The 288,358-nt window shown below is 39.5% G+C and overlaps 4 protein-coding genes across 9 annotated transcripts; 1 reads left to right on the top strand and 3 right to left on the bottom strand.

Moving 5' to 3' along the window:
* Positions 1 to 25,999: 25,999 nt before the first annotated feature.
* spry4 (sprouty homolog 4 (Drosophila)) lies at positions 26,000 to 32,908 on the bottom strand. The gene is made up of 2 exons (XM_028595181.1): positions 32,693 to 32,908; positions 26,000 to 30,146 (listed from the first exon to the last, which is right to left on the bottom strand). The coding sequence occupies exon 2, from the start codon at positions 30,093 to 30,095 to the stop codon at positions 28,944 to 28,946; it is 1,152 nt and encodes a 383-aa protein (XP_028450982.1). The 5' UTR covers positions 30,096 to 30,146; positions 32,693 to 32,908; the 3' UTR covers positions 26,000 to 28,943.
* Positions 32,909 to 81,011: 48,103 nt separating this feature from the next.
* LOC114566759 (putative fibroblast growth factor 1) lies at positions 81,012 to 85,842 on the bottom strand. Of its 6 annotated transcripts, none has more exons than XM_028595468.1 (4): positions 85,730 to 85,842; positions 83,893 to 84,164; positions 83,337 to 83,440; positions 81,012 to 82,965 (listed from the first exon to the last, which is right to left on the bottom strand). In XM_028595468.1, the coding sequence occupies exons 2-4, from the start codon at positions 84,146 to 84,148 to the stop codon at positions 82,780 to 82,782; spliced, it is 546 nt and encodes a 181-aa protein (XP_028451269.1). In that variant the 5' UTR covers positions 84,149 to 84,164; positions 85,730 to 85,842; the 3' UTR covers positions 81,012 to 82,779. The 6 variants fall into 6 exon arrangements, with proteins under 6 accessions (XP_028451269.1, XP_028451267.1, XP_028451271.1 ...); XM_028595466.1 differs by having other exon boundaries at positions 83,893 to 84,109; XM_028595470.1 differs by lacking the exon at positions 85,730 to 85,842 and adding an exon at positions 85,189 to 85,301 and having other exon boundaries at positions 83,893 to 84,109.
* A 5,099-nt stretch (positions 85,843 to 90,941) lies between these two features.
* On the top strand, positions 90,942 to 188,290 carry LOC114566590 (rho GTPase-activating protein 26). The gene is made up of 24 exons (XM_028595162.1): positions 90,942 to 91,672; positions 139,663 to 139,758; positions 142,912 to 142,973; positions 143,241 to 143,312; positions 147,065 to 147,166; positions 147,284 to 147,394; positions 148,217 to 148,321; positions 148,865 to 148,994; positions 150,135 to 150,235; positions 151,500 to 151,594; positions 153,359 to 153,437; positions 154,621 to 154,657; positions 154,900 to 154,965; positions 159,259 to 159,333; positions 159,436 to 159,520; positions 161,398 to 161,456; positions 167,046 to 167,151; positions 168,476 to 168,635; positions 170,110 to 170,269; positions 171,269 to 171,452; positions 181,512 to 181,547; positions 181,664 to 181,774; positions 183,179 to 183,270; positions 186,276 to 188,290. Exons 1-24 carry the CDS (start codon positions 91,519 to 91,521, stop codon positions 186,362 to 186,364), a joined length of 2,367 nt encoding a protein of 788 aa, XP_028450963.1. The 5' UTR covers positions 90,942 to 91,518; the 3' UTR covers positions 186,365 to 188,290.
* Positions 188,291 to 193,833: 5,543 nt separating this feature from the next.
* On the bottom strand, positions 193,834 to 266,900 carry LOC114567389 (glucocorticoid receptor). Its single transcript, XM_028596491.1, is given in 13 exon segments — positions 193,834 to 198,539; positions 199,024 to 199,181; positions 201,479 to 201,609; positions 203,623 to 203,767; positions 205,511 to 205,729; positions 210,533 to 210,649; positions 217,814 to 217,840; positions 219,014 to 219,183; positions 263,407 to 263,920; positions 263,923 to 263,940; positions 263,943 to 263,990; positions 263,993 to 264,647; positions 266,868 to 266,900. Coding segments are annotated over 12 exon segments (2,346 nt in total). The 5' UTR covers positions 264,639 to 264,647; positions 266,868 to 266,900; the 3' UTR covers positions 193,834 to 198,386.
* Between the last annotated feature and the right edge of the window lie 21,458 nt (positions 266,901 to 288,358).

Here is a 288,358-nt window from a genome sequence, read left to right as displayed (position 1 = left end):
TGGATGCATTTTGTTTACTAAAACTACAACAATCAAAGATCAGTAATCTTTGATTAATTGCAAGTCATTTAACAAGCAAAACAGACATTCTCTGGTTCCATCTTCTACAATATTAAATCTGCTGATTTTTCTCTTTTTATATTATTTCAATATGAATTTTGGTTTTTGGACTTTTGCTCGAACAAAACAATGAGACGTCTCCTTTTGAGGAGTTTTTTCTTTTTTCATTTCATAGACATAAGTAAACATTTCCAGAATTAAATGAGAAGATTGATACTACTTCCATGTCTGTTCGATAATTTAGGTATAAGCCAAAGCCAAAACACAAATTTGCCTACAAACACCCTAAAACTCACTGACATATCATCATATATTGTTTGTTTAATATGTACAAAGAGTTAAAATGACAGGTTGTGGTTTAATGAGGAGTTAAGTGCCAAACTAGTTTTTTGGCTGGGCAGAGTGACCTCCTAAAATCTTTACGTTTTTATGCTATGCTATGCTAAGCTAACGTCTCCTGGCTGGCTTCAGAAATGTTCTTCTTTATTGTTCTGTAGATCAATCCAATAGGTTTCTGTAAAACCACATTTGAGTGTTCTGCAGTATAAATGGCAGTGTAATAGCTGATATATAGGCAGTCAACGTACACACCTTAGCTTAACATGTCAGCAGATTCAAAAAACCCTGTCAACCTCTGACATAGCTGGATAGGAGAGGTTGGCTGAGATTTCTGGAACAGTTTCACTAGTTGCTCATTTGCTTGTTTGTATAGTGATTTGCCAGGAAAGGGTCACATGCCAACAGTTTCTGAAATGAAGTTCTTTCAAGGATATATCTCAAAGGAAATCTAAATGTGCCAGAATTTGTTGAGTTTGTTGCAAATATTAGGTCAACTTATCCCAGGACAGAGGGTTATCAGCATGAGTTTGCCACATTATTGCAGAGGTTAACTGGGGTAGACTTTTATGCCCTGTAGACAAATCAATACACATTCTGCATTATAGTAGATCTGCCCCAAATCAATTCTGTAGGTCAGATGCAAACAAATATGCACTCTGAATTTGTCATCAATTATCATATATATAAACCCAAACTTGCCAGTAGACGTCAACTTGATCATAATCCCAAAATCTCACTATTAGACAATATTACCTCCTTTTATTTATAATTTTCTGTTTCATGGGCAGTCACCTCCTTTTTCCACTCACCTCTCTTGGTCTGTCCTCGTCTCCCTTTCTAACCCCCTTCCTTCCTTCCTTCCTTTCTCTCTGTCCCCATCCTCCATGCTAAATGAGAACCAGACGTTCAGCAGACCTAATCAAGATGTCCTCAGCTGAATGAGCCTTATTATGGGATGGGTAAACATTGAGTTCCGATGTTGCCGGGGGATAGAGTCCCGGGACAAACCGGGGTTGCTTGAGAGGAACGATACTGACATGGCACAGTGAACACTAGATTTTTCAGGATTACCAAAAAAAAGATTGTAAAAGGTTGAGTATTAGTAAACACTGGTTAGCACAATGGTTGGCATAGCATCAGGGCACAGCTGTTTTACAGAACTTATTAGCATAATATGATCAAAGTTAAGTTTCATTGTATTATATACCTTGAAATGAAATAGTGCTTTTTGTTGTTACACTCTTGAACTCTCTTAGGGAGTCCACGAGGAGTTTTGTGCAGTTTCCTGTGGATCGCTGACTTGAGTGGTCCTGCCATAAACTCTGAGCTGTGCTTGTTTTGTCCTTAATGATGAGAGGCCATTCAGACTAACAACCTGTACATAAAGCATGGCCGCAAAAAACTGCGTGTTGAGGCTGCTCTTGAGTGTTAACTGTGGATCAAATTCCTTGTGGCAGATGTCTAATCCCAAACATTCACAGGGAGAGTTTATTTCCAAAATGTCTTTGCCTGAAGATACATTTTTGACATCAGTAAAACATTAGAAGTTCAGTGTCAGCAAGCAGATAAGCTACAAACTGTTGTTCAACTACATCAAATAGTCGTCATAATCAATTAGTAGTGTGTGTGATTTAAAATGCATAGGCTACAGACAGGTGAAGTTAAAGGTCCTAAAACTTTCTGTAATTTGTTGTGCAATGCTGCACTGCAAACTCCACACCCATCTTGCACCAAAGTACGATAAAACAAACCACAGAAAGCATTCTCCCATCCTGTTCAGCCCGTCTAGAGTGAACTGTACCAGCCCGACTCGAATCACCAAGAGCAGCAATTAGGTTTTTATAAAAACTACGTTCCCCACTGTGGCCTCTCTGTTGACTGCAGCTTAACTGGTAGTCAAACAGAAAGCCCTTATCATAGGTAAACACTAAGTGGCCACTCAGCCATCCGGCTACAGAGATAGGCAGAGAGGGATAAACATCTCTGTATCGCCACGCAGAGCTGCGTTCAAATTGAATTTCCGCTCTCCAATTTGGAGGCTTGTTTATATCCAAAAGCATCTGGAATATTAACATGCCCTTGAAAGAATTTCCTGGCATGCCTCATGCAGTGACCAAATGCATCTTTGAGTGCCATATTAATGCAAGTGTGCACACATGTAGCAAGCCGTATTTTCTGTTTGTGAGTGTGTGCAAATTGGTGAACATGTGTGTTTTGTGTGTGTACCTGTATGTGTTCCACTATTAGTCTTCATTACTGTTAAGCCCTCAAATACCAGGAATGTTCAACTACTACTTTCAGATTTGTCCTTTTTGACCGCTTTTTTTTACTTTTTCTTCCCAATTGTTTTTAGTTGTTTCCCTTTCAAGAATAAGGATATTCTCCTCTTTTGTTTGTCTTACTGTCAACAAATCTCAATACTTTTTGACTTCTCTGCCATGTCTGTGACCTCAAGGCTATTTGTTTCTACTAAAGACCAAAATCTTTTATAAAAAATATAATTTAATTTTGAAAAGGGCTCAGTAATTCCTTGAAACAGATGGCCACTAGTCACTCAAACAGGAGTAAATTTGTATTTATTTATTATTTTTACCTGCCGATCAATACACATTTGGTACGCTAGCGGATATTTACGGCACCAGAATGATGCATGTGTGATTGACTGCAAATAAATTACACTGCCCACTGTTTTTTATAATGTAGTGTTTTTTAATAGTTTTTGGACACAATGGAAGTCTTTGGCACAGAAGAAAATGCTATATCAAACTTTGGCTATACAGGCAATGCTTGTTAACAGGATAAATTAATTGCTGGTATTGAGGTTTTCTTGAGATTTGTTGACAATAAGAAACATATAGAACAAAGCCAGCCTTGTCCTTCATTGTAAAGCATTTTCTTGTCTGAACAACACCTGTTCTCATTTAGCACTGGCATACAGAATGAACAACATGCTACTATGCCCTCAAAATTATAAACTATAAACAATGTAAACTTTAAGCATAACTCAAATGAACTTAATTAAAATAAAGCTTAATATGCACATGTTACACATAAAGCTGTCTATGTATTAATTTTGGACTTTATCGGTTACATACGTTGCCACACAATGCCTGTTCCTTACAATGGACATGACACCGGAATGAGTGGAGAGAGCGACATTGTAAAAAATCTAAAAACAACTCCCTGCATGCTTATTTTTCTCTTGTTTTCCTGCAGCACACCAGTTTTTCATTTTTAAGGAGGGATGGAGCAAGGAGAGGAAGGCGGGAGTGCTTAGCGCTGACAGTATTTATAGCCCGGTTTTCTGACCAAAATTATCAGTGTACCACAAAATAACTTCCTCTGTCCTCAACGCCAAATAACAGGAAGCCTTCAATTGTGCGTATTTATTAATTCTAACGCACACGCATGCACTCACACAGATGCACATAGCCGTGCACACGCTGAAATGTACTCACACATACTGCAAATGAAAATATGCTCTTGTGTACATACACACGTGCACTCGCATGTAGTGAGGGTTTGCTGTCTTTATAAATAGAGCAGGTCCTGGAGCTCTGCAAAGTCGGCTGTGTAAACTTCCTCCACTTTCTGGAGTTGGTTTTTCTTTGTACTCCCAAACTCTCTTTCTTTTAGGTCTGTCTCTTTTCTGTCTGTCGCTCTCATGCACACACAGATGAACATATGCAACCAACTATGAGCGCATGTGGAAATGCACACTAACATGCACACACTCTTAATGTCTGGCCTCCATTAGAGGGCCATTCAGTGGAGTTTGGGCGAGGGGGGAGGGGGGGTCAAAGGTGAAAGTGTGTTAATGGGTGACGTGGGGAGTCTTTTCTGCTTGACTGACCATCACTGCCGTGTGCACACACAAACAGACACACATAAAATCACATTTATATGTAAATTATACGTAAGTCCTACTCTCCTTTCCTTTTCACTTAGGTCTGTCTCTTTCTGTCCTTCTGTGTTTTGCCTTTGGGTCTGTAAATCAGTTTGGATGTTTCTACGCAGCACAAAATACAATCACAGATGCTGCACCTGGTAGACATGTTATTGACTATGTGCACATGTCCAGCTCTGTGTGTGTACATATGAGAATGTAAGAGTGCATGCCTGCCTGCCTGCCTGTGATTGTGTAATGGCAACTGTGCTTGCATTTCTTAAAAAAAATTGCTGTGTACAGAATGTAACTGAATTGAGTAATTTAAAATTGTTGGTGTCATCTTGGTGGGTTTTATATAAATAAGCCTAGTTAGGCTTGTTGAAACTAATACATGCAAACATATTGGTGTTAAATAAATTGTAATGATAGACGTCAAAGTCAAGATTTACTGAAGAAACACATGGTCTGCAGGACATTGGAACGGTGTAAATCCAAACTGAAAGTTTCTACCTCGTTTGTGTGTGTGTATTAAATTACAAGTGTGTGTGCTGTCAACTGGTAAAGCAGCATAATTTCTTTCCTGTAATCAGTAACAAACACAATCCTCTGTTTCTTTTTGAATCTGTCGCCAAACTTACTCAAAAGCAGCCGTATGTAAGCTGCTTTGCTTGTGCAGAAAAATAGATTGGATTAGGTAAAACATTTGTTCCTCATCTCCAGCAGAATTGGTAGTGCAATATTCATATGTTGAAATGTTGATGATCTCACAAATTGCAAGACTACCGCTCTTGGAACATTGTCTGAGCTACTGTTGGCTTCTAATCTAACCACCTGGCTCCTTGACCCCCCTACCAGCTAAACCTTTTATTTATGACCTATAATGCCGAATATTGTTAATTTATCACGACTGGAACTGTGCCTACTATAGACTTCTGTAGTTGAACCTCTACTTAAGCAACCACACCTTGGCCCAGGGTCTCTGAATAATTATCTATCCATCTCTAACCTTCCAATCTTTTCAATTCCTAAAAAGAGTTGTATACCAGCAACTTTCGGCCCTCATTTTTAAACCTTTTCACTTTGCTTTCAGGGCCTGCCACTCCACTGAAACTGCACTACTGTAATACTTACAGTACTCTGGATCTCAGTGCGGCCGTATGCCATAGATCATTGGATACTGGACCGACTGGAAATTTAATTTGGCTCTTGTGTGGTTAAAAGTCTTGCTTAGCTGAAAGAAGAGTGTATTTCCTATAATACTCCATCTACATTTTCTGATGTGAATAATGGACTATTTCAGGACTCTGTTCTTGGCCCTCTGCACTTCTCTCATATTTTACCTCTTAGCCAAATTATATCAGTTTATTTCCTCTGCTACCCTGATGATCATCACCTGTTTGTCCGTAAACCAGATTATTTAGGGAATGCAATAAAAACACAATTTGGATAGATTGACTGTGATCTATTGTTGCGATGACAATTGTTGTACCAAATCTTTGTCTAAGTGCTAAATCAATTCATACACATGAGACTTCTAGAGCAGGACCACGTCATAATGTCAACAGCTGTTGAGCTGTTCTCTACTTTTTGTGTTTCGTGACAGAAGCCTTTATAGTGACAATCCAAGTCAGGCAGAGTAAACGATTAGTTTTGTTGTTATGCAAGTATGTGCAGAGTCACTATCCCATTAATCTGGTCTACGAGCCCTCGAATGTGCCTGCATAGTTGTGAGTGTCTGTTTTCTCACCCAGGTGAGTGCATTATGTATGCGTGTGTGTGTGAGAGAGAGAGAGGAGTTGGCTGGGGTTGCGTAACCACTGGGTGCCTGGAGCCGGCAGCTCGTTAACCTGCCTTCCTTCCTGCTGTCACCTCAAACTAAATAAACAGAGGCTATCTGGTGTGCATGCACATGTGTACACATGTACACGCACACGCACACGCACACGCACACGCACACGCACACTCACACATACGTTCATGCATGTGGACATTTGTTTCTGTGTTCCTCTCTTGCCTGAACACATGAGCTGTGCATGTACGTCACCGGAGGCTCTTTCCTTGAGTAGGACCAATCATATATCTCTTTCTGAACACACACACACTCTTACTAACTTTCAGCTTTTATTTACCCTGTGGGCAGGATGTTAGTTAGGATGGGATACAACATGTCATTAAGGAATCCCGCCTCCCTGACAGTTGAAAACAAGCTGCCTGGTCTCCGCGGACTTTAACCTCTGCTTAGTGTTTTTCAGCGGGTGGCTTATTGGCACCCCACTGAGGACTGCAGATGTTGTGACAGGGCAACCGAGATGTTATGAAAATAAGACATGCGGCATTAGGCCAGGTTTAATGTGGATGGTGGTGCAGAATCATAGCCTTCGAGCAAATGCTCGTTAGGCTACTTGATCTAGACTTACTGAAATAACGATCAAAGATTTTAATCAGGAGTTTTTATATTACATTTTACGTTGTGCAAACATGGCTGTAAATACTCAAAAGTAAACAAGAGAAAGGCTTACCTCATTGTTTTCCCAATCTACATTAAACTGTGAGGTTGGCTTATTCATATTTATCTGTTTTTGGGTGTGAAGATGAGAAAATAATGCATTTTCAGATTCAGCCAACTTGGTCTGGATGCAGTCAAAATACAATATAATACAAACGTGACAACATGGGGACAATTGGGATAGCATGAGTTGGGAGAAGAGTTGATGTATACAAGGTAAAATGTGTTTCCATTTGATATCCTAAATGATTGCAAGACGCTTGTTGGCAAAGTTTGATATTATCAGATTTCAACTTTTCACTTTCTTTGTCCTGAGGCCTTTAAATCTGTTTAATGCCCACTTTGAAACTTCAGCTTTTCATTCCACAAACACAAAATATATCAAACCACATGAAACAAACCCACATCAAGGGGTTGTGTTTGTTTCATAAAAAAATTATATTAACATACCATACCCATACTTTTAATCTTGGACCAAATGTTTCAACATTAAACTTTGAGAGTGGGGTTTTGTATTAGTTTTTTTCTTTACTGTAAAAAAACAACACAGGAACATGGGGGAGGAGTAGAGGAAGCATTATTAACAAAGAAATAAATAATGTTTATTGCGAGCCAGACATCACAGTGGGTTTATGGCTGGACTGTAAACTAGAAGACCCGGCTTAGAATTTACGTAATTACTTCCTGGTGTAAATTACTCACCCCCCTCTCTCTCCCACTCTTCATTCTCTCTCTCTCTCTCTCTCTCTCTCTCTTGGGTTATGTCTTTACTCTAAATCATAACAGTACTCTGCATGTTTTTCAGTTTAAGTCTTTCTGTATATTTCTGCAAGTTAGCATGCAACAATAGCATTATTTCAGCTTTCCAGTAATAAACGCTGTTCAATTTTACATATAAGAAATATTTATTTTGGTGTTGATGGAAGAACAACAAACAGTAATTTGCTAATTGCTATTTCTGAAGTTTTATATTCGTCACCTCCTCTCTAGCTCCCTATTGCTACACTCCAGCCTGTCTGTGTCAGGCCTTGGTGTCTCGCATTGCCAGACCTAATTATCGCGAGAGCAAACAAGGAAGTTAGGTGACAAAGTATAAGAGCATTCATTTCCACATACGGAGGAGTGAAGTTGGGGTGGTGGATGGTTCAACCAAACAAGTCAACCAAGTTTTACAGACATTATACCGTGACGCAATGACGTCCATCCTGTTAGGTCCTCATTTTAGCATCTTTTTACGTGACTCAAGTATTTTTGTTTCCTAAACCTTAACTAGTTCCGTTTCAAAATGTTTACTACATGTTTAAAATTGCGCCCGTAACGTTAAATAGAACGGTCCCATGATTACGACCAATGATTAAATTGACCAAATATGTAATTAAGGTATGAGGATGTGTTGGAGACAAGATGCCTGGGCCTCCACAATAAGAGGTTTTGTAGTGTTACAACAAATATAGATAACTGCAAGAGGTCGCTTCACAGGAAAATGCAAGCCATTTTTATTTATAATAGAAATAGATAATATGGCAATTATACCAATGAGGGCATTCTTTTTTTGTTGCCATTTTGTGCATCTTTTACTAACGGGGACACGCTGATGTATTCTTAATAGAGCTTTGACCAAGAAGTTGCATCACAGTTGCAACAAGAAACTTATTACATAACTTACAGCTAATTATTTAACCGGTCTTTGGACTTGATCAAATGTCTGGAAAGTTTATATGATGAGAAATGTACAGTATGAATGGATCTTTTCTTGTTTTTTGCATTTACACAATGAAACTACACACTTCAGCTGTGAGCTGCGGGGAGTGTTTTCTGTCTCTGGTCCAGCATGGAATTGTAAAGCCCAGGGTTAGGTTAGTGGAGGTCAGGGAACACAAGGACAAATTGCTAAATGAAATGTTTCTTCTTCTTTAGGTTAGACTCTTTGCCTGTCTGGTGTTTATGTCCTGGGCTCGAAGAGAGGGAGGAAGTGGGGACGACCTGCAAGGAAGAATGAAGGCCTTCACTTTCTCTGCCTTGTTTGCTCGGAGCACAAATGTCCATCACTGTGGTCATTTCAGTCTTTTCCTCTCTCCTAAAACTTTCTTCATCTCTTTCTCCCCTCTTTTTCACTCTTTCCACCACCGTCTGCCTCTCTTGTTTTCTGTCCTTTCCCACTGGGACGACAGCCATGTGCTTTAGAGGCCCTCCGAGATGAAACCACATTGGAGCTGTAGCAGGGGGTAGAAGAAGGCTCCAGAAAAAGCTCTGCCGGCGCTCCCAGCCAAGACACCAACTGGATGTGGTGAAACTGTCAAATTACTTAAGGAAACTGCAGCAAAACCTCAGGAGGCGAAAAAGAGGGAGGGAGAGGAGTTATATATATATATATATATATATATATATATATATATATATATATATATATATATATTCATTGCGTTGCAACACAAGCAAAGCAAAATGGTATTTGTAAAATAATTTATGATTTAAAAAAAATGGGGGAGGCCTGGCTGGCTGAGAACATATTTTGTCAGAATCTTACAGTATTCATTTTCCGTGTCTTTCAAATGTACTTTTATTAGATAACAATGGCCTTCTTCATCCTCTCTCTTTACAAAAAATGCCCTGAAATACCAATAAAAAAACTGTATATGTAAAAAATGTCAAGACTTGGGTCACACTAGAAATGCATTAATTGTTGGTCATTCTTGTGGCCACACTAAGCATTTTTGACCTCTGAAAACAAACTAACTTTAAAAAAAAGATGCACTCAGAAGTTGAGAGTTTTTATCTATGTACCTTGACAATCAACATAACCAACAACATAAGCTTTAAATTTTATTGTAAAATTTGTCGATGCTTCAAACCTGTCTAATTTGAATAGCATACCATTTATTTAGTGAGCTCAACCAACAAGACCACATCCATTTGCAACTCTGTCCCTAGAAATTATGTTTATATTTGTTTTGCTAGTTACGTTTTGGTGGAAACGTAATTAATACCTTGAGTATATCAAGTGGCACCATTTCTTTTAGTGAACAGTAGGAAGTGCTATGTCTTTGTACCACATGCAAGTCGTAGGGAGTTTCCTGGTGTAGATTAAGGGCATGCAAAGACTTTTGTGGCACCAAATGTACTTTGGTTAAGATCTGAGTATGCATTACTGGTTGTTAAACTAAACACGTGTTTTTCAGCTTTTTGACCTTTTCACTTTTTCAGTAGTTAACAAAGAATTAAATGTTTCTCTAACCAGAGCCAATGCTGTCAATATCTAAAAATAACCATAAACAAATGTAATCATGCTTTTTTTGCAGATATTATTGAAAAACAAATAAAATACATTGTCGGTGAACGTGTTTTATGTTCCGCATGGTATGAACGTGACTTATTTTCAAATTTGCTGTGAAATTTAGTATATATGTAATTTCTAGGAGACTGGGTTTCCAAAATAAAGGTTGCCTGATGCTGTGGATTTGTATTAATGCATTAATAGTGATCATTGGTTCATGTGCACCTCCACAAAAAGTGAAAACATTTAATTCCCTTTACTGCTCCACTTAGCACCGAAGAGTACTATGCAAAGCTTTCATTATCGTTTGGAATGTGCAAAGTGACAGTAATGACAAAACAAGTGCTCAGTAGCATCAGTTTACTCTGACTTTGCGGCTTGACATTACAGGATGTCCCATAACTTCAGAACACGCTCTTACTCTGGAGGTACAGCTTCTATGGGATCTTTTTTCCTCTGTACATTTTAATTTGTTGAAAGTTTACAAAAACAAAATGTGGACTGGTTTATGCACCCTTATGTTGGTGCAAAGTTTTCCAGTTGTAGGAGTTGACATAAGGGATGAATCGGCTCAAGGCCTGAGTGGATGATTAGGTTGCTATAAATCGTGCGTGTGTGCGTGTGTGTCCCCTTGCACCATGCTCTGGCTCCACTGAGACTATATGCCCAGCAGTTATAGACAGCAGACATGGCTTTAACTTCCACTGCCTCTTCTGTCTCTCTCACACACCTCCATAACAAACAGCAAGGGTCTGGGCCCCCAAGGCTTCCTGTATCCTACAAACAGCCAGCAAATAAACAATCACATTCATTTACACACAAGCATTCATTCGTGCACAGCCGTGGTGCAAACACACAAGCATTCAGGCATGTGAAGACACACACATGCGCGCACACTCTGCGACTGAAAGAGGACTCGGACCAAATGGGTAACCACTGCTATTTCTTCCCTCATTAAGCAGCAACATTACGAGCTGACACTCTGAGAGGCCTGAGGGCTTGGACTCAGTGTCCCGAGGTTTCCACAGTTAAAGGGGGAAACGTCTCCTTCTGTTACAGGAAGAGGGAAGAAAGGAATCAGAGGAGATAACCAGCGATGGCGCAAATATCTAATACCCATATTTAAGAGGTTAAATCAAGGAAACTGCATCCACAGGCTGATTAAGGTCATAGAAGTGGATGAGTTTTCTTTTGGCATTCTCAGACTCTGTTTCTGACAAGTGTTGAAATTGCCTGATTCCTTCTCCATTCTCTGCAAGTTCTCCAGTCAGAATAGAAGCATTTTTTATCACTATCATTATGAATTTGGCGTGATTTCTTGTGAATAGGTGCACAACTTCGGCTTTAAAGTACAAATGATAATTTTAACATATTTGTATTTGCACCAGCAAGCGGATACCAGGTGTTAATTAGTGAGCTTTAAAGATGTTGATAGTTAGATTTTAAAGCTCAGCTTGCTGTTGTTGCTTCCAGTCTTTATGCTAAGCTGTTTTATTGCATCATATTGAGCATACATGAGAGTGGTATTGGTCTGCTCATTAAAGTCTTGGCAAGAAAATAAATGAACACATTTTTAAAAATGTTTTTGCTTTGACTTGTGCAATTACCTTTTGCCAACATTAAATCGAGGGACAGTGTGTTAAAGTGCACTAAAATGTCTGCATTATACATCTAATGTGGATGTAAACATCAAATTAAAGCTGAAAATAATCACTTAAACAATGTTGCTTTTTCATTTAAAATTCAATGTTCAGGAGTGCAGAACTGACGCAAAAAATATGTCATTGTCAAACTACCTATGGGCTGCACTCTATGTACAATGTATAAATATTAGGAGGTTTACAAAAACATTTATTGTGAAATAATTCACCTCTGGGCCAAAGAACAATTTTGATTGGTCTATGTTGACTGAGCATTTGTGAGTTGGGATGGAAAGAAGTGGTTTCTGGGAAACCATAGCTCGCCAACAAAACCAACATGCAATCCTCCAAAATTTAAAATATTTGTTGTGCAAATCTGTGGTTCTTAGTGTCAAATAAATTTTGATTAGCCAAACAGGAAAGGAGATTGTGTGGTATCACTGGGATTACGCCAACACCCAACATGAGACTATAACATGTTTTACTACTACTACTTCTTAACATTGAAGTTTGATCAATTTGACACAGCCCCTGTGTATACATATGACATCTCTGCATAAGGTATGTTTGCAGGCTTTACTGAGGAGAACTTTATAAAAGTATATACAATAACAAAAGTTACTTCTTCCACTTAGTGAGCAGCATTATTGCATGACAACCCAAGACCATTTCATCATAAAGAGGCACCACTTTCTATAAGAAACCCTTTATAAAGGTTCATATGTTGTAAGTAATTGCTGTATTATAGGTTGAACAATTAACTAATGCCGTTTTAAATACTTTATAAGCCATTAAGAACAACATTTGGCTTGTTGGCTTATAATTGATCTATAAGGTAACCTTATTAGAAAGTGGTACAAATTAAGGTCTGTTGTCAATTTTTATATTCCCTGTAGTTTCTTTAGTGATCAAGCAGTTAACTTACATATTTGGAAGTATGAACACCTTTGTTTACAGCGGCTCTGAATGTGCCTCAAGGTGTTAAATGAAATTGATTTTTTTGTACTTTATAGCAAGAATTTTTGCTGTGGATTAACACGTATCACTAAATATTGAATGGAGCTGCATGTTTAGTGTGTAGCCAACGTGTTTTAGCAAAGAAAGAAAGGAGGGACATCTAAAAACCAAACTTTAAATTCATCAAGTGCAAGAGAATAAAATCACACTTAAAATCTATTACAGTACCGCTTCACAAAACTGTTGCTACTATTTTGTAAAACTTATGTAAAGTCCCAATTTTTAGCCCACCAATGATATATTTTTGGCTTCAAATGCAACATTTGTTTATAATATCCTTTCCTCTCCCCTTGTCCTCCTCTTCTCGGGCGTGTGAAAGGAAGATACACGGGTAGCAACAGAGGAAACATAGCAACCACATAATTGGTGGCCAGGATCAAACTCCAATCACATCGTCCTATCGGCGAGGCGTAGTACCCAGTTCTTTTCCCATATATCTTGTGCCATAATGACTGTGACACAGCTCTGCTACTACAGGGTTTGGTTGAGTCGGAATGTATGTAATTGGTTTACAGAAGTTGTATTTAAGGAAAAAAAAATCTGCAAAGTTGCAAGTCACTGACATGTACTCACTGTTGTGGTGAAAACATCTGTAGGCAAGACTCAGTTTACTCGCCTTTTAGAGTAACATGATTTTTTTTTGTAACATAAATCATCAGGATGCATATAGTGTATATTAAGTTTTAAGTTACATAGAATAATTGTCTGATATCAGACATAATTGTCAACTAGCTACACTCTGTTTCTGTTGAGTTGGCAGATTCAACGGTCTTGACCCATTCAGTAGACTATTTTAAGTGGAAATAGATTGTTTTCTGCAGTCACAGTGGCCTAGTTGTATCTGCATTTACTATAAACAATTACTTTATAAACTAAAGGTTTACTTTTTGGCTTGTATGAAGGGAAGAGCATTAATGAACTTGGGAATCCTTTTTTTGCATGTCAAAAAGCAGTTTCTTGTGGTTAAACATCAATTACAGCCTAAAATAAGGAATACATCTGCTGTTTTGATTTAAAATTGTAAGCAGCTAACCAGTAAGTTCTAAAGGTTTTTGTACTTTGAATGTAAGGGATTTAAAGCTACAGCTGCTGCAGTTACAAAAACAGTTAAAATATATTATAGATTCTAAGTTGGTAAGCAGGAAAAGAGGTCAGGATTTGTATGCCTTGATTTCCTTGAACTGTACGGCTATAAAAATCCAAGGACGGGTGTGTTGATTTTAAAAGGTTGAGTCTCCTTCCTGTTATCAAAGACAGACGTTGAGGTGGTGGACAATTATGTAACACTGAGTATCATGGACCTGTTGCTCAGCTGAGTTCTGAGGCCAAAGAAAAGATAAGGAAAGAAGGACAAAAAAGTCCTTTGATGTAAGCTTTAATGTAACGTTTCCATTTTCAAAAAGCTTTTCCCTTTCTCTTTTGTATTGACCTCCTATTGGTAACTACAGTATTTGAGCAATGTTACCTACATTTCTTCTATGGTTGTTGAGCTGTTTCCATGGCGATGGTAGTCTCAAGTTTAGCATCCAGTTCAGCCCTGAAGGGAGAGGGCAGCCAACTTTTGTGGATTGTGATTCTAATTCCTTTTTTTTTTTTTTTTTTGCACCAGACTCCTGTCTTCTCTTCTGCGTTTTAAATCTCTCAGACAAAACAATTTTTTAATTAAATATATTAAATATATTGATTAAAATGAATTCAAACCTGCAAGGAAATGTTAGAAAAAGCATACTGATCATCTTAATCAGACTCCAAACTCCACCAGGAAACAATATGTTTCATCTGAGGCAGTTTAAAATTAAGGACCAGTTTCTCTGAAATTAATTAAAGAATAAAATTCACTTTTCTACTAACTAAAACTTGTTCAGAGGTGTGTGTGTGTGTGTGTGTGTGTGTGTGTTCAGCCTGCACAAACAGCTAGCTTGCTGTGCTGTGTGGTCGTCCCACCAGTCACAGGAAGTTAGTGTCCCAGGCATCATTGTACTGTGGGACAGAGGTGTCTTTGTTTGGGCCCCGAGGTCGTCGAGCAGGTGCTTTGTCTCCGCCGCTCTCTCTTTTCTCTCCCTCTGTCTCTATCTTTTTCTCACTCTTTATCCAGATCTCTAGCTGTGTTTTCCCATGTATCATGCACATTAAATGCATGGAATTACAAATAATTATGGATATCTTCCTGATATGAATGCCACAAAAGTGTGAATTTCAGAGCTAGAAAATGGAGCATCTATTGTAGTGTCAAGTTTGTTAACATTCATTTCATTATTAAGCTTTCATTTATAGTGAAACTGACAATCTTTCTTTGGACTGGTTTCCAGTTGGAAAAAAAGAACATTATTCAATATTTGCAGAGAATGGACGTATCTCCCACCAGATGGTTATGATAACAATTTCACAACAATTTAATTAAAAACACTGTTTAAACGTTTTTATAACTTGGGTTATTTGCTCATTTCTGGGATTGCTGCAACATGCTGAAAAGAAGTAAAATGACAAGCCCCCAGATGTTAGGCTAACTTGATTGCTCCATGCTCTGGATTCATTCTCTGATCACACTTGAGCTTGTACTTGTACTTTAAGATATATGTGCTATTTTGTTTCTGATGTCATAATAGTGCATGGGGTATGGCACTTGGACACTGGCTATGGCAACTGCCACTATTGGATCCATTATCCAACAGATTTGTTCAACCAACTATCCAGTAATCTATATTGGTAATACATGTGTTTGCCTTATGTTTATCTTGACTCTGATGAAGACACGGTGTTGAAAAGATGGTCTGTTTGCACTATTATAGACTGTAAACCATTTAGTATGCTCCAGTCCCGGTCTAGGAAGTCAGCCAAACTTAATTTAACCTATTAAGAAGAGAATACGAAGACGAAGAGTAAAATTACCACTCAAACTGTCTGTTGTTGAAATCCATCACAGATTACCGACTGACCTCAAGGTTCAACTTTGACATACCATACTTACTAAAGTTCTACACGCACAGAAAGCTACATTATTTGATCTGTAAGACTTCATTTTAGTGATGACATTGTAATAAATATTAAAGCTCCTTTTGCAAAGTCTTCATAAAAATCATCCTACAATCCAAATGTCCCTAATTTCAATATTTGATGTATGAAAATTATAAACCCTGATTTGAGAGCGCAGATTTCACTAAAACCTTCTTAATATTGTAATACAGAAATTTGGGGATAAAGCTGCACTTAAAACCAGCTGATGGAAATGGATCTGACATTTATTTTATACTCTTTCATAGTTGGATAGAAACATAGCTCTTTATTTGTCTCTCTGTCTCGTTATTGAGCATTAATCATAGCTTATGTCTGACTTCAGCAGCCTGGACAAACATGGCATGCTGTTTACAGCATCGTAGGCCATCGGCAGGAAAGGAAAGGATGAATCGGGACTGTGAGGAAGTATTGAAGAAGGCAAGTGTACGCAACCACACAAAAACACGAGCACACACACAGGCCCAGGAAAGAGGAACGTGAGAAAAGAACGAGAGGGAGATTAACGCACTAATCCAATATCCGATGCTCCTGGACGGAGCGGCTGTTGAATGATGCCTCGCTTTCTTTCTCACACACACACACACACACACACACACACACACACACACACACACACACACACACACACGCAAGATACTGTAGAGGGGTGGGGGTCTGAAGGATCCATCTCGTAAGCATTTCAATGAGACAACCACTTCCTTGGCTAAACCACACGCACACACACACACACACACACACACACACACACACACACACACACACACACACACACACACACACACACACACACACACACACACACACACACACACACACATATATTCTAGTTGCTGCTAATATACATTTGGCTGCATTTGTATGTCTGTACACAAGCGTGTGTGTGTGTGTGTGTGTGTATGTGTGTGTGTGTGCACAAGTACGTGGTTCAGCTCAACTAGTTCCTATAGGTTCCCTTTCTTGGAAACCATTACCTAAATCACTTTTCACAATGGCTGGCAGGAAGTGAATTCAGAGGTTTATAATTAGAACCTCTGAAAACATGGAGAGAGGGGATTCTCTATTGAGACATATTGATTGGCAGCTGGGTACAGAGCTTTTTTGAATAAGATTAAAAGCCAACCAGTTTATCTAATATTGCACATCCCTAAAGTCAAGGCAGTCTCAATGCACACACTTTAAAAAATGAGAAAGAATCATTAAAATTAATGCAGTACAACTATCCTCACCTATCACCTCATGTGATGCTTCTTTCTCTTAAAATAATGTTTTTTTATGATAATTGGATATTGCATGGTGCCCACTCAAACAATAGTTGCTCACCCAGGACATACGCTTGCTGGTTTGCTTTCAACTTGCCTTCTTACCACTTCCCATGTGCATTACTGTCACACAAAATAAGCTTTTTGTCTTTCCCTAAGCCCTTCCCAAATGGCTAGCTAAACTGTAGTCTATATCCACAAACTTCCACTTCCGGGATTGCTCTGTTGGGCACCGAGGCCCATGACGATTGTGATTGGTTTAAAGAAATGTCAATAGACCAGAGCATGTTTTTCTCCCATTCCGGAATGCTGTGTAGACTAGCCAGACCCTCCTCCGCAGCGCTGTAGAGGAAGGTCTGGTAAACAGAGACTAGTTTAACTGTTCTCCTCATACCCACTTGTTATGAAAGCTAAAACGGCTGGAATAACACTTGTACGTAACTAGTTGATTTTACTTGATGTACAGTGCTAGTCCTCTTCTTTGCTATCTCCACTATCTATTTTGCAAGTGCACCGTTGCTGCATCTGGGGCTTTGCTGCCCCAAGACAATTCATTTAAAGAAATACATACAAACCCAGAGCTTTTTTCCCCCTATCGCAAACGTAAACTTGTGCAACCAGACAATACTGATGGGATTACATTTCACTGGAATTGTACCTTGTACGATTTCATAATGTAATCAAAGGTTCATCAAACTTTTTGTGCTAAACATTTCACTTCTATTTCTGTGATAATGTACCTCTTTCTAAACTTTCATGCAGTACAACTGGCTTCGGCTAAGAGATCTGTGAAGTTGGAGAACAGAGAATGCATGACAGGAACTTCACAGGAAGAGAAAAGGTCAGCCAACAGGAACATGAGAGTGCCAACTAAGCTAAAAGGAAACATTGAACCGTAGTGAGACATGCCGAGATACCCCACCCTTAGGTCCTAAACATGCAAACACATATACACGCACACACAAATGCACACAACTCTCACATATCTGAGAAAACATGACTTGACCTCTCTTTTTGCCCATTGGTGCATTACCGTGCGAGGTGGTGAGTTGTTTCTGATAGGTTGCTGTGGTGATTTACCTTGTTGCTCATGATATTGACTGAACAGATGTATGTTAACAGGAAGGAGAGAGGGCATTTCAAAGTAGAGCTATGTTAGTGATCGGCTGTTAAAGAAGATGTGACCATGTGGAATTTACAAGAGCAACGTTTCACGAGAGTAGGGTCTCTCCTCTCCTGAGCTGGAGAGTGAGTTGGCAGATTCAGTAGAGTAACATATGTGTGTGTGTGTGTGTGTCACATCATTATTTCAGTCACTGGCACAACCACTGCTGGATTTGTAATACAAAGTTGCTGTAAGTTTATCGCAACACATCCAGCCTTCACAACTAAACTCTACAAGACCCCCAGGGTGTGTGAGAGTGAGTCCATATTAATTTTGTGAATGTTTGTATGCATCCATAGTTTGTTTATAGCATGATAAAGCGAAGTCTATATGCTGGCATGTTGCATACCCACAGGATAAAGTTCACATAAGCTGCCTGTCTCTAGTCTGATGTGTAACCTGGATTTGTTTCTTCTGGCTCTCGCCACAGTGACAGTTACAGTCAGTGAGTCTCTGGAAGTTCATTCATTTCCTATGAAGACAATGACTTAATGATTTCATGCACACCAACTGTCTTTATTTGTGCTGATGACTTTGTCAGATTTTTTGACAGCATTTTACCACACAAATTTAAGAAAAAACCCTCAGGACAGCAGTGAAATGTCCCACCATTTTTCAGTAAACGTCATGTCCAACACCAATATACAGTATAATAACCTCAACCTAAAAATCAAACAAAACCATCTCCATCTTATACATTATGCATTTAGTGCTGTAAATGGGACTTAAAATATGACAATATGTCTGTTGTCCAATCAGTGTACCGGCTCACACAGGGAACTGAAAATCAAGAGTCTAACAGGACATTGATTCAACCTCCTGAGTCCAACAACAAAGCCTCATTGTTGACAACAAAGCTGGCAGATACAAACGCACTGTTATGACACACATACATGAAAGCACGTGCACGCACGCACGCATGCACACGAGCACACACACACACACACACACACACACACACACACACACACACACAATGGCGATGACTTCCTGTGAAGTCATACCTGTTACATAAGTCTCTCTCTCTCCTTGTTTCTCTCTCTTTCTCTGTGTGTGTTTGGCTCCTTTTGTGTTTGTACTGACAGAATAGAAACTGGAGCAAGGACAGACAAGCAGACTTGTGAATGAAGCGGATTTAACCTTTGAGAACCTCTGCAGGAATTACATCCAGCCAAATATAGGAAAGACTAATAAGCAATTTGAAAATATCATGTTGGGGTTTGGAAAATTATAGCAGGCACCTTTTCTGACATGAATAATTAGTATGAATTATTAACATACACCAACTCTAAATGACTTTATAGCTCACAAATTCCCTTTTCCTCCTCTGGCAAACGGGTGATATACGTGTTTCTTGTATAGTATCTTCATTAATTACCATACATGTGAAGCCACAAATAAACCAACCTAAATCTCAGTTTTCATTGTGAGAATATCTTAAAAAAAACATCCGCTGAAAATCATAAGAGTTCGGCAGCTGGAAGATGGACCAATCAGCTATATCAACTACAGGGCGTGGTTTCGATATTAACTAAGAAGCAGCCTTTTCTTTTTACATGATTTTTGTCTCTCGAAAAACGTAATTTTGTGGACACTTTTATCTTGGACGTAGTACATTTCTGAAACTGGCAATGGAGGATAGGATATCAGTTGTATACTGTAACAAGTGGAGGTCATAATGAAGGTGATGTTATTTGCAATCTAGTGAAATTTTGGGAGGGAAAGAAGACAGTGCAACAGCTTCGCTTTTGAAAAGAGAAAACAAGATTAGAGAAAGAACATGGATAGGAAGACTTGGACAGAGAGGAGGAGAGCAAAGACAGGAATCAAACCAGCAATACTTGTCTTTGTACGTGCATGCACACGTGTGTCTATTCTCTGTTTGTGTCAGTACTGAGTGTAAGAGACACAAGAGATAAATGTATGAAATGTTATTGTGGCGGGGCTGGCACTGTGCCAGAGGAAGTGCTTGGCTTTGACAATGCTCTCACCAGGAATGCACTGCAGGCTGCCGCCAAGTGGGCGTGTCGCTACTCCGGGGTCGGAAGCCAAGTTTGGTCGGTTCAGTTTTGGCCCCTCCGACGCTTCGGGGGACCATTCTGCTCCGCTGTTGTTCAGAAAGAGAGAGAACGAGAGGGAAAAGAGAGAGAAAGAGGGGAGAGAGGGTGTAGGTTTGTGTGTTCTTGTAAGCTTACTTTGTATAGATTTGAAAGAGTGTGTTTGTGTGTGTGTGTGTGTGTGTGTGTGTGTGTGTGTGTGTGTGTTTTCCCTTTTGAGAGGAGGATCTGAAAGGAATGCAACTGTTCCTTTACACATGTCCACCCCCCCTCAGGCATCCACAGGGCCTGAAAACAGACACACACACACACACACACACACACACACACACACACACACACACACACACACACACACAGAGGTTGTGGCATGGAAGGAAGTATCAAACTACACCGGCAGAATACTTATCAAGACGGAGAAGCAAAGCTGCCCATTAAGATTCCTGAGTTTCACTGCTTATCTTTTTGCAATAACAAAATAATAGAATCCCAATTCAACATAATATAATAATATGTAGAATATCACATTTCTAGGCTTCAAATGTTAAATGTTTCTCCCTCAGTTGGAAATCTAAGACACAAGACTGCACTCTTAAAGCAGAAGTCCACTGACAAGAAGCGAAAAACTGAACCAACGTTGTTTGTCTTAACTTTTAACACATACTGTATGAACATAAAGTAACATCACTTGGTACTGGAAAACTACAAGTTCTTTATATTGGGAGGTCAGATGCAATTCGATTAAAATGCTGTTTGATGGGTTTAATTAGTTTTTCTTGTTACGTACTGCCCCTCTTGTTGACACTCTTGAAAGCTGAAATAAAACCCTCTTTCTGGGTACAGGGATTGTGTAATGGTGGTATAATGGGAGAAGACTGTAACAGAAAGTAGTAAAGAGGTTGGTGTGGTGGTGTGGTGGAGGCCTCGGTGTGCTGCAGACTGGCAGTGCCTGGTGATAAGAGGCTGCGGCCTCGATGGCCTCTCTGAGGGGAAGTGATGCAAGACAGTAGCTCTTTGTTTCGTGGCATTACTTGGTCCCATGCCAGTGGCCCCACTGAATGAAATGGACCGGTTGGCTTGCTTGCTGGCTGGGTGACTGGCTTCATGGTAGACAGGCTGACTGCCTGGCTGACTTGCTGGTAGGCAGGCAACTGCAGCACTAAAAATCGTGGCTAATCTCTCTTTTCTCTTCTTCTTTCTGTCTTTCTTCCTCTTTTGCCTCCTTGGGCTCAAAGGAACACTTAAGCTGTGGACTGGGATATATTCTGTTCCATAAAAAAAATGTGCCAGCACCACCGCCTCAGATTTTTGAAATACTGCAAGTGAAAACTATTTGGATGTTTCACAATAGCTGTGAAAGCAGAAATTTTTCATGAAAAACTTTAAGATGTTTTATATTAATACCTACAGTTGTAGTTCAAGCACACTGAGGCTCTCATTGACCATTTAAGGACGGATGCACATTAAATCAGACAAGACAAGCTTCTCAGAATCCCAAACTACCGCTCCTCCTTTGCTCCCTGTTCTCCTCCGACTGTCCCAGCAGCTCCTGCTCCTCTCCTCTCTCCCCGCCACTTCCCAAGTGTTGAAATGTGTGTTTTTCCTGCAGCTCAAGCTGTCCTGTCACACTTGGGTTCATTTTACTTTTGAATTCCACAGAGGATGGAGAGGAGTGAAAAGGAGGAGGGCAGAGGAGGAGATAGAGTGTGTGTGTGTGTGTGTGTGTGTGTGTGTGTGGGGCTACATGATCTATCTAATGTCTAAATGTCAGGGGTTCCATTTCTAAAAAGGGTGCACTTGCTATGTCTGCCCCATATAAGAGTGCACATTCCTGCAGCCTGCGCAGGATCTTATGTGCATACGAGCGTTACGAACCTCTCCCCAACTCACCTATAAGCACTTATACGCAGACATGAACTCCTCCTCACTCGCCATCATCACCCTGCTCCTGATTCAGGGCACCCAAGTCTCTAAGTGATTCCATGCACCTGTTTTTAAGAGCTTTTCAATTTGCACATAAGAAACACAGGAAATTCAGAAAAAAAATTTAAATATTGCAAAAATGTTTTTATGTCATAAAAGTCATGTGTCATATTGTGCCCTATTTCCATCATGTCTCCACGTTGTTTTTGTTCATTTGAAATTTGACTGGCGCTCTTTTTATTATGTCACCTCATTGCAGTGTCTTCTTCAGCAGTGGTTTAATGGCAACTGGAGAATTAGTGCCATCAGCTGTTTATCTCAATGCGGAAAACTCTTAATATTTACATGGACATACCAGTAATGGATGGAAACATGCATTCATTTGGATTTTGTTTTGCCAATTTACTGGAAATTTGGTTAAAATTTGCGCTGCATGTGGATGGAAACTTGATTTCTGTCTACAGGTTTATGAAGAGATTGTTTTTCCCAACTGCTATATTTTTCATGTGTGGCTTAGACACTATAAAAACCAAACCTTGAAAAAAAACAGCTAATAGTGTTAGGTTTTCCAGATGGTCACTGTGTCCAATTAGCTGAGCATGTTGCTGCTGTAACTTGGATGAGAGACAAATCATAGCTTGCAGTCTTGCACGACCTGCAGGTACAGACCGAGTTGTTTTCCATTATGAAACAAAACGCCGGATAAAATAACAAATCATTGTCTGGTCCCAATTCCACACATCTGTGCGTTTGGGCCATTTTAGGGCCAACATTCTGTAGTCTGATCCTGACTTTAGCAACAAATTAGTCTGACAAGGACGACATATCATGCTTGTTTTGTGCATATTAATTTTGCCCCTGCAACTCCAAAGGCAAAGGCATATCGTCAAATTATAACTTTTTTAATAAAAAAAATCTATTTGCATTTATAGACTGAGTTCTGTAAACGGAGAGAGAGAGAGAGAGAGAGAGATAGAGAGGGGGATGAAAGAAAAAAACAAACAAAGCGTAAAGTGTGTGTGTGTGTGTGTGTGTGTGTGTGTGTGTGTGTGTGTGTGTGTGTGTGTGTGTGTGTGTTTGGGGGTTGTCGGTGTTTGGTTGAGCTCTACAGCAGATGTGAAAATGACTTTTGCAATATGTCATCTAAACAGCAAACTGCGGGGGATTTACTTGAGCTAACTTGGAGCACATAAGTGCTGGAAAGTCAAAATTACAGTTAGCGTCTTGAAAATCTCAAACGAATTCAGACCAGCTGAGGGGAAACATCATTCATTGCAGGAAACTGGCATGCGGTTTTCCCATTGGCCTTAGCGCACTGGTCTAACACATGTTAACCAAATGCAGATTCCCACTGGAAAGAGGCAGTTTGCCCCTTTAGGTGGTATCTCGGGTCATCGATGTACGGCGATACAGTGACCTAGCAGGATGAGTTATGCGAGTTGTGAAACACAGCAGATAAGAAGACAAACATGAGATGGGTCAAGTCAGACTATGTCGCTTGGAGGTTACACCTGGTGATCCTTTTTGTCCTGCGTTATCGCAACACAACCTTTTCAGTGGGACTCAAATGTAATACTGGTGCAACACGCACACACACACACACACACACACACACACACACACACACACACACACACACACACACACACACACACACACACACACACACAGCCACTGACTCTTAACATTGTACTAGCTCAAAATTACATATATTTGTCCTAAAAAACATAAAGAACACTGTAATGTATTTAAATGTCCTGTTCTAAGTTGCTAATTTAAATAGTCATGTTTCTCTTAGACATTCACAACACTGTCCTACTTAGAATTGAGAATGTCTACATGTGTGAGAAATTACCAGCACAACAAAAATACTTTGCCATAACATAACAGCTGATGTGTCTACGTGTGTGCTGGGTGTAACTACCTTATTCTTCACACTGTACAATAACGCTCCAAACGAAGCAGAGCACAAACATGCAGCAGCAGTCTGACATACTCGCTTGTAGCCCCCCCCACACACACACACACACACACACACACACACACACACACACACACAGACACTCACACACAATGCTTAGAGAATTTAAAAAAGCACAGTAAACGTGCAGAATCAGTTTTTAAAAGCATTCAAATATTAGTTTAACTGTTTTCTGGCTGGTGTTCATTGCATTGTCTCCTGTGGTAAACCCAACCCTTTAGTAGCGCAGCAGGCCAAACCACAGCACAGAAAAATATTTGCATAGTGTTTCTGACCCAGGACTGGTTCCTCAGTGAATCCAGCCTTCCATAATACTAGCCGATAATAAATGGTTTCTTCTTCACCTGCTTGTGCCGAAGCTTCCTGTGTTGATGATAATATGCCACCCCGTGTGTTTGTTGTGTGTGTGTGTGTGTGTGTGTGTGTGTGTGTTGTCCCAGGTGGGTGCTGACAGACCGGCAGGTTGGTCTCTGATCTCACCTGTTGGAGCAGACGCTGCAGCGCCTGCAGGGCTTCTGCAGCGGAAACATGTTCTTTATGTGATGCTGGAAGGCCTGCTTTGCTCTCTTTATGTCTTCTTTTTCCTTCCTTGCTGTCTCTTCTCTACCTTTCTCACACACTCTGTGTCGTTCATTTGTTCCACTCTCCTCTCCCAGGTGCATTTGGGTAAACACCCAGGAAACAAGCGTGTAAAGGGGAAGGAGGGGAGGAAGAACGCCTCGGGGTAACAGCAGCGCAGGTGGGCTGGGGGGGAGGGGGGTGATGTGTGTGTGTCAGACAGGAAGATTTTGTGTGCTCCTGCTTCTTAAGGAGGTGCTTTGGAGAGAAAGGAATGTTACACATCCAGATTATAACAGACCACCCCTATAAACTAGAAGGAAGTCAGTTTAACCTGTGATACAAACACACACACACACACACATGAATAAAGCAGCCATCAAGCATTAAGCTCTGATATGAAGTGGCCATCTGTGTCATGTTACATCGTCTAGAGGAAGTCGCTGAATTTTTTTCCTGTTACTTATGGAACGTTTTCTTTCAGTTTAAGGTCAAGCTGCTTTATTTGGCCTTCAGTGACCTACCAGTGTTTTATAGAGAGCGATCTATTCAGACACAGGAAGCGGGGGACCTCAGGAAGTTGAAGTGTTGATGTAAAACAACTAAAGCCGTAAATGTTCTCTTACAGAATGATTAATTGTTAATAATCAGCATCTAGTCACTAAAGTGTCTTCATAAGAAGCTTATAAGTGGTTACAGAGATGTTAAAAGCTGTTTAAAAAGGGATTTTCTGTGCTATAATGTACTGTACATGACTGCAGGCTGCAGCAGTTATGGTTTCAATCAGCATGTTGGTCCTTTTTCATCATATCAAGTTTTAATAGTAGAAAATGTTGATATATATATTTGGCATTACATTAAGCTAAGGTGTGTGTGTGTGTGTGTGTGTGTGTGTGTGTGTGTGTGTGTGTGTGTGTGTGTGAGTGAGATATCCGAGTGAAAACTACTCAAAAGTAACGACACAACAGCCTGGTATATTTAACAATATATATTTCCATTGTCAATGTACATTCCATTTCAACATAAGCTTTCTTCACAAACAACAAGTTGGCATCTAAATAAATACTATATAAAATAGAACTTCGAAATAAATATATCTATAAAGGGAACCTTTTATATGAGAGATTTTTTTTCTTTTTGTTATATCTAAACAAAACAAAGCACAGATCTCATTCTTAATCCCCAACATTGACATTGCAAAGGCATAAAGGAATGGAGTAGCATCACCCAGCTGTATGAGACGTTTCCCCTTGTTTGGGTTAAAAAAAAACTCAGTGCCCGCAATTGAGCAACACAGGGGTATGGGTGTGTATAGCATTGTTGCAAAGGGGGAAAAAAAGGTATTAATCATTGAGTTGTCGTTGTTGGATGATTATTCCACACCTTAAATAAGGCTAGCGAGCACATGTAAAAGTATATAGCTAAATGAGAAGTAAAGAGCATTGCTCTTGCAGTGACAGTGCTGAGGAATAAGAGAAAAGAAAGGCAGCGACAGTTGAAAAAAGAGGTCCACTGGTTAAAAAGTAAATGGCACAGAACTACAAATTGAGAGGAAAAACAAAAATGGGGGGGCGGGGGGCACTGACGAAAAAGAGAGACACACTTGTCTTTCCGTCCCGTCTCTGTGGTATGACAAGTTTATGCACAGCAGCTGTGTTTGTCAATCAAGGCCAGGGGTGTTTGTTGGACTATTTCTCAGGGAGGAAGGAGTGAAGAAGAGGGAAGAGAGGAAGGAGGGGGAAAAAAGCAAGAAAGAGAAATAGAGGGGAGAGAGCTGAGAAACTGAGCAGTAACAGCAGGAAATGGGTTGATCCGTATAGGGGTAGATTGTGTTCCCTGTGTGGATTCAATGAGTCCACAGTCTTTAGGACTCAGAGAGGAACCAGGGAATTAGCTTAGCCTCTCGACTGCTAATTAGCCATGGATAGCATAAACAGCAGGAGTTTTTTTCTTCTTTTTTTTTTATTGCTGGGCACACTTTTCTAAATCAAGTGCTAGTGATAGAAAGACCTGTCATTTTTGTTACCCCTTCCCAGACCTTCCTCTCACCACCCTCCCTTTCTTTTTTCTCCTCACAACCTTGAAAACATCTTAATCTTACCCTCAAAATATATATTTAATATATTCTCTATATATTTTGTACTGAATTGTAGTTATAACGTACCATGCAATCTTTCAAGGACATTTAAAAGTCTCTTCTAAAGGACACAAATGTTGTGAAACTATTTACAGCAAATAACATTTCACCTGCATAGCTCTATTACTAAATATATTGTCAAAACATTTTTGATTTTTGCCACCCATCTACATGTATTAGGTCTTTGCCCAGTCACACAATCATTCTCAGTTTTGGCACCTTACTCTCGGACTTGGAATTGCTATGTTTTCAAAATATTGCCTCATACATTCAAGACTAAGGACAGCATGTTTTTTTCTTTCCTATTTTCCTGTGTGATTATCAGCTTTGTGCAACAAGACAAACACAGGTATCGGTAAAGTTAGGCACCCTAATGGAAGTTAAGGGTCCAACATGAAAGAGAGGTGTGTGTTAATGAGCAACAAAGACAGTATGCCTTTATGCCAAACAGAAAAGGCCATCTGTATTAAAGGGCAGCATGCCTTTAAGAACCAACTGCCATCAACCTCATTTGGCAAGAGTGCATAACAACTGTGATCACTCAGACAGCGAAAACAAGCTATTCTATGCTAGCTTCCTTTGGCAAAGTCCTAAGAACATCATGCTAGCCACAAAAATAGACTTTAAGAATAAAAGACAGACTATCTGATTAACGCAGCTATGCAGCATTAATGATTAGAATTTAATGAAGACACTGTGTAAAGGAGGTGTGGACTAAATGTCGTGCACGCAAACTTAATGTGCGATAGCTGAGGTGGTTTATACTGTGCTTTAGTACATCCTTTAAGGGTTTTGCGTCTTCCTAAAAAGGTTGTGCAAGTGGCAGGTTTGATTTTGGCAAAGGCTGACTAGATACAAACACAACAACTTTGCTATGTCTTCCCTCCCTCCTTTTCACTCTCTATCACTTGCATCTCCGCTTCTCTGGAAACATTATTTTCTGGCCAGTTTGTCTCTCACTTAGCTTACTTTATTTAAATTATTCACTATTGCCTTTTTGCCCCTAAATGTTTCTTTGCCTTCTTGTGCAAAGAGGAAGTAGACCAGGCTCTTCGGCAGTTTAGAAATCAACATGCTGTAGGCCAAGTTCTAGAGAGGATTACTGAAACAGTCCCTGAGAAGGTTGGGTGTACTTTTTTTTACACATTTCTCTACGACACATCGACTTCTAGCACGGTGGGTAACCATTAGACTAGAGCATGCAGGTCATGACATGCATTACCTCTGAGGTGATTGGTGAACAGCATTCAAAATCTTTTAGAATCTCCGGGCTTCACCCCCCAAAAAATAGGAAACACACTGTAAAGTGATTACTCTCTCTCACTTGCTGTACAGCTGCTTATGCACAATACAGACTTTTATTAGGCTATGGGAAATTACTATTATTTTCTCCAAAAAAAACGTATGTTTTTACAGCTCCTCCATGGAGATTAGAGATACAATGTTAGCATTACCAAGCTAGCATCTTTAAGCTAAGAGAGGAAAAATGGTGATACTAAAAGATGGTGATCATCATAATAGTGGAGAGAGTGAGTAAGTGGTGGTTTTACTCTTGCAGTGGCCTATCATAAAAGCACAGTACAGGTAATCACTTGTTCTTGAGGGACACTGGGCTGTGTTTTTGGGGGGTGGGAGCGGGACGTACAGATATTTATCTTTATCAAATGACTTTTACGCTAACCGAGGATCAGCAAACCAGCTTCTGGTTAGTTACCGTTACAAAATTATCTGAGAAATACAGAGCAGCAGAGAGGTACAATGACTTTGTGCCTTCAGCCTTCAAAACAACACAAACACCAGTCCCACAATCTAGTCTCTTCTTCTTCTTCTTCTTCTTTTTCTTCTTCAGTCACTCTTACAAACAAAAAAACATCTCAGTGGACCTGGTAACTATTCATACTAGCCAACTCTCTCAGATCAGGCCCCTTTTGATCATCCATCCTATCAAACATAAGTCAAGAAGCCATTTAAGTACCTTTGTTTTACATAAGTCACCTTCCAGCAGATTAATGGGGTAGTTTAAGGGGTTGGTGTTGGATTGTCCTATCCATAGAGAGCAAGCAAGTACTGTGTGGTCCTTTCCATTTTTTAGCGAGGCCACTGTTAGCCAGTTTGGGCCACTATCATGACTCTTGCTGCTCCTGCTTCTCTAATGTCCCAACTTTTGCTTCCACGGCACCGTTTTTACACACGGGGGCGCTCACACCACCCTGCGAGTTCTTGCAGCGGCAGCCGGGCCTGCTAACATTGTCGTAACACTTCTGTCCCAGTTTGGCCAGGCCTGTAGCTGGCAGATAGCAGACCAGGCAAGGCAGGACAACTGAAAGGGCAGCCATGAAGGACCAGCGTGCGCAACAGTTGGCCTGGGAGCACGAGCAGGGCTTGTCGGCGCAGGAGCCCTCATCGTCCTCATCCTCGGTGCAGTGGTAGAAGATCCCTTTGACCAGGCACATGCAGGTGGCTGTATCCACCAGGCTCTGAGCAGAGCACAGGCACTCCTGGTTGCAGACCCAGCAAGAGGGTAGGGTTCGGGGGAGCGTACACTCCGTGCATCGGCACTTCCCGCAGTGCTCGCAGAGAATGAGATGCTTCTTCTCGGCCGGGGAGGAGGGGATCAGCGCCAACCCCTGCTGGCCTCCAGTGGTGCACACGCCTCCCGCAGGCATCTTTGCAGACTTGAGGTCCAGCGATTTAGAGGAGGAGGAGCAGGAAGAAGCAGAGGAAGAGGAGGTGAGGACTTTTGATTCAGCGGAAGTGAAGCAGCCTGGAGTTCGGGTAGTGATTGTGTTGAGTGGGCCCTGGTGGGGGTGCAGGTTTGGGTGGTGGTCCACTGTTGGGGTGGGCGCAGCGTGGTCCAGCAGCCTCTGATCAGACGAGGTGCTGCTGCTGCTGCTGATAGAGCTGGGCCTCCCACTGAAGGAAATCCAAGGGTGAGTAGTGTTGTCCTGGTGAGGGTGGGGCTCGCACCTGCCCTGCTGAGGGTGCTGGTGTTGGTGATTGTGATGATGGTTGTGGTTTGCCCCCAGGAAGGTCTCCTGATTCTGACCAAGCCAGGTGATTCTTCGGTTCACGGACTTCTGGCTCGGAGGCTGCTGGGAGACGATGGCCGGGCTGTCGATGTAGTCATTCTCCACATGCGAGGACTTTATCTGGTCGATGGGGTAGATGGTGAGAGGGTGCTGCAGTCGGCCGTAGGGCACTCGACTGTCCAGCAGGGGCTGAGATATGAGGGAGGAGGACACTCCGGGGATGTGGTGGGGAACCCTGGACTCCATGTGTAGGCTGGTGCCTTGCACGTCTTCACTCTAAAGCAGCATTTAGCAAAACTGCAAAGACAGATACAAAAGAGAGAGTTATGACCGGCTGCATCTGCTATTGTTCAAGTTCTTGCTCTTTAACCCTTTTGATCCTCCTTTTTCCCCCCAAACACCATATCTTAAACCACAAAGACAGCAAAGTATATTATGAATAAAAGGGTGACAGGGGGAAAATAACATTGTGATCATTTTACATTATCACAAAACGGTCCAAAGACTGACAGCCAGGTTAGCCATAATGAACAGATTGTGAATACGTGCCTTCCTTAATTTGTCTTTAACCTAACCAGGGGAGGTTGAGGTCAAAACCGTAAGTTTATTTGACATGGTATGAGAAAAAAACATGTTTGCATGTGTTCAACCTTGTATTTATTCACGCGTTATATTGGAGGGTCAGGATGTAAAGTGTCATTTTTACCTTCTGTGGTATAATTTCAATTTCCTGCTGCTTTTTCATTGCTTCTGCTGATGACTACTTTGACCACATGGTTGAGACTTTTCGGTGTGACTGTAATAAATCATACAATGACTAAACGGGTTTACTAGATTTCAAATCAACACACCAAAGAGCATGTCAAACTGACATATATTACAAGTAGTTTACTTCACCAATAACAACTATTAAATCTTTACAACCAGAGTGTTTCAATCTCTCAACAGAAATCTTTTTCAAGGCCGGATCTCTGCAATCATCTGAATGTAGAGTTTCCAACCGATCTTGATCTTTAGACTGAATACCAACAGGGTTTCAAACCTCCTCTATTCTAACTTTGACATTAGAACAATAGAAGTTGGGCTCTCACCGCCTCCCCCCTAAAGAGCAGGGAGCACCAGAGAGCAGGGCTTGCATGCAAAAGACTTAAAGATGCAAAACAAGACAGAGCAAAGAGAGGAGAGGTTGCCAGAAAAGGAACTTTAACAAAGCCAAAATGAATACAAGAGGTTAAGGAAATTAGGTGTTTGTATCAAATCACACATTATTATGACAGTAATATAATTGTATCTATAATTGGTGTACTGTAATTGTGTCATTCTCAGTGAATGTAGGCCTACAGTACTGTATAGGCAACAAGCAAATTTTGAATCGGAAAAAACGGACCTATCTGGCAATTTGTGAATGGATCTGATTTTGTGAACTGCAGTTTTTTTTCTGAATGAAAGCTGCTGGCTGCATTCGGTGTTGCAAGCATGAATCAATGCGCTCCAGTCATGATGAACCTGAATGAAATCGGTTTCATCATTCATTTCATCGATGAACGCTCGACCTGACCTACTTTACAGAAACAAAAGGATGATTGAAGACAAACGACTCACCACAACCGAGATTTCCACTGACCAACATCTGCGGTGCTTAGCTAATTGCAAAATACCACAAAACCCAGCTCCTGTCCATAAGATGCATTTTGGTTTTGAAGATTCTTTCAAGGCAACCTGCAATTTCCAAGGACCTAAAAACGGTCGTGTTGTGCTTTATTACTGCTGATTGATAATCTATTTTCTGTAAAAATAAAATAAAAAATAAAAAGTCAGTAGTTTACACAGCTCTACTGGACCGTCGGCTCATGTTGTTCTCCTTTTACTCTGATTTGCAAAAGCCTGGTTGAGAAACCTGTTGCGACATTGCTGGCACGTCAAATCTAGACCATAATGAGCTCTAAGTCGGAACAGTGCGTGTGTGTGCGCGCGCGCGTACGTCCTCCCTTTGAATGGACTGAGTCATAAACCGGACGCGACCGCTCGGCATACTCAAATAGCATTTTTATATAGGCATTGTTACCACGTATGCAACACCTTACTCATAATATCTGTAAATTGACACAAATATGACATTGATAAAGAAAATGGTACACTGTGTGCCACCAAACGGTGAGGGGTAGTTTGAATCGACGGCGGTTAAATGCGTAGTTAGATTCGTGAATTTGGACGTTATTGCATTTGGCAGTTTGGAAGCTTAAACCACATTTTCATAGTTAGCCGGATAAGATTTAAAAAAAATAGCTTATGGGAAAAACACCTGACACAACAGACACGGTGCGCCAACCAGGCGGTCTCTGCAGCGAGAACGAGACACGCAACCGAACCGCCCGAGATAGGCTACAACATGAACTAGGCTTCAGAGTGGACGGAGATTTAGACAGAGGTGGAAATATGGATCTTTCCCGCTGCCTTTTATCGTGACAACGGTTTTAGCAGAAGCCACAAATAGTGACACTATATATGTTGAAATACGTAGCCTACCTGCTGTCAAATAAAGCGGCATTTCTAACAAGTAGCCTAGGCTTTACAACGCGACAGTGTTTCTCCTCTCACCACTCCACTCAACCTTGCTTTTGGTACCAAATCGGTGGTTAAATATTGACTCAAAGTGCAAAGCCAGCTCGGCGAAACGCCTTGCTGCAAAATAGAGTTTGCAAGAGCGTTTTCATGCCTGTGATCCGGCGGATTGAGAGGGACGGTCAAGCGAAGGCATTTAATGGGCTAGAAGGTTCGTGCAGCCACAAGCTCACAAGTTACACACGTTTAACGACGAGGAAACACCAGAGGTGATCACTTACTGTGGTTTCAGGATAAAATTATCATATCTTCGTTGCGCACGACGTTTGCACGCAGACTATAGTCCAGTCCAAGCGAGTGAGTAGCTCCACAAAATCTTGAGTAAAGATAAGTCCCAATGTTAGGAAATAATGTGAGCAAGGTAATGCGAAAGGAGAGCGGTTCTCCTGCACGATTCTCCACTCGCTGGTGCGTAAAGGCGATTGCCGTTGTGGACGCAGGGCTTTGGATATGATGTTGCAACCACCGAGGGGGAGGGAAGTGAGTTTTTATGAATGGGAGGGTAGAGGAAATGAAAGGGACGGCACTGCGCAGATGCCTCGACTTTTTTTTCCTCTTTTTTGTGAATGGGAGGGCAGAGCGACTCGGGAGGGCTGAAATTCGGAGGTTACATTTTTATGAATGGGGAGGACTCCGAATGGCATTGCGCAGGCGCGATGCCGAGATTTTTATGAATGGGACGAAATAGCGAATGTGTGTGAGAGAGAGGGAAGCGGGGTGAGGGAACGGGGAGGTGTTTTTTTTTTTTTTTTGGTCACAAGGGCAATGTCAGGCCGGATTTACATGAAGAGTCGGCTCATCGGCTGTGGTGCCACTCTCGCTTTATTTTAGCCTGTTAATTTATTTATCTATGCAGCTCGCGCTTCCTGCAACATGTTAGAGGAGACGTGATTGTGGTGGTTTTTTGTAATAGATGAGAGGGAGATGTGAGGGGGCTGAATCTGCAATGAATTAATTTATTTTTTCATTGCTGGCAAATCTGATCTCTAATGATTTGGATAAATGGGTGCCAAAGTGTCTAATGAAAAACACGGGAAGGAAACAAAACATCTCCGCAAAGTCATACATCTGTGGGAATATGAGTCGAATGGTTTTGATGAATAACATATTATAGTATGAAGGCTATTTTCTGTTTTAGTCAGGATGCCAGAGACCCTTTCAGATCACATGCCTCAGCTCGATATGAGGCTAAATAATGTCTGCTCCCTTGTGTCCCTGTTCTATCTAAAGCCGTTTATTGCGAACAAGGACGTGCCCTTCCATTCTCTCCAACAATGTGAGGTGGTAGTGTAAAAAAAAAAAAAAAAAAAAAAAAAAAAAAAACAGGAGAAGAGGGGGTGGAGAGGAGAAGGGTGGGGGGTTATAACGCCTACTCTGAAACGCAAACCAGCATGAGGGCAGGCAGGATTCACAAAAGGACAGGATGTTGTTGATTTGTACCGAAACCACACGGAGGAAATGAGTGTGAATTTCCTTTCTCTCTGACATCCCTGTGTGTGTGTGTGTGTGTGTGTGTGTGCGCGCGCGTGTGTGCGCGTTTTTCCCCTGCAACCCCCCGCCACCACCCTCTCCCCCCTCCCTCAGCTTGGGGCTTTTAACCAGTCAAAGGTTAACAGTTGTCCCATTATCCGTTGGCACACATCACCATGGCAACCACTACACCTCCAAATTGGGATTATTGTTTTGGAAAAAAGCTAGAGACAAAGAGAAAAAGAAAGGGAAGGAAAGAATTTAATGTCATTGTATTTGGATGAATCAGCAATACAGGTAACTGTCAATATATCATCCCTGTCAGTAAAACATACCGGAAACAAAAAACGAACTGAATCCTCTGAATTTGACTTAATCACTATGGCATTTTCTATTTCTTATAATATTCTTTTTTTATTATAGGCCTATTACCTATTTTATTATATGCCTGTAATGATATATAGATATTTAAAGTGTGAATGGGCTGCTCAAAAGTACATTTCTAACCTTATAATGCAGGGGGCATATTTTTATTTTTTTTTAATTTTTTTTAACTTTACTAGCTTATTGTTATATTATTAATACTATTTATTAATAAAGTAAATAAATAACCAGTAACTAAGGCTTAAGGGTGTTGTATGTGATGATTGTAATCCAGTGTTTTAGGAAAATTTTGTGATTTTGGGCTATAGGCTATAAATAAAATATACTTTTTTTATTTATAGCCTATAAAAGAAAAAATATATATACTTTTTTTTATTTATAGCCTATAAAAGAAAAAATCAGCACTTGTACATTGTACATATGAAAAAATATGATTGACTATATTAGGGGCGAGATTATAGTGATCATATTGCATGCCTACATCATGGTTTCTGTCTGATCTGTCTATCTGATGTATATTCTACTGCATAGTGTCTTGTGTGAAATATTTTAACTTATAACTGCAGGCTGCTAGTTTTAAATCGCATCACTAATATCTACAGTACAGTATTGCAAAACAGCTCTAGGTAAAAACAAGATGATGCAATGCAGACCTTCATTAGTTAATAAGCTGTATGGTTTTACTTTCTGTCTAGAGGGATCTTTCTAATAAAAAGTTAGCACTGCAATTTAAAGATGTATCATAAAAAAATGGAAGCTTTCAAAACAGACCAACAAATATGCAAATCTCACATGGCAGACTCTCTTTCCTTTACCTAACATTTTTATTATCTCCCTCTCTTTCTCACACACGCATAGGTAGATGTACAAAGACACATACTGTAGATATACTTGCAGATTTCTGTGCACAGCTGTGTGGCTTGCAGGCACGGCCCACATGAAGTGCTTGTTGAATTGTAGATTTGTTGTCAGTGTGATCATCCAGGCATAAATGCACGGAAGGGAAGGCCTAGATTTCCCTCCAGAGTCTTCCCTCCCAGCCTTCCTTCCTGCCGCATATGCTGGCTACTGCTGTGAGCTTGAGTTTTCTAATGGACAACCCCATCTGCTTCCACAGCAGACAAATTTAATGTTAAGAATGTTTTATCATTCCACTGTGCAAACCTAAGAAAACCTTAATTATTTGTATTTTTTTTTAAAAGACTTTCTACTAAAAATGTCCAGTTGAACTGTTATCCCCAGGTCAGACTAACCCTCAAATGTTTCTGTCTAAATCAAATTACAATGTCAATAGCATTGTTGTCTATCACCGAAGTCTATCACTTGATGTTTTTCACTAATCTATTGGTGTTTGTCAATCTTGTATTTCCTGACTGCTCACAAGACACAACTTAAGAAAAGCTGGTAATTGTTCAATGCGTGTGTCTTTGTGTGTGTGTGTGTGTGTGTGTGAGTGCTTAAATGCAAATCTCAACAATAGCCCTAGAGTGCTCACAGGTTACATCAAAAGCTTCCTGTTGCAGGTAAGCCACCATTTACTTCCTCGCCCCCACCCCCTTTACACTTCACAATAAGCATTTCTCACCAATTAACAGTTGTGTGGGGCTGTAGTTGTGCTGCGACAGCCTGAAGATTTTTCAAAGCCTTCAAAGTGTATTTCCCACCAGGTCACCATGTCTGCACAGCTTTCCTCACAAACATAAATCAAATTCCTGAAGAGAAAATTTAAAAATGATAACACAAAAAATGGCTCATAAATGACTCATAAAAGAGGAATTAATAGACATATATAACATAAAGTAAACAGTATCTCATTGCCCAATTTTGAATCATGTTTCTGGAACAGATGTGGAGCAGTGTCATTTGTTAACATACTATGAAAAAGTTATTTAAAAGTTAATAGCTTCAACTTCAGTTCTTAAATATATATATATATATATATATATATATATATATATATATATATATATATATATATGTATATATATGTATCTGTATGTATATATATGTGTATATATGTATGTATATATGTATGTATATATGTGTGTGTGTGTGTGTGTGTGTGTATATATATATGTGTGTGTGTATATATATATACTGTATATATATATATATATATATATATATATATATATATATATATATACTGTATATACTGTAAATATAGGTATCTAACTCAATAGTAGTAGTAAAAATGGCCACGTTTGAGATTAAATACAGACGTTTGAAAAACAGCTGCAACCCCACAGCAAAAACTCTGTCTCTAGTCAGAGTTCTGTCTCTGAGTTGGCAAGTCTGCTTTGCTTGCTTCATGTAAATATTTGTGTTAAGGACCATTGAGCAATCCTATTCTACCTTGTAGCTGTGAGCATTAGTCCTCTGGTGCATTCAGATGGGCATCTCTTCCTACATATCACAACAACTCTGCTTGGCTATGATTATATTCTTTCCGGTGGAGCAGAATGTTTGTTACTCAAATTTACTAAAGGATGTTAATGCAAATACGGATTAAAGGGAAACTGTGAGGTACCCCTCCATATTACTTTTCATCATGTGAGATTTGTTTATATTGAAACAGAGCATTGATTCCCAACCAGGGGTATGTCTGTAGCTGCTAGGGAATACGGAAAACTCAACTGAATTAGATTTTTAAATATATATCTGCATCTTTATGCAGGGGAGGTAACCTTGCTCCTGGAGCAAGATTCCACATCGGCCCATCTGAGCTTTCATTTTCTCAAAGGCAGAGCAGGATACCCAGGGCTCGGTTCACACCTATCGCCATTTCTAGCCACTGGGGGACCATAGGCAGGCTGGGAGAACTCACATTAATGTTAAAAAAACTCATAAAGTGAAATGTTCATGCCATGGGACCTTTAACTATAAATAAACAGTTATAGTTAGCGAACTAAACAGTAGAAATAGCTAAAAGTATTGAGTAAATGGTTGGACTAGCTTAACATAGCATAAATGTTGAAATAGTTAGCTATAAATAAACAGTTGGAATAGTTACCTAAAAGTATTGGATACGTGGTTGAAATAGTTAATAGCAATTGAAATACTAAGCTATAATCAAACAGTTTAAATACCCGTAGTTGTAGTTGTATACACCGCTGAAATAGCTAAAAGTAATGGATAACTTGTACCTCCAGTTTCTGCCACTCCAAGTTGTATCAGAACAAATGCAAACTTTACCAAAGCATCCAAACACTGACAATTCAATTGTATGAAAATTACATTTCTTTACATTTCATTTAGCTGATGCTTTTATCCAAAGCGACTTCCAGTAATTACATTCAACCATGAAGTTACAAACTCAGAAAAGCAAGAATCACATAGAAGTACGTCAGCTTCAAATAAGCCAAAGAGCCACATGTAAGTGCAACATGCAAGAGCAACATGTAAGTGCACTGTTTATAATCGATCCATAAGGACATATTTGGAACATGATGGGTGATGAAGATGAAGGGTAGGCTACTTGAGCTCATCTGAAATGGCTGTGGGGGTTGTGAACCACTGCAGTAGAGTACATCAACAGTACTTGTGTTTCTGTGAAGTGTTACCGTAAGGGTGGTTATCTTTTAAACTGTAGGGTAGGCTTAGGGCCAAGAGTAACAGAATTAGAAAAGGCAGTGTCGTGTTTTAACCTACAACATTTAAACTGAGAAAGCTGAGAGCTGCATTTTTGAAAACTACATAGTTTGCCTACAGTAAGAGGCGTATCTCGACCAGCTTCAACTCCTCAAATATTGACTTCCTTCCTCACTGCCTGCCTGGTCAGGAGGTGTGTTTGTGTGCTTTTGGAGTCAGGAGAGGTGTGTGGTGAGAGAGGTAGGAAAGGGGGGTGGGGATGTATGTACGTGTGGTTGTATGAGTCTGTGTGTCCACATCCATCAAAATAAAGAGTTTGATGACTTTGGCCTGCCCTCATTGCAACATAATAGGATACATTAGACCTAATTCACTTAGAGAGCTTTAACATTCCTGTAAAGGAATAACAGCACAGAGGCCAAATGAGCTACACTGGCTCTGCTGCCTGAGGAGTAACAATATCCTAGCTATTTATTACTTTTAATCAAATATATATTTGTAGACTTTGGAAAATCTAATTTCTTTGTACAACATCATTATCTATTACTAATCTACTACAAGTTACTTTAAATCCACTTTAAAGTCAAGTTACAGTGAACAAAACGTTGGTGAAACAATTTGTTCTACAGATATAGCAAAACAAAGGGTTATACTTTACTTGAAGGTATCGTGGTGGAAGTTTTCCTTGAAGCAGCAACGTTAGTGATATTCATGATAAAATCAAAACGAATAACGACCGTTTGAGAATTAAGCCAAAGTTTGGTCTTTGAGTATTTATTTACATTTGCAAATGGAGAAAACACAGTTTCAAAGGTACACGCAGCACAACTGAAAATGTCTTTCTAACCTAAAGTCTACACATCCAAACATCATATAGTGAAGAAACTCCGTTAAGCCACCCCTCTAAATGTATCTTTTAGTATGGCCATAGTTGAAAAGAGACATCATTAACAGTCACACCATTGTCTCACCTTCCCCTCTGCTCTCTGTTCTTAACATTAGCCTAAACAACACTTTTATCTCAGGAGACAGAAACCTACGTAGTTCTCACTGTTGTAAACAGTCATCGGCCTTCTCCACTTCTCTCTAAGCAAAAAGACAACAATGTGAGAAGGTTCAGGCTAGTAGAACTAAATAACTCTACTGGGCTATAGTTCATGGTTGCCAACTATTTCACTTGGAGCCTTTTGAATCTACACATGAAGAAGCTAAATCTTGTGGCGTTATAAAACCATCAAACCAATGGTTAATATCATTAAACAAATGGTTAAAATAAAATTTGCCACCACAGTATCTACATAAGAGTGACATGACACTGTCATAAACGTGTCATAAATATAAACAAGTCATAAAGGTTTATGACATAACGCTTCTTTTAGTAAGTGTCATTTGGTTTTTGTCATGACAAGTTATTGTTAGGGTTATGGTTAGGGTTCATGTGTGTCATGTCACTCTTTTGTTTTTTTAAGATTCTTTTTTTGGGGCTTTTCCCTTTATTTATACAGTGACAGTGGATAGACATGAAAGGGGGAGAGAGATGGGGGACGACACGCTGCAAAGGGATGCAGGTTGGATTCAAACCCGCGCCGCTGCAGGACTCTGCCAACATGGGGCGAACGCTCTTACTGGGTGAGCTAGAGGCCGCCCCGTCATGTCACTCTTATGAAGATACCTTCAAGTAAAGCGTTACCAAACAAAGATGCAAAATCCTTCACCATGTGCAAAACCTCATGATTCTTCATTGAAATGTATTTTCTTCTACTTTTTAATTATTAATTTATAGGGTTGGGTATCATTTTGATCTTTACGATTCCGATGCCGAACCGGTACTTTTAAAATGATTCCGATTCCTAAACCGATTCTTGGAAAACTGAAAAATGACATCATAGAAAGGCTCTTTTATAGATGTGGTAGCCGTAATATGCTTTTACGTCCGTTTTGGTGAGCCCAGAGGGAAAATATGGCATTTTGAAAGTAGCCTACATTTAAGGTAGCTAGCTAATGGTAGACTACAGAGAAAGTGTGATATTTTTATGTCCGTCGACACATTAAGTGGAACCGAAATGAGAAACCAAAATTTGCGTTCTAATCCAGTCCGATTCCTACCAGTTGGGTTCCATAGTGGAACCGGGTTTCGGTATCCAACCCTATTAATTTATCATCTTTAATAAGTGTGTACACAAGAAACACATTCAAACAAATCCATCACCAGAATTCAAGTATTTCTACTTTAACACCAAACCAAGCAACACTTTTGCCAAGTTTATTCCACATAAGTCTATGACATTTTGAAAGGAAATCTTCTGACCAGTAATTTGACATGGTTACGCAGGAGGAAATGGGTTCTGTGGCTCCAGATAGTCACACCCATTGTTAGAAAAGCCCTGGTCCCTCAGCAGCAGTCTGTCTAAATCAGCAGTAAGCCCATAGAATGTTGTTTTTCTTCTTCTGGGCAGCCATCCCTGGAAATGTGGCCTCACCTGGTCTGGGTTGGTCATACTTCAGACAATTTCAAGTAGCATATGCCATTTAGCAGAAGCTTTTCTCCATGTTATTACAGGCAAGACTGTACATTGAGCATCGGTCCTCAAAATAGTGACCTCAAAATAACTGCAAAAAGACTACAGGGCCCTATTAAAGAGATCTTGTCTCAGAGAGTCCTGCTGAAAGGATTATTATTGACAAGTGGGGAGGAAAAAATATGTTTCTATTAATTATGTTAATTTATGTATACAGTACATGAAAAATGTTTGGATATGAAATAGGCTAAATGTGACATTAAACTCCGACAGCTTCATTTTGCTGGTGACTCTCAGGAGCACATGAGGATCCTTAGTTTGGAAACCCCTGACCTCGAGGTCAGACTATATTTTCACTGGATGACCCAGACACAAGATGTCCATGTTGACAAGCATCTGCCCTGCTGAAATGCTCTCGAGCAAGACCCTGAATCCATGTCAGCTGCAGGGGCGCTGCTCTGTCGCTGACCCTGACCTCTGAACTTCCTGGGTTGGTGAAAAAGCGATGAAAAGAATTTCCCTGTAGGGATCAATACATCCATCTCATTAAAACACTGTGATACATTTTTGGCATGGGTGGTCCTATGGAAATCGTACGCTGATTTAGTAGTCCTGAACGCTTGATTTCTTCTATATAATTATTTATATGCTCTGATGAACTCCGGGAGTCACGGCAGTATAGGAAATCAGCAGTATATTTATGGATGAAAAACAGGAAGACATACTTCCGTTGTTATGTAAACTATAGATGTCTTTTTGAAAAGCACCTTACCTCTGTTTATTATAACAGCATTAACCTATAGCATTATATTGCAGATCATTCCTTCTCTGTGCCACAGTTTTGGCATTATTCTATTGTGTGTAATTTTGACCCTCTATCATACCATGTGAACATGATTTTGAGAAACTAAATCTATTTGAATGGAATTCTTTTTAATACAACCATGTATTATTATTATTTATTGAATTTACATTGCTTAGCTGTCTGCTTCTCCAAACATGGGGCCTTGCTGACCGCCATCCAAATTACTGTATTGTACCGTACTGTGATGTACTGAAGCAACGTCATAATGCATAAACCTACGTCAGGTCACTTGGGGAAAGGTTTTTAAAAGGGCTTGTGAAAAGCTCATTTTGACTGTAAAACATAGGCCTACTTACTTTGACCAAAATGTGATTGTTTGGATTTGAATACCAAAGGAGCCCTACTGGGATGCTATAGAATGATATAAAAATATAAAAAAATATAAAATAATGGACTCACCCTCTAATGAAGTCTTGGTACATTTTGGTTAAAAACTCACTGGTTAAAAATTTTACTTTCAGTTGATCTTTGTCTAGAACCTTTTACACTATCATTACCCCCACATGCATGGTTTATTTTGTTCAGCACAAACTCTGCTGACTTATCATTTTGTCAATCTGACAAAGCATAGACCTGCCAGGACCCCAAAATACAAGAAAAATGACAGAGGTGGCAATATAAATTTACCACTCACTACAAGTGATAATATCTCTTATTACTATAGAACAGTTCATGGTTGAAAACATATTTTCCCTGCTTTTTCTGCAGACAAATATAAGAAATAAAATTATAATACAGTCTATTTACATAAACTAATCATTACAAAATTTATCTCAATTCATTTTCATGCCTTTTTCATTTAAAGTCTATGAATGCCTTTCTTAATCACATATAAATATTAACAATTCAAAGATTTGATGGTGTACAGACACATATGAAAGTTATCTTACTAATATATAAATTTATGTTACTATAAGTAAAACATGCTCAGCCGATGTTTAAAAAAATAAATATTTGTTCACTTTTCAACAACAGTTCAGCAACAATTTCACAGATGCACAGTGTCTCTTGCCTTAAAACTGCATTTGAACTTGAGTGTTTCAATCATTGTGGGATGCTGTCCTACAATAGGACACTGTATAGGCAAAACATGGGCGAAAGCACTTTGCATCTTTGCAACTAAGCATCATTAAAACACTGTTTATTAGCAGAGTTTATATTGTAGCACCAAAGATGAACTTGTCTGTCGAGGCTGAAAATGTTATGTACTTCACTTTTTGATTTTCTCCCTTTGTCTGACTTCATATTTGACATACAGTACATGCAGAAATTACACACACATCCCTAACTTGGCCTTCCATCCCTGTTTCCATAACCGGCTGGTTGATATTATGTCTAATTCCAGGCATGTAATTAGTGTGTAGCCTGGTCGCGTTCTGTCTGGGTCAGTGTCGAGACTGTGTGTGTGTGTGTATGTGTGTTGAGTGTAATGTTAGCCAGCACCACAGGACGGGATGCGGACTGCACCGCTCTAAGCTGAACCACACATGGAGGGCACATAAAGAAACACGTTACTGTCGCACGCACGCACGCACGCACGCATGCATGCACGCACGCACGCACGCACGCATGCACACACGCAAGCATGCACGCACGCAGTGGGTCAATCTTTGGTACACTTGCCAAGGATACGCAATTAGTCATATTCCCAAATGCACAAATGGCAAAGACCAACCAATATGGGGCGAATACTTTTAACCAGGTAGCCGCAAAACATACACATCACTCATATTAAAACTCAAGAATGTGCCAAACTAAGCAGACAGACAGCAGAGTTTTGACTTTCAGATTTAGTTGAAATGTTAATGATGCCTGGCCCAGCGAGTAGTAATAAAAAATAGGATATAAATAAAAGAAAACAGCATGTATGGGCATGTGGGACATGGGGAACTAATTCTGAAACTCATGTTAATTGCATAGGGGGAAAAGATTTTCAAAGTCCCAATAGAAAAAATATTAATTTGCCATTGGCGTGTTTTGGTGTATATGGTGCAGAGCAGGTTTTGTGATCAAGGTTTATATGTTTGATTTTGTTTACATATGAGTTATTGGTGGTATATTGTAATTTCACTAAAAACACTCTTTGTTGCATACTGTAGTTCACTGTATTTGTAGTATTTTGTTTTCCCCGTTCGTAATAAAGTTTTAAAGCTTTTCCTTATCTGAATCAAAAGATTCTAAGGAGGTAAGATGTGGTACAGATTGTAAAGCCCTAAGAAATGACTGTAGAAAAGTATAAAGTATAAAATCTTTCTTGGAAATTTAGGCTAGCAGAAGTATACGGGGGCACTAAAGTACGTCCTAAAGAATACTTTAATACATGTATTTTTTGATTACATTTCACCACTGAATCTGTGTGTGGTATGTGGTATGTGGTGTGTGCGTGAGTGTTTGTCCGTTCGTTTGTCCATTCATTCCTGGGTTGCCTGGATGATATGTGCTCACAGCGACACTTGGAATGCCCAGAATGTGAGAGTTGCGAGGAAAAGTTAGGGCCTTTGTAGCCACGCCCCTGATGGCTGGTTACGCCATAGTGATTGGTTGGTCCCTGGAGGTCAGAGTGCAGTCGGGTTCCTGTCACTCTTCTGAAGAAAGTTCGTAGGTCAACTTCCACCGGAGCGCTCCTTTCCTCCCCTCGCCCTGCGGGGTTCTTCCAGTTTAGACGAGAGCCACGAAGTCCAAACTAAACTGTTTTTTCAGGAATTTTTCAACTGAACTGAAATGAACAGAAAGCCTTACTGCTAAAATCCATTGATTTATCTCAACTTAATATTTTTGACTACATGTCCTATACAAACATACAGAATCTAAGAGCCAACAAGTATAAATGTCACACTGTGGTTTGAGTTTAAAGCATCAAAAGTATAATCTTAATGTTTTATCTTTATTATTATACAGATATTATCTTCGCAATGATGTCCGTCATGTTACGTCCTTATTTTAGTAGTTTTACGAGTATCATTTTAGGCCAATCCCTGATGTTTTACTAACCCTAAGTGTTTTCGTTTCCTAAACTTAACTTGTTCCAGTTTACAACGTTTATTAGATGTTTAAAATGGCGCTTGTTACATTAAACAGAATGGTCACATGATTAAACGGCCACCGTGCAGTAAAAAAACCAGTCGTATGTGTCTTTGGAAATTGACCTATAATGTCGTTTAGGTATGAGGATGTATTGTGAAAAAGGACTTGAACTCTGAAGCAGCTTAATCACAAGCAGTTATAATGGACTATGGGCTAATTTCTGATAAGACCACCTTTTCTTTAGCCTACGTATCGTTCAACCTCTGCACAGCTAGTTTCAGTCTCCTAATGTCATGATAATAGGAAAAGCCACATCAACTTTGTAAGAGCTGGTGACACATACACTCCAGAAGTATACAAATTAAGCAGTAAAATGTTTATGTACAACTGTACATAACCATTTTACAGCGTTTTTTCCTTCTAAAGGCTGAACTTGTGTTGTCAAATTGGGGAAAATGTTTCCTTTATGTCACTGTGTTTTGTTCGTTTGAATGTATTTTCTTAAGCTGCAGTGTTATGAAATGCCATGGCCACTGTATGAACTGTCATTCATTGAAATAAATATGGAATGAAATGATAGGAAATGAGGTACATTTAGCACCAATGCTGTTTTTAAAGTCAAATTTAGAAGCCAGCCTGATAACATCAACATCAAATCCACAACGTGTTCCCTATTTTTAGATTGTCTGTGAACTGAATCATTTTGGCCTATTTTTCTCTGCTTTTAACATATTTGAGTTGAAAAAAAATAAAAAAAATAATATTTTGTCATGTGAAACATATAGAGACAAGCAGTACTGCATGCGACTTATCTGCACCCCAGAAGTTGTGATGGCTGCTGCATCAGCAGTATCCAACTTCAGCTCACAGACACTCTGATGACAAGCCTAAATTAAGCCTTCAGAGGAGGGACAGTGTACAAGAGGAGAGGAAAAGGAGTAGAGAAGAGGAGGAAAGACAAGAGGATCAGGTGAGTGGAAAAAAGGAGGTAAATGAGAGGCGAGGGCAGGAGGACAGAAGAGGGAGAAGAAAAGAGGGTAGATGAGAGGGGTGAGGGGATCAAAGGACAGGAGGAAGGAGGTGAGAGGCTGACGAGGAGATGAGGGGAGTATGAAATGATCGGAGGGAGAAGAAGAAAAGAGGAGCAGAGGAAGGAGACGTGACACTAGAAAGGACAGGAGGAGACGGCGAGGGTTGAGCATGAGACAGCTACAGCAACTTCCTGTTAACCATCAGTCTGGAGAACAACACACAGAGCATGTGGAAGTGGGTGGCCGACAAAGGAAATCAGTTTCATCTTGGGAACAAACCCGTGATGATTTCCAAATGTGGTCAGCTGTGAACTGGTCATACAAAAGAGCAGGCTGAGAATGTCTGGGAACAGCATTATACTTTTATTAAACATCTGATGTCAGCCGTTGGATGCTGACATAATACAGATTGCTTACTGTTACCTGTAAGAGTGTGTAAACCTGCAATTAAGTTTTATTTTCTTAACAAATTTATTACATGTAAATGTGTCCCTGAGTTCCATCATGAAGGTTGTCAGTGCTAAGGCTGAGTGTCCTACATTGTTTTAAAGGAATTCTTCAACATTTGGGAAGTAAACTGTGCAGAGAGACACTTTATTGAGCTAATTAGCTTAGCTTAGCATAAAGACTGGAAGCAGGGGAAATAGCTAGCCTGGTTTTCTCCAAACCAACACCTCTTAAGGCTCTGACACACCAACCCGACGGCCGACCTTCGGCAGAAAAGGCAGTCGGATTGACTGTCTCCCCGAGTTGGTCAAAAAAGTGCCTCGGAACACACCAAAGCCGACTGACAGACACGTGGGTCTGGCTGCTCCCGGATTTTACAACCGGGCATAATGGTGGCTTCGTTCGGAATACGATTTCTTATTTTACGAAGATAGTTCACCGAAACGTGTTTCTGAAAACCTTTTAAGCGAGAAATAGGCCATGCAGTCTTCATTTCAGATCGACAAAGGTCAGATAAAAGATTTTCATCAGATTTTGAGAGGCGTTAGTCAGGCTCATCCCGCTCGTCATTTCCGGGTTAGCACTCCACCAATCAGAATGGTCATTGAGTCCGACTGCCCGCCTTCCGATTCAACATGTCAAATCGGCCCAAAGAAAAAAGAGAAAACCGGAGCTGACAACGCCAGTATCTTCTTATTACTAGCCATCCTACAGCGTGCTCTGTGTTTACTAGGTCTAGAGAGATGTTCCGTCATTTCTGGTTTTAATTTTTTGGGCGACAATACAGATTAGCGCGGCCTGCTGTTATGGAGACGTATTACGTCTTGCGCACGCGCAGAACATGCGCTCAAGTCGGCACCGCTTCGGTGTGTTCCGAGGCACTTTTTTGACCTCGGGGAGCCGACTGATCAGTCCGACTGCCTTTTCTTCCGACCGTCGGGCCGTCGGGTTGGTGTGTCAGAGCCTTAAAGCTCATTCAAGGAAGTCACTGCACCCGAACAAGAAATATTTACAGCACGTGCCTCCAAAAAAAACACAACTTGTCGTTTTTGCTTTACTGGGCAAAAAAAACCTGGAAAGGCAGCGCTTTACCAGTTATAAAGTAGAAATAGTTATATATAAAAATGTACCAGTCTGTAAAGGTGTATGTAAATCAGATGTAGCCCTTTAGAGTCAATGTGTGTTTGTGTGCATTTGTGTCCAAATGTGAGTGAGTGTGCTTCACAAGCCTCTGATTAATATAACTAGATCTCCTGAGCTGAGAGGATGTGGCTAAAGAGGGATGCTTTGACTCACAGGCTCTTTTATTGTGATGGATGATGAGGTGGTCAATTTTCGAACTAATGCTAAGTCAATACAGGATATGAATCAGGATCCGATTCAACATGAACAGAAAATAAACAGCGGCCCTTCACTATACGGTCTTTTTTATTTTTTACATGATATGATTCTCACTAAAATGAATCATCTCAGCTTCAGAAGCTGAGTCATGGTATTGGCTGATTGACTTTGCTTTGCTTTATAAGAACTATTTTAAACTGATGTGCTTTACACAGATATATTGGAAATAGAACATGAAATGTACGCCTTATAAATTGATTTTCTGAGGCTACCATGACACCAATACTCTCACCACCAAGCAACAGAATATTTGCCCAAAGAGCTTATTTGTTGTTGTTTTTTTAGCCAAAACGTCTGCACGGTAAAGCATATGCATAATTGACCCAGCAATGTGACAATCTGGACCTCACCTCTCCTTTTCTCCCATTCTCCACCCCTCCCTTTATCACCACACCTTCATTTCCTAAATTGATCCCTACATCCTGCATATTGGCAGATTAGCCTCGGATTAGCCTGGTAAACACAGCAAAGTGTGTGTGTGTGTGTGTGTCTGTGTGTGTGTGTTAAACCAGAGGGGGAAGAGGAGTCTTTGATCAGGCTAATGAGCTGCCAGTCCTCCCCCCAGGGCCTGCTGGTTGGCTGGGGGTGTATGGACACCTGAAACAACATGGAGACCACGCATAGCCTCCAGAGGCACGCACACACACACACCCTCGTCAATGCAGCACACCCGCATCCTGCCACCATTATTCTCTGCCTACCACCCCCTGCTAGTCGTCACTACTATGTGTCAGTCACACCCTCACTTCTCCTCCAATCTCCTCTGCAGCTCCCACCCGACTTAACAGTAGCCTATCCTTTCACAATGGTCACACCAACCACCTACCGCCTTGCCCCCTACCTATCCTCTATTCTGTCACTCACACACACTTCCACCTTCACTCACCATCCCCCGTTCACCTTCATCTACTGTTCTTTCTTTAATAAAGCTCAAGTGTCCAAATGCCTTTTGAGGGCATTTTACTCCATTCTTTCCTTTTAGCTTGTTGCTACACATACATATATATCACATATATATATATAAACACATACAGTGGCACACAACTTCTAAGACTACTTTGCTTTCTGCCCTAAAATGTGGCTAAGTGTCCCTTCGAATGTTACCCATTCAGTTCTTCCTGTCCATTTAGTCACAGGCATCAAACTGAAACTTTTGCCCTGCTTTCGCTCAGGTTTGTTTGTTTTTCTTTCACTTTTGCCACAATGTTTTAATTTTGGCATTTAAATTCTACTTTAATTACTTTGGGTAACGTTTAGGTGATTTTGACTTTACCATCACCTGCGATTACATTTGTCACCACAATGTACATAAGAAATTGTTTTACTTGTTATACTTACACTATATGAGCGTCATTTTTAGGAGTTAGGATTTGGGTCCTGGGCCCTCATTTCTACTCCCTCAAAAGTCCCTGCTGCTGGGCTAGTACTTTTTTATTGGCCAGGAAGTAACGAGATGAATTTGCTTGAAGCTTTGAGTGATCAAACACGAACTAGAGAAACCATTGGCAATCAAGCACTGGTTAACACTACTATCAATATTAAGATTTTTAGATGGAAATGTTGCTTATTGTCACAGATTTTTAATCTTTTTAATGAGATAAAGAAGACTTGACTACTTCCTGGGGATACTTCCTGAGACTTTGTTCAGCTCAAAATCTGTCCTGCAATCACGGCTTTTATTGTTCCTCTCAAAGGAAGTTTACAGCTCCTCACACACACAGACGCACACACACCCAGATACATCACACTTCCTCACCCCTGCTGACCCCTCAACCCCGATGTGTGTCACTCAAGGTGGTGACAGTCAGAGATGGCGCTGCCGACACGAGGGCACTCAAGCGATAAGCATTTGTCTTTGCTTTTTCTCTTCTGTGTGTGTCACTCTCTCTCTTCCTCTGTGGCCTTTGCAGCCTGTTGCTATGTGACCCATTGACCCATGACTTGATTGGTCTCTGACAGCCATCAAAGTATGTTCTTATTTCACAATGACAGCTACAGGACAATATATGACTTGGATATTTAACAAGGACATACGTTAAAAACAAAGAGCAGCTGGGTGTTCTGATTTCATATGGCACTGCTGTTTAAAGGTATAACCTAGAATTTATTTGACCATCTAAAATTGGTTTCTACTGACATTATACTCCTTTCCATGCGTTTGTTGTGTTATACAACTGAGGAACGTTCTCAGCCCATTTTAACTCAAATTACAGGTCTATAATGATAAGGAGGAGAAAGTTAATATTAAGGTTCAAAAGTCTTGAACCTTCAGTCCAGTGCATCACATAGCTTCTTCAAATAAAGCGACATTTCCTGAATTTACTTAACCATACTCACCATACCGTCTGGAGGCCATCTTACAATAACTAGGAAGTTCACATTTTCACAGCCCACATCTCTACAAAACGCTTATCTGCATGATTTCAAAACCTCCTTACCACAGATGTCTCTGTGTTATATTTAGCTCTCTGGTGTAGCAACACTTTCAGCCGTCTGCAACTGACACAGGAAACCGAAAAATAAGTTTCCGAGGTGAGGGAAATGGAAACAAAACATTGGCCCACTATGTTCGTGGGCCAGATTTTTTCATGTAATGTGGTGTCACTACGTGTTCAGATGCTCTAAGATTAAAGTCTTTAAAAAGTTCTTGCGGTCGGAACTTTAGGGTTATCTGTAAATGATTTTGTTGGATGTGGTTTGTCAATGTGTCTTTTGCACAAAACGGAAAGGTGCCATTTGACTCATCTCCCCTCCCCCCCAATGACTGTGATGCATAGATTTACATTTTAAAGACGTAATATTATCTTCCTAGAAAAGCACCTCTGTTATTTTTTATTGAATTTTTTTTATTGAATTTTAATTCTTATAGTTTTCACTTCACTCCACCAGCTGAATTATTACTCATCTCACACGGACAAGTCTAGTGTGTGTGTGTGTGTGTGTGTGTGTGTGTGTGTGTGTGTGTGTGTGTGTGTGTGTGTGTGTGTGTGTGGGTGTATGTGTGTGTGTGATGTCTCAGTGTGCACTCAGGATGTTTTCACAGCCCTCACTTTTGACGGGGTGATTTACATCCTCTTAGACCTTCTAAGGAGACACGCACACAAAAGCCACACCAACACACACTCCACAGACCAAAGAGCGGAAGACATGCTCAGCAAGAAAACAGGTTGATGATCAAACCGGTTTAACAGAGGCCTTATGATGTTTGTATAGAGATCTTGTCCTAAAAATCTGTTTCACATACTCAACCCTGACAGCACTTCCGCTGAACTCTGAATGTGAGGGTGATGGATATTTCAGAAGTTAGTGGGTCCTGTCACACAAACATACTGCGTATTTAAAAACTGGCTTCCTGGCACAGGAATATTTTGCTTTGATAGCACAACAATACATTTAGAAAGCTCACCCTGACATATCATGTGCAGTAAACGTCTGAGTTTTGTTGTTTCGCAGCTGCAAAGGTTAATGCTTAAAGTGTTAACCACTGATGAAGTTTGATACACTTTCATTTCCTCCTCCAATTTCATAATTTCTGTTAGGAAACAGTGGGCATAAATTATACAGATAGTAAATAGTTAGTAGGTGTTTTTCAACCTTCTCTGGCCTGTCATCTCATTTTCCTGTTTAAACAATTAGCCAGTTGTCAAGTGGTGATGTGAATTTGAGCCAAACTGCTATTCCGTTTTCAAGAGCATGTGGGGAGCTCTACATGTTTTTATTTAATTTTTAATTTTTTTATAGAATTGATGATGACTGTGTTTAAAACCCTTTTGATTAATTTTGACTCAAAGTATATCAAAGCGCCATCAAGTTGAGAATCTCTGAATGACAGAATTGAACAATTTTTAAAATGTGTCCAAAATCAGAGATGTATATTTTATTAGTAAGGAGGTGAGAATGTATGCGTGGTCTGAACTTCTCTCTCAAGCTCTCTTTATCCATGCTTCACACAACTATTTGTAGCAATTTTAATGTGTGCAAATGAGTGCAACACTATGAATGCCTCCAAGAAGAAACTGTCAACCAACTGGTTTGCTTTAAAGGAACACTTACCGACTTATTGGGACTTTAGCTTATTCACCGTAACCCCCAGAGTTAGACAAGTTGCAGTAGGCTAGTTGGAACCAGTTACCTGCAGGATCTTTGCTAGGCTAAGCTAATGCTGGGGGCGTCAGACAGCGTTACAGCACACACGGAGATGAGAAGGGTATGTATCGTCTAACTCTGGGGGTTACAGTGAATAAGCTAAAGTCCCAATAAGTCTGCGTGTTCCTTTAAACCTACTCCAGCTTTTACAGTAAGTAGCTCATTTGGGGTCATCCATCAGTACGCTCACCTAGCAATGCCGTGCCCAGATTCTGGGGTCTGGACCATGCTTCTCTGCCTGCATGTTAGCAAACGTGCACAGGTGTCATTCAGAGATGTTTGCATGGCACAAGCATTTTAGAATATAATAGAATACACATACTAGTTATACTACTACATATTTTGGATATTTGGTTGGACCAAACGATCACCTCATTTGATGTCCAGAAATATTTAGGAGATGTGGCTTATTGGTTGCAATTTGGAAGATCTGCATGCCACCTGTTTTGCAAGCCTCTGTGACTTACGGTTACCCTTTATACATCTCTCTGCATTGATCCACACATACATTAACATGCATCTTTAGAGATCTTTGAGATTTCCGGGGGTTCATCTTGGGTGCCACTTGGATTGTGACTTCAGGCCAAAAATGGACGCATTAATTGTGTCCCGTTGCTGACTAGAAATGTATAAAGGGCACTTTGCTACTCTGTGCACACCTCTGACCGTATGAATGGAAGTTGAGTGTTTGTACAGTTGAGCTGTGGTGCTCATTCGGCTAAAGGACTAAGACTAATATTGCTATACAAAACTGCAAACTAACCAAACCTAATAATAAAATTTCTAAGGTGGAGTAGGTTTCTTAAGTTAAACATATCAGGCAGAAATACAAAATAGTCAGGAAACTGCACTACATTACCCCACAAAGACTTTCTCCAACTATTGCAAGAAATTGTTCTGTAATGACCAACATTTGCACCAAATTCTAGTGTAACACTGTCCGATGCTGCTTTGTTAGAAGTGTCTCGGAGGAAGAATGTTCATTGCATGTGTATGTGTGTGGGTGCATGTGTGTCCATATTCTTGTGTGACTGTGTGCGTCTGAATGCATGTTTGTATTCACATTACTCCGGCACTCCAACAGCCGCTCTCTGTATTACCCCTTTCTCTCCCTGTTGTTCTCCTGCCCAGGTGAAAGGGATCCTGGGAACAGCCAGGTTCCAGCTTCCCAAAAGTCTCTCAGTGCTCGGGGCTCACAATGGAACAAAGATTGTCTTAGTGTTGGGATGCTTATGGGAAACCCAACCCAGACTGTAATGGTCACAGTTTGACAATTGGGGACCAACAGGAGAATGGAGGTCAGGATACATCTACTGTATAAGTCTGGGAGATTAGGTTTTTACACCCTTGTATTTTAATATCCTACAGAAATAGTGTGTCTGTCACAGTTTTTGTCATAATCATTGATAACCCAAAGGTGCTATCTGTCTAAATTAGGTATACAGTGAGTTAGGGTGTCCCATGCTCCTCTACAGAAGCATCTTGACCAATCAGTTGGAGCCACTAGAATTCAAAATGAGTCTGTGCAGTGGTTGGCATGATTACCTTTTGTCTTGAATTTTTCCTCAAGGACACTGAGGGTCAGGGTCAGCTTGAACACCTGTTGGTGGGGATTCAATGTCTTCCTAAAGGACACTTCGGGACATCACAGAGTGCTAAATTCAGGCGTTTACTGATTACTTTTAGTAAAGAAGTATGTATGTAAGTATGTAAGAGCCTTGTTAAGTTACTGCTGATGTCAACTGATCATTGTTTGCTGCTTTCACATACGTTTTCCACCAATGAACAAATGTGAAGCAGCTGTAAGCAGAAACAAACACAAAAGCGGGGACAGTGATTAGCTGCTATTCATTGTGAATTGGACCTGGTGTTGCAGCATGGTACAGCCCGCTACAGAGCTTGAATGGTGGCATGAGTATCAGCAACAGTAATAGCATACCATAGCATACCATACCATACTATGATGTGTGTATATATATATATATATATATATATATATATGTTACACCATACTATTCTATAGATGGGATGGTATACCAATGCCATACCATACAATACTGTAATATACCATCAAATAGTTTTGTAAATGGTTCCCTGACGTCCAGTTCTGAATTCTGCTACTTGACAGTCGGTCAAACGCCAAGAGAGAAGAGAAGAATCTGTCGAGTCTACCAGACTTAAAAACATATTTTAAAGAAAGCCACAGTGTTGAACCTTTGTACTATTTTAATGGAAACCTCCATTATCAAAGACCTAGTAAATCAAGAAAAAACACTGGGTAAGAGAGAACAGGAGCCATAGGTGAAAAAAAAACAGGTGACGAAAGACAGAATGTGTATTATTCACAGGGTGTGACACCACAACAGAGGCTCCAATGGTAAACATGTGTGGTGGGGCCTATTGGCTGCCCAAACTCCCAAACAGGCTGTCAGGTATTGGGTTAGAAGCTTGACTTGTCCAGTATCTCTGCACTCTGTAATTGACATGTTAAAGGATTTTAACATTTTAGCCAATTAACTACAAATCATGTACTTAATAACCCAAAGTAGTTCCAGCGTATGCCATACTTCTTTAGATTTTATACCTTTCAGGCAGTCGTGGATTCTACAGTTTATTGTGAAAATCTACTTGCAGAGACTCAAAATTATTTAGCTATTTAATCCATCACAGTGGATATTTGTCAGGCTTTTTATTTATTTTTGTCACAGTTAGGCTACATAATTAGTAATGTTGTAATGCAGCTGCAAACATGACCTGTTTTGATTACTCTTCTTCAGTAGTGCAGATACAGAAACTTTGACATCCGATATTCGATGTCCGAACATTCTTTTATATCCCTGATCTAAATACTGTATTTTAAGATGTTTGGAGAGGAACAAGTTGGATGACAATAGCTTTAAAAGCAAGTCAGTGGGCAGTAGCAACCTTTTACACAAACTGAATTGAATTAAAAGAAACATTTAAAGTTTATCAGTCTACCATTGGATAGATGGAATTAACGTTAGATGGATGGCTGGCTGGTTAATTTACGCAAGGGAACTAAACTAGCTGGCATTGTGATGGATGGCGACTGTTTAACGTAGCCACACAGGAACAATTCGTCAGATGATGTCTGGGGATGAATGAACTATAAGAAGTCCACCAGTAATATGATTCAGTTACCTGCAGGGTGCGATTTGCCGAGGGGCTGAGTGTGATTTCTCCCTTTCTGGTCTACATATCCCTGCCTCTGCTGAATTATTTTTAATTCCTAGTGTGGACAAAATGTATCCCCCCCCAAAGTGATCAATGCTACTTCACCAATAGACCATTATATACCTAAAAAAGTATTTTAAACTAAGTAAAGTGCTGTAACGTTTATAGTGCGATAGAACTATAAAATCCGAGCGCCGGTTGCTGGTTGTATTTAGCCACTACAGAGCTCGGGGACGCTGGCTACAAGCGGCAGTTGTTTAGCCGCTAATAGGTGACTGTGAGGTGGGTACAGGCACCGCTAGATGACGGTCCCTTCAGGGGCCATGTTTAGCTAGAAAAAGTTAACATCATGCAGCGATGACACGTAAGTTTAGGCACCAAAATGACTAGTTAAGTTTAGGAAAAAAATTGTGGTTTGGACTAAGAGATTCCTGAGGAATGAACAAACATTTCCTGGGTGAAAGTATTTTGTTTTCGCTGCGAAGTGAACTCTGTTCTCCGGCTTGAAAGCACTTTATTTTCCATTGAATATTGAAGTGCATATTTAAGTGCATATATCCCCGGTATTGTAAGGGGGATTTACTTATTGCATGTTTTGCTTTGTTGTCCATGATCAAAAAACTTTTTTCACAAATCACACCCTGGTTACCTGTATAACACTTCGCATGGATTTAGCTGCCTGTCCGGTTTCCTCAAGTTGTTGACATAATCAATAGAACCACCATGTTAAGTTTTTATAGTAACGACAAGATCATCCGCTTCACCACCCACCCACAAGCAATGACAGTAAACAGATGAGCAAGTTGGTAATCTTGGCGTTGTACAATAGCTTAACAACGTAAAGTTATTTCCAATTATTTCACAACTTTTCTCATATACACCTAGGAAAAAATATTGAAGTCCGGACCTTGGTAACCCTTAATGGTGGGTGCAGCCATGCTTGTCAGCGCCCTTTTCCTAATTCCTGAATGTCTTTAGCCAGAATCTCAATTTTCTGGCTTCAACCCTAATTAATTCCAAAATAATGCACCAAATCTGACAGTCTCCCTGTCATTCATGGGGTCTATCTAACTGTCCGTCCGTCCATCTGTGTGGGTGTGGCCATGTCTGTCTGAAGTTTCTGAGGCTAGCGGAGCATTGTACAAAGTGACAACCCCATCAAAGAGACCGGGCCTGCATAAAAAGACATTTTATGACTCTGCCCTTCAAAAGAACAGTTTGAGGAGTTCAAAGCACACACAGGGAGAGGCAGGCTGTGTATGGAAAGTTCAGCGCAAAACCAAGAGTGAGACAGAGAGGATGGAAGAGAGAGAGAGAGAGAGAGAGAGGAACATGAAAGGCAAAGAGAGGAAAACCCTCAAAAGCCATTTGATATCTTTCATCAAAGAGCGATGCTAACCTGCCTCACTTTGCACTTAAATCTTCAACATGAGGTTGTCATTCTCTCCACGGCAGACACACATCAAGCTCAGCCGTGGTGTTTGATCGATCCCACCAGTTTGCACGTGTGCTTTTAGGGCACACACCTTACAACCACATGCTGGGGATTTTCTTCAGAAGACAGGAAATGTCATTTTGTGATTTAGTATTGATGGATGGTTAAAATAGGAACAATGGTCACTGCTGATGTACTGCCCTTTTGTACACCTATCCGCTGTAGTGCAAAGATTTAAAGCCTCAGCTGGATGTTCTGTCACCAAGGCAGACACCTTCTGTGGTTTTACAGTTTTTTCCGATTGCTAAACAACAGTAGCCTTGTGAGCCCGTCCTGATCTCGGAGCTCCAGTTTTCCACTCGCAGATCAGTCTGGCATCTTGAGGCAGAGAAAATTTGGAGCCGTTAGCCAAACGACCGGGCCAATCAGCGTTGGTTTTGAGGTGGGTTAGGTGGTGATAGACCGATGGTATATCCAATCAGCTAACCAGTATTATCAGCCAGCGGTAGCCCTAATTCTGTTGGAGTCACATGTCACAACTGGAGTCACATATGCAAAACTCAAACTACAGTCTGCACTACCAACAGTCACCTGAGCAAAACAGTTCACATCACCTGCAAAACAGGCTCAGTGCAGCCAAACACTAAGCACAAGCCTCACTGAGATAACACACACTGTCACTCAGAACACACTCAGAGTAAAAACACTAGCATCAAACACCAATACACAAATTACAAACTTTCTCATCTTTACAGTTTGAACAATTTGAGTGACTTGACACTACTCAATAGTTTATTTAAGGAAAAGATATAGATTGTATAATATACCAATTTAAGGTAAACAAGAATAATGAAAATCAGCAGTTTTCTTCAATATAGAATTTTATCTCTAGTAATTTATGGAATTACTGGGAAAAAAACTAAAGGTACATATGTAACAGTACCAGAGAATAGTGTGACTAATTCTGCCTCTCTCCAGCATCATGTGGCAAGTTTTCTTCATCACATTAGATGTCTGCATCATCTCTAAATACTAACAAATGTGGTGTTTCTATTGCTTTCACCTCCATTACTTTCTGAAAAACAGTAAGAACGCAGTTTTACTATTGTAAAGATATAGTGTTTTTCACTTTTTTTTATAGCTGTGTACATAACCTCAGACATCTTACCTGGACATATTGGTGTCTTTGCTCTTTTACCTGTTTCTCTCAAACGGTACAGTGTATAATTGTTTCATTCTTATTTGGTGTTTGTATACAAAAAAGGCTTTCTGAGCTTTCTCTATATAAATACCATATATGTTCACTAACTAATCTAAAACAAGACACCTTCTTAGGCTTTCAGCTAAAATTGCAATCAGCAGTGTTTGATAGGCACCAGACTGAAATCTATTCTGTTTTGAATGTGTGATTAACAGTTTTGACAGCAGTGTGTTAGCATTTGAACAAAGTGCTGTAAATCTACACTGTTGTGCACGTTGTGGTTAAAGTCATGGGATAAGTGTGTAGAGTTTTGAAAACTGTGTTCAAGCAATGAAAAATGAACTAGAGTTTGGTCCACATGAACTGCTGCTGTGTAGACTGTAGTTAGAGTTTTGCACATGTGACTCCAGTTGTGCCCACTGTCGTTTAGCAATTGAAAAAAACTGTAATTGATGGCTGCAAATGAAAGCTGTCCAGCTGCAATTTCTTTCCAAAATTCTTTCAATCCACCAAAAATCCCCAATATGGTCCATGCTCAGAAATGTAAAGATGACAACGTGATTCTTTTGTAACATCAGACATGAAACATTTCTTCAAATATCTTCAATGTTGAGTTGTATTTCCATGCCAGGCAGCAGCTAGTAATGCAGGAGCAGTTGCATTATTATCTCATTTTAGGACTAAAGTCTTCATATTCTTCTCATATATGCAGTTAACAGATAAAACATACAAGAAATTTTGTATGTTAATGGTAAGCCTTTGATAAAAATCTGTCAAATGTCTTGTATGTTCCCACAAGAAGTAACCCTGATTTAATTTCAGCACATCACAAACGTTTAGCTTCTCTGCACACAAAACATCCAAGCTTTTTTTTTTTTACATCAAGCTTTGTACATCTTCCATTTGTTTTTGAGTCCAACCCTCTGGCTACAATCATGTCCACCTTTAACCACAGCTGTGGTGTTTGTTCTCTTCTCTTAAAAACTTGTTGAATTATGTTTGTTTCAGCAAGCTGTTGTTTACTCATGGTGGTGAACAACATGTAGTATTACACAGTTCTAATGACAGAATCCATCGAGAAGGAGCTGTAGAAAGCGAAACAAATCAACACAATGAAACAAAGATAGAGAGAGAGATTGGAGACAGACGGCAGATAACAGCTCATTCATTATTCATTATGGAGAAAAACATTACCTTCCTTATTGAATCACAATGTTAAACGCAGATGGTCATTTTCTCCAGATGATTGTAACAGTAACAGTGACCACAGGGCCGTAATGGAATAACTTATACAGATTTGTACATATTAGGTCAAACATCCAAGTAAACATCTATGAATGTGAAGTGAAAGTGCTCTTACTAAGATCATATTTTAGGTTTTAAGTCCCAGAAAGCATCTAAAACTTCAACATGACACATCTATGCAGGCAGTGGATATTTTCCTAATTGTGTGTGTGTGTGTGTGTGTGTGTGTGTGTGTGTGTGTGTGTGTGTGTGTGTGTGTGTGTGTGTGTGTGTGTGTGTGTGACGGGGTGTGTTGTACTAGGGATGGTGATTAAAGGTGGAGGTGTGGGGGTATGGTGATGGAGGTTGCAACCCTACCCTCACCTCCCTAACTAATCCCTCAGTAACAAAAGCCTGCTTCTCTGCTCTGCTGGACTCTGAGCCCTGCCGGACTCTGCCTCGGCCTCCAGGCCCAAAGACCTGCTGTTAACAATTTCCCTATTTCTGCTTTCTCTAAATGTTGCTTCGCTCTGAGAGAGAAAAAAAGGGTGGGGTGGTGGGGGTTAGAGAGATGGAGAGAGAGGCACAGAGGCCACAAAGGTACTGTTTTGTCAGACAGGGACAAGGGAGCTATTACACGAGAGATGGAGGGAGGGAGGGAGGGATGGAGGGAGGAAGGAAGGAAGGAAGGAAGGAAGAGAGAGAGATTCAGGGGGGGGGGTGGACAGGTGGAAGAGGAGGAGAAAGAGGAGGAGAAGAGGGTCCCATGGGGATTAGCTGGCCAGCTGCTCCCTCAGGGACAAGACATAAGAGACAGGAAGAGGGACTCCAGAGAGCAGTGAAGAAGAGGCAGGAAGAGTAACTGCAGAAGGACAAACTTTCAAAAAAGCAGAGGAGGAATAACAGAAGGACAAATGCAAAAAAAGAAGGAATAAAGGAACTACAGTAAAAAAAAGAAGGGATGTCATTTAAGGTGTCTATTATATTAGTAGGTACAGTAAACCACCTTACCTGTACAAAAGTTATGATTCTATATTCAGATTTTTAAAGAAACCAGAAGCATGACACTGAGGTAGGAAATGCAACAATAAAGTTCAGTTTACTTGGTCAGGCAGGTAACAGTCAGTTACCAGGAAATCAGTCAATCAAGCAAATAAATCCAAGGGGCAGGTGGTAGAGGCAAAGTTCGTGAATCAGGTAAACGAGATCAAACACTGGTAAAATGGGCGTGAAGGACCAGGTGAGGAGAATGAGATGAAGGCGTGACAAGAGAGTGAATTCATGACAAAATGGAAGCTCGTCTGGGATCGCAGCCAAGGAGGTGCTTCTGACCCACGTTCACCACCAGTCTACAATTAATACAGGTGAATCCCCTAAACAGGATTTCGCCACTTTGCCTAACAGGGGAAAACTCCTTTAAACATTGACTATTCACACCCGGCTTATACAATAGTAAATTAGGAAAATATTTATTCTACAAAGAGGTGAGTCAAACCAGCAGGGACAACTAATGCTCTCTACACAAATCACCAAAACATGTGTGAATCTCCCAAACAATTGTACCAGTCACAACTCAAAGATGCTGATGAGTACTCACTACTCTGAACAGAGAAAAGCTCAATGCAAACTAGCAAAAACATATTGGTACAATACTCATTAGACTTACAACTACCAAAAGCCTAATTCAAAAGCAAAATATGATGAGCCCCCATTTTGTCATAAACCAGCTCAAATTCACAACAAAAGAAGGGAGATCACACATAGTTAAAGGACAAATTCGGCGCAAAATGAACCTAGGGGTTAATAACACGTGTACTGAGTCTACCGTTCTCTGGGATATGTTTTAATGCTAATCGAATGTGACCAGTTTTATCACAAACTGCTAATTACCTTATAAAGCTAGTTGTCAGGGCACGGATAAAATAAAAAGAAATCTCTATTTTTTCACGTATACAGGCAGGCGCCATCTTGGGAAAACAGTCACAACCAGTCGAACGACGAACGCCGAGCAACCAGTAACCAGTAACATAGCTCAAGCACAGCGTTCGTCGTTCGACTGGCCGTGACTGTTGTCCCAAGATGGCGCCCGTCTGTGTACGTGAACGCTGCAGTCTTTATAAACTATTTTTTTAATAAACTGTCTGTACACTTACCAAGTTTATCAATGCTTCGGTTTACATGTAGGGACCCTCATTATGCTACCGTGGAAGTGTGGTGCTATTTTGAGCCTTGTTAGTGGTATAAAAAAAGTATTTCTTTTTACGTTATCCCTGCCCCGATGACTAGCTTTATAAGGTAATTAGCGGTTTGTGATAAAACTGGTCACATTCGATTAGCATGAAAACATATCCCAGAGAACGGTTGACTTGGTACACATGTGTTATTAACCTCTAGGTTCAATTTGCACCGGATTTGTCCTTTCAGGGCTGAATTAAAACCAATTTATTTAACACAAATTAAATATTACTATAGGATAAAACATGTATTACAGTAGTATCAATAATGTGGTGAGTGCACACGTGAAAGTGAGCTTGTGGAAAACAAAACAGAACCCAAAAGACTAACCCAACCAAAAACAAACCCTGCTGGCTTCGTGGACAGAGAGATCGTGTGAACTGCGACTCCAGCCCTTAAGTAGGACGAGCAATCAGGAAGAGTGGACTCAGGTGTGGCTCATCTTCCTGCCACACCTCTGACACTCTTGTACCCCGTTTACACGTACATGGTTATTTTGAAAAACGGAGACATTTCCCTTCGTTTGTGCCCTTCGTTTACACGCAAACGGAGAATTTGCCTCTGAACGATTCTTTCTTAAACCTCCGGCCAGAGTGGAGATCTTAGAAAACTTTGTTTGCACGTTTGCATGTAAACTGAGACAAACTAAGGTTTAGGCAGCCGAGAGAGAGAAAGAGAAAGTGATTCGTTTCTGTTGTTGCTATTTTCGGGATTCTGATTGGCTAACGTGGGCTTGAGCTTCTCGTTACACTGCCACCTACAGGTTTGGCCTGCTCTTGACGGCATTGACGGCATATGTACACGGGTACATGTAAACAGACACTTTTCTGAAAACTGACAGCTGTGCACAATGTTATTTTTGAAAACGGAGAGGTTGAAATGTCCGTTTATGAAAATAGCCAGCCACGTGTAAACATAGCACCAAACAGCTCACAGGGAAAATAGCAAGAGCCACACACAGAGTGGGGGGGTCATCACACTTTCTACAATAGGGTTCTAACTATAATGCTACATTATCTCAAACAATCTGAACTATCCCTTTAAACTGTATTTGTGCAAATCATTGTGCTAAAGGCTTCACATGTACATGGCAGAGAAATGTGTCCCTGTGGACCACAGAAACGGTGTGAGTGCAGTCGTGGTTTACAGCCCACAGAAGCTGTACATCACTTTACAATGAGACAGGATTGATATCTCCATCAGCTCAATGAGGCAGCAGGCAGCTCAGACGTACCTACTGCCACTCGTGTGGCCCAAGACATGAAGCCATCCGACAGTAAATATTAACACAGTCCACGAAGCGTCGTCAAAAACTGATCGGAATTTCAAAACCCCTGTAGAGGAGCTTGCATGGCCAGAGAGAGAAAGAGGACACAGAGAGATTTTCCTTTGTGCTTTCTCCTCTGCTTTCTTTCTCCATATGGCAGCCATTTGTCTGGAGGAGGTCTGTCAGACATAAATAATAGGTTATGAAAAAACAGTAGGAGGGAGGGGGACGCTTTTTTTTCTTCCTGAGGGACGGGATCTCTAGAGGCCTGGTGTCCTTCATGGCAAAACGGGGAGAAGACGAGACGGAGGAAGAGAGAGATGGATTGAAGGAGAGATGAAGGAGAGAGAGAGAGAGATAGAGAGAGAGAGAGAGAGGGAGGAAATACAGACCCCTAGCAAGTGAAGTGGTCAGTGTGTTGTCTGGAGAACCAGAGAGAACTCTGCTTTTCATGTGCTATCCAAACTAATTTAAAAAATGGTATGGTTTTCCCTTTAATGCAACTGTCTTGAGCGATGGCCTCCATGACACTGCAATTGTTTCATTAAAAAAAGAGGAAGTTTGATGAATTGCCTGGTCAAGACTGGAAGACGACAGGACAGGAGGAAGAGAAAGTGAAGGAAAGAGAGAGAGGTGAAGGGTGTTTTAGGAAAGGGAGATGGAGTGCAAGGCAAAGAACATTAAGGCCTTCTCGAGTTTGTGTGCGCTGATTTTCATCTGAAACCAATTAGTTCCAAACCACGAAGACAACACCAAGCCTAGTTTTTGAAAACATCATCTCTCTCTCCCCATCTTCACCCCTCCCTCTCCCCCATCCATTCATGTGTCAAGCTCTGCAGCTTTCTGCTCGGTCTAGACTCCTGTATGTGCATGCATGCAAGCGTGAGTGTGTGTGTGTGTGTGTGTGTGTGTGTGTGTGTGTGTGCGCGCGCGCACGTGCGCACGCATGTACTTAAAGGCATCGTGATTAACATTCGCCCCAATTCGCTGAGGGACGCGCATTCTAAGCCCTTCCTTCCTGCTCCGAGTGGAATTCTCATTAGCTGATAACTACTTTTCAAGAGACTGCTGCATTCCTCTGCTGGATACCAGGGGCCTTATAGGACTCATGAACACACACACACACACACACACACGCATGCACGCACGCACGCACGCACGCACGTACGCACAAGCAAGAATTGGCACCCTAACATGCAGATACACAAATCTATACACTTGTTTAAGTAAGTAAGTAAGTAAGTAAGTAAGTAAGTAAAGTTTATTTGTATAGCACTTTTCACAGATTAAAATCAAAAGTGCTTCACAATAAATTGCAATACAACACAAGAAGTCACAATACAAGCAAATTGAAATACAAATAGAAAACATAACAAACAACCATAAAACCCACTTGACTAAGTAAAAGCCTGCTTGAACAGCAGAGTCTTCAGCTGTCTTCAGTTTAGCCTTTAAACCCGATTTTGGACCTTTTCCTGGTTTTCATTCAAAGAGTTTCATGGCTGTATTGCATGCTAACAGCCCTCATAACTTCAGTCGTAACCCAAAAGTTTTCCACAAACACAGACAGATACACAGGCGATAATAATTTCTGATATGTTCCTGTATAATTCTGCCTTCCTGAGCTACAGGAAGAGAACACTTTTTCTTATTAGATTCTCACCAGACGTTTATGGTATCTGTTAGCATTGAAACCAAAGAGACCAGAGAGAGAGAGAGAGAGAGAGAGAGAGAGAGAGAGAGAGAGAGAGAGGTGAGTGTATCTGTTTTTAAGTGGGGGCAGACAGAGGAGAGACAGGGACACCTGGTGCTCAGTTTTCTCATCATCATCACACCTCATTTGGTTTCATCTGATTTTGAACTTTGGGGAGAGCTGTATAAGATATCGACTACATTCAGAGGAACCTGACATTTAGAATGCCCTTGGGGGCATGAAACCTGTTGATGCCGTGAAGAAATATGGTCATGTGTGGTGACAAAAAAAACGTATCAATGCAAAAAAGAGGAAGAAAGAAAAGTGAGTTGGGTCTTAAGCCAGCCATGTCTGGCCAAAGTGTAAATGTACAAAAGGTGCTCAGTGAGAGATTAGTCAACAAATGACCATCTGTCTCATATTCTTCTGGCACTGCATATGTAAACTCACCTTCTTTGCTCTACCATCTGCCTTTTTGCTTACAGTCTGTATGGGCAGTTTTGTTTTACAACATTCAATTCTCCAACAAACCCTGGGGTTTACCTCACGCTCAAAATGCCCCACACACTCAATACTTCATGTCAACACATGGGGCTATTAATTTATAATGTGTAATGCAGAGTGGGCAAGTTATCACAGAGACTGAAGAAGGAATGTGTGAATATGTGATAATGGAGAAACAGAGACTTAAGGGAAAGAGGATGACAGTGGAGGTTTTGTTTCTTCAGACAAATAACTTTCTAACTAAAAAAAATTAAAAGCAGAAGCAGTAGTAGGTCAGTTAGTCAAGCCACCACTTTGGTTAAGACTGAAATATCTCAACAACTATTGGATGGATTGCCATGAACTTTTGTACAGACATTCATATGCCCCTCTTCCCACTGAATGTTTTCCTAATATCATGTCAAAACAGTTTGCAAAGCTTGAAAACAAATACTGTATGAAATGAGATATTGTTGAAAATGTGTGCATGTTTTACATGATATGTAACTGCACACCCTTATCTCTCTCCCCTCTCTTCAACTTGGAAGGTAGGTGAAAAGTAAATCTATTCTGTTATATTACTGTTTGTATCTTGCATGTAAAGTTACAGTTTGCCTCTGTGATACTTGTTGTCTACCTGTAGGACTGATGAAGGCCAGTTCTGTTACAGGCCAGTTGCCACCCACTTAGCTCTCATTCAGTCATTTGTCTGGCTCCATCCCCTCTGCAGGAACACTTCCCCTCAGCCTGTAAAATGATCACCGGATGGCTACTTGATTTCCCTCTCTTTTTCTCTGTCGACTCGCTTTTCCTCCCTTCCTCTCATCTCCTCTTATTTTCACTTTCTCGACCCCTTTACTTCTCTCCAGCTCACCCACCCTGACATATAACCTTAATTCTTTCAGTCCTCCCCTTTTCCTTTCTCCTCCTCCATCATTTTGCCTTTCTTCTGTTGCTCTTTTCCTCCCTAAAATGGATGCTGTTCCCCTGGGAGTGGTCAGCAGAGAGCAGGGGAAGGAGGAGGCATTTACTGTAGAGCCAGTGCCGGTGCCTAAACGCTGATGCTCCTGTAAAAGAAGGCTGTTAATTAATGGAGGTATTAGGTGTTAGCAGTTAATGATGATGAGGGAGGAACTGTTAATTAGAACTGATTAACACCGTTTTGTTGTAATCAACTGAATAACATCATCAGTCATAATACTTTTTTAAATTTATTTTGTCATTATTTTTGTTATTTTCATTTTTACCTTTTTATCACTTTGACTTTCCTGTGACCCCTTTTTGATTAAGTATTTGGTCTGTTTATTCTAATGCCTTACTATTTATTGTCAGTCATGATGGCAATGACATTTGACCATTTACAGTTTAGATTTCCATGAGCTCAGTGTTTGGCCGAGGGGCACTTCATAAAAGTCCTAAAACCAATAACCCAAGCATTCATCTTGTGGTGGTTTATCGGGACTGGAACCTATCCCAGCATACCTGAGTGCCTAATAAAACTACCAAGTGATACCTAAAAAAGCCACAGGCCTGCATCTTTGATAGGACCAGTTGTAAAGAGTGCAGGAATTTTGGCATTTGCTCTCATCAGGTAAATCTTTAATGGAAGCCGGTTTGTGGTTTTTGCCAGCACTCAGGCAGTGATTTATTAAAGAAAGTGCACCTTACATAATTTATGTTCTAAATTTACTATAAAAATTTCTTTCTAATTATTACACTTGTGGGCTTTTTTATTCAAAATTGAAATCTACCTTCTGTTAATTGTAGAATTTGCATGTTTTGCACAGTTTTCTCTCCAGAGTGGATACAATTTTTTTTAATCACTAGTCACTCATGTCAATTGAAGTGTCTTACAAGAGAAACAGAAAAAAATGTATGTATGTCAATTAGAAAAACAGCTACATTCAAATACAATACAAGTGATGATGGAAAAAAGGAGGCAACAGAATGGAGGTTTAACCTGCAGAGGTAATACATTTAGTGATCAATTTAGCTGAAAATAGAGAAAGAAGATTTCCATTTGAAAGTCAATAGCCTGTTACTCAAAGCACAACGTGTCTTGTGCTTGCGTTACATTCTGGTCTATTCAGGCCTCTGATAGTGGAGAAAGTGTTTGCCAGTCAAGAATGAAGCTCTTGCTCTTTGATTCGGTGTTTTGTTTTTTTTATTTGCATTTTTCTTGTTAATAAAGCTTCAAGGAGACTTTTTGCCCCCAAACTCCATGCTGATCCTCAGAACATCCAACCGGCCAACTCTGCACCAATCCTGGGGCCTGGTGCCCCTGTTGTTGCGTGATCAGACAGGCTCAGGGGCCCCCGGTCGCACTGGCTGACTCCACTCCTTTTCAATGGGGTCTTCCGCTGTCACAGTCACAGCCATGGCCCTGAATCCCACACACACACACACACACACACACACACACACACACACACACACACAGTCCTTACCCATCCACATGGTCACACTCACAGACATCAAGGGTGGTAGAGGCTGGAGCCCGGGGGGACGGGGAGGTTGGGGATAGCCCCGACCGGAGGCACGCTTCTAGAGCTTCTTCAGCTGCTAAGCTGCACACAAAAGCGTCAGGCAGAAGCTAAAATAATGGATCTCCTTTCCACACACCCCCTCCAGAGCGTATCTGACTGTGATCACAAATGCATGTTGGGAGGTGGAGGTGTGTGTGTGTGTGTGTGTGTGTGTGTGTGTGTGTGTGTGTGTTTGTGTGTTAATGAGTGTATTTATGTGTATGACTGTTGTTGAGTGTGTGAAAAAGAAAGCGACCACGAGAGAATCAACAACAACAGCAGAGAGCAGAAACCAGCAGGCAAGTGTTATTTACATAAACTTCTGGTGTACTTACAAACTTTCCAATCCATCGTTTTATGAGTGCATAACCTATTTGTACTACTGTAGACGTTTGGTATCATTTCGGGCATTATTAGTGGGGTAATGTTAAGAGACACTTCAGATCCATTAGCCCCAGCGCTAAGCTATTCAGCTGATAACGCTACTTTACGCTAACTCTCCCAATGTTCGACCCAGGTGAAAAAAGCTTCTGGGGGGGTGTTTGGCTCGAGGTCATGGTGCAAAGGACCCTAGGGGGACATTACTCCGAACCATCACTTTAATCAAAGTTGATTGGAACATTTGGCTGCCTAAAAATGTCTTGTTCAGCATTCTGCCAACTAAGCTAGCTAGCTACCGCTAGCGTTAGCTGGTAATTTAAGGGAAAGTTCAGAAGGGTTGAAAAGGCTTGCACTTGCATCCTCCCCAGCTCCACCCTCTTGTCAAAAGTTGTCACATCTGGTTGCAACAAACAAGATGGCGACGCCTGTATCACCAAACTCAAGGCTTCAAAACAGCACAATGCAATTTGTGATGTCACGGATGCTAGATCCACTATTTTTACAGTCTATGGTGATATCACCAAATCTGTTAGCAAGTCGTTTATCTTTTTGTTGACATACTGTCTATCTATTTTCTCAATTTAAAGCTTTTATTTTTCATCATCACTGTCTCAAGAAGCTTTTTAAAAGATCTACTTGGAGGTTCACAGCAATGAGAAAATGCTTGAAGAAAGTTATTTTCAACAAAACAAAATGCAGTTTCTCAGCTTTGAGAAAATTTGACCTGTTTGCTGAAAGAAGTCATTTTCAGTTTCAAGGCAAAGGGAAGTGCTAGCAATTTGTCTTTTCAGGCCTTAGAGTTGGAGTCATAAGACAGAGTCAAGGCAGTTCTTGGTGTAGTGCAGCAATGGGAAATGTAATGCAGTATTTGTTGATGTCGAGCAATGTCATACCATGTTGATGCATCGGATACTTCTAATGGAACAGTCCTATGATGTGTTGTGCTTTATCCCAACCTCACACAGACCGCTTAGGAATGCTTCATCATTTTCATTTTTGTCTGCTTTACAGACTTCAGAGGAAGGAACAAAAAAAACTAGGTTTGCTTTATGTATGAAAAAAGACAAATTATTAAATATTACATTTTTCCAGATCGTGAGGCAGCCGCATCTGGTGGATGTTTTCAAGTGTGGAATGGAGTTATTGTTGCCCCTTGTGGCCGTGAGGGGGAAAAATATCCACAACAACTGCAGTTATCACCAATCATCAGTAGTCTATATCTAAGACGTTCCACTGCCGGGATTGCTACATTGCCGTCGGAAATTCTGCTGGATTTCACTCTTGTCAGCCGGATGTCCATTACCTTCCGTTTTGTTTGTGTTGTAATTTTAAACTCTGGTTAAATGCTAAACTGGTAAATTGGGACAGCTAACTAGACTATATGTCCAATCCGAGTTTTCTGTTGCACGACGAAAACAACTTTTGAACGTACACATTCCACCAAAACGAAACAAAAGTTCCTTCCCGAGGCCTTTTGCAGCGGCACCGCGGCTTTTCCAGGTGTTTAGCACCGCCCATGACGATTGTGATCGGTTTAAAGAAATACCAATAAACCACAGCCCATTTTTCTCCCATCCCGGAATGCTGTGTGGACTAGTCAGACCCTCCTCCGCAGTGCTGTGGAGGAAGGTCTGGCAAAGCGAGACTAACCGCCAAGTAAAAAGTGGTGTTTATGGACCTCTGGCCTTAGGGGGCAGTAATGGCTAATTACAGCTTGGTGCACCACAATGAGGCAAGACGGCACACTCGAAAATGAAAGCAACACAAAGGTGAGAGTTATGCTTTCTATCAGAAGTGCTTTCAAACTGTAATTTTCGTTTTTACAAGAGAAAAGACTTCCAGGATTGATTTGGCAAGTGCACGTCTGGTTAATTTCCCCACTTCTGATAAAGACCAGCGCACATTTACTTCCCTCAGTTTTTCTATGGTAACCGTCCAAGTGCTAGCCGCTTATACTCTCCCAAAGACAACAGCAGTGGAGTTAGCACCACTATTGTATGGTTAGCGCTGAAGGACTGCAGTATTAAGGAATTGGCCATTCCAAATTAGGGAGACAAAAGGGGGCTAAACAAACAAAGTATATGTAGGTCCTACTGTATGTTGCCAAGTAACATTATATTAAATGCTTTGTCTTTGGTATATTCATTCCATGAAATGTCTTTGCGCTTTGTCTACAAGTTGAAATATAAAGAAAAACTGTTTTGTGGTTCAATACTATACCAATGAACTGATGGATAAATAACATTTTCTACAGTATAATAGCAAAAATACTCAAGATAATGTATCCCAACATAAGTAACATTTCTTATCCAAGAGGCAAGCACTGGATCCCAGTGCAATGTCAGTTCTGATAATGAGTGATTCTTGGTCATGTGTGAGTAATAAAACCCAGCACACTGTTTAATTCCTCAACCTGACCTCTTTTCAGAGACGCATAACCAGGATTATTGTACTGACCTCAGTGATTGTTTTCAGAGGTCTCTGTTTTTAATGCATGCCATATAAAGTATGTGTTGTGTATTTGCGTCTGTTAGTTGTTTGAGAGTATCAGCTTAAATGCAACAATTGTGTAAGAGGAAAAAACAGTTCATTTATCAAATTTTGATGTGATGTCAGAATCTCATTCTCAAACACCTCTTTTTGCCTTATTCTACCTTTTTCTCATCTTCTTTCCTGTTATCTCCCTCACCCTCTTTTTATCTTTCTTTCTTGAGCTCCGTTATGTTGTCTCTTCCTCTCCCTCCCTCTCTCTCAGTCTCTCCCCCCTCCAGTCTTCCCATGGGTCCGCAGGAGATGATAAGGTGATGTCATACCTCCGCTTCCTGGGGATGTGAGTAACTGTACACTGTGTGCCCTTGGCCATGGCAGGGAGTGTGTTTGTGTGAGTGTGTGTGAGGAGCAAGTAGTTTGTGTTTCTGAATGAGGGAGACATAAATGGAGAGGAGGAGAAGAGGAGGAGAGAGTCAGTGGGGAACTGCAAAAGCTGCTTGGACAAAATGTTTTTAAATGATTGCTTTAAGCCTTCTTTCCAATCTCTGTAACACACGCACACACACACACACACACACACACACACACACACACACACACACACACACACACACACACACACACACACACACACACAAACACACACACACACACACACACTAATAAAGTACTAATAAATTCACATAATCACAATTCTGATTATGTTTTTGTGACTACATGCACATTCAGTATGTGTGTGTACTGTGTAACCAAGACTCATTCAGTCATTTGATTCGGGTTAGGGAAGGAATCGTGGTCAACGTTTACTTAAAGCAAAAGATCGGATCAAAAACCACAATCTTTTCCTTATGTTAAAGCTACTGTAATAAATAATTTTATTTTAACAATGAATGAATTTTTTACGGTTTTGGTTCAGTCTCATCAGGATTATTTTCAGACACAGCAGGCAGCTGTTTTCACCAAAGCAAGCTCTAAAAAACCGATTGTACTCGCTAAGTGCCAAGTAACAAACCACACACAAAATGACACAAAGATGCAGCCCGGTCTGGTGACTAGCTGGTGGTCAGTGGAGCATGCAGCAGCTAAAGAACCAGATTTCCCTCTGGGTTTGTAAAGAGCTAAAAGGTGAGTTAATTGGATTTACGTCGATTAATCAGCTCAAAATAGTATTTTCTTTGGATTGGACATTTTCAATTTCATAAATAATGCCCAGACATTTGGAGACCACTGCCATCATTCTTTTACAAACTCCTGAACGGAGTGGTCTTCCCTTTTAAACAGAAACCTGTGTTAACTAGATTAAACATTTGAAGGCTGTCTCTTATCTGTGTGTTTTTGTGTGTGCTCTGAGTACTTTCATTTGTGAAAGGTGTATTCAGTCCATCAGAATAAACTTAAGTTACCTATTGATCTCAGAACTGAGTAAATGCTAAACACCTAAAATCAACATTACGCTGAAATCCTATGTGAGCTTTACTGAGGTTGGAACTTGTATAGTCTCATTTCATTTGGAGTCTCCGTTTAGTTTGGATACTTTGGTATATCTTACATAAGCAAATTGATGGCTATTTACACACATTGCTTGTCACCATGTCTAAAACTGGCTCCATTTGTCTTGTTTTTTTCCTGTTAACCAAACTTTGTCTTTTCATGATAATGGCAAGTAAACCTCATGGATGATGACATGCTTATTTTTGAAATCAAAGTTATGTAGCTGAGCTTGATATCAAGTAGGCACTGATTAAGAGCCACCTATTAAAAATAGTATTATATAAGTTGCTGTTTAGTGGCTGACTCTCAATTATTGTAAGCCCATACAGTAGTTTCCCATAAGGAGTTTGTCTCTAAAAAAAAGCAAGGACAACTAAAAATGTTTACTGTGATGGATTACACATATTGTGTGCCATTAATTGATTTTATGGAAACCATTATAATGAAAGAATACCTCACATTTGAGACTATTTTAGACTTATGAAATTATGTTATGAAATCAATATAGAAACAATGTACTGTCACTTTTGAAAATAATACATAAGCACGTGTGTTCTTAAATGCTTTAAATGAAATACAACTCAGTTCTCTTTACTCCTTGTTGTTGGACAGCTGACTAAGCCACCCACTGTTATGTTACAGTAACAGACGCACTGTTTTGAGCGAGAAGCTCTTGGCATTCATTTTTTAGCAAAATCATACAGATGAAATCTTTGGGAGGGGAGCTAAGAGAACAGGCCAAAACAGAGGGAGTCTGAAAATAACTAAAGGACTGAAAAAAAACATTTCCCACCTCCTGTTGTCCCTTTAAGACCTGCCTGTGCCCTGAGCCTGGGGGCAGGTAGCATTGAGCTGTAAAACAATGTTGAGGGTGTGCTCGAAGCAGTTCCCTTATAAATCAAACATAAAACCATGCTGGCGCTGTAGTCCATCTGGGCCTAGAGCAGCACTTTGATGAACCATGATCACATGAAGCTTTCACTTCAAACGAGAGCAGAGTTGCGTTCAGCTTCGTGGTGCACTTAAAAGGATAAACCCAATGTTGTTTTAAGCTGGTATACCATACTTCTATATTGCTCTTACATGTTCAGCATAGTTGAGGAAGCTATTTGCTGTCTTTTATTAAAAGCTTTCATTTATTTGAAAATTGCCCAAAAGGTCCTAATATTTTCCATGTGTAATTGTGTCTCATTCAATTGCTTTATTTGTGGCTACTTGTTAGTGAACTTTATCTTTAACTTTTAAGGTTTTTGATTGGTTGAGTAAAGTAATCAGACAGTTGAATAAATTACAGCTTTTTGTAAATCAGCTGACAAACAAAAACAGCGAAAACAAGATTTAGTCCACATTAATGCTAATACTAATAATAAATATATTTTTAACACTTTTTCCAAAGCCTTTTGCAATCGCTAATGTATATGTACATATATGATAGTCATGTGAGGTCCAACCCGGTCAAAATACGTTCATATACTAAACATTTGCAACAGCAAACATGTTTCAAAAGAAAACTCCCCAGACGCACTGGAACATGAACCCCAGCCTCTGTAGTCCAAATGTTGGGCTTTGTACGCCCACCATCCATTCCGACCACCACCCTGTGATTTTTCCGCAGTACGTTGCACTTCCTGGATGGGTAAAGCAGTCGCCAGTTAACCCAATCCATGGAGCAATTACGTTTCCTACTCAAAATGTTAGGCTAACCCATTAGTAGGATATAAACTGAATTCTTAGAAGACAGGGTTGTACAAACATTTGTTTTGGCATTACAATGTATGCACTGAACTGGAGGTCAATCGGAAAATGCTGGTGTAGAAAGACAACTTTGGACCCGTAAACAACACTTTGATCTTCATCAGCGAGTGCCCTAGTCTTAATCGGCAATGTGGCCGTAGGATTTCTTTTCTTTTCTCACAGAATTTTCTTTCGTCTATTGTCATTTCTCTCTGCTTCCCCTCCTCTCTTGTTGTATTTGCTCACCTTTCCATTAGTCTCTGCTTTCCACCCCTCCCTTTCTTCCCCCTCCACCACCTCACCTTCTGAGGTCAGCAGACAATGGGCCACTTCAAAAGGCCGGTTTGGTTTAGACATTCTTTCTGGAGAAGGAGAGAACAATTATAGCTGGTCTGGGCAAACACAAAAAAAGGATGTTGCCTAAAAACAGAATGGAAAGGAAGCGGGGACAGAATAAAATGGGGGAGTGAGTAAGACAGAAAGAAAGAGAGAGGAAGCCACAGTTTTCAGCAATGACATGGCCACAGCCACAACCAAACAGTATGAGATATCTGGGATGTGTGGAATGTAAAGTATTTGCCTTAAATAGACCTCAACGTTTGTTTAAGGTTCTATTTTCCCCCAGTTGGACTTCTTTGTATTTTCATGTTCTGAATGACAGGAAGGGGAAAGGGAAGAGGAAGAGATAAGAGGTTAAACTTGAACGTTTCTTTCCCAGAGGGAGACTGGGCAGCGACGCCGAGAGGAGTGGGTGTAATAGCTTTGCTTACGCATTCACTGCCAGAATAAGAATAATTCCATGACGACTTCCAGGGAAATGAAAAGAGGATACAATAATGTCCTTTTTGCATCATGTCCTTGACACAAGTGCAGTCACGCCTTTATTTTTTTTTAAAGAGGAGTTGGCTTTTTGCTGTTTTTAACACCACTTGTTTTGAGATTGATTTATTCAAAGAAGTGGTAGTGTAAGACTTAATGTAAAAATGAATGATAATGAGATTCAAGAGAGATTTATTGTGATTTCCTTTAATGACAAAATTGCAGTTGCAACTCAAAAAACATCATGAAGACATATAAAGATATCACATATCAACAAAAATGAAAGCCAATTCATAAAATAGGGCTCCATATTTGTGATATATTTGTGTTAAATTTACAGGAATATTAATTCCACCCACCAAAGCGTAAATTAAAATTTCCAAATGTTTTACTGAAATCCTGATCCCATGCAACTGAGATTTTAGTTCTGTACATCATCATCATCAGCAGCATCATTTACTTCATTGCCTGGAAAATCATGAACTTCCTAACCGTGGACGTCATGATTTTGCGCCTGACGTTATAATGATGTTATAATGGGATTAAAGTGAATAATACTTTTGAACAATACGGTGCAATTGAACAGTGAGCCCTTTCCTTCGTTCTGAACGTCATCAGGAAGCCTAAAACGTCACAGATACTTTGAAAGACGCACTAATAAAAGGTATTTTCAGCAGCCGGTATCCCATGGGATGCTGAGTAATATGGGAGATGTCAAGACAATCAGCTGCCACAGTGTCAACAAAGGGTCGTACAAACTAACATCCCGACTTTAATACATCTGTGAATGAGTGTGTGTTAAAATAATCTCTGCTGTCAGGCTGCAACATTAGTGTCGGCAGTGTAAATTCCCAGGATGTTGAAAGGATAAAAGGAACAGAAAGAGGTATGATTTCACTGCTAAATATTCCATTCAGGATATTTTTGACCATTACAGGCGTCATCGCTGCAGTTGGTCTGTGTGTGAGAGTGTATTTGTGTATGTGCGATATCACAGCTGAGAAGACAAGCCAGCTTCCGGCGGTGTTGACAAGGTGTGTGTGTGTGTGTGTGTGTGTCTGTGCCTACTCAATTAGAACAATGGATGACAGTTCTCCCATATTTGCGGAAGCACAAGCAGTGATTTAGAGAGTCAAAACATGTGAGACACTGGGGTGATGACTGGGTGTGTGAGATAGTGTGTGTGGTACTGAGTGGAGGTGTGGCAGGGGAAACAATAACCCCATCTATTATCCTCCATCTCTCACAGTTTTTTAGGACATTTGTAGGACATTTGTAGGATCCTTTCAAAATGTTTGAAGTGCAGAGTCTGACGATGGAGACGATGGAGATCCATCTGGGGACGCTTTCCTCTCTGTCGCATTCTACAACCCCACATTATATATATAATAAAAACAAATTTTTTCCCATCTATTTTTTTTTTACAATATTTATGCCTACTAGGCTATGGTAAATAGTTACTTTATACATGTACCTTACTACATTATTGGCACACTACTTCCTGCGTTGGCACTGGGCATAAATCCTGAGGTACAGAATCGGGTGATATGGAAGGTATACTGGTCCGCTTCACAAGAATTACCTAATTTTCCAGCCTTATGCGCTCCATATAGTGTCCACGGTGAGAAATAGATAAGTTTGATAGAAGCAATGTGTCACAAATACAGTAGGTTCAGATCATTTGAGCAAGAAAGGTAACAACGAATCAAAGCAATGCGCATCTGTGGCCTTTACTTAATCAATGGAGGTTTTTAGAGAGAAACAACAATAATGATCTATCTATCAATAATATGCATTTTGTCAAGTGATCAATAAGTGTGGTTTTGAACATCTGACGTATTGAAGCACTGAAAGCTTCCAGTAAAATTTCATATACAGCCAGACTTGTTATCATGTGATTGATGTTCGGTGAAACTGAGCAAGTTCCTGTCACTGAGAAGGTCTGTGTGATACAGTCAAAAGCTCAGAGAAAGAGCCAGTAAGTGAACCTATTTTCATTCATATGATTATGATAAAGGAATAGTTTATCAATTAGTTTAATACGCTCATTCTCTTTCACGTTAAGAGTTTGATGGGAAGATTGAAACCACTCTCATGTTTGGTTTATGAATATAATGTTAGAGCCAGCACCCCATTAGCATAGCTTAGCATAAAGACCAGCTGGTCTGGCTCTGACCAAACCCACAGATCCACCTACCAGCACCTCTAAAGCTCACTTATTACCATCCTTTATCTTGTTTGTTTAAATGTCAAACTATACTATTAAAGGAGCCTACCTACTACCAGTAGTAGTGAAAGTAGTTGTTGTTGATAAATACACCTTGTATTGTGTTGGCTCCTTTATATTCATCCTCCAACTTCTGCAGCCCCTGCCTGCACATACTCTAATCAAAACATGCAGGGCTAAAATACTGAGAGAAAAAAAATGGCCGTAACCACGCCACTGGCACATCCATTATTACGGTTATAAGCACACCGCTGCCTGTCAGTAAGTGGATAAAACATCTAATGTGGCAGCTTTGATTAACTCAATCCTTAAGCACATTGGAGATTTAAAGCTGCACTCAACAAGCGTTCAGTCGCTTTTGGCTCATTGTTTTGTTTTGCTTTGTTTCACCAAAGCAGTGCAGCAACTCTCAGCTTACATACTTGCAAACCGGTCATACGCCACCGTGAAATAGCAGAGAGATGACCTAAATGAATGCCATGTGAAGAAGGTCAAATATGTAGCACACTCTTCTTCTTCTTCTTCTTCTTCTTCTTCTTCTTCTTCTTCTTCTTCTTCTTCTTCTTCTTCTTCTATCAGAACAGGAACAACTTTTCCTTTGCTGTATTCTGCAGCTTTATCCTAAAGGGTCTATTGGTTGACAAATGCCATTCGCTCCCACTCTGAGGGAAAGCTGCATGTTTAGAGCCCCCGCAGAATGTGTCTATCCAGCACATATCGTCTATTAGGAAAACAGTTGCTCTAAGTCCAACCGCAAGCATCCGGGCAATTCTCTGGGTTGTCAAAATGCTCCCTCTCACTTTCTCTGTCCCCCCATTTTCCCCCCTCTCTCTCTTTCTCCCCTCTTGTCTCAGAGAGCACAAGCAGATGGGGAGACCAGTGTCAGCATTTCCAGTTGGATCAGCTGACGGAAATGCATCCCCTGTATCCTTTCCTATCGATGTGTGTGTGTGTGTGTGTGTGTGTGTGTGTGTGTGTGTGTGTGTGTGTGTGTGTGTGTGTGTGTGTGTGTGTGTGTGTATATACAGTAATGTTGACAAAGCATCTCTGTTTTTATGATGAGGCCACAAGAAATGCAAGAGCAAAGGAGGAGGGCAGAGGTGCAGAGTAGTGCAATCACAGGGGTTCAGTTACTTTTCTCATCCAAAGAAATAGGTTATTAATTGGTAAGATTTTGCCCAGTGGATCTCCTATTGGATAAGATTTATTTAAATGAAGCATGTAAATACGGTATATCCTAATGCCTTGTTTGCTGGGGTAGAAAATGTAGACTATGATTAGGTAAATAATCTGTTTCTGTATAATCGTGCATTTAAAAAAAAAACTTTCTTAATTTGAGTTCCCCAGCAGTGGTCCAGCATCTTTTGGAGACCTCAAATTAGGGAACCTTTTTTAATGAAATGATTAAAAGAAATAGAAAGAAAATAGGTTAGAAAAATATGAAAGTAAGGTTGATCTGGTGAGATACAGTACAGGCCAAAAGTTTGGACACACCTTCTTATTCAATGTGTTTCTTTATTTTCATGACTATTTACATTGTAGATTCTCACTGAAGGCATCAAAACTATGAATGAACACATATGGAATTATGTACTTCACAAAAAAGTGTGAAATAACTGAAAACATGTCTTATATTTTAGATTCTTCAAAGTAGCCACCCTTTGCTTTTTTTGATAATTCTGCAAACCCTTGGTGTTCTCTCAGGCCATGTCCACACGAACACGGGTATTTTTATAACCGTGACTTTTTTTACGCGGTTCGGCCTTCCGTCCACACGAAAACGCAGTTTGAGGGCCCTGTAACCGAACATTTTTGAAAACTCCGGCCAGGGTGAGCATTTTCAGGAACGCCGGTTACAGTGTTGTCGTGTGGACAGTATAACCGGGTTTTTTGCCTTGCGACCTCAGAGTGTGCGCCGTTATCCGCTGTGTTTGACGTCATATTGTGCGCCGCTAACTGCTTTGTTGATGTTTGTTGACTATTCTTTGCAATGGCGGATGAGTAGGATGTAACTTTTTTTCTAGGCTTCTGATTGGCCAAGGTGACTTTATGTTTTGGGTTATATCACCGCCTGCTGGTGTGGCATGCTCTTGACAGCGCTTGACAGCGTGTTTTTGCGTTTTCATGTGGACGGAGATTTATTTTAAACCGAGCATGTGTGGACGTTTTTTTTTTTTTAAACGGAGGAGAAAAAACTCCGGTTATAAAAATACCCGTGTCCGTGTGGACTAGGCCTTAATGAGCTTCATGAGGTAGTCACCTGAAATGGTTTTCACTTCACAGGTGTGCCTTGTCAGGGTTAATTAGTGGAATGTTTTCCCTTATTAATAAAATAAGCAAAGGGTGGCTACTTTGAAGAATCTAAAATATAAGACATGTTTTCAGTAATTTCACACTTTTTTGTTAAGTACATAATTCCATATGTGTTCATTCATAGTTTTGATGTCTTCAGTGAGAATCTACAATGTAATTAGTCATGAAAATAAAAAGGAAACGCATTGAATGAGAAGGTGTGTCCAAACTTTTGGCCTGTACTGTATATATATATATATATATATATATATACTGTATATGGTGAAAATTAGAAAGAATACTAGCAGAGAGGTAAAAAGAGAGAGAAGAAACGCTGTGAGAAAATGATGAGGAGAAAGCAATAAGACAGAAATGGGGGTCAGAGGAGGCTGGAAATCAAGAGACAGGCAGGAAGGGAGCATAAAGAAAAAAGAAATTGAGGAAAGAGAGAGGAGTAACAGATGACAGAATGTGTCCCAGATCCTGGGTGTGTATGTGTTCATTTGTGTGTGTGTGTGTGTGTGTGTGTGTGTGTGTGTGTGTGTGTGTGTGTGTGTGTGTGTGTGTGTGTGTGTGTGTGTGTGTGTGTGTGTGTGTGTGTGTGTGTGTGTGTGTGTGTGTGTTGCTAGAGTGGTTTGTGTTGCAGGGATCTTGGCTGCTGTCAGGCTAGGGGACTCCCAGAGGAAGCCAGTCCTTGTTCAGTTTACAGTGAATGATTCCCTTCCTGCCCTGCACAGCCCTGCAGGCCAATGGCCAACCTGGTTTGTGTGTGTGTGTGTGTGTGTGTGTGTGTGTGTGTGTGTGTGTGTGTGATTGTGAGTGTGTGCATGCGTGCATGCTTGCGTGTGTGCGTGCATGTGTGTGTGTGTATGTGTGTGTGTGTGCATGCGCTGTGTTGTTTCATAGAATGGCCTGGAAGAAGGAGAGACTGTCCTGTAAATAAGAGGTCACAGGTTGCCTAATACTTATGTCCACCAACATTCATTTGTCCGGTCAATGTCCTAAAGACGGAAAAAAACTTAGGCTACCTTTCTTGTTTGTTTTTTTGCAGATCACATATTACTTTTTGGCTCATTTTGTATTTTTATCACTCATTGGTTGCTTCTGAAACTTGAATGAATTGTATTACTTTTTTTCTTCCAGTGGGTTAGAATTGTTGATTTGTAACATTTGAAGAGAGAATACAATTACAAGTCTTGCATTTAAATATTTACCTGAGTATAGTGAAAAAAGAATGATCAGAAAAATATACAAAAACTATCAAAAATGAAAGTAGTCACTGGATTGTACATTATTATTGTATTACATAACTTACAAAGTAACTAGTTGCTATAGCTGTCAAATAAAAAGTACAATATTTCCCCCAGAAATTACATACTAATAGACATGATAGACAAAATATATAGAATAGACATACTGTAATACTTTAGCTGCAGGTCAAGCAGTCAAGTAGTGCTGATACTTCACTGACAACTGACAATGTAAAATGTAGATCTTCAGCAGAGAAGTCAACGAAATATTATGAAATAAAACAAATCAGGGGATGGAGAGGAGGATAATCCAATCTCTGATCTGATATTTACAAAGGGTCATCAGAAAGTAATTTCTTAAATTAGAAAATGTAGAACTATTGCTCAATTTGAAATAGCAATTTGTCACACTCTTGGAAAAGTAATAATCCTACTGTGATGCTCTCTGCCAACTCAGTTTAAATCCCACAATAATACAGAACTTGTTGGAACCATGAATCAGTACTCCCAAACATCTTAAACCACGTTCCAGTGTTTCCTCCAGGATCTTTTTTCTGGCACAGCAGCCTCTAAAACAGCGTTTCAGGCCATGTTCTGTTTCAGCCGTTACACATTAAGTGTGGATTAGATGAAGAATGCCATCGCTTCCAAAAAACGTGGTGAAAATACTTGATCGGGGTGAATGGAGGTCTTTCTCTGCGTTGGGCTGTATCATCTGTCACAACTTTATGGATACAATCATTTTAACTAGAAAGCAGCAAGTCTTCACTGAAACTAGTGAAAATGGGTTTCCTTTAGAAGGATATAGATAGATACATTAATTTGGCTGGCATCTTCACAGAAAGAGTCCTTAAGGTTGCATCAACCATTTAAGTGCTGAAGTAAGAATCTGTCACATACAGGAAGTTGGCACTGAATGTTTAGCCTTGTTTCTTTGATCTTATATAAATCATAATTTAATTTATGTTATACTGTATTTTATTTAGGCAAAGAGTTTTACGGCTGCCTGAGTTAAGACACATTACTGTATTTGTTAATTTAAAGTTTAGATTTTTTTTTTATTAAAAACATTAATTGTAGAAAACGTGCTCAGCAAAGTAAGGTATCAAAAAACAATTATGGGATCAGAGATGAGACAAAGCAAATTCTAAAAGATTAACTTTACATGATGATTTTTTTCCCTTACCTAAAGTAATGTACAATGCCTTAGGAATTCATTTTTCAGATACTGTACATTCATTTTATGACAGTGTACTCAGTTAACTGGCATAACCCATATACAGTAGCCTAGTACAGCTAGATAAACACTTGCTATTGGCAGCAACTGTGTGGTTTCTTAGATTTACCTGTTTTCATTCATGATTTATTTTTACTGGGATTCAGCGAGACCCATATGTGTAATGATAATAAACCCACACTTTTGAAGTCCTCAGCGAAAAACCACTGAACCTAAAGCAATGATGCCATCTTGTGGCCAAACCTAATCATTTAGGCTGTTTATGTCATGAGGAATGTGTCTCTGGTAAACACCTATAAGAGCTTAATTTGTTAATAAAAACACAATGTTTACAGGCAATGTCAGACACACACACACACACACACACACACACACAAACATGCAGCAAGCTCATTATCAACCGATGTATTGGACACTTTAAACTTCAAAAATATGTATGTACACTTATACACTTTTATGTTTTAGGAAGAACCACATTCATAGTTACAGCAAATCAAACATACTATTTATTTTTATGGATAATAATGCAGCGTTTCATACATTTAAGTACACTTAATACAATATGTATTACTTTGTAAAAAGATGATCACATTACCTTTTTTCTCCTTCAGTATGTATGTATAAATTATTTCAAATATGTCCATTGCAGTTTTCAGCAAAATTTAATTTTACTAGCAATAAAACTTTATAAATAAATATTCACAATAGTATTTTATCCTAGTAGCAGTATTACAGTAACATGTGTTTCAACTAAAGTATGTTTACAGAGATATCTGTGGGGTTGTGAAGCTGAGCCATTTTGCTTAGTGAAAGGAAACATTTTGTGACTTTTGTGGTCCAGAATAGAATGGTCAATATTTGGTCCATCATTGCCTCAACCAATCCACAATTGAGCTTTTGGTGTCACCAAGATATCAATAATAACCTCACATTACTGAAACAAGTACTGTCAGCTGACCTAGGCACATAATTACAACACAATTATACAATCATACAATTTTTTTCACTTTTGTCAGGCTAACCCTACAAGGGTGCTGATTTTCAAAACAGTTTCAAATTTTTGTCTGTTTTTTTGCAGTTGTCTGCTTTCATTAAATGGCCCTTTAAGGGACCAGTGTGTAGGATTTAGGGGGATATATTGGCAGAAATGGAATATATTAGTCATATTTATGTTTTCATTAGTGTATAATCACCTGAAACTAAGAATTGTGTTTTCGTTAGCATAGAATGAGCCCTTCATATCTATATGGAGATATGAAGTGGGTCCTCTTCCACAGAGCCCGCCATGTTGCACCATAATGTTTCTACAGTATCCCAGAAAGGACAAACCAAACACTGGCTCTAAAAAAGGCCTTTCATGTTTTTACATTACCTGAAGGCCACTATAAGTTCTACTACAGGCTTGAAAAGCAAGGGGTGAGGGAAAGGGTATTCAGTTGGTTGCAATCTGCAAACTCACAGCTAGATGCCAAAAAATCCTACACACTGGTCCTTAAAATTCCTAACATTTCACAAAGAACACAAGTAATTACAAAAACAGGCATCAAACAGGCTTGAGCAGAGTAAAAGTAGATATTAATAAGATCATCAGTCATTCAAAAGTCAGCATAGATCCACCTCACCATTCCATCCTGAAGTACTGTTAAGCAGGGCATTGAAATACTTATAATACTACTATTATTCCCTTCACTGTAGACTTTGTTTGCTTGAGTTTGAATTCAATGCCAGATGGTCGGCTCTTTTATGTTTACTGCCTGGTTGGTTTCTTTTGTGCCAGACGTGATCAATTGTAAAACTATTTATGTGTAAAAGCGGCCTGTTCCTGTCTTCCAGCAGTGGTATTTCATACTAGGGTTCAAAGTGAACGGCCATTTATCAAGGCTGACATGCACTCATACTGCACACATTTTCTGTCTGCAGTGAGAGGGTGTATATGTGATTATAGGCAAAAAGCAGTCTGGATATGTCCCTGTGATGATCATATACAGTATAAGCTGCTTACATGAGCTGGAATCACATATTCATTGCATTAACAAGAGGAATGAAAAAACATGTAGGGTATTAACATTGAAACAGAGCTTGAACTAACAGCAAAAACAGCACTATGTGTTTGCCTCAGGCTATACCACACTGTTGTAGTGATTTTAAGTGACCTTTAAATGTGATACTTTGACCGGCGTAAAAATTGCACTATTAATGTGCATTTAAAGACTTCAGTGAGCGTATCCACGGTTCCTGGTGCCGTCTTGGTTTACATGTTGCCCGCAGGCCTTGGCAGGAAAAAGATGGCCTTCTGACCCTGGTGGGTGTCTGGTCCTGCTTTGGGTTGGCCGTTCCTCTTCAGCCCCACATACCAGTTGTACTTCTGAGAGCAATATGTGTTGTAGTGGTTTTCTTCATACTTCTCCAGAAAGTAACACTCATCATTGAGTGCTTGCTAAGACACGAAAACCAAAGGTGGTAGAAAAGAGAACAGCAGATGCTAGTCTGTTACATGCTGATTAATAGAAATACGAATCAACATGCATCTGTGGCTTATGTTGCTCATCTGTTTTATTTGTGTCAATGACAAATTATTGCTGCACCTGGTCAGCCTTTGGCACTGGGATTTTCCAGTGTTTTGAGGTTGTGGAAAATATCCCAGGCTATTACAAAACTTTAAACTTATACTGAAAGGTTCTATGTGATTTGGCGAAAAGTAGCCCCAATGAAACGTCTCCTCAAACTATTAGGTAGGTCTAACGTTTAACCTTTTCATTTAAAATGACGTTTACTTTACAGCGGCAACAATTTTGTGCAAAAACTCACTGATCCGTAGAGGTGTCCCTTTTTGTTCATGGCCAGGTACCTTCCTGTCATCTCGCCCTTGATGACCACCACTCCTACGCTCACAGCCTTCAGCCTCAGGATGTCTGCAACACAAAATGACACTGTTCAACATAACCCTTTTTTGTTTCCTTTCCAAGGATAAACTTACTTAAACACAATGTATCCATAATGTTTCTCGTGAAATAAATATTTGCCCAGCATTTTTAAGGGAACATAGTAAGCCATGTCATCTGAATGTGTACACAGGGTAAGCGAGCACTTCTGTTTACAGACCCAAATGACTGTGCAGCTTTACCAGGAGTGCTACGATTTAATACCCTGCTCAAAAGGAATTTAACAGTTCATTCAAGTTTATATTTATATGGTTTTTGTTTACCTCTTATGTTTTATCAGTCCAGAATTTGCTCAGCTTTATTTGAATCTTTTTCTATGTTATAGCCAAAAGACTCTCCTCCATATCTTTTAGTTTGCCCTGATTCAGAGACACAACAACCAATCACACATCGAAAAAAAAAAAAAAAAAGTCCTTCCTCACCATAAGGGTCATTTTCCTGCCTGCCACCACTCACAGTTCCATCTGATAAAATCCTCAGGTGATATGCTCCGTTCTGGCTGTACAGTCTGGTCAGTGTCCGGTGCTCCTGCCTAGACAGGTCCAGAGACGCAGGTCCGATTGGCAGCACTGTGATGTCTCCCTCAGACATCCAACAGAGAGTTTGAGGCTTGGACGAAGCAGAGTGATGTCCCTGTGTCTGCAACGACAGAGGAGATCCACTGCGTTCACTGTTCATGTCACCTGGACTGTGTCTGAGACACAAGAGAAAACAGGAAGAGGACAACGCCGCCTTCATGATGTGATTACGGGAAATGCTTGCCTTCCCTGACTCCCTAAATCACTTTCTCCCTCTCACAGTTTCTCTCGGTCAACCTTTTAAAGCACTCTTTTTTTCATGAAGTGAAGAAACCAGCCAGGGAATCAAATGTGGATGGACTTCAAGCAGAGCCGCCACATGATCAAACTTGTTTTCTGACTGAACATCACTTCTTTCTTCTTTCTTTGTGAAAATATTTTCCAGATGGCAGTGATCTAACTTTCACCTGAAATCAGTGCAAGGCCAGACAATAAAATAAGCAGCATGTGGACACGGCAGAGGCCAGAGAAATTTGCGTTAATGGTTTTACTCCCTGCTGGAAATGTTGCAAGTGCCAGTAATAGTCTTTCAGAATATGCAACAGTTTACACATGACTTTGTAAGCCACGAATAGAACACAAGAGCCCCTTTCCTCACATTGTTTTTTTTTTAGGCAAATACTTTGTATTATCACCCTGCATTCAGTTGGTGACTACATTTTAACAGTCAAACAAATCTCAAGCAGCCAAGCACTTTATATCTTTCCCCTTGAGGAACAGGGATCCAACCAGCCCTGTCTGTCTGTCTGTCTTACCCTTGAACTGTCTGCTTCCTCAAAAACGTATCCAAAAAAACAATTAAGCCCATTTAAAGTCACAATGTTAGTGTAATCTCAATATCCTGAAGGGTAGAGATCCCAGAGCAGCAGTGGCAGTTATAAAGTCTGTATTGTCAAATGAAAAAAGTAGTACAGAAGCAGTGAAGGACCCAGCCAGCAGTGGTACTGTACAACTCTGGTCAATGTATCATTTATAGTCAGAGGTAGAGAGTAACTGCAACAGAGCCAGGCTCTAGCCCCCATCTGGAATTTCTTAAAAAGGTATAAGAAACAGAGGGAGTAAGAGGGGAATGAGAGAGGGAGAAGGAAAGCGAAAGACAGAGCAGTACAAAGCCACAAGAGCAATGTAAGGCCTACCCACTTACAGACGTTGTTTCCTGAGAACAGGACCTGGAGAAGAATGTTGTGTTGCGGGATATGAGAGGTTAGTTTGTGTCCACAGGGACCTTCGTACAGAGCTGTTGGTGGGAATGACGTCGGTGGCCGAGTCAGAGTGCCGATGCGTGGGAGGATAGATTGAACTTTTGTGTATATTTGGGTTGGGGGAAGATTGCTCTACTTATCATCACCTTCAACTAAGTGCTGCTGGGTATAAAGTATTGTTGATTCATGGACATGTCATTAAAGGTCAAGGGAATATATAGGCCCATATGCAGTTTAAAAAACAAAAAGAGTTGATGGATGCTGCTTGGCTAACGTTCATCCTTAACATGCACAAACATACACTCACACAAGTCAGATCAACTGAATTAACTTATCAAAAAAGTATCAGTATCAACTTGCCTTCCTGTCATCATAGATCAACATCCGTAATTAGTAAATCAGCAGAGGTGATGACCGTACTAGCCAACTACATTCCCACACAAACAAGGCTCCTCTTATCCAGTGAGTCAGTCACCTACCTGTGAGAAAGTCATGTAACAGTTCCCCTGATGAGCTATCATGTCCTTTTTTTCGTCTATTTTCTTTTGTGCCAAACTTTCTTCCTCTTTTCTCCGCCAGGCAAGTCGCCGGACTTTAGAGACTTACGTGTGTCTTATGTCTGTATTTGTACCCCCTCCTCACCTCACCACCCTTGTGACGTCAGAGGACTCATTTTAACAGGCCAACGTCAGGTCTAAAATTACCACACTAGAATAGAGAGAGAGAGAGAGAGAGAGAGAGAGAGAGAGAGAGAGAGAGAGAAAGAGGGAGAGAGTGGGAGAGCGAGTGAGTGAGCGAGTGAGTGAGTGAGTGAGTGAGCGAGTGAGTGAGTGAGTGAGAGAGAGAGAAGCAAGCGTCTAGGCAATGTGATTCAGCCAGAGCTGGAAATGAGCAGGGCTGCCTGTCTGACTGAGCGCTGATACATTCTTAAAGCAGTGTCCTCCTGGAGACACTGGTGAGCAACACAACATAAACATTTATTATAAACGCCACAAAGAGGATGTCTTCAGTTTCCAGAATCAATCTTACACAATGCCAGTACCTCTGCCGTCTCTGCTTAGATGCTCAGCAAAGTGGTACAGTGCGGAGGACAGTTAGGTCACATTACAGCATTACAGGACTTGCTTCACATTCCTGCAAAGTAAAAATATATAGTCATCAAAAAAAAATAAAAAAATACATTTGACAAAAATATAAATGTTCTCAATTCATACATGCAGGTACTGCCATAAGAGGCATGAGATGGAAGGGGATGGTGTTTGATTTCACATTAAATACTTTTAGTTTTGTAAGTGGGGCCCCAACAGGAGTAAGCAAACGGGAACTTTGACACTCTTTCTATTTAGTTTCTGTCTGTATACAAAGATACTGGACTGGATTCAGACTTTCATTCACATCACACTCAAACAGCTGCTGATAAGAAAAAAGCTAGAGAGATAGCAGTATTAATGTACACAGAAAGAGAAACAAACAAACAAACATATTATTGTGATCACAGAATCACTTTAACTCTTATGGAAGACAAATGATGGTAGTGGTTTATAATTCAGAATTTTGCAGGACACACCAAAAGCACTCCCCAAAGCCCCATCATCTACAACGTGATAACTTCAAAGTGAATGCACTCAGCTGAAAAATATATATTTAGATATGCACTGTGGGGTGTAGACATTTCTCAAATGATGGAAATGGCTTCTCAGGAAACAGCAATCTCTGTATCTATTTTTGCACACTTTCACTGTCTGTCTCGCACTCGCACGACAATAAACAGCATGGTGTGCAGGGCAGGCTGGGTGAATTATTCACAGTAGTTGCCTCGCCTTTGTCTTCTTCTAATGGATACTTCAAGCTCTGTCTAATTCATTCATATAATACATCTGCATTTCAGAAAAACACTCCGTATTTGTAAGTTGTAAGACTGTGTAGAGAATATGCAGCAAAAAAAGAGTACACTGCCAAAAACTGGAGAGCCTGACCTACTTTTCTCCCACCTGTTTAGTGCTGAGCTGCTTAGGCCTTTTGGAAAGAGCTGTGTTACCTGTCTAAACCAGGAGGTGGCAGAATAGGTCAACTATCACAATCAGAAAATCTGCTTGGCTGCCTTTTGTTGTACCACAATTGATCATAAAAACTGAAAAGTGTAAAGTTCCAATGACACTTTAGTTGGCTATAGTTCCCTTTGCACGGTACGTGAAAATAATCTGTCGTTATTTATTTTACCTTTGTTAGGGAGCTGCGAGACCCTCTCTATTAGATTGAAAAAACACATTTAGATGATGCTGTATACACACACACACACACACACACACACACACATCATGTTTATGATGAAATCATGTTTATTTTAGTTCTGGTGATATTTTAACAATAATTTTCTTCTCAATAGTTGACATAGTATCCCCATACTTTGAAAGTGTTTGACGTTGTGTTTGGATCCGCCTGATGAATTTGAGTCACTCTACACTCCTTTTAGCACGGTTTTGCTCTCCTCAACTCCTGAGGGAAATATATGGTTCTTTAAGTGCTAAATGCTATCACTGTGTTCAGCAGCTAGTCTCCAACTTCACATGTCTATAATTTGGTGCTGCGCAGGTAGTGTTAAGTGGCTTTCATCAGAGCTTTTCCACTACACAATGAGCTGAAAAGACACTGAAAAGCTCCATAAAGCTGAGGAGAACTGCAGTCTGGTGCTAACTCTCTGTGGCATATATCTGACTCCTTTCACATACACATATTAATTTGATCCATTGTTATTATTGAAACATGCTCTAAATGTACTTACACACAAATACACAGGAATCCACTCTGAATATTTAAAGACATATTACTCATACAATTATTGTACTCATTGCAGTGGCAGGATATTGTGCTCTGAAATTAGTTTTTATCAGTCCTGTTTTTTCACTGCCAACTGACTCTTCCTATGGGCAGAAGGACATCCTCTGACTCACCATATGAAGCACTTCTGGCTGAGAATATGACACAAGTGGGTCTCTGGTTTCACTGTCCTCCTGTTGAAAGAGGAAAGAAGGACTATGAGGAGCTTGTAAAAGGGAACCTCTTGAACCAGTCCCAACACTAGCAGTTGCTTTAAAGCTGCAGATCTATATTTTAGATTCTAGTCAAGATTCCAAGGTTTCCTAAATGCCAGTTTAAAGTCCAAGCAAATATGTAGAAAATGTTGGAATATGCAGGCATACTTTTCTCCCATTTCATATAAAGATGGCTTTTGAGTGCACTGCAACATTTATAGAATATAGCTTGCTGTAATAAATTTAAGATTGTACAATGTGGGAATTTGTTTTCTGACTTTAAGGGGGCTTCAGTTGAAAGTTGAGGAGGATATTGAAGTTATGAAGGGCTGTCATTTGCCTAATGTTTCTAAAGAGGAAATGGAAACATGCATACATATTTTTATCTGTCGATAATAAGGTTACCGTTCTCTCAACAGGAAGCTTTCTTTGGGAGGTTGATGCAGAGGATGAAATTAGAGAGGGGCAATAAAAATCTAGTTAACAGCATCTTGATGACCATAAAGCATCTTAGCAGTGATATTGATTTAAGCCACCATCTTTAAATACATTCAGTGATGCTAATGTGAATGGAATTTTTTTTAACTTAACCAATCTCCAATGTCAAAGGATAACCTGTGTTCTGTTTCAGATGAATGATGTCATAATGAAACTTTGGGCTTAACCAATTGATATAGGTTGCTATTCTTTAAGGTGTCTCATATTGTTTTATTCTAATTTTGTAAGAACCACGATCACTTTTTTATAGTGAGTATTTTCATTTACAATATCTGACAATAAACAGGCCATGATTTCCTGTAAATGGCTATCTCTGTACACCACACTGTGACAGATGGAGAAATGAGCAGGCGGCCAGTCGCTGTGCTGTGCTTTGGCAGAGGAAATAGCGTGCCTAAATCTGAGCTGTTTTCACACAATAACCACAAACCGTGCATGTGTCAATGGCATGCATGTAATGCTAAAACATGCCATCATTCGACATCGAAGCGACTACAATATGCAGTCAATACATTTTAGGTTAGTCTGAAGCAGATTCAGTGGGCTTGGAGGCTATTTGTCCTACAGGTTTATTTATTAGTTTGTCTTCTTGGAGAATTTAACATGTAGAGGAAAACATAAGTTGTTTGTGGCTTTCCTATCCCATCACAAGTCAAAGAAGTCACTAAAAGTTGCCCATACAATGTGTTGCTGTGCACCGTTCCGCCAACACAGGGCGCCAGAGAGTGATGCTAGCTTTAATCCAAGGCAACACAGAAATTCCCTGCTCTGGCTAAAATGACATCAGCTTCTCCTCCCAGCCCGCTGCATGCAAAGATTGTGTATGCTTGGTGAGACGGCCCTGCAGGCCCTCTAACTCTACTACCTTCTAACTGTGCTTCCATTACTTCCCTCACATTATAAAATGACATTAAATGCTTAAACTGGTTATGTTGTTAGCTTGACTGACTGATGTCTGCAGTCCAACTTTTTTGATTGTCAACTTCAGCTCCACCAAGATTACAATCATAGCTGCACACAAATGTGTGACATGCTTGTATCTGAAGTATTATTGTTTGGAAAAGACATTATTACTCTCTCGGCTGACTAGGGTTGTATAGGATGATTTTTGTAGTGGTTTTTCACTGGTCTCTCCTGAATGCAAACACTCATATTATTATTATGCCTATTATTATTTCCTGAATTTATAAATTAATTAGAATTACCTGAGTGCACCCGACGTGTGCACAATAGATTCTGGGATACTGAGAGCTGTAAAAGATTAATTGTGCAATGTCATCCCCAACATGGCCTTGGGGATGGCAATGTTGGTCTGTCGGTCAGTCCTCTGCTTCTGTCTAGACCAAACAACTATTGGATGGCCATGAAATCTTGTACAGACATTCATGGTCCCCAGAGGATGAATCCCTCTGACTTTGGTGGTCCTCACTACGAGACTGATATTTTTGGTTTATATCTCCAAAGCTTTGCCTTGTTGTGAACTTGCAAAAGATCATGTTTGGATAGATTCTAATGACTTTGTTAATCTGCTGACTTGTCAAAAATTCAATTTGTCCAATCTAGTTTATGACCATAGCTTAGAAATCTAGATGCACCCTAGCGGCAGTAAATTTAATTTGATGTGGGTCTGGCTTGTCAGGCTATTATGACCATATAGCCCATGCAAAGTAATAACATTCATGTGAGCCACAGGTTAATAATCTATTTCCTGCAAAACATCAGCATGTTGGCATGGTCATTGTGAGGGTGTTAGCATGCTGATGTTAGCATGTAGGCTACACCCTCACAGAGCTGCTAGCATGGCTGTAGATTTTTCTAGTTTTCTAGGCTACAAGTGCTACGTCATTTGGAGGAACCTTTGGAATGAGACAATGATGAGTTGTGTCCTTAACAAAGTCTGAATTGAACTGAATGCCTATAGTTGAAATGCAACCTTTGAAGACTGCAGCACCTGCTGGGATGCAGCAACACAAACTCTTTCCAGGAACAGCATTTCGAGAAACAGGATCAAAGTGAGCCCTCTTCGCTATTTTCAACATCTCTGTTGTAGAGTAGCTTACCACACACCCGCCCCCCAGGGGGGGGTCAGCTCTCCAGCCCGGCCATCTCATTGGCCGAGAGAGACGTCTATCAGGAGATCATCCGCGTCTGGGTAGGTTGATGACGGTCTGCAGTGCTGAGCTGAACGGGGCAGTGCAGATAGCAGCGCATTTAAAACCGCCCAGGGAAGACACCGCATTTACGAGGCTAGTTTTGTTTTTTTTGCTTCCTCCCTCCCTCCCTCCTCGCCCCGGGTTGACTCTGTCCGGTCCACAATGAGTTGATCGAGAAGTAAGCAACACCGGTTTACCTGAGGAAGTCATTTTTTTTTAACCCCACCAGACACTTAGATAGCGATAGTCTGCTGTGACTTTTATTTCATTTCATTGGATTCCGTGTCGGACTGCTGCTGCTGTTGCTGCCATGCTGAAAGAAATAGGGGGACTCTTGCTTTTGTCAACTCTAGAGTTTGCCTTTTGAATTGAAAGAAAAGCAAGGTTATGTAGGTAGGCATTGCTGTCGGGTACATCACCGCCCCGTTGTTTACATGTTGTTATTGGATTTTCCATCATTTCCAGCAGCAGCAGTAGTAGCCTAGTAGTAGCTCAGGGTTTCCTCTCTTCTCCTCCTCTTGTTCCTCCTCCGTCTTCTGTTTGGAACTTTTTTGCCGGGTCGTCCAGGTTGTGGAGAAGAAGAAGATGGGACTACCTGCTCTGGAGTTCAGTGACTGCTACCTGGACAGCCCGCAGTTCAGGGAGAGACTCAAGTCCCACGAGCTGGAGCTGGACAAGACCAACAAGTTCATCAAGGAGCTGATTAAAGACGGCAAAGCTCTGATCCTGGCTTTGAAAAGTAAGTGTAACGTCAGGTGTGTGTGTGTGTTCGTTGACTGACATTTCATTCGTGCTGTGTCCACATTGACACCATATTGGTGCATGTGGTTTTGTCAGAATGAGTCACAGAAGGCTTGAGATGCCTTCAGGTGTATGTGAAAGAGACTTCGCTGGAAGTCCTATCTCGGTCACATTGGCATCGCATCTGCGTGTGCGTTACTGATAAAGCACATTTCAGAAGTTAAGAGGCAACGCTGGTGAATTTGAGTGAGCCCTGAAGCTGTCAGCACATTTGTTCCCATCAGCTTACATTATAGGGCATTTAGAGGGAGTGTGTAGTCAGTGTATGTTTTACTCACACCGTATTGTGTTAAAGGCTGTGATGCTGGTTAATGCTGATAAGGGGGTTTAACTACTTTGTCCATCCTATAAAATAACTGTTATAACTGACAGCACTTCCAGATTGCTGCCTGATAGTGAACATGCACAAAGAGACAGTCTGGTATGGTTGCAGCTGCCTGGACTCAACCTCTCTGCTTTTGGTGCAGACAAGCTGGTAGCAGTGCACCACAATAGATTTGTATTTGTTATGTCAATTTTTACCTCCCCAGTAATTATTAGCAACATACTATTCTCGCATTGCCAGACCTACTTTCACAGCGCTGCGGAGGAGGGTCTGGCGAGTCCACACAGCATTCCGGATTGGGAGAAAAACGTGCTCTGGTTTATTGGTATTTCTTTAAACCAATCCCAATCGTCATGGGCGTCGCTAAGCGCCGTACGGAGCAACGGCGCCTCTGGCCTCTAGCCTCGGGAAGGAACTTGTTTTGGTGGAACATGTGTACGTTCAAAAGTTGTTTTAGTCGTACAACAGAAAACTCCGATTGGACAGATAGTCTAGCTAGCTGTCTGGATTTACCCTGCAGAGATCTGAGGAGCAGTTAACCAAAGTCCTCTTAAAATGACCGGAGTTTAAAATGCCAACACAAAGGAAGCCCAAGGCAACGGATATCCAACCTAAACTAGTGAAATCTGGCGGAATTTCCGTCGGCAACGTAGCAATCCCGGAAGTGGAATGTCGTAGATCTATACTAGCAACATACATAGGACAGGTTATCTGGATAGAGGAGGAGTTTGCCTTTTCCATCAGGGAAGACTCACTCTCCAGCTTTCATCTTATGTGCTTCTTGGTTGAATCCTTGGACAATGCCTAGGGAGTTCATTAAAGCAACTAGTCTAGAAGGGAGGTCAGTCATTGTCATCACTTGAGGATTGCCAAAAAGCTCCATCCCGATGAAGAGGAACAGATCCTTGTATGACTGATTCACAGCAGCATACTGGACTTAAGTTGAATTTTCAGAATCCGCTTTATGGGCCAATTATGTTTACATGGAATATGACTCCAGTTTCTAGTTGCTCTCAATGTAGGCCTGCTAAACACAGTTCCAAGAATTATGTTCAGGAAGGAACAAACCTAAACGTATAATTTATGTGCCACCAAGCAGGAATAAAAATGTACACGAAATATACATTTAATGGCAGGGTTTGTTGCTTTGAATTGACTTTGTGTTATCCAGAAAAACTCTTAAAGGAGAATTCCGGTCAATTTCAACACGTAGCTCTGTTGTTTGTAAATTTGGAGTGACGAAAAACGAAAACAATCCTCCATATCCTCCTGCTAACGTTAGCACTAGAGCTGGGCGATATGGAGAAAATCAAATATCACGATATTTTGGACCAAATACCTCAATATCGATACCACAACAATATTGTAGTGTTGGCTATTGGTGCTTTCACAAAATATTTACACAATTAGATTTTTGAAAAATAATCCTCAGTAATGGAGATCTTATAACTAAGTGGGTAAAGGCAAATAATATAACCGTTACAACAGTCTGGTAAGTTGAGAAAATGACGTAACTTTACTGTAATGGAGCTTTAAAACCAGGAGAAGACAACACTTATGCCATATTACGATATAACGATATCCAAAATCTAAGACGATATCTAGTCTCATATCACGATATCGATATGATATCTATATATTTCCCAGCTAGCACAGTTAGCACCCAGGAGGCTGAAACCAGGCAAGTTTCAAACGTGCTTTTAGCCTCTTAACATGTTCGAAATGTCATTACAAGTGCCTACCCATGTGAAGTGATTCCTTCTGAGTGAACACAGTGAATCTGACTGCACTAGATGCATAAAATGTGTGCTAATTCAGCTCTGTTTAGTTCTGGTGTTGAGACGGCAAGACGAGTGCTTTGGGACGGTCTACAAAGTACAACACCGAAAAGAGATACAAAAATATTTTAAAAATAGGCATATGCTTATTTTTTAAAAGTAAGTGCTGTAGTACAACTAGCAGGAGTCAAGTTATAATTGAGGTAAATTTGGAGACACTACCTTATTTAATCATTAAATTAATAAATATGTATATCGGTGTTGTACTTTTGTCCCTAAGCACTCATCTTGCCATCTTTCTCAACACCAGAACTAAACAGAGCTGAATTGGCACACATTTTATGCATTTCTTTCACATATAGTGCAGTCAGATTCACTGTGTTCACTTGGAAGGAATCACTTCACATGGGTAGGCACTTGTAATGACATTTCGAACATGTTAAGAGGCTAAAAGCACGTTTGAAACTTTCAGCCTCAACACGGTGTAGACAAACACCGATTGTTTTTCGTTTTTCTCGCTACTGACAGCACTCCAAATTTACAAAAGGAGCTACGTGTTGAAATCGACCGGAATTGTCCTTATCTCTTCACCTTTGCAGTAACAAAACTGGCAGGTGTTTCCACTCTATTTGTTAAATGTGTGTTTAGTTCGCATGGTGCAAGGCTGTACATGCACACTCCTGATACTCTAGATACTATTATTTGTTTTGGTGTATATAGTGTATTATTCACACTGCTCATAGCCAGATAGACAAATCCTGGAAAGTCCAGTCGGTTATCCTGAACGTTCCACCCTTGTGTTATCGGCTGTACCTTTTTTAAAACAAACTGCCCAGCTCTCTTGTCACCACAAAGCTCGGTCAGCTGATGCGTGGCTATAAAGACAATTCTGCTTTTGTTCATTGGTGAGATCTAGAAATCAAACAGCATGGCCTGACTCGCTGCAGTTGGGATGAGAGTGAGAGTCATTTGCTTGTTCTGTGCCATTGTAGCAGGGTGCTGCCTAACAAAGAACAAGTCAGCAGATTTTCCTAGTTAATCTATTTAAAACTGTACTACACCGTATTGTTGGCCTTTACTGGCACATGAGATGAAGCAGTTGCAAAAGGTCTTTTCTAACAGCACTTTGAAGTTCTCCATGCAGCTGCACTGTAAATCTTTTCTGCTGCATCTTTCAACACATCTCGACACCCTCTGACTAGTATTCAGAGGATGTGTGACTGTCCTGGGAAGCCACTCATATTTTGTTAGTTATTAATTGCTGCTGGAGGAGGAGCCCCAATGTCTCCTGACCGCTTTGACATGTGGTTTTATTTAAATTTAACCACGCATTTTACCAGAGAAGGACAGAACGGTCCGTGTACGTTTTTTTTTTTCTTCCGTTTGAATATCTACATTAAAAGAGAGACCGGCTGGCCACGTGACCCGGAAGTAATAGTAAATAAAGCCTATAAAAATAAAATCCGAGCTTTTAGAACGGTCATAATATGCAGCACTAACGTTATACCAGTGTAACGTTAGAAGAAAATAAATCAATCAATAAATAGGCTTGTATAAACCTGGACCGAAAGAAATATGTTAGCAACAGTAGTTTATTCCAGTGATTTAATATCGTGCCTATCCACGTACACATCACCAGTCACGTTTAATGAGCGCATGCATTGGTTCAATACAGTTGGTAATAGTTAACCTAGAACTTATTGTGTGTGCAGAGTTGTTACTGTTGGCACTATATTATATAATTAAATTAATATTTAATGTGGTTTCCACCGTAATGGACCAAACTGTTCCCCCTTTCTACCAGCAGTGTATGAAGGTAAATGGTGCAAAAGGTGAGAGCTTGTAGAATACAATGTGAGAACTTGCAGAACAAAAAATTCTGAACTATGTTAAAATTTGCACTTGTAAAAAATATTCACACACGTGATCTGAATTGGAAGTCGCAGAAAAAATATTCACAAATGTGTAGATTGATATTTGCATGAACACAATGACAGCTGCAAACTTGTAATGCAACATTTACTCGTGTACTTTATTTCTTTTTACTCAGGTTCATTTTCCATCACAACCACAACTCAGTGATTACAACCTCTCGAATCTGTCACTGCAACTTCACATATGTGCTCATCTGCGCCTCGACTTTTGCAACACTTACTTACGATACATTTGGTGCAAAACTAATTTGTAACTGGACTGTGGCTGTGGAGCTCTGAGCCAACGGAACGATGAAAGCAGGGTTTCTATCGCCAGATGAGTGACAACTCTGTCCGGCTTAAGAGCTAGCATGGAAGCTTAGTGGAATAGCAAGCTAGCGTTAACCAACTAACCAACCAGCCTGCTTCTAAATAAATACCTTTTTATTATCTTAACACTTTTTAACAGTCAAACTGAAACACTGGCGGTGAGCTCCAGGTCCTGCAGCCGCAGACGGACCGTCATCAGTGGGGATCGGCCAGCAGAGCAACGTTACTATTATCGCCAGAAAGCTTCGCTGCCGACCTCGACCTGCAGTCGGAGCTCCAGCGGGACACGGTGATCCCCGCACCCGGTAGCTTTTTATTTAAACGTAATTTACAAAGCGATCATATCGCACTGAAAGCTAAATATTTTGTCACTAGCAACCTACACCTGTCCTCTGTCAAATACAGTTGCATTTTTAGCTTTGAACAAAACCGTTCAGGAATTATTACAGCAAAAGTGGGGCGTTTCATTCGTGCCTCCTGGTCGGGACGATTGAAACAGCATGGGGGGACGAATGAAACATACAATTTAAGCCATATAAACTTCCCACAACTTCAATATTTTACAACATATCATGAATGGTACTCCCAAAAGGTGTTATTTTAGATAGATTGTTGCTGGGCTATTACGCCTTTGTGAATATATCTTAACAACTCATTGCCGTCACCTATAGCGCGTTTTTTGAAATATCATGCACTGTGGATGATTCTGCCATTTTTATAGCTAGAACAGTACGTTTTCCCATTTATATCATGTTTCTATTGTGGAAAATGTCGTTTCACTAGGTTTTTACGTGGGTTAGGTCACTGCACATCCAAATAAGACTTATAACAACTTTTGGGAGTACCAATCATGATATGTAGTAAAATATTGAAGTTGTGGGAAGTTTATATGGCTTAAAGGTGCAATATGTAATATTGTATGTAATACTGGCAGCTAGCGGTTAAAATAGTTACTGCACTACCAATTCAAAATACTGGAGAGTCGTCTCCCCCGCCCCCTCCTGCCCAGACTCGAAGTTCACGGAGGTTGCCAGGCTGAGACCGCAGCATTCACAACAATGTTGCTAGACGCTTTTCTCACATAGCCAGACATTACTCCACAGCACAGCGGAGTAGCTAACGGTAGATGCTAGTCTCACATAGCCAGACATTACTCCACAGCACAGCAGAGTAGCTAACGTTAGATGCTAGTCTCACATAGCCAGACATTACTCCACAGCACAGCAGAGTAGCTAACGGTAGATGCTGGCTATATTGACAGTCATAAAAGCCCGTGCTCACGCGGAGCTCTGTAACCAACTGACAGACACACTTTTTCGGCTTAAAATTACAGTATGAACCGCTAAAAACCCAACAACCTCACTGTCCTCTCCACACGCCAGTCAGGCACACTTCCTCGGCTTAGAATTACAATAAGAAAAGCTAAAAATACCACTACCTTGCCGACGGAACACACTTCATTGGCTTAGAATTACGGCAACAATCGCTAAACACACTGCAAACTCACAGTCCTCTCTTTCTGATTTACAGCCCCCCTCTCGTGGTTTAAAATAACTCACCGGCCCATATTGCAAAAAAGTAATAAATGTTAATGGTTGAGATAAAACTGAAGTTTGTCATGCATTTATTTATTTCAACACTGCACGTTTACAAGTAAATCCTAGTATTTTAAATTTGCGATTAATTGTGATTTAATCACAGCCCATGACTGTGATGAACTTGATTACACTTTTAATCAATTGACAGCAGTACAAATATATATTATTTAAATATAATACAAAATGTAATAATTTTTGAAACCACACATCCCAATCTGTTTTGTCTTTAACAACTGAATCACTTACATTTACTGTATCATATTGTATATCAATATGAAATGACATACATATAGCCCATGTCATTTTATATTGACATATACACTTAGTTTGTTGGGTACAGAAACAGATGATGAGAAAGAGATGAGTTTCTGTTATTTAGCCAACCCTCATTGATGAGGATGTGGTGGACATAATAATAGGACCATCTGTCTGTATAACTGCAATACTGTTCAACAGCAACCCAAACTGCAGCCCCAAAATGACCATACAGTTGAATCAACACCTCTCTACATTTGAACCTTTATGAAAGTAAAATGTATTGCAGGACTGTTGTATCAGGCTGGATTAGTTTTAGCTAAGTGTACCTAAAAAAAACTATACTAAGTGTGTTTCCACATTGCCCTTCCCTTGACTGTACAGCACATTTCTAATAATAATCAGTTGACACTAAGAGGAAATATAACAATAAATGTTACTAAACATTGATTACTAAACATTGATTACAAATAACCTATCTGAATATAAACACAAATAAAAAGGTCCTCACTTTTGCATATATGAAAAAAACCCTACACTGATACTGATGTATCTTTTTATAAGCTAGTTTCTTCAGTTGTTTTTCAAGTCAGACATTTTGACATCACATCGGCATTAGTGTAAATAAAGGAAGTTTCACCCAGAGATCACTGGGTGAGATCACCCCTATTGCAAATTAACAGCAGCTCTTTGTGGTTGTCAAACTGGTTTACGGATATGTAGCAATACACACACACACACACACACACACACACACACACACACACACACACACACACACACACTGTTTCAGTATAGACTTTGAAAACCACAAAGTCTCCCTTGAATAAGTACTTTTGAGACCCACACAAACTAAGTAGCTGATGCATACATACATACATACATACATACATTAGGGGTGGGGGAAAAAATCGATACAGCATAGTATCGGGATATTTTCCGTGGCAATATATCAATACACAGACGCCAAGTATCGATCTGGTATTATATCTGTGTTGGTCAGTTTGTCTGCTTGACAATCCCCATTTTGCAGCAACAAAATTGAAGTGAGATGAACAAACAGAGAAATGTATCTTTTTAGATACAACAAATGTTGACAAAATCTCCTTTTGGGGACATCATTTGAAAATGGGAAAAATTTGAAGTTGGAAAAAAGGTAATAAATTACGATAAACAGCAGAATATTGCGATATGTTTAAAATCGCAATAATATTGTATCGTGACATAAGTATCGTGGGGCCTCTGGTGATTCCCACCCCTAACATGCATACATACAACATGGACACAAATGTGTGTGTGTGTTAGCCAGATGTCATTTAAGGGCAGATCTAGCTTGTGAATTACGGAGCCTGTAGAAATGTTTGATTCTCTGCTCCACCTCTATCATGACACAGCTCAATCCGTTAAACAAACCCTAATTGCCAGCTTGGCATTCACTGGGGCTGTGAGAGGAAATGAGACACTGTGTTTTGACAGTTTATGTGACACAGACACATGATGTTGCCATGTTTTCAACTAAAAATGTAAAGAGCAACAGAGTTATTTTGAAGTTGATGTCACTTGGCTCAGGAGAGTATGTTGCCGGTCGTCTGTTTAATGTGTCTGAGTGGGACACCAGATCTTTTTCTTTACTATCCCCATCCTCACTATGTAATGTGGCAGAAATTTCATAAAGCATTGTGTAAAATTACCAACCAGATCTGTTTTGTGTTGCAGTCACTCAAACGCCCCCGTAGCTTTCCAGAAATTAAATCATTAATTTCAAATAAGCATGGATAAATGGATTTGGAGGTACTATTGTTAGAGGTACTATATATTATCACTTTCAAATGTTCTGTGTTATTTTTTATCTGTATTATCCTATGTTTCAGTTTAGCTTTTTGTAATTCATTTAAAAAAATATCAGAATCAGCTTCAGTTCAACCAAAAAGTGACTGACAGACAATCTGTCAGTCGGTAGATAATTTACTCACAAAAACAATTGAACCATCAGTGATTGCAGTAATGAAACAAAGCTAGAACCTGTATCTATACATATCCAATGGCCATTAACCGCTTGGAGTCTCAGGGCTCAGCTGTTATGGACTAGTTTTTCACAATGAGGTCATCGTCCGCTGCACTGACAGCGCTGTTTCCTGGAGTTAGGGATGTTTTAGTCTGAGAGTCATTGTACCATTAAGACTGACATGTAATAATCAAATTCACACACACACACACACACACACACACACACACACACACATATACACACACACACACTTGTTACAGTGAAAGCGTGACATATCATTCTGTCATGTAGGTTATTTTTCTTACCCATTAAATAGAGCTTTTAGGGCCCGGAGGGCTGAAACATGAGCGAGCACAGCTGGTTGGTTAGATTCCCCTGTTAGTGTTGGCTGTGTGTGTATGTGTGGTTTCATATTTGTGCATGTATGATGTAAATATGGATATAGTACATTCCTTATGTAGAGTGGTATTTATGTGGCCTAGTGACCCCTTTGCACACTATATATCTTCTGAGCTTCAACGAGCTGATGATATGATGCTAACTGATGGAGGGTTAACATGTCAGGATGACCGATACACTTTACGGTGATATAGAGACATACAGAGACAAGAAAAGGAAAACTAGGTGGGCTATAACATCATTTGTCAAAATGTTTTGAAACATACTATCTCAACTTTTCACCAAAAGTTATACTAGATGATTTCTCATATATAAGAAATCATATATATGTATGTATGTATGTGTGTGTATGTATGTGTGTGTATATATATGTATGTGTATATATATATATATATATATATATATATATATGTATATATATATATATATATATATATATATATATATATATATATATATATATATATATATATATATATATATATATATATATATATATATATATATATATATATATATATATATATATATATATATATATATATATATATATATATATATATATATATATATATATGTATATGTGTGTGTGTGTGTGTGTGTATGTATGTATGTATGTATGTTATTTTCGATTTTTTTAAGGAATTATATACAGGTTTATTTGAGCAGAAAAACAAAGTGAACTTGAAATTGTTTCAATCTATCAGAAGCTAGGGCTTGACGTGGAAGTTGGTCTCTGGTTTAATTTGGACATAAAGGGTTTGGCTGAACCGTAACATTTTCAGCGACTATTTTAGCCCTACATAATTGTCCTGATTTAACCAATAAAACAATTGACAAATAGTTGATGCCTTAACTTTTAAAAACATAGTCCAAAACTAAAATTACTCTCCAAGAACCACTGCTATATGGAAACGACCAGAGGCTTTACCCTAAAAGCACACACATATTGTTCAGGCATGTGTGCTCCATTGCATGCGGCCTGTTACTGGTTAAGAACAGCCCTCCACCCATTAGCACTGTCTTAATAATGGCTTCGTTTTCAGGCATTTACTCTGGCTTCAAATTGAACCATTAACTGCCCCTAGCAACCTCACAAACAAGCTGCGGGCTATGAGAGCTTGTTAATGTCCCAGAGAAGGAGAAGGAATTCCCTGCGATATCGCGCACTGTTCAAATCCATATCTGTCTCCATCTTCTTCTCTCTTTACCTTCTGTCTTTGTTTTCCTGCAGCCACCCACTGTGCTGTTGGTGAGTAATAAGAAGGGTAATAGCAGTCATTCCTTGACATTTCCTCAACTGTCAACTGTGCTGACAGATGAGGGTCACACACACACAACTGCACACCACACCATAACTAATTCTCAATTATGGCAGATGAAGGGAGTGAACCCTCTTTTAAAAAGGCCCAGAGCAAAGGAAGAGTATGTGCATAGGGGCAAAAGAAAGAGAAAAAGAGTGTGCGTGAGAGGGGGTGTCGTTGTCTTTTACAGTGGTGTTTAAAAGCCGACATGGCCTTATTTTCTACCCGCCTATAGAGGAGCAGAGCAATGTAGGTTGTGGAGAGGAGAGGAGGGGAAGGGTAGAGGATGGAGGAGAGAAACGAGAATCAGGGAGAGAAAAGCGAGACGGGGTGTCACTGTCTGAAGGCATGCCTCTGCAGACACATAGGCACAAAGAGGAGAGAAGGGTGTGTGTTATATGTTTTTATGTATGCAACATATTGTCTGCAGTTATTAATATTCTGTAATTGTGTGTGTGTGTGTGGGTTGTGTGTGTGTTTGTGCGTGTGTGTGCGCAGCACAGTGGGGGTTGGGGGTCTAGCTGTGACGTAGCGTGGAGGAGAAGGAAATTAGGGCACGACTCAGCCCAGCTCTGGTGCTATTGTTGCCTCGCTTTTGTCAGGGCAGACTGTCTCACACACGCACGCACGCACGCACACACACACACTCTGACTCTTAACATTATACTAGATCAAAATTACATATATTTGTCCTAAAAAAAATAAGGAGCACCATGCACATTCAGCATTTTGCAACAGAACACATTGTTCTTTCTGGTGTAACTGATCATTTTTAGCAGAACACTGGATTTTTGTAAGAATAAAAGACTAAACAACTTAAAATTTGCCTCAAGACAGTTTGACATTGGCAGCCACACACTGCAACTCCTTATGCATAGGATGGTGCTTCAGAGTAAAGCCTTGACTAATAATTATTTGCATACTAAATTTGCATGTTTTCCTCGTGTCTGCACGGACATCAACCCATGTGGTATCTTTTCAGTCTGTGGTTACAAAATGTCAGTAAGTTGGGATCAAGGTGTATTGTTGTTGCACATTAGCATGTTGCATTATACATGAACAAATGAACTTCTTTAGATTTTCAGAGTAACAGTGGGATTATGGGAAAACTCCTTATGTTTCATCAACAGATTGTTTTCATTAAGTACAGTTGTATGTTGCCTAGTACATCTAGAATTAAAAAGCTAATTATCAGGGTCATACATCTGGTCATCTATTGTATTTGTACTGCACATCTAAGCAAACAGATTTATGGCACATGTATATACACATATACAAAGATCCTCTATAGTAAAGAGATTGATTTCAACCAGCGCCAATGGTATGAAACGGTACACACTTCCTGTCTCTTAAAGGGGCGTGACCTCGTTTGAATGTGTAGTGAACGTTGTGTGAATGAATGAAAAGTTGTATTTGAATAATTTATTATGTTCTTTTGCTAACGTTAGATATTTACACAGGTACAAATACATATTTAGCATCATGGTGATTAGTTTTGTAAGGGCGTTCATGAGCTGACGTTAGCTTCTCTGTGTTGCCAGATCTCGCGAGAGTTTGGTCCTGAGACAGAAACAGGTCTCAAACAAAGTTAATTTTCTCCTGATGTGTTACTTTGGTGACTATGGGGCAAAATAATCGCTCATAATCTGTGTTCACGTTCACGTCGCCCGTTGGAATCAATACAAATAGACGTGTCTCCTAAAGAGGCGTGGATGTAGCGGAGCCCATGTGACACCTATACAGGAAACTACTGTTTAGTTTACTACTGTACTAGTTTCATTAGTTGAACCTTTGATGTGGATTATTGGCCTTGGACTCTAGCTTTACTGAAGCTGGTAAATATTTTAGCTTGGGGGCTTATTGTGTTACACTACCCAGCAATGATACAGTGTCTCAGGCCCTCGATGCACTGTGGTATTACTCGCTTGTGTGTTTTCTCTCACAACAATATGGGACTTATTTTGCTGGTGTGCCACCTCCACTATTGGCCCTAAAGAATGTTTCATACGCAGATGTAACAAGATGACCTATTTCCCTTTTTTCTAGGCAGGTGTTGCCATTCAGAAGTGTTACGTGGAACCCCTTATCCATAGTTTCCTCTGGTTCTGTCTTTAGGCAGTCTTCAAAGAAGAACAGCTTTGTCCCCCCCTTCCGTATCCATTCCTTTTATACAGAACAGCGGGGTAGAATAACGGCGCAACATGCCCATCTTGAACAGGCTGTGTGAAAGGCGCTATAATTTGATTGCGTATTAAATGTACAGCATGATTTTGGACAGAGGCAAGAGAGAGGAATGTAGATTTACAAAAAATATTTAGGAATGTAACATTTGTGAGATTTACTGGGTTGAATAGAAATTGTTCAATCAGAGGAACTGAAAGAGGAACTGCAAAAGAAATACGTTTGTATTCTCGTGGCACATTTATAAATACACTAGAGTTAAGACTTAATTATAATTCAAAATGTTTTAAGAGTACATGAAACTGTAAAAAAGGAAGTGGGATTCAAGCATAAACCAGTATACACCAGTTTTACATCAGTTTTTGACTATTTGAAACGCTTCAGCACCATCACATCACCATCAGTGAGGGAATTGCTCGTCTCACACTTGCAGTAAGTTAATTGCAGAGCTGTAAGCGCATCTGTGTCGGTGTACCTTACATAGATGACTCATGCTGTATATCTGCTCGGCCGCAAAGTTACAGTTCTGTTTTAAAGAGAACGCTGAGACAATTTCAATTTCTCTCATGCTGCTCATTATTGAAATAGAAATCGGTGGTTTCTTGTACAGTGACGTTTCTACAGAAGCACTTTGACCAATATACACCTACAGTATAACAAAGTTGTTTTGTTGCACTGGCCTCAATCAAGTAGCGTTACAGCGCCAAGTGTGATAATTATGTCATGTTGCCGCATCATTATCTTAACTTGTCCAGGTGTAGCTTCACAATCGAGGCTGTCATTCTTTTAAAGATCACCTCCAGACTTATTTTAAGACGTATCAGAATGTTTGATTAGCATTGTTTTTGCATAAAAAAGTTCAGTTACCTTGTTTTCGATATCTTATAGGTCTGTAATTTGATCTTGTTTCTCCATTTTAAATTATGTTTTTATGTTTGAAACGGTCTTAATTATACTGCTGCCTGTCTTATTCCTGGTTAAATAAAGGTTAATATAAAAAAAAACACAATAGTAAAAAATCTTAAAATTACAGCTGCTCCTTCCCCCGACAACATGCCTCGTATTTCACTGAAAAGTTTTTTTTGTACAAACAAGTCCTAAACTGAGGTTTAAGGTGAGCACAGAAAAACGTCCTCTGTTCAGCAGATGGATGTGAAAACAGTTCCCTAGTGTCAAACTCTGCACATACAGTACATCATTTTGAACGGTGAAGGTCAAACATTCAAGTATGACGTAACAATGAGCGAAACACATTTCGAGTGGAGGGGGACTTTTTAGGAGAAGCCATGGTTGTGTGCGTGGAAAAATGAAATCCCTGGTTAGCTAAATGAATTGGTTAAAGGTATTAATGAGTTGTACATGCGTATTGACGTAATAATGCGAAATGTAACGATGTGAATTGTAGAAAAACAAGAAAGGAGTTTGAGGTGTGTGTGTGTCTGTGTGTGTCTGTGTGTGTCTGTGTGTGTCTGTGTGTGTCTGTGTGTGTCTGTGTGTGTCTGTGTGTGTCTGTATCTTAAGGTCATTTGCAACTCTATCCTGGCTGCACCTTGTTCCACCTGACTGAGTGTACTTTGTAACTTTGCAGCTGCACATAAGAAATGCCCATCTTAACGAGTTCCAGTGATGTATTCATAAACCGAGCTCAGTCCTAACTGGTTCCTTTTCTTAAAAGAAATGAAGCAGTCTGCCATTGAGGTGAGATAATGTCTCTTGTAATCCAATGAAAACCAACTTGAATTCAAGAATGTTCTCGACTTGAGCGTCAGTTTCTTCTTACTGCTGCAGCTGTCAGGCTTTTTCTCCCTTAAAGATGGAAATGGTTCTGTTAAACTTGGAAAAATGGGATTGATTTTAGAAAAACCTCGCTCCAAGAGTGAATTTGACGCTTGGGGACAAGCACAGTTTTGCTGACTACACATGAATTTGATTACATTACTCTACTCTTAAGATCATAAAGCACCAGGAGTGAAGCAGGAAGAGAGGAGGGGAAAGTGAATTCTGAAGGAATGCTCTTTAACTTTCTGCACACGGCTACCTGATCACTGCTGTTTGCTCATAAAAGCAGACCGCTGAGCTTTTCACAGCTGCTCAAAAACTGGCTTTTACTGCAGGTGGTTATGGACACAAATTGTTTAATTGGAGCTGTTTAAACAGCAGATGGAAGGTGGTGAATTACCATACTGTACCTGACACCCCACCCTCGTCCTCCTGCACGACAAACGAACAGCAGCATGACGGAGCTTTTGTGTCAAGTGTGTGTTTCACTTGAAAATGTATGACAAAGGTAGACACAGAGAATGGCTGTTATTATCTTTTTCAAGAAGCAGAATTTTACAGTCAAATGGCAGCTAATGCCAGATAAAAGATAAAAAGGTTTTTCCATGTACGTTTAACGTCTATGTCTGGACTCATTTTACTGAGAATTTGATTAAAATAGGGCTTTAGGAAATGTTTTGTAACGGGCTTATATCGATATCGTGATAGGATACAACATATGACATAAGTGTTGTCTTTTCCTGGTTTTAAAGGCTGCGTTACAGTAAAGTGATGTACTTTTCTGAACTTACCAGACTGTTCTAGCTGTTCTATTATTTGCCTTTACCCACTTAGACATTATGTCCACATTACTGATGATTATTTATCTAAAATCTAAGTGTGAAGATATTTTGTTAAAGCACCAATTGTCAACCCTAGAATATTGCCGCAATATCGATATTGAGGTATTTGGTCAGGAATATCGTGATATCGGATTTTCTCCATATCGGCCAGCCCTAGTTCATCATGTGTTTGGTGTCTCTGTAGATCTGACCTATGGCACTTTTCTTTCTTTTTGGTTTAGGGGCAATAAGCCGTATTTTCAGTGTCACACCTGACAGGGTGTTGTGCTGGATGTTGTTACTGTCCATAAAGTGTCACAAGATCTGAATTACTTTGTTTTGTGGAATTTTATGATGGTTAAAGCGAATAAAATGCTTGAATGTAATATTGCCCAAACAGGAAGCTACTGAGTAAGGTTAATTCTTGTATACCATGGGAATGAAATGCAAGTTTTCTTTCTTTCTAACCTACATGGAGAAGAAACGCCAGTGGAAGACAGGGAGATACGTATATCTGAACCTCCTTAGTAAGTGAAGTATATCTTCAGCTCTGGGTTTCTCATAACTCCTTGGCCTGCAGTGTTGAGCAGTCAGTCCCAAATTCAAGACGCGTGTGATAATGAACTAGAAAATCTCAGCCCGCGGTGGAGTAAAGGTGTGGCTCTGAGTCGCTACCCTTGGAAAAGAAACCTTAGGCCACTGTAGAACTTGCTTAGGCCACACACACACACACACACACACACACACACACACACACACACACACATGCTGATACATGTTGATAAAAGAGCTATTTTCCTCCCACATCAAAGCTCTTAAGGTGAGTCAGAGCAAAAGGAGAAGAGCCAGTGTTACAAGTCCGAGGCCGGCGTGGTGTTCGTATCAGGGAACCGTGAGTCTGCAGGTGGTTGTTGTTGTCCAGGAGGGACGATACTGTCTTTGATACAGGAGAGAACAATCCCTTTTTTGTTAGGTTTAAGAAGCAACTCGGATTACATGGTAAGCAGGGTTTCAATGTTTTGAAAGTTCACTTTCTTGTGGGCATGAAGGAGTATACAAGTTTTGGTTTCCTGTGGCCACCTGACATTACGCAGATTGCATTTATTCAAGAACTATATTTAAGTACTGTACTTAAGTACCAATTTTAGGTACTTGTACTTTACTTTCATGCCATTGTATACTTCTACCTCACTACAATTCAGACAGAAATATACACTTATCTTACAGCTATAGTTTATAAGTACTTTACGCCTTGTGATATTACATGCAAAACATAAAATGAGCTTATAAAATATGCATTGCTATAACTTAAACTTCAACAATAGATTTACCTGAACCAACTACAATAAAATGCTTCTAAGCCTTAATGCATCAGTAAAAATAATGTAATATATACGGTAATAGGATAACACGAGTACCTTTTTGATACATAAAGGACATTTGCTAATAAATGCATAGTGTTACTTAAGTAACAGATTTTTAACAGTTGACAAACAAAACTGTTGCTTCCTCTCTGTTGTTATGTCTTGATTGCAGTGTCATTTCCGCAAAGCTGAATGAAGCAAGTTCAGGTGTGCTCCTATGAGGTTGTACAAGGGAATTCTGGGAAATGTAGGACGTCTAGAAGTGATGCAGATGTATACAAAGCAGCTTGACGGTCACACCAAAAAATTTTAGCTCAAAGAGTAAAATTGTGGTTACCACCTACAGCCTGCCAGGCTCCTAGGACACCCTTACACAATCCTCCTTGTTGGATTTCTTCTTATTAAACTCTTGGTGTTTTTGCAGTTTAAAGCTTTTCTTTTTTGTTTCCATGAAGGGAAGATTAATAAAAAAAGTTCACCATCTGTAGATGGATTCATTGTTGTTTGAGAACAAATAACATGGAAACTTTTTGTGGTCTTTCCATAAAAAGGTGAACCCGCTGCCTTCCTTTCCATGGTTATCTAGGAACATCAGGAGTTTGTTTTTAGATGAGAAATTTTACATGTGAAAAAGTTTCAAATGTCATTGGGTTTTGAGTAGAGATGCACCGATACACCGGCCGGTTTGAACATTGCACTTTAGAGTAATTTATATAGTTCTATTTTATAGTGATCCATTATCTGTTGTTCAAAAAATGTTCTATGTTCTGTGCAAAATGGTGGTTAAAAAAAATGATAATGTATGACTGTACTTAATGTTCAATTGTGGGTTATTATCAGAAAACGGTTTATTTCAGAGGGCAGAATTTAAACCATCTCCTCAGTATGAAGGTAAATATGGTGCAAAATGAAAGAGCTTGTAGAATACGATATTCTTTCTGTGACTTCAAATTCAGATCACATGTGTGTGAATATTTTTTGCAAGTGCAAATTTTAACATACAAGTTCAGATTTTTTGTTCCGCAGGTTCTCACATCATATTCTCCAAGCTCTCACATTTTTTGCGGCATACTCAATATCTTGTGTTACTGGCAAAGATTTCACATCCGTCTCTCCCCCAGCGTGAAATCTTGTCATTGTGTCACAGAAAAGGCTGACTCTAATTTCCTTCACCAGCTCTCCTTAAATGTTTTTAATAAAGGCATTGAAGCATGGTGTTAAAGCAGGTAATGATTACCATGTACAATTGAATGTCAGTGTCAACATCAACACCAATCTTCACCTTGAAAAAGGCTTTTTTTATCACAGCTTACTCTGCTATCAGCATACTTTTAAACAAGTCATGAATGAAAGGCGAATACATCTTAATAGCTCTCATTGTGTTCGGCCAGACTGGCATTGAAGGAGACAGTTGACCTTCCAAAACAATGATTATACTTTCCCCTTCTCCTCCTCTTCCTCTTGCTTCCCCTTTCCTATTTCCTCATACACACACATTTTAACATCATCTTCCTTCACCTCCTTTTCCTCATCCTCCTGTCTCTCCTCCTTTCCTTTTGTCAACCTGACATGGAAATGCCTGTTACCCTTCTTCTTTCCTCCAGTCTGTCATCCTGTTCCCCCACGATCTAACTCTGTTTCGTGTTATTAAAATAGGATAAGTGCTTGCAGAGAAACCTGACTTGGCCATTATAGGCCATGTGGAGGCGGATGAGTGAAGGTATATTAAATGAAATGCAGGAGCCCCTAACTCTCTCCAGCACTCCCATTGTTTCATTTTGTCTCATGGCATGACTGCTTGCTGGCCAGGCCTTGTGATGCATTTTGCCAGAGGTTGTGTTATTTTTATAATGACAAGACATAAGCAAACCCCAACTTTGGTGAAGTAATCATACCGGGCATCAGTCCGGAGCACAGTAGGCTAGTGTAATGATGTGATTCAGAAAATCTCCCGCAGTCGGTACATTGTTAGTTGTTGATATCATTTCTGATTCTGAGACACACACATAATGAAAACTGTATTTCCATGTGTGATCACACCCAGCCAGATATTTTTTATACAGTATAGATGTTTACTCCATATTGATGTTCAGGTCTGCAGAATACTTTCATAGTAAGATAGAAATGTGTGTGTGTGTTCGTGTGTTCGTGTTCGTGTGTGTGTGTGTGTTCGTGTGTTCGTGTGTGTGTGTTCGTGTTGAGGGGAAGACTCGTCTCCACTGTGGTGCACAGAGCCAACCCAAACAAACCACAGTCCACTGGCATGGAGAGTGAGGAAGTGTGTGTGTGTGTGTGTATTTAACAGTTTGCATGTCTGCGTTCAGCTCCCATCCTGCTCCAAAAATAACCCCCTGCTAAGAATATTTAATCCCCCAGGTTAACGCTCTCTCTCGTTCCTTTTATGCTTTGCTCTTTATCACACCCTCACACATTTGAGGTGCCCACTGTACACACACTCACTCACACACGCACAAGCATGGATGGTGTGGGGGGTGGGTCTACTGGTACAAAACCAGTCAAAACTCAGGCTTAGTGGGGATAATCTGGTAGGTGTGTGCTCCCTTTATTGCGTCTGGTTGGCCCGCCCTGATGTCTGGATCTGGCTTTGGCCTAGAGGATGAGGCACTCTCTGTATTTTTTTTTTTTTCTGTCTTCTTGAGGATTTGAGAACTATATATTTTTTTATTTGTATTGATATTTTAGATCTTTCCAATCTGCCCTTTGGTCCTGGTCACATCCTGCAGAGACGCTGATGGGACTCTGGGTCAGGAGGGCAAGCCAAGATTAATGCTCGAGAGTTGGAGGATAGGATTGGGGGGGCAGGGATTTGCTGTATGTCCATCTCTGTGGGAAATTATAGCAAACACTGAACGTTTATGGGGTGGCTTGTGGTGGATGCTGGTGGCAGAGGGTGGGGCTCTTCTCTGGTGGACCAACAGTGTTTAGTAGTGTAACCATTTCACTCATAATTGTAGAGGTTTTGACTGTCAGGTTATACTTTAGCCATTTCAGGATGTGATATGTTAAATACGGAAATGAGCCAGAGATGAACGGTTGTGCAGTGTCCTCAGGAACACAAAGTGTGCGGTATTTGAGGAGCGTGTGTTTATTATTTACTAGAGCTGCACGATTATGGTCAAAATGATCATCACTGTTATTTTGATCAAGCTTGAGATCATGATTGAGATCAAAATGTTTTGATTGCACTTTCACATTTAAATAGACAGAGCACTACTTTCCCTTCTATGTTGTGCTACATTCCTGCTAAACCTCTAAAATAAGTAGGGCTGGACCCAATTATTTGACTTTTTGGATATTCATTTGTTGGGTAGGTATTCGGTTTTTCATTTTGGGATTCGAATATTCTTGTATTTTGTTTTTCAATACAGTAGAATAACAATACTTAAAATGGAATGCCTTTGCTTAAACTGAAAGACAAGGTTAGGCGGAAAAAAACATGCATGCAGGCTGAGTCTTTCTTAAATCATACCGATTGCGTGGGATTTTAGTTGTGACATTAATAAAATACCTCAACATATCCCTTGTATAAAATTGGCATTTGAAAAATAAACTTTAATCGTAACCTGACTTGATAAACTAGACTAGATGTATAGTTGAGTGTAGTCTGTGTGCTGAGCTGGCTCAGTCTGCCTGAGCGTTAATAGCTGAATAATAAGCGGTGTCACTGTGTCATTAAGCATACATTTTAGCCGTCTGATTATTACAGACATTGAAGAGAAATATACGCATGTATCTTGGGTTAATGTATATTTGTATTAGGGCTGTCCTCGACTAAAGAGATTCTTAGTCGACTAACACTTATACGATTTTGTCGACTAATCGATTAGTTGATTTAATTGACAGAGCTGTGCGCTTTGAGAGGTGGTTAAGACTAGAAAAGCACAATATAAATGTAGTTAATTAACCATCTGTAAAACTGAGATTCTCCACAATTAATCCTGCAAAAGCACCACTTTAAATCTTGTGTTTACCATAAATGTGCTCACGAGTTTCTTTGAAATGAGTAATTAAGCATGAATAAGCATAAAAAATGACTTATCAACTAAAGAAATCTTAGTCGACTAAGACCAAAACGACCGATTAGTCGACTAATCGACTACGAGGTAGCAGCCCTAATTTGTATTGTCATTTGGATGCATTAAATGGCTCTATGTTTTCTTTTTGGAAGCAAGAACTAATAGTACATTCAACTGGGATGTGGGGCAGAACTGAATATTGAAAATTAATTATAAATTTGTATCTTACTCCAGTGATTAGTGTGTTAGTGCTGAAACCAAACTTTAATATGTTTATGTTGTTATATATTCCCCACAGGATTTTTAACAACCTCCTAGACAATTAAGTGACTTTTAAGAAAAGAAGAACAGTGAGTCATATGCAGTATCTGGCAGCTGTATTTGATGATGAATGGTTAATTGTTTTTTATTTAAAATCTTTTTCTTTTTTTTTTGCACAATTTTTGTTGTTGTTGATTTCATCACTCTTGTGGTGTCACCATCTCCTGTGCTGATACGCTTGTCATTTAGAGAGACGCAAAATTCTAATTACGTCGGGAATTTGCACAAAGAAAATTCTTCTCTACTCTAAATTTAGACCCTTGTATAAACGGACAGAATCTTTCCAAAAGTGAAATGGTTTGTTGTGGCTTCTTTTTTTTAAAAAGGAACATACACGCACAATACAAACAAGGCTCTGAATAAATGTAAATACTGTAAATAGCATAGAAGGAGTAAACCGCAAACATAAAAGATGAATGGAAGCTGTCATGACTCCAATAGTGCACATTTCTTGAGCTCTCACATTTAAAGTTATTTTTGTTTTTATACCAGCCTTCACTAAATTCAATTACATAATAAACTTTCTCATTACTTGATTTTGAGATGCTGCAGTTGGCAATATTGTGACATTGGTTCTTATTTTCATTTGTACAGGAAATGTATAAATTAATTACCATGACTCCTGCTTTACATAGCTGAATTTTTTTTTTTTTTAAATCATCTTGTAAATTCAACATCAAGAGACATGCAATGGAAATTAAAAGCTCACCACAAGAACTGCAGAGGATCATATGGTGATAAAAGCACATTTTCTGGCCCACAACTGAAACCCCAAAACCACAATAATGTAAAGCTCATTTGTCTCGCTGTATGCTGTAGGTCCCACAAAGTTAGTTTCCCATCCACTGTCAACAGACCATCACATGTTGGACTCTTTATCTGATTTCCAGCCAATTGGAGTTATTCGAGTTTCTTTAAGTGGCTATTGATTAGACTGTTCTAAACCAAACGAATAACAAGGTAAAATGGTAAATTGAGTGGAATTCCCTTCCTAGCTTCTCTGTAAACCTTATTTGTAGGTTGTCCAGTATGATTTCACAGATTGACACTGAAGTCTTACACTGAAGTCTTACACTGACTGAGATGTATTTCCCTTTCAGCTTCCATTTAAAAACACTCTGAATTCCTTCTCTGCTAAATTCATTTTGGGGTAATTCTTTGTGATGCCTTTATAACGGGCTACATGTAATTGTATAAATAAGGTAAGGACAGGTGATTGCCTTATTTGCACCCACGATTTCAGAGTTTGTACTTTAGCCTATTAAAGTAGCAGTATTCAATGTTTGCACATTAACAGGTCTATGAATAGCATGTAGGATTATTAGTATTAGTTTTGGAGCCTGTGCACTTGCCTCAGCCCCCCTGTCTGCCTGCAATATACTATATTAGCCAAGTTGTAGTTTCTCACAATGGTTTGTGGTCCGCAGGAACATTTATTCAGACATTAACTTCCGTTAAACAAAACAACACAATTTTTTCATGGCAGTTCAGGTCAAGCGTGTTATGTCCTGCCACGTTATGTCCGCGTGTACTTCCTTGCACAGACCAAGGTGTCAAAGGTCTGCAAGGCTTCTTGCTAAACACAGAATATAAAAGCTGTGGAGTGTGTAGTCTTAGTTCTTCTTATCCTGTTAAGAAATATCCATCTACAGACGTATGCTATATAGGGTTGGGTAACGTTTGGATTTTTACGATTCCGATGCCGAACCGATTCCTAAAACGATTCTTGAAAAATGACCTCAAAGAAAGGCTCTTTTATGGATTTTTTTTTAAATTATTTAAATTTAACAATATATTAACATTTTAAAGTTCTTCAATATAGTAAACCTAAGTCACCTAACACATAACTACAATAATTTAACAAATAACCGTTACACTATTAACAAAATAAATGTTGAGTTGGTATGCCAACCAGCTTCAAACTTTAGCAGTTCTTTTGCAGAAAAATGACTATATTTGCCCTCTCTGGCAAGATACTACATCTGTCCTGACTTATGGTGTGTACTGAACAGGAGAAAACTCTCAGATGGTGTCCAAGAGGCCTGTACACACACAGGTATGAGTGTGAAAGGGCAGACAATTTAGGCTACAGGGTCTTGTCCTGAACAATAGACTAGAGTAAGTGTAATATGTTTACTAACGATCAGTGAATGGTTAATATGCTTTTACGTCCGTTTTGGTGAGCCCAGAGGGAAAATATTGCATTTTAAAAGTAGCCTACATTTACGGTGGCTAGCTAACGGTAGACTACAGAGAAAGTGTGATATTTTTATGTCCGTTTCGGAGCGTGTACAAAAAGCAGTTTATCGGCAGTGATTGTAGAGTGCATGTCCAAGAATAGCGCGGACACGCGCTTCACACCGTGAGTGGGCACGTGCGCCACTCGGCAGAAAAGGGAGAAAGAGAAAAAAATGAGTCTGCCGCTGAAAAATATTTCAGTCGGAACCGAAATGAGGAACCGAAATTTGCGTTCTAATCCGGTCCGAATACTACCGTTGGTGTAGGAACCGGTTCCATAGTGGAACCGGGTTTCGGTACCCAACCCTAATGCTATATACCTAAATAATTAGAATACTGTCTCTGTACATTCAGTACCTTTCATGGTCAAAACTCCACAAATTCATCAGATGCTAATTTTACCAGTAGCATTTTGCTATCTAGTGTAATTTGGCACCATTAGAAGTTCCATCCCTCCTAGTCTCGCTTTGCCAGACCATCCACGCGCTGCGGAGTGGAGGAGAGTCTGGCTACTCCACATAGCTTTCCGAGATGGGAGAAGAGCGTGCTCTGGTTTATTGGCATTTCTTTAAACAAGTCACAATTGTCTTGGGGCGGTACTAAGCGTGCGAGAGTCTAGCTAGCTGTCTCAATTTACCATGCAACGATCTGAGGAGCAGTTAATCACAGTCCTCATGAATCCACCGGAGTTAAAAATTCCAGTATGTTTCACAGTATGTTTTGTGACTGCATAGTAGATAAAATATTGGCCGTTTTGCTGTCCGCCCATAAAGACGAGATAGACATTCACGGGGCATAAACTCGAGGCAAAAAGCGAATAACGTGTCTTCGAAGTTAGACTTCCAGCTTGTTCCTCCCAAATTCAGTGCATTTGGGTTGCCACTTCATACGTTGTCTCACTCTGTTTTGAACCTCCAGCCTTATCATCTTTTGTGTCTCTCTCATCTCTGTCCCTCTCTCTGTGTCATGCTGGCCTCAGAGGAAGGACTTAAACTGACAAGCCACCGACCAGCAGCCACTCGGCCGCAAATCCCCCAGGCTGCTGTGATCTGTCCTGACAGAAAGGGAGACACAGAGAGAAAGGGGTGAAGAGAGGCAGAGCAAGAGGGAGTAATGGCTACACTAACAAAAGGCTGTAACAGACTCGGAGGACAGAACATGTATTCTCTCTGTGTGCACAATGTAATAGCCAATGAACAGAAGTGTGTGTGTGTGTGTGTGTGTGTGTGTGTGTGTGTGTGTGTGTGTGTGTGTGTGTGTGTGTGTCGTATGATGGTGCCTTCAGGCCTGCTTTTAGACTCTGGGTGAGGGACTGAGAGGAAGGCAGTTGAAGTGGTCAGGTTCTGTATTTTCTTTAATAAAATCAGATGTGTGTATATAAGACAAGCTTATCAGTAGTGCTTTTATTACCATTACTGTGAAGTGCTGTAATCTTCTGTACTGTAGTTTCTGTATTTTCTCTGATCAATCAATCAAACTCATCTTTCAGATAGTTAAGGTTATGTCTTGTATTTTTGTCCTAATTTTTGTTTTACTGAATATAAATTCATTAGAATTTAGTAAGAACTGGTCAGCGGGTGCTGTTTATAGTGATGAAAGGCTGTTTTTCCTCCGACTTGCTAAGCATGCTTGAGGATTATAGAAGATTTTTGGTGCTTTGAAAATCGGAAAATTTCAAATTCACAGTTCCGCCGTTTTGCATTTCCGTGCGGACTTCTTGTTATTCAGACTCAGAGAATAACAGTTAAGTTATAATTTCAACCATAATTATAGCAAATTACTGGTTAAGGTTATTTAACTGACGTGATAGATGTCAGTTAAAACAAGTGCTAAAGTTAGCTAATGTCAGTAGCTATTGGAGCTAACGTTAGGCTGTGTTCGACAACGGCAGAGAAAAACAGACTTTACTTTCGGTTTGCGAGCTCCAGGTGAAGTCAGGAAAGCTGTTGCTTTAGATGTAATGTTACCGTAAAGCCAGAGTCTAACTGCGGTCAAGCTACTCTCGCATTGCCAGACCTTGCGTCACAGCGCTGCAGAGGAGGGTCTGGCTAGTCCACAAAGCATTCCGGGATGGGAGAGTAACGTGCCCTGGTTTATTGGCATGTCAATGAATGACTTCAAGGAGAAACTGTGTGAAAATATGTGGTGTTACCTCATTTAAATGATTTAACCATATGAGCAACACAACATCATAATGTTAGTGCAACATTACTCGACCATTATGTAGTGACTTGGCTCTCTGCGTTTCTAACCTCACAGCAGATTGCTCCAGGCTGCAGCAGGTGTCAGACAGCTTGCTTATACATGCATGAGTACGCACAGCAGGAACAGATTCACGCTGAGACACACACCTGCCCCATTAGTTTGCTATGTAGCTATGGCCACACAAAATTTCGCACATCCACACATTTGTAAATGACACCCAGAGTTTTCTTCTTGCTAAAGTACGCATGCATGTTACGGAATGATTGCTCAAGGGCTCAAATTCTACACTTAAAGCTTGGTTTATTAATAGGATTGCCATCATAACCTGGTAACATCTTGTCAGGAAAGGAGCGAATAGGAGAAAGAGAGGGATTAACGAAATAGAGAGGAAAGGGAGACTACAGCTGGAAGGTGCTTAGTCTGCATGGGGTTTGGCTCGCTAAAGGTTGAGGTTTCAGTGCTGGTGATAGTGGGGGTCGGGTGTTGATGGGAATGACTTCAAGGCTCATTCATGGAGCTAAAAGAATATTAATTTAAAGGCATATTTCTCTGCCCCTAGGGAGAGGGAGAAAGAGGGAGGGAGAATTAGCCAGAGTGAAAGAGAGATTTTATAAAAAAAAAAAAAAAAAAAAAAAAAAAAAAAAAAAGCTGTTCAAACACTAGCAGGCTAGACTCCACATCTAGATCAAAGTGCAATTTCTTATTCCTTCTTCCGGATTCTGTTTGAAGCTGGATTTCTCTGAAAACCTCCCGACACCTCCAGCAAACTCTCTGCTGCCACAACACATAAAGGCAATGAGGTGCAAGGAGGGAGGGGGGGGTGCAGGGTTGCTTGGCTGGCTGGCTGGCTGGCTGGCTGGCTGGCTGGCGAATATCAGATGGCATTGGATACACAACAAGATGACTTCTCTGTATCTGCTCAGTGGATAACTGGTCCTTGGCCAAGTTAAAGGTTGCCATGTGTTGGCCATTCAGACTGTGTACGTGTTCACTGCCTCAGTGTTTAGTTTAAGCATACAGTTATGGTTATATTCCCAGCCCATGTTTCTTAACAGCAGATCCAGGCTTTGTCTTTTGTGTTCTATGTTGATGTGCACTACAGTATGAATTATACATAGAAAGAAATCGTAGCTGTGATGAGTTTTATTTATTTTTGGGATAATGAAATTGAATGAACTGTAAAATGTATATCCATCTATTACAGTATGCAACCCTTAATTGCAAGCATGTATCAGTAAGGGCAGAAACCAATATTAGATTTTGATTGATTAGTCGATTGACAGAAAATTAATCAGTTTTAATAATTGTTTTTAATGCTAAACATTTTCTGTTTCTTGCTCCTTTAAAAATGTAAGGATTTCCTGCTTTCCTGTTTATATTATTGTGAAATTAATATATTAGGGGTTTTGACATCATTTGACAATCATTTGACATGAATTACTTATTAAAACCTCTGCAGTTGTTCAAATAAGTTGTACACGTTGTCAGAAAGTTATCTAATGGATCTGACCGCAAGTAATCGGTCAGTCAGTATTGGTTTAGTCTTTTGGGGAAATAGATAACAGCCAGATTTGTTGCTTAAGTGTCAAAAGCGGTGTGAAGCGGAGACTGCAGCAGTCCATTCAGTACTGTTAAATGATTCATTCTAAATTAACGTTTTGACACCACAGAACATGAGATATTTCCTGTGCTATAATAAAACAGAATGTTCCCCTGTCAGCGAATGGGTTGAGTTTTTCTGGCTGGAAAACAGTCTGGATGGAAAACCCATTTCCTCTTCCTGTTCTTGTTTGCCACTTCCTAGTTCAAACTTCCCAGAGCTACAACAAAGAAAGTAAAGTGGGTGGCCACTGTAAGCCTGGGAAATCTTTTACTATGAACAACACAGCACAGCTGTAGCACTTTGATATAGCAAACTACACTGTGTGTATGAATTCTGACAAAATATTAAAGGTTGCAGGTAAAGGTTATTTTTTTCAATTAATCAGCAGATTATTTTCTCAATCAATCAATTATTTTGTCTATAAAAAATAGTGAAAAACGCCAATTATAATTTCCCGGAACCCAAGATGACATCATCAGATCTCTTATTTTGTCCAATCAACATTAAAACCTTAAAATATTATATATAAAAACCTTAAATTAAGATTATAGGTTCTTAGCTAGAGACATATCATCGTTGTTCTAACAGATTTTTCCTGCTTGTCACATTAATACTGTATGAAGGCTTACTGATTCAGAGCAGCAGTTTTATGACCACTAGCTACATTGTAAATTCCACAGTTCACTGCCAATTTTCACTATTTTACAAGCCATTTTATTTGGAATTTAAATAAAGAATACAGTAGTCCAGGGCTTCCAATGATTTACCTGCCACAGTGGTTGAGTTAAACAAACTTGGCAATAACCAAATTACAAATGATCATTTATATACACACCGTTTAAAGTAAAAGGTTGCTCTGTTTACATACTTACTCCATTTTGATCCTACTTGGATCTTCTTCCGGTCAGAAGGTTTGAAAAACAGAAACCACACCCATATTTATACATCATGCACACCAATGGCCAAGATCCAAGTAGGTATGAAATACCAATCAACCTTTGTGGCATGGAGTAAGTGTGCAGGCGTTAGCTTTTCTTCATTGACTCTTCTGATAGCTTTACGCCTATGTGATGTGTGTATAATTACCCTCCTTCAACTGATAACCTGTTTTTCCCATTTTTACTTCAGTTAGGCTATGACTTTCACTCTTTTTTGGCTTCTCTCTTAATCCTTATCTCCGTCTGTCCCTGAAGAGTTAAAGGAATGAGGTCAGGGAGGATTTTAGCCGATCCTGTTAGAGACTGCTGATTTATTTCCTGGTTAATATCTCACAGAATCAGTGTTCAGATTGGCTGTCCGGTCTTCTTCGATGGAGAAGACTGGCATTCGTACAAAACATCTTCAACACTGTCACCACTGGCACTCAGACAGCATGTTGGCATCTAATTCACTGGCATTTCATCCAAGCATTTAGTTGTAATTGAAGTTGGCATCCATAGAAGGCAACTTGCCACGCTGTAGAGCTGGCATTCAAAGGATAGCCTACTACATTATCCATGTAATGTGTTTTAAAACTGGCATGGCAGACATACAGTATTAGCTATAGTTGTAATATACATTTCACCAATTTAGGTCAACATAATGCCAACAACATCTCCTGAGTAGGTACCCTGATTTTAGCAACTTTTGAGGCATTTTATTGAAACTTGAGGACTTACTGTGCTACTGTACTTTTTATTGACCAATGCAAACGCAAACAGAAAGGTCAGATTGCGTGATTGTTCATACTTGTTAAGTTATTGAGACAGGTGGGGGATTGTTGATATACATACATGTGTACCTAGGAAAAACTCCCCATTCCTTACATAAAGATCCATCCATCCATCTTCGTCCGCTTATCCGGTGTCGGGTCGCGGGGGGAGCAGCTCCAGCATCTTACATAAAGATGGCATTACATATTTTTCATCAACGCCACAATCAGAATTTTCGGTTTGTATGCTGGGATTTTTAACTCCATAATTGTTCCAGATGTGAATGCAATGTACTAAAAAAAAAATCATTTAGACTTAGTTAACAGTATACAATAGGGATGCAGGGTACGTTTCAGCTTTAAAGTAACTAGCAGTAAACTATGCCTTTTAGTATAATTGAGCTCACAAGGTCACAGTTGAGCTCTGAGGGAGGGTTGGTGGCAGTGCTTTGCTGTATGTTTGTGTTGTCGTCTGGAACAGAGGTCAGGTTTGTGTCGGGCGTAGGGGAGGAAGTGGACAAAGGCTATTTGGAGACTGGTGCTAATCTGGTTAGTGTGCTTTCCAGCCTCTCTTTTCTCTGTCTCTGATCACCACTATTGCCATACTGGTCTGATGATGTGCCCAACAGTCTGCAAGTCCACAATCAAGACTCAAGTAGTGGAATTGTTTTGGTTCATTATTTGGGAACACTGCATTCTGAAGAGATAGTCTTTGGCCGGAGCTGATGGAAAAATGTGTGAGCAAAGTTGCCTCAGCATTGTTGCTTTAGTATGATTGATTCACAACCTCTTGACATATAGATAAAGACTAAATGTTCTTTTTCCAGTGTTTGTGCCTGGGACAGTCGAGTCTCCCAGGCAGCTCAGAACAACTACAGCAAGCCACAACAGAAGGAAAACTACTCTGTCATCCTCTGGCTCTAGTTTCCTTCTCTGTGTCTCTCACCTTGTCTACGAGAGTATGTTATTTATTTAATGTTTATTTGGCAGGGACAAATGCATAGAACATTGCTTTATAAAGAATAAAAAGTAGAAGCCATGCATACAGGTTTATAGCCATGACTGATTTGCAACCCCTGTCCCTGTACCATGTGTATATCTTGGTGTGTTTCTAGCATCCCGTGTTCTCTGCACTGTGTAAAGGGAAGGGCACTAATTCTCTTACATTTCCTGTTTTGAAGAGGAAGCCTGCATGGGCTCTGGTTTTAAGTCATGGTCATCATATCATGGAACACTATTAGATGACTGGACCACCTGTCATTTTTTAGGGCTGCAACAAATATTATTTTCATTAGAAATTAAGCAACCATTCATTTTCTCGATTATTCGATAATGGTTTGGTCTATCAAATGTCAGAAAATAGGGATGTTACAATTTCTTAAGTGCCTTCAAACTAGACGGTATTCACCAAAGTGTGACAGTTTTCTGTAAAAGTGAATTACGAGGAACTACTGTGGCTGAACTAATCAATTATTATCTTGATCCTCATGTTTAGAAAGCCTGACCCAGTCAATGTTAGTCATTTTTCAGACACAAATGCTCATGATAATTTGGTGTCAAAATGGACTTAACAATCACAAGTTAACCAAAAAGGACAAAGTGGCATAAGTAGTGACTGTCTGCACCCTAAAATCACTACACAGTGGATGATAGTGGTTGCTCACCTGAAAGAGTTTCCAAAATAAACTGATGATGTATAAATCTAATTTTTCTTTCCCCATTTAATCTTCACTTTTCTTCTAATGCTTGTTGCAGTCTATCTCAACATCACGAATAAAGCTGTAGAGGAAATGCTACTGGGTATGGATACTTGTGGTGTCTGTGTTCTCCGGTGTTTTTCACAAGAATGTTACAAAACCAGCCGAAAACTTGGTGTTTTCCTTCAAATTACGAGGTCCGTTTTAACTTGAGCAGGGCATTTCTGGTCAAGTGTCCACTCGGATTCCAAGTCAGATTACCCCACATTCCTGCTGTGGATTTTTCCAGCGGCAGCCGGCAGTCCACAGGATGATTTCACCCCACAGACGCTCTTTCAAATAAAATAAAAAAAGAGAGAGGAAAACCTCCCTGGTTGTCTCTGTTCGCTGTGTCAGCAACAGGCGTGGCAGTGCCAAACTCTGAGCGGGAGAGAGGTTGAAAGAGGGTTACAGAGAGTAGGTGGAGGGGGTAAGAGTGTGACAGAGCATACAAGTTACTAACCAAAAAATAATGAAAGAGTGAGAGGAAAAGATTGAAAGAAGTAAAGATGATAGATGTAGACAGAGGAAGAAATACTGTATGAGAGACTAAAAAAAAACACAGACTGGCAGAAACTGAACTTCCTGCTGCTTGTGGTTGCCTGGCTTCTTTGTGCCTGTTGCTAGGATACAATAGCTATGTGGCCTGGGACAAGAGGAGGGAGAACGTGAAAGCCTCAATGATATACAGTGTTTCTCTCTTTTATTTCCAGAGCCACATAATTTCTAAACTATTACAGGCAATCTTACAATTATATAGACGGTAATATAATTTGACCCACAGACACTGAAAAGTTTCATTCATTGTCTCGTTGAAGATATTAAAGGTCCCATGACATGCTGCTCTTTGGATGCTTTTTTTATAGACCTTAGTGGTCCCCTAATACTGTATCTGAAGTCTCTTTCCCAAAATTCAGCCTTGGTGCAGAATTACCGCCACTAGAGCCAGTCCCACAATGAGCTTTCCTTAGTATGTGCCATTTCTGTGTCTGTAGCTATTGAAGAGGAGAGAGGGGGGGCAAGGTAGAAGGTGGGACTGTGGCCTTGACCAACTGCCACTTTGCTCGTTTGAAAGCCATGATGTCTCTCTCTCATGGGTGGGCCAAATTCTCTGGGCAGGCAAAGCAGAGAAAGGGGAGGTAACCTTCCAGATCGTCCCATCTGAGCTTTCATTTTCTCAAAGACAGAGCAAGATACCCAGGGCTCGGTTTACACCTATCGCCATTTCTAGCTACTGGGGGACCATAGGCAGGGTGGGGGAACGCATATTAATGTTAAAAAACCTGCTAAAGTGAAATTTTCATGCCATGGGACCTTTTAAGTGCATGATCAGATATTTTAACGTTTATGTTGTACGTTTTGTTAAAGCATGACCAATACTGGATTTTGAGGCAGATATGATTCCAGTATTTGGGAGTAGTGCTTAAAGAATTGATTGATTGAACGCTTAGACACAATATTGATATACTGTACAATCAATCGATTGAGTTATTTATCAAGCAAAAATGTCGTTTTGTTGGTTTTGCAAATTTAAAATTTGCTGCTTTTCTCTGTTTTTAAATATGTAATGTAAATTATGTGAACATTGAATATCTTTGGGGTTTGGACTAATCCAGCCAGAAACCGTTACCATCTCCTTCTTCTACAGCTGTTTCTCAGCTCCGTTCCCTCCATTCCTCACTTAAACTATATGACTTTCTTCCTCTTGTTTCTCCCTGTTTCCCCCAACTCTTCCTGCCCCCTCTCCACCATCTAACTCTCAGTTCATTCTAGTCAGGACTCTGTGTCATTGTTAGGGCTCTTTTTGTTGCCAGGCTTTATTTAGCCATTGTTCAACACTTTGTTGGCCCCCGACCACCATTCAGCCAGTTTCTGATGAGCAAAGTACTATTACAGAGCAAAAAGAAAGCCATTATGCACTAGCACAGATCTCCATTAACTTTGTCTGTGAGATTTGGTGGAGATGAAGTAATCTTGTTTTTCTGTGCTTTTCTTTTTCTTTGCTCCTTCTTTAAATTCCTTCCATTGGATTCTTCCTTGGGATGGGCAGTTTGACACTCATTAAACAGGAATGAAGATGCAAGTGGGGTGTGTGCGTACTGTGTGTGTGCGCGAGTGCATGCGTGCGTGCCTGCGTGCTTGCGTTTGTATTTTTTATTTATAATATATATATATAATAATATTTATATAATATTATTTTTTGTGTGTGTTAGATTGGTTTGCTCCATCAGACCTAATGTATGGGGAAAAGTAAAAGGTTCTGACTGTAATCAGTTCACAGTGACCTTTTACAGTACACACAGTCACACACTCTCGTACACTCAAACACTTGTCCCCTCAGTCACTGCACTGACACATTCAGATGTGATGAAAGCCATCTGTTAAGATAGACAAAGGGAGTGTTTCCAGTGTGTGTGTGTATGCCGGGTCTGCTTTGTCAACCCTAGTGCTGTGTCATGTGTTGGCCCATGTTTGCTCTTATAAGTGGTTCCAAATGTGGGCAAGTGAGTGCCTCCGTTAGTTCCTCCCTCTGTGTGTGTGTGTGTGTGTGTGTGTGTGTGTGTGTGTGTGTGTGTGTGTGTGTGTGTGTGTGTGTGTGTGTGTGTGTGTGTGTGTGTGTGTGTGTGTGTGTGTGTGTGTGTGTGTGTGTGTGTGTGTGTGTGTGTGTGTGTGTGTGTGTGTGTGTGTGTGTGTGTGTGTGTGTGTGTGTGTGTGTGTGTGTGTGTGTGTTTTCACTATCATGACTCCCACATGCGAGGGAGTTCCATCACAGCATAGTGGTGTTTATGGTCCACGGAGCTGCTGCTGGCGAACACACAAAGGTTTTCACAACATTATCCTTGTAACTATAAAAGCAAATGTTCGTAATCTTTTCATCGTCTTGGACATATAAACAAAATGGATTTGTCACCACGTTACACATGTTTTAGGACTTATGAAATTGAAAGTTTTGAGTCTTTAAGTTGTAATATGAAGAACCCAAATCAAGCCATTTGGCTTAATCCAGTTTACTAAAACAAATGACATATATATTACTTAATATACTAGAAAACTAACCTGATTTTAAATGTGGACAAATATTTTAAACCACTGTCAAATGTAAGTACTAAATTTTGGCTTTAATATTACCTTATTTCCTTCTTGATTGCCTTCTGTGGATAAACGTGTGTTAAATATAAAACTGACAGTGAATGGCTGGCATTTAGTTGGTGGGGGGTCTGTGTGTCAGCCTGTACTTAAACCACCAGCAGGGATATTTATACAAGTGGCGGCAATTAGTGTGTGATTGAGAGGTATGTAGAAACTCTGTGTAAGTGTGTGTGCACGGATGTGCGTGTGTCTTTTAACATTTTGTCTTTTGAAACCGCTATAGTGGATGTGGTAGAGTACGTTTTGGATTTCCCTGGAGCACGCATTCGTGGGCACCATGCTGCTAATAGGAAGTGGAGCTTTGTGGCCAATAAAAGGCTGTTCTGTATCTGACAGTGGTGGTGGCCACCAGCTTTTTACTTTATAAATAATGTAAACTCTTATTCATTATCAAAATTGTAATAGATTGGAATACTGCCATCGTCAGGTTAGAGTATTATTTTTTCATTACTTTAGTTTATGACCAAATACCTGCAAAACTAACGACATTCCCATCATTCTCAGCTGTACTTTGTGTTTATTGTTAATAATTAGCAAATGTTAGTATGTTAACATTCTGAGGTAATATGGTGAACATGGTAAACATTATACCTGCTACACAACAGCATGCAGTTTTTTTAATTGTGGGCATGTTAGCATGCTGACCTTAGCATTTAGCTCAAAGAACTGCTGTGCACAAAATATATCCTCACAGAGTCACTAGCGTGGCTTTAGATGTTTCATGTATACAGCTTTTTAGTATGTTAGTAATGTGTAGGGTGACCAGATGTCTACATTTTTTCAGGATGTCTGGTCAGCCTAGTAATGTGACATACGGTATCTGTATTAAAAAAAAACATATCTAATTTAACCCTAGATGGTGTGCATATTAGTGTGCGCGCTCATACGTTCATGTATGTATGCATTTGTCTCCTGCGTGTGTGCAGGGATGTTTGTGTGAGTTAGCCACAGCCTGGTGGTTGTCTCAAGCATCTTGGCAGCAGCTAGTCCTGATGACATATCTACTGGACAGGCAGCCAGCTTAGCTGTTGGTAGGTGATGAGATAAAACATAACTCTGAGATGTTTTTCTGCTCTTTCTCCCCGTTTTCTCTGCCAATCTCTCACTCTTTCTTTCAATCTCTGAAGTGACGTTATCGCTGTTGTATCCAACTCAAACTTACACAGTGTTGAAACGGTCTTGGATAGGATTTCTCTTGTGCTCTAACAAAAACATTTGAAATTGGACTTTCTTGTTTGTGCCCAGTTGGAATACACATTCGCATGCCATTTTTCAAGTCAGCCATGAAATGAACACCACTCATGCCACAATATTTCAATGACTGAAGAGGCTGAATTTGATTCTACTGCGATTACTAATCCACCTTTAACCTCTATACATTAACCCATTTTACACAGCACGCAGGGGCTCCATGACAAGGTAATAACAACATAATGTTACTGGACAGCGGTGAGCTTTTTTTTCTACTGTTCTCCAGCTGTGTTACTGGATCATATTTCAGGCAGATGATGGACCTGAAATGTTGATCTGTAACAGGATCTACGTTGATGGCCAGATTTGACCTTAATCACTGTGCTTCACTGTGGGCACAAGAAGAGCGATGAGGCAGTATATGTTGTGCGTCAATGTACACCGACCCAGTCTACTTCCCAAAGAGCTGACTGAACAGAATGGACAGACGAAGGGTGACCTTTGACCTCTGCTTCCCCCCCACCCCCCTCCCCCCAACCTGCAATCACCATGGCAACGCCTGAAAGAAGCCATCTCCACTTCCTCGCCCTCTCTCTCACACTTTCCCTGTTTGGGGTAATTATTGTGGGCATGCAAGTCGTGTTTCCTCCCCGCCAAGTGTCAAACTGACCTTGTGTTCTCTGTCTAACAGGAATGCCCGGCCATGTACTGTTGGGTCACTTGATGATGTTCACTTACATTGGGAATTTTTTTTTTTTTTTTTTTATATACTTTTAAAAGTTGATCTCGAGCCAATCCTGTTTTATTGTTAAGGAAGGAAAGAGCCTGAGCAGAGATTCCATTAGATTCAAACTCACAAGGTTTCAATTAGATTGGATTTGTTTCAGCATAAAGCTGTCAGGATGCCACAGTGATGATATTTGAGTTTGACAGTATTGACCTTTTCGGTATAAGCTATTCTCTTTCTGTGTATGTCCCTCCCTCTGCCCTCTTCTCTCACACACACACACACACACACACACACACACACACACACACACACACACACACACACACACACACACACAAAACAGTATTTAGGGGTGAGGTCGTTGGCTGTCAAATATTTGGGTCAGTTTTTCAGGCCTTTAGGGATTTGGCAGCGAAATCCAACCTTCCTTTATTGTACTCTACTGTGTTGTGTCCAACTCAGCCTGCTCGTGTTGCAGCGCTGCTCTCCTTTGCCACAGCTAGGCTCCGCAGTGCAGCGGTTCACAGCATATACTGTAAGAGTAGAAATTAGAGTGTGTGAATGTAAACAATGGTTGAATAAAACTAAACTTAATTTAAATCGGCCTACGTATTGTCTCAACTATTTATATTGGTATTGTCTGTCAAAATCTAGTATCAGTGAGGCTATACTGTAAACCCAAATATCTTTTACAGTACGAGAGCAGAGCACTGACAACAATTGAGACAATGGCCAACGTACAGTACGTAATATAAACATGACGTTAAAAAGGTATTGACTTCCTTTCTTTTTATTTAGTTTAGGTTCAGTTAGTCTATTAAAGAGTCAATATTCCACACAAAGTACATAGTGTCAATATGTTAAGTATTTTTTTATTATAAATTCTTTTACCCTAGACACGTCACTAATGAGCAACTATAGGCCGATATCAAACCTTCCATTTTTAAGCAAAATCATAGAAAAAGCGTTTTTTCAACAACTCAACCTTTTCTTATCACTCAACAATAGTTTTGATGCCTTCCAGTCAGGTTTTCGACCACACCACAGCACTGAGACGGCTCTTGTCAAAGTCTTTAATGACATCCACTTAAACACAGATAGTGGCAAAATTTCAGTCTTAGTATTACTTGATCTCAGTGCTGCATTTGATACAGTCGACCACAACATATTACTTGACCGATTGGAAAACTGGGTTGGTCTTTCTGGCTCAGTACTAAAGTGGTTTGAATCCTATTTAAAGAATAGGGACTACTTTGTGTCTATAGGTAATTATACATCTGAGCATACAAATATGACATGCGGAGTTCCCCAAGGCTCAGTTCTGGGGCCTCTTCTGTTCAACATCTACATGCTTCCACTGGCTCAGATTATGGAAAACAACAAAATAAGTTACCATAGTTATGCGGCTGACCCACACATTTACATAACCTTATCGCCAGGGAATTATAGCCCAATACAACAACTGAATATGTGCATTGAACAAATTAACGACTGGATGTGCCATAACTTTCTTAAATTAAATGAAGAAAAAACTGAGGTGGTTTTTTTTTTGGAGCAAAAGAGGAACGATTAAAGGTCAGCACTCAGCTTCAAACGACAATGTTAAAAACAACAGACAAAGCCAGAAATCTTGGTGTAGTCATGGACTCAGACCTAAATTTTAAAAGTCACATTAAGACAATTACAAAATCAGCCTATTATCACCTTAAAAATATATCAAGAGTTAAAGGACTTATGTCCCAGCAGGATTTGGAAAAACTTGTCCATGCTTTTATCTTCAGTAGACTTGACTACTGTAACGGTGTCTTTACAAATCTCCCTAAAAAATCAATCCGACAACTGCAGCTGATTCAGAACGCTGCTGCTTGAGTCCTCACTAAAACCAAGAAAGTGGATCACATCACTCCAGTACTGAAGTCTCTACACTGGCTTCCAGTGCCTCAAAGAATTGATTTTAAAATACTTTTGCTGGTTTACAAATCACTAAATGGTTTAGGGCCAAAATACATTTCTAATCTGCTACTACACTATGATCCACCCAGACCTCTCAGGTCGTCTGGGACAGGTCTACTTGTTGTTCCCAGAGTCAGAACTAAACAAGGGGAAGCAGCGTTCAGTTTTTATGCTCCACATATCTGGAACAAACTCCCAGAAAACTGCAGGTCCACTGCAACTCTCAGTTCTTTTAAATCCAGGCCGAAGACATATCTTTTTAATGTTGCCTTTCTTTAAATAACCTATTTTTAACTGCTCTTTCTTTAAAATTCTTATACTGCACTGTACATTTTATTCTTGTCTTTTAATGATCTTAAATTGTTGTTAATTGTTTTAATGCTTTGAAATTGTTTTTAATTGTTTTCTAACTGTTTTTAATGTTTCATGTTTCATGTAAAGCACTTTGAATTGCCTTGTTGCTGAAATGTGCTATACAAATAAAGCTGCCTTGCCTTGCCTTGCCAACCCGCAGTCGGGCTGGAACGGAACTCAACTGCCATGAAACACACTATAGCTGAAACTGTGCGAACCAATGTTACAGCTATATCCACTCTGCAAAATATTGTACTGTACTATCATCACTGTATAGTATGATTTCACAGTCTTTTCACAAATTCTTTTACTTGCTTGGCTGCTGCGTCATGTAAAGAATTAGATGAGGACACTTAAATCCTGTCTCCACAGATGTGTGTGCGCGTGTGTGTGTGTGTGTCTGTGTGTGTGTGTGCATGTGTGTGTGTGTGTGTGTGTCCCACTTGATGAATAGGGTTTCTATTCACATGCTTGTGGAACAAAGCTACTGCAGAGTTCAAGCTACTGCTGGATATCCTGTTGATATCACATATATAGGCCCATTCTTTCGACTGTGTATGTGGGTGTGTTTGTGAGTTAATACACATAGCAGCCGTTGTACAGTGCTGCTGCATGGTTGTGGTTAATTACAGATTCCCTTTTGTGTAGCTTACAGTGCTGTGTGTGGATGTGTGTGGTTTTCCTTGTGCTTTTGTGAGCAGGATGCCTCATTCCAGCAGTATCCAAACCCCTGTCCTTCAAATGTCGTTGTTAAGAGAATGAGCATGTGACTGGCATATACTGTATAAGGCTGACAGGATTCCCCTCACCAGTATTGATACACATGACAAGTAAACCAGAATGGAGTGACCAGATGTAAAAACTAAGAATTAGAAACCACTGTTTTGCCTCATGCTGACCACCTTTGGCCCTTTTTGCCCTAATTGCTAAGGTCTGGAACATAGCATCATTACTACAGTGAAGTTCAATTGTGTAAACCGCTTTATTTGGACGTACAAAAAGTGCATGCACCTGAAATGTCAGTAATAATCTCTCATTGCACAGGGAAGCTGTTTGGCAAGTGTAGTGTAGTGCATCAAAGTTTAATGAATAAGTCAGTCTGTTAACTGGTGATGGTTGTTGACAACAGATAGTTTGGGTAATAATTTTACTCTTCCTTCATTTTCTCTTCCAAATAACTTTAAATATCACAAGATCACAAGATCTTTTTAGCGATGTTGCCACGTTCTCATTCAGTTTGTTTGTGTATTTGTACACGTCTCCATTGGGCTTTGTCATGAGCTCAGGAGGGAGTGAAAGGGAAAAGAATGGGGGGAATTCTGCCGTACAAGTGTGAAAGAAGAGGACAGAGAGGCAAGTGTCAACAGGGCCACTTATTTTTAGCTGTCACTGTCCTCAGCTCTCCTTCCTGCCTGGACAAGGACACACGTACATTGACACACAAACACAGACTCAAACACTAAATAGAAGTGACAGTATGGCATCATCCATGCATTTTGCATCTGGGAACCCCCAACAATGTGGCTTTTTTACCCTCTTCAACTGCAAATCTGATATTGCATTTTCAAGACATTTAGAATATTTTCCATCCAAAGGTTGATTTATCACTTCAACAACAGACCTACGCAGCAATACCAGTGATGGAATGCTGCTGGGCAAAAAAATGTATAATTCAATTGTGTCTGGTGGTTCATTTACAGGGACTGTGCACATTAATGAATGTATGAATAGGCTAAATGGACCAGAGCTAGACCAAAATAGCCAATAGTCAGGGCAGCCCTGGAGCCTAAGGGTTAAGACACCGACCATTAACTTGTGTGTCCTCATTTCCTGTCATCGCTCTACAATATTGGTTTGGTACTGTATTAACAGCTCTTCTTTTTGTCTTTTTAGTAATTTGGACAAACTGATGCAAATGGCAGCTGCAATTAGTGGCAATCAAGTCCACACCTCAGAGATTATAAGATATGAATATGTTTTAACTTGAACTTGAGCTTGAACTCGTGAATCACTGCAATGAAATAACTACAGTAACATAAATGGTAAAGCATCAGTGCTCGCTTCATCTGTTCTAAGTAGACACTTTTTTACACAAAAGCTTTTCTGGACGAAGTACTTGTTGTGGCATGTAATTCTTTCTTTCTTTTGTAGTAATTAATTTGTGTTGACGCGATCTTACAGAATCATTTTGGCCGACAATGTGTTTTTGATTTAGAAACCTAGTCTGAGTGAGCCGAGAGCCCTCAGCCCTTTGAGCCGGTGCTAGTGCATGTATGAATTTACAGTATAGGCCTACGTGTTTATGTGTCGAAATATGTTGCTTAATTGGGTAGCTATGGGGGAGCGAATATGACATGCATGATGTATCTGCATACGAGCCAGAAAACATTTATTGCGTTACCTCATCGCATTGTTTGCCAAAATGTACAGTGAGACATCCTCCAAAGGCAAGTAAGCTTAACACAAATGCATGCTTGCAAGTTTTTTTCATCCCAGTTTTGAGTGATGCAACCTAAAACTAATTGTTTCCAAAGTAGAAAAAAGTCATACTTTATTTGTTTATTTGTCAATTTACAATAGAGTGGACAGTAAAAGTACTTGTGGCATGTAAATACTACTTGGAACTTGTCAAATTTGAAAACATATTATTGTTAGGGACCAAGAAGCTGGTTAAACGGTGATTTGGCTCAGATTGGGCTGACGGCAGAGACACAGGGAAGGCAAGACAAAGGATCTTGGCCTACATGTGAATCCCAAAGCCAGTTTCACCAAACTCCTACAGGCAGAGTCGCCAAGATGGAGAATCTACCTTCACCACATGCTAGGCAAGGCAGACTGGTGGTGAGACAAAGATCTGCTTCACACCTGTGACAAAGTTGCAGTTTTCCCATTGGCTGTCGGGCCTTTGAATGCACCACCCCGCCACTAGGAGACGGAGGAAGGATTAAAGCTGTCGGTTTTTGTGCTTCTTTGCTTTTCACGGTGACCCAGGTTGCTGACAGGAAGCACTAGTCCGGGCTAGCTAGCCAGCATCGCCTCGCTGGTCGAGTTTTGAGCTGGGACAACTTTATATCGGTCTGATATACAAAGGGGATCTGAGGAAATACTGGCTGAGTATTCCCTCATCTGCAGCGGGTTTAATCAGCCTGGATTCAAGAAAAGGATGGCGTTCTGTTTCTTGCTTGTCGACCTGGATCACGTATCGTCCCCTGCTCTGGACGAAACGGATCGTTAACCTCTGGCGAGAGATTTAACTGACAAACAACGCACAGTAAGGCTGTACACAGTTCTGGGCAGACGTTAGAACTAGTGCGTTTTGGTTTGTTTATTAATGAGCAAAGGGTTCGCTACCGCTTGTGCCATTAATGTGATCTGATTGTAATCATGTAATGGTCCATATATGATTATTAATCTGTTTTCTGTGAATGTATCAATAGATCACGATACCGTTGATTATGTTGTGTTAAGTAGCTGGGTATAACTGTAATCGCTACCTGCTAAACCACTCCTTTCACAGAGTTTAGTTACTGTCCGCAAGATAATCGCGATGAATCAGCTGTTAGACACTGAGCTGGCCATTATCAATATCTAAGATCAGAGTGTGTCTTTTCTTTTCCTCCTTTATTCTGTTCCTTTTACTAACACACACATGGACATATAAGCTAGCCACGTAGCTCCCGAGCTAACGCTGCTATCTTAACCACGTGGAGTTTGTATAGAGCTAATAGGTGACCTAGCATATGGTATAAACGTGCACGTTGCCTAGCAACCCCCACCTCGGCTTCTTCAGCCCCTCTCCGTGCACCCAGCACCACTACTGCCCTCTTGAGGCTAAATAGTTTTGTGCAGCTCACAGGAGTAGCCATTTTTGGAGTTTGTAGTTTTGTGTTAGAACTACATTTCGACACCGCCCCTCCTCTTCACTCACTCTCTCTCACACACACACACACACACACACAGACACGTGTCCACAACACATGCTGTTTTGTTTTTTTTATTGATTAGCTACTGATTATTGTGACGTTAATAAATCTTTTTATACTTAATTAGCAGTTGCTTGTGATTATTTGTGTACTTGTTGTAATTGCTGGCTAAAAAGGTCCGTGCTCGAAATCACCCCTTCCTTTGTTTCCTTTTAAAGGGGCAGATCTGTCGGAACCCCCCCCCCCCCTCCAGTCCCCCGCCCCGCTGCTAAATGTTTTATGTATTAAACGGAACTGAAGATATTCACACATGAGGCATATTTTCGTTTTGATTGAACTGTATTTTTTGAGGAACTGTAGGTCTACAAAATTAATTTTACAAGAAATTATTCATAGGGAAACCAAAACCCAAAGTAGGCTATAGTATGAAACCATTCATATTGAAACTAATTGCATATTTGCCTCAGTGGCAAAGTTTGCAGCCTTGCTGTGTGCATTTGATTTTTCTTGTCTTTTGCAAAAATAACTCCAAGGCTCGGCTATAGGGGAATTCCGAAAGAGGTGGCCCATTAATGCTGAGTAGCATACATGCTGCTAGATGGTACCCCTGTGGCCTGTTATTTAACACTAGAATGAAATTTATATGTGTAATAACTTTGCTAAATAAAAAAATACAATCCTGCTGGAACGTGACTTTTCCTAAAAGAGTCTGTATTTTTATTTAAAATTGTTTTTATATAGCCTACATTACACAAAAGGCAAAGAAAATACAATCACTTTTACCTATTTTGGCCATTTGTTTCGCGGTTTTGTTTTTAATCTTTTGCGTGGTTGAAGATGCATCTTGGTTGCTTAGTAATAATCATAGTCTCTGTCACAGAAACGTAACATAACATAAGTTATACGACTTACAGTTCTCAAGGATGCACACATGCCATCTCAACCGTGTCCTCCGGACAGCCTGTCTCTTTTTTCTTTGTCCCTTTTCTCTGAGTGGGACGTGTGCCCACTCGCGTTGTGAAGCGCGTGTCTGCGCTAGTCTTGGACGTGCTTTCTAACGATGACTGCTGATAGACGGCTTTTTGTACATTTCTGATACCGTGGCGGGAGAAATCTAACCGTGGCGTACCGCCACTTGCCAATCAACATAGAGGACACTGAACTCTGTCAAATAACTGACAAACAATAATATAAACAATAATGCAATCATAATAGTTTCTGTTTTCTCTCATGGTAAATTTTGCAGAATTATTGCAATGCTCTGCACACAAGGAAGGACAAGCCTTTTATATAGTATTGCCCATAGTGTAGAATGTGCTACCTTATGATGTAATGTAACAAGACACCACACATTAAGATAAACCATATCCAGAATGAAGTGCATACATTTTAAATGACGAGAATAAAAGCAACTTGCATAATTTACACACGTAGATTTTCAGCCTTTAATGTCCACAGACAAATTACCCTTATTCTTATAGGTTATAAATGAGAAAATCAAAATGAAGACTAAATGGTCCATCTTGAGAATGCGGGAAGGACTATTTAGTTTCAAGCTTTTGAGACAAAGTTAGCTAACTTTAACACATCACAATTAGACGACCATTTAATTAATTTGTACACCAGAATATTTCAGGGTTTCGTGGAGCTATTTTGTGTAACTGACACTCCAAAGTCACCATAGAATGCACTAATGCACAATACTGAAGGCAGCCCACTTCCCACTTCTCCCAGATCAAACAATCATACCATATGACTCTTTACCTAAATAGAAATGAATTGTAACTTCTAATGACTTCACTCTTAAACGTGTTCAGCACTTTCTTTTCACAATCAATGAACCTTTTGGATGCTTATTTTACTGGTGCATAAACTATGGTAAATGCTGTACTTTTTAATGCCCACGTAAAATGTAATGGTCTGACCTAATGTGCCTCTGCCAGCATTTAGTATTGGAGGTTAGGGGATACTTCACCAGGCAAAATCTATTAAAAATGTTTTTATAATGTTTAAATGCTCTGCTTGAGGTGTATTTAAATGTTTGTCAGTTAAAACAGCCACATAAATTTGAGTTTGTTGCTAAATTAAAAATGTTTGTTTTGATTAAGTTAAAAAAACATGTTCAACTATGACTCAGTTGTTTAATGAACTGACAATATCCAGGTCTGTCTTTTTTAGGGGGGGTCATGTTGCGCTGGTCTTAATGAGAACAGTTTGTTGCTATGAATCCACAAAAGTTAAAGTCTAGAAACACAATGTCAAATTGAAGTATATCTAAGATTTCTAGAGGTGACTTCTGGTCCTGTTGTATGACATTTTAAAGAGGTGATTTTCAGAAGTGTAATCAGTAATTTAAGTAACATATTTGCAGAAATGGGAAAAGTTCCAAATCAGAAGTGGTTTGTAATGTTTTAGCTTTTGTTCTCCAAAACCAACTGTTCAATACTTAAGATGTTTTCTGAACTGAGTTTTTCAGTTAATAGAGGAGTTTCATTTCAGCTCCGACAATAAACCATGCACCATCAAAACAAACAGGGCATCAATCTTTTTTTGTGTTGAGCACGAATTCTGGCTGTTCAAGGAAAAAATCTACCCTAAAACACTTGAGCTTTGTTGAAAAAGCTGATATTGTATTAGTGATGTACTCACGGGTGCAGAACATCAGCATCAAACATGTTTTTGGGTCCAAACCAAGTCCCTCTGAACCGGAGAAGGGGCTTCTCTTTAAACTGACTTTGCACAGACGTTTGAAAGTTGTACAGGAAGAAATTCATAACCAACCAATAGGAATGTGCAATTAATTGAATTTCAATTTCGGCTCCCAACGATCACCAAAATAGCATAATCGAGAAAAAAACGATTATTTTGCCATGTTCTGTTTTGCAAGAATACTTAAAAATGTGGTCTTGTGTTCTGAAGCCAGTCAGGGAGTCAAGTCGTGTGCATATCATCCGCTGGAATTTTGAAAACTCAGCGCGAGTAAAGATGGCAGCAGCGTTTGGTGAGCAAAAAAGGCAAAACCAATTCAGTTGTCTGGGAACAGCTAACGTTAGCTAACCCTTCAGTCCCTCTGCCTTTGCCCTCCCGCCGTAGTTGTATTCCCCCGACACGCTGTATTCACTTAGTGTTTGAACTTTTTCCAGCTTAGTGGGGGTGCATAGGCATACTGCTCAAAACCAACATGATGTAACAAAAACATAGTAATGTTCCCTCAGCATTTAGTGTTGTTGTTAAACTGTATGTAAATGAGCAGGGACGTTAAATGACCTGTTTCACGTAACGTTACTCTACGGTACCGTCTATATGCTGGATTTTTCCTAAGGTCAGCTAGCAAGTAAGCCATTGACATATATATAAATAAGCCCACTGACGGCGACATTATTGTTGATATTTTGGCACAATGTTTAGTAATGACAGTAGTAGTGGTCATAGTGAGTGAACATGTGATGTGAGATGCACAGTGTGTTATGTCTGTGGAACTGTTCATTAGCTGTGTAACGTGTGAAGCTGAACCGACTCACATGTTTTACTAATGCAGTAGTAAAACAGATTTTATTCTGATCCAAAGACTCTTTCTGTGAGATAAAGGACACTAACAGATTATACCCTGGACACTATCCATTATATCCAAATGTTAATGAGTAATCGTGTTAAATAACCGTGATTTCAATATTGACCAAAATAATCGTGATTATTATTTTTTCCATAATCGAGCAACCCTACCAACCAATATCTCCATTCGCTGTCAAGCAGCAGTCACCATGTCTGAATATTGAAGACAATGTTTAAAGTTCTTTAAAATGTGTGGGTTGTGTCAAAATGGCAATGGCAAGATTCACTGAACAAATATACAAACCTTTTGTTTGTTTATATTCCATAACTGCATTAAAGTGGTGAAGAAGCTCGATCTGGCCGTGTCTGTCTATCGCAAGCTGTATGATATGACAGAAACTATCACAACCAAGACAGAAAAGCCCACTTTTGGGAACAGATCAGCCAGACGCTGAATGTTGCTGAGGAGTGTTGGGCCTTTATCACCATACGTACGTCATAGAAACAAAACCACGCGTTTCATCAAAACGAAGCGCTCCCCAGTGCCCTGCCAGTGCTTTTCTGCCAGAAAAAAAAAAACTAAAAACGGACACACGCCCTGATATTTCTATGAAACTGTGCCAATAGGGGTTGCTACTAGCAACAGAATGTTCAACTGAAACCTACTGCTGTTGGCAGAACAAAATGTAAGAAATAGTAGAAGTGGATGACTGTTTATGAAGGAGAGCAGGTGGAGTGTGGCAGAGAGTGGAGAAATTAACGACAGCCACGCTTCACTCACAAGGTGCTGAGAGGAATTGTCAATGGCGAGGAGAGGGAGCAGGAGAAGGGGGGCAAAAATAAATAGAAAGCAGAGAAGCAAGAGTGAGAAGGACGGTGTAGCAAGAGATACAGTTTTGTGTATAGCTCGGTGGACACATAGCATGTCATCAGTCACACTGAGGCCACCCAGGTTAGTGAAAAATGTGTGATAGAAAACAGGCACTTCAATAGCATCACATCTGAAAAGTTTGATGCTGTTAGTATTGTGTTGTTATACTGTGTTATACCTGTTGTCAGGGCAACCTCATTTGCTAATATAACTATATAAGGTGGCTGATTTAGATAATGAAAGTAATATATCAACCAAAATCTATATATAACTACTAAGTTATAACTAACCCAAGCCTAAAGGGCGTGTGTTTAATACTTCAAGGATTTGGGGTTATGACTTTAACGGTGCACCTGTGCTTTAGAAACATGCTAAATAATGATTCTCTTCTCCTTCATATTTTTTTTTTCCTGCAACAAAACAATAACGTACAATGAATTATTAACTAATATGGCACAGTCCTACCGTAAAATGTCTGCAGAACTTTTCCTGGGTTGTTGAGTCACTGCTAGTATCTCACAGATGACTTTGCCAGGTGCAGACATTTCTGACTTTCAGAGCTGTGGATGCCCACAGCAGCTTCAAAGAGTAGGCTGTACTCCTAAACCTCCTAAAACAGAAACGCCATGCTGTCTGAAACCTGAAGACCTTTCCATTTGCTCGACAGTGGGTAACCACACCACAAGTGAGCGTGAAAGAATGTTTCATTTTATTGTAAGTGTACTATTGTGGTGTGAAATGTGACAGTGTACAATGTATTGGAGAACTACTGGAAGTAAGAAACTAAAGTATTTCTTTACTTTACTGGACACTGGCACTCTAACAAGTTTGGAGTGTGGTTTCAGTTTGATCATGCTTTAGTTATTTTGACGCTACGGAGCCACTGCGACTGTGTGTTTTACTGAGTCTATCCCAAGAGTGTGTGTGTGTGTGTGTGTGTGTGTGTGTGTGTGTGTGTGTGTGTGTGTGTGTGTGTGTGTGTGTGTGTGTGTGTGTGTGTGTGTGTGTGTGTTTGGCATCACATGCAGGAGCTCCTTGGTCTGTGTTTCATTTCGTCAACTGGCAAGCTGCACCAGTTCTTTCCAAATGCGCGCACGCACACACTCTGCACGGTGTGGTATTTACATGAACATGGTCAATTACACTCGGTCTGTCTTCTCTGTCTACACTCAATGTCCTTTCCCTGACTCCTATCTGTCTTTCCATGAGACTCTTGATCTATGCTCTCACTTCTTTCCCTCTTTTCTCTGCATCCTTGTCTTCGTTTTAAGTTCTATCAGTAGTTTACAAGACTCCTCTGCAATACACATTTGCTTGTGTATGTTTTGCATAGTTTCTGTCCTCTCTCTGGAAAAGTGGGAGATCCCTGCTGGGGTTGTCCACGTCATATGGCTACTCATTTTTTCTTCTTCCTTTGACCATGAAAGTAAAGGAATAATTGGCCAAAGCGTCAATAAAAATGGTCATGATTTAAAAATTCAGTAACACAGCATACCTGTTGTTTCTCAATATATGCAGTTTCTAAGAAAGTTATGAGAAGTGTCCTCGGACAGTCTGGCAACAGGGAATATTGATGTGAAGGTGACCCTGCCTTGAGTTTAAATGGACGGGAAGCCAAACTCGCTGCGAGTGTCTGTCTCCTAGGAGCTCTTAGCGCCTCATGTATTATTTGTAAGGCATCCATCTGTCCGAGGCTTTTCATCGCCCTCACTTGGCTAATGTAGGTGAAGTTTAATGGAACTTTTTGCACTTCTCAGCACATACATACTGTATACATGTACAGACACAAAAACCTCCATTCAAATGGAGGACCTGTCAACCTTCATCACACACATTACTAACACTACTGGGGATCCCCTTACAGTATTGTGCCTGTCTGCATATACTGTAGCCTCTTTCCACTCACTCTCACTTTCAGTAACGGTATAATAAAAAAGTCTAATTAGATCAAGAGAGAGATACTCTTTTCCATGGGTGTATTACATGTTTTAAGAACGGTTTAGTTTACCTAGTTTAAGGTGTATTGTAAAGGTGAAATATATGTATTTATATCTTTGATAGTTGTGGGCAATGAATTCCAGTTTCATATTGCTGTAACAGAAAATGATAATTGGCCAAATGTGCTTTTCCTGAATGGAATTAGAAAGTCACCTCGTGTGGTGCTTCTGGTGATCTGACTGTTGTTGTTATGTTGGGTTAAGAAAGAATACAAAGCTTCATATGAACTATGGCTTTTACTAATAAAGCATGCTGTCTCTATCACTGGTAAAATAAACATCAGTAAACCTTTTTTTTCTTCTCTTCTCTTCATTCTCTCAGGTCTGTCAACAGCCAAGAGGAAATTTGCTGACTCTCTCAACGAGTTTAAATTCCAGTGTATTGGAGACGCAGAGACAGATGATGAGATATGCATAGGTGAGCTTTCTGTTATGAAATCCAATATATTCCCTCTACCAGCAGAAAAAAGCCTGTAAATAGATGGTAGACACTGTGCTCTTTAATTAGTGGCTGTAATAGAACAGTCACATCAGCGCTGATTTAAAGGCCAGCTTGGTTTTCAATGCTATTATATGGGAAGCCGTCTCAAAGTTCCTCTGCCCTGAATCTGTTTATTATTTCTTTTTAGTATCGAAGCAAGTTGGCAAATTGTGAAAAAAAAAAAAAAAAAAAACATCATAAGAAAAACTATGTTGGTTTAACGCCAGGGACATTCTCATACTTTCGTGCCTAAAGAAAAAAAACAACTTCACATTTAAAGCCTTTTCCTCAACTAATGAACAGTCAAACAAACTAAACAAAGTGGGACTCGTACATTATTTAAACGTTGGACCTTTTGGTGATGTTTTATTATTACTTTAGTGGCCACCATTCATTTTTCTTTTATCTAAATGGTTTTATTTCATTCCATAATGGAATATTTAAAGCACAATGTAATTTAATATCATATCATATAAAGTATATCATTACCTAGATATAAACTTTTCTCTGGATTTTGGCAAAATACAGAAGGTGAAGCCAGTCAAATGATGCAAAAGCTTAATCCTCACTCTTTACCTTCATTTGTCTGTTGTCATTATGTGATGTGCTGACAATCAATATGTTGATTTTTTTTTTTCTCAGTGGCGTCCGGCACATCTGTTGTGCAGATAACATGAACATGAAATCTACAGTCCAGTTTACAGACTAGAATTCTACTCATTCTCCACAATAAATGCTTAACTTACATAAGACATACAGTCATGATTACAATGTCATTGTTGCCTTATCCTCTCTAATTAAAACATGATCAAGTATCTTATTTGAAGTGACACGTTTCCTAGCTCTTGCTTAAAGGGTAACTACTGTTTTTTTTTCCAACCTGGACCCTATTTTCCTATGTGTTTGTGTCTAAGTGACTGATGGGAACAATAATCTTTGATATTGGTCCAGTATTAAGGGAAACAAGCTACAATCTAAGTTAATAGGGCAATTGCCCAGCTTGTATTTACCTTCACAGAAGTGCTTGTTTTGCCACTGACAGGCTCAGATTAATATTCTAAGTGTCTGACAACATTATGGGAAGGATTTCTAAGGTCGACCTTTCTGCTAAAGAGTAAGATCCTTTTTTTAAACATAAAAACATCCGCAAAATTGCGTTCGCTAAACCCACCAGACTCCATGTAAATAAACAGTAATTTTAGCAGCGTAAAATACGCTTCATTCAAAGTTGACAGAAACAAAGTAAATCTATGAAAAGCCGTTTTGGGTCGTCTTTCCACTTTTCCAACCAACACAACTCTGAAATAAACACATAGTGTACCAATTTACATGTGAAAATATGTTTGCTCTATACACGCTAAAAGTATTGCTTTTTTAAATAGAGTCTGGTGGGTTTAGCGCTAGCGACTTCAGAGCGGTTTCTGGTTAAACAGAAAGGTCTCAAAGAGGTTTTAAAGGTCTATCTCTGAAGGGATCCTTTCCATAATGTTGTCACAGACACTTAGAATATTAATCTGAGCCTGTCAGTGGCAAAACGACCACTTTTGTGAAGGTAAATACAAGCTGCACAATTGCCCTATTAACTTACATTGTAGCTTGTTTCGCCACTGCCGACTGCAGCAATCTTGCTTAATACTGGACCAATGTAAAAGATTGTTGTTCCCATCAGTCACTTAGACACAAAAACATAGGTCCAGGTTGAAAAAAAAATGGTAGTTACCTTTTTAAGCCTGTTGTACAAAATCATGTTTTTTTTTTCTCTTCTAAATGTTGCCTTGGTCTGATTAACTACTTCCCCCTCTCCAACCAGTGTTATACACTTCATGCTGACCCATACATACATGAGCATATTAGGTAAAATTGGTGTAATAGTGGTCTATAGTACATGAGCATAAGATTGGACTCATCCAGGCCTTGCATTGCTCTTTCTGTCACTGTCCAAGCAGCCCGCTGTGAAACATGCAGCAGTCACCACACCCTCCTATGCTGCCTGGCTCTGTCTGTGCAGGCTGCAGCTTCTCACTGGCCTGACCCACCCACTACTGTTGTTTAACTAACCCGAGTTATCTTTCCTGAACAGCTTGTGTTCAACTGGGCTTCACCACCGCACTGTTGTTTTTAGGATATTCAGAGTCATACTCATGTCAAAACCCGTTTCATCTCTCTGATACAGATACAGATTTCACTCCTAATTGATCTATATTTAATGAAATAACTTGTATAAATAAATACATAAAAAGGTTTCCTTTCCTTACACATTAATGGAAAAATAGCCTACAAATAGTTAATAGTTTTACTGGGTCTATATTTCATTGTTCTCTCAGTATCACATTTTTACCATTCCATGTGATTGATGAAGAATGTGTGATTGAGCCTACTGAAAGGCTTGACTGCGTTTTATGAGCTTTATTTGAGGATGGCACTGTTTTTCAATGCATTCCTCGCATAGTCCAGAACTTCTGCTCCCTTTTAGTTGGATCTAACTTCCAAGAAACAAATCCTGTAACTTGAAGTCTGATGTTGAAAAGCAGAGTAACTGAGTGCAAGTGTATCTTTGTGATGGTTAAGGAATACACTTGGACTCCACTGTCTATTTGCTTGCATGTGTGATTTGAACATGCCAGTACACATGCTCAGTATGTATGTGCACTCACTGCGTGTGAGGAACTAAATGTGTGCATGTGAAGTGTTTGACAGGGACGGCGGCACTTGAAGTGGAAACTCTGACCCAAAACAATGTAACCAGCCCTCCGTTGCCAGCAAGGGGGAAACAAGCACGGAGCTGTCCTCACTGTGAAAGCACCATAGAAACAAACTAGCTCAATTGCGGTTTCATTTCGAGTTAATTACTCTGCTGTGTCATGAGTTTAGAAACATTTGTAAGAGGTCCAAGAGCAGAATCAAAGCTTCATCCCCACCACCTCTTGCCAACAGTCTTCAAACACTCTCCCACTTTCTGTTTGCCTGTACTTGTGTGTCTCTCATGAACACTTTTTGAATTACCAACTTTCTCCCCATCCGTCTCTCTTTCCAATTTTCTCTTCTCTGTTATGTCTCTCTCTCTCTGCCTACCAACATGTTTGTCATTAGCTAAGTCGCTACAGGAGTTTGCAGCGGTCCTACAGAACCTTGAGGATGAGAGGACACGTATGGTGAGTGACCTAACTAATTGCATGGAATATTATGGGTGGTTGATGAGAGGGTGAGGAGGGTGTGTTTTGCAGATAAAGCTAGTCTTTTCTAAGCAAATATTTTGATGGTGATAGGATTGTAATCTGAGGGGTGTGTGTGTGTGTGTGTGTGTGTGTGTGTGTGTGTGTGTGTGTGTGTGTGTGTGTGTGTGTGTGTGTGTGTGTGTTTCCGTGTGTTTCGTGTGTGTGTGTGTGTGTGTGTGTGTCCGTGTGTCCGCCCGCCCCCAGATTGAGAATGCCAGCGATGTGCTGATTATGCCTCTGGAGCGGTTCAGGAAAGAACAGATCAGTGCAGCCAAGGTAAGGATACATACATATTGGTTACAGAAATGGCTTTGGCTACACATGTACTATGCATCATTATTGATAAGCTGTCAGTGAAACCTAAATCAATAAAATCCTTTAGTGCTTTTAAAGCTCTTAGAGGGGCACTGTTCACCATCTCTCTGTCAGTTGTTAGCTATGTACAGCCACACATTGACTTGCACCGACAGAATATGAGAAAGTGCTTTTAAGACGGGCATGTAAAAAAAAAAGTTATATATATATATATACAGTGTATGTATATATATATATATATATATATATATATATATATATATATATATATATATATATATATATATATATATATATATATATATAATATTTACTACATGTGTCAGGGTGTCCCTCTTCTCCCATTATTATCCATTAATCAAGGGCTGAACCATCGCACTGACCTGGATGGGAGATGAAAAGGAATACATAATCCTGCCATAAATCATTAGGGGAGTCTCATAGGCCAGCAGGGCTCCCTCACGGCATGGCCGGTGTTGTCTTAGAGTTTCAGTGTGTATGAATCTTTTTGCACCTAGACTGAATGTACAGGAGGGTATGGAAACAATGAACATAAAAAATTAAGCGAGTAGGTAAACAGGAGGATGTTAACTCAAGATTTACTGTATAAATATTATGCTCATTTGACTTAAATTTCAATTTATTGCACTCCAGACCTTTAAACAATAAATTCTACTACCCTCTGAAATGAAGCACCATACTGTACGTTTTTGGCTAATCCCTTCCCCAATGTTTTAAATATGCCACGTTTCAATGTTCAAATCTCCTTACAGCAGGCCACAGTGCACTTATCCTGTGCAGTCATTAGCCATAGGACCTAAATGAGTAGCCATGGGGGTTCCCCCGATACATGCAGTATTTAACATGTTATCAGTGTATACTCTGCTAATCCATCCCCTTACTGTATAGCAGGTCATTGTTTGATTGTACATGGTGGCCGGATTAAGAAGTGAACGCATAATCTGTGCAGTGAGGTCATCTTGAGCGATGTACTAATCCCAGTTTAGCCCTAAAAGACCTGACCGCATCTTCGCCTGCCACAGTTTGACCTTGTCCTAAAGCTCCAGAGCTGTCACAAGAGAAGTTTTAGGAGAATCACAGTGAATGGATAAAGAACAGTAGGAACTTGTTTAAAAGTGTTTATTTAAATAAAAAAAAACCTCAGGTCCTGGTCCTAACCTTATTCACAGTGGAATTCACGCAAATCAGATTGTGGCAGAAACACTCTGCACAAGTAATTAGATTCCTTCAACAGTCACTGCAAGCAGAAATACTGAAGCACAACACTGCCTTTAAGACTAACATGAGGCTGGCACCCTTGCACTATAAAAGACATAGTTGGTAATGTGAGGCCCATGTTTGTGTAACAACAAATACATCAGTCCTGCAACAGCAATAGAAACCTTTTTTTCTGAATAAACACATTGAGCATAAAGATCTACTGCTGTAATGATTTTGGAGAGGTGTTCGGTAAGTGTCATGAATTAGGTCTGATCGTGAAAAATTGCCAAAATAAACACTCACACATGTGAGCAAAATTAGCAGATGCTGCTTCTGTTAAGGATACATTTTATAATACAGTACAGTATATGTATTATACTGTGCGTGGAACTTTGGTTCTGCGGTAAACAAAAATGCACCAATAAAGTGAGTGTTTACAAAAAGTTGCCATGTGCTGTATGGAGAAACAGGCAGCCGGTGATGATGTATTGGTTGGCTTCCTGTTTCAGTGGGATTTCCTAGTAATTGTTGGCACGATAGAGCAGTGGAGTGTGGAGTAAAAGTTTAGTCAATCCGGTGGTAGGTCACGTTCCTGTATCAAAACATTCTATTTTGTTTACTCTTCTGGAAAAAAGAAAACCATCAGTTAGCATTCATACTGGGAGTAGGTTGCCACCTGCTGGCTGAGGATGGAAGTAAATTAAACCAATTTAAAGCCCCTTATCTTTTTTTACCGACAGTTTGGGTTCAAAGAAAACAGTAATTGTTAGAAAGCATTACATTTATACTGGCTGTGTAATTTGTGTTTTTCCCTCACACCTTACTTTCACAAAGGAAGTCAGACAATCTAGCGTGCTTAAGTTGAGTTGTTAAATGTATTTTTAGTCAGAATTATGTCATGAAACCCATAATGAGGGACAAACGGGAGAGAACTGCAGCAACATTCTTTGTTGACATGATTTCCACCGTGAATATATAAAAAGTAAAAGAGTCAGACTGAAAACAGAGGCCTTGTTGTTTAGAGGAACGTTCATCATCTCTGATGCGTTCTGCAGCTGCTGTCTGTTTCTCCTCTGGCCCTGAGGTCTCTTCTTGTTGTTGAAACTGGCTTGGCAATGGCCGGACCATGACAGGGGTTGACATAACAGCATTAGTGACATTGATTATGGCATTATTTCAATGTTTTCACTGATCTGGTTTAGTTTTATTTCTTTGGCAAATATTTTTCCAAGAGGCGTTTGGAAAAATTAATTCCGCAAACACAAATAACCAGGCAGGGAGACTGGCGAGTCCAGCAAATTGCATACATGACAGATGAAGAGAATTCAACACATTAATGCAAAAAATCCTGTAACCCCCAAAATATCATAAAACAGTGCTGCTTAAACCTACATTGTGTAATTTTTGTGTAATATAATTTATTGGTTATATTTTGTATTGTTAATCTGAATCTTAAAAGTAACTAGTAACTCAGATAAATGTAATGGAGTAAAATGTACAATAATTGCCTCTGGGATGTAGTGTAGAAGTATAAAGTAGCAGTTGGCAATATTATTTGATAAGTGATTAATGAAATAAGTTTGTTTTCTATCAGTTAACTAAAAAGGGGGTTGTGAGTGTTTTTTATGTCAAACTTGAACGATCGAAGTACCAAATCTTTTAGTATGCCCCATGTTTTTGACCTTGTTTCTGAAGCTCCAGCCTGATCTCGTGATGAGTTTGGGATAAAGAAATGCAATAATGTTAACTAATGTTAACTGGCCCGGGACAGATGTACATTAATAATACCCCAGGGCCTCTCTGACAGAGGGAGAGACCCACCCTGATCTGCCCTTCCTCTGTTTGTGTGTCCACTTCTCTCTTCTTGTTTCCCTTTGTCTCCCTTCACTGATATCCATATCTCCCCTTGAATTGGATTAAAGTTTAATGATCCTCATCTAACGTGACCATGAGAACATGGTCAGAGAAGAAACAGCTGCCGCATGTTTTTTCCTCATGTCTGTCTTGATCTTCTTGGGCACTTTTCAATCTTTTCTCAGTCTTTTTCGGTCCAGCAATCTTAGGAAATATACAGTACACACCCTGCTCTATCTGTCCCTGGTTTATCATCCATCCATCTATCTATCTGTCTCTTATGTCAGTGATGTCAGCTTTCATGAAACAGTCTGTTGTTTAATTTGCAGCTGTGCAGAAGAACAATCTCATTCCTGAAAAATGGAAGATATTATGTGAAAGCTAAAATAAATTCACATTAAGGGAAGCTTGTCTTGCTCTCTCTTCTCAACATCTGCAGTTCAGATTTTCTTTCCAACTGCACAAGGGCTACAGTATGGTTGATTGCAGATGGTAGTCACTGATCAAATTACTTGTAGAGACCATGTTAATATGATGCAAATTAGAATAGCTGTTTGGTCTACTGAGTTAGCCGAGATGAAGCTTGATTATTCTGCCAGTCACCCAAATAAATATCTTTTTTGTTTTGTCTGTTATAGGAAGCCAGGAAAAAATATGACAAAGAGACAGAAAAGTATTGTGCAGTGCTGGAGAAGCACCTTAGCCTTTCAGCAAAGAAGAAAGAGTCACATCTACATGAGGTAAGATGCTGTGTCCGAGTTCACATCGTTTTCCTGTCTCCCACCTGATATTTCTCATATTTTTTTTCTCCATAAATACCAGTCTGTCAGTTTTCTTATTGACCTTCCCCGTTGTAGGCGGACAACCAGGTAGATAATGTACGGCAGCATTTCTACGAGGTTTCTCTGGAGTACGTCTTCAAGGTGCAGGAGGTCCAAGAAAGGAAGATGTTTGACTTTGTGGAGCCTGTAAGACACTTGTTTTTTCTTCCTCTTTTATCTAATAGGCCTGTTTTTTTTATTATTATTATTATTTTCCCCAGTTATTGTCCAGTTATTGTGCACACATGCATTGTTTTCAGCAATGGTTTGTATTACATTCACTTGCTTTGACATATCCACACCCAGCAGCTGCTCACTACAGTCACAGTCCTTAGTTGTTGGCAAACCGGTTTTGGAGGTTTTGGTGCCTTGCTCGAAGGCACGCAAATGGTAGTTGCTGAGGAAATTTGGCAATTTCAAAAAACATCCCACAAAGACCACACAAGCTTTACAAATGTGCTCTAATTCACTGCTTCTGTTTTAAGTTCTGTCTTTTAAAATGTAAAGAGTTCTTTGTCACATAGCATACCATTATATTTCACTATTGGCCATAGTTTTGTGGTGCATACTGTACATAGTTGCAAATTCTCCTTACTTCTCGTTCTATGAATCTGCTACTTAAAACATCTATTCACTTTTTCTACATTTCCTTCGGTTTCTTCTTTCTCTCTTCCTTTTCCACTTCCTCCACTCGATCTTCCCCCTCTTTACTAACCCACCTGTGTTTACTCTTTCTCCTCTTTCTGCACATTTTTTCTCTCTTCCTCCAAATGCTCAACCTTATCCCCCTTCTCTGCATTCCTATATTTCCTGCTCTTCCTCTTTGTCTACTCACACTGCATCTGCATTTACTCCCCATCTGTGTTCATTATGTTTCCTCATCTTTCTCCTTTTCTCGGTTTTCTATGTTTACCCCTTCCTCTTTGTTCTTCATCTACTTAATTTTCTCACTGGTTTTGTGTCCCTCAGCTGTTGGCATTCCTCCAAGGCCTGTTCACCTACTATCACCACGGCTATGAGCTGGCAAAGGACTTCAACCACTTCAAGACTGATCTCACCATCAGCATACAGAATGTAAGGTGTCACACACACACACACACACACACACACACACACACACACACACACACACACACACACACACACAATAACCGTGAGCACACACAATCCTCAACTGAAAAGGCTACTTCACACAAAATGCTACATTGAAGCATTGATGTTGAAAGTTCAAAGGCCATCTAAAGTCATTCTGTCATTTAGGTCTGCTTCATTAGCACAGAGGAAACATTTTAGAATATATTTTGTACAAGACGTCTCAAACTAAACAATCGTCCAAATGTGAAAAGGCTGCAGGCTGAAAGGAGTTCAAAGGTCAAGCAGTTACTCAAAGAGTCGTAGGAAATTGAAATCGAGACTTAAAGGACCTCACTACAAAAAAGGGAGCGAAGAAAAAAAGGAGGCAATTTTTTTGTTTCTGTAATATAGCTTTTTTTCCAATGCATTTCTTATTCTGCTAAAAAAATAGGTTTGTATACATTAGACTGTGGTTCCAAGTTAAGCTGACTAAGAATAAGTCCAATAAAAGGCCTCTGTGCTCCTCTGTTTTCGTGTTGACAGACGAGGAACCGTTTTGAGAGCACGCGATCGGAGGTGGAGAGTCTGATGAGGAAGATGAAGGAGAATCCACATGAACACAAGAGTGTCAGCCAGCACACCATGGAGGGATACCTGTTTGTGCAAGAGAAGCGTATGTATCGGTCCACTTCTGTGTGTGTGTGTGTGTGTGTGCGTGTGTGTGCGTGTGCGTGTGTACATGTTACATCTTAAGCCGCAATTCCATCAAATACTTTTGGTGTAGTATGTTTAGAACCGTATTCAACCCGTATGGAAAACACTAGATCTTTTCTGTGTTTCCGCTGCAGACGGTACTATTAAATGTAGGCGGTGTTGTTACTGGATGGTAATAGCCGTGGACAGCCATGCGCTGAGAAACGAGCTGAAAAACGAGCTGAAAAACCTATTTATTCCTCACTGCTCATTCCATTCCTCAAAAAACATGTACTAGGTTCTCCAGTCAGTGCCCTTGATCAAGGCACTGGCTAAGATCTGGAGTTGGTCCCCGGGCGCTGTAAATGGCTGCCCACTGCTCCGTTGAGGGATGGGTTAAATGCAGAGAATGAATTTAAATTATGAATTTTAATTTTGGTAGGCGGTATCTGACTGTGCCGGTTGGGGGTGTAATGAACAGTGGCAATTATAGTCACAATAAAGATAATGGAACTATGACTATGAAAAAGTTGTAGTAGACAACAGAGGGGAAGCGAAAAAAAGGGAATGTAACGTAGCAGTTCTTTTGGTACCATCCACAACCTTTGACAACGGAAATGCAAAAATAATCATTAGAATGTGTGGTGGAAACAAGGCTTTATCATGAGGGCACAATTTGGCAACAATTGACAATACCATGGAAACATGAATGAATGAGTATGTGAGTGGGTGTGGTGTGTATATTTCGGCACAGTATGGTAGGGGCATGTTGTTTGGCACACGCATGCACACACACACACACACACACACACACACACTGTCAGAGCAGCAGGGCAAACAAACCCTAATAAACCTACGGTTGAGGGAGTCAAGTCTGATCCATTGGAGACGTGACAGCAGCTCTGACCGCGTGCGGTTACCATGGTAACCTATCTAGCACCAACGCAGGCATGACTAAGACTCCTGCCTTTCCCATCTTTTTTATTTTAACCCTGTCTCTCCCTCCTGCCTCTGTCTGTTTTTCTCTGACTGTTTGACGTCACAATTTTCTCTTCATGATTCTCTTCTTCTCTGGTTTTTGTTTTTCACCTATCTCTATTTCTTTCACTCTGTCCCTCAGGCTCATTTGTATCTACCTGGGTGAAGTACTACTGTACGTACCATCGTGAGCCCAAGAGGATCACCATGGTCCTGTTTGACCCTAAATCGGGAGGGAAAACGGTGAGTTACTTTGGCCATTTAAATATACAGATAAATTTACAATGTCACTAAACATCCAGGCTATCTGTCTAGATATCTACATATATATTTATATGCACGCAAATGTTCCACATGCTTAGACACACAGACACACTCATATACAGACACAAGAATGTCACTTCAGTCTACAACACAACAAGCTCTCTTTGCATGTTTGGGTAATTTGAGGGAAGCTATAATGAAAATTTGTGAGCAGAAAACTGTTTTGGTTCAGTCCTTTGGCAACAAGAGGAGGAGTGTTTCTGACGCATGGTGCCATTTTACACCAGCATGCAGTCGTACAGAGAAATATCAGTTTTAGAATAGAGCGATAACAATTTCTCCCACAACTGCAACCTCAGTAGATGAAAGTGCAGCGTCGCCAAAGATGTTTTGACTAAGCAACATGACTACAAATAATTTCTCAAAGTGTATTCTGTTATTATCACTCTCTCCACCCACAAACTGAAAAAGCCAAAGTTGATGCAAGTTCAGGCCTGTTTTTATGCAGGTTCGCACGGAGGGTTTTGATTGGTTAACTCAAGGAAAAGTAGAACAAGACATATAGAGGATCAGAGTCGAGATGACATCAGATCTTGGCCCATACCTGTTTTGTAAGAGAAACAAACCTCACGGAAATTCTTTGCGTGTGTGTTGATTGTATCTGTAAAAATGTAAATAAAATATTTAAAACAAATATGTAAAAAAAACAACTTATGATACCCACATGTTATGAAAGGCAGAGAGGCTGAGCATTTTCACAGTTCGACACATCCCTGTATACTATATACCAGTATTATGAGGGTCAGAAGTGGAACTTCCCAAATTGTCCATGTATACTTAACCCTGTTAGTGAAGAAACTAACATTACATCAGACAGCCACTTGCATCATATGACTGTCACAAACCTAACATTTTTACATGAAGAAACGTTTTAAGCAGATGTTGTTCTTGCCTGAAGCTAAGGAGCGTGTGTGAGTGTGTGATGGGGTTCAGTCAAATCGTTTCAATTGCTTCTGTCTGTCCAACATAATCTCAATGTGCTTAGTTAGGCAAGTTGGAAAAGCTTCAGTTGAAGTTGAGTCATGAGAGGAATGTGAGGGAGTTCTGTCCAAGAAAACATCCTTCAACATCTCAAATGTTATCCATGGTGTGGTTAATACTCTGCAGTTGGTGATGCATGATTCAAAATGATAGTAATACACTATGTTTTTTTTGTGTGGATCTTTTACTCTCTCTTTGTCAGGGAGAAGAGGAGAGCTTCACCCTCAAGTCGTGTACCAGGAGGAAGACCGACTCGATAGAAAAGAGATTCTGTTTTGATGTGGAGGCTGTGGACCGGTCAGTGAGTGTGTGTGTGTGATTTGACTGTCTCCGGTTTAAACCATGGACTTGCCACACGATCTTCCCTTGACTCACCTCCCAACTGCTTCCTGTCCACATTGTTCTTCTTTATCTCTTATCAATACAACACATTTAATTTCTGTTTATGGTACACAACCGTATCTTTATTTTGGAGTTTGATAAATTCTGTAGGAATTACAGGGAAATGAATAAACAAGAATCTGTTTCAAAACTTGTTTCACACAAAGTACAAAAGGTAGTGGTTTCCAGGTGATTATTTCCCCCAGCAACCCAACAGCTTTCTGAAAAAGACACAAGCAAGCCAGGGAAGAGTTAAATATTTAGGGCTTCTGACTTTATTATAGAAGGTCACGGAAGCGTCATGAAATTTGACACCAGTGAATTCTGTCATCATGCAACTAATTACAGCTAATAGGCCACCAGTTCAGTGAGTGGCATCAGGTTTTCTTTTCTTACTTGGTGTTATTACAGCTAACCGACACATGGGGGTGCTCAGTTAATTTGGACTTGAAGACGAGACATTGTGGCTGTATGTCCTCTCATGCTTGGCCCCCTGCGGTGCTTCTCTTCCTACAATCCTCCTCCTCCCCCTCCTCCTTCTCCCTCCCTACTCCTCCTCAACAACCCTTCCTCTTTCAAATATACACAATTATCACATCCTCTTGTTTCCTGTTTCCCCGTTGTGCCTTTATTTATATTACGTGTGTGTGTGTGTGTGTGTGTGTGTGTGTGTGTGTGTGTGTGTGTGTGTGTGTGTGTGTGTGTGTGTGTGTGTGTGTGTGTGTGTGTGTGTGTGTGTGTGTGTGTGTGTGTGTGTGTGTGTGTGTGTGTGTGTGTGTGTGTGTGTGTGTGTGTGTGTGTGTGTGTGTGTGGTGTGCATCTGTTGGTGTGTGTTTGTTTGTCCATCTCTTACATCTGTTTTGTAAACAGTTGTTTTGCTTTGCATGTATTTGTATGTGTGTGTGCGCCCATGTGCAGAACGTACTGTAGCTGTTCACATGCATGTGGGTGGGATTGAACTCTGTGTGGTGTGTCATGATTGAAGGACAGTGTATAGATTGGTGTGTGTTGAGGGGTTTGTAGTGCTGCGGAGGTGACGGCTGAAGGTGAGTGTACTGCCAGTGACAGGATGACAGACTTTATCGGACCTATTGAGAACCTTTAGAGGACTCTGTGTGTGTGTGTGTGTGTGTGTGTGTGTGTGTGTGTGTGTGTGTGTGTGTGTGTGTGTGTGTGTGTGTGTGTGTGTGTGTGTGTGTGTGTGTGTGTGTGTGTGTGTGTGTGTGACGCCTGTATCAGCCCGATCTAGATTGAGCTTGGTCTGGTGATAGCCGGGCTAGATCTTTGTTGCTTAGTCAAATGAATCCTCTGTTAATTTTCAGGCTAAATTCTTTGTCCTTTTTGTGATCCTTTTATGGTGAGAAAGCTGTTGATCATCTGTTTTTACTGGAAGGTGATCCAGTAGTCATACCTCTGGCACCGACAAATGAATATGCTTTGCCCTTAAATATGTATGAGATTTGCATGCAGGGATCTTTTTACACGACTGTGTTCATCTAAGGTGTGGCTACAAGGAATTTCTTGAGGCGAGAAGCTTTAAAGTGTGATGCTATCATTGTTATGACGAAGTATTTGCAGGTTTGTCTTTGTGAGTTTTGGTGATAGTTTTTGACACAGTTTCCACTGATCTTGATGTCAGATAAGCTAATTGTACCTCTTGTGTGTTTGTGTTTGACCAAGACCGGGAGTAATGACCATGCAGGCTCTGTCAGAAGAAGACCGCAGGCTGTGGATGGAGGCCATGGATGGGAGAGAACCGGTAGGTTACCAAGGTTACCAGTTAGAACATGTCAGCTAAGCAAAATAAGAGCTCAAATAATTTTTGTAGCATTGGACAGACTTTAGCAGCCCTCCCTCTGTACATACCGGCAGAGCATACATGCATAGCTGTTATCTGCCAACAGATGATTAATGAGATAGTAAAGGAGACACAAACACATGTTTCTCTAATCTTTTAATATAAATACTGGGTAATTTAGCTATTTCAGGCCTTAAACAATGAAACAATCTGTCTGTGGTGCCGTTGCTTACAACTCTTCACATATAGTATGCAACCTGTGATGAGGGCTTCATTTAATAATTTATAATTGAATAATGTATATGCTCTATTGATCCCCAATGGGGTAATTACAATTTACACTCTGTTGTTATTACACACTACACACAGGCCTGAAATACTCACAAGCAAGAAAGTTTTGGGAACCACTGGCATTATCCCATAGACAATGTTGGTGTTCATGTTCCTAATAGAAAAGTTGACTGACAGGCAGTTTCACCAACTCTTGGTTAATGCCTTCTTATTATACCGCTTTGTTTGCCCTAAGGCTGGAAGTGTGCGTTAGTGCTTTGTTTCACACTCCATTTAGTTACGTTCATGTCCCAACAACTCCCTAATCCTTGTGTCTGCATTCAAACGTGCAAAAGTAATCACCATCAACAAAGCCACTGCAAGATTCAACAAGCACTTGCTGAGCACAGGCAATCTGTAATAAAACAAGACAAGGTTGATGTTTCACTTACACGCATCCTACCTTTGTTGTCGTTGAGACCTTTTCTTTGTCTGTTACTGTACCTTCACCTAGATTGTCAATACAAACTCGCCACTAAACCACAGCGACAAGGTGCACTCCATGTCTAGTTCATCCTAAACAAGCCCAGACAAATGGGGTGGATTCGATACAGTAGCTCAGGCATAAAGATGTACACACCATTACCTTGGGAACAGAAGTTATGCAGATTTTTGAAAAATCCAAAAATAAATGTGACATTTGTATATATTCCTCAATGTTCCTCAAGAAAAGCACAACAGCATGTGCTTTTCTTTTTTGTGTAAAATGTTGACTACAGATGTGATGTACAAATATATCATGGCCCCAATAGGCTTAGCTGTAAATCATTTTCTAGCTGTGTGTGTGTGTGTGTGTGTGTGTGTGTGTTTGCAGGTATACAATCTGAACAGAGACAACCAGGCTGAGGGCAGTAAGTAGCTTTAATTGGTATCAATAAACTGTTTATTCAAGGGTTCAGTGTTATTTAGCATTATCATCTGACTGTATGTATTGGTAGAGTTAGGGTTAACTTAAATAACAGGGATACTGCAGTTATATATGAATATTAAAAATGCTCTGTATGTTTTGTTTTTTCAAATATATTCATATCTCATAAATCAAACGCACTTCTTCTGACTCTGTAATCATCCGGTTTGTCTCTCTCTCCATCAGTGGCCCAGCTGGATGTGATTGGGTTTAACGTGATGAAAAAATTCATTTATGCAGTGGAGACTCGAGGTACAATGTTAACTCAGATTCTTGTCTGTGGATTTCCTGCTTCTTTAGTATGATGCACTCAGATGTGTACTTTCCAAGTCCCACCACAGTGGTACACAGTCTAGTGGATTGATAATCTTTTGTTTTGGATTGTTGGTCATACAACACAAGTTATTTGAAGAGGTCATCTTGGGCTTTCGAATACTTTAACAGCTATTTATTATTCACCATATTCTGACATTTTGTAGACCAAAAGATCATTCAAGAAGTCACTAATTTTAGCCCTAAATTAATACTACAAATCAGAAATTGTGAAAGCCTTTGTAATGTAGACAGGATCTGTGAGCGGCAAAAGTTTTTACACTAGAATTCTCTCTTATAAAAATGTATCTATGTATGTGTGTTGGAGCACCTTTTAATAGTGTGTTTGATGTATAACCAAACATATAAAATATAACACATTGTTCTATTTTGTATAGGCGTCGCCCTCTAAGCCACGCTATGGGTTTATCCCTTCGCGCATGCGCAGTCGTGAAGATTTTCTTTCCCGCCCTTGCGTGCCGCACGGGCTTCAACTACGTCCGCAATTACTGTATAAAAACAGGGCGGACCCGTTGCTCTGCTCCCACTTTTTCTTCAAGCAAGAGCAGTTATGAAGAAGGTAATGAAGACTACCAGCTCCAGCGGCGTCCGCCTCTGCCCCTCCTGCGAGGCCGGCTACATCTTCTCGCCGGACCTCCACCCCCGCTGCGAGACCTGCCTCGGCGCCTCTCATGCCGGCAAGGCTCTCCCCTCCGATGCCTCCTGCCCGTTCTGCGCCCGCCTGCCTTCTAAAGAGCTTCAACGGCGGGCGGACGCTTTTCTGGCCTTTGAGGTCGACGGAGAGGGGGAAGGCAGCTGGGCGGACCGACGCGACACCGTCGACGCCCTGGAACCGCTGGAAGAGGGCGTCTTCGACGGGCACGAGTCCGATGACTCGTCTCCCCCGAACGACGGCTCTCTCACCGGGTTTTCTTCTTCCCCACTGGGAGGACTGGATCTGGAGACAGGGATCGATGCCTTTCCGCTACGGCTCTCCCAGTCTCCAGAACGGCCAGGGGCACCGCCTCAGCGGTCTTCCCCTCTGCCGCAGGTGGCTCCACCCTCCACCACCAAGGCTCTTTTTATGGACCTGCCGGAGATAGCAGAAAAGCGCATTGGTTCCCTCACAATCGATAGTTTTTCTGGGCGTAGTGCTAAACTCGAGTGTTATGAGGGCCAGGCTGTCAACGACGAGGCAGATGCGCTGCTTTCTCTCCCGTCGCGCCCCGCGCAAAGGTGTCAGCGCTGTCTATCATGCGCCTTCTGGGCATGATGTCCGCGGGCTACATGGTAGTACCCCTGGGGCTTCTCCACATGAGGAAAATCCAGAGGTGGTTCCTTCGTCAGCACATCAACCCTATACGCCACAAGTGGTGAATGCTGACTATCCCTCCCTCTCTGCAGTCAGACCTGTCATACTGGGGAAACCCCCAGACCCTGTCAGCTGGGGTTCCCCTGGGCAGAGTGACGTCATACGTGACAGTGTACACGGATTCGTCCCTCACTGGCTGGGGAGGAATGTGCGAATCACAGGTGGTGGGAGGGGAATGGCCTCCTCCTCCCCTCCCACACATAAACTGCCTGGAGCTGTCCATGGTGCTAAAGGTCTTGAAGCACTTCGCCCCGAAGGTAGCAGGGAGACATGTTGACAGACAATGTCACAGCAGCGGCGTTCATAAATTGCCAGGGCGGCGTACGCTCGGCCCGGCTATTAGAAATAGCCAGGAGCCTCCTGCTGTGGTCTCACAGTCATCTGCTGTCCCTCAGGGCTGCCCACATCCCCGGGATACTAAACCGGGCAGCAGACCTAATGTCGAGGGGGGGACCCTCTCACAACGAGGGGAAATTGAATCCCACTATCGTTCGGAAGCTGTGGAGCAGGTTCGGGGAAGCGGAGGTGGACCTGTTCGCCTCACGAGAAAACACACAGTGCGCTCTGTGGTTTTCCTTGAGCTCACGGGACAACCCACCCCTGGGCGCGGACGCTTTCTCCCACCATCCCTGGCCCAGAACCCTCCTATACGCTTTCCCCCCGGTCCCTCTGATCCCTCGCCTCCTGGAACGCATCCAGGAGGAAGGCCTGTCATTCATCCTGGTGGCAGCGGAGCGCACGAACGCATCCTGGTTCCCGACGCTGGTCCAGCTGCGGCGGCTCCCCCCTGGCAATTGCCGTGGCACAAGGACACCCTGTCACAGCTGGACGGCACGATAGCCCACCCCCCGGTGATAACCCAGCGACTGTGGGGCTGGCTGCTGAGCGGGAACGCTTGCAGAGGTTAGGCTTGCCACCTGCCGTGGTGCGCACCATTCAGAGCGCGAGTGCTCCCTCTACAACAGCGTGTTACGCGGCGCGTTGGTCCGCTTTCCAGCGCTAGTGCACGGAAAGGGAGTCAGACCCCATATCGTGCCCCCTGCCCGTCGTACTGACTTATCTCCAAACACTGGTAGATAACGACTTGGCCACATCCACGGTCAAAACCTACGCGGCGGCCATTTCATCTTGCCACGAAGGCTATGGAGAGAGAACGGTTTTTGCGCACCCCCTAGTTAAACGTTTTATGAAAGGGGTCCGACGGCAGAAACCCGCTGTGCATTCTCTCACGCCCCAATGGGATCTGACCCTGGTACTCCGAGCTCTGGGGAAGCCCCCTTTCGAGCCCCTGGCACAAGCCCCTCTCAGGTTAAAGCCTATACGAAATAGAACGATAGTTACGTTATTGTAACTCCAGATTCTATGAGTATAGGCGTAGCCCTCTAAGATTCGGGCCACCTGCTCCTATTGTATTAGCTGAAGAAAAAGCTGATGTTGGGAGCAGAGCAACGGGTCCGCCATGTTTTTATACAGTAATTGCGGATGTAGTTGAAGCCCGTGCGGCACGCAAGGGCGGGAAAGAAAATCTTCACGACTGCGCATGCGCGAAGGGATAAACCCATAGCGTGGCTTAGAGGGCTACGCCTATACTCATAGAATCTGGAGTTACAATAACGTAACTATCGTTATACTTCATACTTTGAAAGTATATGAGTATGTAGTTCAAATGAATACCAACCATGAGTTATGTGGAGAGACTTTAATGAGCTCATTAGGTGAATATTAGGACATTGATAACACCACATTACATACAATATACAAAAAAAAACATTACCATTCATTTATGCAGTATGTATACATATATACTATGTATTTAAGTGCACAGCTATGCAGTGAGCTAAAATCAGTAAAGCTTTTACTGGAAGCTAATGTGAAACTGTATAGAGCAGTACTGGACAACAAATTCAATGACAGTAATACAAAGTATCACTATCTCCAGAGACTTCTTGGTAAGGTGTGTGCATGGTAGAAATATAATTATGTACAATAACCTCAGCATTGTGCAGCACATTAGCTGTTAGAGGTTGTTTTTCAGAGCTTCCATACAAGTTAATGAGTGGGATTTAAACTGTCTCCTCTGAGTATGTTGTCTTCTGATGCACCTGGAAATATTTCTCTACAGACTTCCTTCTGAAATGTCACAGTAAAAAGGTCCACATGTGCAATATCACTCCCTTTCCTGTCATCAACTGCATTCAAAGCATCTATCACGGAACATTCTTTGGCTTTTCATCGCTCTGCAGACACATTTACATTTTGATGGTATAGAACGACAGCCATTGTGTTTCTGAGATGCCAGGATTATTCTTTACATGGGGGACATGTATGAACATAAAAATGGAACAAAGAAAATGGATGTTGATAAATCAAATGTCAAGGCAAATGTACATGTACTTAGATGTTAAAATCTACTTTTATTATACTGAAATGGTTTGTCATTTCAGTAATCCTTGCTCACTGTCCTGCTCTTGGTTCTCATGAAATGTATGCTGAGTAATAGTCTTCCTACACCTTTTTAGATTCGGCAGTTTGATTTGATATCTGTGATGTCATATTAATTGAACAGCAGTCTTTGAGTGGTGCCAGGTTTAAAAAACCTTCTACGTAAGCATGGACACGTGGCATCTTATTACCATTAATGCCTTCTTACTGATGTTAAACCAGAAAACTGCCTGCTTTTGTTTTTACCAACACCATCTAGTTTAGGATTGATTGTAAATGGATAAATTACCATTTGCTTGGTAAAATTATCTTGCTAATGTACTTTAACTTTTATCTTCAGTAATTTCAAATGCAGCAAGTGTACAATGCTTATGTAAGGAAGCACTTAGATTAAGTACGGGCTAACCTCTCTTCTCCAGGTATCGATGATCAGGGCTTGTACAGAATCGTTGGCGTCAACTCCAGAGTACAAAAACTACTAGGCCTCGCTATGGGTAAACACACACTCACACAAATTTAGTCAACCTGAAAATAAAATATATTTTCTCTTCTGTAATATATATTTTTTTCTTTCTATCTTCATTTTTGTCCATCAGATCCTAAGACATGTGCTGACGTGGAGCTGGAGAACTCAGAGTGGGAGATCAAGACTATCACGAGTGCTATCAAGCACTATCTCAGGTTTGTGTAAAAGCTTACAGAAATGCATGTACATTATAAAACATAAAACAATCTATAGATGTAGATAATACAAAAGTAAACCTCAAGTATTACTTATGACCCACTAGAAGTCTGTGGTAGTATATGTATCTTCAGGGGTGTATTATAAACTTCTTAGCCCTGTAAAAAGGCATTTTCTATGGGCCCCTCCCCACATCCACAACTATTCATTCTAGCATCTTTGTGGGCCCTCCTCACATGAATGCCCTGGGGAATCAGTCCCCTTTTCACCCTCACTCTGACACCCCTGTATCTTCAGTGACCCTGTCCTCTGCCTGCATTTTGTCTTTTCTTTTTATTTTGGTCAGTTGGGATGTTTTGGGCTGTCAACAAAGAGCCTTTGGGCCCCACGTGGGTGTGTAACCCCCAGCCAATAACAGCCAGTAGGTTGTGCAGCCCCTTCTCATTTCCAACTGCCACTTTGCCGGCATCGAGACACACGTTTAACTGACACAGACACACATAGAAACAGACAGGATGAAGCTCTGCATTCACTCATACTCCAGCAATGTGGCACCTTCCCACAGAGTGTGTGTGTGTGTGTGTGTGTGTGTGTGTGTGTGTGTGTTTTAGCAAAAAAAATAGCTTTTTATTCCTCTGATTCACTGCTTTTTACAGTATTCATTCTCTAGCTTGCTCAAACACTGCTGCGCCAACTTTGAACTTCCTGTGTGTTAACAAACAGTTAGGCATACTCCTTACATAATATGCCTTTAAAGGAAGTTTATTGACATGCTTTTATATTATCGGCAAGAAGACAAATATCTTTGACTGTATTATTGCGTGTCTCATATAGCTTTCTCATTTACAGTTTGGTCAACATAAAGTCAGCAAAAAAGTCCCTAAGCCATCGTAGACTTTAGTAAATCAAGCAAAACAAATATCACATTTTTACAACAACCTGTTTCTGTGTCTTTAATGGTAAAAGGATTGCTAGCAGGACTTTTTACATGTTTACACATGTACACATGTACAGTTACTCTTCCATTGTATGGTGGAACGGAGGCACTTAGCTCAAATGCAAATTGCTGCCTTCTGTCTCTTGCATAAAACATCTTAGGCCTGGATCCACCTCAATACATTGCTAATGTTCCAGTTTTTTTAAACCAGTATTTGCTTGTTAAGCCTACTTTTCATTTTAGAAACTTTATTTTCCCATAGAGGGATTATTCGTAGCACCAATTGTTTTTTCTTCCACTTATTGCACAGTATTTACACAGTTGAATACAATCATACGTGCCCAGTACAACTCTAGCCCTATCGGCTGGTCACTGACTGTATAACTGTCTATGGTTAAATTACTTCCTTTTTTTTCTCAACAATTGGTAATGAGGGAAGGATCAGGATTGTGGGAGGCCAGGAATAGGCGGCTAAGTAGAAGGAGAAACCTATGAAGGGAAAGAGAGGAGTAGTGGTGTTCAAGCTGTGCATCTGAATAGATCTACACTGTGCACAACACAAACACACAGCTAAACAAACATTCAACACAAACACACACACACATGCAATTTATTAGCACATAAATGGACAGCTTCAAAGAGAGTGGCTATCCACGCACTTACACACACACACACACACTCCACACGTACACACATTAACAGCATTAGGACCTTAGGTCAGGCCTCACTGAGAACCAGAAGGAGCCATTACACTCCTCAGGCAGAAGTGATGAACTGATATCCAGCTGTGGAACCTGGGATGGTGGAGATGAAAGACGAGAAGGAGAACATAGTTAGATGAATGCTCATCCACAACTGTCCATATTCATTGATTTTTGCAAAGCTCCATTTTCCAAGCTGACATTCTCCACCTGACGTCTCCGTCTCCTCTGTTTCCAGAGTGCTGCCCGGACCTCTCATGACGTACCAGTACCAGAGGAGCTTCATCAAAGCAGCCAGTGAGTTTTTTTCCTTTTTATGTGTTATGTCTTAGTTGCCTATCAAATGTGAGTTGAGTCAGCAGAATACTTGATTCCCACTGATGTTAACCAAATAAAAACACTGCAAACAGCTATTCTAAGACCACCTTGGATAAAAAAAAAACCCTATACTGTAGTGAATAACGGACCATACGGTTTACATGGAGTGGTTACAACAAACTGCTAAGCAGGAGAATCCTTAAGTCCTTTGGTCTGTTGAGTCATATCATGTCGATACAGTATGTGCAGTTTATTAATGGATTAAAGATGTGTTAGAGGTTATTTCATTTGTAATACTTGAGACAGTGATTAGTTGTCCTATTCGTTCCTCTCAAAATACATACTGTTTAAAGCAATTTCTTAAACATTCCTCCTTGGTTTAATTCGGGGAATATCAAACCTATCATATGAATCATCTTGTGACTGAGGCCATTGTTTTCTATTAAACCAGTTACAAATAGATGGTTCACCTACTGGGATAATAGGGCACCCACTGTGCCACCATGTCCCCTCCGCTGCAAAATCTCTTTTCACCAGCACCTGATGGGTGTGGTGTATTGAGTCAGGATACATAACTTCATTTTCAAAAAACACTCGGCTGTCTTAAAGACAAATTGCCTAAGTCACTGCAATCATTTCAGTGTATTTTATTCTTGTCATGTGGCTCATAGGCTACAAAAAACCTTTACAAGCACTTATTGATTTAGACCACAAAAAAAAGAGACTTTGCATGATGACTCTCCACAACAGAATGTAATAGTTTCTATTCCAAGTTATGTCTGGCCTTGTTTGATGTAGTTTATTTGGGTCTGATTAGCCTGGCTTCGTATGGTCTGGTCCATTTTTGTGTAGCTGTTGCATCTGCCTTTTACTTAATATTTGAAAATTGGTCTTATTCTAACGAGCCCAGGTGCAGTTAAGTCTAGTCCGGTCCAGTCTGGTCTGCTTTGTTACAGGATGTGTCAGTGACTTTGTTTGCTTTGTTTGTCGGTAACTAAGCCTCTAGAAAGCCGAGATGACAGGGGAAGGAACGCCAGGAAATGACTATGTCTCTGGCAACACTACCAGGAAATGGCTCCATATTGAGGTCAACTGGAGAGAACATAAGAAAACTGGGTTAAAGTGTGTATTGGGAGAAAGCGTGGCAGTTAAGAATGCCAAGGTAGCTGGTTTGATACTAACTTGGACCACCGATCCTATAATGCATTCATGGTTTTGTAATAATCATAAACTATGTCACATGCTTGCCAACTATTTAAATAAGTTTACAGATTTATAGTCTTTTGTTATGTTTAACTTCTTCCCTCTTCTTTTCCTCTACCATTCATTGGTTTCTGTTTACGTGGGTGTTTGCATGCATGTCATAAATTTGGGGGTGAATGCATATGTGCAGAATGCGTGTCTGCTTGTGTGAGTATGCTTTTGTACTTTTTCCAAGGTGGAATTTTGCAGAAGCAGTGGGGTGTTTTGAGGACAGCGTCCTTGGTTGAACTCCCTCTTTCAGCTCTTCCGTTTCTCCTCTCTTTCACGCATCCTCTCCAGCTCCTCCCACCACCCTGTTCGCCAACCTTATCTTCCTCCTCCTCCTCCTCCTCCTCCTCCTCCTCCGGTTTCGTCTCGGCTTACTCTCTCCCATCCCGTGCTAATCTGGTTTTAGATATCTGGTTTAAATGGAGAGCTTAGTGTTTTCAGGTTTGTTGGTTCAAACAACCGCTGCAAAACTTTCCCCTTTTTTCTTCTTCTTTACCAGCACCCAATTGGTATGGTGTATATTGAGTCAGGGTAAATAATTTTGTTTTCAAAAAATACTCTGCTGTCTTGAAGACAGATTGCCTAAACTCTCCAACAGTCACTGCAATCATATCAGTGTATTTGATATTTCTCATGTGGCTCCTAGGTTACAAAATTGAGTTTTTGCAGCACTAACTGATTTAGACCATGAAATAGAGACTTTGAGAGAAAGACGAGGAGTATGGAGAGTAGTGCCACCTGGATTTCAGATACTTGCATAAGGCATGTACCAGCAAGAAAACACACACAGTAATTATTCTGTCTCCAATCATTAGGTTTTGCTTGAAGTATCTCATTCTCATTAATTCATCAATTTTCTCCTTATATTTCACCTTTATTCCCTCTGTTTTCTTACTCCTTCTCCTATCTGACATTTTCACTTGTATGAATTGCCTGAGTTCCTTCCACTTGCTTTTTATTTGGCTTTATTTGTCACTGCTGTGAGGTGAAGTTTTTTGTAAAGATACTAAAAAGCTGGACCAAACATTATTCACGTTTAGCTTCATAAAGTCCATAAAAGAAATAGATGATACAGGGGTGGAAGATGATCACCGTGAGTTTGATATGAAGCCAATGTAAAGTTTGACATTGAGAGTCTTACCTGCATAGCCCATATTTCACAGGCTTCAAAATATCCTATCCCTCTTTTCAAGCAGCCAAGCTGACCAAAAAAAAACAGTACCATGTCTCAAAACCAGTCAGTCTCCTCGTTAAACGAGTAACGAGATGGATCAGGAGTTTTCCTATTTTACCCTCTGTTATCAAAACATGGGTTTTTTGTTTTCCATCCATCCATCCATCCATCCACCCATTCATTTTCTGCTGCTTATCTTTGTTATCTTTATCTTTGCTTCCTGGCTTTAGCTCTATATTCAATACACACACATGAGATTGATATTGATCATGTCATCTAATTCTCTGCAATAAAGCAGATAAGCATATTTCCCAAAATGTTGAATGAATTGCAGAATTTTCTGAATGTGTTTTAATATAATTAATGACAAATTATCTGTTTGTGTTTGACCGACATGTAGGATCTACATACTGATCTTTGTCCATCACATCAAACTAAAAAAACAAATGTATGTCAATTAAAATTGACCTCATTGGTTAATCATATTTAATTTACCTGTTTATCTCTTTCCTGGTATTTGGTAGGCTTTAGTGGGAGTTAATTCCAGAGCCTGGTGTGATTGGAACATTATGTCAGGGATTAAAAAACAGTTGAATTCTGCTCTAAATTGACTCCTAGATAGAATGAATTGGTCAATTGATCAAAATTGGTAAACTTGTTTTTCTGAAAAACTGATACATACATTGCTGTGTGTGCATGTACCGTATTAGGTTTGAAGGAACAGAAAAATGTGTGCTTTAGTATAATGTGTGTAGTGGTGGACACCAGAGAATGCATAATAGGGAACGATGAGCGTTGCTGTTTTAATGTGTATGCATCTGTTTGGAGGCATATATTGGTGCCATGGACTTGTACATGCATGTGGATGTTATAGGTATTTAAGTTTTGTATTTATTCTTGTGTTTGACTGACTGATTACATGTTTTTGTTAAAAGTGTGTCTGTGTGCATCTGCGGAATTATATCATCTACATTTATGTGTAAGTATTTGAAAATATTTGGTCTATATTCACTGTATATTTGAGTATTGGTCTGGGTATGTCTAAGCGAATGTATTGCCTGGTTCTGACAGCCAGGGCGCGAGGGCTGATCTAGTGTGAGTCTGCGGTCATCTCGCAATCGACTGGCTCCGCAGCCATGATTTATTATTGTCATCCATCAACAACAGGTTCCTCTGCCTGCCTACATGTGTGTCTGCCCTGCATATCTACTTTGCATACCCACTTTGCAACTGAGTTGAACACTCCGTGACTAAAACTACCTTTTCATTTGTCTCTTACTCCATCACTTCACCCTTTTTTGTCTCTTTCTGTGTCTCCCTCTCTTGTAAAAAATAAATTATCTTTCAGTCTATATTACAAGTGTTATAAATTACTTTATAATTCTAATCACATAAACCCTGATTCAAACCTTAAGCATAAGTGTGGTGTTATATTTTTCTTATTGTCAACCTATCCAATGAAAAGACTAAAACAAGTCCATCCCTAGCCTTGTGTAGCCAGACCTATCTCCACAGTGCTGCACCCAATATCATTCTGGTATAGAGGGGAAAACAACACTCTGGCTTGCTTGTATTTCTTTAAACCTATCACAATCATCTCGGGCAGCGCTACTGTAAGCCCAGGATGCAGCGACTGTACCCTTGCAAAATAGATAGTAGAGATAGCCAACGGGGAGGAGAATTTTGTCTGAAATAAGCATCCAATAGCAGGCTGATACCAACAGTCTGCATCCGGTGAGTCAGACTAGTCCATCCCTGAATACTTTCCATCATCCATACCCTGTCTTTGGCACCCAGCCCCAAGCCCACTGGCTGCTACTGAAGGTGTAAGATCCAGTACTTTAACGGTACTCTTATTGGTTATTTTTGTTCTTTTTTTAAAAGAAAAGAACATTATTAACATTGTTTTTTTTTCTTCTCATAACCCTTGTTTGTACCATTTAGTTAACTCTGTGTGGGTTCTAGGCTGCTAGCATGCATACCGTACATGAAGCATAGCGTAGGTTCTGGCAGGTTACGGAGTCAAGCTCGGCTATTATCTCAGCTGACAGTTCCTAAGCAAGCATCTCTGCTAGCGCTTGTAACCCACCTCCACCCCAGCTCCTCTTTTTAAATTGATGTTGTCTGACTTAATCAATGTCGTGTCTCTGTCATTGATTCTGCTCTGTTCTGTACCGTATGGGGATCCTGCACTGCTGCTCTCCCGGCTTAAGGCTTTGGAAGGGCAGGGAGGTGTGCTCTCCCTGCTTCATGCTTTCCACGTATGCACATGGAAGAGTGGGGAGGCCCCAGAACAGAGCCATACCACCAAATACAAATTGCAGATGAATTAATCTATTTTGACAAAGTGTTCCTGACTGAACTGAGGTGGATGGGTCAACGAGAGATGAACTACAAGCTAGGCATTCGAAAACTGTGCACTTCTCCGCCAGTATGTGATGCACTTTCGCTAGCCATTTGCCCTAACATGCAAAACACGTTTTGCACTTGTGACAATGAGCATTGTCCGCTTTGACCCTTGTGAAGTGTAACCAGACTTGTGAGCAAATTCTCTCCGCCTTTGCCAGTAAGAGCTGTGTGTGTCTATCTGGGGCCTGTTTATTAAGAGGTTTTGGTACCTATCCCTACAGAAAATACTTGGTTAGTAAGATCAATTCATTGTTGGTTTTGGTGATTTCATGATATTTATTGACAATAGGAAAAAATCAAGAATATTGCCAGCCTAGTCCTTCACACCTTGAGTGATGACATTAATATGCTATAGTTATGAAGACCTCTGCATAATTGATCCACTGAATCTGAGTGCTATTTACCTCGTAAAAATACTGATATTTAACTTGAAGACCTTGTATGCGATTCTTTTTATTTCTTAGCTCATGCTTACAAAGTTTGACTTTCTGTATGTGTCTACACCAAGGTTTTGCAAATGTCTTTGTGTCTAATGACCAGTTGTTACAGTATCATCTTTGTAATAAACAGACAGATAAACATTTCAGAAAAAAAGACACTTTAGTTTACCCGTTCAGTGTTTCTGCTCCTTACATGTACTGTACGGGTCAATGAAAAAGTAATCAAATGTGACACTCTGAAGTCTTTTGTCTTCAACAGTCTCTCCCTCTGTCTTCATATCTGTCTTTGTCCAGAGTTGGACAACCAAGAAGCCAGAGTGACAGAGATCCATGCCCTGGTGCACCGGCTGCCTGAGAAGAACAGACAGATGCTGGAGCTGCTTATAAAACACCTGGCAACGTAGGTGGAGCTGTCACACACACGGACAACTGTAGTCATTCATTATGCTGTATCAAACCTTGTGCACTTAAAAAACAGCACAGTATTTACATTTAGCAGGTTCTATGTAATGCATAGGGAAATCTCTCCTCTCCTTTTCTCTCATGCCCTCTCCTCTTTCTCCATCCACATTGCTGTATGCTCCTCATCTTTATTGTTGTTGTCCATCATCGGGGAAGATTAGGGCTATGTATAATCTCTTGACTGCATGCATTAAGGCAGTGTGTTAAAATAGAAACCCATCCAGGCCAAATCTACTTTGAAGGGAAAGGAGGGTTAATGGTTAGGTGAAGGTCTTTCTGTGGATGCCAGGAAGTGTAGAAGCTACTATGGCCGCAGCCCAATAACAATTGGGTGATTTGCAGGTTTACAAGGTTTTAACAGGTCTCCATGTTTAGGGTAAAACTGGGCCATACATTTTGTTTACTTATAACTTTTGTTTTAATGGGATTTAAATGACTATATTTCATTCAAGCAGGTCCTAACTTTACACCGGAATAAAGTCATTGGTGCTGTTTAAACTATTTTACTGTATATGTAACACAAACCAACAAAAACGTTTCCAACTAATTGAGTGCTACTCACCCCTGATTAGAACTCAAAGATCTCATATTTTTGTATAAAGGCCATCCCCTGACAATTGCCTCTTTTTCTCCCAGGACTTCAAATCCCACCTTTGCCTCTATGTTTTGGATTGTTTTATATTGTACATAAGCAACAATATACTGTATAGACAAGAACATTTGTGAATCAAACAGGTTGTCTGTCTGTAGATTACATAACCACAAGCTGCTGCAGCCCATAAGCTAAAAAGCAGGGCATGACACAGTTGGCTTATGTGCAATTATTCCTCTAATGCAGCTGACTGGCATTGTGTTTTTATTCAAAACTCCCATCTAAGCCCTCTTGCTTTGTGGGGCTTTTCTTCAACAGCAGCAGCATGATATAATGTGCGATAAATGGGACATCAGCCAACATGTAGGCGAGCGTGAAATCGGGTAATCTGAAGACATGCACATTTTTACCTGGGCTTAGTGCATTACACCTACCGGCGGTCATCTATGTCATCATCACTGGCCTATGGGTTGAATGGCTGGATCACAATAAACACACCTTAGGTCTCTGTCTATTAAACTGAACCAACAACAATAAATCCTACCTAGGTTAGAATGTTTGGTTTGTGTTGAAACTGTATTGCTTTATACAGAGAGGTGTCCTGCTATTTAGCATGTACTCGTTGATATGAATGGGACACACTAACTCTCTGTCTACCCCCACTTAACAGTGTGGCTAATCACCACCATCAGAACCTGATGACCATCGCCAATCTCGGTGTGGTCTTTGGTCCAACTCTGCTCCGCCCACAGGAGGAGACAGTGGCAGCCATCATGGACATCAAGTTCCAGAACATTGTAGTAGAGATCCTTATAGAGCATCATGAGAAGGTAAGAGGGAATATGAGTGTGTAGGCTACGTATACAAATGAGTAGCATAAGCAACAGAGTTTGGTGACGTGGTTGAGGATTAAATTAATCCCTTGGCTTTGTCAAGGGGTTTAGTTTATGCATTTAAACAACAATGAATGCACCTAACTATTTATATCTGAAATGGCACATGCTACAAACACACAGGATCAGCCAGTGAAGGAAACAAACGATCAGACACACACACAAACCTTTGTAGGTTTTATGTGATCTTGCTTATGACATTTTATAGTGCTTTTCCGCAACCAAAACAACAAATCCAGTGTGTTGAAATGGGTTCTCCAATCTGTTTTTTTCTCAATTTTCCTTCTTGAGTGGAGTTTAGGGTGTGGGCCTGGCTAAAAAGTCGAAAAAAAGGCAATGACAGATGAATGGATGGTAAAATGATTACATTTGACTAAGGCTGAAATAACAGACTTACACAGAGCAGCATTACTAGAAAAAAAACATAGAGATACATAATTGACAAAGAGCAAAACAACTTGAAACTTGAAATGGGATGTTCTGCATCTTGCATAATGTGCTTCAGGGATTATAAATAAAATAAATGTTACCAATGTTACTGCGTATGTCATTATTCCCACTTAAAAGAAGTTGTATACACAGCAGCAAGCAACTGTGTCGCTATGTTAAACAGAGTCTAAACTGCAAAGGTTGAAATGTGTGTATATATATATATATATATATATATATATATATATATATATATATATATATATATATATATATATATATATATATATATATATATATAATCAGCTCACATGTTAGACTGACTCTCATTTCAACAGAGAGCATGATGGTAAGAATTAACTAGGCATAAAGTGAGTCGTAGGATCACTGGTGATTCAGCAGCACTTTGTATTGTGTCTTCTTGATTGTTTTACTGTTTTTGTATCAAATCACCATCCATCCATCATCATTCGCTTATCCGGGGTCAAGTCCGAGGGGCAGCAGCTCCAGCAGGAGAGCCCAAACTTCCCTTTCAGGAGATACATTAGCCAGCTCTGACTGAGGGATCCCGAGGCGTTCCCAGGCCAGGGTGGAGATATAATCCCTCCACCTAGTCCTGGGTCTTCCCCGAGGCCTCCTCCCAGCTGGATGTGCCTGGATCACCTCCCTAGGGAGGCGCCCAGGGGGCATCCTTACCAGATGCCCAAACCACCTCAACTGGCTCCTTTCGATGCAAAGGAGCCGCGGCTCTACTCAGAGTTGACTGAACTTCTCAGCCTATCTCTACCCTCTCAGCCTCAACGCAGACTGTGTATCAAATCACAATCTTGCATATTGTTGCATTTTTTTTTCTTACATTTAGGCACAACATTGTGATCACTGTTTCTATGCTGTACACATGTTGTTTAATGGAGTAAAATGTATATATTGTTTCTTTGGTTATACTCACACACACAACAGACTGTCTGTCTTGTTTGTGCAGATATTCAGGGACGTGCCGATTTCTGTAGGCGGTCCGACCAACATGCAGCTCAACCTGTCCAGGAGGACAAGCACCGAGAGGACAAGCACCGAGAGCAAAGCCCCGTCCTGCAGCGAGAGGCCGCTCACACTCTTCCACACACCAACACATTCCCAGAAAGGTGAGCTGAACCACCTAATTTACCTGATGATTTTTTTTTTCATTTGCTCACACCTGCTATGTTTTGCTATATGGTAAGGCGCTTAGCGAGAAAAAGACCTATAACCACACTTTATATAACCAAACACTTTTTGTTTAAAAATCTTACGCTGTCAGTGGTCAGTATTGCAGACTGCAGAGAGGGTTAGAGGGACTAAGCTTCCTTCCGTGGACACCAATACACACATTGATGCCGGAAAAGAGGAGAGAGCATCATTACACTCACTCCACCCAGCTCACTCTCCGCTCAGACACAAACACTGCACATACAGACTCTGACACAGCAGAGCAGACACTATCCCTACACATAACACGGTTCTATAACCGTTTTCTCCCTGCCACAGTCAGACTGATGGCAAAAACAAAATAAAACACTGAACAATTCACTGTGATTAAATGTGCAATAATAGAAAGAGTTTGCATTCTTTTGTATAATAACTAAGTTTTTTTGTATTATTTTATTTAAATTTATTGACCTTGTATGAACTATTTTTTTTTTATTTTAGTCGTGTGCTTTTCTTTGCCCTTAATTCAAAGAGCCTGCACAAGAATTCCTATTTGCCTTTTTGTCAATGCACAAATGACAAATAAAAATCTTGAATATTTAATCTATTGCTTTGAGTCAGTTAGCTAATAATCAGAGAGAGTGGTCAACAGACATATGGTCTTACACCAGGAAAAGGCATGTCCGTATAAAAACCCACCAAGAGCCTGGGTCTGTCTGAGGTTTCTGCCTAAAAGGGAGTTTTTCCTCACCACTGTTGCACTAAATGCTTGCTCTTGGGGGAATTATTGGAATTGCTGTGTCTTTGTAAATTATAGAGTGTGGTCTAGACCTACTATATCTGTAAAGTGTCTTGAGATAACTGTTGATTTGTTACTATAAATAAAATTGAATTGAAAAGTGGCTTTTTTGCCTGAAAAATCCAAAGAGCCTGTAAATATTTCACTATTCTTTTAGGTGAAAAGAAGAACAGTGTTGTCAACACCACAGTCGCTGAGCTGCAGCAGCCGGTTTCTTCCTCTACCAACTGTAACAGCAGCAGCAGTAGCAGCAGCGGCGGCAGCCAAGGTCGAACCCCGAGACACAGCCTGACCAGCAACGACGGAGAGCAGGACACCCGGCAGATCCGGCCCAGCTCACTGTAAGTGATTATGAATCTGGAGTTAACCTTGTGTTTAGTTCCTCAGAGATACTGTAGGCCCTATTTTTTTGGACCCAGTTGTATATACAGAAACATACATGCAAACATGAACTTTAAATACAATCAAAAGCACAACACATTGCTTCAAGAACGTACACACGCACTTTTTTCATGCTCACAGAAATTCATAGGAGTACATGAGCATATACACACACGTTAGCACACATAAGTGCATATGTGGCAGCTAAGAGCTTAGAGAAGTTGTCTCGTGACTGGCAGGTTGTCGGTTTAAATCCCAAAAGTGTCTGGAAAACACATAAGTCACATTCACATGCACACATACATGTATCATGTAGCAGGTACAAAATCAATTTGAATAAGTGAATTTTGAATACAATCCTGTACCTGGCATGAATGTCTTGGATTTATTTTACACAGTCTCGGTGTCTGGCCAGCAGTTTTATATTTACACGACTGAAACCAAAGACCAACTTAAACAAAAATATTTTCACAGGTCTGAACAAGCATCTCCACAATATAAACACTGGACACACCCATGCTGAGGTTATTAACGGGGGTAAACACACGCCTGCATATGGAATTCACAGCGACATGAGGCTGAGCACGCACACACATACAGTACAAGCCGCCAATGTGGGATTGTCTGTCCCATCCCATCATGTTGTTTCTACAAGCCATTTTGGCGTTGACTAGAGCTGGGAAATATATCGATATTATATCGAAATCGTGATATGAGACTAGATATCGTCTTAGATTTTTGATATCGCGATATCGTAATATGACAGTTATTGTCACTTCCTGGTTTTAAAGGCTGCATTACAATAAAGTTATGTAATTTTCTGAACTTACCAGACTGTTGTAACTGTTCTATTATTTGCCTTTATACACTTAGTCATTATATCCACATTACTGATGATTATTTATAAAAAATCTCATTGTGTAAATATTTTGTGAAAGCACCAATAAGTCAAAACGACAATATTGTTGCGGTATCGATATCGAGGTATTTGGTCACAACTATCGTGATATTTGATTTTCTCCATATCGCCCAGCCCTAGCGTTGATCTAACTTTGTTAGATCAAGAGAAGATACACACTACCAATCATCTCATTTACTGACTTAAGAGTGACAGACCTTTGAGTACAGCCTGTTACCAACAACTACTTTTCTCCCTCTGTCTCCTCGCTGCCACCTCCACTTCCTCTCCTTTACTCTCCCACTCTCCTTCATGTTTATTCTTTTAAACCTTTCACTTGCAGATAGTTAATTCATTACATCCAGCTTTTGTTTATGTACTTACCACTAGATGTGATTTGTGTGACACTGTTATGTATTGCTCTGTGTCTGTTCAGTAATGGGATCCCCCTCTGGAAATTTGCTCTGTCACTGATGAGGACATAAGGTCCTAATCTGACTGACATGATCAAAAAAAGCAACATGTTTGAACATCCACCACACTGGTAGCAATCAATTTAAGTCATTCACTTAGTGAAAGTAGAATTTTTTCCGTCCTCATACCTTTTTTCTTTTTTTTATTGAATGAATTTTATACTTTCACTTTTAATATGTGAACACCATAGAATGTACATTGAGTACATAAAAAATGCGGTAAACAATTGCACTACAGTAGTCCTGATTCTCTTGTATATGGTATCGTTCCCTTGGGAAAACTTATTTTAGGCTTTATTGCGCTGTAGATCAGCCCTAATTTTAAAAAAAACCCACATAAACAAGTTATGCAGTACTGTATGAACAATATTATGGAGTACAATGACCTTAGTCCTTAAATAGTGGGATTTGTAAGCACTGAAAAACCATATTATCATAAATTTTGCTTCTGAACACTACAGACTGACAAGAACTCAAAATGAAGGACCACAGACCACACCTATCCATGTGCATGCATTTATGTTATTAACCCTCAAGTGATACCAGCTGAAATGAAAAATCTGCATTTAATGGCAGTTTTTTTGCTGTATTGCAGCTGCTGGAAATGTTCATATAAACCCCTATACAAGCAGCTTCATTCTCTAAATGATACAAAAATGTTACATAAGTTGAAAAGTTACGGTCCTGTCAAAATGAGGTGTGTATATGCATGAAGTCTGAACTTGATGGAGAAAAAGGACACTCTCAAAGCCAGGTAAAATTGTAATCCAGTGAAGTATTTTCTTTTTTTATATTAATTAGTTAGCAGTGACATGTACTGTATACGCATTTTTGGCATTTCTTGAACCAAGGCCAGGTGTTATGCAAAGTTTGAAGAGATATGTCATCTACTTGTTGGTGATATCAGAAGGTAAGAAAGCCCAAGGGCCTGAAAGAGATATTCAAGAGCATGGAGAGCAAATGAGCCATGTTAAAGAGGCATTTAAAGACTGAAGTGAACAACCTGTTGGTCATTACAGGGCATCTAATCATGCATGCTAAGTGTGAATAGACACACAGCAGAGGATTTTATTTCCAATTTAAAGATACAGCAGGGCTGTTGAGGGATTTTCAGCCTCTCAACAACTAATCACAATGAAAACACCATACATTAACGGGGAGAGAAAATGTGTTTCAGGGAAGTCAGTATGTATAGTAGAAATAAGTCATGCCCGCATATAGATAAATATGTTTTTTGCTACTCATTCTTTGCTGATACTTTAGGTAATGATGATAAAATGAGCATGAAAGGTGTGAGCATGAAATGGGCATGAAATGGACAATATGTCAAACTAAAAATTTAGAACTGCTACTCTACCTTAGTACATTTATGGAGAAAAAAATGCATAACATTTCAGCATTGTGATTAAAAACAAGTACTAGATTTCGGCCTCTCTATCTGATCTAAATGAACTCAAAGTCAGGAGGCGATGTAGAGCAGCTAGTCACAGATTATGGGATTATTATTCGTAATGCTCACACACACACACAAACACTCATTGTAACAGATACAATTTAGTTTGACAAAAAACACAATTCTTTTTTCAGCTGTGAAAAATCACATACCATCCAGTAATAGTCATAATAAGTGGCCTAGTGCACAGTGCAGTAAAATATTCTGATAAGGATATAAAGCCCAAACATCAGTTGAAAAGGAAGTTTAACTTCAAGTTGAGGCAAACTAAGCCACAAATGTCAGCTCTTTTGATCATTTAGATCATTAGAAACTAAATCAGTTCTCATTATGTCTCTTAGAAAGTTGTATTGTGTTATAATGACATTAATAATTCAGTGAAAATTCACATCAGCTCGCAGTGACACTTCATTTGTAAAGTGAGAGTGATTTTGGAAGTTGATGATTAACTGAAGTAATACCTGATAGGGAAAGTAATTTAAATGTTAAAAAAGGAAATGGATAGTTAAGTTTCCACTGTTATTGGAGCTTATTTCATATTGGGAACTAAACGTCAGGATAGTTCAGTCTCTGCTGCTTTGATTTTGACTTTTCTCTTTTAATTGTGTATCTTTCAAGTCCCCCAATGTACTGTAATAGTAGTGCAAATACTAAATTGCTGGAGTATCCTTTTTAAACCACTGCAATAAAACCTGTTTTATATGCAAAATTAATGACCAATAGTTCTCATTTGAAAAGTAGCTAAAAGATTTCCAGGATCTGATTTATTAAAGGCCATGTACAGCATAAAATCAGTCAGTCTGGGGTTCTTGATTCCAGCCCAGACCATGTTTTCTCAATCTCCCAGAGCCAGACATCATGGATTTCCAAGAAAAAACAGTCTGCACCCTCATCACAGACAAGCGAGAGGTACAAAGGACAGAGGTTAACAACTGGGCCTTCAAAATCCCCATATTCCCCTGAGGTGGAGGTTATTTTCAAACTTGTCAGTACTTGTCATGTTCTTTAAATATAGTTTGTTTTCGAGTGGGAAATCACGTCTCAACTCACGCCTTTTAAAATACCACTTTTAAGTTCTCTAACATGCAAATCACATCCCATGACTCTTTCTAGTAATGCAGCAAAAAAGTTAATAAAAAAAGAAAAACAACTAAAAAAATAAAGTCATATGTAGGACCCAGTGAGCACAAGTTTACTGACCCATGAGTCTGTAACACACTAGCATAATTAATATGATTTAATAATATGATTATGATTATGACTCCTGACCTTGTGGACTTGACCTCCGACCTGATGTGCTAAGGTAAAAGTGGAAATGGCAAAATGTCTCTTTCTGTCCTTGTGTCCCTTGGGGAAGGTCAGTGAATGTTTATTTATTCCTCCTGTTTGTTTGGTATTTGAGAGGAAAGACAAAAAAAGAGAGAGTTGTAAATATTTGTCAGTTATGAGGTCTTGTAACAACCACAACCATCTCAAGCTGCACAGTCATGAGTGTGGCTACGTGTTACAACTTGATGACTTTTTTTTGGATGATGATGATGATGAAAACAACACATCAGCATGCAAAATGATAATCAATAAGCAGATAAATGAATCAAGAAGTGAGTATGCTTCATTATTCCAGTGAATAAGAGTGATATTTCTGTTAGAGAAGAGAATCTCAGAGCGGCAGAGTGGTGGGTATGACAGTGATATGGAAATGGATATTATACTGACATGATCAAGACAACAGGTTAACAGGGAGGAAGTGAGATTGCAGTTAGAAGTGTTCAGCTCTATGGAAAAAAGATAAGATAGTGTTTCATAATGGCAAGGTGGCACTGTTATTTTCATGTCATCAAACAGCACAGTTTATTAGCCAACCTAACTGGTCTAACCTCTTGCCTGTCCTCTGTATTACTGTAATTCAGATAGAGATGTTGGACTCACTGATGCCTCTGTGATTATTGAAATATTTCTGAGAGCTGTTTGCACTCTTGTTTTTCTTTTAGTCCAAACTTGATATTTGCAGGTCTTACATGTTTATTTAACAAATGGCCTTTAAGCAGTTGATGAAGGCTACTTAAGGGATCTTCCCAAGGTTATAAACCTGAACTGTATTTGTCTCCTAAAAAGGATATGGCATTTGCTGTAAAAAGAAATGCAATCAACAAGAGAACACTGGCCAAGTTGAGGACAAGAATTGCATGCTGTTGTTGCAGTGCAACAGCATTTAATACTTTATTTCTGTGTATTTGTCAGCAATAAATACAGACACATACATTTTTTGTACACCATGCCAATATGCAAGTTGTATCTGAGAAAGAGAAAACACTATTGATTTATATATTGCTGTGGAATTCTCTAGGTGCCGATTTTACAAATCAATGAATCAATAAATCATATTGGACCGAGATGGTGCAATATACAGTAAGATCTTGGTAACACTTTACAATAAGGGTACATTAATTAGCATTACTTAATGCATTAATAGGCATTAATTAACCATTAATTACAGTTATATAAGGTGTCTAATAAACATATATTAACAATGCTCATGTTTGTTCACGTCAACTAAGGTATTAATTAATGCAATAATTAACAATTAGTTAATGGCTTAACTAATTGTTAATTACAGTTAACTAAGGTGTCTATTTTACCATTAGTTAATGCAATAATAAGCCTTGACGGGTAATAACAGTTAACTAAAGTGTCTATTATATCATTAGTTAATGCAATATAAAGCCTTGAATAACTGTTAATAAAAATTAACTAAGGTGTCTATATCATTAGTTAATGCAGTAATAAGCCTTGACTAACTGTTAATTACAGTTAACTGAGGTGTCTATTTTACCACTAGTTAATGCAGTAAAACAGTTGGTCAAGGCTTATTACTGCATTAACTAATGGTAAAATAGAAACCTTAGTTAACTGTAATTAACAATTAGTTAAGGCATTCACTAATGGTAATGCATCATTAATATCTTAGTTGACATGAACAAACATGAACATTGTTTATAAATGTTTATTAGACACCTAATTTAATATCTTGGTTGTCAACTGTAATTAGTGGTTAATTAACGATTATTAATGCATTAAGTAATGCTAATTAATCTACCCTTATTGTAAGTCTTACCAATATCTTTTAAATCAAAATATCTTGGTTGTCAGCTGGAAATCATCCCTCCTCGACTCTTTCAACAGCTCTGCTGGATAGTGGAAGAGAAGAAGAATGGGTTAAAGGGAGATGGAAATAAATTGAAAAAGAGGAAGCAGATGAGAGAGCATATTGATAGACAAGCAGTGAGTGACCAATGGAAAGAGAAAGTGGATTGTTGAAACACTCACTCAAACTGACAGCTTAATAAAAAAATATAGGAACACAACTACACCTTTTTACTGTTTTTATTTTCTTTAAATCGGCATCAATAAATACAAAGCAAAATTCCATTAAAATGAAACACAAGAAAGTAAATGAATCCAGTACTGTATAGTGAAAAACAGGTTATACCTACAAACAAAAGCTACATTGTTAAAATGTCTTGAATATGCTTGATTGGGCTGGTTTATTGGGTCCTATTTATACTAAACAGCTTATATCATCCTGTTCGTTATTTGTTATCATGTTCCAGTATTGTGATCTGTCAAGGGCCCAAAAAAACAACCGGTCAGTTTCCTGTTCTGTTTCAAATCTGTTTTTGATATCAGTCAGAGCTAAATCTGTGTAACACTCAGTTGAAAACATTTGAATTGTTGAGAATTTCAAACCATAAGATTAATTTTACAATGTAATTTTATAATGTTGATAGTCTTTCCAAGATTCACAAAATGCTGTCAGCGCAAACATCCATCATCCGTGCGATACATTGGAAAGCTCCAAAACACTGAGTGGACCAGAAGTGAAGTTGTTTTGACAATTAAGGTCAAAAATGAACTTTCCAACTCAAATCCATCACTCTGTCTGTTTGTCACTCGACGACATGTGATTCCACTGCAGAGTTATAGCCAATGTTATCTGCTGGAGTGCATTGATGGCATCAGCAGACGGACTCCTTACAGCATGTTCGTTTACCTCTGTGTTATTGAATGAGTCACAGTATTAATGGTGAATATTGAGTGCAACATGCATTTGTTCCCAAAGAAAGACAGACCATGATTATCCCAAATCTAGCCTTAGGATATAGCAGCGCCACTATGGCAACCACAGTTCACATCCTCAAAAAAGGCAAAGTATGCTATTAAAAAAGGCCCTGCTGTGAATGAGTGGATGTTACTCAGTGTGCAGAGTGGTAGATAGGAGAACAAAGCACAAATGCCCTGGCTCACCTATGTGCTGTAAAAATATATATAGGCAGGGAACTGTCTAACACCGGCAGGATAATTGAGTAATATTCTGCCTTTGCTCCCAAGTACTTCAGTTTTTTCAAATGATATATGCTCCAATCAATATTTTTATATTAACAATGGATGAAATGACTAGGTATAATTTTTAAAAGGAGTCAAACCTACTGTATGTCACCTGACTCTGCAGTTCCCCTTCAGCTTGTTTTGGCAGACAGACAAACTTAACGACTAGCTGGTGAACATAGTGGAGCATTTATTCGTTAGAGAGACAGATGTTTTTCTCAGGAGTTGGAGATCGAACCAGAGATCAAAGAACAGTGACTTTTGGACTCTCATTCACCAGGTGGCCTGAAACATGACTCCAAATAATTGCTAATCTTGCCTTGTGTCTGCTGGATATGTAAATGAGCAACTGTTTACAAGCACATAACATGGGAATATGCCAATGTTGTGTTTAACTTGGTTAAAGAAGTGCCCAAAAATCAATTTCTACTTCACCCTTAAGTCTCCCCAACTGTCAACATTTGTTTTTTTAGAATTTTTTAGAAAGAAAAACATTCTGCGTTTTCACAATATCACATTTTTTATCTGCTTATTTGGACACGTTATTGAAACGGTCTGCCGAAATATTCAAACCATCACCAGGTTCTTCTTGGATTCACTATTAAATCAAACAGAAATATAGATATTCTCCATCATGGTGTACTAAAATCTAAATTTGACATGTTATTTTTTTTGGGAACTCACTAGAGTTTTTTAGTTTTAGTTTAATTTAAACATTTGGCCCATCCCACATGGGATTACAGGACACCGCAAACTTATTTAGCAAACGTCTTTCGGTTGCATATACATATTATGTAATTATATAATAATACATGAGTACAAGTGTATATATACATACTGTACACACACACACACACAGACATGTATACATACACACACACATATATATATATATATATATATATATATATATATAAACAACTGATCCTCATCAAAGGATCATCTCGGTAAAGAGCTTTTTTCCTCTTCTCCCAGGCTTTCTCAAGATAACCGGCTAATTTATATGTTTTACATGTGAAGGGCCATCTCAATCTTTGAGCATCATCCATATTTACCAAACCAATATCTGCTTTTATCCTACTAAACAAAGAGTCACGCTGATCACAATAAAAAGGACAGTAGAAAATGGAACTCATTTTCTTTCATTCAAACAACACATGGGACAGATCAGTTTTTCCTCTTCTACATTAACATGTCGTCCTGTTTCAATAGTCAAAGGCAAAATGCCAGATCTCAACTGACCTAGAGATCTTTGCCTTTCAGACAATTATATACAACATAATTCTCTGTGCCATATCAACCCGGTCTCACGCGAGGTCGTGAAATACGCAATTTCTGTTTAGCCCATATATTGTCAGCCCACTGAATTAAACATAAAGATTGGTTTTAAACTCCAACCACATGGCTCTAGCAATGTTCAAGGCAACATAATTCATAATTAGCAGTAGCACTTTTTACTTACACTCATGGCTTCTGGAGGCATCAGCTCTTGGAGAGGGTTTTTGTTTCACACTTTCACTTTCACACATAAACCCTGGCGTGAATACAACTGAACGTCTTTATAGCACCATTTAGCTCAATTCTGGCAACAAAATGTTTGTGATTATTTGGGCACTTTGAGTGCGTACAGTGTATTTCAAACTCAATAGACTGATCAGGTAGGAACCCTGTTGATTTCACAGCTTAGATCCTGTTGGTGAAAGAATCAGGAGAAAAAGGCTTAAGAAGTGGTTTTGAAGCCTACAACGGAGGCAAATTGTTTTGCCTTTGTGTAATATGATTGACTTTGAATAGATTTTCTTTTCTTTCTCCCTTCTCCTGCCTCACTGTTTCGTCACTCCAATCTTCAACAAGCCTCTCTGTCTGTCTTTCACTTTCTCTCACTCTATCATTCGTCCTTAAGAGCAGCCGGTGATGGATAGCGGCCTGCGTGTCATTTCTGAAAGAGTGTGTGTGTGTGTGTGTGTGTGTGTGTGTGTGTGTGTGTGTGTGTGTAATCATGCAGCATGAGATTACAGTAGATGGATGGAATAACAAATGGCTCAACAAAGGCACACAGCTTGGCTAGTTAGAAGGATGAATTGTTATTAGAAATTAGATTACTGTGAATACACACTCTTCCCTAAGCTTGGAAATAGTCCCACTACAACTATGTTAAATTACAGTAGATAGATGAACCAAATTTAAATAATTTTGTCTTTTACCATGCTAGTCCTGTCAATTTAATGTTACATGTGTGTCTTCACTATCGACTGTAAAAGGCAGCAATTAGTTCATGTCTTGAATAGGTACCAGATGCATGTTGGGACCAATTGTATCCATGGTGAAGTCCGCTAAATCTTTCATTTGTTTTGACTCTGGAAGCTCACCAGAATGTACAGTTTTTCTTCATCCTGGTTATTAGCCTTCATTTGAGGTTATTATTTTGGTCAGGGCAGGAGCACATTAAGCGACTCGCATCACCCTTCAAGAGTTATTAAGGAGTCAGTTTCTCCTTGCAGCTAAATTATTTGGGTTTTAATTTAGCTTTTTTTGCAAAGCCAGCTGTGAGGTCTTCTCTGCAGACTTGTCATTTCTTCCTTTGTGTGCTGGAAAGCTAATACAAGTAGATCTCTGTGAGACGACGGTGAGAAGGGAAAACCCCTCAGTAACATAGTCACTCTTGAGATATGTCTAAATTAATATCAGGTTAGTTAAAATAGCTTTCTTTTATTTTTACAAGTCCAGAAAAATTTAGTACTTAATGTTATGGCTCCTTCATTTGGATGGATTACTTCATCTGGGTTTTTATTTCATCTTGTGTTTCTAGGCTGAACCCAAAGTGTCGTGGCAGCATACCAACCAGGTAAGAAAAATGTCTTCAATTTTGGTGTCACCCTAGTCACATAATAATATATATTTTAATTGGTATAATACTGCCAGTGCTATAAATTGCACTTTTTGTGTGTATGTTTCTATCAGCCCAATGTCTCCCAGTCCCACCTCACCACGTTCTCCCTCCTGGCCGATGTTCTCAGCCCCATCAAGTCCGCAGCCGACATCCTCTGCATCTAGTGACTCCTCCCCTGTCAGGTTTGTCCACGTTGTTTGTTTAATGATTTAAACACGGCTTGTTACTAATCACAGTGAAGTATTAGACAATCTTTCTCAACAGCAAAGGTGTGTGACGTGTGCCAAAGAGAAAAGAAAACAACTGGATATTTGTATATCTTATATACAAGACGCTCTACTTCTTTAAGTGTTGGAGTGCCTTGTAATTTTACTTAAGCACTCATCAAGTACTATTCAGTAAATTATTTGAATGCTCTTAACAATATGCTAATATGCTTTAATACACTTAGCACGTAGCTCCTCAAAAGATGATGTCTCAACTGTTGCAAGTTTACTTTGAAATCATGAAGAACAGCAAGATAATTCAAGAAAAAGCTCTTTAACCCAAAGGCTTATTCAGTGTCTTCCATACTGCAGTGTCCTTGATCAAGACCATTCCTCCCTACAAGCTTCAAGGAGCCATCATATAGTAGGCCACGGCCACTGATCTTTCCAATGAAAGGAGGCTACTTAGAAGGCTAAATTACTTCTCATGGGATCAGTACAGACATACAGTGCTTCAAGTTTCAAGTTTGCTGCTGCAGAAGCTTCTTGCCACTGCTTTGTACCCTCAAACCCCAGCCTTTCCTTCAACCACCCCAAATGGTTTCAATTTTCTTGATTCTGTGGCAGGCCCTGATTCTGTAAATGGTACAGGAACATAAAAGACTGGCGTGTAAGAATAACTATCTTAAATCTGTCTTAAATTTGAAATATATGGCCGTTATGTGTCAAATACAAAGGCAAACGCAAGAACTGGAAATCCATAACAATCCAAAATGCTTTATCATTTGTGAATATATCCATTCACAGGGATTTTTAAAATCGACTCTTTTCCCTAGAATTGATATTTTTTATTTTATTTTTTACCAATGGTTCACCTAAATATTTTTCTGTTTATATGGTACCGCCGATGGCGACTACATCATATCCGTTTCCAGCAAAACAGACGGACAGCAGAAAATGCAGAAAATACATAATCTTCTCTACAAATGAAATAAATGTCAGACTGACTAACACGTGATATGCATTCTTTTTAGAAAACAATTCGTTTTTAGAAATGTCTCATGATATATTGACTCTAGAAGTGTATTATTCAACTTTTGTTTTTGGTAAAGACGGAAAAGAAAATCGCAATACTCAATACAATTGAATCGCAATACCTCTAGAATCGCAATGAATGAAAATCGCAATACAAATTGAATTGGCACCCATGTATCGTGAAAGAATCAAATCGGGATAAAAGCATATCGTCCCAGCCCTAATGACCTGTGTGTGGTTTGACGTGTCTTAATTAACCATTGTTTCAAACTGAAAGCGGTCTGTTTTTTCCCCTGAATCAGCCCAGAACTCACTGTCTCACTCTCACTTTCTGATTGTCTCCAGTATTGCAGGCAGGAAGGCTCGAGCACTGTATGCCTGCAAGGCAGAGCATAACTCCGAGCTGTCCTTCATCGCTGGGACCATCTTTGAGAACGGTGAGTCAGGCTCTGGACTTGACAGCAGAAAAGAAAAAGGAAATAATGTGGGTTGGTGTTTGAAAAAACCAATTACTGTCAAAATGAAAAGTCAACCTTGGGAGTTTGGACTTCATTTAGTCGTGTTTTAGTTGACACCTTGCTGTTATTGGGAGCCTAAATCCATGGGGTGTGATATATTTTTCTGTTTATTACTGTAAGTGTAATTTTATCCACCATCTGGCTTTAAAATAAGCTTGGATGTGCACTAGCTCTTATTGCACACTTCCAGAGAAAATTAGAGGCTGACAAGGAGACTGGAGTATTAACAGATGCAGTTGTGTGCAATGCATTGCTTTTGCATGCAGCCAAGCACTTAAGATCTAAGGAGTCATTTGCCTTGTTTTGGGCAAAAACAAGTGTGTGTGTGTGTGTGTGTATATATATATATATATATATATATATATATATATATATATATATATATATATATATATATATATATAGGGCTGTCAATCGATTAAAAAAAATTAACTAATTAATTGCACAATTTGCTGTAATTAATCGCGATTAATCGCTTTTTTTAAATTGAGACTGAAGCTTATAATAATGGATATTTAAATGCTAAATCACTTAACTTTGCAAATATGAAGAAAAAACCAAACAAGGAAAGGTTCTGCTAAGTTCAGAATGTTTAATATCTTTCAGAACAACAGCAGCAACAATTTGGCTTATTTAGTCCTGCTGAAGGCTGCTGGAAACGGCTAGAAACTGTCTGACTTGAGAGCAGATTTTTGTCACCGTCCCCGGCTGCTGTCGCCTGCTCTCGTCTACTTTACAGGCGAGGCGCAGTTCATCTCCAACGAGTCTATGTTCAGTCGGCGGCAGGGCAGTCGGGACTCACCCGGAAATGGCGAGCGGAATGAGGTGACTAGTCTCTCAAAATCTGACGAAAATCTTCTAAACTGACCTTTGTTGAGCTGAAATGAAGACAGATTCAGCAACTGCACGGCCTATATCTCGCTTAAAATGTTTTCAGAAACATGTTTTACTACGAACTATTTTAGTACAATATGAGATCGTATTCTGAACGGCCGCCATGACAGTCTGGCTTTGGATTTCCGGAGAAAACAAACCCATGTGACGCGTTCGTCCAATCAGCTGCCGGTTTTCATTACTTGGGCAACAATACAGAGTAGCGCCGCCTGCTGTTATGGAGGCGTATTACGTTTCTCAGCCGCCACATGAAGTAAACAAACACAGCTGCGTTAATTTCGTTAATTTTTTTTAACAAGTTAAATATTAAAAAATTAACGCAAAAATTTACGCGTTAATTTTGACAGCCCTAATATATATACACACACAGTATATATGAAAGGAACCCTACACTCACACACACACAAAGAACACAGGAAAGTATTATTTGTATTTGTATTGTATTTGTATTAAGGCTTCCTTTCTTTTTTTCTTTCCTTTACCCTCTGCATAAGAATCTCGATACAGACAGTCTCAGGGTCCTCTCCAGGCTAATTTCAGCCCCTCCAACCTTCAGCCCAAAACTATAAATCAAATTTATCTCCTCGCAGTTTTCTGTGGCTCAACTCTCCTAATGAAGACCAGATTTGCACAAATTTAAGGATAACAAAACTACTTAGGCAGTACTTACGCTGCACTCGTTGTCAGGCAGAATAACAGTAGAACTTAATAGTTATCATAGTACATTGTAAAGTCCTACAGGGAAAATCTGCAGACGCACACTCAGGAATGGTAGGGGTTCACTTTTTCTTATACTGCAGCTTTATAAGAATTAGCGGTCATAAGAATACTGTAACAATACAATGTTTTAATGTGTTTATCTTGGCTGCTATACAGAATATCACCACAGATTAGATTCATACTTTGTTGCACAAACTGATTTGTTTAAATGGAGCAGATCCATGCAAATCAAAGACAGATAAAAACCTTTTGCATTGTTTCATGTTAGGTTCACATTTGGTATCTTTCTTTGATGTGACTCTGGAAGCATGGTCTGCAGCATGTATGAGTTAGATTCCCTGCGAGGACAAAATGTGGTTCTGCAGCGATATTCTTTTAACTTCCTGTGTTTTACCCACATCTTGCCCGAGGGCCTCTTGTTTATGAGGATCTTTAACCACAACATAACAATATACTGCAACACACAATTAGCTCAATTATGTTGCATCCTTATAATTGCCTTGTGATTGTTGTTCATACGTGTCAAGCCTTGCAGTATTACTCAAGAAAGCAGTTTGGACATGTTTACCCTCAAATCTAAATCAGCTTTTTAGTCAGATTTCTTTTAATAAGCTCAACTTCAGCTTCAACTTGCCTATTATTATTTATAGCTTGCACCTATTACATCCTGTCTTCCGGTTCTCAGAAACCCACTGTACACTGTAGCCACTGTGTACGGTACATGCCCAGCACCAAACAGCAAACAGACAAACGTGGTGACTAGCTGGTGAAAATTGCAGAGCATTTAGCAGCTTAAGAGCCAGATATTTCCCTCAGGAGGTGGTAGAGACCAAAACAGAGTTAAAAAAATAAATAAACGACCCCAAACAAAATGGCTGTATGTGTAGACAATTGCCTATATGTTGGCCATATCAACTTTATAAGGCCGAAATAAAACCACAGCTTTGGTTTTATACCTTCTCCCAAAATATGATACCATTATTTAGCTAGTTCTTACCCTTATATGTCCATGCACATATTTCATGCTCACTTATTAGCAGCTATTGCTGTGTGATGTGGCTGCCAGAGATGTCCACTCAAAATATTTAGATACAAAACACTTAGATAATGAGCAACATGTGAAATTGTTGACTGCCCTGTTCTTAGGTATTGGCATCTGTCTCTTAACCCTCATTCCTTCACTCTTTCCCTCTCACACTATCTGCACATGTTCTTCGTGTACATGTGTTCATCCACTGTGCATATTTATGGATATTTTCCATCTATCTAGAGATGTTTAAACCAATCAATGTTTCTTTCTCTCTCTCCAGTTCATGCCTCCAGGGAGCCCGGTTGGCTGGAAGGGACTCTGGACGGGCGAACAGGATTGATACCAGAAAACTATGTTGACTTTTTATAGTCCAGGGCTGAGAAAAAGTCTTGAACTGGACAATACTGGACTGGAGTTGACTGTAGAGGACTATTTGACTGGACTGGATCATTGTTGATGATGCCTCTCTTGTCTCTTGTCTTGACAAGACTGGGAATTGAAACTGAACCAAGCAGAAACATATGGAATGGATATCAAGCAGGGCCAGAGAAGGACCCCTTGAATTGCACTGAAAAAAACAAGAAAAAAACAAAGATGAGTCCCACTGTGGTTTTGCTGTTATTGGATTAGTGTAGATTACTTCCCAAGTCCTGGTGAAGATATTGTGGTAATGAATCTGGAATGTGTGTAAAAAGAAAAGTGTGTGTGGGGTGGGTATAAATGAGTTGATAATTCTGAGCCGTAAGGCTTTTCAGCCCTTGCTTTATTACTTTGGACTGCACTGCCATTCCTTTAGAATCTCCTCTTTTTATCAGCCAGAAATATAAAAATCGTCCAGAGGAGATGATGGAGATGATGACAGGGCGAAAGATAAAAAAGCAAGTGGCCTTTAACTTTGGACTTGCTAGTTTACCTCCTCACTGTGCGTTGTTTGAATGATTGCTAATCCCATTGGGGGACCGGAGCTTTTAAAGCCAATTTAAATGATTGGGTGTTTTGGTTGTACAGCTGTAAATGTGTTTGTGAGCACTTGCTTTGGTGGTCTGGTAATTCCCCAGTACAAGACTCAACCTGGCTAATGTTTCAGAGCTCTAGTTCAGCAGCAGGAGCCCCAGGGCAGATCAGCTCAGGATGAGGTCGCCTCCAAAACAGTTCACCAAAAGGTCATTGTTGAGTCTATCCTTATTTATAATGCCTCTCCCAGCAGAACCCTCACAAAAAAATGTGAAAATTTTATAACAAGCACCACAAGCAGATTTTACAATGGTTTATAATGGTTTACAATGCAGTGTAGGAGTAACAACTGATTCCTGCTGGTTAAAACAAGCCCAGCTGTGATGCCTCGCTCTGCTTCCCCAGCTAAGTTATTTTTTGATTGTTGGAAGTAATTGGATCCAGTATCGTATATAGTGTTGAGTCATGTTAGAACCATTTCAGGATGTTGTATTTTTCACATTGCAGGGCACCTGTGTACTAAACCATCAATGTTGTTTTTCAACCTCATTTCAGAAATACATTTGGTTTGATTAATCATATGTATTATTTGAAGCCCGGATCTATTTCTAGTTTTAACCATCATGCAGATTCAATCATTGAGCAAACAACTGAAGTAATTTCAAAGATAAAATATGCATTAGGTAAGTTATGACTCAACACAAAGGTCTTGTTCTGTTATGTAGAATCACAAAGACGATGCTAATGTAATTATCTGAGGACGGACATTTGGAACCAGAGTTTACAGCCATGGCTGTCATTTACAAGTTAATGAAATGCAGATGTATTTTTTAGAGAATTTCAGTCATTTGAAATCATTATTTTTCAGAATTGAGTAGAATTGAGAAAGTTTGCTTTGGGGCTCCAATGAATGTCCTCATTTCATGAATCGAAGCTGAACTTTTTCTTTGAACCACTTGGTGAACATCTGTATCAAAGGTTTTTGTTTTAGTTTCTGTTAGGACAGAATATTGAAAGACCATTTTAGCATTTTAACATAAAAATCAAATGGGAGAGCAAAAAAATGTGAAATGAGACTACTTTGTTTAAATCTGAACTTCTTATTTATGAGAGTTTCTTACAGCCTCAATCCTGAACTGTATTAATTTTAAGGTGTTTTTTTGACATTGTAAATAAATACACAGCATTTGATAAGGTATAATTTTTTTAAGTATGACATTTTATATTTTGTATTTTTAGCATACTAACTTAATTCCTTAATTCCATTTTTGTTGCTCAGATGATTTTTGTATCATTTAAGTCTATCTACAGCCTTAAATATCATTTCAGATGTTTTGGTTAATTGACAAGATTGTGCAGAATAAAAGATAAATGTTCAACAGCTGCAATGGCTTAATGTTTTTTTGGGATTTAGTGCCTGAATATTTATACTGTGGCTGTATTCACACATGTTGCAGTGCTTTCTTTGTATTTTAATTTCAAAATCAAGTAAGTAGAATAGCAGCAATAAAGGAATTTGCTCATGGCTGCAAAGTAAATTTGTGCCATGCAACTTGCATGCGCTTCAACACACAGATGCTTGACCAATTGTAAACCGTCTTGCTAATGCTGACTCATGCAGCTATGTAGCACGACCTGCAAATAATTGCTAAATCACCGAGGAACTTTTTTCTTCTTTAAAAGGAAAATACACTTACTTGCTTTCTTGCTGAAAGGTAGATGAGGTGGCCAATACCAAACTCATGTCTGTGCATTGAATCAAGAGGCAGTTAGCTTAGCATAAAGTTTGTAAGCAGGGGGAAACTGCTAGTCTGATTCTGTCCGCTGGTTGCTTCCAGTCTTCATGCTAAGCAAGCATACTGTAATTGCCTCCCGACTCTAGCTATACTTAATACAAAGACATGAGTGGTATCAATCTTCTAAACCAGGGGTTCCTAAAGTTTTGATGAAGTGCCAAGCAGTAAAAGTGCACACGTAAAACAAAATATCTTTTCCATCTCACTTTCACGTTAAACTGAAAAGTTGTCCACTGATAATACTATTAATAGGATATATGCAAATAGACACAAGAAAAGACTATCAATAAGATGACTTATTTAGACTTAATACACCCTTGTGTGGACAAGAAAATGAGAAAACCAAGATTGTTAATACAAAATATGTCCTCTGCTAAATGTATTCATAAATAAAAACTTACTTTTAATAAAGCAAATTCCGGCAGTAGCATATAGACCTACAATTAAAGTGCAAAACAGATGACCACATTGGTTTCACTGGAGACCGGAGTAATGTGTGGGACTCGCATGTGGCACATGGGAGAAGTTTACATTCAGAGCTTACTGCCAGAAAGGGCCTATTAACTCAAACCATGATATTTTCCTAAGCCTAACTAAGTAACCAACCTAAACAGATATCAGGCAGAAATGGCTTTCTGACAAAAAGCAATGAAAGCTAAATTCTCCCATGTGCAACTTTTTTATGAGTTTATGCCATACAGTTTCATAACATACTATGCTATGAGATGAGTTTTTATCACTTTTTTCAACATACTCTACTTTTAATTTTTTATCACTTTTTTCAATATGTCTTTTTTCATAACTTTTTTCGACATACTATACTATGGCTTTTTTCATAACTTCTTTCAACATACTATACTATTGCTTTTTTTTCCGAATATCATACTATGGCTACTACTATGTCTTTATTCATTAATTTTTTAACATACTATACTAGGACCTTTTATCACTTTTTTCGACATACTATATGATAACTTTTTTTGACATACTATACTATGGCTTTTTTATCACTTTTTTCGATATACTATACTATGGCTTTTTTCAACATACTATACCGTGGCTTTTTTCGACATACTATACTATGGCTTTTTTCGACATACTATACTATGGCTTTTTTCATAACTTTTTTCGACATACTATACTATACTATGACTTTTTTCAACATACTATACTATTGCTTTTTTTCCCAGATATCATACTATGGCTACTACTATGTCTTTATTCATTACTTTTTTAACATACTATATTAGGACTTTTTATCACTTTTTTCGACATACTATACAGTGACTTTTCGACCTACTATTCTATGGCTTTTTTATTACTTCTTTCGACATCCTATACTATGACTATTTATCACTTTTTTGACTTACTATACTATGACTTTTATCGACATACTATCGACTATTTATTCATTACTTTTTCAACAACATTTTAAATCTTTTTTTGAAATAGTAAATTATGACTATTTTCGACATACTATACTATGTCTTTTTCATCACTTTTTTGATATACCATACTATGGCTTTTTTCATCACTTTTTTTTGACATACTATACTATGGCTTTTATCGACATACTATACCGTGGCTTTTTTCGACATACTATACTATGGCTTTTTTCGACATACTATACTATGGCTTTTTTCATAACTTCTTTCGACATACTATACTATACTATGACTTTTTTCAACATACTATACTATTGCTTTTTTTCCCAGATATCATACTATGGCTACTACTATGTCTTTATTCATTACTTTTTTAACATACTATATTAGGACTTTTTATCACTTTTTTCGACATACTATATGATGACTTTTTTCGACATACTATACTATGGCTTTTTTCGACATACTATACAGTGACTTTTCGACCTACTATTCTATGGCTTTTTTATTACTTCTTTCGACATCCTATACTATGACTATTTATCAATTTTTTGACTTACTATACTATGACTTTTATCGACATACTATCGACTATTTATTCATTACTTTTTCAACAACATTTTAAATCTTATTTTGAAATAGTAAATTATGACTATTTTCGACATACTATACTATGTCTTTTTCATCACTTTTTTGATATACCATACTATGGCTTTTTTCATCACTATTTTTTGACATACTATACTATGGCTTTTATCGACATACTATACCGTGGCTTTTTTTGACATACTATACTATGGCTTTTTTCGACATACTATACTATGGCTTTTTTCGACATACTATACTATGGCTTTTTTTGACATACTATACTATGGCTTTTTTCGACATACTATACTATGGCTTTTTTCATAACTTCTTTCGACATACTATACTATACTATGACTTTTTTCAACATACTATACTATTGCTTTTTTTCCCCAGATATCATACTATGTCTTTATTCATTACTTTTTTAACATACTATATTAGGACTTTTTATCACTTTTTTCGACATACTATATTAGGACTTTTTTCGACATACTATACTATGGCTTTTTATCACTTTTTTTGACATACTATACTATGGCTTTTTACATCACTTTTTTCGACATACTATACTTTGACTTTTTTATCACTTTTTTCGACATACTTTACTATGGCTTTATTCCAGGGGTGTCAAACTCATTTTAGTTCATGGGCCACATAACCCTAATTTGATCTCAAGTGGGCCAGACCAGTAAACCAGGGCTCTTTTAAATCAAGGACCCCTTAACTGAAAGAGAGACGGAGCAGGGACCCTCTACTACATTTATTTTATAAAATTAAGTTGCATATTAAACTGGGCCTACAGTTCCGTGTAGAGCGGCCTAAAGCCTCTATACATACCTTTTTAGTGCATAGAATACTAAGCTATTAAAATAATAATTGTTGGCATGGTTTTATATACTGTAAATCTGTGGCACAGTGAATTCTTATTGACTGGATACCTCAGTGACTACCTTACCTATAGGCCAGTAAGCCTGTCATTAGTGGGGATTTATATTTACTAATAATATGTTGGATTCATGTTAAGACAAAAAAAAAATTCTAAAATTAACAGTAGAGTCAGACTCACAGTCTGCGGTGACTCTGAGGACCCCCAAGGGGTCCCGGACCCCCAGTTGAAGATCTCTGCAGTAAACCATTCCAGAAAGACCAGAAACGTTATGTGCCACAGAGAAAAATAATGTCACTGACCCAGGAGAGAGGGGTAATATTATGAGAAAAAGCTCAGAATTAAAGTAAGAAAGTATAAAGTTGTAAATTTACGGAAAAATAATGTTATTAAAGATATTCTCTGAGACTGAAGTGGTGAATGTGGAATTGGAATTAAATACGTCTTTGCAAATTTTAACACATTGCAACGTCCTCCAGTGGGCCTGATTGGACTCTTTGGCGGGCCGGTTCTGGCCCACGGCCGTAATTTTGACACCCCTGCTTTATTCATTACTTTTTCAACATACTAGACTAGGACTTTTTTATCTCTTTTTTTGACCTACTATACTATTGCTTTTTTCGACATACTTTCCTATGTCTTTTTTCTAACATTTTTAGACATAAAACTATGTCTTCATTCATTACTTTTTCAACATACTATACTAGGACTTTTTATCACTTTTTTCAACGTACTGCACTACGTTTTGTTTCCTCACTTTTTTCGACATACTATACTATAACTTTTTTTGACATACTATACTATAACTTTTTTCGACATACTATACAATGACTTTTCGACATACTATTCTATGGCTTTCTTCATCACTTTTTTCAACATACTATACTATGGCTTTTTTCGACATACTATACAATGACTTTTCAACATACTATTCTATGGCTTTTTTATTACTTCTTTTGACATCCTATACTATGACTTTTTATCACTTTTTTGACTTACTATACTATGACTTTTATCGACATACTATACTATGGATTTTTAACACTTTTTTCAACATACCATACTGTACTATGACTCTTTTCTCACTTTTTTAGACATAATACTATGTCTTTATTCATTACTTTTTCAACATACTATACTAGGACTTTTTTAAATCTTTTTTCGACATAGTAAATTATGACTATTTTTGTCTTTTTCATAATTTTTTTTTGATATACCATACTATGGCTTTTTTTATCACTTTTTTTGATATACTATACTATGTCTTTTTTCGACATACTATACCGTGGCTTTTTTCTCCCTTTTTTAGACATAATACTATGTCTTTATTCATTACTTTTTCAACATACTATACTTGGACTTTTTTGTTACTTCTTTTGACATACTATATTATGGCTTTTTTGTTACTTCTTTCGACATACTATAATATGACTTTTTTTATAACTTTTTTTGACTTACTATACTATGGCTTTTTTTATCACTTATTTCGACTTACGCTATTTTGGCTGTTTATTATCACTTTTTTGGACATACTATACTATGACTTTTTTGACATACATCCTTTGGCTTTTTTATTACTTATTTCAACATACTATACTATGGCTTTTCTATCACTTTTTGGACATATACTATGGCTTTTTTATCACTTTTTTGACATAGGCCTACTATACTATGGTTTTTTTTCAACATACTTTCCTCTGGCTTTTTCGACATACTATACTATGACTTTTTTTATCACTTTTTTCGACATAACATACTATGGCTTTTTTCAACTGACTATAATATGGCTTTTTCATCACATAATATGGCTTTTTTAAATCACTTTTCTGACACTATACTATTGCTTTTTCATCACTTTTTTCAACATACAACTTTTTCATAATATCCTATACTATGACTTTTTATAACATACAATATTAGGGCTTTTTTATGAGTTTTTCATGACATACTACACTATTACTTCTTATGACTTTTTAATGACATCCTATACTATGAGTTTTCTTTTTTAGAATATCCTATACTATGACTTTTTATAACATACTATGACTTTCCATGACATTTTTGACATACTTTAAATTCATGTTTAGCAAGTCAATAAGCAAATTTCCCAAAATCTCCAACTCTTTCTTTAAATGATCCGTCTATACACTTAAGTACATATCATTATCAACATTTCCAGGTCTTTTTCAATAACTGAGATCTGAGAGAAACAATAAAACAACTGGAGCGGAGCATTGAAAAACAGGAAACTTTATTGTGTAAGATGTTGATAAATCAGTTCTTCCAAATCTCCAGTGATGACAAAAACATCATCCAAGTTGTTACCAACACAATGCCAAATCCAATGTCAAAGAACAACACAGATAACTCAATTCAACATTTAATCAAATAGGTGAAAATATTGACACTGACTACAGAAGAGGAGCAAAACAAACTATTGTTTTTTAAACAAACATTTTATATTTTTTGTTTGTTTTTACATTGGATTACATTTACATAACTGAAATACGAACAAAACAGACTTCATTAAAAGTCATAGCCATATGTACCAGTGAAACATGGTCTGCCCTTAATCTTTAAAGATAATATTTGCATGTATTTTATACAAAATAGACTATCAACCAGTATGAGGGTAGTGCAATTCCGTCAATCTCTGGTAGATTTGCTTTCACACGGAGAATCAATTTTTTTTTGTTTCGTTTTCTATTTTAAAGTGACAGGTAAATCCTCAGAGCAATATACATGGGATTCAAAGCCTGGACCTTTACAAAAGATACTTTTCAAATAAAATAAGAAGTACTAGAAGTTGGATAATAAGTGCTACTTAAAATGTAACTGCTTGAATACTTCTTTTTGTTTGTTAAATCTTTTCTTCCTCCTCAGCTTTGGTCACTCTTATATAATGCAATAACCTCCTCCAGTTCGTCTCACCTTTCATCCTTCCCTCTCCATCGTTTCCTTAAAGCTTTAAAACAGTGAGCATTCATATAGACTTTCCCATTGACTCGTAGAATTTACATTTACTTCACAAGACAAACATCTTCAACACTTTCTAATGTATTCAATACGTCTACCTTTATCAAACACAAACAGAAAAATATTTACTTTCTTGACTCGTTCAATGTACAAAAAGGATTGGGTAAAATTATTCATATCAAAGAAGATCAAACTGATGTATTCAAAATCACAGAAAATATTGTCTTTTTTTTTTATTTATTTATTTTTTACAATAGATCAATCTCTAAAAGCATTGATATTTGTTAAGTGTTTTTCTATTTCCTGATTTAAAATTGTATTTCTATGGCTCTCGGTCTCCCTTTCGCAAGGCCTTTACATGTAGTTGAAAGGTAAAAAAGAAAAATGTATATAGAGGTTATGTCCATGTAAAAATATTTTGTAATAATAGACACTGTTTACATTGCACTGGATATGTCGGCGCTGCTATATACATCTATGGCCATTTAGAAATGAGCAGGGATATGGTTACATCTACACGCTAAAGCTGGTTTTCTGAAGCACCACCACCTGGAAAACAACTGTATTACTGTATGCAAAAGTCACCCAAATAAAATAGACTGTTAAGTCAAATTTTCCCCTAGAAAAATCAACATTGACGTGAGCGGCATCAATCCCCACAAGGCTGAGTTAGCGAGTGAAGCTGAAAGCCTGCAGTGTACAAGAAACAACCCTGCTGTGATTGGCCATCCTTTGGCAGAATGGCTGATTAAATACATGATGGCTCTTATTGAATAGTGGCTTGTATGCGTCCAGAGTCTACTGTGCTGTTAGCTGTAAGTAACACAAATGACCAATCTCCATGGCAACCTGCTACCTGGTCTGTTAACTGCCATTCAGAGTTATGCACCGCGGAGGGATGAGTACCATTCAGGGTAAATGGTTGAAAATCTGTACGGTAGACATTTTAGGCAGAGGGGCCTGGCAGTTGCAGTTACAAGAAATACTAAGGATAATAAAGGAGGGGAGGGGGGGCCATGTACAACTGCACTGTTAATGTACTTTGCTTCACAAACATCATGTTCATATTAAGTGTAAACCAAATGTTGACCTCCTCCACCTGTTTGACAACAGTATATATTACTGCTTACTTTGCAATTTCAAAAATACAATATTTTGTGCATCTTAACAACAAAAATCATCAATCATACACTTAACTTGGATGATAACAATCAGTACTTTTAAGCTGGTGTAGGTGTGACACTGAACAAAGATCTTTCTCATAAATGAGCACTCTTAAGCAAAATTACAAAAAAAAAACTAATGTTGAATCTTAACTGAATAATCTTTTACATCTCCAGGAAAAAACTTATAAAAACTTGATATAACATTTGGCACTAGTGGAATACATACAAGTGATGAAGTCACTCATAGCCTGAACATTGATTCACAAATTATTGGGACCAAACTGCATCTTCTTCCAAAATTACTTCAATTTAGGAGGTGAAATCTTGTTCCATCAATTATGGGTGCATGTATTTTTACATCACATATACAAAACATATATATGTATGTATGTATGTATGTATGTATGTATGTATGTATGTATGTATGTATGTATGTATGTATGTATGTATATAAATTATATTTATTTACCTTTTCAGCCATGTTGAGCTCAACAACTTAATAACCCCACTTCCTATGCAATTTGAGGTGAAGCTGATTAAAAGGTATATTTTATCTAAAATGGTATTTTGAGTGAAACAATACTTTTGTCACAAATAATATGTGTTTTTGTTTACCTTTTAGGAGTAAAACATATGTGGTACCTTATTTTGAAAATCCAACCAGTCTATTACTCCTGTTGGTTACAACACACACCATGAAATAATTTCCATTCCCATTTGACCTTACTGGGATTGGCCAGGTAAGTCCCCATTTTAAAGTAAAGTTGTTTTAAACCATTTACTAAACTAGAACCCTAGCGTAAAAGCAGCTGGCAATAAAAGGACGATTTTAACTTTAAGCCAGGTTTGCTTGAATCATTACGGCTATGTATTAACACACAGATGCCTTGGATGTTTCTTTCAAAGGCAATTTAATTTTAAAAACCCATATGTGCGATTGCATCTGAATAAATTGCAAAAGTCTGTAAACAAATTTGATTCCAATTAACAACTCACTGATTATAGTGAGATCTAAAAACATGTTAAACACCTCCCCAAAATATTACAAAACATCAGATAAGCCTTGTTTATTCCAGTAGTGTCCATTTAGCACCAATGTGGTTGCACTTTCTTATAAGCTTGGTAAAGTATGTGGATGTGTATTTAACATTATATGCGTTGATATAATCTGGGTACTGTAACTTTGTATAACCATGTGATACTTTTTGGGAGATGCAGTATATATGTGTGTGTGTGTATATATATCAAATATATACTCTACATGAGAAAAAGAGACACACATAAAATGTGTTTTGGGACATGAACAGCATTTTTTGTTTTATACTTTCCCTGTTTTTTTTTCTGTGAATTTGAAAATGCAAAATTAAGCTATTTCAAACTGCTCTATGCATTTCTAATCTGTACCATAGGCTGTGTTCCTTACATGCATATCTGGGGATCAGGACAAAAGAAACGGCTGCTTGGAGAGAAAGCTACCAGCGTGGAAAAACAAAAACAGAAACAATATGTCAAAGTTAGATTCTTATGCAAAAAAAACACCGTTCAGAGAGGATGGCTATGAAGAGCATTAATAACTAAAAGGCACTGTTTTTCCCTTCTCAGTTACATCCTGTGTAAATGTTTTTTTGAGTGAATATGTCTGTGAATACTTTGAATGTTTGTGTGTGTGTGTGTTTGTGTGTGTGTGTGTGTGTGTGTGCGTAAGCGTGACTTTTGCATGTGTGGTCAAAAATGCGTGTCTGCATAAAATAAATGAATAAATTCCTAGAGCGTTTCTTCCATTGGTCAGGTATATGAATCTGATGCATATCATTTCAGAAATGTTATCTGATTCATAGCTTCAAACTGTTAGTCCTCAATGTCCTTGGGTCCAGAAGAAAAAATATTTTTCCAATTTTTTTGTGTTTTTGTTTATCCCCTTCATCACCAACAGCCCTCTGGAAACTACAACAAGTGAACACTCACTACATTCTCTGCGCATTGGAGCTAGGGAGGGCAAACAGAGACAAGCGGGGCAGGTGAGCAGAGGTACAGTAGGCTTGAACTTGGAAGGAGCTTCAATAGGTTTCTAATCCAGCGAGTTGGACAGGATATAAGGTGTCATGTTGAGGATGGAAAGGTGTTTCCAGGTGTTGGCTTGTCAGTAAAAACAGCAATAAAACACTAGAGTCAGGAGAGAGTAAGAAGCAGGCGGCCAACAAAAGAAACAGCATTAGAAACCTGAGGACAGGGCCCTGGACGGAGGAGGGGGTAAGAAAAATAAAAAATAGATTGCCTAAAATGCATCCTGCCCACAGGACATTCAGAGCAAACACATTTTCCCTGGAGAACAATTTATTCTTGGTTAGCCAAGAGGAAGGGCTACAGGTCGGTAGGGTGTTTTACCGAAATTTGGCCCAACCTGGGACCAGATTGGGAGGTGTGAGGCCACAGGTATTGTGCTCCATGATAAGGCTGAATGGCTGAGGCTTGGATGGGCATGGCAGAGCTCCTAGAAGAGGGACTGGGAAAACAGAGGAATCGAATGTGATGGGGGAGGCAGGACAAGCAAAGGCTTAGGGCTTGGGGTGAAAGCTTGGGGCCCCAGAGAGGTACACGGGCAGGGCAGGATTTAAGGCATTGCTTCACATTTTAAGGCAATCATTTCTGATGAAACAGCAGAGGCTTGACGCTCCCGTCTTTGAATTTTGGTATCTGGTTGGTGATGATCTCTGCCAGCATCTCTGGGAATTCCACACTGAAGGTTTTATTCACAAAGGTGTAGAAACAGATCTGGAGAAGACCCTTGACCATCTGGAGGAGACATCCAGGGGGGACAAAGACACAGTCAGATTAGGATATAAAAAAACATGTTTGTTTTTTATTTGCAGGATATTCTTAAATTAGCCTTGATTCTATATACACTACTCTTCTGCAATAAAGAGGCTTTACAGAGAGCAATTGGTAGAGAGTGCTTGTAACGCATTTGACTGGAAAATACAGTAATGCACTGGATCTATGTGTGTATTCTTCAGGGTTTTACTCTAATCAGCATGATGCAGGGAACTCAGTGGAACTCCTAGTTATTGATGCACTTGAACTGCAAGATATGAAATAAAAAGCCTGGCTGGAATGAAAAAAAAGAAGCCATGGCAGACTTGAAAAATATTGCTATATACACATCTGCTTTCCAATCTATAATATGTAACAAATCCTATATAAAACCAAGAAAAAGAAAAAACTAAAGCATGCAGTATACATCAGTGAGTGTGTGTGTGTGTGTGTGTGTTTCTCTCACCTCCTGCATGGAGTCCAGTAGCTTAGTTAGCTGGTAGAAACGCTGCCAGTTCTGACTAGCATTCTCCTCTCTCTTGACAATGGCTTTTCCCAGCTCCTTGATGTACATCATCCTGATCTCGTCAAACACTGCCTGGCTCTTCAGGCCTTCTTTCGGTACTACACACACAAACATCAGCACACGCATGCATGCACGCACGCGCACACACACACACACACACATCAGTGTGACTTGTAAAAAAAAAAAAATGTAAATGTTTTTTGTAGTTAGAGCACCTCACAACATCAGTGGATCCCTTATAACAGCAAATGAACTAGTTTAAAATCCTATCTGGACATTTTTGTCTTATATTAGGCTGGCAGGTAACACAGAAGCACCCAAATGTTGTCAAGAACTCCAAATAAATCCACATTAGACCAAGAACACAACTTTAATACCATGTCAGAGGAAGTTATGAATTTTCTATAAATTCTATAAATGCACTGTGTTTCTGCTGTTGGTGAGTAAAAGCAGTCTTCTTTATCTTTTTGTCTTATTTTCAATCGAAGAAAAATTTGATTGTAAGTGCACTGAATACCTTACAATGTACCCAGGTATTTGCATGTAGACATTTATATATATCTGATCTGCCATCTGCACAGCTGGTTATGTGAACAGCTGGTTATGCACATTTAAACATCTGTCTCAAACTGAAAATCCATTAGTACGTTGCTATTTGTGTTAGTCTGTTCTTTACTCTGATCTCTGCTGCAACAAACAGCGCAGTACATTAATACTTCATTAAAACTTACTGTGTGGGACCCCAACAGAGACCCTTAGGAGACGCTGGCTAAACACACAGATGCATGCACGCACCTCCTAACCAGAATGCTGTAGGCACTGGAAAATATGCAAAACTAAAACGTAACATCAATAGCTACTGTGTGTTCCCGTACTGGTGTGGCCTGGATGAGAATCTAAGAGGAGCAGTAAATGTTTGGACACACACCTTATAAAAATCACAACCTCTGCAAGTACAATGTCATTTAAAGAACACACAGTGACGATTTTAACTGGGCTGGTCACTGCTAAAAAAAGCTAAAAACCACAAAAACATAAATATGCAGTTGTCATAACAACCATGTCAACACATCACAGACTCCTTGTCAGTGTGGTGTCTGGCATTGGGCCCAGACAAAGCCAGAGTAACTGGCCTAGAGATTATGCAAAGCCACAGAGGGCAGGATCGGGGTGAAATACTGTCCGATTTACATAATCAGATAAATGGGAGATACAGCAGCGCAAGTGCTAACTGGCCTCTTCATTATGCATGTTCAGGTTTGGCCGAGTGAGTAAGAGTAAAGACAAATTGCCTTTCCTGCTCTCTTCTCTGATTATTTAGTATAAAATAACTAAATGTGTTATTTTTATTTAACAGAACTTAGGGTGTTAGCAGAAAAGGGCTACTATGACCCATTTGTGTGTGTTTTTTAAACAATTACTTAAATTATGTGGAGCAGATGTGAACTCTCCTGAAACTGAAGTCTGTCTTTTGAACTTAACACGTATGTTTAACAGTAAATCAAATTGTCCCATCAACTTTAATTTTCACACACATGCATGATAAATTATTAAAATAGCTCAAAGCAGTTAGTATTTCCATCACTGAGGGGAACAGATGGAAATAGCTCTCAGGTATGAAAATGCAAGCAGGGCTCAGTATGGAAATGTCATTTCCTCTGCATAACGAGCAAATCGCCTCTAAAGTGGATCCTTTTCCCTGTCATTCACAGAGAATAAGGTGGAAGAATGAATTCTCTCCTCCTCAGCAAAGAGTAATTGCATAATGGTGATAATAATACTTTTATATTGCTTTTATCATGCTGGAGATTTGAAAGGTACTAATTACATAGCATATTTTACCTCACGCTCTTCAGAAAGAAAGGACAGTAAGGACTGCTGAACATTTTACCTGTATGCTCTACCGAGTAAGAGTCCCTTCTCTAACGACCTTCACTAATATATACAGTACATAGAGTACTTAGAGTAACTCAAGAAAAACACTGCCAACACATTTAAAGAGATTAGAATCAGAGAAGTGTTGTTTTCCACCTTTTTTTTAACAACATTCTGGGTCTTGAAGTAAACACACTTGTCATTGTAACCGCAGGGGTTACCAAATCAACCAAGACTGAAACCATAAGGATTGTACCTCAAACTTTACTCACAAAGCTAAACTAATCACAGGACACCACACACGACATGTCAAGGCGTGTGTGGTAGACGTTTTCACTCAACATACTACCCTTCTATGACAAGCCTACCTCACAATGCAATAAAAAAGCTGAGCAGTGAAACATAGGTGATACAATGGAAAAGTGATTTTGAGATCTGTTTAAATCCCAGAATAATCGCATGCTCCTGACGTTTAAAAAAACGCTGCTGTGAGTTTTCAACAAGAAGTGTGTTAAATTACCTGTACTGAGCAGTAACAGGACCTTCATGCACAGGTACTCGTCATAGGACACCTGCAGTCTGACAAACTCATTACAGATTTTCAGCATCTGTTCACACTGGTCGTTCATGAAGGGCAACTTCATACGTTCTCTGAAAGGAGGGAGAAGGAAAGAAAGGGCAAGGGAGAAAGTAGAGATGAGGGAGAAGTGTAGAACATTGGGAGACAGCGGGGGAATAAACAAGGAAAACAAAGACATATAGATTAGACTTAAAGCTCTTTCATTCATCCTGTTATTCAATTCTAAATAAACAGCCCCAGCAGGTACGCACTACAACCGAGCAGAAGGATACCAGACTGTTAAATGAGCCCTGATGGATTTTCACATTTTCACTTCTGATACATAGCCCTGGATTTAGAGCCATCCATTCATTCTGCAGTGCTACCGGCAATGACGTCTTCACCTTTCATATTTATTTTTACCCCTTTCTGAGTTCACGTGTCCATTGAGAGTGGCTCTTTACAGACCAGACCTACCCTTTCCACGTATTTCCAATAAAAAGGATGAGCTGTTAGCAGATTGTCAGAAGCAAGAGCTCAGTGTTTGTTGCACTTTTGCCACTCACTAAAAAGTGTAAAAACATCTGGGCAAAAGAACACTGCACTTCTGACAAGTTCTAAATGGTCCCATCAGAGTCTATTGTTAGTCTATAACATAACAACATAACATATGTAACTTAAAAACAAGAGTCATGACCAGAACCCCCGCCAAGTACAGTATTTAGCAGATCAAAGAAATGTGTCAATAGCACAAAGTATTGAAAATGATCATTGAAATGTTGTCCTTTGATCAAATATGTCTTGATTGAAATCATAATCTGCATTTTATTTAGGCTTCTGTAGAAAAACATGTTTACGTTCTCCAAATAAGGTACTGGTACTGAAATTGAATCACATTGGTACCAATATGGAAAGTTTGGAATGATACCCAACCCTACATGAAAGCTGTAGTTGTTAATTGTGAATATTAATAAAATAATCACTCTCTCTTGGTTAAAACGATAAGGTGATCTCCAATGTGTGAAGAGGTTTGACGGACTAACATCAAAGATAATGGATAATGTTTCACCTCCGCAAGTATTTAAAATCTGACTGTGCTATAAGAACAGACAAGCTAACGAGAGATGAGCCTCTGCTTTATCCTCTTTCCTCCAGGGACTACAAAGAGTGGTAAGCACAGACTTCTAAGCACAATCAATTTCTGCAGTCAGTGAGTCTTTAAGTAATGTGGCTTTGCAATTAACATAACGCAGTGGTACCTGAGCTGTCTCCCTGTAGCTTCAAGGTAGCACAAAAGGTTATTTACTGTATGATATCCATAACATCAAAAACTGTAAAATGAGAATTTCATTATCTGGGGTTTTGTGACACTTGGTACAAAAACTGATACCATTATCTGGATGAAATTAACAATGTATTACTTTTTCTCCCTTAAATTTAAAGGAATATAATATCAATATTTTGGAAAATGCACTTGTCAGTTTTTTTTTTGGGGGGGAGTTAGAAGATCAATACACCGGGAGGCGATTAGCTTAGCTTAGCTTAGCATAAAGACTGGAAGCAGGGGGAAACAGCAAGCTGGCTCTGTCTTAGGTCAGCAACAAATACTTAAAGCACCTAACTCCCTGTAAAACCACAAATGTAATTTTTATGGATTAAACAAACAACGTACATGTTAATTAGTGTGCTTCAATGGTGATTGTAGGCATATTCTTAAATGTTTGACAGAGCCCGGCTAGCTGCTTCCAGGCTAAGCTAGCTGGCAAATAAGCCTTCAGTTCCCCTGTACTGTACCACAGCCTTTGTCTCATACTGTAACTCCATCGTTGGCATGAGGAGGGTGCAGACAGCCATGTGCTTCCTCTGATATACACGGTGTCAACGACTGCTTCTTTTTATTTGATTTAACAATTTAACGCAAAAAACTGCCACAATTGCAATATACTGTAGATGCAGCGCCTAAAGCCAATGACGTGACTTCTATTCTAGCCAAGCTGAATGATGAACTGACGGAGGAGTGCGTAAGCCAAGTGATAAAGTGAGACCAACACCCTGAAATGAGCAAATATATGCATAAATATACAACAGCTGGCCATGGTACACACTTGTTGATGACGAGATCAGGGGCGAAGCAGAGCATGGTACCGTTACACTGCTCATAGGACCTCCAACCGAGACTGAAGGACATGAGGAAGAGCCAGGAGCATTGCAGCAATGTCATCTGGTCATCCAGGTGCAGGTTGCGGAAACCTAGAAAAGTCAGATAAAGGGTTAGAAATAGAAACATTTTTACATTTGAGCATTGAGTTGTTCTTTAAATATCATTGGTCAACTTATTTTTCAAAACATTGCAAGATGATAATGATTTACTGTATTAGGGTGAAGGCTGCCTGTAATACAATTCACCTATTCTGTCTGTATTATTAAAAAGCACAGCATAACATGTTGATTTGAAAGAGATACAGAAACATTGAACAAAAGAAAAAGTAATCGCTCAATACATCATTAAAACATATGCCTTGCTTATACAAACACAAACAAAATAGGACAATCTAGTTAAATAAAGTTTCAAATTGGAGTTAAATGCAGTTCAGTGGTTTCCACACTGTCAAAACTATAAAAGTGGAACATCTCATGAAAAGTCCTCAATTAAAATTAAATTTGTTTTAAGCCATGGCTTTGTTATGTAACCACCCCTTCACTACCTCACTAGCTGCCAGCTGTGGACAATGCACACACTAACATATTGGAGCCAGATTTGTCCCTCATCATACTGTCACAGACAGAGAAAGCAAAAAAAGAAATGCTAATGTTACAGTTTGTTCAGAGGTTTTCTCTGAAACATCTGATCTTAAATATTTGGTGTGACCAATAGCAACAGTGAGAAGAGAATATCTCCAAGCAAATACTTTGAGCGATTATCAAATCATGTGCCTTCTTTCTCCTGATTAGAAACTATCATGGGTGGTTAAAATTCCAAACTATTTGTTTCTATTTCAAGTTATTTGGGAAAACAGTAATATATATATATATATATAGTATATTACTGTATGAGGAAAAGTCAATCTTTAATGCACACACATACAAAACTATTACCTTTAAATAAGTCAAGATGACACTGACAATACATGCAGCAATTTGAATTACTTTGAGATTAAAAAGGGAAATTAAACATTTTCTTTACAGAGATAATGATTTAAGCAGGTTGTAAGAACATCTTTATGCACATTCCAAAAGATATTAACCTTGGTGATGACCTGATCAAAATCAAAGTACTTTGGAGAGGTTGGCTTTCAAAAGTAACTGTTTCTTTGATAAGCCACCATTGTACTCTTCTTCTGTCTGTAATTATGGATTCAGCTATTACAGAGGTCACACTTTTTATTGCATGGTTGCTCTTTGGCTCCACTGCCAAGAGGAATAATGTTGAGGGGGGAGGGGGGAGATAACCATGATCAAATCAGCTACACAATGGCTCCTTCTGTATCTGTATGATTCCACTTTATCAGCTGGAAGCTTCAGTCAAAATCTAAAGAGCATCAATGTTATTCATCTGACTAGAATAATGTCTTAACACCTGTTCTAACCACTAAAAGGAACATTGTGACATTTTGAATTATGGTACAGTAAGTTATGTTTCTTTCAAGATAACTTGCGGCCACACGTGATATTATATATTATTATTCATTGAGGAATGCTAACAATGCTGACAAGCACATGATTGGTTAACTGAAGGGCAAAAGTGAAAGCTATGCCAATGTGCACTTAACGTCTCGTCATACTGCAAGTTTTCCATTTGATCTCAAAGTGATGTAATTTCCTCTACCAGCTGCATGTACTAAAATCACAAATAACTTCATTTTCCATCAGTGTCTCGGCCCACTTTACTACACAATAGTCTTAACTACAAGCTGGAAATACTACCATTGACACACTTGGCTTGAGCATCTAAACCAAACCAAAGGCAACACATGGTAAGGAGCTTTTTGTTACCTGGCAGGGACTTGGCCCACTTGACTGCAGAGATGACCTGCTGTCCCCCTAGCCTGTTGAGAGTGGTCATCAGCCGCGAGGAGGTGTCAGGCAGTGTGCTGTCATAGCCCGAGTAGATTACCTCTGGCTCGATGGCCTTAAGCATAGACAGCATGGTGGGGACGACTGGGGACGGGTGGGGGGGCCGCGGCACTTTCATCATCTTCTTGTTTTTCCTCGCTGGAGAACGGGGCGGGACAGAGGAGGAGAAAAGGAGGGAAGGAGACATGAAAATGGGAACCAGTGAGTAGTGACAGTCGTGTTTTCTTTTTCAGGCATTAAAGAAATGCTCCTGGTTATTGCAAGCGGGTCATTATTGGAGACTAAACTCTGACAGGGGGGTGCAGTCCTTGAATCACACAATACTCTTTAATTCGCAATAATGACTCACCCGCTCTACATTATCCCGCTTATGCTAATTACTAAAGACAGCAACTCTAACTGTATTTTGTCCTTTAAAATCTGTGAAGCGTCTGCCCCAACTTACTTTTCCCGACATTAACATTTACCTTGTAACGTTACATAATCCATCCCCATACACCGGAGATAGCTAAAGGCTTTAAAGAGTACGGATGCCTATCAATACGCTGTTGCAGGATGGGTGAACGACACCGAGATATGGCACTAGAACAAAAAATATATATACTGTATGTGATAACAGCACATCAACCATGTTATTTTGGTTGTGGTTAAGTCTAGCTTGATCATGCTAGTAGCTAGCGAGTTGTTAGTTAAAGGGCTAACAGCTGGTTAACATTACAGAGTTGAATCAAAAAGGTATTTTTGAAACATTTGTATTCCTAGAAATGAATCAGGAACCACACTGGAACACACAGAAGATCTCAGAAATATTTATACAAACTGATTTATCGGGTTAAATGATTTTTTACTTTATTAGAAATGTTGGAATCAAATCACCTGTGCCGGTGACGTATGGGAACTAAATCTGTCTATTGAAAAATATTTTCTTTTTAGTTAACAGTAACAAGATTGAGCTAGCTAAGCAGTTTGGTGTTTATGTGTGCGGGATTTATTGAGTTTTGGAAATCCCACGATCTCTACAAAGCTAACATTAGCTCAACTGACTGGCTGACTAACGTTAAACAGGGACAGGAAACCGTCTCTGTTGACTGAAGTTTGGATGTATAGTAGCTTCTTTTTTTAATGTTTTTTTATGTTCCAAATGCACAGCATATGCCAGGCATATTGTTCTAGTGTGTTTCACGTGTCAGTCTGTGGGTTGCTATGCTGTGACCGGACACAAAAATGGCGGCGACAAATCACTGTGACGTTAGGTGGTCCCTATGAATTCAGAAATAGGAGACCGTAGAATGTTGTGACTGAGCAATCAGAATCCAATATTCAACAAAGGTGTAATAAAATAAACATTTTGTCAAAGATTAATAGATGTGTTGTCACACATGTAGTTTGTTTGCTTTGATCCGAATCAGTTGCCGAGTTTGTAAACTTGAAGTGATATGCTCCCTCGGTTCGGTTTGGTTTGGTTTCACACCTGGAAAAATCCTAGCGTACCAAAATGCGCCATTACAAATCACGCAAGAACGTCCACTCCTATTATTGGTCGGATATGTCTGGGGGCGGGAGCAAGAAAGTAATTACAGGAAGAAGGTCCTGTGTTCTGGACTAGTGTTTATTTCTTGCATCTCAATGGTCAAACCAGCTCATTTCATTAAAATGATCAGACAATGTTTCGCAAGAGACGTTACTACGTCTGCTCTGGTCACTGAAACTTTGCTCTGCTCTGCCAGCGTCTGTCTCCAATTTTAGCGGCAGCTGGTTTGACCACGGAGATGCAAGTGATGGACGGCAAGCTTGACCACAGTCTATTTCTGTGATAGAAACACTGCAAGCTGCTACAGTTTGCTGCTCTGCTGCATCACAGATTGCTGAACACAACTGACTACAGGAGACATTAGCTCAGACTTGTGGAGTATGTATAGTTGGTGCAGTTTGAGGTCGGATCACGTTCTCACCACAAACGAACCACTCCAGAGTTTGATTGAAAGAGTACCGAGACCACCTCTTCAAGCAGGTCTCGGTACACTTGTTTGGTCCGCTTTTGGTGCACACCTGAGTGCGAATACCGCATTCTCACTCGCCCTGACGAACCGCACCAGCAGGACAAACGAACTCTAGTGTGATTCAACCGAACTAAATGAGGCAGGTGTGAAAGCACCCTTAGATTGTGGTTGCCACCAGAATTAATTTAATGGAGTCATGTATTTCCTCCAGAGAGGTATGTATTGTATGGTATAAATGTACAGACAAGAACAAGGAAACAGCCAGATGTTTAACCTAGCAGGCTAACAGAAACTAAAACCCGCATCACTAGGGCTGCAACCAAGTATTATTTTCATTACTAATTATCTGCTATGTGTTTTCTCAATTAATTGATTAATCATTTTGTCCATAAAACGTCAGAAAATAGTGCAAAAAAACATGTTTGATATTTACGACTTTAAATCCTGTAGTGTGATAGGAACAGCGATGGAATGTTGAGCAGAAACCTGCAAAGCAGCCAATGAGAGAGTGGACCGGGAAGCGTCACCAACCAGATGTTGCTTACTTGCCTCCCGAGACAAGTGGACAATTGAAAAGGAGGACAAGCTTGTGGAATAATGGCAACAGTGCGAGTACGTTTTTAATGATTGTGCCAAAAGACGTACCAAAACAGAACAGACAAGGAAAAAAGTTGGGCAGATTGAAGACGTCCACAGTTACTGTATGTCTGTGGTCTCCCACTTTTTTAAAATTAGTTAATATTTGAAAATCCTCTATTATGCACCTGTCATTACTAGATTAAATCCATTCTATTTCTTAGAGGATTATTTTATTTACATTGTTTTGCAGTTTCTCCTGAGTGCAACAACAGCAGTAGCACATTTCTGTGTTCTTGTATGAGCACATGTAGACATCATTTTGACATTTTCTCTCTGGTTGAGACGTTACCATGAAATTTCTTTTCTATTCTACCTTTGTTAATTTCCTCTCCTGGCGTTTCTATAGCAACTAAGAGCTTTTCTGGTGGGAGTTTGTCTGCTAATGCGCTGATGTCCATCAAATCCCTCTCCCTGTCTTTCTGCCTATTCCTCTGTTTATTAAAGTACTTTCACCTCCGTCTGAAAAACACAGCACTGTTTACATGTAATTTCACTCGACACTGACAGCAATTTCATGCCCCAAGTAAGCTAAATAACCCAACAACCAAGTTCAAAGCACTTAAGCAGTTGTTGTGCTTCACTGGTTGCTTCCTAAGTCCATTTTACTAAACCTTGACTCGCTTAATTGCTGCTCTGTGTCCTAAACATTTATCCCTTGAAGCAGAATTAGGTGAAAGATCACCAGATGATTCAAGGCTGTGGACTTTACAGTGTAAATAATAAGCTATATTATTGTGTAATATCTGTACACATTCAAGGCTTTCCTTAAGAAGCCCTATTTTCCAGAAAAATATTGGCACTGCACTGGGCTACAGGTCATTTATTCACTTTCAATATATTTTATTTTAACTTTCTCTAATCCACAGACATCCAAACCACAAATTCAAAAAAGATTTAAAAGTCCACAGGGGATCTGCTTTCATCTCTGTCACTATCTTGAGAAGCATTGTCTTTTAACTAAAAGTGAAAATCACAGATTTTAGAGTAATAATACCGCCACAATATTCCTCTGGCAACATAATTATTACATAAGAGGTAAGAGAGAGGAACAAAAAAAGGTAAAAGCTAAGACTTAAGGCAGAGAGCAACTTTTTTAGATCAAAATATCAATATAGTAAGTAAAAGAGATAAAAGTATGTTTCAGTGATGAACACAGTGTGAATGTACGACTTACAAGATTGCTGTAATTATTAATGTTATCATCTGACACACATCTGTTAAAGCTGTCTTTTCCACTTTCATCCCAGCAAAAACATTTGGTGCACTTTGGAAAAAAAAATACAAAAAGCAAGAAACCAAAATAAAAAAAACAGAGCATATTTGATTTAACATGATTAAACAAATCTCAACTTGATAAAACGTCTGAACAGACGGGGTATATAAAGTCAGTGTTGTAACGGTAATCTAAATGTGATATGATAGATGACGTTTTTTTGAGTTGGAACGCTACAATAACAAATAACTAATATTGACTTCAAGCAATCAGCATTGTGTATATAGAAGTATTCTTAGGGTATGTATATTATAATTAAGTAAAATACAGTGTTAAGCAACAAGCATGATTCTAAACATTGCAAAGCTTCATCATTCCATTATGTATTGCATTTCTCATGAAAATCTTCTCAGATAGTCATTTAAGCAGGAGGTGTGGTTGCTTACTTTCCATTAACTTGGCTGATGGTGGTTTAGACAGAAACCAGACATGCACAAGGCCGTAGTGGAAAGAGTGGGTGGCAGTGCTGGATAGCCAATGACATGTACACTCAATACAGCAAAGGGGAACTTCAACAAGCTACTACTTAAAGACACAGTAACATCAAAAACGTTCTAATCCTGTGTCTCTTGGTTACCAAATATACGTCCAAAAAAAATAAACGTTTTTTATGATGCACTAATTTTGTATACGGACATTTATCAAATCATGTGTCTCCGTTCCTGGGGGCTTGAGTGAATCCCACCCATCATCATCTAATACCACACTTGACCAGTAACTCGTGGCAAAAAGTTTTGTTAAGGTCTAATTTTTTGTTTCTCCCTCATCCTGCATCTCCTGATGTAACGAAGTGGGTGGGGAAGGTGTGGGTGGAGGCTAAAAAGTTGCGCCCCTTTTTGAGCAATCCATTTAAATCTGCAGGATTTGATCAAATCCCTGTTGTAACTGTACTCTACTCACATAATCTGTTCCAGTTGGAAATACCTCACATTATGAAAGCTAAATCCACTATAACTGCTGTGTCACTGTGACTTTAAAGTCTGTTTTAATGAAGCCTAGTCTGATTTAAAGATTGGTCCAACTATTTACCTTCCAAGTTCATTCCAGCTTGAAGACATTTCCTGAAGCGGCAGGCTGGACAGTTCTTCCTCCGGATCTTATCAATGATGCAGTCATTTCTCCCTGCACACAGGTAGTTCTGCTGTCCTGTGAAGGGGATAGGGAGAAAAAGAAGATGGAAAAAATGGAAACATATTAGCTGGCTTAGAAGGTATGAGAAGGATTAGCCTGAGCACTACGTATTATGACCACACTAATCACCTGCTGATTCTATAGTAAGCCTGTTGCATTCCTCTGATGTTGACAGCTTCACTTCCTTAAGTCTGCACTTGAAACACATGGCATAATCCACGATAGTGTACAGAGCTCTTTCAGCCCAACAATCAGACAGGGTCCACACATTCATATTGTGGCCCATGTACTAGAGTCTAAATGGTCCACATTTGTTTCCAGACCATGAACACTTTCCCTTTCTCATAATAACTCTTTTAACTACCAGAGTATAAAAGCAGTACACGATTAGGATGTGGGAAAACAAACCAATGATTAAACTGGGATTAGATTAACTTAATCTGACAAAGAGGCAGCATTAGATATTTGAAAATATGGGTCGACTCCATCAAACATTTTTAGAATAAATGTTTGTCAGTGACAGCAACGCAATTCACGGTAAACAGGCTCGACCAAACCTCTTATTGCACGGGACTAGTATTACCTGTGGACCTCTAGTAATTTGAAATAATTGCGGATCTCATCTGTTATCTTTATCCCTTGCTAATCTGTAACAGTATATCTGTAATTTGTCAAGTAAAAATTCCACTGCAAATTACCTAACGGATTTTGCAAAACACAGCAGGTGTGTGATAATATTAGTCTCGTGCAAATCGGCATCTCTGTGTTCTGGGGTTGTATTGGCTGCTTTAGTAATTATAAATGAAAGTTTTTACAGCCTTGACAGAAAGTTTTGACATCATATGCGGGGGATTATGTCCGTAAATTGAGTAAACTACAGACTTCACTTATCCCGTGCGAATGCTATGCACGAAACACAGACGTGAGGGGGTAATTTCTAAATCGCATGAGGTCCCCTGGTAATACTAGTCCCATGCGAGTAGGGCTTTTGACTTTTAATAGTTAGGGATGTTAAAGAATAAAGCTGGTGATACTCTCCATTTCACAAATGTGATGAAAAGACCAAAAACAACAATGTCTCTTAATAGTTTCTGACTTTCTTACACTTCTCTTCGTTTTTTGCCCAAAGCCCATTTGTTACTACTTAACATGTAAATCTTTACAACCTAGTCACAAATATATGATTTAATTCATAATCTTTTTTTACACAACTTAGCACTGTAGTTTTTAGCAAACATTACTGAAATAGGAGTAAAGAGTGTATTTGTTGCGGACTATTTTTTGTTTCAGATTCAATGTGCTAGTGAGTATTTACACGGTACAATACAGCAATGCTACAGTAAACTTAAAAAACCCTACTACTCTTAACTAATGTGCAGACAGGGTAAAGGTTCAAGACTTTGAGTAATTCATTCACCCCAGACAGGATCAATGTTATCTTCAGAAGCCTGGCAATTCATTTTGCTGTTATATGCTGATAGTGCCATTTTTGGGCAACACGTCATCTTTGTACTGATATCAAACTGTGGTGCTGTCACAATATCAAACATTTAAATTTGCACTGCTGATGAGTTGGTTGGACCAAAAGACATCCATAGTATTTGTAATAAAGGGAAAACATTCCTGAGAATAAATTTAAAAGGCATTAATATTGATAGTTAAATAAACACAATATCACAGTGTGCAACATTTATTTTATTTTATGTGTGATGTGATGTGACCATGTCAGTTCAGTAGCATTAGCCTGGGACACAGTGCAACAGTGTCTTGCTTTTATCACATACTGTACAGTACTTGTGTGGCAGAGCCTGAAGAGTATCACGTGAATCTTATCTTTATAGCGTCAACACATTCTTTTGAGTTCAAACTGAGACATAATCAATCTAATAGACAAAGTTAAAAAGATGTCCCGTAGCATCATACTAAGCATGCCATGCTCATTTTTTTAAGTTTCACTATAACAGTCATTCTATGAAATCCAATGGTCATGATTAACTAGAATCACCTCTAAAGTGCTAGATGAGTCACTAACCCAGCAAAGAACTTCAAATCTGCTGAGATCATGTAAAATTGTGGAAAACAGATCATAGGCAGCGATTTAGAAAGACACTAAGGTTTGTTTTAACTTATTCATTTCAACTAATGGATTCCTAAAAGCTGTTTGAGACCCTAGTCCAACAGGGAAACACAGGGTGCCCTGAAGAAGCGATGAAAGTTGCAAAAGAGCAGAGAAAAAATTAGATTCAAGCACACAAAAAATAAAGTTGGCTGGAATGCAGACTAGTTTTTCACTTCTACTCACTCACGGTTTACCAAATTGACAAGCGATCTGTGCTGCATTTAACCTAAAGTTGAACTATTTTCAATTTTTTCAGCTTCAGCTCTGCAACGGAAGACCAAATTGCAGCACTCCCCTATGAGTTGCATTCTTCCAATAAAAAATTTTGAGTTCACAAGCACTTCTTATTAAGGAGCATATGCCCTTCTGGGTGACTGGATAACTAAATTATAGCATAGTCCCCCATCACCAATTATTGTAGATATGGAGAGGTAAGATGGAAGGCCTGCTCATTAGTCACTTCTAGCATAATAGCATTACTCATTACAGAGCAGATCTACATAGCTATCACACTGTGAGTGGCAGAGGAGGCAATAAATAACCGCATGGAAACCCTGCAATGTGCAATATTATAAATAGATACAGAGATCATTATACTGGATAATACAATAACTATTTGTTACTTGTTGTGCATCTGCCACTCTCCAGCAACCCTTCATTTATTGTACACACGCACTGAGAAGTTACTGCATGATCGCAAAAAAACACCATTGGCTAAAACAAGACCTTACACAAAGTCAACAGTGTCTTGACGAAATGCCCTTTGGGACCATACACATTGTTACTGATCTTTGAAATATCATCTGTTTGATGCAGCTTTTTGAACTAAAGGGCATTCAATATTACTGCTGGTGCCATTTCATAGAATGTCAAAATAATAAGATACAGTGGGTAATTGGTTTTTCTGTGTCACTCATCCTGGAGGCGCATGGACATGATAGCAGGATATTGTGCTATACATTCAAAATGATATTCCTAGTAAAAAAGTAAGAACAGCCTTTGAATTCAGAAAAGCCTTAAACCTCCTTTTACCAATGTCAAAACAGTTTTGAGCATTGTGTTCATGTGTTTGTGTCTACAAGTAAATTCCATAATAACGGTCTTGCGATCCTTAGCTATTGTATGACCAAGCAATGCAATAATCAAACCAACAAATCACAAGTTGGCTGGAGATGCATTCTAGATTCACCACCAATCTCAACAGCTGGCAATCATTGGTGTCAATGTTGACAATGAAAAATCTGATGGAAAATATTTCCTTTTCATGATGAAAATGAGATGACAACTTTGAACTTTTGAAAATCACAAAATGTATTACAATTACATTAACAAATAAAAACTAAAGAGAAAGATGCATGAATAGACACATTTACAGATTTTTAGGACATCTTTCTTATCCTGAATTATGCCACCTAACATCTCTTTAAAAGTGAGCAAAATAACTTGACCACGTTTGACCTGCTGTCCCTGCCAGCAATGTCAGCTGACACATTAATGGACCAAATTCATCTACAGTCCCAATGAAAATGTATTAGGCTGTCAACCGTCAATATTTTTTTGAAGATGTTAACAAAAAGATTTTTATTTTCATTAATGTTATCCAATGTTTAAGATACTTAGACAGTGAATAGTATTTCAGTAAAAAAAGTGACTGAATCACTGCAATGCAGAGCACAGGTAGCTACAATAATGCCAAGCATGCAGCAAGAATAACGGTGAGTGACCGGCAATGTTTATACAGCCAGAATGTGTTAGTCACACCTACAACACTGCACGTGTATCATCATAACAACCAAAGACAAAAAAATGGCTAGTTAATACTTGAAAGCCTGGCAAAAAGTTCTTTTAAAACTATTACATTATATGAACAAGATGAAAGAAAGCCCATACAAGAGACCAAATAGAAAAGGTCCAGGTTTGTGACTCTCGTGATTATTTCCATTAAGGCTGAGAAATACAGTTCTGTTCAATGTTACTACCTGTACAGTATTGATAACAAAATACATTTTAAAAGTTCCCATGGCATGAACATTTCACTTTATGTGTTTTTTTAACATTAATATGCATTCTCCCAGCCTGCCTATGGTCCCCCAATGGCTAGAAATGGTGATAGGTGTAAACCGAGCCCTGGGTATCCTGCTCTGCCTTTGAGAAAATGACAGCTTAGATGGGCCGATCTGGAATCTTGCCTCCCCTTTCTCTGCTTTGTCTGCCCAGAGAATTTGGCCCGCCCATGAGAGAGAGTGAGAGAGACATCATGGCTTTCAAATGAGCAAAGTGGCAGTTGGTCAAGGCCACACCCCACCCTCCACCTTGCCCCCCCTCTCTCCTCCACAATAGCTACAGACACAGAAATGGCACATACCAAGGAAAGCTCATTGTGGGACTGGCTCTAGTGGCTGTAATTCTGCACCAAAGCTGAATTTTGGGAAAGAGACTTCAGATACAGTATTAGGGGACCACTAAGGTCTATATAAAAGAGACTTCAGATACAGTATTAGGGGACCACTGAGGCCTATATAAAAGCATCCAAAGAGCTGAGCAACCACTGTTCATAAATTGTATAATGCTGGCTGTCAGACCTCTGTAACACTGGCCTGTGTAGTTACCTTTGTAACAGTGAGTCAGCTCATATTCAGTTACCCTTTATCATGCAGCGCTTTACATTATTTTGCCCTCTTCCTGTTTGCTCACAAGTGAGTGAATACTGAGCCTAATCCTGCAGCCTAAATGCATGTATTATGAGCACCAGCAAACACTGGATCTGGGACATCAAGCAATTGATTAGCTCAGCTTAATGATGCTTTAGAACAGCAGCGCCCTATGTTGGTGTTGGCTGGAGCTAAATAAATTCTGTAATCAAGATGGAACATACATGTCTGTAAATGTACTGGACTTTAACATAGTAGTGTAAAACTAGAGACTAAAGTTCATAGTACAGACTACTGTAACTGTAAAAAAGTAGTGTTAGTTATTTAATGCCCACTTCATATCCTGTATATAAAAACTATGTTTATATTTATATTGGTAGCAAAGGCATTTTTCCTCTAGACATTTATCAAAATAAAAGAATCACCTTTGGAATTTAGTAATAATCATATTTCTCATAGACTGATAATTACTGTAATCTGCAGTTGGTAATGTGATGACAAAATAGCAGCCTGTGGGTTGCCAGTTGCAGTCATTACTGATAACACAGGAAGTAATTGCAAACAATGGCGTAAACAACCATCTGTGGTGTCAAAAGTGCCAGCTGAATCACGCTGATATCCTCTCTCACTTATCCTGCCCTGATCTGCTAACAAGGGGCCTGGCAGCACCAATCAGAACTGGTTGGTGAAGCCTCAGGCTGGGTTTGTAGCCAACACTAGCATGTAGGGCTGCAACTGATGTGCGTTTGCTCAGTTGGCCAGTGGTTAACAATGTCAACTCACAGCAAGGAGGTGCAGAGTTTGAACCTGACCAGATAATTTCAATTCATCAATAATTACTAATTACTTAATCTGACCGTCTGTAAAGGAAGTTATGACCAGCAAATGTTCTTAATAATTAACCAAAAACAGCATATATATAATTATGTGTATTAATAATAATAATAACAATAATAATAATAATAATAATATATATATTTATTTTTTTCCCCAACTACATTTTCTTCTGCCATGTAGCAATCACAAAAAACATAACTGCTTTGTAAATGAAGACATTTATTTTTGCATAAAAGCTACCATAAAACACTTAACAAAGGCAAGAAGATGAATTAATTTCTGTAATGTCTCCAAACCCAAACATAATGTTAGATTAGTTGAGGAAAAACACTGGGGAATATTGTGGCAGACTGAGCTGTACAAACCACTGTGGAAAGGTATGTTGAAAAAAATAATCAATTATTCCAGAAATTAAAATTTGAAGATAATTTTAGGTCAAATTGTTCCTTTGGGGGAAAAAAACTTTGAAATAAACAAAACAAATAGTACTGTTAAGAGTTACTAATGAGAGTGCAATTAAAAATTTAAATACATTGAATTGAAAAGTGTGCAGAGATAGGCGAAGTAATGATATTGAAGGTATTATATTTACTTACCAGCAAAAGCTAACAGTTACGGTCTTAGACTCAAGTGTGCTCCCTAATGTATATAAGATACCTCTGTTACTTAAGAGTGTTGAAGAGAGGTTGTGTTTATTATTCCTTATGCTGAAAACTGTGGGCTGCAATTTATGTTTTCTTCTTATGTTTAATGTGGGTCTCACTCATTGCTGAAACACATTATAGACTTACTTATCGTTGCTGTTCAGTAAAAACCACTTAAGCCAAAATGTCTAAATTTGGTGATTTCAACATTTTCAGATATAAACTTACTTTTTAAATTACAAAAAAATAACATTTTGAAACCAACTGGATATTCTGAAAAAAGCAGTCACAATGCTGAAAATAGGGCTTCTGTTCTTAACTCGTCAACTCGTTTTTACGTTATGGTTACTCTAGACTACAATTGGCATTTGAAGTCAAATGATATTGCTATCAGTTCAATCAATCCAGCAGGAAGTTTTTTTAAGCGCAGGAACCTTAAAACAGTTATCAGTAAAAACAGTGAGACACACAGTAAATAAAACACATTAAAAGCACAAGGGAAGTTGAGAGGTGATTTTTGACATCAGATCTCAGGAGGTTAATGTGGGTCAAGTGCAAACGGCCTAATTAGAGACAGGGTGCGATTGCAATTATTGTATCTGCCACCCGTGAGGATGATGAGGTGGAACATTCCAAGCAGAGATTGAAGAGCACAAAATCACTCACGGGCAATTTACGCTGACTTGAATGACCAGATCAGAACATTTGCATGCATTGACAGATAGTTGGCAGACTAGGCCATGCATGAGTCTAGGCAGATTGGTCATATTTCAATGCTGAAGGAATACAGTGACATGGGCAAATCAAAGGTGATATTATTAACATTATCATCATCATCATCATCATGAACATCATCATCATTACCATCATCATCATCATTATAATTATTATTATTAATTTGTATATTATTAAAAGTGCATTTATTTACCATCTGTATTTTGTCGTGCTCTCCATCCTTCACCATAGACACAATGACCGGAGAATGGGAAGGGGGAGAAAAACAAAAATAAGAGATGTAAACAGAACTTTCTTAGTGCTACTGTAGGCAGCTCTTTTCAAAATACAACTTATGCTTCACTTTGAGTGCTTGACATTTACATCAGAGCCACATCATGAAAAGCTGATATGTAAGATAATGGTCAACAATCATACAACTCAACAGATTAACTGTAGCAGATTGTCGAGCTCAAATCAAGTGTTCATATCTATAATTTTACAATTAATCTGTATTATTGTTTTTACACATATTTTAGGAACAGTATCCTCAGATAAATGTTTAAATGTACAAGCATGAGGCTAAAAATGACTCCAAATGTTCCATCATCAACCACTAGTCATGTTTTAGTCCTGAACTGTTCCAGAAATCACCTCAGACTGAGAGTAATGAGTTCACTAACTATTTGTTTAAGTAGCAGTGTTAGGTATACAGATATAGAGGCAACTGACAGATAAACATAGTGAACGTAGCCGCAGAATGAAAGAAAGACACTGTCTGTCTGCTAATTGGGACTTGAAAACAAGAGATTAGTGACTCATTTATGTGCATTTAGTAGCAGTGTTTCATAATAAATAGAGTTATTAATTTATTGACCACCTAGGCATGACCTGACCATTTTTTTCCTGACATAAATTACTCTCTGATTGTCAGATTCATTCCTGCCTCTCCCATCTCTAGAACTTGTTAAGGCAATTAGATTTAAGACAAGCCTCTTGATGCACAAACTGCCTGACAAGAGGGGAGGAGGTGACATGCAAGGTCAGGACTAAGACTCAAACCCACAATAATGCATGAAGATGATGTGGGTCTACTAAAGCTCAACAACTGTTACCCTACTATTCCACTCTGACCTTGGATTTCTGAAAAATTATTTATTTTTCTGCTGCCTAAGAGAAACAGCAGAGATGCTTCATTGTTGTGCAACAGCTTCAAGAGCTGATTATATGTAAGTCAAATGAATGAGAATCTTTGGGACAGAATGTAATTCATTTACATACTTGTTCTTAAACTTTTTTCTTACAAAGATTTGTGTAATAACCATCATTCAAATCAAAATTTAGTTTTGGGCGTTTACACGTGTCATGTCTGAGTGATTGAGTGAGTGGATACAGGTAGGTTTGTGAAACCAACCTTCGACGGCCCTCTTGAAGAACACTTTGCAGCTGCCGCAGGTTACAACCCCGTAGTGGCACCCAGAGGCCTCGTCTGAACACACCAAACAGATCTTATGCGTCTGCCCACTGGGCTTGGATTGGCTCGGCACCACAGAACTGCTGGTCTCTCCTGCTCTGGTTGACAAGCTGAAATGCATACAGGGAGAGAGAGAGAGAAAGAGAAAGAAGAGAGAGAGAGAGAGAGAGAGAGAGAGAGAGAGAGAGAAATATGTGAAGACCAGTGAGAAGCAAAGATGTTTGCGATAAATCCAAGGCAGGCTGCCGGGGGCAGGTTTATGGGTATATAGACAGCCTCAATGGTATGTTGTACTGTTGCTAGGAAACACGAAAACCCTGTGGACAAATCCGGTCGAGTAAGGGAAATATTTGAACGGACAACAAATTTTGATTGTGCTGCTGTTTCTCTGATCAAAGTCTTTTCCTATGGTGATCTGGACAAGGACTTGAATGATTGTGGTATTGTTTAAATGATTAAACAATAATGTATAGGCATGTACAGTAGTTCTTGCAAAAGATAATCATCAGAAAGGCACATAACTGGAACTTTTTCTTCTCTATACAGCACAATGATGCAAACATAAGATGTTCACATTGACTTTGTGATATAGGCTAGTTGATGGTTTGTTAATTTTGATGAGCTCGCTGATCATTTTCTCATTAATGCTTAATGTCCAAGCAAAGAAGTCAAACCCAGAAAGCCTATCACTGGCGATAGATCTTCTGTATGGTAACTCAGCTCTAAATCTCACTCCAAGCCAATTGTGTTACTATGAACATTAAAGGCTTGTTTAAATCTTTTTCACAAACATATATACACACACACACACACACACATACACACAGACACAGTTATTATCCCCAACTGTCTATACTGTAATTAGACAAAGTAACCGAGACACCTGAACTGCAGTGTGAAGCTTAACTAGGCACCAACACCAATTTGTCAGGTGTATTGCATGCAAAGTGCCAGCATGTGCACTGAGAGTATTTTAGGCTTAAGGGGCGTGTTGTGGCCAAATAGACTCCAAGCTATGGTTAGACCGACACTGCTGTGTAATCCATGACAGGAATTTAACAGCATTAGAAGGGCTTAAATCTTTTCTCCCTTGTTTGTTTTGGCAGCACACTCATTGGAATGTATATGAGCAACACGTTACAGAGTTGGCTTGCAAAGCTTGATAATGATTTTGCATACAGGCCTATAGATATCTTGGTGCTCAAGCTGTATCATAATGCTCCAAGTGTTGTTGCAACCCATTTTCTCTAACTGGCTTTCAAGCTACAGAGCCATGTTTGCCAGACAGGAGTGGAGAGAGTATATAAATGGAAGAGGTTAGTGTCCGTCTCAAAGACCAGGAGCTATCCCCGTCCATTTTCCCAAACAAGCACGACCTAAATTCACAGTGACCAGAGCCTCATGGTCATTGGAAAGAGGACACTTATGTAAATTGGACTGTGACCAAAGTCGGAGTAGAGGTGGTGTATCTTGGATGACGTCCAGCTGAGAAGTTTAGCCATAGCTAAACACTGAACTAGTCAAGATCATTCCCAACACATGCAGATGGTTTCAAATCATGGCGGATTTAGCCAGCTTAACTTTTGGCAGTGAACTAAAAAAAAAAAAAAAATACAATCACACTGTTTTGCAGATGGCTTAAAAAGGAGGGGGAAGATAGAGCAGGTAGCTTGTTCAGTCTGGAAGAGGGAGCATGACCCTCACAGTGATGATTATCTGTACATGCATTTTGGGAGATGCTAAAACACATTAAGTCCAACTGAAACTAGAAAACAAAAAGTACAGCATGGTGCTGCTGCAATAACAATGAGAGGAATAGCTTTGTGAACTCAAATAAAAATCAAAAGGTTTATTCAAACATAAAACACATAACTACCACAGACCTAGCATGATGCACTACTAACACCTACTGTAAACGGCTATGTATGGCTCATTCTGAAACTTATCAAACCCACAACTAACTAACGTAACTGTTTTTAAGTCTCCAATAGCGGTACATTAACCAACCTCAACAACACTCTGACCTACATTTGACACCCAAATTGAATATACAAACCAACGTACCCAACAGTCATTTTCACCTTGTGCAATTGATTCTGTGCCTACTGTTAACTGTATGATACATCACAGACTATGTCATGCAAGGTAGATTGAATGGTTCATATGGTTTTCCATAATAATTAAAAGTATTTTCCACAGTAATTACATTGCTTGGCACTGAAACTAACTACTTCAGCCCCCCCTTATTCTGACCAGTACACAATATTTTGGCAGACGCTTTGTAATATGTACGGGTCTTAACTCTGGCTTGTCAGTCAGGCAGCAGTAGGGTATTTAAAGAAACAGCCCTCTTTGAACCTCTGCTTTAAGGAGTATGGTGTCCTGCTATGTGCTCATCTTTCTGGCTCTCTTATCAACTTAAGGCCGCTATGGCTCGATTCAAGTAAAGATGCTGTGAACACTAATTATCGGGCAGTGCATGACCTGTGATGGCTCTGTTGGGATTGCTCAGCCACCGGAAAAAGAATAAAGACTGCCAGTGAAGTGGGAGATCCCATGACACGAACCCACCAAGTGAAGCGTGCAATTGCTTTTTGTTTTTCAGATCATTAGACATTATTAGTAACAACTGCACTGCAATACTTTAATATTTTGTCTTAATGATCTTTTCTTCTTTCTTTTTTTAATTGTAAAGTGCATTGGAGAGCTAAAAAATGTTGCATGTTACACTATTCTATTCAATCATGACTTAACATGCTGGTAATGTAAAATGACCACAGTGTGGTGTTTGAATGAAACATTGTTAACCCCCAGGCTACTCCTTCTCTAACGCACATGCTCCTCCCTTCGCTGAGCCAACAAGTGTGGCTCTGAGCCATGCAGCGGAGATTCAAGCCTCATTAGAAACGCCTCCATACTGGACTAAAGCAAAAATGAGTGTGTGCTGATAAACAAGAGCACATCACAAACAAACGCACGCATTCAATGCCCTTTGCTGATTTATCTCCGCTCACACTGCTCTTGTGTGTGTATGTGTGCGCTTCTGTGTGTGTGTGTGTGTGTGTGTGTGTGTTTGTGCGTTTGTGCGTTCCCACTCTAAAAAGCATACCTCCAATCACTTTCCTTACTATTTTATTTCTACAATCACCTCTTCCTGTGTGTGAACACATGCTTACACTATGTGTTACTGAGAGGCTGTGCAGAAATGTTGGAGAGCCACTGAAACTCCAGAACAAAAACAAGAAATGAAATCCTGCTGCAACGGACAGTATGTGCCTGCAGAGTGCACCATGTACAACTGGAAATCAATTTTGTCCCCAATCTCTTCCCAACGACTCAGTTTGGAATCAAACAGTGCGTCCATTTTATTCCACTGTAGAGAAGTATAATTCAAAATACCATGAACATGACAAGTGTTAATTTAATTTACATCACAATATAATTAAACCAGAGCATCTAGACAAGTTATAAATGTGTAATACATTTTCTTAATGGCCCTTTACATGATAAGGCGGTGGAAAAGCACTAATGGCAGTCCACAACAAACAAAGTGCCTCAGCAACTATGGAGGGAGACTGTCAGAACTGGGCTAACCTGCTGTGTCATTGGGGAATCGTATACCAGTGGCTACAGTGGGAACCAATGAGAGGATTGTTTTTCCATTAACTTCAAAGCTTTTGTAGGCCAATGTGTGGGAGCAGAAAGTACGAGATGGGCGGTGGGAAAGTGATGTAGAATATGAGAACATTCACAGTGCTAAGGCTTGAAACAAACATGGAAACTGACTGACTTGGCCAAACACATTATATGAGACATTTGGGGAAACTAATGTAAGCATTAGTGTGGTTTCTAACTTGCTTTTATTAATATAGTATATATCACTGTTGAGTAAAAAGTCTTGCAGCTGTTCTCTTTGATAATGAAACGTCTAGATTTCTATGAGAACTACGTCTGAAACCATTGCAACCGTTCAATATATTGTCTTCTAAATCTAGTTTTGCAGCACTTTTGATGACACAGATGTTGTTTGGATGACTAATTGTTTCTGAATATGATTAGTAGTTATTTTAAATTCCCATTGAGAAAGCCTGAGTGGGTAAAACTTATTCTTTTATATATATATATATATATATATATATATATATATATATATATATATATATATATATATATATATAAGCATGTTTATCTTCGTTGAATAGTTATGATTTCATGTTAGTTTCTGCAAAATACTTTGTGTCATCGTTTTATGGCAACCTTGGCACATAATGAACATCTTCCATGCTCTGCCTACTCTCTGATAATGAGTGGGTTCCCCTAAAGGCCATCCATTATCAGAGACCCATAGAGAAGGGGGGAGGTTTGGGGTGTAATCTACATTCAAAAGGGAAAACATGACATAACTTATGTTCCTCCATCTTAGGTGTACACACTCAATTTGTAGACTGGGATGATATTTATTGGACTATGTGATTTAGTCCGGATAATCGATTAGTTGTTTTCTCAATAAAACATCAGAAAATAATCAAAAATGCCCATCCCAGTTTCCCAGAGTCCAAGGTGATGTTCGCAAATATCTTGTTTTTTCCAACCATGACTCAAAGATATTCAGATTACAATGATTAAAAACAGCAAATCCTCACATTAGAGCTAGGAGTGTGAATCTTCACTGGTCTCATGATTCGATTACGATTATTCTGTCAACGATTCAAATCGATACGATATCATGATGCATCACCTCCTTAATATTAATAACAAATTCAACGAGTCAGATATATATGAACTCCTCTTTTTATTGTATCTGACCTTAAAAAAAAGACACCTGAATGTAGTGGAGTCTGAACACAGCAGACAACAGACAAAAGGCAAAAACAAAAAAATCAGGGACAAATTAACAAGTAACATCAGTAGGCTATAATCACTGCATCGCTGCATAATCATCCACGTCCGCATCACGAGGCATCGATGCAATGATTCATTTTAACACCCCTAATTAGAGCAGCTAGAACATGCACATTATTGGCATTTTAGCTTGAACAAATGGCTCAAATGAGTTATCAATTAAACAAAATAGTTGCTGATTATTAAATTAAATAAAAAAAAAAAAAAAAAGAATTTGGGATAAAAATGTGACAAAATAAATGCAATATAATTATTTGGTAATACTGTGCAGCCCGATCGCATCAACCCATTATGTAAAAATCTGTTCTCTGACTTTTTCATATTTATTGTGCAATTTTACTGTACTTTTTCCCTTCCTGCCTTTCCCTACTTTCATTTCCCCTCTCTCCATCACATCCGTCTCTCTCACTGACTCTTTCTCTCTCAGCCTCTCTCATTGCTCATTCCCCCCTCTTCCTCTTTCCTTCACCCTGCCTCATCTGCCAAGGTTATATAATATTCGTATTACTGCTGCTAGGGCAGTGTCCCCGCCCCGCACTCAGCCTCTCAGCCAATCGACTGTCGCTACTGGCAGGATGGAATAGGTCAGGCGAGTCATGGGATTATCCAACCCACCTACCCAGAGACAAGCGTACACAGCATACAGTATGTGTATGTTTTCTGTGTGTATCTCTAATAGGAAGCTTGTATGTGTATGTGTGTGTGTGTGTGTGTGTGTGTGTGTGTGTGTGTGTGTGTGTGTGTGTGTGTGTGTGTGAGTTAATTTGGTCTCTGAATTACTGAGTGGAGCCTTTGGTTGCTAGAGAGGAGCACAGTTATAAAGCTACCCTTGTTTCAGAAATCATCATGTGACTGTGTGATGGCTCCCTCTTTTCTTTTTCTCCCGCTAAACTCCACTCACCCACCCACCCACCCCTCCTCACATCTGAGAGTCTATATCTCCTACACAGTGCTGTCACTTCAAACACCATTTCACAGCATCAGCCTATTCTTTTCGCTTCCTCCCAGGTAACTTGAACAGTTATATAGTTTTCAACTATACACAGACACACACAATTACACTGAGGCAAGTGCAGTTTATTAAAATTCTAGATTTACCTGACTAGGACCTTTTGGCCATGCAATTTATGATTGTTGCCTGCCAGAAACAAAAGGCGGAAAGAGCGGTTATGTTTTTATAGACCTGCAAAACCTGTTAGCGCGGAGGTAGGAATGGATGGGTGAGTCAACAAATTGTGTGACTACCTAAGAGTCAACACTGGTTTCTTATTTCTCTTTAACCTTAACCAAGTAGTTTTTGTGCCTAAACATGATGGCTGTACATCAGAAATCAACTGATAAACAATTCTGTAATGCTGCTAGCAGCTCAGAATACAATCATGTGGGTTCATTTCAAAGGCAATGACAACCTACTGTAGGTACAGTATTTTGTCATTTAGTTTGGAGGGCTTGTTGATTGAGGCAGTAATTCGTCCCTTCCATTTCATTTGTCTACATTCACTTCAATGCCATCCAGCTCAGAATCATTCAGAAAACCGATGTAAATTGAATCGTATAACCCAAACAATTCAGTCATGAGAAGGAACCTTTTCATCCTGCCCAGCTCTTTTTGGAGCCACTGTGTGATAAGTGAAGGCCAGTGTGAGCGAGGCAAGTCAGAGCGCAGGAGAAGTGAAAGCTAAAATAGGGAGAAACAAGTTTACAATTCAGCCAATGTGTTCAGCACTGTGACTTCCTTTCACGTACAAAGTGACAGTTGATATTTGTGCCATCCCACTAATGTTATTTTCTTATTTTATATTGTGCAGCGCTCTCTCACTGTGTCTTATTTGTGTTTTGTAAAACACCGCCACAGATCATAAAGAACCATTAGCATAGCAGCCACTGTGACATCTCATTTCCACCATGACTGGCAGTGAACCAGACAACTTTTTAATTCAGATTTTGAATTAAATCAGTAAATGCAGTCTGCTCTGCCCCATTCTTTTTATCAGGCCTGAACACAATTTTCTTACTTTGGATAAAACTAATGTGTACATGCATTGTTTACAGCAGAGTGCACAAAAAGCTTACCTAAACTACGCTACAACTTGTCTATATTGACGATGTTCCACTTCCGCGATTGTTCCTGTGCCACTGGAAATTTCGCCGGATGACTGTCTTTTTAGGCTGGATGACACTCACCATCCGCTTTCTTTGTGTTGGCATTCTAATCTCTGGTGGATTCATGAGGACTATGGTTAACTGCTCCTCAGATCTCTGCAGGGTAAATCCAGAAAGCTAGCTAGACTATCTGTCCAATCTGAGTTTTCTGTTGGACGACTAAAAACAACTTTTGAACGTACACATTCCACCAAAACAAGTTCCTTCCCCGAGGCTATTTTGCAGCAGCACGGTGGCTCCATCCGATGCTTAGCGCCACCCATGATGATTGTGATTGGTTTAAAGAAATGCCAATAAACCAGAGCAAGAATGCTGTAGCCAGACCCTCCTCCGCAGCGCTGTGAAGGAAGGTCTGGCAATGCGAGACTATGCTACAACAGGTACTCTGCAGTAAGATGAAGATTTGTTGCGGCTGAGTAGTGACTGCCAAATTTACTTAAATTTGCTTTTATGCAGAGTAGAAGTGCCACTCCAAATATAAATAATTGACAGATTGACAAACTGCCATAGGGATCCAATATGTGCCTCTTTCTGGAAGCAGACAAGAAAGAGAGAAAATTAAGCTTCAAAACTCTGAGTGACCTGGCCTCAAGGCTGACCAATAATTAAATATCTCTGTTTATTTTCTTTCTGTGGAATCATGTTTTGTTGATCAGGGGATATTGTGGATATTGATTACAGATAATAACAAGTGTATTGTATTTAAAAACTGATAAAGCAGGGTTATGAAACATATGAGGATTGTTCAACATTACGCCTAATATTTTCTTCTGGTTTAATATGACGGGCATAAACGTGATAATTTAACACATGAGTTTGCTCATGTTTAGGATATAAAAATCATATTTATTTCAGACATACAGCATCACCCAGCCAAGTCCAGCAGGAGGTTCATTTCTTTACACAAGCTTCAGTTATATATAGAGAGCCCAAGACAAGAATGTGTGTAGGCATAGCAGAGCAGCCCAGAAAACAACAGATCAAAAAGCTACAAAGTGTGTTAACGGGACAAGCAGACAGTAATCTATAACTTTGATTTACAAGACAATGTTCGGAACAAAACAGAGCAGTTGAAAGCAACTTAACGGGAGAGACAACTTCTACTGTTCCTCTCTGAGAAGGGTACGGTTTAGGCTAGATGAGGTCACATCTCAATCCCTGAAGCGTAGCTATGCTGTATTGGAATGTGGAGCTTTACAGGAAATTGGGCCACATGGTGTAGACCTCATGGAGCAGAGTGAAGGACAATGGCACAATCTTTTAAATTTATCCAGGAACTGGTGTTAGTATAAACCAACACCAGTTCTGTTCTACAACACCATACCAGCATGTTTATCATGAAGTTTAGCAAGATACAGATGGTCAGTCAAGCTGATAAAATTTCAGAAAAAGTGTTTTCTGAAGTGTATACATGTCCTGTAACTATTAAAAGCTGTCCTGTTTACATTTGTTTGGATTTATGAGCAGTATTTCTTTCACCAAAATACCAAAAAAATGTGTTTTTTCTGGAATTTAGGACAGTAACACTGAACAGAAAAGAATGACTGATTTGCTATAAAACTTTGACTGCAACTAGAGCTAATACGATTAGTTGTTTAATCAAATGATCAACACAAAATTTACTTTTGGTAATTGATGAAGATATTGTATTTTATTAATCAACTGATATTTTAAAAGCACCCATACCAAAATAGTGACAAATACCTATCCCTCTCACTAACAGACAGATTAATACAAAGTCTAAGCAGCAGCAGCAGCAGCAGCAGCAGCTAAAATTTAGCATGAAGCAATACCCAGCAGATATTGGGTATTTTTATGTCTTAAATCAATAAACGATCATGTTGATTTGATTATTAGGGACTGTAAGACAGAACGAGTTGGATTATCAATGAATTGACCAATCACTTTTCAATCATCATTTAAATTGTACTTTCTATTCATTAAAGCTAACATTTTCTGAATTGTTCCAAGGCTATAAACCCCACCAGTCTGGTACAGCATTAAGGTTCAAAAAAATGCTCAGCATTATTTGAAGTCCATCTTTGAACAGTGTGTGTGTGTGTGTGTGTGTGTGTGTGTGTGTGTGTGTGTGTGTGTGTGTGTGTGTGTGTGTGTGTGTGAAGGGAACCTTCAATTGCTCCCTGCAGATTCAATTTGCTGCTGACACATTGTGTGCCTTAAATCAGATAGATGGCCAGGGCCTGAGGGCACAGAGCACCCATTTCCCCTGGTGCCCTTATGTAATAAAATAATAACTTAGCACCTTAATGCTTTGCCCCCCAACAAATTACCCATGGGAAAGTCTTTCCTCCCCCTTTCACCCACTCTTCCCCTGTCTCTTACTCTCTCAGTCACAACAGCACATTGACTGAATAGACCACTTTCTTTTCTCACCAATTCAAAATGTCTTACCACAAATGTATTACCTATTAATATCATAATGCTGTCATAATGGTATTAAAAATGGCAACCATGACAATGTAACCAGTGGGGAAAAAACGTTATGTTGGACACTGTTTTGCCACAACAACAATTGCAGCAGTGCCATGCAGCATGTAAGCCGACAGCTATGACATAACAGAAAGCTTACCACAGCGAAATAAATATTTATCGTGGTCTTAAACATGTAAACAATAATGATATCAACATCCTGTTGTAAGTGGAAAGATTTCTTCCTACCAATTGAAGTCTAACAGTCTGGGCTAAAACTCATATCCTCACATGAAACAAGAAAATACATCAATGAAAAAAAAAAAAAAAAAAAACTTGGTTGTTTGCCATTGATGCTAAATAAAGAAAAAGGGAGTGTAAAGGAGAAAATTGCTGTGCAGTGCTGTGGTGAGAAAAAAAAAAATGTTTGGCCTACATTTACTGGACGAAAACATATAAAAGGTTTAAACATACAACACAGCAGAGAATGAGGGCTGGGGCAGAGCAAGTGTTGAATGTCAGCCCGCTATACACAAAATACAGTAGAAGCTGAAACTCGATATGTTCACCCAGTATCGCCCCAGAGCTCTGGCCTAAAACAGCTTATGAAAATAAGTTTTTGTCTGAGGAAATGGAGACGACAACTAGCTAACATTACTGGCTGTTAGCATCAAGTGAACAGACGCCATTGACTCCTTTCATTCAATTGACATTATATTGCTGCCCGCTAGCAACCAATGAATAGAATTGGTTCTAGCATCAACCAAAGCATGGTAGCTTTAAAATTGATCTTTTTTCCCCTGTACCGTATCTCGGCTGAGATTATGTACTTTAATGTTGTTACATTCCTAGTATTTCCATTGGGGTTGGTGTGGACAGGCCTAAAGCCTTTAGGTGATTGTCTTTTCATTAAAACTTAAATTATAGTAAGGCAATTTAAGTTCACTGAGCCCAACCCTAGTGTAGTCAGTATTCTGGGCAGGAAGGCATGCAGGCAAAGCTAGTAGGCAGTAATGCAGAGAAAATGTCCACAGCAGCAGTAACATTAGCAGAGGAGTGCATTGATGTCTTATGCTGACTAATGGAGGGTTACGTTTGCATAGGCCCACCATCTCTTTACGCAAAAAAGATTACGGTAATGAAGTTGAAGATGCAAACGGAATGCTGCTAACAGACCAAAGACAGGCAGTACAAGCGCAGGTTACTATACAGGGTTGGTATCGAGAACCAGATCCAAATTCATAAGAACCAGAGATTTGTTAAAGAACGTGCTTTTTATATTTTTTTTATTCTATCGTTGGCGATGCATGCATCAGTGCATGTGTAATAGGCAGAGAAGTGGTATTGCTTACAAGTGGATCTACTGTACACTGTGAACGGCTACTGTGCAATGTAAACACTTTGGCAAACTAGTTTCCTGTCACAGAGAAGTCTGTCTAAGATGACAACACAAAACATGGAATGAGAATGCAGCGTCACATCCAGTCAAACAGCCCAGAGGCAGTTAATGCCAGCACGTCCAGCTCGAGAAGTTGCGCATGGAATGACAGATATTTAGGTTTCTCAACAGTAGCTGTAACTATTACTATACTTTATTTCTTAATGGTTATCAGAGGTTAGCATGGAAATGCAATTCTGCTTTTGCAGCCAGCTCTCAAGTGCTACTTACTGTATTTATAAACAGTATATTCATATACATATACAGCACATAGTTGGCTTGTTAGTTCATGCGAGCAGCTGCGCGGTTAACAAATATAGCTCATAGCAGATCACAAACTGTACATGAAGGCACTGCTTTTCTAACATTTGGTTCATCATAAAAGTGTGTGTTCTCTTTTGAGCATTAAAGCTATAAGTCTAGTTTTGTGTGTCCAAGTGAACAAAAATAAACAATTACTCAGGTTTTTTTCTTCAATGATGGTGCTGCAATATAAAACTTTACTATCTCATGTTTCAGCAAAAGGCATCGTGAAACAAAACAAAACAAATTAAAATAATTAAGTAAACTAAATATAAAAAATTTTTTATCCTAAAATGCAATACATTAACTCTCAAGCAAGCAAATATGACATACATGAGACTGACAGGAGCTTCTCAATGAACCCTGGAATCCTAACTTTGGCAGTATTTTGGCTTTCAAAAGAAAACTTTTCAAATCTGCAATGGACATAACCGATCTATCGAGATGCCTGCTGACACTGGCCCTCATTTATGAAACGTACGTACGACCTAAAACAGGCGTACGACGGGCGTACGCCGATTCCTACGCAAAGCTCGGCATTTATCAATTTGGACGTGAGCGTAGGCTGCGATCATATCTCACGTCTGGTCTGAACTCGTGTACGCAAGTTCTTGAGTCAGTGTAGACTTGCGGTGCAGCATATAATCAGTTTAACAGGAGAAGAAGTCATCAGTTATCAGCAATGGCAGATCTGGCTCTTTTAGAAGACCTCTATGCGCCGGTCTGCAACATTGTTTTAGCCTGGGGGGTTCTGCACAACATCTCGCAGGAAAACACGGTGCCATAAATGTAGCGATGGAGCCAGATGACCCGATGCCCAGAGAGCAGTGTCCAGAACAGCCACCAACTGAGGGCTTTATGAAGGAGACAGGATATTATTCCTCACTTTTAAAATGTAGCCTATAGTGTTATGTTTGGCAATGATATTCAATACAGGAAACATGACGATGCACAACATTTTTATTTATTCTTCAGGTTTTTGTTTCTCTTTCAAGTGAATGATTTATTTCTGCCATTGACCAAGTTATTTTGGCTTGTTTTCCCAGCCCCTCTGCTGTCAAGAGACAGGGTCCAGCACGGGGGGGGGCGGAGGACACGCGCTCTCCCTCAGCTGTTGCCTCGTTCCGACAACACTGTTGACCGCATCAGTGATCTCTTTTCATCCCGCATTCTTTCTACAGCCTTTAATACCAGTTTCCAGGCTGCCAAATAGTACACACTTTAATGCAAATGAACCTGAGAAATCAGGGTTTCAATCTCCACCTCTGAAAAGTGTTGCTTCTCAGCCGGATTACGTCTCGCCATGTCGTAAATTGTAGGGGCGAGGCCTCAAAACCCAGAATATATTGGGGCGTGCTATTTAAATGACGATCGTTTCCAGCCGCCGCATTTATCAATGTACGACCATTCTTACGCTCGGATTGGTGTGATACGAACTTTTCATGAATCCCACGTGAAGCCTGTCGTAAGATGATTTCTGCGCTCATATCTGCGCTGGTTTCTACGTTAGGTTGATAAATGAGGGCCACTGTGTTTCCACTGAGGTGTAAATAGGTGGAGGTGCGTTTTGTGGTCCATCTGTCTAGTGTGATGGTTTTGTTAACTCGTTTGGCCAGAAACTTAATGACAACACCTCAAAGTCCACATCGTTTAGATGCAATTAACCGTACAATATGCAAATTTGGGTTTACTAGAATGATGAAGGATGAAGTGCCATTCTAGGGCGGGTCATGCCTTCGTCATTCTAAGAAAAGAAATATCGCATACAGCCTAGTTGCTGGATTAATAGTGATGATAGGACATCAGTATTATTCCATTCTAAGCACAGAGTCCAAGAAACACATTACAACTTTAATATACGTAGAAAAATAGTTTGTTGGTTTCATTTAAGTAAGATATTCAATCTTCCTATTCAGAGGTTGTTGTTGTTCGGACAGACCTGCCCCCACTGCTAAAACAAATCTTAAAGGAAACACTGCATATTTATATCTTACAGTAATATAGGCCAGAGTGGCTAAGCAAAACAGCACTGCACAGCTCATCCAAACTGCAGGTGAAGCCGTGTGGTAGAAATAAAACTAGAGAAATGTGGTCATAGGGGTTAGAAAAAAAAACACACCATGGTTGCTCATCTATTAATTATATATAAATTGTTCTGGACACCCATGCAAATTAATTCATGAATATGTTTGATCACATCCCAAGGCACACTGAAAACAGTAGTCTTGTGCATTCCAACCAAACTTAAGTTAAATATTTATCATTTATTAGAAATCTGAAGCAATGTTTGTTTTTAACGGCTGTCAAAGTGCCTGCTAACACTTATAAGAAATATTTCTCTCATAATATTTTTGCAAATCCATTTCATTTTTATGTTTTTGAGTTTCATCCCAGCTGCCTTTCCTCTCCTGCCATATTCACGTGGGTGGCATCACAGAGGCAAAGGAGATTTCACCTTAGTCCATAAGGGCACCACATACACACACACACACACACACACACACACACACACACACACACACACACAATGAAAAAGGCCAATTATTAACCCAGAGAAGTACACTAAACATATCTTCATTAAGCCTCGCATACATTACTCCCTCAGGTGAAATACGAAAGCTAAAAGCTATGGTGTGATCCAAACATTTAATGAAAGAAGAGTAAAAGTGAAGGTAGTAGAAAGTAGAGAAAAGAAAGCACACTTACTAAGATAAGACTAGATAAATAAATTAGGGGAAAAAAACACATTTTGAACACAATTTTCCCAGATTTCACAACTCAAGATTTCATAAACAGCTCTCCCTATTCCGACCTTATTTAAAGACAGCAAGTGAATGACGATAAAGGTAAACAGAGAAGAGAAGGAAGAGGAGATAAAGAAAACGGAGTGAGGACAACATTAATCAAAATGCTAATATCAACAGAAATCGGATCATTTAAGACAAGAACCCAGGGCCACTGTCCTCCCTCACCAACATTTCAGTTTCCAGAGGAACATGAGCTTCAGCACTGATCTTTGGCCTGCCTAAGGGAGACAGGGGTCCTCCAGATGTTAGCTTTCACTCAGGTGAACTCATTGACTCACGTAAAAAAAAGAGCAGGGAGGGATAAAGAGCTTGATAAGAGCTCTGGAGAGGTGATTCAGTTGGCTCTGCTCCTATTATTGTAATCCAAACAACGACAGATATAGCACCAACAACAAGCTCACAGCACATAAGGGGGAAATTACCTCTGCCTTTGTCAACAGCGCTGATAATAGTGCATGTTTGCTAGAAAAGAATAAAAACATTATTGGTTTGTTTTTAGATTCCCAAAAGGTTGTTGCTTGCTCAAGAAGCTAATGTGAAGAGCTTTTTTTGAGAACATAAATTAAGGAAGTCGTTTAGAATTGTATTTGACAGGCAGCTTCAAAAAAATTAAGTATTAGGTACACGTGAATCTCCACAAATTTCCTCCTGCCGGCACAGCACCAGCGAACACGTCCTCTGCAGCATTGATTTAATGGAGGTAAACAAAACAATTAGTGGTTAAAGTAGCATTTTTCACCATGGGTCAACATTAATGGAGGAACAACAATAAAGCATGGACTCCACAGAGCAGTGCATCAGAGGTGAGCTCCAGAAACTAATGGCCTCTGAGTGTAACCATAGTCACATACTTTGTATTTTGTTGTTTATGTACTGAAAAAAATAAAATTAAGTATTTTTGGCAGAATAATTCAACTAAAAGGATATCACATTTCAGTTGTGGCTTCAGTATTCTCACAAGGCTTCGGAATCACAACACAAACTTCCTCTGGAACACACACACACACACACACACACACACACACACACACACACACACACACACACACACACACACACACACACACACACACACACACACACACACACACACACACACACACACACACACACACACACACACACACACACACACACACACACACACACACACACACACACACACACACACACAATTTACCCTGCAGATATCTGAGGAGCAGTTAACCATATTCCTCATAAATCAGCTGAAGTTTAAAATGCCAACACAAAGAAAGTGGAAGGTGACGGACATCCAGCTGAAATGAAGGACATCCGGTGGAATTTACATCGGCACCTGAACAATCCCGGAAGTGAGACGTTGTCAGTATAGACTAGTGCATAGTCCACACATGTCAACAGCCAAGCAAACATATTTTAAGAACACGGCCTCCCCCTCCAATACGCATTGCATCTGAAAAATGTTTGGAGAACTGGCAAGCACTATGTTATCGTTTTATAATTTATTTTTCCAGTTGACTGTACTTTAATGGATTTAATGGAAAGGGCGGGATGGAAGTTAAGATCCCTTTTCTTCTTTTGAACAGCACTTCATTTACTGATGTCAGATCACCTCTGTTAGCACAGGTGGGTGTTGTGTCCGATTGCTTTTGCAGTGTTTTCTGGGAAGATACTGTACATTAAAATAGATGACAAGGCCAAACAGAGGTTTAAAAGACAAACCTAATCTTAACCATATGCTGACGCCTCAAAAGGGACCAGACGAAACCCTTACAGTGCACAGAGACAGTGTTTATCCACCATAATAAAGTGTGTCCAGATGATCTGTCCCAAAACATTACAGACCTGTTTCCTTTCATTTACAAATAAAAGCCTGCAAATAAAGCTTATCTACTGACTGCAAGAACTCAAAAGGCACTGTGGCCAAATGATACAGAGTAATCTGTGTATGGAGGTGTTAAGATTGGTTAGTTAGAAGTTAGGGTTAGGGTTAGGGTTAATTATCAGCCTATTTACAGCAACAGTGTTAACATTATTGAGACGAGAGTGGAATAAAAATGAACGATTCCCATTTTCTCACCTCTATCAAAAACCTATTTTCCATGCCATTAACCCTGTCCATCACAGCTTTATAGAGCTCAAAACTGATTAAAGTTTAAACTACACTAAAATAAGCAATAGTATGTGCCTAAGTACAATGACATTTTACACCACCACCTCTTAAGGGCGAGTCAACACTTTTACAGTCAATCATTTATGTGTTAAACAGCGCATGTTATATTGCAGCTCAAAGTGCTTTACAACATAAATTACATAACGATGAAGGGGAATTATTATATTTGACATTTTAGCAGAATTATTTTGCAAATAAATATTCTGTCATTAACATTTTATTTCTGGAAAATAAAATTTACAGATGGTTTATCAACAGATATAATTATTTTCCATGTCAAATTAATGTCTGTTGGTTCTCTTGGTATTCAGACGTTTCCCCAAATACAGCTGCCACCTACTTCTTCTCACATCTGGCTGGATCTCTCTTCGTACATTATTTGGCAAACTCATCAGAGCCTGTTCCAACACTAAATGAGAACACCAAAACTTAGTAGTTTTCCAAATTTTTATTTAGCGAAACGGTTACATACTGCATTTCAATGTTATTGATGTAAAAAAAATACCGTACTATCAAACAACAATGCTCTGGATGGATATAAAACTCTCCCAAATTACCAGTGCAAAAAATGAACGATGTGTAGAAAATATCAGTTTCTTTAATGAAAGGCAAAGGTACACAAGCTTGTGTACATAAAAACTTAAGTAGCGAAATTAACAATGACTCCCTGGGTGCATTTCTACGGACATGACATGGAGGAAAAAAGAAAAAAAATAAGTACTGTACTGTACAACACTGACTATACTTTTGTGAGATCTTGACTGTTTTTAGAGATCGAGTTTTATTTGCGATATCTCGAGTTTCATTTGCGAGATCTCGCAAATCCGACAAACACAGGCTAACCTTATTAGCTAGCTAGCTAGTGGTGCTAGTGACATAATGATTACATCTCCTTGGTTGTCTAAATACATCCATGGTTTATTTTGATAAGCATTACTAATTACTACATGCCAACGTGAAGTGTTATAATGAACATTGTTGTTGACTGCGGTGCTAGCCTGCGGTGCTAGCCTGCGGTGCTAGCCAGCTGCGAGCGGCGCGATGCACGACATAATGATTACATCTTATTAATCATTGTCGTTGACTGTTGAAGTCAGTGACTGCAGGCTAACCCAGAGCTGCCAACTTTTCCCCAAACTTTGGAGTGAGATTTGGTGGGGCGAACTCAAATTTTGCTGCGTACAAAGCAAATTTCTTTGGCTCATTCAGCATCATTACTGTAAGGGTTTAAATTGGGATTTGTTATGTGGGGAGGGGTTCTCCCTAGGGGGGATCCGGGGGTATGCCCCCCCCCGTGATTTTTTTTGAAAAATAAACCATTAAATGGCACTTTCTGGAGAGTTTTGTGCAAAGAAAATGTGAAATTGAGTCTTACATGATATGTGCAAAACTGTTAACAAAGTTAAATTAACATTGGTCTACCAAAGGGATCTACTAGGCCCACTGAAATTCTAAAGAATGAGAACCACTGATTTACATACATTCTAATCCTTTAAAACTAAATAAATAGAAATAACCATTTTTTTGGACACCAGGGAGACTGGTGGCCAAAGACTAAACCTCATTAGATTAGGCAGTGAGAGAAATTCATTCTTCAATCAAGGTCTTTCCCCACCACAAGGTGCAGCAGAAAATAGACTGAAAAATACCAACCGCAAGACAAAAGACACAGCATGGCTCATTTTGTGCATGTGTTATAGCACAGCCTTTCTCAAACCTTTTTTGTGCCAAGGCCCAGTAATGTTTGGCCCTCGTCCTCTGTGCCCCACTTACTGTATGTAATTTTTCTGGGAAAAGAAAGACTATTTGTTCATTTTATGAAACATTTAATGAATTATTTATAGTTACATTTAGAGATGCACAGAGGTTAGAGAAGCACAATAGACCCAAGGTTTCCCAGTATCTGCCCCCCGCCCCACTGGTGAGCTGGCACAAACATCTGGACCAGTTACAGCTGCATGGCCTGGCAATCCAATGGCACAGGTTTTATTTCCAGATTTTGTGAGGAGACATAATTTTGAGCATTAAACACTTGATTTTTATGTACCGATTTCTACCCTTTTCTACATCAATTTATGCTGGAAACATTTGAAAATATAGAAATAATAAGGCCCTCAGGCATTCTGTATTACTTTCAACTATTCTCTAGTCTAGTAAATCAACTTTTTCTAATTTAACGTCATCTCTGCTGAGTCAACAATTTACTCTTCCCTCCTCTTTTACATTTTTTGTAGGGGAAGTAAATCTCTTTAAATGTGCATAATGCAATTATTCATGTGAATCATACATTAATTCATTTTAATTCATTTATAAACATCTGGACTTCAATAGCTCAGATGTTTTACATCAGATTTCTGCTCATGTTTACAACTTTGTGCAAATTAAAAATATAACTCCTCCCATCTGTGTTCTCCGAAATATAGTCTGCTGTGCATGTTATTGCTCTGCTGATATGGTAGTATCTCATTCAGACCGTCTGACAGACACAGAGGACCATTTGGGTCTCTGACAAAGTTTAGAGGTGGCTGTACGCTGCTCTTCATCGGAGGTAGAGCACGGATGCAACGCGTCACTGCCCACAGCAGAGCGAGTCCACTAAAATTAACTGAAGTTGCTACACTTACCAGCCCCGGTGCTCACCTCTATTTTTACAGAGAGTGGACACAAAGCGACGGACGGGTCTGTAATACTCAAAGCATACCTGAAGCCGGGGGAATGCGCCTTTGTAGCTAACTAGCGCTACTAGCTAGCTACTAAGGTTAGCCTTATTGTTTGTTGGATTTGTGAGACGTCGCAAATGAAACTCGAGATGTCGCAAATAAAACTCGATATCTCGCAAATAAAACTTGAGATATTGCAAAACAAAGTCAAGATCTCGAAAAAGTGTTTGTCCCCACGTTTTTTTTTTTTTTTTTTTTTTTCTCCATGTCACCTCCAGGGCTCCGTACATTTCTGTTTTGTGTCCTACTAACGATACATGGAAGCTAAATATTATGTATTTTAGAAAACTGACGACTCAATCTGCAGTTTAAATGAATTAATGGGAATTCTGGGTTAATTTTGGATAAATCCATTAACTACGGCGTTTTTTGTGTTTTGTTGCTACAGCTACCGGTTCAAGCCAACGGCAGCTGAGGCTTATGGGTTTTAGAGCATTACTACTACTCTAACACAAGAACAAATATGTAATCTGTTACAATCAGCCAGAATTCAAAATCCCCAGTATGTGTGACAAAAATAATCTCAACTCAAAGGTCAACTTGGTAGTTAATTAGTTAGTACTCATTCAGTCATTTAGGAATTATTTATGTAATAGGTATTATGGTATTTAGAATCACAAACCATGCACACTGACAGAAAAACATGGTTTCTCAGAAACAAAGTTGAAATAATTAAAACTGATGGCCATAACATAAATCAATACTATGTTGAGCAACATTAGGGGTGTCAGTAAAAGAAAAATTTGCGATGGTTTTTACAGTGCGGAAAACTATTTCTGGAACCAGGAGCTCGTTTCACTTTGTAACCCTATAGTGACCTTTAACATTTTGTCAAACACCTGTTCGTTTACAGCAGCCCGGATATTATCAAGCCAGCCAAGCACTGAAGGATATTTATGGCTATAATCAGTGGGCCTCAACAGGTCCACATTCATAATGTTGTATGCTTGCTGGCCTGTACGAGTAGCCCCAAATTCCTCAGACATAAAAAAAATTATAATCTAATCAATCTTCCATTTTGGACAGTTCACTGCTTCACTTCAGAATGATGGTTAAAAACTTGACCCTGGAGATCAGTTCCATAGCAACGGCACTGAGAAAACAGCATGACTAAGTGCAGTGGAGCTGTCTCACTCAGTGTTTTTACACCAGCATCAGCCTGCTGACGACCAGCCAGCTGTAAGCAACATAATAAATTATTGTTGACTACAAATAGGGGTTCGCCTTGGATTATGTAGAATATGTAAAATTGCATTTAATTATTGAAACCAGGGACTTTATAAATTCAACTTTGTTATTAACAAATAAAGCAGAAATTCAAAAAAATATTTTCAACTGTAACATCCACCACAATAAAACCCTACAAACCATCTAAGTAAACAGCTTTCACTGAGAACTTGCTTTTGTTTATTAAAAATTGAAACAAACACATTTTACGCAGTAATAAGATGTTATTGGCTAAAATCACACAGAATAAAGCTGACCAGAGGCTAATGTATTCTCACAAACACCATTTACCATTTCTGTGCAAGGGGGAGATGGAAAGAGAGAGAGAGAGAGAGAGAGAGAGAGAAAGAGAGAGAGAGAGAAAGAAAACGAGTGACGAAACAGTGGTGAAAGAGCACCGAGAGAAATGGAGGAGAGAGTACAGGGGAGAGCAGATTGAGGAAAAAGGGAGAGTGTCAGCTGTAATTAATGGATAAAAGGCTGATCTACCAGTGAGGAGGGAAATGTGGAAGAGAGACAAGAGCAGCCATTAGAACAAGGCCTCTGACTGTCACAGGAGTTTAACTAGTTTAATGTGCGAAGGCAGAGGAGAACATGCAGCAGCTGAGCAGGGACAGCATTAACCTTGTGTTGACTTCGGGTCAAATAGACCCGTTTTCAATTTTTGTTTTATATCAGAAATATGGGACGTAGAAATAAGCGCTGAACATGTGTAGAAGAAAAATTTTAAAATTAAAAACGTTGGAAAAAGCAAAAACAAACTGTGAAAAAAAGGCGTCAAAAACGTCGAAAAAATAAGTGTTTTTTTCAAGGTTGACGGGAAGGCAACACAAGGGTTGACCACATAAAGACACAAAACAGCAAAGTCCAAAGCTGTAAAAGTGGAACACTGTTCAGGACATCTGATTAATGTTTGTTTTCTAGGGAAGAGGAGGAACCATTAAGATGTAGAGAGTTTACATGTGAGTTTACATAAAGTATATGCAGCATAATGCAATTTAGGCCCCACTGTGGCAGACTTTCAGCAAGGATTAGAGAAAAATAATACCTTTTTTCACCAAAATTAGCGAGTTCATACAAGTTTTTTAAATATGGGTAAACTCACTAAAATTAGCCGAGAGACTCCTTTCCCGTTGCCAGTAGACGGGTATGCCTGTCTGTTTTTTTTATGGTGTGTCCCGTTCAACGTCACAAACGCGCCAGAAAACAGACTTTTTTTTCCTGCGACAGCCTTCTGATACAGTGCACACAACAGTGCACACACTGCAAACAGTGAAAATGTTACAGTGGTTACTTCTTTTTTTTTTTTATAGCGGTTACATGTTCAGTCTCTCTTAAACTTGGTGCGGTCTAATGTGATGCTCGAGTGCTGCTTAGGCGGAGATGGACGGAATTTGTAGCCGAGATGACAGAAGTTACAGACGTCACAGCATCGCACCGGGAAAGGGCTGAAAATTAGCGTGTCCACCTGGGTGTCCTGTTTCCATCACTGCTGATCGGATCTAGAGCCGATAAATACCCATGCCTACTGCAGTCATTTGTCACAGGAGTGAATGCCGATTGTAACATTTCCCATTGCAGACAAAAGTCGGACGCTAGTGGATGTTTTCTTGCCAGTGGGAAAGGGGTATCATTGATATCACTGTATAAGCTGTGTGAAGTTTTACATAGTGCAGAGTTTATGGAACAACTATTTTTTAATCGATTAGTCAATGGAATGAAGATGAATTGACAACGATCGATAATAAAAACTATTATTTAAGTTAATCATTTATCAAGCAAAAATGCTAAACACACATTGGTGGAAACTTTCTAAATATAAGGACTTGCTGATATTTGTGTCTTAGCATTGAAAATGGAATATCTTATTGTTATGGACCGTTCATTGGAACCAATTTTGGCTTAGGGGAATTTTGATCAACATTTTTCACTATTTTATATAATAATAATAATAATAATTGTTTGCTGTATAGGTCTGTAGTACTCACTGTTACTGCTGCCCACATTATTATTAATAATAATAATAATAATAATAATAATAATAATAAATATAATAATTGTTGTATAGGTCTGTAGTACTCACTGCAAATGTCAACGATCAATACTTTTTGTACTAATGCTTCTCCTGGACCACCAGTGTTATGTCTTGCCTCCTTTTTTTTTAAACTTGTTTTCTTTTAACTTTTAATCACCTGAGCAAGTACACCATCTATCTTTTGTGGTGCAAGATCTGAGAAAAAAAAACGGTGACCTAACTGTGGCAAATAGGAAGCTTGTCAGGAATTTCACAGCAGCCCAGGACTGCAGCTTTAGAACAACACCAAAGTTAGAGCAGGCTCTAAAAACAACATGAAAGCACAGTACAAAAACAAAGCTGAGCCTTGCACAGGCGGATTTTGGCCGACGTTTAGCTACTGAGGGATCAGAGAGAGAGAAAGTTCAATAAAAACAGTAGTACAGTTGTTAAGCAATTATGCTCGCTGCAAACAAACTGAAATGACAGAGGGAAAACAGAAAAACAATGAGAAAAAGAGGGCTGGAGAGCAGGGGAAAAAAAGAGAAAGAATGAGGTGGGGAAAGAGTGAGAAAGAGGAGAGTGAGAGAAAGCATCAAGGAAAACGCTGCAGACAGATATAGAGAGAGGCTTGGGCCCAGCTTTGTTATGGCCCATTTACAGTAGAGCTTGTCGGGCTCCTCCTCCTCCTCTCCCAAAGTGACAATGGTCACAGAAGGAACGAGGAAGAATTTGTCATTGTTGGAGCCAGAAAAGACAGCGGCAAACTGTGTCCACTAGCTGGGTCATGTATGTGTGTGTGTGTATATGAAATGTAACCATACCGTTTTATACCAACCGTTTTTATGATTACATTTCATAAACATGTACTTTCTTGTGTGTTATTGACTACTTTTCATTAACTGTGATAAGATGCAGTGTTGTAATACTCGAGATCGGTCTTGGTCTCAAGACCGATCTTAAGACCAATTTTTTAAGGTCTCGGTCTCGTCTCGGAATCCACATTTTTACTCTGTCTTGTCTCAAATAAAGAGGACTCAAGATTTTATTTCAAGACCGGTCAAGACCACAGCTGCAGGAATTTCGCAAAATTGCCTGTGCATTGTCTGGTTTAGGCCTACAGTATGTGTTAAAACTTGCAAATGCAACCCATAACTTGACATAAATACATTTGTTACTGTAAACTCCCATCTCCCTGCCCCCTTTGCACACACTCCCAAGAAAGTGTGTGCAGGAGAAAGGAGAAGAAGCTCAGGCTGTCTAACACAAATCTGGTCTTGGTCTTGACTCGGTCTCAAACCTTCAAAGTCTCTGTCTAGGTTTAGATGGTCTCGACTACAACGCTGATAAGATGTGGTAAGAACACGCACAGCTAAAACTACGGAAGAGGATTAGGGCCACTGGTGAAAAATTTATTTAAGTTCTGACTTAAATCTCAGAATTCTGACTTTATTCTCAGAATTCTGACTTTATTCTCAGAATTCTGACTTTAAACTCAGAATTTTGACTTTATTCTTGGAATTCTGACTTTAATCTCAGAAAGTCAGAATTCTGAGATTAAAGTCAGAATTCTGACTTTAAACTCAGAATTCTGACTTTATTCGCAGAATTCTGAGTTTAAAGTCAGAATTCTGAGAATAAAGTCAGAATTCTGAGAATAAAGTCAGAATTCTGAACTCAAATACATTTTTCACCAGTGGCCCTAATCCTCTTCCGTATAAAACAGTGTGTTTCTAATACTATGGTATTAATAATTAATGACTGAGTACTATTGTACTTAAACATTGTTGTTCAAGCCACATTGGAGGGGAAATGAAACCTGTATGCTTTAACTGAAATAATTCAAATGTTAGAGAACTGATGAAAGAGTAATACATTAAGATATTGTAATATAACAAAATAATTAGACTTTAACTATATCTGCTAAGCAGACAAAAAATATGTTTATATCATGAATATTTCTTAAGTGTATTACCAAAAAATAAGTTTAGCACAGACTACCTACAGTCTGAGCTGCTGCTGACAGCAGTCAGATATATAGTCAATATATCAATGTTTATTTATGATCTATGTAACTTTTTGTGCTAAATGGCGACACCCATGACTCCGAGTAGCTTCATACTGTCTGCATGTGGTGAATTCAAGGTATCCTTGACACGCTGACGCCAGACTTCCAAAGATTTGTTGCTGCAGTCTCCTTGAATACAACTGTAAAAGTTGTTACATAATGGTGCTGGCGAGCTTCCAAGTCTGAGCAAAAAGACATAAAAAAACAGATATGGAGGAGGCGTATTGTAAATTGCCCATGAAAGAATTCTTAGCAAACAGATCCTGCCAATCAGGTTGTAAGGCAGGTGCTAATTCTCAGTATCCTAAATAAAAAAGCCCAGGGGGATTCTGTAAATGGGTTTTAGTCATGACAGGTGAATACATTCAGATTTCATCTGAATGTGTACCCATTTCCAAACCTATTTCCTCCAGTTGTTGCTTTCTGTTACAACTGTCCACAAGGATAATGGTGACAGTAGGACGTGAGAAGATCAGACCTAAGCCTATAAGTTCAGGAAGTCGCTGAAACCATTAGCTATAGGGTGCCAGTGTAAGCAGTCTAAATGCTACTTGCAGAATTACAATCACACTGGTGCAGTGCACTTTTGTAGCCCATATTGGCATGCATAGTACAACTGCCTTCTGAGCATTCAAGTTCAAGTAATACCATACCCTTGTTAAGAGTGGATTCAATTCCCAGCTGTGTCATAAGCAACAATATTGCCAAAAATGAACCTGGTTCTTGCACATGAAGCTACTGCTCAGTGAGGCCGTTTATTAAGCACCCAAGTGGAAGTAATGCAAAGCAACTGATTGAGAGTCAAATAACATTACATCCAACAAAACATGTATCTTGCACTCTAAATGATTAAGAGAATAGCAGTCATTCTAGATGATTCCCATTGTAGCTTAGGGAGATTGAGTTCCTTTGGAGGTGTCACCAGCTCTGGGCTATCCAAGGTGACCAGTGCCAGTCTAGCTGCTGTATGCCTGAAATTCTTCCAGTTGCCTGGCACCATTTGTAGCTCAGGATATATTTTCTTTCATTCAAACAGCAGCTGCTATTTCGCCGCTACAGTTTGTTTGTCGGAGCACAATTGTACCAGTAAATAAGAAATATAACATTTAATAATAATACCTTTATTTATATAGCACTTTTGTACCAATAATAGAAATATAACATTTTATTAATAATAATAATAATAATAATAATAATAATAATAATAATAATAATAATAATAATAACAACAACTTGATTTACAGTATACATAGCACTTTTAAAAATAACATTAAAAAAAATGTAAACATCGTCAGGGAAATTAGGCCAGTTCACGGTCGGTATCTGACCCAAAAATCCCAATTTTAGTTTTGCCCTACTTAAAAGTCCTCCACAGTACAACTTTCTCTCACACAGGCTCTCTTCTTCTTATCATTAAGGTAAGAAAGCACTGCAAAAGGGTGGCAGAGGTTCAATTGTCTAAACCTTATGCCTGTGTCAAGCGACTGATTTATTGCCGGCAATTAGTAAACCTGTTCAGCATGTTTGACAGAAAGAAAGTACTGTATGGTAAATTAATGTCTCATGATGTCTCAGTGCCTCCTCCCAAATCGGTTTTGACCACTTTTTGCCCACCTCTCAATTTACCGCTACATTACTGAAGAAGAGTAGACTGATCTGGGCAAATGTTGACTGCAAGCAATGAAGAATTTATAGTGAAAAGTCTGGACTGAGCAAAGAGAAGTACAGAGAATGAAGGCATTGAGGCCGAAGACATATTTGATAAAGCAAAAGAGAAATTTATAAACAAGACATCAAAGAAGGAAGAAAGAGACTGGGGAAAATGGAAGAGGGTAAGGTGTGTTGTGTTGTGTGACAGCTACACATTTTTTTAATCCTTTTGGGTTTCAAACAAGCACAGCACTGAAATATTCTTCAGTCCAAGATAGGAGCAGAGGATTTGACAGGTATGTAACTCTTGCACAAGGGACCCTAACCCTTAAATAAATTGCCTACAACTTGAACAGAATGGGGACATGTCTACAGTATGAACCAGGGTGGGAACAAACAATCATCTTTAATTAATTTAATAAAATAATTATTTTTCAATTTAAGATTAAATGTTTGGCTTGTAATAATGACAAAAGCCCACCACACATTAATAGAGCCATATCTTGGTCTGAAAACTAATAAACAAGACAAAGAGTCTACTAAGAGTAACGAAGTAGAACTACTTCACTACTGTACTTAAGTGCTAAAAAGCTGTATCTGTACTCTACTGGAGTATTCTTTTTTTCCTCCTACTTCCACTTTTACTTCAGTACATATTTTCGATGAGTTTAATACTTTTACTCCGATTTTTTTATGTGCTACATCGTTACTCGTTACCGTTGTGAATTTCTCACTCTACGGAAACGGAGCGTGTGTGGAGAGTGTGTAGGTTACAGTGTGTGTAGTTACGGCTATGTTAGTTACGAACGCTAAACAATAAGATATTCAAACTTTCGACTGATTTCTTTAATAACTACATAACACAATACTTTTACTTTCAGTACTTGAGTAGTGCATTTTAAAATAAACTACTTGCAATACTTAAGTACAAAAAATGTTGAATACTTTAGTACTTCCACTTAAGTGTGGTGCTTAAAGAGCACTTCAACTTCTACTCAAGTCTGGGTCTCTAGTACTTTATACATGTCTGGTCTACAGCCACACTAGCGGCTCAATGAGGCTGTACTTATAGGAACAGTGGTGGTGAGCGCTAAATGTGAACATGAGCATGCTCAACATGCTGTTTTGCAGCTCTGATGTATGGCTGCTCGATCATAGAAAAAAAGTTCCCGTTTGAACTTTTTATTTCATTCAGAACACAAGACAAAATAAGAGTTTACTTGCAAAACGTAATGCGTCTTGATTTTTGTGATCATTAGCAGCCAAAATCGTAATCACGATCGATTCATTGCACAGCCCTACTATGATGTTTACCATGCTGACCATCTTAGTTTAGCGATTTAGCATGCTAACATTTGCTAATAAGCACTAAGCAAAAAATAAAGCCGAGGCCGATGCAAAAGTCATATTTTTAGTCATAAACCTAACTATTGGTTATTACAGTGCATCCTGATGGTGAAATGAATGTCTGCAACAAAGAGGGGGGGCCAACCGACAAACAAACAGACAGACCGACAGACATACAGACAGACAAACAGATATTGCCATCCCTAAATCCCAACTTCAATTTACAATCATTCTATTTCAATCATTCAGATAATGCGTTTAAAAGGTTTAGTGTATAGGATTTGGGGGCGATCTGTTGGTGGAAATGGAATATAAAATAAATAACTAGGTTTTCACGAGTGTATAATCACCTGAAAAAAAAAATATTGTGTTTTTCGTTACTTTTGAATGAGCCCTTCATATCTACATACTTAGCGGGTCATCTTTCACGGAGTCCACCATGTTGCACCACCATGTTTCTACAGTAGCCCAGAACAGACAAACCAAACACTGGCTCTAGATAGGGACATTCACTTTTTCGCGTGGACCACCGTAGTTCTCCGACACGCTTGGCACACAGGCGTTGGTTGCAATCTTACTACTAAATGCTACAAAATCCAACACACTGAACATTTGATAAATGACTTTAACTATCACTTACTAAAATTGCAATTAACTAATTTACTGTGGATCAACTAATCCATACATTGTCAAATTGTTTTGAGCACTGCTATTAATGACAAGTTTTTAATAATTTATCAATTTTAAAATGTAAACTTAGCAATGTCTAAATACATTTGAAATTAACTACTCTTCCAGCCACAACAATGCTATTAGCCAACACAGATCTAAGGCGACATGGACATTTCCAATTATTCCTGAGTCACTGAAATTAAACCAAGCTGGCGCAATAATAGGATAAAACGGAAGATCTGACAGAAATATTTCAAGGCTTCACAATGATGGTTTATCTCGCTTAGAAATAACAGCTTTGACCTCAGCTACACTGTGGGCCAGATGTACATTTGCGAATGTAGCATTATCAGCACCATGGCCAACCTGCAGAAAGCGCACGCTGTGATACTTCAGCTCACGTCGTATTTTACCAAACCTGCAGTTCATCGGGTAATCAGCGCCTTTCTTTGCCTACTATACCGTAAATTGCGCGCATCTTTCTATCATGGATCAGCCACCAAGTCAGTCAAAACAGCGAAAACAAAGATTTAGCGATAACAAAGTTGATCTGCTTGTTCATGAGGTAACAGCTTGATGCGTGTTATTTTGGCATTAGTGGTAGGGAAACGTATACATACATTGACTAGTGCGCTGTAGCAAAGTGTTAAGTACTGGTGCAGACTGCGATATTCCCACTGTTGATGCTATGACTGAAATGATCCTGATGCCAATATTTGTAATGTAGCGAGGAGTTTAACAACTGCTGGAATGGAATGTGAACGCTGAGTCGGAGATTCAATGTCATCTTTGATTTCTTCCAGTAACTGTAATATTGAATGGCTGCTTAATCTGTAACTCTTAATGATTTTGTGTTCACTCAACTGAAAAAAGTGTGATCCTTGTGGCAAAAATCCTTTCAGCTTGTCTCCTTGGCCTATCCTGTCTTGCTCGGATTGCTGCTGCCATTTCACCAGGAGGCATATGCGAGGAAACCCGCTTGCGACTGGTTTACACCTGCTTTTAAGAGGCGGAGAATTTTCACCGCAAAATAGAGGCGCTCTTTCACAGGCGTTTTTTGTACATACCGCGGAATACACAATTAGGCACACTTCACGCTTCTCCTCCTATCTCTTTATGGGAAACTCACCCTCCCATTAATGCACATGCATGACACGGAAAAGCACAATTTGCCATTTTCAGTCCCCGCGACAGGCAGTCTGCGCTTTTACCTCAGTGCGGCCTGTTTGTACATACCTCGCCATGCTTTTACGCGAACGTTGCGAAACAAATATACCTGAAGTGGGCGCAAAAGCGTTAGTACATCTGGCCCTGTGTGCAGTAACAATGGCAACCATAACCATATCAACAACAACAACAACTTTAAAGCAGCACAAGCTTTAAAAGCCACACGTGTTATCCCCATATTTAAGTGATGGCAAACTCATGTCAATAAATAAGCAATATAATCTGGCTGACACATTACTTCTTCCACCATGCAGGTCTATTTCCAACCTCGATTTGGCAAGACAAAAATTGGCACACTGTACCTCACAGCAACATATTATCATCTCAAGCTAAAGCGCCTTTAAAAATAGTGGTGTGGCCTTAGTACTAGCTGCTCTGAAAATAGACAAGCTCCAGACACAGAAGGGGCTTCTATTTTGAAGAATGACCGCATTGGTGGATGAGAGGTGGGTCAATATTCCCAGACAAATGAACAACTCTAAGTAGCAAAGACCGGGGAGGGGGTGAATTTACATTCACTTCAGTCGATGCAGGGACTGATAAGCTCTTCAACGAAAAGAAAATCATTCTGCAGTTATTATAGTAATATATTAGATGGCCCAGAATAAAACCTCTACCGTTGTTGTGAGGTGAACTGATGTTTCTTTGTTAATATGATTCCGCTGAAACTGAACTGATCCAAACTCTGGTGGCAAGAGACAAAGAATGAGAGAAAAATGAACAGACAGAAAGAGAGAAGGGTCCCACCGTATCGCCCCTGCAGCTCACCCTGTGTGTCCTGCACAGACACCAGTCAGTGAAAAACACAGCCACCAACCAGCTGCTTGCTTAGTCAGGATGATAAACACAGTCTACGCCTGTTCTACCTCAGGCAGTGTTGATACCGATGCATGCTGGTCCAGCACAACGCCACCCATCTAGACAAATGGGGCAACACAAACTCTAGGCTAACGCTCCTGCTGCATTCACGGTCTGGGTTTTCTTAAAACCCCTTCTTTTACGTCCGTTTCACTCTGTATTTCATCTAATTTTATGGGCAGCAATCAGATGTACTCAAATTGGAATTAAATTAGCCTAGTTCTCCTCCAGTTATATGCCTTCTTCATTTTGTTTTTTTTCTTTCTATTTTACAGTACGTAAAATAGATTGTTGCTGTTTATATAGCTGCAGCAGGATCAAGTGGACAATGTAATACACTGGAGGAGCATTATACATTAAAGGCTGGTCAGAAATAAAAATGCGCTTTCACAGCAAACCACAACTTCTCAAGTGCTTACCAATGTTGTCTTTGGAAAACCAAAATGTAGCCTGGATGTCCGACACAGCCAGTGAGATAGATTTTAACCAAACTGCTCACTGGGCGTACAGCACTGGCCTGGGAAAGGCCATTTAGTTGAAAAAATAAAGTCCTTAGTGATGACAAATTCAAGCTATCCTAACAACAGAGACATATTAATGTAGCCTATATTTTCCCTGCCGCTTGACTAAGAGGACGCAGCCCTAAAATGCTAAATGTTTCTTAAAGAAATTGGTGTACATGAACATTTTATTAAAGCAAAACAAAATGTCTGGTTAAGTCATTGTGTATTATGTATCTACTGAAAGGATTGTTGACTACTCTGACAGCTTACTATCTGGTCCACATCTGAACAGACCCTGCCATCAGCTTTAAATAGCAGAGTATATCAATTTCTGGAAGGAGCTTGATTTAAGTGTGCCGCACAAGCTCAGCAAACATATAACAAGAAGTGGGTCACCTCTGACTATAAAAGCCAAGGCAAAATGAGGCCATTATCAGGTTTTCCCTCAAATTACCTGGCAGGGATCATGAGATTACACAAGTCTGATGACAGCTTCAGAGGGTGAATGTTTGCCTCCACATGTACAGTAACCTTGGTCAGGTAAATCATTGAATGTTCTATGGCACAAGGTCCTCTGCGTTGTCTAGTGACAGCCTATGGCATTGCCAGCTGTACACATGCAGCAATCAGGGCTGCAACTGAATACTAAGGATTTATTGCTGTTCTTGTACGTGGGTGCATATCTATACATGCTCAGGCAAGAAAATCAGATGCAAATCTGGTCTGATGCAATAAAATGCATTTCTGTCTAACATACAAATTAAATACATTACATGCATACATATACATAGATAACATTCTTATGTTGTTGCAATTTCTGATGGATTTCTGGAACAAGAATTTCCTTCGGGATTGATAAAGTTCTATTTTTTTTTTTATCTTATCTTGTCTTTCACTATTAATTTTCCTTAAGCAATTTTTATCCAGCTAAACTTGGCAGCGTAGCACTCCACCCACTTTCACATCATTAGCATTCACAACTGAAAAAGAGTCTCCACTCCCAGTCTCCAAGGACAAGCGTCATCTTACACCAGCTGAAAAAAACTCTTAAAAGGCAGCTGAATAACAAATACTAATATTAAGGGGCTGTACTCGATATTCAGACTATGAATATAGCAGTAAAGAACGATTTGCTATGTAACGATATAGAGGAGTAATGGCGCACTGAGCAGAGAATGAAGTCAAACTCCCTCTGTGCATGTTGTAATCCAAGCTTCTCTGTTCTTTGTTTTGATAGCTGATCCGTGCATGTGAGTGCCTTGTGCGTCTGTATCAGACACCAAGGGCCATGACAAAGCGCTGGTATTACAGTCTGTAAGAGCTGTGTGTAGGCCTTTTTTTATTTTGAGTACAGCACCTTTAAATAAATAAAACATTAATATATAGCTTCTAGTAATTATTAAGTGACAATTTATTAATGCTTTTCCATAGTAAATGAGTGCTTCAGGGCTCCATCAGGTGTTTTCGAGCTGTAAAATCCTTTAAGTTACTGATGTGTAGAAAAACTCAAACTTAACATGGTTTCAAGGTTGTCTTCAACTCTTCCTCCATTGACCACCAAAGATCACATCCAGTTGTTTTTACACTCTGTAGAGACAAAAAAAACTGCACCTTTTCCTTACCCCGGCTTTGAAAAAATTGGCATTGAGGAAATATTTCTTGCAATCCAGGCTGATCGGCAATTCCAAACATAAACAACTATGACCTCAAATATATGATCTTCAGGCTTCAAAAGCTTGGGTCAGTTATATTGTACATTGCATGTATCTAAATGGCCCTCAGCAAATCAAAAGAGCTGCTACTCTGGGACTGGAAGGATTAATCAAGTTGCTCAAACTTCAACAAGTCTGATGCTGCTAACAGAGGGGTCTGAACCTGTGGCCTCCTGCTGACAGTCTCCCTGGTTACTCTGCCACCCTGCTGGCACTGATCAGGTGGAGGGATAACTCCTTACACTCTTTAAAAATAACCCATTATAGAGAAGCAAATGAATCACATATTCACTCCACTCTAAAGCCCTATTTGTATAGACTCCTATTTAAAAAATGACATGAAGCCTTTATCAGAGATTCTCAAATATTATGAAAATATGATTTTTAATTTGCACTGTTTTTACAGTGCAAAATAGTAAATAGTAGAGGTGTTGAAATTAATCAAATAATCAATGCATCGAGTCGTGGACATGGACGATGCTGCATCGATAATCGGCAGCCTCATAATCAATTATTTCTGTTTACAACTTAATGTAGGCCTAACAACATTTCTGTTTACATATTCGGTGTTTTGCACATTCAGGAAGTGCCATGTGCTCAGTGCTGTAGTTTTATGTATCCAATTTATTTTGTATTGGAGCACTGCAGAATATTTTGCTTTTGAAGCTTGAAAAGCTAGGAATTAAATATCCTACATGGCTTTAATAGAAAAATGTATTTCATGCATCGAGATATCGAATCAAACTGAATCGCTGACATGATAATCGTAATCGAATCGGGAGATCAGTGAAGATTCACACCTCTAGTAAATAGCAGACATTTTCTCCAACTTAGAATCCAAACTCCCTTTTAAAGTATCCTGCTTCTGTTTGTGGGAAAGATGACCAGATTAACAAACAGTGATCCCTGAACCTTGGCAATCAAAGCCAGGCACACCCAGACTACTTTTCCTTTAGTCTAATCAGGAACCTCAAGAAGGCAAGGGACATGTAGACAAAAAGACGTGTGTATTCCTTCCTTCAGATTAGAGACATTCCCCTCCTTGCTGGCTCAGGAAGGAGGGATTAAAGAGGATTGCATCTGTGTCAGACAAGAGAAGAGGCGATGATGACCCACATTCAGCGCAACGCAAAAAGACGCAAATAGAGCTACAGAATATCTCACAGTTTAGCAAGCACACAGACACAGAAAATCAGACAGACAGTAAAGAGTAGCCTACAGAAAACACGGAATGGCTCAGTGCCCAAGTGCTCTGAGGGTTTTTACAGTAACAGGCAATCATCACTGGAAAGCAGCAGAGGCAGGAAATTCCACCAACTTGATTCATTGATCAGAAAACAAGTCTTGACACATTACACTTTACAGGACTTCGAGTGAAACAGGGCACTAACAAAGCCCTGTTCTAATTGTTTGTGTTAACCTGCAGAATGCTTCCATTTGTCTCGTCATAGAGACAAAATGAATCAATATTTTTGCGCTTGTTTCTAAAGCTGCTCAAACACAGATAATGAAACATTCATCACACAAAGAGGAACACAGAGGTTTCAGTACGGCAATTAGTTTTGAGATTGTAAGACTAACAGCGGAAGAAGTGTGGGGTGATAATCAATATAAATATTTTGATAAAAACCATAAAAAGATATCCTGGATTTCTGGATTTATTGTAAACATACAAGGGATTTCTTTTCCATTCAACTTTTATCACAAAAATAGAACATATTGGAGAGTTGTGATTAAAAAAAGTGTTTTAAGATTGTGAGTTCTATTTACATATTACTATTGCAAAATCACAGAGATAAAATAGTATTGATTTATTTATTCATGGTTTACCAGATTCAACTAAAAACTAAAAAGAGATTCCTGCAGCGTCTTACAGCAGAGGCTGACATTACACTTTTATAAAAGATAACATAACTGTTCAAATGTAGGGGAAGTTATGTGCATGCAGGAGACAAGGGTGGAAAACAAAGACATTTTTTTTCTTTCTTTTTTTGGTGTTGGTGATGCATGGCATAGCTAACCACCTCCACTAACCGGTTTCCTGGGGAAAACCCTGAGACGTTTTACACTGTTTCTAGTTTATGTAATTTTCTCCCACCTTATTGATCTGGTTTGTAATGTTACTGTTAATTTTGAGGAGTTGCTGCTTTTCACTTTCTGAAGATTTTTTGTTTATTTCTGCCAAGCACCAAATTTCCTTTAACAAAAAGGCATTTGGTGTACTGTCACACATCTTCTGTATTAAACATTAAAACTGTTCGAGAAAGGTTATACCTACAACACACTGACCACAAAGCAAAAGACAAATATAGCCGCGGGGTGGTGCGCTGTGCGCTAAGTAAGGGATAATGTAGAGCGAGGCAGTCATAAATACATTTCTGGCAAAAGCCACAGGTCCGGGTACGCATTTTATCCCCCCCATTACATGTTGTGGTAGTAGCCATATATTTTACCGTCAAAATGAGTTGGGATGTGATGGGTTGCTGCCCTGCTTTCGCTAGCTAGGTGGACAAATGTATTCAACCAGATTCTGTATTAAAGCTATAGTGTGTAGTTTCTGCCGCCCCCCCATGAAGAATTCTAAGTAATGACAACAAAACTATCTGCACGTCCACATGCAGTTGCTAGTAGCCAAGGAGGACACGGAGCATTAAAAAAACACGATGGACTCTTCAGAAGAGGTAATTATCTTCACTCGAGTTTCTGCGCGGGAAAGTCACTGGACGCCACAATCTTCTGAACATAGCCATACTGAGAAATACAGAGAGAGTTGCGTGGAACTGATAGTCTTAATTAGCTTTGTAGCAACTCATTTGGCAATGGCTTGAATGTAATGGACGTTTTAATATCAAATAGTTACACGCTAAAGCTTTAAATCACTGAGGGTTGACACATTAGCTGAGGTGTTGTTAAGTGAGCTAGCGGGCTAACGGCTGCTGTAATTCACATTAAACTGTAACTGTCCTCCAGAGTGAACAGAACTGCGTCCACAGCGACGCTCTGCTATGCATGGCAACGGTCTGTTATTCTTAGCAACGGTCTGTTACCAAGAATTAGCCAAGGGGGTAAGCTTCGCTTCAGAACTCGAACCTCCTATGGCGCCATTTTTATGCTACAAAGCGATCACCTCCCGTTAGCATTCCACTGACTAGCATTCATTTTGACGTCACTTGACAGTGAATAACTTTACATCTGAAGCGTTTAAAGACTCTATTTGTCCATTGTTTATTTCTAAAGAAACACGACAATGTATAAAAGGCTCCATTACCTTGTATCTCACGTTATGGCTCCGTAGCAGACGTTTTTGTAAAAATAGGCTAACGATTGTGTCACATAGTAGAGGAATTACCGTATAGTACAGGAGAAGCTCGCTGGCAGTTTTAACTTACACGAGCTGTTTAGGTTTAATTACTAATGTTAACTAGCATTTTAGTTAGCAATAATTAGCCTGTGCCCATGTTATCTCCTTACATATACCTACAAGCTCCGTCTCTGCAAGATTGGGAAGGATTGAGATTTCTCTTGGCACAGCTACCAGAACACTTACAACTTTCAGACACGTTGCTCACGTCACATTTACATTGTCTCTCTCAGTTGGAGGCTGCGCAGTAAAGCTAGCGATCACTGGAAAAGTGCTTCTAATAGCCTTCACTGGTCTCCGTCCAGAGCAACGGGATCTGTTGGGCCATTCTTATATACTGTCTATGGAATTAGCAGACCACAGAATGCTGTCGAATTCAACCAAGCCGTGTAATAATTATGATCATACCATTTTCTGGGTGAATACTTGATTCTGATTCGGTTGCAGGGTGTCCATAAAAAAGTGATGTAGGACACCTACTAAAGGAGTTCTGGTGAAACTGACTGTTTACTGTTCTAAATTAATCCGCTAGCTACATAAAAACAAAAAGGAAATGTGAATCTGTTAATTTGAACACTGCTTCAGTGCCTCGTCTTCTGAACACCACAGGATGGCGCTAACACACACGCTGTAAGAAGTAAGTTACACTGCCCCTCTGAACTGACTGTTTCACAGCAAATAACGTTATCTCGCATCCCGTTCACTGTTCAGGTCGCCACTTCAGGCTGCGGCCGACAGTAACGTTACACATCGCGGATAAAATTGTTCGTAAAAGTCGTATTGTTTTGGGGATAACGACATGGCTGGATAGCTAGCTTGTCTTGTTGTTCAACATACTGTCAAATTATTTTTACTGATTGCCTACTGTACACAATGCGATTGACTTCGTATCTTGCTAGCATAGCGTTAGCTTTCTGGCTCGTAGCTGAGCGGACTATAAATATCTCCCGTTGCTAAGGGAGGCAAGTCGTATCTGATTGCACTGATTAGTCAAATCGTCAGGCGTAACCAGGAAACAGAGTTATTGTTTGGATAAACTTTAGATTTCGATTGTAAAACAAATTAAAATATAAACTAAAATTTTAAAAATATGTTATTTGGCAAGTGACCATGGTATAAGCGGGTTAATGCCCTTCGAGGTGTCCATTGTCGGATGGTTCGCGCCTCGCCGTCTTCCATTAATACCTGACAATGGACACCTCATCGGGCATTAACCCTTACTTAATTAGAACTAGCTATGAATGAAACATACAGCACTTTGTGATTTCCTGTAAACACACAAATTCTGAGAAAAGTACCTAAATAATAATAAAAACAACAATATCTGTAATCTTTAACCCAAAATGACACTTCACCCAAAAAGGGAAAAGGGGGCAGCAGCCTGAGCCATTCTAGACACTGCACTTCCTGTTTCCTAATAGAGTTGTTGCCAAATATAACAAGCACAATCCTCTGTTCATGAAGTGCAGTGAGTCAGTACAGTCAGGGCTATATTTGATCCTGACATACCCGAGCACAGTTTGCTTAAGCACTGTTCGTCATTTATTTCAGAGGCCACCGGAGGAGTTTTGGGACGTTTCGTCAAAAAAGACTTGACCCTCCCTTCGCCAGCAATAAATTTTGTATGGCCCTCCAAAATGATTAGGAAAAGAGGTGTGACCCTCCCCAACATATTATTGATGCCTTCTGTACTGGTTTGCGCTTGGTAAAGACGTACAGGTGCCTATTGTTTTTTTACAGCTATGAGATACGTGGCTTAACCTCTGCTTTCTCATCTTACGCATCCCACTCCTCTGTTATGGTGTGGTGGCCATTTCAGTAGATTTACTCACTAACATTGTTGGGGAAACACAATAAGCATGGAAACTAAATGCACACTTCCTGCATTACTGCAATACTTCAAATACAAAGTTACTCATCTAGTAAAGTAGTATTCACATGAAATAAAACAATAAAACATTGAGACCATTCAACAAAGCACACATGGGTAATAATCACTCGCCCATCGCAGCACAGCTGTCTTGGAACGCAATAGACAGACGGTGGCGGAATAATTCAACTAAAATGTAACAGTAAACAATCAGTGTTCGACCTACAGTCTGTTGAGATGCCTCTCCAAACGCAGCGCAATCACACCATAAACACATTAAGAAAAAAAGATCTCTATTTTGTCATAATCCAATGACACGAAAAAAAAGTAGTACACAGTGATCAGTAGATCCACAAAGAATGTCACGATGTATCCAGCAAGGCCTACGCGTGTCACATTCCAGCCAGCTCCAAACAGGTGAACGAGGCCTCTCCACTTTGCCGTTTAAACAAAGTGGAATAAACGTATAAAAGTCCAAATTATTCCACTCATTTTTTAAACAATGCAATTACCCGTTTCAGCCACCAGGGGCAGTGCTCCTCTTGCCCCCAGCAAACTCCACGTATGCGGTCAGACCCATCTGCTAGGGTGCTGATGGGGGGGCCGAGACTGAGAGCTACATGGAAAAATATGCACCAAACAAGCCACTTTGAAATGTTGCTCTTTTCATGAATACAAAAGTTGGGTGACCCCCCTCCCAGAGTAAAACATTTTGGATGACCCTCACCCCAGCAAAGAATAAAAAGACATGACCTTCCCCTATTTTCCTCCGGTGGTCCATTCCATAAATACCGAACGGTCCCTTACCGAATTTCATGTAAATGTAGCTGAGGAAGCATTGGCGGGAAAGAAACAAACTGACACAATTGCCTTCAAGCAGTCAACTTCAAGTCCAATTGTTGCAAGCTGAGCTAGATTACACTGGTACGTAAGCGATCAAATGTATGACATAGGGAGAGATAGGCACTCACAGGAACTTTGAAGCAAAGTCATGATGGCCATCACATAGTTCCTAACACAACGATTGCTTTAGAAAGAATTCTGCTTGAGTTATTCACCAAGGATCTCATAGGCTATTCTGAGTATTGGTACTGTAATCTAAACCAAGAAATGCCTCCCAGCTAGCTTTACCAACCATTCACAGCCATCACATGATGTGCAATGAGGCATTTATAAGTGCATATGTTTATCTGTTAAGTAACAGGACAATTTCTAAATAACACTAAAATCTTAGCTTCAGAATTTAACTGATGATTCAACACCTTACTTATAAGCTTTGCTAAATTAGTACTTATTGTAGGGCTATTTCTTTCCATATTTTGCAGTGAATAAAAAGACTAGCTTTATCCTGAAAAAGAGGTTAAATCCGTCATGTAGCCGGTAACATAGGCTTTGGACATGTTCATGACACCTAACCCCAGCGTAAACATGCCAGCAGCCACCAAAACAGCCTTAAAAAGAAACAGCTTGGCTGCCAAGAGGCCTAGGCGTCCTTTTACTCTCTGAACTACAGTGACCCCAACCGAAGCCTACATCAAAGACTCAGTACAGTAGAGCTCCAAAGAGGGGGGACAGAGGGAAGAATAGTGACGAGAGTGAGTGAGTGAATGAAAGAGCATCTTGTTGAAAAATGCGTCCTGGCTAATGATCAGAGCCGACAAGTTTGCTGTGAGTTTGGGCTGCATGTATAAAGCCTCTTTAAGATAGAACACCTATATGGAATCAGTTTGATCTTTCAGTTTCACACTGATGACCAAGTTAGAGACACTGTCTTTGAAAGTCTGACTATACACAATACTTTAGGGGCCTGTAAAGGATTCCAAAACTGTTTTTTCAGCATGCTTCACTCCAGGATATACAGTAATAGCATTATGGTACGCATTCCCACACACTCAACAACATGTTGCATAAATGCTTGTGTCCCAAATGAAAATGTAAGGCCTGTCTTTGCAACTGATGAAGGATGGGGGAAATAAACTAGAAAAGTAGTAATTAAACAGTAAGATGCAGTGAAAGGCAAAGAGCAGTGAAATGTAGCCATGCAGCTACAACATCTTAGAGAATACAAATTCAGGAAACTGAGTCAACAGAGAGGAGTGTGACCTAGTTTGGCTTTAGTTTGTTTTATCTGCCTGTTGTGAAATGACTATGGAGGACACTTATAGTAAGACATTGCATTCTCTGTTTGCAGCTTATATATTTTTTTTTATGCATGACATGGTAAAAGAATAGCAAAAGCAGTGTTATTTATATTTATGTTGTGAAACTTTATGTAAAATAATGTACATGAAAAGGAGTGACTTTGTATTACAATATAGTATACATGCAAAATCACATGTTAACAATCAAATTGAGGTACAGTGCAATCAATTGTTCCTCTTTTTTTTTTTTAAAACATCAGACAAAAGTCTTCACAAGCGTAAAAGAAAACTTCTTTTGATAGTGTGTAACTGCAATTTGTTTAGAATCATTCATTTGGACAACAGAGTTTAGTGAAATGATGATATGATCATCACAATGCAATTATGATAATGTCAGCCAGACCTTGCATTTTGTCTTGTGGTTTCTAGAAAATGACGTGTTCACAAACCGTCACATAAGTGACAAATTATGATTCTATTCAGTCACCCAATTTTGCTTTAGGGAGTGATCACTTCAGTAAATTAGTACCCACAGATAGAAACAAAACAATGCAGTCACAATGTCTGGTAACAACAAAGACAATACTGTATGTCTGTCACCTGGCCTATGTTCGACAAGCACAAACACGTAAAAAGAACGCAACTGTATTGAATTAAGCCGGTCAGACATCGTCACACATTAACACTCATGCCAAGCTTTGAGTATAGCTAAGGAGCAATTAAAATAGCAATCATTTATCATCACCCAATGCATACATCTTAATTATCATTATTAACCTGTTTATTCTCATTTATGGTACACGCCCAACTACTGCTGAAATCCCGCACTACAACTTGTGTTTAAGTTTCTGCTGAATAACGTCTACCTTCTATTGGCCCTTTGATCTGTCCCCAAAACTAATAGACTTTGTTCTGAGGCATTATTCCGAGGCTTCTATCCAGAAGGAAGGCCAGATGTTTCTCAGACAAGCGGCAACCTCAGGTGCTGAAAAATGAAACCAATGCGGAAGTGCCAAAAACTGCAGTTCATTGAGTGGCCACTTCGGTGTTTGGTGTTTTAAGCCCCCAACGCATTCAAAAGTTAACGTTCAAAGAAATCACATCAACTAAACTATAGGCATACAGATTACTGCATAGCCTAGCATGTAAAAACTTTAATAAGACTATCACCTTGATCTAAATTTTTACAATAATCCAGTTATTATTGTTATAAATGTACTAGTCAAAACACACCTTAACGTATGAAAAAACATACAAGAAAACACTTAACAGCACATAAACTACAATTATTATTATTATTGAGCATGGAAATTATAAACATAAATGACATTAACTGTAAGTCTGGCACTTCATCCATAAACCCAAGATCAGCATACACACTACAGTAGTGCACTAAAGTAACCTGAACACAAATTACTCAATACACCTCCTGTGGAAGTCTGTGCATTTTCTAGTTTTCTATTTAGTCAAATTGGATTTAAATATGACAATTAATGAGAATATTTTCAATTTCTTTTAATTAATAAAATACCCCAAAACATTTTAAGTATGTTCTGTCATCTACTATTCCATTACTTTTCCAAAATTAAGCTCAAAGTAGGCGGCCCCCGGTGGATCCTGCCGTCGTCATATTGGCAGTGCCTGATGTTGGCTCATCCAAAAATGGGCAAAGAGGTGGAGCGTGCAGGAGCTAAGGTGGCCTACAATACAGTAGGTAAGCCCACAGGCTATGCTCACCTCCTGTGATGACAGCCTACCTGTCACTCAAAGCAGAACAACCTTAATTATGCAGAACAACCCACAGCTGTCATCAAAAGTGAACTTAGCTATAGAGCCAAAAACCATTTTTTGTACCAGGCTGTAAATATGTTAAATGCCGCTCGATGGTGTTTTAAGCCCCCAACGTCGACTTCAAGGCAGCGCTACGACCGTTGACTTCAAGTCACCTAACCATAGCCTAATCCTAGTGTTGGGGGATTAAAACATCAAATGCCATTTTGAACCAACACAGTTTTACCATCAGCAAACCCCAGTTTAGCAGAATACAATACTATGTTATGATGCATTGGGGCAGGGACGATATGCTTTTATTCCGATTCAATTTGTATTGCAGTTTTCATTTCCTTCTCTAACAAAAACAAAAGTTTAATACACTTATAGAGGTAATATATCATTAGACATTTCTAAAAAGTAATTGTTGAAGAATGCACATCACATGTCAGTCAGTCTGACATTTGTAAAGAAGTAGGCCAATATAACATGTATTTTCTGCATTTTCTGCTTTCGCTCTGATTTGCTGAAAACGAATATGATGTAGTCAGCAGTACTGCATAAACAGAAAATACTTAGGTAAATCACTGGTAAAAAAAATAAATAAAAAATATCGATTCTGGGGAAAGTAAAAAAAGAAATAATTTTAACACACTTAAAACTTTAAACAAAAGCACAATTTTCAGATAAAAAAAAAGATAGGCGCACGTGTGGATGAGTGTTTCCTTTGACATCCAGAAACAACGTCTACAGCTTTTGCATAACTGTGTGAAAAGAGCTCTGAGGGGCCATCAGGGGTGAGTAGGTGAGAAGAAAAAAAAGTGACTGAGTGACAGTTTAAGCAGAGTCTTATTTTATGGGATATTTGGTAATTCTAATCTAAAAATAAAAAGCATTATCATTTCAGAGAACATGATAATTTAAGAAATGAGAATACTCTGTCCGTTGGTAAATCGGTTTGTTTTCGTCATTAATTTACTGTAAGGGTTTTTGCACTGCACTGTTTAGACATTGCAGAGTGTCAGTGCCCTACATCACAGAACACTGTAAGAAAACACACACCATTCTGGTGCAGTGAGCATCAACATACCAGAAAGTCCCTCGGATAAAACAGCAATATGGCACAGATTCTTGGCATTATCAGATTCAGTTTTTCAAAACAACACTGTTTGTTGTTTGATTGACTTAACAAGTGCAAGTGAAGACACTTGTTGTGGCCTGACCAGAAAAGCAAAAAAAACAAAAAAAAAACAGAATAAAACCCATCATGAACTGATTAAAATGCAGCTTATCAGGATGCCATCTTTGCGTTTTTACAAAGCTTTGTCATCAGTGTTTGTGGTAACAATCAAGTCCACGATAGAAAAGATGACTATGACTAAACTATGACTTAAGAGACTTTTCCACAGTTTAAATTGGCTAACAGCACAACAACACAGGAGCATATCAGTGTGACAGCAGGGAGATAACAGAAGCTGACACCCATGTTCATCTTTGACTTGTTTACAAAGCAGCCTGAGCCTCTCACACCTCAATGGCTCTTTCAGAAGGCCAGTACTGACTCACATTATTAATCAAACACATCTTGTGATCTGCCCATTCAAGCTGACGATCACAAAGAAGCGCATAAAAAAGCAAATAAATCTCTTTAGCTCAAAGTTTTCCTCATGCCCAATTCAGTTAAAACTTTGATAGAAAGCTGAAGTGAGGGCGTGTCCCCCAGACACTTTTCATTCTCGCTGTGCTGCACGCACATTCTCTCAGAACTCATTTATCTCACATTAAAACATGACCATACTGCATCCTCAGAAATGCACACATCATGTTTTCTTAATGAGTCATTTCCTGTAGGAATGACACATTTACGTAACTCTCTGGTATCTTTAAAACAAGCACTGTGTTACAAAACCACTTTGGAAAAATTCCAGAAGGTGGAGCATGGTGAAATTAGGATGAGTTACTGTGTATGAGAACAATTTCACAATTGTGCCCTAAACATATTTTCAACATCTGATTCTGAGCTTGTAACCAGTAAATCAAGGAGAATGTATTCCTATATTTCATTTGTTACGGCATTCCTTAAATGGGAGGTGAGTGATGCGGATGAATTGGAGGAATGTGTGTCCTGCTGTGTCTGTCAATTGGAAGCAACAAGATGCCAGATGCCCTCCACCCCAGGGGTGCTAGCACTTCCCTTACAAAGAAAAAATGTCACAGACAAACATACAAGAACACATGAATACTCTTTTTTGGGCCTTATTGAAGAGAGTTTTTCTTTCGTGTTAGAATCACACTGGAAAACTCAGGCCTAAATGCTGTGAAACGCACCTAGTTTTTTTTTTTTTTACACTCGAGGTGTCGTGCAGGGTACTCCGGTGCACTAATACATCACTCTGAGCTTGATTTGATTTCAAGAGCATAAAAAGAGACAGGATATTTTCTGTGGGGTTGCAGGAAGTGCAAAAAGATTCTTATTTTTTTGAAGAGAAAATAACATTCTCTCGACTGTCAGGTCTAACTTATGATTCCCATATTTTTAAATCAAATCAATTTATTTCTGGCTAAAATGATTTACTCTAAGCATTGCAGTGACACAAACAAGTTGCATCAAAAAAAGGGTATTAAAAGTCCAGTCCAGTGTGTTTGACCTTTAGGCTCCTACTGCTAACAGCTTCTGTTCTTAATATATCTTCCAGACAGATTTTCCTGACAGAGAAAAAGGTGGCAAAGATTTCCAAAAACAAACAGGTCACTGAGTCTGGATCACAGTGCCTACTCTGAGAAAACGTATGGCTGCTAAGACTACAGTACAGCATGAATAATCTTCAACTGAAATTTGCACTGAAACTTGTAAATATTTTGACATTTAACAAGCTCAGCAAATACCTTCAGAGCACACAAATACAAAGTCAAGCATACCATGAATGAAAGCAAACACCAAATCCGCCACAGAGAGAAAAGTAAACAGGACAGGATAAAATCATTCCGTGAGACGTACCTGGAGAAGCTGACAGAAAAATTTGCCACGGCTGCGGCAGAGGGGATCCCATCGTCACCCCTTTGTAACCCGGACAACTCTCCAAAACTGTTGCCCCTGCCCCAGTTCTCCCCCACCAGAGGGAGGTTTGGGTAATTGCCAAAAGGCTCCTGGTCTTGTCGGGACACTGTGGAGGACGGGTTGGCTCTGTAGTGGTAGCTAGGTCCTGCACTGAGGGCCATAGACGAGGGCATGGCGCCTCCTCCATGGAGAGAGCTCATGCTGCTCTGGAAACACTGCGACTGGCAGCAACCAGCGCTGTCCTGCTTCTCCAGTTTCACAACACCGGGAGTACGGATGTGGGTGAAAGAGTCGCCGGGATCCTTCTCTTCCTTAATCATAACGCTGGAGAGAAGTGATGCAGGCTGCTGCTGATGGTGAAGCTGATGTTGCTGGTGCTGTAGAAGGCGGTGCTGCTGGGTTATGGGGTGGTGCTGCTGGCCCGTGCCGTTCGCATTGGTACAGTTTACTCCATTACCCACGATAGGCTTTGTTTCCTTGAGCAAGCCACTGACCGAACCACCACCCCCCCTGCTGTAATTTAGGATGTTATCCAAGTGTGCCACTTCTGAATCCAACTCAAAATCACTGATTTCTGGCAGAGAATCAGAGAGGTCCAGGTCCTGCCAAATCTCGGAATCCTCGATTAGACCACTGCTGTTGCAATCCAGATCACACGGAACAGCGACTGTGTGCCCGCTGTAAGTTTCCAAGTCTTTATCCAGAGAAAAATCCCCCTCCTGCTTGATGTGCTGGGAAAAAATGTTGGACAGAGGGAGGTTGCCAAGGATGGAGGAGACTGAGGTGCTGATGACAGAGGTGGACATCTGGTTGGGATCGGAAATACTCTGTTTCAACAGCGGCAAGTTGTCCTCCATGTTGAAAACACCAATATCCTTGTGTTGTTTCTGCATTTTGATGATTTTACCCTCCTCTGTGTCTGACCCCTCATATGGGACATGATGCTGAGAGGACTCAAAGAGTCCTCCAAGCTCCCCCTGGTCTTTGGTTTCACCCTGTCCATTTGGGGTCACTGTGGGCTGGGGCAGAGATCCGGGGCCAGACAGGTGCGTTGCAGACTGGAGCTGTGAACCAGCTGCGTCATCCGTATCTTTGCCTACTCCGGCTCCTGTCACCCCAAATGTCAGGCTGTCGTCTTGATTACCGTTGCGCTTTAGTCCACCCTGATCCATTTCTTTATCCTGACAGGACAGCGAGGGTGAGGCAAAGAGTGCACAACACACACAGAGTGAGAGAGAGGAGAGACAAGGTTAGGCTAGAGAACAGAGTTGATGCTGGATTAAAGGATATACACAGTGGCTACTATATATATATATATATATATATATATATATATATATATATATATATATATATATATATATATATATATATATATATAAAAAAATACACACACATTAATATTGATCGTTCACAGTGATAGGTGTCTTAAATATCTCCATTAACAAATTTGTTTTGGTGCAGTTGAAAAAGCTCACATCTACTATGCCTCTGCAAACGCTTATTCTCTTATTAATTTATTTATATTTTTCAAGAAATGACAGCAGCTGTATCAAACAGGCCATCTCCTCCTCTCACACCCACACTGGAGCACTATGGCAAAGGCACAAATGGCACAGACCAGGCTGACCAAAATCAGTACAGAAAGAAAGGGAGACCACAGCCATTACATACCATAAGTAACTATAATGCTCATGTTATTTCTTTGAACTGTGCCCTCCCCTCAAATCAAGCAAGAAGTGCAAGGCCTGCCCAGACATAACTTGTGTAACAGGCAGTGCCTCTGACAGTCCCACATACAGCCAGCATGTGTGCAACAACATACATCTGTCCAGAGAGATTAACCCACTATGGGCCTCTGGTCATTTGCGGGAGTCACCAATATTCTGTCTATGATCGTTTGCAAGAGAGACAATTCAGTCAAGAGTCAGATTACAAAATAAGGGTTAGGGTTATACATTTTAAAATTAAATGAATTCAAGCAGTGCATGTGGCAAACATATTTTCAAAGGAAAGCTCTATGCTTGTAAGTGTTCTGCAGCTCACTAATTTAACTGCTGATCATTAACAACGATGGCTGCCATATCTGGAGAGGCAGAAAAGAACTAACCAGGCAAGCTGTCACTTGCGGCAATTTGTCTGTTTCAAAGTCAATGCTTCTGACTAAACATTACAAAACAGGCCTGACATCGCTGAGAATTTTGAACTTCATCTGCCATTTATATGCAGTAAATGCAGCGGTCGTGACATTCTTAGAAGACATAACTCCATACAGCACATACAAAATATATAATGCTAATGCTATATGGGCAGCGGTTTGTTTGCTACGCTTCCTTTGCGCATCTGCTGCTGCTCAGTGGTGTTAAAAGTTAGTTCCAGTGACTTGTGCGGTCCTGTAGGTCTGTCAATGGTTTCTTTACAAAAAGAAGGGAGAATTAGGAAGATTTTGTATTTTGGTAATTTCACCACTTTTCCCCCCGCCCACACACAAGGATCGGTCCTGTAATCAATAGCCTACATGCGGACACAATCTTCTCTATAAGGTATCTGGTGTGATGCATTTTAGAGAAGGTAATGATGGTCCTTGGTATATCAGAGTAAAAAAAAAAGTTGACTTGCTACTTTTCTCACCGAACAGCACTACACATCATTACAGCATTAGTGCAACCTGTTGGCTGCGATGAGAAATTGCACTGATCACACGCCTACACAGACGGAGAGGCTGATAAGCTGCCGTTCTGTTGAAGTTTGTGCAACATTTACTCTTTCTTACACAAAAAATAAGATAGTTCATCCGAGCGGTGGACAAACAGTTATCGTTAGTGGGGCGCACGGTACAGAGCTGTCAGTGCGCCCACGCAGCACCGTGGACGCTCATCGTCGGCCTACCCCGAGGGATCTCTCGATATTTCTCCACAGCGATATAATGACAAGACAAGTAGTTGCATTATTAACAGACCGTACCTGTAGTGAAAGAGGAATGCGCTCCGCCGGTTAGGTCATCTCCCGTCAGTCCAAATTGGGGGAAAAAAGTGAGAAATAACGCAATTTCCACACAGTCGAGCTCTTGACTACCACTCCTTCCTTGCAATAATATTGCGTGGTGAAATGTCAACTGAATGTATTGCCATCAATCTCCCGGTACGGCAGAAAACATCGTCCGCAATATCAACTATTTTATAACTAAAGTCAACAACGTCGTTGACCTAGCTGGAGCTGGCGACATGCACCGTGTGCGCCGTTTCGCAGATCTGTCGATAACTTTTAACGCACGTCGTCGGTAGGAGGAAAAAGTGATCGATCACTCACTCGCATGCAACTTCAGTATAATTCCGCAATGAATCCACAGATCTGCGGCGCGATATTCTGTTCTTGCGCCATTAAACCCGTGAGTACCTTACAGTTATATAATCCAGCCGTGCTGCCCTGGCGCACTCAACTGCAAACTCAGGCAGGGCAGGGCGGACAGTTAGTGAAATCGTGTCAAGCTCAATGGAACAAGTGGAGCGCTTCCGCGTTGTCTTTTCAGAATAAAAGCGTTGTTGCTGTAACGATCACAATGATTGTTAAACGATTAGCCTACATATGAAAAAATGTTCGGAGCTTTTTAAAGAAGATAAATGTACAACAATGGCCAGGTTTTCCAAGACAGATGGACAGCTTTAAGTTCAGTTCTGTTTTTCAAAGCGAGCTATTTTGCTTTTATTTTAAAGCAGAATAGCTCAGCTTCCTATCAATTTGTGTCTATCTGTGGCTGCTTGACGCAGCTGTTAGTTTGACACTTGCTGGTGAACGCCCCTTTCCCTACTGAAACTCTCTGCTGAGGAATCTGTCAAAACGTGTCTCCGTAGGCCACCGCAGGCCACCGCGTTACCTCCTGGCATGGTGGAGCCAGCTCTGGGTAGTAATACCGTAGGCTATGATCTGCTACAGCGTCTTCAACTACCAAACCAAGAATTGTTAGTACTATTCTCTTTAAAGCTTTGAGTTCCCAAAGTGCTAGTCCCATTTGGAGGGCAGGTGGGGGGCTTCCTTTTGAGGGTCAAATAAGGTTCTGAGCAAAGAGGAGGGCGGTCTATTTTTCTTCAAACGAGAGCAATCACGATTTGGCTATTAGAATCCAGGTTTCATACTTTATCGTTATATCCTCAACTATGAAATTAATTCTTAAAAATAAAAATATCTTCCATATGGAGTCCTGAAATGTATCACAATCGAAATAGCTAGTTTTTGGTAATGTGAGCTCTTGATCTACCGTAAAGCAGGTACTTGTATTTAATTACTTGAGTATTTCCACTTACTACACTTAATACATCCACTCCACTACTTTTTATGTAGAAGCCAATATTGTAATACACTATTATTTGACAACTTTAGTTACTTACTTTGCAGATTCAAATTATCAATAAAAAGGATACATCAACTAATAAATGATGATGTATTATTAAAGGTTAAGCTAGCAGGTCAATAAAATAGTCAAAATGAGCTCCACCTTAATCAGCTGCAACATTAAAGTGATGAACACGTTAAAGCGTCAATAATTATAATCCAGTGATATATTATTCTGAAATGGGCCATTCTGCATAATGAGTAACTTTTGGTAGGCTACTTCAAGTATATTTTGATGCTAATGTGAAATACAAAGACAATTTACAGCACTTGTAGAGGTGTGAGAGGCCAACATTGTTCTTTATAAATAGACTTTTCTAATTCAGTTATGGTGTTATAGGATATAGTGCCAATCCTTTTAATGCATTAAAAGGGCCTCTTTGACAAACTGACCTTTGACCTTTCAGTGACAATAACACATTCATACAGTTCTGTTGGTCCCCTTCAGCAGAGAAGGTCTTCAGTTAGAAAGTCATTTTCCTGATGGCACCTTAGTGGACCAGAACAATGGACTAATTTGAGTTATGTGTTCTACAAGTGTTCTGAGTGAACCTAGGTTAGAAATGATGAAGAAGAAGAAGGAGAGGATAGGAAGGGAAGTGGACAGTCCATGCTGTGCAGACAGGCACGGACGCCCATGCTGTTCTATCTGCAAGAAAAGAAACAAGGATGGGCAGACATAAACCAAAAGGGGCAGGGGGAAGGGGGAAAGGGGGGGGCAGGTGTGGACCTCCATGCAAGTCATTCGATTAGAAGGAGCAGAGTGTGTCCTGTGCATGTGGATGTCTCATTAAGAGCTAGCATGGCTGGAGAGAGGCAGGAGCTCCCCAGGGCCTGAGAAAACCACACTGTTCTCAAAACATCACAGAGAACACTGTGAGTTTTTAATGCTGGGTAACAATGGGTGATCATATTTACCAATACATATTAAAACACTGGACGTGTGGTGCTTCATGTGCATGTATGTATAACTTAGAATTCATGGAGATATATAGTATGTTACTGTGGTTGTGTAATACACCTTGCTCTGTATACATAGAAGGTTACACTAATCTGCTTCATGTGAATATTTATCGATTAATGTACACTTACCAGTGCTCCATTAGTACATGTGTGTACTAATGGAGGCCCAAGTTTGGGTTTCAAATGTTCTTGACCTTTGAAAAAAATAAATCTCAGGACAACTTGGACTCATTCTCATTTAGGTATTTGACTAAATTACAGGTAAAAGACATATTTAAAGGTCAGCTCATTCAATTCACAAACAGTTTCTCATTGATCCCAGTGATGTCTCGTCATGTTGATGTTGCAACCCTTTGGTTTAATTTGCAGAGGTTTTGAGATTTCTGCCACCAACCAAATACAATGGAGGTAAAGGGAATTTTGTTTGCGGTGCTCACAGTATTAAAAAAATGTCCTTTTAAAAACTAAATAGCAAAATTATTCAAAAACAATGTCCCATTTACACTGAATAAACTTAAAATGTAACAGTGGCAACATTTTTATTGTGAACTATTTACAGTAACATAACGTGAAAGCTTTACATTATGGAAGCAGTGGATATCAGTAGAAAAGTTCTGCAAATAAAACCAAAACCAAACATTTCTGCATAGCCAGAGACCCATCGGGGTGAGTGGATAAATATATTGTTTGTGATTTAGTACTGAACATGTTTAGGTTTTCCTTTTATTCCAAGTATTTCTTGGATATGTTCTGCCTTTATTAGACTGTTGATAGGAAATGAGGACAGAGATACATGGGGAATGACATGCAACAAATGTGTGGCTGCTGGACTTGAATCTAAGAGGCTCCAGGCAACCAGGGCATTTAATCCTCAATATAATCCAAAGGGGCACATTTCCAAACTCTGAGTTTTTAGTTTATTGTATGAAAATAATTTGAGTAACAAAGAGCAGACAAGTCTATTGTGTAAGTGACGAAAGCCGTCAGTTAGCTAAACTTCAAGCGTGCATTACAGATATAAAATCCTGGATGACCTACAATTTCCTGATGTTAAACTCAAACAAAACTGAAGTTATTGTGCTGGGCCCCAAGCACCTCTGAACTTCATTATCTAAAGATATAGCTACCCTGGATGGTATTGTCCTGGCCTCCAGCACTACTGTCAGAAATCGACGAGTTATTTTTGATCAGGATATATCCTTTAACGCCCACCTAAAACAAACCTCAAGAACAGCCTTTTCCCATCTTCGTAATATTGCCAAAATTAGGAACATCCTGTCGCAAAACGATGTTGAAAAACTAGTCCATGCATTCGTTACTTCCAGGCTGGACTACTGTAATTCCTTACTATCAGGTTGCTCAAATAAGTCCCTTAAGACTCTCCAGCTGATCCAGAATGCTGCAACTCATGTTCTGACAAGAACTAAGAAAAGAGATCATATTTCTCCTGTATTAGCTTCCTGTAAAATCCAGGATTGAATTTAAAATCCTTCTCCTGACCTACAAAGCTCTAAATGGTCAAGCACCATCATATCTAGAAGAGCTCTTAGTACCTTATTGTCCCACTAGAGCACTGCGCTCCCAGAACTCAGAGCTACTTGTGGTTCCTAGAGTCTCTAAAAGTAGAATGGGAGCCAGAGCCTTCAGCTACCAGGCTCCTCTCCTGTGAAACCAGCTCCCAATTTGGGTTGGGGGGGCAGACACCGTCACCACATTTAAGAATAAACTGAAAACCATCCTCTATAGTTAGGGAGTGAGGAGTTGTAGTGTCCACCTAACCCAGCCCACCTGCTTCTCTTCATAGTCATCAGATTTATCTATCATATAATCAATAATATAGTGAGAGTAGAGAAAGGCGGGCTAGTACAGCCCGATACGGTTGGGAAGAGTTCTAGCCCGACCAGGCTTCTCTCCTTAACCTGCCTCTCTTAGTTATAAATTCTAGACTGCCAGGGAAGTTCCTTCCTTCCTATGACACACTGAGCTGCTCTCTCATCTCTCTTTTCATTTGTTTTCTTTTGTGTGCATCCTTGTCCCAGAAATGCTTGTTACTAACCTAGCTCTGGGGAGTTCACTCCTTATGTTCCTTCTTCGCCTAGAATATTGCCTTGGATTAGGGTGGCACCAAGATCTGGGTCTTGGGTGCAGCTGTTGCTGTGGACCTGCTACACCCTGCTACGCTCTGCGATTCCCTGCAATGTCCGGCTGCGTCCTGCCGTGTCCACTGCATCCACCCACGCTCTGCTGTGCCACGCTACATCCCGTAACGCCCTGCTGTGCCCTGCTATGACATGAACTACTACGACTACCATTGTAGTCACTGTTCCATTATCTTTAATGGGACTATTATTGCCACTGTTCATCACACCCCCAACCGGCTGTCTGCCAAGGTTTCTTCCTAAAAGGGAGTTTTTCCTTGCCACTGTCGCAATAGCCACTGCTAATTCTTGCTCTTGAGGGAATTACTGGAATTGTTGGGGCTTTGGAAATTATAGAGTGTGGTCTAGACCTACTCTGTCTGTAAAGTGTCTCGAAATAACTCTTGTTATGATTTGATACTATAAATAAAATTTAATTGAATTGGAAACAAATTTGTTTTTACTCCCCCCTCTGTCAAAATCTCTAACCTGAACACTTGCCAAATTCTGTCCAATGAACAAGCAACTGGCAAGTCCACATAGGCCTTTTGTGCTAAACCCTGATTTGTAATTAGGCTGCAAAGTGAGTATTGAGGCTCAAGCTATTGACCCCTTTTCTTACATAAATTACCACTCTAGAGCAAATTAATATTATTATAGTATAACCGTATACACAGCATTATAGTTGTTGTTGCTGCTGCAATTATTCTTAAAGTTATACTTGTGAAGAAAGCCTGCTGGGGTCCTGTTTAATGAACAATAATATCAGCTTCAGTGTCCTATAATAATTCATCTTCAATCTGTGTAGTGTTATAAAATTTAGGGACATTTTTCATCATAACTGATCATTTTTAACTGTGGTTAGCAAAGGTTAAAGCAGTGTTAGAAATAAAGCTTCATATTTGGTTTTATACATTGTTTAGAATGCACTCTAAAGATAGGTGCCCTGTTTTTTTTTTTTAATTGAACCATAAAATGTCAGTGCATGAACCTACATAAGCCAAATATAAGTGCAACAAATGTCAACTTTGAAGGTTCAGGTCAAAGAAAGAAAGCCAAAAAAGCAACTAGATCAAAAAAAATAATTAGTCAACAATTATCTTGACATAAAAGGTCTGTAATTCATCTGACACAAGTATAATCAATGCCTTATGAGAGGTGATCTATGAACTATATTGGATAAAGTATTTGGTCAACCACATGCTTGATTTAGGAAAAAAGTGAAATGTGAAATTTACCAAGGCTATAAAATAGACACAACAAAGGACTTACAAAAAACGTGCATTTTCTTTAAAAACATTTATTAGTTAAGGGACCACAATGGAAATAAGTCTTTGGGCTTTATTGTGTTATCCCTGACTATTTATGTATTTTAATGTATGACACAGAGTACTGTTTCATGTTTTTATATTTAAGTGGTCAAATCAAATCAAATAAAAAAAATCAAGTACATTTCATTTATAGCACAATATCACAAATCACACATTTGCCTCAAGGGGCTTTGAGGAGTGTCATATATGTGTGTATCATCCAAAAATGTCTTTGAGTTGCTTGTGTATTCAGCAGATTTAGTCTTAAATCAGAGCACAAACTTTAATGTACTTACAATATAGTCAAACAGGGCTACACTGCCCCTATTAGACAGGAAGTCTGGATAATAACTTACTATTGCTGAATGGCATTGGCACATCGTCCATCTTTCTGCCTTTCTGTTAAAAAGAATGTGTAACTATGCATATTTAAACCATAAAAGATTTTTAATTATGAGTAGAAAGATCACAAACTGATGTCTTAAATGTGCTGAAATGTACCAAATATAAAGAGGAAACGGCTGCAGTAATGTGCAGCAAACATGTCAACATGATGCACATTAAAATATCATAATAGGGGGTTCAAATAATTAAGGCTGGAGACAGTTTGCATTCATATTGCCACTGTGTCACTTTATGGACAGTTCTTTTTATGCACAGCCACTTTACTTCACATTAAATATATGTATTGTGAACGTATTTAATAAGTCTCCGTTTAGATGAATATGTTTAAAATGCACCATTACCATCAAACCATCAAACCATCAAACGTGGGAACAGCATGATTGAGCCAAAAGCACATTCTTTTAAAAGCCATCTATCGCTCAGGCTGTATAGATAGCAGTTTAAAAAGACTATATTCTTTGTTGCAATTAAGCTTCATGTCAATCTACAGCTCTGAAATGTCTGTGCTGCAAAATAACAAACTCTTCAGCATAGAAAACTGGTATAGACTGTGGTTAATGGCACAAAAGCTCTCAAATTTTACAATAACTGTAGCATACCCTGAGCTATTCTGAGTTATTATACATTAAGTAATAATACTGTATAGACTGGTGGAGCCCAACTAGCAGATTTAGCAAAAAACATGCTTTTAAGAATGATCCGTATCTGCTTTGCATAGAGAGAAAAGCATGAAGCTAACCTTTAAGTCAACTGACCAACGTGACCTTTGGATTTAATAGCTGACAAGGCAATATGATCTATTAGCAGCAAAAGAGGGTTTTAGAAGAGATCAGCCTTACAAACACCAATTACCACCACAGCCTGAATTTGCCAGCATTTTGCTGCTCCAAAACTAATGATAAAAATTGCTCACAAGGAGAATTACCTTAGAAGATGTTCTTACTCACTGAGTTGGTGCTTGCTGTGTGAGTGAATCCAAGCCAGTGCAGAAACTGTATTTACCCGCAGTGTGTGTTTCTGTGAGCGGTCATCGTTCATCAGCTCTTGGCTTATGCACAGGGGTACCACAAGGATCGATACTTTGCTCGCTTTTGTTTAGTTTATATATTAATTATTTGCCGTCTGTTTGCCCTGATGTCAAAACACTAATGTATGCGGACAACACCGTAGTATATGTGCATGCCAAGTCAAAACATCTGGGTGCTGCCAAACTCACCACAATCATGGATCAGATCACCGATTGGCTAAATTGTTCCTGCATTCAACTTAATGTAAATTAAACTGTAGGAATGTTTTTCACCATTCAACAATGTAACATTGTGTCAAATATAACCATCTTGGGTCAAAACATTAGTATTATGCCACAATTTAAGTATCTGGGCATTATTATTGATTCTAATCTTTCTTTTAAAGTACATATTAAGAAAGTGTGCAATAGGGTCAAGTTTAGCCTAGCCAATTTTAAATATATTAGAAATGCACTAACTTTTAATTCTGCCAAATTATTTATGGATGCCATGATTATGTCACATCTAACATATTGTCTGACAAGCTGGGGACAAACTAACAGCTCATCACTAAAGCCACTAGGTACTCTTTACAAGAAAACACAGAAGCCTAACAGTTCACATGACCGTATTATCTTACAGTAAATAACTGTAAACTGCTGAGCTGGGAAGGTGTAATCAAATACAAAAACATCTGTCTCTCTAAGCTGCTCCTTTTACTGGACATTGAATTTAAGGGGGTCTGTCCATGACATTATAAACTAAAACTAAACTAAACTATAAAGTTGCTCTTCACCTGTTTTATCAGGGCACCCAGTCAGTGAGTTCACTGCAACCAGGGAATGAGGTTAGCTGAGGTGGAGGTGCTGTTTACATTCCCCATGAGCAAACCGTTGAATTCACTGGTAGTGTAACTTTTTTTATCAGATATAGCCTACTGTACAGCCAAAAAGAGAGAGAGAGAGTGATACTGATAGTTCAAAAGAAGGACAGGAAGGCGGCGACATACAAAAAAATAGGGTTTCACTCTCAGTCTGCGTCTGCATCACGATGCCAGTAACAGTTTGTGACAGAGAAGGGAAGCCAATTGTTGCTGACATTCCCAGTAAGAACTCAAGTAATGACTGTCCTCAGCACAGCACAAGAAGACAGCTTTGTAAGAGTTATATTGAATGCAAGATTAGAATAACAAACTGTTCTTCTTATTCTGTTCCGAAACCAGAAAACTAAATTAGCTATTATGTGTATCTGATGTAAGAATGGAAATGGTGTTGCATGTGATTGTGCAAGTTAGTATGTGTGTGTGTTCCTCATGTTCTAAACAGTAAATTCTAACAGCCTGTACCACTTTTGTACTTGCACCAGTTCTCACCTGCATCTACCCAATAATCTGGCAACTCAGCATCAATCTAAACAACAACAAACACATCAACACAAATGTGACGCACAAGCTTACACACAAACACCCAGTGGGGGATGAGATAAACCAGTAAATGCGTAAGCAGGTAAACACATAAAAAAAGAAATGAGTCTGGTATGCTGACTGTACTATTATATACTATTACAATTGCTGCTGTACATTCATAACTGTTGTGTTGAGTAACGGACCATAGGATCTTGTTGTGGTATAGTCAAAAGAAAGGCAATACCTTCTTACATCATTTAGGCTTTATTAAGATGTAGCTACAGTCATTACAGTTATGAGTACTCCAGATTTAGCATTGCACTCCTATACTATTGACAGACGGACAGTTAAAAAAAGGGTCCAAAATCGATGCAGCAGAACCAGAGATATTGCTTTTTTATTCCATGCATTCTTCTTTCTTGTTGAAATTTGGTGCTTACAGTACATTACCAACAATGCAATGCCCCTGACCGATGTCACCTCAGGTGAAATAACTTGAGGCAATTTATCAGACACAGCACCCTCTGGAGCCACAATAGGCTTTATACAACTTTTTTTTTTTTTACATACAGTATGCAACAGTACTCTCCAACAGCTGTAAACACAACTTGGTGTTTAAAATCAGTGTTCAGAGTTCTGCACTATTGCCATTAGAGCTGTTAGCAATCTCCGTTTCCTCCATCCTCTCTTTCCCTTTGTGACCAGCTGATCAGCGGTATAAGCAAAAATATTTATTTGAAAACTATTATATTGTTTTGAAAATAGTCCACCAGAGTCTATGATCAGAACTCAGTCCATGGCAACAGTCTGTTATATAGAAATAGAAGACTGCAGAAGGCCGTGATTAACCATTCAGAATCAAGTAGGCCTATTCAACCAAGCTGTGTAATAAAAAATTATAAGATGGTTTTGGAATCAGCTGCACTTCCTGGCAAAATAACCAACTGTATCATGTGGTTTTTAGACATTTTATAAATATTTTAATGTTCCCACAGTTTGGCATATGTGTATTTGACCTACATTCAGGCCGCCTAAGTAATTACAGAGTCAATAAAAATAATACAAGATAAATAGATGTAGGCCTAGTTTCAAAAATGTGTTTGCTTTCAAACACTGTTTGGTGTTTTCAGCATTTTGCTTATTCTAAACACAGCTACAAAAATTGTGTGCACAGGGAAATGAGCCAAGTGATACATTTTAAGCATAAATGAGGTCATAAATGTTCACTTTTGATGACAGATATGCTAAGTTTAAATGGCCTGGGTATAATAGGAGTGTAAATGATCAGAATGGTTATTTGATCTTCTAGTTTGAAGCTCCACATGATCAACAATGAAAGAAGAATGAAACCTGATGTTACCCTAACCCTCTTTGCATGTCTGCCTTATGGTAAAGCTTCTGTAACTTTATACTTTTGTAGTTGCTTTCTTGATTTTGATAATCTATTTGGACCAGACTTTCTGGAAAGAAAACCTGAATAGTTGCACTGTTTCCGTCTCACTAAGAAAAGTTAGACTATGTTTTAGTTTTTCATAATTTCGGTGATTGGGCTGGGCGATAATTTGATATTAGCATTTTATTCAAATATGTTGTCTTAATGAATAATTCCAAGAAATTTGTAATGAAAAACTAACAAAATGATTTGTTTTTGGTTATTACAGCCCACAAATTACAGTGGAATTAAAGGTAACAATACCAGGACAAATGTGTTAATACAAGGTTTGAGAATAAGAAGGTAACAACTTTGTGTTGAAGTACGATTTAGAGATTTAGAACTTTATTGCAGACACAGGTCCATAAAACACAATACAATATACATAGTATAAAAAAGAGATACAAAAATACATAATTGCATATTAGCCTATAGGATATACAATAATTAGGTCTGTCAAAATTAACGCGTTAATTTTTGCGTTAATGTTTTAATATTTAACTCGTTAAAAAAAATTACCGAAATTAACGCAGCTGTGTTTGTTTACTTCATGTGGCGGCTGAGAAACGTAATACATCTACATAACAGCAGGCGGCGCTACTCTGTATTGTTGCCCAAGTAATGAAAACCGGCAGCTTTGGACGAACGCTTCACATGGGTTTGTTTTCTCCGGAAATGCAAAGCCAGACTGTCACAGCGGCCGTTCAGAATACGATCTCATATTGTACTAAAATAGTTCGTAGTGAAACATGTTTCTGAAAACATTTTAAGCGAGAAATAGGCCGTGCAGTTGCTGAATCTGTCTTCATTTCAGCTCAACAAAGGTCAGTTTAGAAGATTTTCGTCAGATTTTGAGAGACTAGTCACCTCATTCCGCTCGCCATTTCCGGGTGAGTCCCGACTGCCCTGCCGCCGACTGAACATAGACTCGTTGGAGATGAACTGCGCCTCGCCTGTAAAGTAGACGAGAGCAGGCGACAGCAGCCGGGGACGGTGACAAAAATCTGTTCTCAAGTCAGACAGTTTCTAGCCGTTTCCAGCAGCCTTCAGCCGGACTAAGCCAAATTGTTGCTGCTGTTGTTCTGAAAGATATTAAACATTCTGAACTTAGTTTTTTCTTCATATTTGCAGTATGATTTAGCATTTAAATATCCATTATTATAAGCTTCAGTCTCAATTTAAAAAAGTGATTAATCGCGATTAATTACAGCAAATTGTGCAATTAATTAGTTAATTTTTTTTTTATCGATTGACAGCCCTAACAATAATACATAAAAATTGCATATTAACCAATAGAACATACAGGCTACTGCACCAATGCTGTCTTAACCTAGAAGTGTATCTATAACAGCTTTTCACAGGGATGAATAGAGCTTTGATTATGTGGTTCTCTGACTTGTCCAGGCGACACAGGAATCTAAACATCAGTTGTCTTAAGAGTGCCTCACAGGTTGGTACTCTAGTGGACACAAACAAATGGCTGGCACTATGCCACCTCGGGACACGGAGCAGCAGCCTCATTGCATCATTGTATGCTACCTTGAGCCTCTGCATACTCTTTTTCTTATAGTTAGACCATAATTAAGCGGTATATAGCAGTGTGATGTAGGTTCTAAACAGAGAGCACTTCACAGAGTCAGAGCACATAGAGAACCTCCTTATAAGCATGTTAGCTTGAGAGTAAATTTTACAGCGTTGTCGGTAGAAGTCTTTGTCATCCGTCCAGCCATCAGATATGACATGTCCTAAATATTTAATTTCCTCACACACAGCAAGAGGACTATCAGCCAGACTAAAATTGATTTCCTGTCCTCGTCGCTTCTAACTATCATTATGTGACTTTTCTTAGCATTATACTTTATGTCATAATCAAGGCCATACTGAGAACACACCTTCAGCATCTGCTGCAGCCCAGCACTATATGGACAGAGCAGGATCAGATCGTCCACATACATAAGATGATTAACAATAGTGTTGCCCACAAGACAGCCGGTTTTTAACCTATTTAGCTGATTTGATAATTCATCCATATAAACATGATATAAAATAGGAGACAGAATTCCTCCTTGCCGCACTCCATAACACAGAATGGAGCAGATACAACATTATCCCATTTAACCTGAAATGCTTGGTGGGCATACCAAAATGCAAAAATTCTCACAAAAAATTTAGGGGCACTTCTATCTAGCAATTTTACAAACAATCGTTCATGATTAATTCTATCAAATGCCTTTGACGCATCAATAAAGCATAGGAATACAGATGAATTTAGGCTTGTGTACCTGGACACAATCTCTTTAAGAGCATAGATACACAGGTCAGTTCCATGTTTTCTTTTGAACCCAAACTGATTGTCAGTAGTAAGGACATACATTTCTAGCTTTGTTAACAGTATTCTCTCCAGCACTTTTGACAAGATGCTGGCTAATGCAATTGGTAAATTAGACATTTTCTATTAAAGAGTAAATTTAATAAGTATGGAGTACAGTAATGCTAGGTATGGCAAAGACAAATGGGAAAACTGGGTAACAGTGTTATATTGTAATAAAGTAAGTTATGCTATAATTTATTTAAAAGTTATGACATTGACAAAAAACATTTTGGGAAGTTACTATATATATATATATATATATATATATATATATTATTATTATTATTTTTTTTTTTTTTTTTTTCTAATATAGAGTACTTATTATTATTAATATAGTGTACTGGTGTTACTGGGGAACAATAGTTGTGTAATGCTACAGGTGTGGGACAGTAATGTAGTTTTGGGTTCTCATGTGGGATCCATCTGAAAAGCCAAACTGATGTTAGAGAGGAACCTAGAACAGCTTTGTCATGTAATATCATTAGATCTTAAACAATTACATAGCCAAATTGTTTTTTGAAGTTTACTGGACAACCTACAATAATATGTATACAGTGGCAAGCTATTGATACAGAAAAGTATGCAAAGATAAATTTCAATCTTCTCTGTTTTACTCTTATTTGCATGCGTGAGTAATTACAGCCGAGGTAATGGGTGTTAGATGTTCTGGTAAAATGGACCAAATATATTAAAGTAGTAATGACTGATTAGTTTTCTGTCACCATAGCACAGAAAGGAGCCAGGTACATTTATTGAGAGTTTGTTTAATAAGCCAAGTTTTCTATTACGAGAGCAGTTTTCATCAGTAAAAAAATCCATGTGTGTGAATATAAGGTCAGGAGGGAACATTCAGTCTCATCTGATTTATGCAACCCTCATTAGGTTATTTGATTATTTTCTTTTTAGGGTTTAGCCAGCTGTTGTTGTCACAGCTGATATGTGGCACACAGATGTTCTATTTAACAGGGTGACTCATTCACCTGGCAAGAGTGACATCCAGACAGACAGACAGAGAGAGAGAGAGAGAGAGAGAGAGAGAGAGAGATAGAGAGAGAGAAAGATCCTCTTCTTCTTTTATGCAAGAGAGAAAAAGAGAGAAACAGGATCAGATGACAAATCCTCAGTTCGATGTAAATGGATTATAGAGGTTTCACAGCCACTGCATCTAACAAAAGACAAACCTTTCAAAACACATTCCTAAAAAAATGATAGGGGAAGGGACATTTGTTTGAAAGGATACCGTTATATGTAGATGCATCATTCTACATATTTTGTGGTTTTATGGCAAGAAGAGCAAAAAGAAAATGGTTAAATCAAGTGCATAGCAACTCTTGCTGACAAATGTGTCTGTCTAAAGACTATTGCCTTCAATTCCAGTAATGAGCATTGTTTTGCCCTTCTGGTAGGATGATGATTTTGTTGTCGTAATTTAAAGTATTTCCTGTGTGAGCTTGTATATTGATACACACTCGTCAGCTTTCTTTATTAAGGCATAAACCAAGGCAATCTCTTGGAATATGATGGGATTGATTGTGATCCAGATTCAGTGAGGAGAGCAGGGACTTTGGTTAATGTGTTGATAACTAGTGAGCTACGGTTCAGCTGCTGTCATTTATCCGCAAATAAATAAAGACAATTCATGGAAAGAGAAGACATATATTTATATAATCTATAAAGTTTTAATTAGGCACCATAGGCCGGATTTGAAATGAATCTAAACATGAACATTTTGCAAACAGATCCATTTTTCCTGTAGTGGGATTAGCTTTTATGTATGTTTGGATTAATAATTGGGACCTTAAAGGCCAAAAAGTTAATTGTAACCATGATAACCTAATGCACATTTATTTCAAAAGCAAGCTTGAAAAATGTGTCTCTATCTTTGTCTCAACAACCATTTATAATATTTATCCAGTCTGATGGCTAAGCATGCCCAGTAACTGAGATTATAAAGAGGAACAGTAAAATTGTTTTGGAATAAGAGGGGTTTAACAGTTGACACGTCTTTTCAATTACCAAACTCTTTAAAAAACCATGTGGATATGAAGCGAAAATGTCTACCGGTCTTTCCGCTCTGTGAAGCTCAGAAAGGATAAAAGTAAAGAATGAATAGAGGAATTCCCAGCAAGGTTTAAACTATTCCCTCATTATTCCTCCATCTCATTCTATACCTTAACTCACTCTCCTCCTTCGTTTCCAACATCCTTCTGACAGCAGTGTGTATGCACGTTTGTGTGTTTATTTGGTTGCACAGGTAGATTTGTGTGCTGATTTAGTTCAGTTTGCAGCTCTGATCCCAGCTCGTTTTTCTCCTGGCAAAGCTGTCACCATGGATACATGCTGTGTTTTGACCTTTTGGGGTCGACCTATCATGTGCTAAGTGGTTGGTGTACACTAAGGGCTGAGGACATGGCTTAGTGTAGAGTTGTGTTCACACAAAGGAGCACATGAGCACACACTTGCTCACACACCCAAAGTCCTACACACACATGCACTGACAGGCCAGGCTTTAACCATTGTGATGTTTTAGCAGCGCTTACAAATTCAAGCCATGAAACTACAGCAGCATCTTGGCAATAAACTATTATCCTTGTATTCTAAAATGTTTACGGTTAAAAGAGTTGGAAGCGACAGGATGTTACCTAAAAAGCTGGCAGATGTTGTTTTAGAAGTACCAACCTTGGCTTTCACAGATTTCACAGCAACCAAAGGATCTGAGCTGACTGCATTCTGCCAGAGGCGCTTGTTTACGCATTCTGAATCATAAAGCCCTGCATGGCTGCCAAATGCGGCCTACGGCTTCACAACAACCAAAAAAGAACCAAAAAGAAAACGGTTTCAGTGAGATAAAAAGAGAGAGGTGTGTGTGTGTGCACAGCAGCTGTTAGCAAACACTGAAAGAGAGAGGATTGTTTTTTAATACTCATACCTGGTGGAGTTTTGAGTGGACTGCTCAATGTCAGCTGATTGTGGGCACAAACATGGATGTACTTAAGGACAAACACACCTGCACTCAGTTTGGACACCATTCATCATTTAACTTATTTTAAGTGGTATCAGATTAATGTGTGATAAGATGCAATAAAATAATAATGTTTTTTATTTTTATTAACAATGAATCAAATGACTATGTGTACTGTAAGGGGGGGTCACTTCTTGTAGTGATGAATCCACCAATAGTTATCACCTGGCTTTGCACTTAGAGCATCTTTTAGCTTGTTGTTTTGGTTTTATGGTCCACAACTTTACTGTTTTGGTCCAGTATTTAGCATTTGAAGTTGGTGGAGACCTAAACAACGCTGAAAGGAAAGTGAATATTCGACTTCCATTCAGCAAGTGGCCAGAGACACGACTTCAAATGATTGTTAATGTTGCTCGGTGTCTGTACAATGGGTAAATCTTAAATTTATACCACTTTAACTATGTTGTGTTGTATTGCCGGTTGCCGTCTGCTCCACTAAATCACTGACTACACAATGCTAGGAGGATGACAGGCAGTTGAAAGAGTTCAGTGCATTTGAAGGATCTATTGAAATAAATGAGGTGGGTGTTCACACGCATTTGCTTACAAAAGGTCTTAAAATGAGTCAGCCTTTTCCCAGCAGTGTATCCAAATGTTGGTAGAGAAAAACCTTATTAAATATGCACAGCTCACTTCTTGTTATGTTTCTGTAATTAGATTTTTATTGGAATAGGTTTCAAAAATACTTAGTTACTTAGTGGTGGTGGTGGACCCACACGTACACACACCCAAATGGGAAAATGGTATCCTGGGATGATGGTGATATGAGTCACACAGCGGCAAACCCACCCCAACTGAAACTTTACACCACAATTTCCATCATCAACCAAACTGCTAGTTCTACTCAACTCCACTAGTACCAACACATTCACACATTCTTTTCATCTGATGCTGTGGCTCAGATGTGAAATGATCACATACGTATATGAATTGAGTTAAACACAAAAGTTCAAGTTTAGACATTTTCACCAATCATGCTGCCACAAAAAAATGTTTATGTTCAGGCTGTACACAATTTTACATCTCCAGGGGTAATTGTTTTAAATTTCATGAATGCATAATTGTACCAAAAGACAAAACAACTGTTACAACCTGCCACATTCTTCAGCTTAGAGAGGAACTGACCTTTCACAGGGTCAAATGATTGCACGCATAGTAATAAATATATTCAGTGATATCCAAATTGCTTGCCTCAGTACAATACAATTTATGATTTTGTCTGTGCATAATAATAATTATCAGTGAAAAATATTGCGATTTAAATAAATAAACAAACATTAATTCTGCAGCTGGCCTCTACAGTATTTCTTACACTTATATCTTATGCATTGGACATTCAGACACAAGGTATTTTACATTTTAATGGGAAATTGTAATTTTTTTGTACATGAAAACAGTAAATTGCCATTATAAAACTGAATGGAAAGGGTCAGTGCTGGTTTGTAACTGTCTCTCGGTGATAATAACATATGTGACACATTTCTCTGTGGTGCCCTCTCTATGGTGATTCACAATTTCCTAACGCACTTGTCAAGGAACTGTGCATGTAAAGACAAAAAAAGACACTCAAGACAGGAGAACAACGAGGAGGCTTGTCTAAGAACAAACTGAAATCAAATTTTAGCTAACAACTCAGAGAAATAAACACATTCACACAAATTAAACAACTATTATACCACATTAGAACAGCCAATGCATGTTTGACTGTTTTTAAAATGCAGCACACTACTTCCTGTTGACCAACAAGCAGAAAAAACTTTTTTACGTATCCATTTGCCAAAATGTTGCTATATGTCCATGGGCGTACTGCAATGTATGCCAAATGTAATGACAACATTACCAAGAAGCAGGTAATGGAATAAGATTATTTGTTCGGTATCAGCAAACATAACTAAACACAAGTTATGACCTATCTAACAAGGGAAGGCCAGCCACATTATAGGTGTACATCACCAGCACTCAGGTCATATTTGCACCAATTGAGCAAACTAAAAAACAGTGTTGCTGTCAGAGGTATCTCAGACCCTCTATTGACAATCTAGCAAACTTGAGTAGGCAAAGTTTGTTCCTTTGAAATCTTTTAGAAGATGGAATTTACATTGACATTTTCCTCATGCGCCCTTTGTTCAGAGATGTCCATGTTTCCTAAGTATTATATCTTGATCTTGTCCCTTCCCTTTTATCATTTATGACATTGAGAAGTCATCCGAAAACAAGGGGTTCATTACCTGGCTAATTGCTGCACTAATGAGAAGCTTGTTTATCTAGAAGGAGTAATTAGTTGTGTTGATTAGCATCAATTAGACCCATAGTGTTTTAATCTGCCATTAGGATGCAGCCAAAGAGAATGTTCCCATGCCTACTCCAGGTTGGACACAGTTATTATGAAGGATGCGTTGCACAATTTGCTCCAAGATAGAAGGATGAGTGCTTCTAATCTGAGTGTTAAGTGGACAAAGAAGATATTGCAGTGCTTAGTTCAAATATTAACAGAGAGGAGGTTTTGAATGTATTATGTGAATACAGAATATAATATGTATAGAGTTGATATTTGCTGTCTGGGCTCTGACCTTATCACTTACTGCAAACATTCAAACAACGGCAATAAATGTGTCTCGAAAAACACATTAAATACAGAGCCCAACTCCAGCTATTATATGAAATGTACTATATGTCGACTGAACAGCAGCACCCGTGTGGCAAGTCTCTGGCAAAGCACCTCCAACAATTGTGGGAAACACCCTTTCTGCTATACAGTAGGGCAATGACTTATATCACACAACTATGTTTTGTAGCAGACAGTCTCTTCTCATGGATTAGTATGTCACATGCAGTGTAAATGTGATTAGCTTTCCTATGCGTGATGAAAGTCATACTAGTTTCCCATGAAGGCAAAATTGCAGTGTATGAATGGACTGTGTGCAAGACAACAGCCATGTTTACGTTACTATTAATCCAATATTGTAATATATGCAGAACAATTACAGAACAGAATACAGTGCAATTTAGAAATAGGATAGGAACAAATAATAGAGAAAGAAACAATACATACAAATTAAAAGCTTTATAAAAATGAGTCTTTAAAGAGTTTAGAAAGATGATATTGAAGTTGCCTCTGTGATTCCCAATGGAAGGCTGTTCCAGAGCGGTAGATCCATGAAATTACCCTCTAATAGAATTCTGATGAGTCAATAGCATTACTAAAACAAAAAAAAACAATCAAGTCGGAAATTAATCTCAAAAAGTCTCAGCCCATATGACATATAACACTGAAACATTCATATTTCACCACAACACCCACGTGAAAAATAAGCTCAGCCACTACAAGAAATAAAGATATTAAATGAATGTCAATTTAAATGCACAAAAAAAACACATAGATATAGCAGCAGCATAAGAGCCAAAGACACCAAGACTTTGCCAAGCACACCAACACAAACACCAACTATACATTGATTCACAATAGATAGATAGATAGACAGATACTTTATTCATCCCAATGGAAATTTTAGGATAATATGCATAATACACCAAAAATATGCATAATACACCAACATTATAAGCAGCTTGGTGAATTAACACAGTGGTCCCTGGGGACTCAGTGAAAAATTACCCTTTGGTATTGCGGCCCCAAACTGCCCACAGAAAAACAGAAAAACTTTGCTTCACGTTGCTTGAAGAGGCATTTTTAGGCTGACAGCTGATATGACGAACAGAGTTTAAGAGCACGAGCTAGACAATCTCGTCCACAAAGCCCTCCCGAGGCGACATCGTCAGACAGTTGGCAGGCAAGCTTGCTTATGAAATGCATATTCCCTAGCAGCAGCAGTGTAACAGCAGAGCTAGCATTCCATAGCAGTCAGGCACGGAAGAGCAAAATACTTGGCAGGGCCTTAACGTCTAAAATAGCCCACCCCCACCTTGTAGTAAAGGGTGCATTGGATATATGTCAGAACAAGTTGAGTTTGTAATGTGTATGAGTGTAGTAATGTACTGAACTTGTTCTCCTGGATCCTAAGCCCCCAGGCTTCCATTAATTTATGTCCATCCATGCATCCATCCATCTTCATCCGCTTGGGTCGAGGGGGCAGCAGCTCCAGCAGGGGACCCCGAACTTCCCTTTCCCAAGCCACATTAACCAGCTCTGACTGGGGGATCCCGAGGCGTTCCCAGGCCAGGTTGGAGATATAATCCCTCCACCTAGTCCTGGGTCTTCCTTGAGGCCTCCTCCCAGCTGGACGTGCCTGGAACACCTCCCTAGGAAGGCGGCCAGGGGGCATCCTTACCAGATGCCCAAACCACCTCAATTGGCTCCTTTCGACGCAAAGGAGCAGCGGCTCTACTCCGAGTTCCTCCTCCTTCATTTCTGTTCACTTTAATATAAAAGTCCAATAAAGTACATAAAAGTGTATCATAGGGTGGCCGGGTTGGATCAGCGGGTAGAGCAGGCGCAGATATACTGAGAGGTTTATGCCTCGACGCAGAGGTCCAGGGTTCAAATCTGACCTGTGACAATTTCCTGCATGTCTTCCCCCGCCTCTCTCACCTAGCTGTCCTGTCAAAATTAAAGGCAGAAAAGCCCAAAAAATAATCTTAAAAAAAAAGAAGGTTCAACATTCACTGTTCGCTCAAAGTTTGATGATGCAGTGAAAGTACATCATGTGGCCAATATGTAATAGCCTTCTTTGCTCTTAGAGAGGCAATAGCTCTCTGCTCTGTGTGAATCAGAGCACAATGATCTAATTTGATATTAAGCTGTGCATCATGCATGCATGGCTGAAGACAGAGAAAGGCACTGCCTGTACAGCAGGCACGGCGCCAGGATTCCAGTTTTGGATGGGCCAGACCAATTGTGGGTGGGCCTTAAATTAAAAACGTTATCAAATCCCTGTTTAACCTAATACAAATGACTGGCTAATATACTGTTATATTATATATATTATATGTGCTTACATAATAAAGATTGTAACAGCTTGATGCTATTTATATGTTGTTGCATTGTAAAAAGTTTCGGTGCAAAGGACGGACCTATCCGCGATCGCTCTCCTTGATTCTGCCCAAAAGAAGAGCGCTTTGGAATCTCCATTACGCACCATACCTGGCTGCGCTATAGCGCATCTCTCCTAACCTAAGGCCTATAGACTGTAAAAGTGGTCAGGAATCTAATATTTCCCCAAAACATAGTTTAGTTCTGCTCGTATAACATGAGGCCGAATATTTCACAATTCTTTTCAATTGTTTTAAGTTTTCAACAATATACAGATCAACAACACTGCCCGACAGTTTCAATCAATACTTGGCCACAGAACGTGTTCATTGACAACGTTATCTGTCATGTAAAACAAGACTCAAGTTATTTCCTTACTTTAGTGTGATGATTCATGTTATAAACATGTTTAACAAAAATAAATAAATCGCATTAACAAGCCCTAAAGCATTATTGGCCATAACAAGAGAAAACCATGAGGGAACAACAACTTAACAGTAACAAGCTGTTATAGAAATAGAACTGCGTCTGCAGCTTCTGTAGCGGGTTATGAATTGATTATTTTAATCCATCCATCTCATATAACGACATAATACAATACAGGCAGAGTAGCCTTCACATACCTTACTGTTATCTTCTGGTGGTCCTACACAATTAAACTCCCTAAAGAAGAAGTGACCGGATACTTTAGCACTGGTTGAGTTGCGGGCTCATCCACGGAAGACCGATCCACAGGACTATATCCATAGGGGCTATATCATCCACTCGCGAGGCAGAGGCAAATGCTAGCACCGGCGCTGGTCGCGCTGGTCGCGCTAACCGCGCTAGCCGCGTTAGCATCCTGCGGTGTCCGAGACAAAGATGTGCTCGGCGTTGTGGATCTCAGCTCTCCTTCATCTACTGGTTGCAGCGATGACTCGGAGACCGTTCGTGCACGTTTAAGGTACCTAAACAACGACTGTTGCAACCTTGTCCTTTACTGGAAATGATTTTCACACTCTTAGATCACTGGGAGCTAGCCTAGCATACCGACAAGCTACATCCGATCCGAACCTCACTGTCTGCTGAACTTGCGCAGAAACATAAAAATAGACATGACCAGTTTTTTTTATATGTTTTTGAAAACTAAACATTTAGACAATTTTAGCACAAATTATGAGATTATTTGCCGATTTTTAATAATTCTTCAACAAATTATAATATATTAATTAATTAATGTTTTTTGAGGAAATGTTTTGGGTGGGCCTGTTGAAAAGTGGGTGGGCCTAGGCCCGTCTGGCCCACCCATAACGCCGTGCCTGCTGTACAGTACTGTGAGGAGAGAGCAATGAGAGAGACAGGGAAAATGATGAGTAATCGAGACAGTCAAATGATTACCATAATTGCATTTATGCATTATGATGAATATCCAGAACTTCAAAACTAAACAGCTTGTTACCTCGTTTATTATGCAAATAGTGAGC

Source organism: Perca flavescens, chromosome 13, assembly GCF_004354835.1.
Source record: "Perca flavescens isolate YP-PL-M2 chromosome 13, PFLA_1.0, whole genome shotgun sequence".
NCBI classification, from domain to species: domain Eukaryota; kingdom Metazoa; phylum Chordata; class Actinopteri; order Perciformes; family Percidae; genus Perca; species Perca flavescens.
Note: the sequence above shows the minus strand (reverse complement) of the source record. Positions and strands in the feature narration are given on the sequence as shown.

What these genes read in the sequence shown, in the direction of transcription:
- spry4 (XM_028595181.1), bottom strand. Translation starts at nt 30,095, where the DNA reads ATGGAGTCCAGGGTTCCCCACCACATCCCCGGAGTGTCCTCCTCCCTC.
- LOC114566759 (XM_028595463.1), bottom strand. Translation starts at nt 84,208, where the DNA reads ATGAAGGCGGCGTTGTCCTCTTCCTGTTTTCTCTTGTGTCTCAGACAC. An exon ending in GCAGGAAAATGACCCTTATG is followed by an intron (nt 83,441 to 83,892) that starts GTGAGGAAGGAC and finishes TTTGTGTTGCAG; the next exon opens with ACATCCTGAGGCTGAAGGCT. An exon ending in AGGGACACCTCTACGGATCA is followed by an intron (nt 82,966 to 83,336) that starts GTGAGTTTTTGC and finishes TTCGTGTCTTAG; the next exon opens with CAAGCACTCAATGATGAGTG.
- LOC114566590 (XM_028595162.1), top strand. Translation starts at nt 91,519, where the DNA reads ATGGGACTACCTGCTCTGGAGTTCAGTGACTGCTACCTGGACAGCCCG. An exon ending in TCTGATCCTGGCTTTGAAAA is followed by an intron (nt 91,673 to 139,662) that starts GTAAGTGTAACG and finishes TCATTCTCTCAG; the next exon opens with GTCTGTCAACAGCCAAGAGG. An exon ending in GAGCTTCATCAAAGCAGCCA is followed by an intron (nt 161,457 to 167,045) that starts GTGAGTTTTTTT and finishes GTCTTTGTCCAG; the next exon opens with AGTTGGACAACCAAGAAGCC.